Raw genomic sequence first — 288,358 nt, 5'->3', positions numbered from 1 at the left:
AGGGCCATTTTCCCAATCTGTCCCTGGCCATTTAACAGACTTGTTGGCAATAAACGTTACATCCATTACAGTCTTACATTTTTGGGTAGGCAATAGTCCCATATGTTTCATGTGATATCTTGGAAATTCCCGGCCTCCAAATGTTGGTACATGAGTCTTTTGCTCCCAGCAAATGTCGGCAGGGGTCAGTAGCTGTCCTTTTTCAGGGGTCATCCAGAAATATTCATCCCAAATTTGGTAGTAGTCACCCTCAAATCGATTAAAATCATTAGGAGAAGAAACGGATCTATTTTCGTAATATGAGTATGCATTAACAATTTCCTGATAACTTTGTGTTACATCAAAATAAAAAGAAGAAGCGTCTAAAGGATCAGAGCATCGAGTATCTATATCAAAATTAACTGTAATTAAGCTTCGATGTTTCTTCTGATATTTTTTTAAAAAATCACATAAAGCCGAAGTTTCATTTTTTGGAAAAGGAAGCACCCACCAAGGCAATCCTTCGGTAACCGATAATGGCATGCTTGTGCAGACCCAACAGGCTGTTTCATTGTAGAAGTCAGCATAAGAATGAGCCCAGGAAACAAAAGCATTGGCTTCAGCCTGAGGGAAGGCTTGATTGATTATCGCACAAGCCAAAGTGAGCACAATGTAAGCTAGGGCTTGTCGAGGTTGAGCCGTCTCTGCAGCCATCCTCCTTGCTTGAAGAATAAACTCATGCATCTGCTGATTTGTCGGGAGAAGATTCCTCTGCTGAAGAGTCAGACGACTCATCTGCTGGTTTAGGGATCTCCTCCGTCTGGCGTACCAGCCTTTCCGGGAGCCAGCGCGGTGCTTCGGCATCCTGTGGAAAAACACGTACATGACCCCTCCCCCAAATTAACATGGGATCTGGGCCATGCCAGTTATTATCTAGCTGGTCCTTCCACAAGACCATCGGCCTTCTGCTGGAAATCTGAGGGTCCCAAAATCTCTGCGTGGCTGAATGTCCTTCTTTATCTAAAATTAAAAAATTTAAAATGTATAAAGCATGATTAAGGTAATTTCTGGGTAGAAGGGGGTAGAGCTCCCCCCTCTGTATTTTTTGAAGCTGTAATTTCAAAGTTTGATTGGCACATTCCACAATGGCTTGACCTTGTGGATTATAAGGAATGCCTGTTTTTAGGGTGATAGAAAAAGAGGAACAAAAATTTTTGAAGGCAGAGGAAACATAGCCGGGGCCATTATCAGTTTTTATAATCTTTGGCGTGCCTAAAATGGAAAAAGCATAAAGACAATGCGAGATAGAATGTTTTGCGGCTTCACCAGTCTGTAAGGATGCCACAATATATCCTGAAAAGGTGTCAATAGATACATGAACGTACTTTAAACAACCAAAAGAGGGGACATGAGTGACATCCATTTGCCAAAGATGATTCGGTAGAAGCCCGAGAGGATTAACGCCAAGATGTGGAACTGAGAGAAACTTATTGTCACCCTGATTATTTAACGTCTGTACAGAGTACATCATGCAAAATGCTGGGCTGGATGAAGCACAAGCTGGAATCAAGACTGCCAGGAGAAATACCTCTAACCTCAAATATGCAGATGACACCACCCTTGAGGCAGAAAGTGAAGAGGAACTAAACAGCTTCTTGATAAGGGTGAAACAGAGGAGTGAAAAACCTGGCTTAAAACTCAACATTCAAAAAACTAAGATCATGGCATCTGGTCCCATCACTTCATTGCAAATAGATGGGAAAATAATGGAAACAGTGAGAGACTTTATTTTCTTGGGCTCTGAAATCACTGCAGATGTTGACCGCAGCCATAAAATTAAAAGATGCTTGCTCCTTGGAAGAAAAGTTATGACCAACCTAGACAGCATATTAAAAAGCAGAGACATTACTTTGCCAAAAAAGGTCCATCTAGTAAAAGCTATGGTTTTTCCAGTAGTTGTGTATGGATGTGACAGTTGGACCATAAAGAGAGCTGAGTGCTGAAGAATTGATGCTTTTGAACTGTGGTGTTGGAGGAGACTCTTGAGAGTCCCTTGGACTGCAAGGAGATCCAACCAGTCCATCCTAAAGGAGATCAGTCCTGAGTGTCCATTGGAAGGACTGATGCTGAAGCTGAAGCTCCAGTACTTTGGCCACCTGATTTGAAGAACAGACTCATTGGAAAATACCCTGATGCTGGGAAAGATTGAAGGCAGGAAGAGAACGTGATGACAGAGGAGGAGATGGTTGTATGTCATCACCGACTGGATGGATGTGAATTTGAGCAAGCTCTGGGAGTTAGTGATGGACGGGGAAGCCTGGTGTGCTGCAGTTCATGGGGTCGCAAAGAGTAGGACATGACTGAGTGACTGAACTGAGGGTGGGCTTGCTCCATGAGAAATCATTCCCAATGAACCAGTTCAGGATAGAGTCCAACAGTACCCCCCTCTGCAAATGGGTACCCCAACCAAACTGGCTTGTCCTGTAAAGGAAAAGCCCAGATTTAGGTGGAAAATGTTCTTGTTATGCACCCCGGAGTGACTTACCCTCCAGAATCAACAAACGAACTGGCTGAACAAGCTATCGAATTGGATAGACTTATCTTACAAACTGAGTCTGACTCTAGAAGTTTATCCGTTCCTTGTCTCAACTTCCAAGCCCTGGGGGCAGCTGGCGCTGATTCAGAGAATCTTGAAGGAAAGAACCTCAGACAACAAATTGTCCCAGCAGCTTCTAGGGTCTTGCCCAAATATTCCCTATTCAGAGCCAGCTAGCCATGAGTAGCAAGGCTTCTGGTAGGCTAAGCCAAATTTTTACCGATTGCTGCACAACAGGCCAATGAATTCATTGAGAGCTGAGGTGTTGAGGCAAGGAAGAGACTTTAATCAGGGAGCCAGCTGACTGAGAAGAAAGCAGGCTAGCACCCCAAAATAATCATCTTGTCAGGGCCTGGTTGCCAGGTCCTTTTATGGATGGCAGGGAGGTGAGGAAATAAAGAAAAAAAAGTCTATTCAATCCTTGCAAATGTCCCCTAGAATAGCAAGCCTCAGGCAGGGGAATGTGTTAGTTTCACTTCCTACAGCCCTTCACAGGTGGGAGGCTCAGGTGGCAGGCCATTTTGTTTGCTTACTGTAACAAAAAGGGCTAAAGTCACAGAAGCAGAGCCAGTGTAAATTTAAAATGAACCCTTCCAGGTTACACTTCCAATACCAAAGACACACAACCAGAAAAATCTCCAACAAGGGGTTAAAGCTGGAACAAGATGTGGTACATATATACAGTAGACTATTTCTCACTCATTAAAAACAGTTACTGAAATTAAGGAATAGAGACACTGTTGGCCACAGATGGACCCTGAAGGATCATAGGCACAGGGAAGTCAGGCAGGCAGAGGAAGACTATGGTATAGGATATACCTTCCCAGCAGAAGAAAAATAGACATACAAGGCAAAAAACTTACAATCCGAAAAGAGACTCAGAGAATTCAAAGACAATAAAGGGTTCCAGGAAAAAAAGAATATGTGAAGGGTCTTAAATGAATTAGGAAGTCCTTATCCTCATAGACAAGAAATGTGACTCTGTAATCCACAAGGAATATTCTTTTCTCTCCTTCCAGCCTACCTTCCTTGCATAGATATGCAGAAATCTGTAACTCTAAGAGATAATCCACAATAATTATCTCCTAAGTTTGTTCTATGCATACACAGAAAAGTATAACTGAGATAGATAATTCAGAAGGACCTGATGTTCAGGATTCTTCTCATTCTTATATGGCAAAAAAAAAAAAAAAATAGAGCTATCCCATCCCATAAATACGTATGCCAGAGTCAGGAGGCTGTATGCTGACAAAAACCACAAATTGCAGCTAGAGCGCGCTACACTGCAGCATGGACAAGATGGTAAGAAAAGGAGAGGAGAGGAAAGCAGTGCCTACGCTCTTATCTCCCCGACTTGGGATTCTATCACGTCCCCTGGAGCCTGGACAGGCTTCTGTCCCACTGGTGAACAGGGGGTGGTTGACACAGCCTGGCAGGGCGCCCATGGTCAACCCTTTTAAAGGTCTACTGTCACCTATGTTCTGGCTGGGACCAGAGTCCCGTGTGGTATCAAGGCCGCAAGGGGTTTGAAGGCAAGGTTCAGCGAGCCTCGACCTCTCCTGGTGCTGGGGATCCCAGCTTAAGCCTCGTTCCTGAGAGTGCAGCCTCCTAGCACTAGCACCTAAGCACCTCAGCAGCGTGCTGTGGTCCCGGAAGGCTGTTTGTGTGATGCTTTAGGGAGAAAGATAACTGAGATTCAAGCCCTTTCGGGTTAGCTCAGGCACATTCCTCCTTATTTCACTGCCCAAGAAGAAAACTTTCCCTAAGGTTTTGGTTACCGCAGGAACCAAAGGTAGGCTGAATAATGCTGCTGCCTTGTGGACATTTTCTGTAACTACAACATTCTCTCCGGTGTTCACTGGCAACTCAAATCATGAGGGCTGGATTTCTGTTAATAACAGAAATCAACATTACCCGCCTCAGGAAATATCCTGGGGCAGGTAATGGAGAAATAAATTCCAAACACAGCCAACTTTCAGCCCAATTGTCAAAGGCAAATTCTCCTGACAACCTTTTAGGGAGAAAAAAGAAAAAAAAAAAACAAACAAACAAACAAAATCAAACTTCCACAACAGGACAAGATACTAAGGCTCCCTAATTGCTGGAGGAGTGCCATTCAAAACGACAATGGGAAATCAAATCCCACCAGTCACAGGGGTCATCATCGCCAACTACAACTGATAAATGCAAGAGAGAGCCTGGAGGAAAAAGAATCCCCCTCAACTGTCTCTGGGACAGTTTCTGAATGTCTGAAAACATACTCTCAGAGAGATTAAAACTAGGATCTGACATTCCCACACCTTGGGCTATATCCTGAGGAAACCATTGATCAAAAGGCACAGACACCCCAACAAAGCTTCAGCACTGCTTCTGATAGCTGAGACACACTACCAGCAAAATCTCCAACAAGGGATTAAAGCTGAAACAAGGTGTGGTACATATATACAGTAGGCTATTTCTCACTCATAAAAAACCATCACTGAAATTAGGTAATTATGACAGTAGTAGCCACAGGGATGGTCCTTGAAGGATCATACTAAGGGAAGTCTGTCAGGCAGAGGAAGACCTGGTATATGAGGTAACTCCCAGGCAAAATAAATGTAGACATTCAAGGCGCCAAGCTTACAACCCAAAAAGAGACTGAGAATTCAAAGTCAAACAAAGGACTCCAGAGAAACTAAGTGACGGCCCAGGAATGAATTAGAATGTCCGTGTCTATGTACACAAGAAATCTGTATTGTAATAGATAATGTACAGTGATTATCCCCTTCCTTCCTTTCTAACTTCCTTCCATATATAGACAGCAATCTGTATCTCTAAAGACAGAAATCTGTATCTCTAAGAGATAATCCACAAAAATTATTTCCTAACTTCCTTCTTTATGTACACAGAAAAGTGTATCTGAGATATATAATTCACAAGGACCTGATACTTGGCACTCTTCTCGACCTTCTACAGTAAAAAGTTCAAAAATGCAGTAGATACACCATGGATATCTTATACCTGAATCAAGCGGCTATATACTGCGGACAAGCACAACGCTGCAAATCGACTATCCTCCAACACAGCACCAGCACAATGTTAAAGAACAAGAAACAAAAACAACGCCTGCTTTATTCCCTCTGACCTCCTTGACTTGGGCTGTGATCCATCCTGGAGCCTCTGCAGGCTTGGCTCTCCAGGCTAGACTGCTGTGTTTTTGTGACAGCCTGGCAGGGTGTTCATTGAGCCCTTTTTAAGCCTATACAGTCTGCTATGCTCTGGTTGGGACCAGAGACCTGAGTGGGATCAAGTCCTCGAAGACCTTGGGGGCAATAGTCACCTAACCTCCACCTCTCCTGGTGCTGGAGCTCCCAGCTCGAGCCTCCTTCCTGAGAGTGCAGACTCCTAGGCCCTGAGCAAGGTGCTGTGGCTCCCATTGGGATTAGTGTGGAAGCGTGTGTGTGTGTGCGCGCGCGCGCGAGTGTGATGCTTTATGGTGGAAAAAGCAGAGAGACACAAGCTCTTAAATTTTCCTTCAGGCACATTCCACTCTGTTTCACAATGCTGGAAGCTGACTTTCCCTAAGGCTCTCTTTGCCCCAGAGTGAGCATCAAATAAGTGCTGCCAACTTGTGGACATTTTCTGTAACTACAACTTGACCAAAGGCATTTACCAGCACCTCCAATTCACAAGGGGGCAGGGGTGCTGCCATTGACAGCTTGCCTCCAGCAAGGTCCTGGGGTAAATATTAGAGAAATAAATTGCAAACACACCCAACTTGCAAGTTTCCAATCAAAATGTAAATTTTCCACACATTCCTAAAAATAAAAAATTTTTTAAATGAAAGAAAAAATACCCTAAGCACCACAAAACAAGATGCTCAGCATCCCTAATTATTGCAGGAGGAATGCTAATCAAAAAGACAACAAGAAATCAAATCCCACCAGTCAAATGGCCAGTCAGAATGGCCATTCTCACAAGTCTAAAACAATATATGTGGGAGAGAGCAGGGAGGAAAGGAAACCCCCAATGGTCAGCAGAAGGAACACTAGCAACAGCCACTAGAACTGACAGCTTCTGCACGGCAGAAAAAAAAATTTCAAGAGAGCTAACCCTAGGACCTGACATTCCCACACCTGGGCCTATATCCTGAGAAAACCATTATTCAAAAAATCACATGCACCCCAACATTCACTTGAGCACTACTTATAAGAGTTAAGACACAGACCCAGCAAAATGTCCACTGATAGATTAAAGCTTTAAAAAGACCTGGTACTTACAGACAACGGACTATTATTCAGCAATGAAAAAATGGCCCTGAAATTATGAAATCATTCCACTTGTAGCCATAGAAATGGATGCTGGAGGATCACATACTAAGCAAAATCAGCCAGACAGGGGAAGACAAGAGCATATGATGTCCCTTCTAGGCAAAATTTAAAAAGAGATACAAAGGAACTAAACTCTAAGAATTCAAATACAAGAATTTAAAAAAATTAAAAAGGAAAGGCAAAGGAATTAATTAGGAGGTTGGGAATAACACATACACAGAAATTTGTGTCTATACTAGATACTCCATAAGGACCTGATGATCAGCACAGGGAACTATGCTGACCTTCTGCAAAAACCTCTATGGCAAAAGAATACAAATAGAACAGATATGCTGTATGTATATGTCATAAATGAATCGGGCAGCTGTACACGAGAAACAGAAAACTGCAAAATTAATATACTTCAACATAGCATAGGCATGAAATTAAAGAAAATAAAAGCATTGCCTTGTTTATTCCCTCCAACCTTCCTGACTTGGGTGCTATTCCACCCCTGGAGCCTGAACAGGCTTGAGTCCGATCACTGAATTGGGATGGAGTCGAGACAGCCAAGCAACGAACCCTTAATTGAGACCCTTCTTAAACCTCTTTTGTCTGGTTTCCCTGACTGAGACCAGAGTTTCTAGTGCTCCCAAAGGGTGGGGACCCAACCCTCTGTCTTCCAGGACCTTGGAAATGTCACCTAGTCCCCAGGACCTCTGGTGCTGGTCCTCAAGCTTCCTTCCTGAGAGTGCAGCCTTCTAGGCCCCTCAGCAGGGTGCTGTGGCCCCGGCTGGAATGCGTCCGGAGAGGAGGGGTGAAGCTTTAGGGGCAGGAAGTGAGACACAACCCCTTAGGTTGTTGCTCAGGCACTTTCCACTCCAATCACAGCCCAGGAAGCCAAGTTGCCCTAAGGCTCCGGTTGCCCAAGGAACCAGAGGGGGCCTGGGGGAAGTGCTGCCACCTTGTGGACACTTTCTGTAACTACAACTGCATCTCGGGCGCTTACTGGCACCTCTATTTCTCAAGCACTGGGGTCTGTTAATGACAGCTGTCTTCAGGACATGTCCTGGGGCAGGAATTGCAGAAATAATTTCCAAACCCAACCAGCTTTCAGGAAGCCAACTGCCACAGGTAACTTTTCCTCACACCGCTTATGGAAAAAAAAACAAAGACCGAAACCTCCACCACAAGACAAGATGCTCAGCATCCCTAATTACTGCAGGAATGCCAATTAAAGTGAAAACAAGAAATCAAGTTCCATCAGTCCCATCAGAGCATCCTCAGGAGGCCACAAACACTAAAGGCAGGAGAGCCTGAGGAAAGGGAACACCCCTATACAATAGGTGGGAAGGCACATTGACAACACCCAGTATAAAGACAGTCTCTGAATGCCTGAAAATACACTATCCAGAGAGGCTAAGCCTAGGATCTGAGATTCCCACGTCTGGGCCTAGATTTCGCGAAGTCCATCATTCAAAAAGCCACATGCACTCCAAGTAGCACTGCCGCACTACTCACAACAGCGGACACAGACAGCAAAATCTTCACCAGCAGGTTAAACTTAAACAAGATGTGCTACAAACATACAATGGACTATTAGCCATAAAAACCAAAACCGGAAGTAAGGAAATTATGCCACTGGTAATCACAGGGATAGATCTAGAAGGACTATACCCTAAAGGAACTCAGCCAGACAAAGGAAATAAAACAAGATGTCCCTTCTAGGCAAAGTTTTTTTTTTTTAAGTGAAACAAAAGAAAGAATTTACAACCCAAAGACAAACTCAGAATTCAAATTAAAACCAAGAGTTTAAAAAAAAAAAAAATGAAGGGCCTGGGATGAATTAGGAGGTCGGGACTAACAGACACAGAAATCTGTATCTGTAATAATAATCCACAAGGATTATCAGCTTCCTTCCTTCCTTTCTCCCTTCCACATACACACAGAAATCTCTCTTTCACCTATACACAGAAACGTGCATTTCTAAGAGATACTCCGCATAGACTATTTTCTTCCTTCATTCCTCATATGCACAGAACACTGTATTGAGAAAGATAACCATAAGGACCAGATGCTCAGCGTGTTGCTCGACCTTCTGCAATAAGGTCTATGGCAAGAGAACCAAAAAAAGGCTAAATATGCTCCATGGATACGCCACACCTGAATCAGACGACTGTAACTGACAACAAGCACAGGGTGGCAGATTGACTGTACTCCTACATACAATCGGGATGAAGTCAAAAGAAAGGAGAGAAAATCAATGCCAACTTTATTCCTCCCAAGCTCCCTCATTTCGGCTTCGATGGCATCCCAGGCGCCTGAGTAGGCTTGAGTCCCAAGGCTGGACTGGGGTAGGGTCCAGACAGCCTGGCAGGGTGCCCTTCATTGAGCCCCATTTTAGTTATTATTATTATTTCTGAGCCCCTTTTAAAATCACAGCTGTCTGCTTGTCTTGCCTGGGACCAGGTTCCTGAGTGGGATCAAAGCCTGGAGGACTGTAGAGGCAATAGTCACCTAGCCTGCACATCTCCTGGTGCTGGTGATCCCAACTCAAGCCTCCGTCCTGAGAGTGCAGCCTCCTAGCACCTAAGTACCCTCACCTGGGTGCTGTGGTTCTTGGTGGGGTTAGCCTGGGGGTCGGGTATGTGAAGCTTTAGGGGGAGGAAGCAGTGAGGCACAAGCCTGCAGGTATTTGTTCTGGCACGTTGCACTCCAATTCACAGCCCAGAAGACACTTTGCCTAATGCTCTGGTTGTCTGAGGAACCAGAGGCGGGCAGGTGAAAGTGCTGTCCCCTTGTGGAGATGTCCTGTATGACAACCACACCACGTGTGCTTACTGGCACTTCTACTTCAAAGGTCCTTGTTCCGTCACTCAGTCACGTCTGACTCCATGTAACCTCATGGTCTGCAGCACGCCAGGCTTCCCCATCCTTCACCATCTCCCAGAGCTTGCTCAAACTCATGGCCATTGAGTCAGTGATGCCATCCAACCATCTCATCCTCTGTTGGCCTTTTCTCCTCCTGCTTTCAATCTTTCTCAGCATCAGGGTCTTTTCCAGTGAATCCGCTCTTCGAATCAGGTGGCCAAAGTATTGGAGCTTCAGCTTCAGCATCAGTCCTTCCAATGAATATTCAGGTCTGATTTCCTTTAGGATTAACTGGTCTCATCTTGCAGTCCAAGGGACTCTTAAGAGTCTTTTCAACACCACACTTCAAAAGCATCAATTCTTCGGCACTCAGCTCTCTTTATGGTCCAAATTTCACATCCATACATGACTACTGGAAAAACCACGGCTTTGACTAGATGGGCCTTTATTGGCAAAGTAATGTCTCTGCTTTCTAATATGCTGACTAGGTTGGTCATAGCTTTTTTTCCAAGGAGGAAGCATCTTTTAATCTCATGGCTGCAGTCACCATCTGCAGTGATTTTTGAGCCCAGGAAAATAAAGTCCGTCACTGTTGTTATTTCCATTATTTCCCCATCTGTTTGCCATCAAGTCATGGGACCAGATGTCATGATCTTGGCTTTGTGAATGCTGGGTTTTAAGCCAACTTTTTCACTCTCCTCTTTCACTTTCATCAAGAGGCTCTTTAGTTCCTCTTCACTTTCTGCAAGTAAGAGTGGCTTATCTTTAGGAATGCAACCAGTACGATTTATCACATAAAAGATCAGAGGGGAAAACCACTGTAATTTCTATTAAGAATTACACTTGAACCAGTGCACTTAGGCTACAAAGAAGAGATGAAAGTCATAGGAATTGGAAAGTAAGAAATACAAAACTGTCATTTATTGTATACGATGTGATTGTGTCAAAAATCCAAACAATTTTTAAAATAAATTTGAATTTAAGATGATCACTGTGCATAGGTCAGTGATCCATTGCATTCCTTTATAAAAATAAAAAGAAACTGAAAACAAAAGGATTTTAAATATGATTTACCAAAATGCATAAAAGACCAAATACCGGAGAAGGCATAGGTTACCTACTCCAGTATTCTTGGGCTTCTCTTGTGGCTCAGCTGGTAAAGAATCTGCCTGCAATGAAGGAGACTTGGGTTCAATTCCTGGGTTGGAAAGATCCCCTGGAGAAGGGAAAGGCTACCCACTCCAGTACTCTGGCCTGAAGAATTCCATGGACTGTATAGTCCATGGGGTTGCAAAGAGTTAGACACAACTGAGTGAATTTCACTTTCACCAAAAATACATAAAATACCTAGGAATAAATCTAGTACAAGTTAGATTGCAAACTGAAAAATATTATTGAAGAAAATTAAAGGGGAAACATTTAAAGACCAAATAGAGGATATATCAGATTTGTGGACTAAAATTTCAATATTGTAAAGCTATCAGTCCTCCCCAGATTGATCCATAGATTTATTCCTAATTAAAATCCCAGTAGAATGCTCCAATATATTTTTTAAAATCCCAGTAGAAGTTGTTGTAGAAATTATCAAGATGGCTGTAAAATCATATGGCAAGTCAAAGGGTTTAGTATGTCCAAGCAAGAAGAACAAACCTGGATAATTTACATCATCATCTATGGAGAACTTTTATTATAAAGTAATTAACACAGTAGGAAATTGATCCATGGAGAGAAAACCCAACTAAGGGAACAGAATTGAGAATTTAGAAGGACATACACACATAGGGAGAATTATCTGATTTATGATAAAAAGGACAGTGTAATGGAAAGAGTGACTTTTTAGTGATGGTTCTGGGTTGATTGGCTCACTATAGGGGAACAAAATGCCTTGAAACCCAGCATAAGAAAAAAACAAACAATGTCCAATGTATTTCAGCTGTAAAAGTGAAACATAGAATCATGTGACTAACTGTCTGGGAGTATTAAATATGCCATAAACACTGTTGTATTACATTGCTTCTCCATTTCTGTTTATGAGGTGTGCATGGGTGCTCAGTCGTGTCTCTTTGAGGTACTTACTAACTACTTGCTAACTGAATGAAGCAGTAGTTTAACTCAAAATATGAATTGGAGTATCACATTCTTTTTTTTGTAAAACATATCTATGATTCCAACTATAACATCATTAATCTCTTTGCTATAGACATCTTTACTATGTGATTTTTAATGAGGTAAACCATCCATTGATGTAACACTTGCAAAAGATAGGTATTTTACTTTAAATTATATACTAATCGCATTAGAATGGTTTAAGAGAAAAACATCAATGCCTTTACAAATGTTGTCACTTTTATGCATTTCTGCACACCTAAAATGAATTCAGGAATGCTGTATTTTCTCTGTCCATCTAGAAAGGTCTGTATTCTCTTATCTCTCTATGGTATCCAAGAAATCTATCATGGTTATCCTTTCTTGAATAACATCAAGGATATTATTTTTGCTTCCTTCCTGAATCCCTGCACTCACTGTACTTGTTGGTCACTTATCAAACACTGCTTTTCTTTGTCAGAAAATTAAAATGTTAGCTCCTCAGTCATATCCCACTTTTTGCAACCCCATGGACTCTAGCCCGCCAGGTTCCATGGGATTCTCCAGGCAAGAATACTGGAGTGGGTTACCATTCCCTTCTTCAGGGGATCTTCCCAACCCAGGTATCAAACCTGGATCTCCCACACTGCAGGCAGATTCTTTACCAACTGAGATATCGAGTATAGTATAAAGCTGTGTGGCTCCAGATGAATTTTAAACCCCTTTGCTAGAGGTAGAAATCACACCTATTTACCAATAATCTAACATTATATTTTGGACATAGCATAATTTAATTGACTTGTTACAAAGACTGATCAAGATTGAGCTAAGATCTAATATATGAAACAAATCTTCAAATATTAGGAGTAGTATCTCTTGAAGATATAGTAAAAGTTATAATTGACTTCCAAGTAATGGAAGTCACAAAATTGAAGAACAAAAACAAAACCTATTCAAGGAAGTCTGGGTTTAAAGAACAAAAATAAGACCTACTCAAAAACAAATAAGTAAAACTGCTTATAAACCTTCAGAGATGGTAGAATGCTAAAATATTGTGAAAAATCAAACCTACTCCATTTAGTTCCTGACATATTCCAAAAAGACAGAGAGACGATCCAATAGGTTTCATCAAGTCAGTTGCTAAACAACTCACTGCTAAGATGGATGTAAAGTGCCTTGACAATGATAATGGGCATCAGGGGATGTCCTTGCATTAGTCCAGTGACACAATTGTAGAGAAATACAAAAGTAAAGAAGGATAAAATCCAAGTGGTCCTCAGATGTTAACCTCAAAATGACTGACCTTTGAAAAGGTCTTATGTCTTTAGCAGAAACATAAGTACTGAACACTTGACCATTTCACAGCAGATATTCTTCATTACAGAAGTGCTTCACGAGTCACAAGAGTACTACAAAAACAATCTGAGTAATGACATGCTTGGAAAAGATCAGTTTTCATCCCAATCCCAAAGAAAGGCAATGCCAAAGAATGCTCAAACTACCACACAATTGCACTCACCTCACACACTAGTAAAGTAATGCTTAAAATTCTCCAAGCCAGGCTTCAGCAATACGTGAACCATGAAATTCCAGATGTTCAAGCTGGTTTTAGAAAAGGCAGACGAACCAGAAATCAAATTGCCAACATCTGCTGGATCATCGAAAAAGCAAGAGAGTTCCAGAAAAACATCTATTTCTGCTTTATACTATGCCAAAGCCTTTGACTGTGTGGATCACAATAAACTGTGGAAAATTCTGTAGGAGATCGGAATACCAGACCACCTGACCTGCCTCTTGAGACACCTGTATGCAGGTCAGGAAGCAACAGTTAGAACTGGACATGGAACAACAGACTGGTTTCAAATAGGAAAAGGAGTACGTCAAGGCTGTATATTGTCACCCTGCTTATTTAACTTATATGTAGAGTACATCATGAGAAACCCTGGGCTGGAGGAAGCACAAGCTGGAATCAAGATTGCCAGGAGAAATATCAATAACCTCAGATAGGCAGATGAGACCACCCTTATGGCAGAAAGTGAAGAAGAACTAAATAGCTTCTTGATGAAAGTGAAAGAGGAGAGCGAAAAAGTTGACTTAAAGCTCAACATTGAGAAAACTAAGATCATGGTATCTGGTCCCATCACTTCATGGCAGATAGATGGGGAAACAGTGGAAACAGTGGCTGACTTGATTTTTGGGGGCTCCAAAATCACTGCAGATGGTGTTTGCAGCCATGAAATTAAAAGACGCTTACTTCTTGGAAGGAAAGTTATGACCAACCTAGACAGCATATTAAAAAGCAGAGACATTACTTTGCCAACAAAGGTCCCATCTAGTCAAGGCTATGGTTTTTCCAGTGGTCATGTATGGATGTGAGAATTGGACTACAAAGAAAGCTGAGCACCGAAAAATTGATGCTTTTGAACTGTGGTGTTGGAGAAGACTCTTGAGAGTCCCTTGGACTGCAAGGAGATCCAACCAGTCCATCCTAAAGGAGATCAGTCCTGAATGTTCATTGGAAGGACTGATGTTGAAGCTGAAACTCCAATACTTTAGCCACCTGATTCGAAGAGCTGACTCATTGGAAAAGACCCTGATGCTGGGAAAGATTGAGGGCAGGAGGAGAAGGGGACGATAGAGGATGAGATGGTTGGATGGCATCATCAACTCAATGGACATGGGTTTGGGTGGACTCCAGGTGTTGGTGATGGACAGGGAGGCCTGGCGTGCTGCGGTTCATGGGGTCACAAAGAGTTGGACACGACTGAGCAACTGAACTAACTAAAATAAAACAAAAATCTTCATTTCCATTTCCATATTCTCAATTTATGTTATAAAGTAGTATGCTTAAAATCAAATTCTAAGCTCTTAAGTTATTATCACTGTCATTTTCACTGCTGATGAGTAAAAACTTCATTTATGATTAAAAACATTTCTAAGAAGTGTACTAGTAATATGTGAAGGTTTTTGAAAATGCACCAGGTACCTTTTACTAACTAGCGGCAATTACATTTTTTATAATTTTACAGTCATACAGAGAAATAAGAGCACATACTCAGAGAACAATAAAAGAGCAGAGGTAAAATAAAGTCCTAATTGTCGAAATGTAAAGACAGATTCTACACTATAAGGACATCTGTACTGGTTTCTCATAACAACTGACATGCAAGGAAGACAAATCATGAACGCAAGTCTCTGGTCCCAGCACAAGACAGAGGATTTAAACCCACGGGGGAGCAGCAAGAAGTTGTGAGCTGTATGCGCCTTTCCCCAAGATCATAAATTCTCAGGAGACACAGATGGGGACCCTCTACAAACTGATGGCAGCCTGTGATAATCTTGCGGCTTCCCTGGTGGCTCAGAGGGTAAAGAATCTGCTGCAGTGCAGGAGACCGGGGTTCGATCCCTGGGTTGGGGAGATCCCCTGGAGGAAGGCATGGTAACACACTCCAGTAATCTTGTCTAGAGAATCCCATGGACAGAGGAGCCTGCTGGGGGCTACAGTCCATAATCTGGCTGTGTGAGCACATGGTCATTAATGTCATGAGTTGTTTCTGCTTTTGGGGTCACCTCAGAGAGTTCTACATGCAAGTGTCTTATATATAGCAGAGCAGACTTCGAAGGAAAATGAACGGTACTCTTCAATTTTCCTCTTCTCAGGGTAATTTTAAAATTGTTTTCACTCTGATTCATTGATGGCCTCAAAAGTAAGTTAGACCATCTTACTACTGACAAGAGTTGCCAACAGCCACACAGAACAAGGTGGAAAAAAGGTGGAACTCAAAAAAAGTGTAATATTTTTTTATAATAAATATATAATCTTTCATGGGAAGTTTTCTAAAAGTTACATTTGTATCTCAATTTCTAAAGATGAATTTTTATAATTTAACAAAAAACTAAATTACAGTGAAATGTCTTTGATAGACTAACTATGGGAACACTTGAAATACTTAAAAATGATAAGCGAGTGTTCATGGTGCTGATTGAATTCACATGTCAGTTGTCAGGTCCGGTGTGAGTGCCTCTGAGCTGAGAGCTCTCTATTGTTCAGTCCTTCAGGCGTGTCCAGTCTGTGCGACCCCATGGACTGTAGCCCACCAGGTCCTCTGTCCACGGGATTCTCCAGGCAAGAATACTGGAGTGGGTTGCCATTTCCTTCTCTAGGGGATCTTCCCAACCCAGGGACTGAACTCAGGTCTCCTACAGTGGCAGGCAGATTCTTTACCACTGAGCCACCAGGGAAGCCCCCCAAATGCTTTGAGCCAAGGTTGCTGGCCTGCTCTCTGTTTATTCTGTGGAAGCTGAGATGGAAACCACGGCCAGCTCCCTGCCCCTCCTCAGCTGAAGGCCAAGTGGGCAGCTCCCCCCCCACCCCATCATGCCTCACCGAGCATCCTCTGGCCAGCATTCTTCCATTGGAACCACTAAACAGGCCATTTTCATATGTCCTGTGCGGATTAAGTACAAAGAGCACTGTACACCTCCATTAAGATAGAAAGAAAATTGTTCCAATGTTAACAAACATAAGTCAAGTGTTACTATTAACAAAGGAAAAGACCAGCACCTTTGGGAGCTGCCAAGAGTTTTCACAGATTTCTACCTTCAAAGAGTCAGTTTTAATAGAGTCGGTTCTTGTTTCTGCCTTCCCATTCCATTTAATCAATTAGAAAAGGCAGGTCTGCTTATTTTCAAAATCCACATTTCCCAATAGGAAATCGAAAGCCCAGAAAACAATTATGGAAAATGGGGCAGAGCAAAATGCAACAGTCGTTCAATCTGTTTAAAATTTTCCTGAACATCCATTTTCTGTTGCTTCTTTCTCACTTAAATGGGTTATACCTATGCCCTCAAAAAGCTAGAGTCTGGAATATGAAGAATTGTTTTGGCTAATACAAAAAGTACTTCCTTACAATATCAGAACTAAAGGTCAGAGTCTTAGAAAGTAGGTAAAAACATCCTTTCTCTTTTGGTCTACTAATTTCTTCATTCTGATGAAGAATGATCTGATTTCTTCAAGCTAATTTGATCCAAATCAAAAATAGAGCTAATGTACATAGTTTTGAAGTATTACTAAGTCAGTTTTAGCTCATAGTTACTGCTTTATGTATCTCAGAAGAACTTTCACCAACTGATCCATAAACAAGACGACTAAATAGAGTTTTGTAACGTATGTTTTTGAAAAAAAATTCATCATCTTCAGGTAAGAGAAAGGCTGTAATAATGCCTTTCAGAGAAGTAAGAACTATGCGCTCTCCTGCGGCTGTCTCTGCACAGCTCCGTGGAGCTAACTGTCTGGTGAAGGGCTAGATCTTATCTGTGCTCAGTGTTAGCAAGAGCCCCAAGGCAACAACGAAGACGTTGTCAAAGTGTAGCTGGAAATCTGTTAGTGATTCTCACGGTTTTACAGTCATCACTTTGAAACTTGTCAGCCAGAGTTTTGGTTAAGAGTGCACGCTTTCTGCAGATGTATGAAGAAATGCTTTGTGCTGTGACTGTGTGTGTCTAACACTTGTTGAAATAACTGTGTGACTTGGCAAATGCACTCAACTGTACATTTAGGTAACACCACACATCAAACAGGTTATCTCAGTTTATAAAAGTGAAATTTTCAGGGATGTCCCTGGTGCTCCAGTGGTTAAGAATCCACCTTAACCAAAGCCAGACACAACCGAGCGACTGAACAACAACAAATCTATGGAAAACTCCATATGATGAAAAAGTCCATATTCATTGTGAGCTGCTCTTATGTCTAAATTAAAATGTTCCTACTGGGATAGCAATGCATTTTCACATGCATTGCATATTCTTTTTTGGATGAAGAATAATGCTTGTCCACCGCCTCCCACTGATAATGGCAAAGGTGAGCAATGAGCAGAGAAAGGAGAGAGGCAAAAAGGCGGGAACAGGAAGAGAAGAGCCCACAGTCGGTTACTGGACCAGACCTTCTGCTCTGTGGGCTGCTGTCACCATCAGTCACCAGGGAGGAAGGGCAAGGGGGCAGAATTCCTTAAATAAGGAGCTCAGAATCCGCCTGCAATGCAGGAGACCCCGGTTCGATTCCTAGGTCAGGAAGATCCCTTGGAGAAGGGATAGGTTACCCACTCCAGTATTCTTGGGCTTCCCTTGGCTCAGCTGGTAAAGAGTCCTCCCGCACTGTGGGAGACCTGGGTTCGATCCCTGGGTTGGGAAAATCCTCTGCAGAAGGGAACAGTATCCCGCAGTATATTCCAGTATCCCGCCTTGGAGACTTCCATGGACGGTATAGTCGGTGTGGTCGCAAAGAGTCAGACACGACTAATTGACTTTCACTTTCAAAGAGCTCAGGAAGTCACAGAGATTCAGAGTCAGCAGGAGGCGAGAGCTTCCTGTCATAGTTTCTGAGACCCTTGGTCTCTGCTTGTTGAACATGATGCTCAATGACACGTATGTACATCAGTGACCCTTCTATGCTTATGAGGTGTATTATGCGTCAGCAGCAGTGAACTCAAGCCTCACAGTTTCTTGAGAGACAAATCACTTGCCAGACTGTCTTAGGACATCTGAACTGTCTTGTTTTTTTCATTCTCTTTTATCAAACTGCCTGAGCCTAATGGGCAAAAGCATTGTGTGGTTTAATTTCGCAGTGACCAGTTCAAAATGAATGGAAAGAATGTTTCAAATACCTCTACTATTTTAACACAGAAATGCAAGATCGACCAAAGTTTGGGTTATTTCAAAATCATTCCTTTCAAAAAGAAAAACCTAACTACTTCCAAATAATTTGGAACAAGTGATTTCATAATCAGATTTTTAACTTTATTTTTGTTCTGCTAATGCAGATGAGGGGCTTCCCCAGTGGCTTAGATGGTAAATTAAAAAGAAACAGAAGTTATATCTCTAGAATTTAATCAGGGTACAATGGTGAGAAAGCAGAAATAACATAAAGCAAAACAGAAAATATATTCAGTTCACCTGCCACAGACAACATGTTGTGTATCAACGTTACTATAATATGGAATAAAGGTTAATTTAAAAAAGAATACTCAGGAAAAACACAAAAGCTTCTGGGTGTTCGTTCAATTACATTCCACATTAAATTACAGCGCAGAATTAAAACTCTCAAAAACTCATTTCCCAGGTAATCACAATTGGACTTGAGAAAAGCCCGCCGCCTTGTGGCCATTCCCTGAAATAGCAACCGTAAAAGATTTGCTTGGGAGTCCTTGTTCAGTCGTGGCGTCCGACATTATGATAGCAAGTATTCAGGGCACATACAGCTCACTGTGGGGCTTCAGCGTAGTGGGTCGCCAGGCTGGGTCAGGCTCCAGGGCAGGGAAAGCTGGTCCAGGGTCCAGAAGAAAGTCTTTCTGGGGAGGTGCTCAAGTGCACTCCCTGAATAGGATTCAATTTAGAGAAGTTAACACTCAGGTTACCTCTTGGAGGATATTGGGAGTTTTCCTGGCAGTCAGAAAGGACAACGCATGCAGAGGTGATGAACAGAAATAATCACAAATGACTCTGCATACCTAAAACGAAGAGGTGTTTGGATATAAGAGAAGATGAGGGCAATTTACAAGGTTCGGATTAGGAGCACTTCTGTGTACCATTTCAGAGGCTTTGAATTTTGCACACAGGAACTGAGGAAACACTGAAACTTCAGAAGGGGAGGTTGGTGTTTGAAGGAAGACCCTCTGAAGACAGGCTTCTCATGGGGCTGATCTAAATGGCACCAATAAAACCTGTTTTTTTGTTTTATAATTTTAAAATTTATTGTATTACTTTTACAGCTTTATTAGGAAATAATTGACATACATCACTGTATAAGTTTAAGGCATACAGCATGACAGTTTTGACTGATATGTACTGTGAAATGATTACCACAGTAGGCTCAGCTAACATCCATCTTCTCATTCATCATTTTCTTATCTCATGAATTATGCTTTGAGTACTTCATAAGGCTTTAGAAGATTTATGTATCTAGCTGAGCTGTGCTCATTCTAATGCCTTTAAACAGAATTGTAACAGTCTCATTATTTTTCTTTACTTTTCTTTTATTGGCGTATAGTTATCTTACACTGTTCATTTCTGTTGTACAGCAAAGTGAATCAGCCACATGTATACACATATCCCCTCTTTTTTAAATTTCCTTCCCATTTAAGTCACCATGGAGCACTCAGGAGAGTTTCCTCTGCTGCATAGTAGGTTCTCATTAGTTATTTATGTTAGACATCAGAGCCTTGTCCTGGCAAAGGGGCTTGCATAACTCAATGAAGCTCTGAGCCATGCCAAGCAGGGCCACCCAAGACAGACAGGTCATAGTGAAGAGTTCCAACAAAATGTGGTCCACTGGAGAAGAAAATGGCAACCCACCCCAATATTCTTGCGTGGAAAACCCCATGAACAGCATGAAAAGACAGCAGTCCATGGGATTGCAAAGAGTTGGCCACAATTTAGCAACTGCTCAACAGAGTGAATATAAGATCCAATTTTTAAAAAAAGTATTTCCTATTACTTTTATATAAGTACAATGCAAATATCTAGATTACTGGTAGTTACTGTTTCCTAAACTGTTTCACTGAAGTACTCAATCATCATCTAAGTACTAAGTAATCATCATATGCATGGGTATGTGCTTCACTCATGTCCGACTCTTTGTGACCCCATGGACTGTAGCCCGCCAGGCTCCTCTGTCCATGGGATTCTCCAGGCGAGGACACTGGAGTGGGTTGCCATTTCCTCCTCCAGTGGATCTTCCCGACTCAGGGATCATATCTGTGTCTCCTGTGGTTCCTGCATTGCAGGCAGATTTTTTACCCACTGAGCCACCGGGAGAGGCCTGTAACTGGCATGTAAACAATGATGTGCTGTGCTGTGCTTAGATGTGTCTGACTCTCTGCAACCCCATGACTGTAGCCGGCCAGGCTTCTCTGTCCATGCGGATTCTCCAGGAAAGAATGCTGGAGTGGGTGACCATGCCCTCCTCCAGGGGACCTTCCCAACCCAGGGGTCAAACTCAGGTCTCCTGCATTACAGGCGGGTTCTTTACCATCTCAGTCACCAGGGAAGCCCACAAACAATGACAGATTGAAGGAAAACAGGAAAGCTCTATTTGACCACCCGTGCTTCGTGTGACCCACAGAACAGAGTGACTCAGAGACGGAGGGGTAAAGGGTATTTCTAAATTCATGTTTGGGAAAACCGGGACTCATGGTACTATTAGCACCACACACACTTCATCACTCACTGTCATCTCCATGACCTGAAGCAGATGGAACCTAAGATACCATGTTGCAGTGGAGAAAAGTATATTAAAAAAATGGAACCATAGTGAATTTATTTCACATAGTAAATGACCAAATGTATCATAAAAGGAAGGACAGTGGCAATTAGATAAATCAAAAATAATGAGTCCAGGGACTTCCCTGGTGTTCCAGTGGCTAAGACTCCGCACTCTCAATGCAGGGGGTGTGGGTTTGACCCCTGGTCAGGGAGCTAGATCCCACATGCCACATCTAAAGAGTTCAGATGCTGCAATGAAGATGAAAGATTCCACATGCTGCAACTAAGACATAAGGAAGTCAAATAAATTTTAAAATAAGTTTTAAGAAAAAATTTTTTAAAAATATGGAGTCCATTTTTACTAAGTAAGAATACTGAGTAATGTTATATGATTGCGGAAGAACTGTACAAAAAAGATCTTCATGACCCAGACAATCACGATGGTGTGATCACTCACCTAGAGCCAGACATCCTGGAATGTGAAGTCAAGTGGGCCTTAGGAAGCATCACTACAAACAAAGCTAGTGGAGGTGATGGAATTCCAGTTGAGCTATTTCACATCTAAAAAGATGATGCTGTGAAGGTGCTACACTCAAAATGCCATCAAATTTTGGAAAACTCAGCAGTGGCCACAGGACTGGAAAAGGTCAGTGTTCATTCCAATCCCAAAGAGAGGCAATGCCAAAGAATGCTCAAACTACTGCACAATTGCACTCACTTCACACGCTAGGAAAGTAATGTTCAAAATTCTCCAAGCCAGGCTTCTACAATATGTGAACCATGAACTTCCAGATGTTCAAGCTGGTTTTAGAAAAGGTAGATGAACCAGAGGTCAACTTGCCAACATCTTCTGGATCATCGAAAAAGCAAGAGAGTTCCAGAAAAACATCTATTTCTGCTTTATTGACTATGCCAAAGCCTTTGACTGTGTGGATCACAATAAACTGTGGAAAATTCTGAAAGAGATGGGAATTCCAGACCACATGACCTGCCTCTTGAGAAACCTGTATGCAGGTCAGGAAGCAACAGTTAGAACTGGAAATGGAACAACAGATTGGTTCCAAATCGGAAAAGGAGTATGTCAAGGCTGTATATTGTCACCCTGTTTATTTAACTTCTATGCAGAGTACATCATGAGAAACACTGGACTGGATGAAACACAAGATGGAATCAAGATTACCGGAAGAAATATAAATAACCTCAGATAGGCAGATGACACCACCCTTATGGCAGAAAGAGGAACTAAAGAGCCTCTTGATGAAAGTGGAAGAGGAGAGTGAAAAAGCTGTCTTAAAGCTCAACATTCAGAAAACTAAGACCATGGCATCTGGTCCCATCACTTCATGGCAAATAGATGGAGAAACAGTGGCAACAGTGACAGACTTTATTTTGGGGGCTCCAAAATCACTGCACATGGTGACTGCAGCCATGAAATTAAAAGACGCTTACTCCTTGGAAGAAAACCTAGACAGCATATTAAAAAGCAGAGATATCACTTTGCCAACAAAGGTCCGTCTAGTCAAGGCTACGGTTTTTCCAGTAGTCATGTATGGATGTGAGAGTTGGACCATAAAGAAATCTGAGTGCCAAAAAATTGATGCTTTTGAACTGTGGTGTTGGAGAAGACTCTTAAGAGTCCCTTGGACTGCAAAGAGATCCAACCAGTCCATCCTAAAGGAGATCAGTCCTGAATATTCGTTAGAAGGACTGAAGCTGAAACTCCAATTCTTTGGTCACCTGATGCGAAGAGCTGACTCACTTGAAAAGACCCTGATGCTGGGAAGGATTGAGGGCAGGAGGAGAAGGGGACAACAGAGGATGAGATGGTTGGATGGCATCACCAACTCAATGGACATGGGTTTGAGTGAACTCCGGGAGTTGGTGATGGACAGGGAGGCCTGGCATGCTGCGGTTCATGGGGTCACAAATAGTCAGACATGACTGAGCGACTGAACTGAACTGGGAATAACACATACACAGAAATTTGTGTCTATACTAGATACTCCACAAGGACCTGATGATCAGCACAGGGAACTATGCTGACCTTCTGCAAATACCTCTATGGCGAAAGAATACAAATAGAACAGATATGCTGTATGTATATGTCACAAATGAATCAGGCAGCTATACACTGATGACAAACAGAAAACTGCAAAATTAATATATTTCAACATAGCATAGGCATGAAATTAAAGAAAATAAAGGCATTGCCTTGTTTATTCCCTCCAACCTTCCTGACTTGCACTGCTATTACATCCCTGGAGCCTGAGCAGGCTTGAGTCCAATCGCTGAATTGGGATGGAGTCGAGACAGCCAAGCAACAAGACCTTAATTGAGACCCTTCTTAAACCTCTTTTGTCTGGTTTCCCTGAGACCAGAGCTCCTAGTGCTCCCAAAGGGTGGGGACCCAACCCTCTGTCTTCCAGGACCTTGGAAATGTCAGATGACACCACCCTTATGGGATGCAGATGACACCACCCTTATGGCAGAAAGCAAAGAACTAAAGAGCCTCTTGATGAAAGTGAAAGAGGAGAGTGAAAAAGTTGGCTTAAAGCTCAATATTCAGAAAACTAAGATCATGGCATCCGGTCCCATCACTTAATGGCAAATAGATGGGGAAACAGTGAGAGACTTTTTATTTTAGTTCATCATGATGTCTTATTTAAAGGGAAACACATGATTTTATGTGAGATGGCCCTGAAGTAAGGACCAGATACCACATACAGTTCATTTATAGAAATCCACACAGAGCATGGGCCAGAAATTAAAAGGCACATTTTGGGGCAAGTGGATGCTTTTTCACATCTTCATAATTGAGCTCTGATTATCAGCAATGATTGGCATGTTAACCACAAATGATTTGACTTAATATGTTATATGTGATAAATGCACATATCTACTGTATAGCATTAATGAATTGAATGGCCCCTGTAAAAATTAATACTTGTTGGAATCTAAAGTGGGTTGAACTGTTTAATGTGATGAACTGTTTTGTGTGATATCAACTGGCTGATATACATGCTTATACACATCAGATAATTCATGATTTTTACATATCATGTATATATATAATAAAGCGTAGTACTATACTTATATATGTAGAAGGGCATATAATTCTCCAAGTACATAGTACTATTTGCTTTTAAGACATCAATTTTCAATGCTTGTATACCACTTAACAATAGTGTTTAGGTCCCATAAGGAAATTGTTTGGGAAATAGTTTAAGCTGAATTTCAACTTTGTGTGCTGATAGGAGAGCTAGAGCATCGTCCCTGAGTCGTAAGGAGATATATATTACTCTCCGTTTCTTACAAAGACTCTTAAGTTTTAGCAGGTTGCTTTTAATAATGTGCTTATTAGTGCTATAACAACAAAACTTACAAAAAAGTGTAGAACAGATGTTAGTTCTCCAATGATAATATAGCGGTAATCAATGGACTCTCTTCCCATTCATGTTAGTATTAATAGGTCCACTACTGGGAATCCAAAGAAACATTAGCTAAGAGGTATGAATATTACACATGTTTGATATACAAACTACTGGGACAACTGCCAAAATGACAATTGGGAAGATTAAGGATAATGTATCTATTTAGTGTGAAATAGCAAGCAAATTACAAGTATTATTTAAATGTGATGTGAGGGGGGAGTGCTGAAGGAGTTAGCTAGAGTATAATTTTCTGGGTGTCCTAGAGGTTCAGATGAGAATACTATTAGAATTAGTAAGATTATTAATAAGAACAAAGCAACCAAGGGATCCTCAACTTTGTAGTTCAGATGAAATGAGATTTTGCTATAACTGGATCCCTGTTGGATTACTAGACTCTGTTTCATGAAAGATTAGTAGGTAATAGACTGCTAAAATTGCAATTTTTAAAAAAATGGGAGGATAAAATGGAAGGCAAAGAATCGAAAGAGGACCAGAATCCTCCTCTGATTCTTTTGACTAACTGAGAGCCAACGGAAGGAACAGCTAAAACAAGATTTGACCTGTTTCTCCTCAAAAGGACGTTGAGCCTCATTGTAACAGGTAATGTATAAATGCTGTGGCTATTAAAGAAACAGCAAGCTGATTCTAATGTTCATAATTCTAATAAGGTTCATAATTCTAATAATAATTCTAATAAATTCTAATTCACACTGCAGGCTTCTTGCTACATGAATAAATAAATAAAAAACATGGAACCTCCACTTCCACGTAAGTAATAAATAATCCATAGATTGTTTACATATTGATACATATGACTTGTACTTCATGTATAAAGAATTGCTAGAAATAAATCTGTTGTGATTTCATTTGCAAAAGTAAACAAATACAAAGTAAACAATGGGAATTTCATTATGACATTTGATGGGGATGGTAGATCAATAAATTCACTGTTAACAATTATGACTAAGACCTTGAATTTTCTTTTTTTTTTTTTTTTTATTTCTCAAACTAAATTTTTAAGAAAAAAAAAAGGTTTTTTTCCCCAGAATGTCGCATTACAGAAACCGATGAATACATAGATTCCGCATTCTAACGTTTGTATCTTAATCCATAAGAAAAAGCAAACTATCTCCGCCCAGCGGACCCGCCCCTGGGAAGCCCGCGGTGCGTCGGCGGCGTGGCTAAAACCGCGTGTAGGCGTTTCGCTGCTGTTGCTGCTGCAGCGGCTGCTGGGCCTGCTGCTGCTGCAGGCGGATCTGCTGGGAGTAAGGGTCCTCCAGGGACTTCACGAATATGGTAGTTCGGGGACCAGTCTTCCACACGATACCGTTGGCATCTCTCACCGAAGACTCCACCGTAATGTTGTGCGTACCAAGGATGGCGAAGTTCAACAGAAATTGAGTACTGAAGTAATCGTTATGTGGCTCAACTCTCTGCTCCATCTCATTGGTCATATTGTCAATGGGGATCTTGTAGTCCTGTCCGGATTTACTTTGCAGCGTGGAGGACACGTTCAGACAGACGGACTGAATTCTGCGGAATAGTCCCGGTTTAGACCCATGCTGGACCACCCCCTCCACCTTCAGCGCCAGCTGCTGGTTATTCTGGACTGCGATGGGCTCTGCAGGGTTCCGGGGGGACGGTGATAGGGCAAGCTTGATGCTGGTAGACTGAAGTTTCTGGAAAAAATATCTCTGAAATGAAAGAGGAACTTTCAGCAAAGAAATGATGGCATTGCAGAGGCATGCTGTATGCATGTAAGAAACAGGGGTATATTTCCGATTGAGTGATTCCACCTCCTCCAAGACATGATTATATACAGACATCATTCTTCTCTCATATTCACTATCAGCATGAGCTGCTCCTGTAGACCCATATTCCTGGAAACTTGCTGATTCTGGGTCCAAAATGAGGGCTTCAATTGCATGAGATATCAGTAAACAGCTCTGCTGCTGTAGTTCTACGTTCCTCAAAGTTGCCGAATCAGCATCAAAAGATGCCTGATAGAGATCCCCATATCGGGAAGCAAGGCTTCGGAATTCTTCCATGGACAGCTTCATCTGATTGGAGATGCGACCACACCGCTGAAGGTCATTCCCTAAGGTCATGGCAATTGTCGTGGCGATTGCAGGTGGGGGGCTCGTCTTGAGGCTATTACAAGTACAGATAAGTTGACTAAGACCTTGAATTTTCAAATGTTGGTCATTACTGTCCTTACAGTCAAAACACAATGATGATTTTTCATTTCATTGCCATGGTTCCATTCCATGTAAGAATACTGATGACATTCATTGCATTCTGTTGTTAGTTTTATAAGGTGTTTTTCAAAATCTTCATAAATTTGTAGTGGGCTTGGATTTACTAACTTGGTAGAATCAGTTGTGTTATCCTAATGAATTTTGATGAGTGATTTTTGGGATTAATTTTTTTTAATATATAGGGTAATTATTAGTAGTTTTTGGTAATACAATGGCTATGGCTACTAAGCCGATGCTGAGGTTTGAGTTAAAACTTGTCTTAGGTATATTTACTTTCTGTAATGATGGAAGTACAGATTAAAATCACAATGCAATATTTGTTCACATTCACTAAACGATTATAATCAAGATCAAAATGTTAACAGCAATGTAGAAAATTGGAAACCTTACACTTTGCTTGTGGATATGGAAAATAGTACAGACTATAGGTACAATAGTTTGGCATTTCCTCAGAAAGATAAAAATATACTTACTGTTTACCTCACCAGCTCCACTCTTGGATATACACATCAATGAACTGAAAACAGCTATCCAAACAATAACTGGTACACAAACATTCATAGCAACATTATTCACAATATCCCAGAGGTAAAACTCATTCAACTGTCCATCAGTGGATGAGTGAATATGCAAAATAGGGTACATGCAAAAGCTTCAGCAATATTCTACCATATAAAAACTACAGTGAAAAAAAAAAAAAAAACTACAGTGAAATAGCACAGCCACCATGCAAGACATTACAGAAATTCCTCAAAAACTAACAAACAGAATTAACATACAATATGTCAATTCCAATTCAGGTTATATACCTAAAAGAGTTGAAAAAGTGGACTGAAAAAAAAAACATATTTCTACACTCATATTCACAACAGCATCATTCACACTGGCCAACAAATGGAAGGAATCCAAGTGTCCATGGACAGACAGTTCCATAAACAAATTGTGGTATACACACAGTTAAGTGAAACAAACCAGACCAAAAAAAGGACAAACATTCTGTGATTCTGCTAGTATGAGATAGTGAAATCATCTCAAAGCAAGTCAAATTCAAAGACAGAAAAAGCAGAAAGTGATTCCCAGCAGTTGAAAAGAGTTCATGTTTCATGGACGCGGCTTCACTTGGGGAAACTGACTTCCCATGACATCTCCAAAAATTGTTATATAAATAATTGGAAACCATATGCAATCAAATGAAAGTAGAAAGAAATTTTACAACTTAACCAAATTCACTCAAACTTCTCAACAGACAAAATGCAAAGCTGTATCTATAATACCTCAGCTTTGCTTATGAATTTTAACAAAAAATAAAGTCTATCTAAAAAAGGATATAAAATTTATAACATGACCTTTAAAAAATTAAAAATTTAAACTCTGTTAAAGACCTTATTCAGAAAACCTAAACACAAGCCCCAAACAGAGAAATACATTTACAAAATATATATCTGATAAAGGGTTGTACTCAGATAATGCCAAAAAATCTGGAACAAACAACCTCATTAAAGATGTATAAATCTGAACACCTGGCTGAAGAAAACACACAGATTGTAAATAAACATATCAAAAATACTCAAAAATCATATATCATTAGGAAATCAGAAATTAAAACTATGAAGTAGCACTGCACACCTATTAGAACCAGTAAACTTAAAAAAAAAAAACCCAAGGCTTCCCTGGTGGCTCAGTGGTAAAGAATGCGCCTGACAATGCAAGAGACTCAAGTTTGATCCCTTATCCGGGAAGATCCCACATGCCATGGAGCAACTTAGCTATTTTTTCCCAAAGCTAAACAAGGCTCACCTGAGGATCAAACATTGCACATCTAGTACTTAGAAAACGGCTTTGAAAAAGTGTCCAAACAAAAACTCATGCAATCATGCACAGCAGCTCTACTTGTAAAAGCTACAAACTTTCAAATATCAGGATCTCTTCCATAGATGACTGCGCAAGGAAACTGTTCAGTTCAGTTCAGTCACTCAGTCATGTCCTACTCTTCACGACCCCATGGACCACAGCACGCCAGGCTTCCCTGTCCATCACCAATCCCTGGAGTTTACTCAAACTCATCTCCATTGAGCCGGTAGGATACATCCAAACTGAGGGGGAGCAAATGCTACCCCAGACACACCTTTTAGGCATGAGAATTATTTGAATCTAATTTTTTTTTAGAGGACGTATGATCATCTCTGAAATTCCAGTCAAGATGGCTTTTCTGTGAGTCACATTTACAAGAGAAAGAGGGAGAAATCTCATTTCAAAGAAGTCTCTCTCTATACCAGATAGAAGGAAGACAGTCTTGTGAAACGCTTTATCGATAGGAAAGGCTGAATGAATCTACACAACAACCATACCCTTCCTTTCTTGTTTCTATATTTTTAATACTTATTTGTTTGTTTATGTGACTGTGCCAGGTTGAGCTTCCTTGAAGCAAGCCAGATATTTAGCTGTGGCATGCAAATTCTTAGTTGTGGCATGTGAGATCTAGTTCCCTGACCAGGGATTGAACCTGGGTCCCCTTCTTTGGGGTGACAGATTTAGCCACTGGACCACCAGGGAAGTCCTTGTTTTGTTTTTACATTAAGATGGTACCTAAGGTGATATCCTGGGCCATTTCAAGCACTGACACAATTTCCTGGGTTTCTCCAAAGCACATACAAGTTACACATGTTATTAAACTGGTTTGTACAAGTGAAGGATACAACACTGTATTCTTACAATGATTTAAATGGTAAATGGTATGTTATCTATTTTTAATTACAATGGGGAAAAAAGAATGTAGTATTGATACATGTTCAGTTCAGTTCAGTCACTCAGTCGTGTCCGACTCTGCGACCCCATGAATCACAGCACGCCAGGCCTCCCTGTCCATCACCAACTCCCAGAGTTCACTCAAACTCATATCCATCGAGTCAGTGATGCCATCCAGCCATCTTGTCCTCTGTCTTCCCCTTCTCCTGCCCCCAATCCCTTCCAGCATCAGGGTCTTTTCCAATGAGTCAACACTTCGCATGAGGTGGCCAAAGTATTGGAGTTTCAGCTTCAACATCAGTCCTTCCAATGAACACCCAGGACTGATCTCCTTTAGGATGGACTGGTTGGATGTCCTTGCAGTCCAAGGGACTCTCAAGAGTCTTCTTCAACACCACAGTTCAAAAGCATCAATTCTTTGGCACCCAGCTTTTAAAGTCCAACTCTCACATCCATACATGACCACTGAAAAAACCATAGCCTTGACTAGACAGACCTTTGTTGGCAAAGTAATGTCTCTGCTTTTTAATATGCTGTCTAGGCTGGTTATAACTTTCCTTCCAAGGAGTAAGCGTCTTTTAATTTCATGGCTACAATCACCATGTGCAGTGATTTTGGAGCCCCCAAAAATAAAGTCAGCCACTGTTTCCATTGTTTCCCCATCTATTTGCCATGAAGTGATGGGACCAGATGCCATGGTCTTAGCTTTCTGAACGTTGAGCTTTAAGCCAACTTTTTCACTCTCCTCTTTCACTTTCATCAAGAGGCTTTTTAGTTCCTCTTCACTTTCTGCCATAAGGGTGGTGTCATCTGCATATCTGAGGTTATTGATATTTCTCCCAGCAATCTTGATTCCAGCTTGGGCTTCATCCAGCCCAGCGTTTCTCATGATGTACTCTGCATAGATGTTAAATAAGCAGGGTGACAATATACAGCCTTGACATACTCCTTTCCCTATTTGGAACCAGTCTGTTATTCCATGTCCAGTTCTAACTGTTGCTTCCTGACCAGCATACAGGTTTCTCAAGAGGTATGCCCATCTCTTTCAGAATTTTCCACAGTTTATTTTGATCCACACAGTCAAAGGTTTTGGCATAGTCAATGAAGCAGAAATAGATGTTTTTCTGGAACTCTCTTGCTTTTTCAATGATTCAATGGATGTTGGCAATTTGATCTCTAGTTCCTCTGCCTTTTCTAAAACCAGCTTGAACATCTGGAAGTTCACGGTTCACATATTGCTGAAGCCTGGCTTGGAGAATTTTGAGCATTACTTTACTAGCGTGTGAGATGAGTACAATTGTGTGGTAGTTTGAGCATTCTTTGGCATTGCCTTTCTTTGGAATTGGAATGAATACTGACCTTTTCCAGTCCTGTGGCCACTGCTGAGTTTTCCAAATTTGCTGGCATATTGAGTGCAGCACTTTCACAGCATCATCTTTTAGGATTTGAAATAGCTCAACTGGAACTCCATCACCTCCACTAGCTTTGTCTGTAGTGATGTTTCCTAAGGCCCACTTGACTTCACATTCCAGGATGTCTGGCTCTACATAAGTGATCATACCATAGTGGTTATCTGGGTTGTGAAGATCTTTTTTGTATAGTTCTTCTGTGTATTCTTGCCACTTCTTAATATCTTCTGCTTCTGTTTGGTCCATACCATGTCTGTCCTTTACTGTGCCCATCTTTGCATGAAATGTTTCCTTACTATCTCTCATTTTCTTGAAGATATTCCTAGTCTTTCTCATTCAATTGTTTTCCTCTATTTCTTTGCACTGATCACTGAGGAAGGCTTTCTTATCTTTCCTTGCTATTCTTTGGAACTCTGCATTAAAATTGGTATATCTTTCCTTTTCTCCTGTGCCTTTAGCTTCTCTTCTTTTCTCAGCTATTTGTAAGGCCTCCTCAGATAACCATTTTGCCTTTTTGCATTTCTGTACAATGTCATGAACCTCCATCCATAGTTCTTCAGACACTCTGTATATCAGATCTAATCCCTTGAATCTATTTCTCATTTCCACTATATAACTGTAAGGGATTTGATTTAGGTCATACCTGAATGGTCTGGTGGTTTTTCCTACTTTCTTCAATTTAAGTCTGAATTTGGCAATAAGGAGTTCATGATCTGAGCCGCAGATCAAAAAAAGCTCCGGTCTTTTTTTTTTTTTTTTTTGCTGACTATATAGAACTTCTCCAACTTTGGCTGCAAAGAATATAATCAATCTGATTTCGGTGTTGACCATCTGGTGATGTCCACGTGCAGAGTCATCTCTTGTGTTGTTCAAAGAGTGTGTTTGCAATGACCAGTGCTTTCTCTTAGCAAAACTCTGTTAGCCTTTGCCCTGCTTCAATCTGTACCCCAAGGCCACATTTGCCTGTTACTCCAGGTGGCTTCCCTGGTGGCTCAGACGGTAAAGTGTCTGTCTGCAATGCAGGGGACCCAGGTTTGATCCTTGGGTTGGGAAGATGCCCTGGAGAAGGAAATGGCAGCCCACTCCAGTACTCTTGCCTGGAAAATCCTATGGACAGAGGAGCCTGGTAGGCTACACTCCATGGGGTCGCAAAGAGTCGGACATGACAGAGCGATTTCACTTCACTTCACTTCCAGGTATCTCTTGACTTCCTACTTTTGCATTCCAATGCCTTATAATGAAAAGGACAGTTTTTTTTGGTGCTGGTTCTAAAAGGTCTTGTATGTCTTCATAGCACCATTCAGCTTCAGCTTCTTCAGCATCACTGGTTGAGGCATAGACTTGGATTACTGTGATACTGAATGGTTTGCCTTGGAAAGGAACAGAAATCATTCTGTCGTTTCTGAGATTGCACCCAAATACAACATAGTCTTTTGTTGACTATGATGGCTACTCCATTTCTTCTAGGAGATTCTTTCCCACAGTAGTAGATATAATGATCATCTAAATTAAATTCACCCATTCCAGTCCATTTTCGTTCACTGATTGCTGAAATGTCCATGTTCACTCTTGCCGTCACCTGTTGGACCACTTCCAATTTACCTTGATTCATGGACATAACATTCCAGGATCCTATGCAGTATTGTTCTTTATAGCATAGGACTTTACTTCCATCACCAGTAACATCCGCAACTGGTCCCTGTTTTTGCTTTGGCTCCGTCTGTTCGTTCTCTGGATCGAATTAGGGGCAGGAGTGGCGGTGCGGCCTGCAGGACTGTGGCTGCCTCGTGACAATGACAGGTCCCCGCGGCATCTCTGGGGTGGGGAGCCAAGGCAGCTCATTCCCCGGATTCCCCAGGGCCAATACCCTCAAACTGAGCAGGTCGGCTGGGTGGATAGCTGGGCAGCGCGAGGCTCCATGAGCTGGGGAGGAGGTCTGGCTGGAGTCCTCTTGCAAATTTCCTCCTCTGAGGATTCTGCCCTGCCTATGCGGGCTCGGGAGGGGTTCTTGCGTGTGTTGAAAGCCCTGAGGATTAAGCTTCCCAAAGGTTCAGATAAAATGTCAGGGGATTTGGAAAAGACCTCTGAATTCCAAAAGCAGGAATTTAAGCTTGTGAAAGCAGTGAGCCCAGACTGGCCAAAGGCAGAAGGGTGTCTGATTTTAGACCATCGCTTGGCTTCACCAGGGGCTTCCCTGGTGGCTCAGAGGGTAAAGCATCTGTCTGCAATGCAGGTGACCCGGGTTCGGTTCCTGCGCCCTGAGAATCTACACTGCTGGCTTCAGTGCCTCTGGATGCACCTGCCCCATGGTAGGAATGGACCTGGGCAGGGTCTTGTTCATCACTGGGCTTCAAGCACTGGGCCAGGAGTTTCCAGGCCTTGGTATGACCGCCTTTCCAGGCCCGGATCTTGGTCACAGTATGGTGGGCCTTGGCTGCCCACTCCTGCTGAAGCCAGTCCTCTGGGTGTCCTTGAAGCATGGAGACCCGCTGGGCCACCTCTTTGGTGAGGGCGAGAATGTTCTCCAGAGCCATAAAAAGGTCTTCCTGACAGGACCCCAACTCCTGGCCTCCTGCCATGATTCCCTGCACAGCTTGGATACCAGACACCATTCTTTGCAAAGAGTTTTCTGGCTGGGTCTGGGGGTCTCTGCAGACAGAGAGCCTTGGGCAGAGGGCATCTCAGAGGGCATGTTCATAGACTGTGTTGATGCTGCTGAGGTGGCCGGTTAGGGCCCTGGCTTGCAAGGTGAGCTCCAGGCAGAGAAGTTCAAAGCATGTGGACAGGCTGGGAGATGGTTTGGGGGAGGAAGCCAGGATTTGAGCCACATCCAGCAGAGTGTCTGTGAACACATGAACTTTCCCACAAAGGAAGAAGATCTTGCCTTTGACCTGCTCATCAGCACACAGGAGGCAAGACAGCCTGGCAGCCTCTCGTAGCCTTTGAGAAACATCTGCTGCCTGAGCCAGCCCTTCCTGCAGCCCCTGTTGGTCCCTCACAGCCTGTCTCAGGGGCCAGAGGAACAGGCCTGGTCTCCTGCTGAGCTTGTCCAGGCCCTGGAGCAGGTCTTGGACAGCCACTGACCATAGAAGGCACTCATCCTCGATGCTCTCCTCCCATGACCTGGGGGTCTGGAAACCATCAGAAGCCAGAACCTTGTCCAAAAGCTGTTTAGCACGGGTCTCCGCCTCCTCCAATCTGCCTTGTGCTTGTAAACTTGCTTCTGGATGCCCAGTGAAGACAGAATCCTTCTTTCTCAAATCCATGGGCCCGCTTTTGGCGGCTAGTTGAACCACTGAGGCTAAATTCTGCTGAAGTTCCATGAACACTGTCACGTTCTCTTGAAGATCAGAGTTGTTGCAAAACAGCTGTTGACACAGAGAATACCACTCAAGGCTGTGGCTGCCAAACCTTGCCTGATTTCTCTGGTTTTCCCAGACCCTTGGAGAGCCACTTCCAGAAGCCTATCAGTTCCAGCGGTTGTGGAATGTTCTATCTCCCTTGCTTGGGTAATAATAGGAGGTGCCAGCAATGGGATTTCTTGGAGGCCAGTCATCCTCTCTGACCCCATGGTCCCTCGCCAGCCACGGCCTCTTGAGCTGCATCCACAGCTCCATCCCATTCCTGCAGGATGGTGGGAGCTGAGGTCCTTCCATGGTGGCTCCTGCTCTCTATGTCAAGGATGGGGTTGCTGATGGCAGGGAGTGGACACCCCCCACTCTGTGGACTGGTGTCCAGAATCGAGGGGCAAAAAATATGGTCTCTAGATGGATAGAAGGAAACTGGGTCACTTTTCCCCAACCCAGGCTCCCTTCGTTGTTTCAGTTCAGGAACTGTGCCATCCTGGAGGCTGGGGAGAATGAAATAAGGCTCTCTCTTAGCCATGTCAAACCCCTGGACTCGGTCCTGAAGCGGGCTGAGGATATCTGGGTGGTTAGTCCCATCCAGCCCCTCTTGGATGCTCTGAACTGAAGAGATCACATGTTTCGCTGCAGTTACAAGTGCATCTGGGTCCTGAGGGCCGTGCCCACCTGAATAGCACTGGGTAGCTGCACCCAGGACCCAGGAGGATTGCTCGAGTTGCTGGATCAAGACTCTCAGGCCATTCCAGAAAATGGGATCTCGATCTCGGTCCACAAACCTGCTCATAACCTGCACTATGTGTGTCGCTAGACCCTGTAAATACGCCACAAACGGAGCGAACTCCCTGGGATCTCCGCTCCTCAAAGCCCACGTGAAAAAGTCCAAGTGCTTGGTCATTTCCTGGATGGACACGCTCAGGAACTCAGGGATATTGAGAACATCATCAAAACATGCTAACAGGCCTTCGGATGCCCTGACCCACTCCTTAAGCAAGGCCTGCAGGGCCGCGGGACTCCTGTCCAGACCAGACCCTTGGGGACTTTGTGAGAAAAATTGCTGCACTCTGACCGCAAGCCCCCAAAGGCCAGCTATAGTGGCCTCCATGTCTTGGCCAGTCCGCTGTCGCGGGCAGCAAACCAAGACGAAGTGAGCCACTCTGAGCATCCGCTTGGCCTGGGCTCGGAAAGCAGCGAGAAGTTGGAGGCTCGGCGGCGAGGCCTTGACATCGCACCCAGAGGAACCTGGGGGAGTCGCCAAGGCGGCCCGGACCAGACTTAGAAGAGGACTTTGCGTGTCGGTGAACGTGTCCAAGATCTGGCGCAGCAGCCCCGTGCGGACCCCCTGGGAAAGGTCCTCAGCCGTAGCCCGCAGCACTGCGCACCTCTCCGGCTCCTGGCTGCCCTCGCCCATCCCCGGAGGCCCGTTGTTCGGGTCCAGGCGCTGGGCGCCGGCGCTGCGCAGCTCCAGCAGCCGGCGGCAGCGGGCCACCAAGCACCGGCGTTCCGGCGGCGGGGAACAGGCGGCCAGGCGCATACCGTGCCAGACCAAGGCAGCCAGGGGCGCGTCCAGATCGCCGCGCAGCCGATCCGCCCGGGGCGCTGCCAGCATCTCCCGCAGCTGCCACAGCCACCGGGAGAGCGCGCCGTGCGGGGCGCCGGCCGCCGGGAGCTCCAGGCGCCCCAGGAGTTCGCCCAGGTCCTGGCCAGAGAGAAGACCTGGCGCCGGGAGGCGGCCAGACATGGGTCGCTGGAACTCCGGAGGTGGCCGCGGGCGGCCACGAGAAGCGCGGGGACGCAGCCCCGGAGCAAGCGACCGGCGCGGCCCAGGCGCTCCCCGGATCCGCGCGCTGTCAGGCCACCCAGACTCTCCAGCGCCGCCGCCAGGTCGGCGAAGGGACCGCGCAGCGAGGCCTTGTCTTCTGCTGCTTCCAGCGCGTCCAGGCAGGTCAGGAACCAACTCGCTGCCCGCACCACCTTCCTCGCCATCGCCGCGTCTTCCAGTAGCAGGACCTGTGTGGACAGTCAGAGGGAGAGAAGCTGGAGAATGCATGCATGTTTTTGCAGCCTAAGCGAGAGCCACGGCAGCTGCTTTACCCCCACTGGGCAGTTAAACGTCCTCCAAAGACTTCCCTTGGTGCTTTCCTGGTAGCTCAGATGGTAAAGAATCTGCCTGCAATGCAGGATGCCTGGGTTCAATCCCTGAGTCAGGAAGACTCCCTGGAGTAGGAAATGGCAACTCACTCCAGTATTCTTGCCTGGAGAATCCCATGGACAGAAGGTCCTGGCAGGCTACAGTCCATGGGGTTGCAATGAGACAGACACAACTGAACAGCTAACACAGAACAAAAAGGATCTCAGAGATAATGATAGTCATCATAATGATGATGATGTCACTTAACAGTGACGTTTAAAGAAAATATTAGGCTTCACCGAAAATGTAAACCCCTCTAAACTGAGCTACATTTAATGTGGGGTCCAATCTGGCTTTGAAGCACTCATGTCTCCAGATTAGAGGAGGAATGGTCAACCTTCTATGTGGTGATAACCAACACATCAGAAACCTAAGAGTGATTAGGAAGGACTTAACTATTTGCATGAGGATGATGGGGTCTGGCAGGATGACCTGTCCAAGAAGAGCCTCCAAGAAATCTTTCCTGGTCTGACTCTGCTCCCTGACCACTCTGTTCATCCCCTCAGCAGAGCTGGTACCCAACCACTTCAAGAGCTTGCCTTCTTCCCTTCTTCTCCTCCCATCAACAGGTGCCAAATTCCTCTGGCTCTGCCTCACTCATCTCCCCATCTCAATCTTACTTTAATGAGGATCTGTTAAATTACAGCTATAACCACCACCGAACCCCACCAATAACCCAGAATGCATGGTGTGTGCGTGCTAAGTAGCTTCAGTTGTTTCTGCCTCTTTGCAATCCCATGGACTATAGCCCACCACACTCCTCTGTCCGTGGGATTCTCCAGGCAAGAATATTGGAGTGGGTTGCCATGCCCTCCTCCAGGAGTTTTCCAGGCCCAGGGATAGAATTTGCATCTCCTCCATCTCCTGCATTGGCAGGCTGGTTCTTTGCCACTAGAGCCACCTAGGAAGCCCAGTAAACCACAATACTAAAAATTCTAATGATAAGCATTATATTTTATAATATTAGAGGCAAATAGATTCTAACAGGGAGCAATGCCCTAAGCTAAAAGAGTTGTGTCCGATGGTGGAATGTCAGGATGGAGAATGGGGATTATTTGGAGGCTGAGGGGTTATCCTGGCTCCTGACATCCTCCCAGCTTCAGGCTGTGCAGCAGGTTAGTCAAATAGGCTGAAAGGTGCAGAGGTTTCAGTAGTTTCAACCCATAGCTCCTGGCCCTAAGTTGGGTGGGAAATGCATTCCTTATCATTATGATTTGGTGGCCAAGTGTAAGGAATGTGGGGTTGCACATGAGTTAATATCATAGACTCTAGCTCAGTATGTCTACCCAGCTCCCTATGGCAGCTTTCCACATTCAGCATTTATTAAATTGGTAATGAACTCTGTATCTGGAAACTTGGCATAAACTTGGGCAGGTTTCTGTCTCTGGGGTGGGCGTCTCTTGTGGGAATGAACTGCTGCATCCATGCTTCCCAGCAGTGAGCTCTCTGTCCAGACTAGTCGGCTAACCAGCTCTAACATCAGCCTCACTTTCATGGTGTCCACCAGGATCTGCTGAGCTGTGGTCACTAACTCCTCCTGGTGGCTCTGAATTTCCAGCTGAAAATGGAGCTTCTGAGCTACCAGTGTGATGTTCCTTGAGGACAGGAGCAGAGACTCAGCAGCAGCCCCCATTTCCTCCTAGAGCCACTCTTCCTCAGAGTCTCCTGCCAGCCTGAACAGATAGGTTTAGCTCAGCATCTACCAGCACTCCATGAATGTAATGTTACAAAAAAAGAAACAACCCCACACATAAACTATGACACATAGATGTTACAGAGGACTAGATGGCACAGTGGTAAAGAATCTGCCTGCCAATACAGGAGTCACAGGAGGTGGTAGATTCCATCTCCAGTCAGGAAGAACCCCTGGAAGAGGTACCCACTCCAGTATTCTTGCCTGGAAAAGCCCATGGACAGAGGAGTTTGGTGGACTACAGTCCATGGGGTTGCAAAGAGTCAGATAGGACTGAGCAACTGAACACACACACACACACACACACACACACACGAAGCCTACATTAGAGATATAAGGTCTATATGTATGGTGACAGAAGCCTCTCTAAGATATGATATTGAGTAAATAAAACCAAACTACAAAATAGTGTCTTTGGCAAGATCTCATTTGTTTTCGTTTATGTACAGATCTACATAGAGAATCATTTATCTACAAGAACAATTATCAAACTCTGGTTCTATCTTGTTGTCTTATGATATGGTTCATTCCTTTCGAATTGCTCTTATTTTCTCTGCACTGAACATGTACATTTACTACAAAAACCAATAAGCCTCTTTTAGTAAGGAAAAAATCTCTAGAATCTCATTTCAATCTGTGTCATCCAGAGGAGAGGTTTTGTGTAACAAAAATCAGTTTCCATGAACACAGATGTCCACAGCAACTGTTTTGCTCATGTGATTGCAAACATTTCTTTTTCAATACTAATCCCTAACCACACAAAACAAAATAAGAAAAGATCCCCCCTACTGCCTAATCACATAATGGTTAGTCTTTGCACGTGAGGCTGAACTCTATGCCTTTGGAATTTTTAAAATATTTTTATCTATTTATTTGGAATACTTAAAAATTATTTATTTTTTTATTTATAAGTAAATAAAAATAAAATATTTTATTTATTTATTTGGGTCTTAGTTCAATGGTAAAGAATCCTCCTGCCAATGCAGGAGACGCAGGAGACTCGGGTTCGATCCCTGGGTCAGGAAGATCCCCTGGAGAAGGAAATGGCAACCCATTCCAGTATTCTTGCCTGAAAAATTCCATGGACAGAGGGGCATGTCCAGTCTCAGTCCGTAGAGTCACAAAGAGGACAGGACTGAGGGACTGAGCATGCATGGGTCTTAGTTGCAGCATGTGGGATCTAGTTCCCTGACTCAGGATTCGACCTGGGCCCCCTGCACAGGGGGAATGGGGTCTAAGCCACTGGACCACCAGGGAGGTCCCATGTGCCTTTGGAATTGTAGGGTGGGAAGACAAGACACAGAAGTACCAGCCTGAGTGATTTCAGAGAAGCTCCTCTCAGTTTTGATCCCTTACCTAGTGGCAGCCAATTTCGGAGCTCCTTATCCCTTCTTCCCCCAACAATCCAGCTACCCTCATGTAAAATATTCCCTGAGTTCCCAGTGTGCAGAATCATGCCAACCCAAACAACCCAGTACAGAAAAATGCTAAAACATTGAGGCAAAGGAATTGTGGGGAGAATGTGTGACAGCTGTTGTCCTCCCTTATTTTATTTTTGACTCCTTGTGGAGAATTTGCATATCAGCTGCTCAACCCATGAATTTGACTGTGCCTCATCCTGCTAGCTGTTCAGTTACAGAGCTGGGGCTCCCACTCTCTTCCTAATTCCCTGGGTTTTCTCATGGGAGAGATACAAAGCAGTCAAGGATCAGGGTTGTATATGTGAAACGAGGTTGTGAAATCCAGTGCCAAGGCAATTAATGGCTATATTTGAATATATGACCTTGAGTACCAGGGACTTCCTCCAATATTCTTGCCTAGAGAATCCCATGGACAGAGCAGCCTGGCAGGCTACAGTCCATGGTGTCGCAAAGAGTCAGACACCAGAGACTCCACACAGAGTTCAAACCATGCGATGATTTGTCCAAATGAATTACCTGATGACCTGCTAGCCTTCCCATCTTCCCCGCCTCTTTTCTGAGACCTTTGGAACATTTTCCAGGCCTCCTTTCTCCCTTCACTCCTATCCCAGCTTTTAACTCCAGCTAAGACAATGTTTTGAATTTGAAGCTACAGTTGAAGTTCCCTTAGCATTGCACCTTCTCTTTCAAGAATTTTGATTCTTAACCATTGCAAGATGTGGCACTATTATCCTTTACAAAGTTCTGTTCTTCTTCATCTCCCCTTGTATGGAGGTTTTGGGTTTCTGTTTGTGGATTAGAGTTGTTTATCAATATTTGTCTTGGTTTTCTTGCTTTTTTGAGTTGGGGTACATGGTGGTATAGTCACTAAATCCTTTCTTATCTGCATTCATATGCTTCCTGTTTCAGGTTAATGTTAAGCTGTCTAGGTAGAGTGTTCTTAATGGCAGGCCATTCTTCTCTGGAATCCATAAACTTGGTTCCAGCATCTTCTGACCTCCAGAATTACAGGTAAGAAATCTGAAGCCAGTCTATTTGATACCAGTCTAATTGATCTTCCATTATAAGTTGTGTTTTCTTCTGTCTGAAAGCACTAATTGCTCAGGAATTATGCCAACCTCTGCTTTATGTATATCATTCCTGTGCAATCTCATCCAAAACCCAAAACCAAAACAGGGAGCAATTTTTATGTACAGATTTGGATCATTAGTTGGCGCAGAGAAATTTTCTTCTGTTATTTGTTTAATTATTGCCTCTCCCCAATCTCTTCATGTTTCTCCTTCTAGAAGCCTCATTATTTGTAAATTGTGTCTCCTGAATCTATCCTCCAATTCTACTATTTTTTTCATGCATGATGTCTATATGTTTCTGATTCTACTCTATGGTTGAATTGTAGCTTGACCTATCAGGTCACTAGTTTGAATCATAATAGTAAATATCCTCAAACTTCAGCTTTCAATCCATGAGAATATCAGACCAACCTTCTTCCCAAGAACATAGATAAAAGATGGATAAAATATTTTTTTTTAAATCCAGATATTTTAAGGTGCTAGAGACCGACCAAGCCAGCCAGGATTTATTCCCAAATAACACAGGCCAAGAGGCTCAAAAACCAGGTGAAAAGCAGCAGCTATGCCAAGACTTCAATAGTCTCATGGTACTCAGAAAACAAAAATTAGAGTTTGGGTCTCATCAATGTGGGGAGAAGCTGATGAGTATCCCAGGATTTCAGCTGAGACCCCAAAAGTTTACACCTTAGAAATAACAACAAACTGGAGATAGACATCTCTTAGCAAAGACTGATTGGAGACAGAAATGGCAACCCACTCCAGTATTCTTGCCTAGAGAATCCCGTGGACAGAGGGGCCTGGTGGGCTGCTGTCCATAGGGTCGCACAGAGCCAAACACTACTGAAGCGACTTAGCATGCATGCATGCATTGGAGAAGGAAATGGCAACCCACTCCAGTGTTCTTGCCTGGAGAATCCCAGGGACGAAGGAGCCTGGTGGGCTGCCGTCTATGGGGTCGCACAGAGTTGGACATGACTGAAGCGACTTAGAAGCAGCAGCAGCAGCAAAGACTGAAACTAGTCTTGAAGCATCTCAAGGCTTTGATGGAGAACAGTGACCTCTTCCTACTTTAATTGCCCATCAGAATAAAATTAAATTCTCTCTGGAAGGAGACAATACTATCTAGAAGCACTATAATTTGCATGCATTATGGATCCTATTCAGTTTTTTTTTTATGAGCTCACATGAAAAGATAAATGTAGCATCTCAAATTAATTTGGTAAAGATAGACTTTATAATGGGCTTCCCTGGTGGCTCAGATGGTAAAGAATCTGCCTGCAAGGCAGGAGACCTGGGTTCGATCCCTGGGTCAGGAAGAACCCCTGGAAAAGGCAATGGCTACCCACTCCAGTATTCTTGCCCGGAGAATTCCATGGACAAGGGAGCCTGGTGGGCTACTGTCCATGGGGTCGCAGAGTCGGACAGGACAGAGTGACTGACACACACGGAGACTTTATAATAAATAATGCTGGGACAACTGAGAAGATATCTGTTGCTGGATGTCTGTTGCAAATATTTCCTCCCAGTCTGTGGCTTGACTTCTAATTTTCTTGTCTTTAAAAAACATAAAGTAAGATTCCTATCTTAAGCCAATCATAAGACTGAAAGGATTAGAGAATCTGGATATAAAGTAAAAACTATACAATTACTAGGAGAAAACATAAAGAAATCCCTCTTTAATCTTGGTGTGAGAAAACCTTTGTAACTATGACTCGAAACTCAAAGACAGGGGGACTTCCCTGTGGTCCAGTGGTTAAGAATTCACCTTGCAATGTGGGGAATGCCAGTTTGATCTCTGGTTGGGGAACTAAGATCCCACATACCATGGAGCAACTAAGCCCGCACACCACAACTACTGAGCCTGTGAGTTTTGGAGCTCAAGTACCTCGACTAGAGAGTCTCTGCACTGCAACTAAGACCCAACACAGCCTAATAAATAAATAAAACAAGGCTCTCATCCCCTGGTGTGCTCCCTTTCCTTGAGTGTGGGGGGACCTGTGAAAAAGATGAGAAGGCATCCTGTGATTACAGGAAAAGGAGTTTGGGGAGATGTAATTAAGGTCCTTGACCGTTGGCTTGAGTTAATCAAAGGAGGATTATCTTGGGTTAGCCTGACCAAACCAGGGGAGCCCTCAAAAGGGCAAGTGCTTCCTTCTTAAAGAGATCTGAAGCAGCAGAGACACCCTCCTGTTGGCCTTGAAGAAGCAAACTGCCACATAATGGAGAGGGCCACGTCTCAGGGCCTCGGTTTTCCAATCTGAGGAACTGAATTCTGCCAGCAAGCTAGAAGCTTGGAAGGGGACCTGAGCCTCATATGAGATGGGGGCCCAATTGATACCTGGGTCACCCAGCTCACCCAGCCCAGTGAGGCTCCCCAACAGCCAACCAGCCACCCCAGGCCCAGACTCCTAACCACAGGCACTCTGAAACGATAAAGGGGTGTTGTTTTCAGCTGCTGACTGGGTGGTAATTTGTAATCCAACAGTGGAAAAACCAATACAATTACAAATGAATTTACACTGAAGGGGATGGAGAAGAAAAGAACAAACCTAAATAACTCTAGAGAACAGAATTTTTCCAGGAGAGAGTCAAGCTAAAAACAGTAAGAACTACATAAAAATACTTCCCTTTAGTTAGTCAATCTGTTTCTCATAATGAAAGCCAGGAGGGGCCTTCCCTGGCAGCTCCCAGCCTGTAGAATGCAGGCTTAGTAGTTGTGGTACATGGGCTTAGTTGCTCCGTGGCAGATGAGATCTTCTGGGATTAGGGATCGACCCATGTCTCCTGCATTGGCAGGCAGATTCTTTACCACTGAGCCACCAGAGATGCTTCCCCTTAATTTTCATTATCCACAATATATCCACTTATTTTAAGCCCTATACACATGAAGGAATTGCAAATTTAACTCTCAACCACATGATAAATAGTTCATCCCTTCATACTGCTAAGTAGTATTATATTGTATGCCTATACCAGTTTGTTTATTCATTTGTCAGCTGGTGGACTTTAGGGTTGTTTTTAGCTTTTGGTTGGTTACAAATAAAGCTGCTATGAATATTAGTGTGTAAGATTTTGGGTGCACATATGCTGTCATTTCTCTTGATATGACATTTTTCTTGAAATGACCTAGGGGTGGTAGGCATGTGTTTAATTTTCTTTTAAAAAATTACTTAAAAAAATAAAAATAAAAAATTACTTTATTGAATTATAGTTGATTTACAATGTTGTGTTAATTACTGTGGTATAGCAAAGAGACTCAGTTACACATATATATATATATATATTCTTTTGTGTATTCTTTTCCATTTTGGTTTATCGCAGGATATTGAATATAGTTCCCTGTGCTAAAGGGTAGGATCTTATTGCTTATCCACTCTGTACATAATAGTCTGCACCCGCTAATCCCCAATTCGCAATCCATCCCTTCCCCACCACCCCCCTTGGCAACCACATTTCTGTTTTATAGGTAAGTTCATTTGCGTCATATTTTAGATTCTACATATCATGATATCTGTCTTTCTCTGACTTACTTCACTTACTATGATACTCTCTAGGTCCATCTCTGTTGCTGAAAATGGCATGATTTCATTCTTTTCATGGTTGAGTAATATTCCATTGTATTAATATATATGTACCACATCTTCTTTATCCATTCATCTGTCGATTGATATTTAAGCTGTTTCCATGTCTTGGCTATTGTGAATAGTGCTGCTGTGAACATAGAGGTGCACGTGTCTTTTTGAATAGTTTTGTCCAGATGACATATGTTTAACTTGTAAAGAAACTGCCGAAGTGTTTTTCAAGGTAGTTGTATGGTGTTGCATTCTCGTCAGCCCTGTGTGAGGCCTGGTTCCTCCACATCCTCACCATCACTTGGTATAGTCTTTTAAAGTTTAGTCATTGCAATCAAGTATATAATGCTATCTCACTGTGGTTTTCATTTGTATGTCCTTAATGGCTAATCTCTCTATTTGAATGCAGAGTTTCAAAGAATAGCCAGGAGAGATAAGAAAGCCTTCCTCAGAGATCAATGCAAAGAAATAGAGGAAAACAACAGAATGGAAAAGACTAGAGATCTCTTTAAGAAAATTAGAGATACCAAAGGAACATTTCATGGAAGGATGGGCTCAATAAAGGACAGAAATGGTATGGACCTAACAGAAGCAGAAGATATTAAGAAGACGCAGCAAGAATACACAGAAGAACTATACAAAAAAGATCTTCATGACCCAGATAATCACAACGGTGTGATCACTCACCTAGAGCCAGATATCCTAGAATGTGAAGTCAAGTGGGCCTTAGAAAGCATCACTACCAACAAAGTTAGTGGATGTGATGTAATTCCAGTTGAGCTATTTCAAACCTTGAAAGATGATGCTATGAAAGTGCTGCACTCAATATGCCAGCAAATTTGGAAAACTCAGCAGTGGCCACCGGACTGGAAAAGGTCTGTTTTCATTCCAGTCCCTAAGAAAGGCAATGCCAAAGAATGCTCAAACTACCACACAATTGTACTCATCTTACACACTAGTAAAGTAATGCTCAAAATGCCTCTTGATGAAAGTGAAAGAGGAGAGTGAAAAAGTTGGCTTAAAGCTCAACATTCAGAAAACTAAGATCATGGCATCTGGTCCCATCACCTCATGGGAAATAGATAGGGAGACAGTGGAAACAGTGTCAGACTTTAATTTTGGGGGCTCCAAAATCACTGCAGATGGTGATTGCAGCCATGAAATTAAAAGACGCTTACTCCTTGGAAGGAAAGTTATGACCAACCTAGATAGCATATTATCAAGCAGAGACATTACTTTGCCAACAAAGTCCGTCTGGAGGCTATGGTTTTTCCAGTGGTCATGTATGGATGTGAGAGTTGGACTGTGAAGAAAGCTGAGAGCCGAAAAATTGATGCTTTTGAACTGTGGTGTTGGAGAAGACTCTTGAGAGTCCCTTGGACTGCAAGGAGATCCAACCAGTCCATCCTGAAGAAGATAAGTCCTGGGTGTTCATTGGAAGGACTGATGCTGAAGCTGAAACTCCAATACTTTGGCCACCTCATACGAAGAGTTGACTCATTTGAAAAGACCCTGATGCTGGGAAGGATTGGGGGCAGGAGGAGAAGGAGATGACAGAGGATGAGATGGCTGGATGGCATCACCGACTCGATGGGCATGAGTTTGAGGAAACTCTGGGAGTTGGTGATGGACAGGGAGGCCTGGCGTGCTGCGCTTCATGGGGTCGCAAAGAGTGGGACACAACTGAGCAACTGAACTGAACTGAACTGAATGGCTAATAATGTTTTACTTTCATATGAAAATAAATTCTTTCCCAGGAATTTTTTCATATGCTTACTTGCCATCTGTGTAGTTCCTTTGGTAAAGCGTCAGTTCAAATCTTTTGACCATTTTTATGAAGTTTTTTTCTCACTACTGAGATTTAATGGTTCTTTACACATTTTTGATATAGTTCTTTATCAGATTGTTGTTGTTCAGTTGCTCAATTGTGTCCGACTCTGTGATCCCATAGACTGCAGCATGCAAGTCTTCCCTGTCCTTCACCATCTCACGAAGCTTAAACTCATGTCCATTGAGTCAGTGATGCCATGCAACCATCTCATCCTCTGTCATCCCCTTCTCCTTCGGCCTTCAATCTTTCCCAGCATCAGGGTCTTTTCTAATGAGTCGGCTCTTTGCATCAGGTGGCCAAAGTACTGGCGTTTCAGCTTCAGCATCAGTCCTTCCAATGAATATTCAGGGTTGATTTCCTTTCGGATTGACTGGTTGGATATCCTTGCAGCTCAAGGGACTCTCAAGAGTCTTCTCCAGCACCACAGTTCAAAAGCAAGAATTCTTCGGCACTCAGCCTTTTTTATGGTCCAACTCTCACATCCATACATGACTACTGGAAAACCACAGCTTTGATTATATGGACTTTTGTTCAGATAGATGCTTTATTAATATTTTCTCCCAGTTTCCAGCTTCTTTTCATTCTTTTAGTAGTAGCTTCTTTTCATCCTCTTCTTTTGAAGAGCAAAAGTTTTTTATTTTTGAAAAAAATGTAATTTTTTCTTTTATAGATTATGCTTTTGACATTATGTCTATAAAATCTTTTGCTAACCTGAGATAGCAAAGATTTTTTCCCTGTATTTCCCTCTAGAAGTTTTATAGACTTAGAATTGATATTTATGTCTGTGATTCATTTGGGGTTAATTTTTATATATGATCTATTTTTGTATACCCAAGCCTCCTGTGTTGAAGGTAGATTCTTTACTGACTGAGTCAACAGGGAAGCCCTATGATCTAAGACAGTGGTCCCCAACCTTTCCAGCACCTCGAAGACAATTTTTCCACAGACCAGGGGGCAGGGAGATGGCTTCAGGATGACTTAAGTGCATAACATTTATTGTCACTTTGTTTCTGTTGTTATTACATCAGTTCCACCTCAGATCACCAGGCATTAGAACCCAGAGGGTGGAGACCCCGTTTTGAGGTATATGTCAAAATTCATCTTTTTGGTATATGAACATCCAATTATTTCAGCACTATTTGTCGAAAACCTAACCACTTTCACTGATTTGCCTTTACACCTTTGTATTAATAAAAAATCATTACTAATTTATATTAGAGTCTAAAAAGTCAAGGATTAATGCCATAATGAACTAACTAATGCACAGTGTACAACATTAAAGGAATAATTTAAAGATATATAACTGCATAATGGAAGAGAAATCGTATAGAGTATTTACTGGACCACAATGTACATTGGACTAGAAATCAGAAAGATAACTAGAAAATATTCAGCTGTGTGGTCCAGGAGAGACTGAAGTTAGAAGTGAAGAAGAGAGAAGATGTGTTAAGCCAACACCTTTCCCAGGTTTGCTGTGATGCCCATGCGGGCTGTTCAGGCACAGCCCCAAAGGCACTGTTCACCCAGACCCTGAAGCACACGGTACCCCAGGGCCCTTTCCTGTCTGATCTAATATGGCTTCCCAGGTGGCTCGATGGTAAAGAACCTGCCTACCAATGCAGGACACACGAGTTTGATCCCTGGGTCAGGAAGATTCCCCCAGGAGAAGGAAATGACAACCCGCTCCAGTATTCTTGCCTGGGAAATCCCATGGACTGAGGAGTCTGGTGGGCTGCAATTCACAGGGTTGCAAAAAGAGTCAAACATGACTGAGTGACTAAATGACAACAAAACAGCATGATCTAATATATTACACACACACATACAGATATATGCATTTGTGTGTATGTATGTGTGTGTATTGATGAATTGATATGCTTTATATGAATTTTTTTAGATAAAAAGGGAGAGATAGGGAAGGAAAAAGGATAGGAAGAGGGAGTAGGAAGGAGAGAGAGAAAGAAAGAAAAAATCTCTGGAATCAGTATATACCAAATGTTCCCAGTGGTTGCCTATGGGCTAGAGGTTTATGGATAATTCTTTTCTTCCTTATCACATCCATATTTTCTAAATGTACATCCCATGATACATTTTTAAACAAAAGGAAACACACTTGTGTTGGCCTCTTCTCCTGGGGTCTCTCCTTCTGCCCACACTGACATGGCAAGTTCCTCTGGCCTCCTGAGAGCTTAGCCAGCAGAGAGAGACATGGAACTTGCCAGCCAGACGCTTAGCACATTCTCTACTGACTGCATCCACTTGCATTTTCATGAGTACCATTGGAGGAGCTGCCCTGAAAGCTGAGGGAACCTGGGTCTCCTGCATTGCAAGTAGATTCTTTACCATCTGAGCCACCACAATTGCTGTATCATATGATAATTCTATTTTTGGTTTTTTGAGAACTTATGTACAATATTGAATTCTCTTTGCTTCTAATTCACATGCCATGTGAGTTGTGGGATCTTAGTTCCTCAACCAGGAACCAGTTCCTCAACCATGGAACCCAGACCATAGGAGTGAAAGCACTGAATCCTAACCATTAGACCACCACGTTTGATCCCTGTGTCGGGAAGATTCTCTGGAGAACGGACTGGCTACCCACTCCAGTATCCTTGCCTGGAGAACCCCATGGACAGAGGAGCCTGGTGGGCTACAGTCCATGAGGTTGCAAAGAGTTGGACACAACTGAGCAACTAACACACACACACTAATTTAATGCTCTTTTGTACATTCTAAGTTTTTAATGCAATACATTTTGTTATCACACACAAAAGGGGCACACTAAACTTTGGGAGAAGTTAAATATCATTTTTGTCTGCTTCATTATAAATGCCTTTGCTGTATCATCCATTATGGGCAAGCAAATTATTTATAAAGATCTATTTATAATGATCTTTGCTCATGACCATTGGAACTAGTCCAGCCCATCATATTGGAGCAACACTGCAAATAATTCGTATTCTGACAGGGACTGGTTCCCAGGCCATAGCAGTGAAAGCACTGAATCCTAACCATTAGACCACCAGGGAATTGCTTGGTATTTTATTAATAGATTCGGTTTTTACATCTTTGGAATTGATTTCACAGATGTGGTGCTGTGTCCTTCTCAATGGACCACATCAGCAGGTATGTGATGTTATTTTTGTCCCAATAATAGTAATATTCATTTTGACCACTTAGGTGGAGTGAAAAATGCCATGTTTCTCCTCTGTAAAACTACTATTTCCCCTTTGTAAGTAGTAAATACTCTTCAGGGAGAAACCTAAAAACAATATAAATATCCTGCTGTTTGTTAGCACTTATTTTGGCATCTACCATGACCCTTGCCTGGAACAGTTATTACTATGATAGATGATTCTCTGTTCATATTAATTCTAGTTCTATATTAGCTTAAAAATTTTGTTTGAAAGCCTTCTTCCCCATTGTAAATCAATACTATAAGTATCTCCCCTAATTAACAAATGTTAATTAACACTTTGGGCTTCTCTGGTGGCTCAGAGGGTAAAGAATCTGCCTGCAGTATGAGAGACCTAGGTTTGATCCCTGGGTGGGGAAGAGCCCATGGAGAAGGGAGTGGCAACCTACTCTAGTATTCTTGCTTGAAGAATTCCATGCACAGAGGAGCCAGGGGCCTGGTGGGCAACAGTCCATGGGCTCACAAAGAGTTGGACACCACTGAGCTACTAACACACAGACACACACAATCGATATTTAAGCATCTACTTTGTTTTAATGTTTCACCATAAGGTTTACTAAACTAGGTCATTTTGCTTGTTTCTACTTTTCCCAGTTTTAAATAATGACACAATAAATGTTCTGTAAATACATCTTAGCTCGTATTTGTCAGTGTCTCCTTAGGATTAATTAGTAAGATTGGAATTAATGAGTCAACAGGTACATATTTCTACAGTCTTGGATCTATTTTATCAAACTATGCTCAAAGACACCAATTACCATTTCTGTCATGAGTATATGAGATGACCCATTTCTGCCAACATTGAATATTATCATTATTCTTTAATCTTTGCCAATATGTCAGGCCAGAAAAATAATGTCCTACCACTTTAATTTGCATTTCTTTGCTAAATGTTTGGCAAAATAATTATTGAGGATTACTAAGATTGAATGTATATTTCAGATTTTAAAATTCACTTTTATTTCTTCTTCACTGAAATAGTTGAGAAATAGTTTCATCACTTTTCTGTTTAGGTATTTGACTTTTCCTAATTGATATAGTTGTATGTTTTCTGTTTGCTCCACTGCTCATGAGAGCAAGGACTGTGAACATCTTGGGTTTTTTTTTTTTTTTGGCCATGCCTTGAGGCTTACGGGATCTTAGTTCCCAGACCAGGAATCGAACCCGTGACCTCAGAAGTGGAAATGTGGAGCTCTGACCACTGGATTGCCAGGGAATTCCCCTGTGAGTTTCCTATTCATGCTAGGTGGTCAATAAATACATGTCAGATGAAAGACACAAATATTTATGAGTTTTTTAAGATATAACTGAAGCAATCACGTGTCAGGTACCATGTGCCAGGCACTGTGCTCAGTGACTTGTGTGTATTATTTCTCATATCCTGATGACAGTCCTATGAGATTTAGTTATTATCTTTACCTTCACAGAGGAGACATGGAGTAATTTCAAGAACTTAGCTTTAACTGAACAATGAGTAAGTGGTGGGGATGGGATTCAAACACAGGAAATGTAGTTCTAGCATTTACATTAAAGTTTGGAGCTATAAAAATATAAAAGTTTTGTTGTAGTATTCAACTTTCATTTATAGAGTTTGGTTCTGTGGTTACAACTAAGCTCTTTTACATTAACCTTGGAACTGGAAGTTTAATATGGAAATAATTTGTGTGCCAATTTACAAGTAAAGAATCAGTCCCCATGTACCACATGACAGGCATAAAAACTGTGTTTAGACAACTCTGATTATTTCCATAATAAAAAATAATCTGTGGAGGAGCTGTCCCAAGATGATGGAAGAATAGGATGGGGAGATTTCTCCCCCACAAATTCATCAAAAGATCATTTGAATGTTGAGTAACTTCCACAAAACAACTTCTGAATGCTGGCAGAGGACACCAGGCACCCAGAAAGGCAGCCCATTCTCTTCAAAAAGGAGAGATGTGATTGATTGTCTGATTGCTCTCTACCCTTTTGACTCTCCCTTTTCTTACCCAGGTCACCTCTATCTCCTTCCTCTCCCTTCTCTTCTCTACTTAATTCTGTGAATCACTCTGGGTGTTCCAGGCTGTGGAGAACACTTAAGAAACTGATTACTGGCTAGACTGCTCTCTCCCATTTTGACTCCCCCTATTCTCCTCCTGGCCACTGCTATCTCCCTCCCCTCTCTCCTCTTCTCTATGTAAGTCTGTGAATCTCACTGGGTGTCCTTCACTGTGGAGAACTGTTTCACCATTAACCTAGATGTCTTATCATCTGTGCTGTATGGATGGAGAAGTCTTGAGGCTACTGTAAGAGAAAGATTGAAAGCCAGAGGCAGGAGGCCTAACTCCAAAACTTGAGAACATCAGAGAACTCCTGATTCCGGGGAACATTAATAGACAAGAGCTCACCCAAAAGTCTCCATACCTAATAACTACACTGAAATCAAGCTCCACCCAAGAGCCAACAAGTTCCAGTGCAAGACATACCATGCTAATTCTCCAGCAAAGCAGAAACACAACCCTAAGCATTAAAAGACAGGCTGCCCAAAGCCATGCCAAACCTATAGACACCCCAAAACTCACTACTGGACACTTCATTGCACTCCAGAGAGAAGAGATCCAGCTCCACCCACCAGGACACGGATGCAAGCTCTCCCAATCAGGAAACCTTGACAAGTCACTAGTCCAACCCACCCACAAGGAGCAGACTCCTCAATAAAGAGAAACCACAAATGTCCAGCCTCCAGAAAGGGCACAGCAATCTAAACAAAATGAAAAAGCAGAGAAATATTCAGCAGGTAAAAGAGCATGATAAATACCCACCAAACCAAACAAAAGATGAGGAGATAGGGAATCTACCTGAAAAAGAATTCAAAATAATGATAGTAAAGATGATCCAAAATCTTGAAAACAAAATGGAGTTACCGATAAATGGACTAGAGACAAGGAATGAGAAGATGCAATAAATGTTTAACAAGGACCTAGAAGAAATAAAGAAGAGTCAGTCAATAATGAATAATGCAATAACTGAGATCAAAAGCACTCTGGAGGGAACCAATAATAGAATAACTTAGGCAGAAGAGAGGATAAGTGAGGTGGAAGATAGAATGGTGGAAATAAATGAAGCAGAAAGGAACAAAGAAAAAAGAATTAAAAGAAATGAATACAACCTCAGAGACCTCTGGGACAATGTTAAATGCCCCAACATTCAAATCATGGGTATCCCAGAAGAAGACAAAAAGAAAGGGCATGAGAAAATACTTAAGGAGATAACAGTTGAAAACTTCCCTAAAATGGGAAGGAAATAGCCACCCAAGTCCAAGAAACCCAGAGAGTCCCAAACAGGATAAACCAAAGGCAAAACACCCCAAGACACATATTAATCCAACTAATGAAGATCAAACACAAAGAGCAAATATTAAAAGCAGCAAGGGAAAAGCAACAAATAACACATAAGGGGATCCCCATAAAGATAACAGCTAATCTTTCAATAGAAACTCTTCAGGTCAGAAGGGAATGACAGGACACACTTAAAGTGATGAAAGAGAAACACCTACAACCCAGATTACTATACCCAGCAAGGATCTCATTCAGATATGAAGGAGAAATCAAAAGCTTCTCAGATAAGCAAAAGCTGAGAGAATTCAGCACCACCAAACCAGCTCTTCAACAAATGCTACAGGATCTTCTCTAGACAGGAAACACAGAAAAGGTTTGTAAACTCAAACCCAAAACAACAAAGTAAATGGCAATGGGATCATATGTAATAATTACCTTAAATGTAAATGGGTTGAATGCCCCAACCAAAAGACAAAAACTGGCTGAATGGATACAAAAACAAGACCCCTATATATGCTGTCTACAAGAGACCCACCTCAAACCAAGGGACAAATAGAGACTGAAAATGAAGGGCTGGAAAAATATATCTCATGCAAGTGGAGACCAAAAGAAAGCAGGAGTAGCAATACTCATATCAGGTAAAATAGACTTTGAAATAAAGACCATGAAAAGAGACAAAGAGAGACAATACATAATGATCAAAGGATCAATCCCAAGAAGATATAACAATTATAAATATATATGCACCCAACATAGGAGCACTTCAATACATAAATCAAATGCTAACAAGTATGAAAGGGGAAATTAACAGTAACACAATAATAGTGGGAGACTTTAATACCCAGCTCATATCTATGGGTAGATCAACCAAACAGAAAATTAGTAAGGAAACACAAGCTTTAAATGATATAATGGACGAGTTAGACCTAATTAATATATATTAAAAAAAAAAGCAGAGACATTACTTTGCCAACAAAGGTCCGTCTAGTTGAGGCTATGGTTTTTCCAGTGGTCATGTATGGATATGAGAGTTGGACTATAGAGAAAGCTGAGCACAGAAGAATTGATACTTTTGAACTGTGGTGTTGGAGAAGACTCTTGAGAGTCCCTTGGACTGCAAGGAGCTCCAGCCAGTCCATCCTAAAGGAGATCAGTCCTGGGTGTTCATTGGTAAGACTGATGTTGAAGCTGAAGCTCCAATACTTTGGCCACCTGATGCAAAGAGCTGACTCATTTGAAAAGACCCTGATGCTGGGGAAGATTGAGGGCAGGAGGAGAAGGGGTCGACAGAAGATGAGATGGTTGGATGGCATCACCGACTCAATGGACATGGGTTTGGGTGGACTCCGGGAGTTGGTGATGAACAGGGAAGCCTGGCATGCTGCGGTTCATGGGGCTGCAAAGAGTCAGACATGACTGAGCGACTGAACTGGACTGAACTGAGGGCATTTCACCCCAAAACAATGAATTTCACCTTTTTCTCAAGTGCACATGGAACATACTCCAGGATACATCGCATCCAGGGCCATAAATCTAGTCTTGGTAAATTCAAAAAAATTGAAATCACTTCAAGCATATTTTCTGATCACAATGTAGTAAGATTAGATGTCAACTATAGGAAAAAAAAATACAAACATATGGAGGCTAAACAACACACTTGTGAATAACCAACAGATCATGAAATAAATCAAAAAGGATATAAAAATATGCATATAAACAAATGAAAATGACAACACGACAACCCCAAACCTACAGGATTCAGTAAAAGCAGTGCTAAGAGGAAGGCTCATAGCAATACAAGCTTACCTCAGGAAACAAGAGAAAAGTCAAACAAATAACCTAACTTTATACACCTAAAGCTACAAGAAGAAGAAGAAATGAAGAACCCCAAAGGTAGTAGAAAGAAATCATAAAAATCAGAGCAGAAATAAATGAAAAAAAAAAGATACTATAGCAAAAATAAACAAAACTAAAAGCTGTTTCTTTGAGAAGATAAATAAAATAAACAAACCATTAGTCAGACTCATCAAGAAAAAAAGGGAGAAGAATCAAATCAACAAAATTAGAAATGAAAATGGAGAAATCACAACAGATAACACAGAAATGCAAAAGATCATAAGAGGCTACTATCAGCAACTATATGCCAATAAAATGGACAACCTGGAAGAAATGGATGAATTCTTAGAAAAATATAACCTTCCAAAACTGAACAAGGAAGAAATGGAAAATCTCAACAGACCCATCATGAGCATGGAAATCGAAACTGTAATCAAAAATCTTCCAACAAACAAAAGCCAGACCAGATCGCTTCACAGGTGAATTCTACCAAAAATTTAGAGAAGACCTAATACCTATCCTACTCAAATTCTTCAACAAAATTGCAGAGGAAGGTAAACTTCCAAACTCATTCTGTGAGGCCACCATCACCCTAATACCAAAACCAGACAAAGTTTGCCACTAAAAAGGAAAACACAGACCAATATCACTGATGAACATAGATGTAAAAATCCTCAACAAAACCCTAGCAAACAGAGTCCAACAACATATTAAAAAGATCATACATCATGACCAAGTGGGCTTTATCCCAGGGATGCAAGAATTCTTCAATATTCACAAATCAATCAATGTGATACACCACATTAATAAACTGAAAGATAAAAACCATATGATTATTTCAATAGATGCAGAGAAAGCCTTTGACAAACTCCAACATCCATTTATGATAAAAACTCTCCAGAAATCAGGCATAGAAGGAACATACCTCAACATAATAGAAGCCATGTATGATAAACCCACAGCAAACATTATCCTCAATGGCAAAAAATTGAAAGCATTTCCTCTAAAGTCAGGAACAAGACAAGGGTACCCACTCGCACCACTACTATTCAACATAGTTTTGGAAGTTTTAGCCACAGCAATTATAGAAGAAAAAGAAATAAAAGGAATCCAGATTGCAAAAGAAGAAGTAAAACTCTCACTGTTTGCAGATGACATGATCCTCTACACAGAAAACCCTAAAGACACCATAGGAAAATTACTGGAGCTAAATCAATGAATATAGTAAAATTGCAGGATATAAAATGAACACACAGAAATCCCTTGCATTCCTATATACTAACAATGAGAAAACAGAAAGAGAAATTAAGGAAATAATCCCATTCACCTTTGCAATGAAAAGAATAAAATACTTAGGAATAAATTTACCTAAAGAAACAAAAGACCTATATATAGAAGACTATAAAACACTGATGAAAGAAATCAAAGATGACACAAATAGATGGAAACATATACCATGTTTTTGGATCAGAAGAATCAATATAGTGAAAATGAGTACACTACCCAAAGCAATCTATAGATTCAATGTAATCCCTATCAATCTACCAATGGCATTTTTCACAGAACTAGAACAAATAATTTCATAATTTGTATGGAAACATAAAAAAACCTCAAATAGCCAAAGTAATCTTGAGAAAGAAGAATGGAACTGGACAAATCAACCTGCCTGACTTCAGACTGTACAACAAAGCTACAGTCATCAAGACAGTATGGTACTGGCACAAAGACAGAAATAGAGATCAATGGAACAAAATAGAAGCCCAGAGATGAATCCATACACCTATAGACACCTTATCTTTGACAAAGGAAGCAAGAATATACAGTGGAGAAAAGACAACCTCTTCAACAAGTGGTTCTGGGAAAACCAGTCAACCACCTGTAAAAGAATGAAACTAGAACGTTTTCTAACACCATACACAAAAATAAACTCAAAATGGATTAAAAATCTAAATGTAAGACCAGAAACTATAAAACTCCTAGAGGAAAACAGGCATAACACTCTCTGGCATAAATCACAGCAAGATCCTCTATGACCCACCTCCCAGAGTAATGGAAATAAAAGCAAAAATAAACAAATGGGACTTAATTAAACTCAAAAGCTTTTGCACAGAGAAAGAAACTATAAGCAAGGTGAAAAGACAGCCTTCAGAATGGGAGAAAATAATAACAAATGAAGCAACTGACAAAGAATTAATCTCAAAAATATACATGCAGCTCATGCAGCTCAATACCAGAAAAATAAACAATCCAATCAAAAAATGGGCCAAAGAACGAAACAGACATTTCTCCAAAGAAGACATACAGATGGCTAACAAACACATGAAAAGATGCTCAACATCATTCATTATCAGAGAAATGCAAATCAAAACCACAGTGAGGTACAATCTCATGCCAGTCAGAATGCCTGCTATCAAAATGTCTTCAAACAATAAATGCTGAATAGGGTGTGGATTAAAGGGGACCCTCTCACACTGTTGGTGGGAATGCAAACTAGTACAACCACTATGGAGAACAGTGTGGAGATTCCTTAAAAAACTGGAAATAGAAGTGCCATACGACCGAGCAATCCATCTGCTGGGCATACACACAGAGGAAACCAGAATTGAAAAAGACACATGTATCCCAATGTCCATATTTGGCAGCTGAATGGATACGAAAGTTGTGGTACATATACACAATGGAATATTACTCAGCTATTAAAAATAATGCATTTGAGTCAGTTCTCATGAGGTGGATGAAACTGGAGCCTATTATACAGAAAGAAGTAAGTCAGAAAGAGAAACACTAATACAGCATATTAACACATATATATGGAATTTAGAAAGATAGTAATGATGACCCTATATACAAGAGAGCAAAAGAGACACAAATGTAAAGAACAGATTTTTGGACTCTGTGGGAGAAGGCAAGAGTGGGATGATTTGAGAGAATAGCATTGAAACATGTATATTACCATATGTGAAATAGATGACCAGGCCAAGTTCGATGCATGAAACAGGGCACTCAAAGCCACTGCACTGGGACAACCCAGAGGAATGGGATGGGGAAGGAGATGGGAGGGGGTTCAGGAAGGGGGGACATGTATACACCCATGGCTGATTCATGTCAATGTGTGGCGGAACCCACCACAATATTGTACAGTAATTAGCTTCCAATTAAAATAAATAAATTAATTTTTAGGAAAAAAGTGCAAATAATAATAATAATCTGTGAAATAAGAATGACTCTAGAAACCTTTTGATGGGACATATGATGGCTTCTTAGTGGAAAGCTCAGCTAATTCTGAAATGTTTGCCTATTGAAATTACATCCCAACTAATAAATAAAAATATATTAAGTAAGTTTGCTTTATGTTTTTATCAATTTATTTGTCACCTCTGACTTCTTCCCAAAAGTATCTGAGTCTATAATAAGGATGTGTTTATACTCTTCAGCAAACTGATCAAAATAAAGGGATCTTTAAAATTATTACCTTTGGGCAACTTGCACAAACTCTTCACTAGCTTGAACCAGTTCCTCTGCCATCTTCTCCAAAGATGCAAACACTTCATTCTCCATGCCTTTTTTCTCCATTGAGAGGATCAGATGACAAAGCTGAACAGTCATTGGTGAGATGGTTCTCTCACTGGCTTTGTTGTGTATCATGGAGCTGACATCATTCAAGAGAAAAGACTCCATCTGTGGACAGAAGTGTGACATGAATGAGATGGAAAGAGGAAGGCTTGGACTTAACCGTCTAGTTAAGATGTAATAGATTACAACAGATCCAAGTCCCTGCTATGACAGAAGTTAGAGAAATTGTAAAAATACATTTCAAGCACATCAGAGAGCTGAGGCAGCAAGGATTATGAGACATTAAAATTCCAGAGATGGGAGAATCTTTTGGAGACGAGTTAGTATAGATGATTGTTCTTTTGGGGGAATTTGTTAATTCTGGGCACAGTTTGAGGAACAGGGCCTGCATGATTTAGAAGTCCAGTGCTGGACTTCCCCAGTGGTAGGTACAGTGGATAGTAGTCGCCTGCCAATGCAGGGGACACAAGTTCAATCCCTGGTCCAGGAAGATTCCACACACCAAGGAGCAACTATGAGCATGCCACAACTCCTGAAGCCTTCAAGCCCTAGAATCTGTGCTCTGCAACAAACAGCAGCCCCCGCTCACTGCAATTAGAGAAAGCCCACACACAGCAATGAAGACCCAGTGCAATCAAAACTGTTAATAAATAAGTAAAAGAAAATTAGGACCAAGTTTAAAAAAAGAAGTGCTAGAGGAAACAAAAAGAAAATTTTTATAATAAAAACACCTTCCCAAACTTTAGAAACATTACGTAGTCCAACTGCTGAAAACTAAATATAAAGAGAAAAAAAATTACAAGCATCCAGAGAAAAAATTATGCTATCTCTAAAGGAATACTATTAAATTTGACAGGTGACTTCCCCATAGAAAGAAAAGAATCCAGAAGATAATAGAATGACACCTCTAAAGCAATAAAAGAAAATAAATAAATATTTTTAACTTATTTCTTCTATGTCCCACTCGAGTATTCTTGCCTGGAAAATCCCATGGACAGAGGAGCCTAGTAGACTACAGTCCATGGGGTCGCAAAGAGTTGGACACAACTGAGCGACTTCACCTTCACCTCTGTGTCTCAATGGTTAAAAATTAAAACATAAAATTTGTTTTTATTTAGTATTTTTTGAATTTTATTATTTTAGTGGATCATTTTTAATTGGACATCCACACATTATTTTTAGTATGAACTCTGTTCATTAAACATTTTAACGCACCAAAAATGTATTATAAAATAAATTATTCCAGATAAGAAAGAGTTTAAGAGTTTATTCTCGATAAGAAAAATTACTCCTTATAAGAAAAGGAGAATATGATTATTCCTGCTTCTGAGTATGCTTAGAGATCAATCAACACCATCTTACACCAAGAGCATGAGTCATAAAAACTGTTTGATTCATCTTTAATTGACAATCATGAAAGTGTAGCCACCCATAGAGAACCAACAAGGGGGAAACACGGACATTTTTGCTTACCTGGATGGGCAGATGCTTTCCACACTCTAAACCAAAGAGCAGAAGACTGGATTCAGTTTTTTAAAACCAGCCACAGGAATCTATTTACATCCACACTGCAGTTTGAGATTATGGTATCTCCTGACCATTAGCTGACTCTGTCACTGATGTCACCGACAGTATTGCTGACAAGCAAACATCATAATTTATGCATGGAACTATTGAAGGTCTACTGTTTCTGCAGTATTGAAAGTCCTGCTTATTTACAGACACAGGAATCAGATACAGTCTGAGGAAGAATCTAAATGTTTTAATCAATTCAGTCATAAAAATAAGACTCAACTGTGTGTCTTTGAAAAGTTTTGTTGTGGGCAACTGAAAGGAAAGTACGCTTCTAAAAGTAAGATCGCTAAGCAGTTTTATTAACCTGGCTCCTTTCCAGCTCCCTTGTGGGTAGATTTTTGCAAGAAACTGGTTAGTGAGTGAATATTCAGGCTGCTGTTTCCTGGGGAACAATAAAAGAAATGGAGTCTTAAAGTGGAGAGGAAATAGAATTAAATATGTATTTAATGTGTGTACTGAGGCCCAAGGGCCTCCCTGGTAGCTCAGATGGTAAAGAATCTGCCTGCAATGCAGGAGACCAGGGTTTGATACCTGGGCCGGGAAGATCCCCGGGAGAAGGAAATGGCAACCCATTCCAGTTATTCTTGCCTGGAGAATTCCATGGACAGAGGAGCCTGGCACATTACAGTCTATGGGGTCAGAGTCAAAGAGTCAGACAGGACTGAGTGACTAACACACACACACACACACACACACTGAGTCCCAGATGTTTCCCGTACATCATCTTCCTTATTTCCTAAAAACTTTAATTAGATAAGTGCTATGAATTTCACTTTGATTTCTCTTTACAAGTGAGGAAACAAAAGATTGGGGCACATGAATGGTGCCAAACCTTTTGAGAATTATTTCCTATTCAAATTATCACTCATTCCTCGATTTGCAATAAGTTTCTAAAGGCTGCATGGTGTGTGAGTTGTGCCTAATCAGGAAAACAGAAGTCAGTTTAGGTACTTAAAACAGAGGGAATTTGATTCAAAGAATTAAATATGAAAGCTTTGGGAAGGATAGTTGATTTCAGGCAGTACTTCTGAATATGGTTGAGTGAGGAGACTGTCAAATGCTTTCCCCTAAAAACCACCATAAAAATGGACAAAGTTGCCCCCAATCATTTCTGCACTCTGGAAATTGGCCAGAGGCATTCAACAATCTGAGAAGTTTACGCTTGAACAAATGCTGGACTTGGTGGAAATCAATGGCATTCTGGTCTGTGTCTAATCCCATCTCTCCCTTCAGCATGGAGTTCTACCAGGTAGGAAAAAGCCATGAGAACTAGCAACTTTTCTTTTGCCTAAAGGGGTCTCACTCAATTTGGAACTGCAGACAACGGCCACACTCAGGATCCTACTCAGTGAAAGTAGTTTCCCAGAGCCAGGACAGTCTAGGAGAGTCAAGGACTCGTTTCTACTGGCCAGAGGTTGAGGTTGTGATAAGGGCAAGCACATTCCCAGCTAACCCTTTGCATATATGTAAGAGAGATCAAGAATCCTCAAGCTATTTATGGACTCCTGACTGTCGCTAAGGTCTTGGACATAAGCATAGAAAACCCAAAAACACCCATCAGAAATGAAACCACTTGCACAGACCTGAGAACAGCCTACCTCATGAATGTGCTCTTCTGTCTACATAAAAAAATGCATCAGCATAAGATGAAGCCTAACTGGTTTGAGGTGTTTGGGTACAATCTCTGTCCAATCACTGGCTGACCACTGAGCTGTGGAGACACAGGGAAACCATAAAAAACAAGGCTAAACAATAAAAACAAAAATATATTCTTGAGTAAAGCCATCTATGAATATGTGGTCACACACCACAGAAGAGATAGGCAGATTCCATAGATATAGTCCAAGCAGACTAGTAAATGTTGTTGTTCAGTCACTAAGTCATGTTCCACTCTTTGCAACCCCATGGACTGCAGCATGTGAGGCTTCTCTGTCTTTCACTATCTCCCAGAGTTTGCTCAAATTCATGTCCATTGAGTCGGTGAAGCTATCTAACCATCTTATCCTCTGTCGCCCCCTTCTCCTCCTGCCCTCAATCTTTCCCAACATCCCAACTTTTCTAATGAGTCAGCTCTTTCCATCAGGTGGCCAAAGGTTTGGAGCTTCAGCATCAGTCCTTCCAATGAATATTCAGGATTGATTTCCTTTTAGATTGACTAGTTTGATTTCCTTGTTGTCCAAGGGGCTCTCAAGAGTTTTGTCCAGCACCATCGTTTGAAAACATCAGTTCTTCAGTGCTCAGCCTTCTTTATGGTCCAAATTTTACATTTGTTCATGACTACTGGAAAAACCTTAGCTTTGACTATATAGATCTTTGTTGGCAAACTGATGTCTCTGCTTTTTAATACACTGTCTAGGTTTGTCACAACTTTAGGAGAAAAAAGAAATCCAGAGTCACTAAAGTGACCAATTTCTAACAAAAATTATGAGACATGTAAGAAAAAGGAAAAAAAAGCAGTCAGTAGAAACTGTCTCTAAGTGACTAAAAATGTTAAATTTATTCACAAAAAAGCTATTTTTATCAATGTTTTCAAAACAGATACAGTATGTTCAAAGAAAACTATGTGCAAAGACTTGAAAGAAATTAAGATAACAATGAGTTAACAAACAGTGCTTCTCAAGGATGGTCCCCATCAGGGAACTAAGATTCCGCATGCCACGAGGCAAATAAGTCCAAGAGCCACAACTAGAGAAAGCTCGCAAGCAGCAATGAAGACCCAGTGTAGCCAAAAATAAATACTTTTTTAACTTATGCTAAGTGGCAACTTCCTGGATGTCTTGGTTTGAAAAGATGCCACCAATATCTGATTAAGTTGGTTATTCACAGGTCTGTCATCCTGTGTGTAAACTCGGAGCAGGGATCACTTTGCAGCAACATGATCCAGGCAGGAGGAGGGTGTGGGCTCCACTGAACAGGAGGCGTGGGTGTCACCTCAGTCACTGCTACCCTCTAACTCTAGATTTCACAATGTCCTTTGACTGCAGCTCACTGAGTTATTTTTCTATTTTCCTGTATCTCTGCATGGGAGCCATTGCATTCATCCCAGAAGGAGCATGAAGACAAAGGAAAAATGACTTCCTCCAACAGGGTGAGGTGTGAGGTTTCCTGAAGGTATTCTTGTCCTTTACGGCTGTCACTCCCACCCAAAACTGCAGCTGCGGAGATAGCAGAAATAAGTGCTCCTTCAGTTAAAATGCCTCTCCCTTGCATCCGGGAAAATCCAGACTTCCCCAGGAACAGAAACTCTGTGCAGGCAGCATCTTGCATGCTCTGTGCCTCGGGGAGCGAAGTCTGGAACAAGGATTTGTTAAATATTGAGTGAGCAGTTCATGCCTTGAGAATAAGGCATTTCCTGTGCTCCAAGACCTCTGTTTCTATCACCCCTGCTGCAAGAAATACCAACACAGTCATTGCAATCTCAGCATTAAGAAGTTCAACTGAAGTGGAAAATATTCTCGTTGTGGTAAGAGAGACGCTTGGATGGACCTAAAGATGAAAAGATCAAGGTGCTGTCCTTCAAGGACTTTACAACTTAGTGCATCAATTTGGTGTCCATTGGCTGCATGGATGGGCTGGATGAGGATAGAGGAGTGCGACACTCTCTGGGCAGAGTGGCTCAGAAAATGTTGAAGCTGTTAATTAGCAGACTAACACATTTTTAAAACTTATTTTTAATTTTAAGGTAATTGCTTTACAGTATTGTGTTGGTTTCTACCACACATCAATATGAATCAGTCATAGGTATACATGTGTGCTCTCCCTATTGAACCCCCCTCCCACCTCCCTCCCCATCCCGCTCCTCTAGGCTGTCACAGAGCACCAGGTTGGAGCTTCCCCTGTCATACAGGGAACTCCCGCTGGCTATCTATTTTACATACGGTGATGTATACCCTTCAATGATACACTGTCAATTTTGTTTCAATGCTACTCTGTCAATTTGTCCCACCCTCCCCCTCCCCCACTATGTTCACAAGTCTGTTCTCTATGTCTCGGCAGACACCTCTTGACATAAAATGCAGTACAAAAAAAGCACCAAAAAAAAAAAAACAATTCTCAGGACTTCCCTGGCTGTCCAGTGGTTAAGACTCTACACTTCCAATGTAGGGAACTAGGGTTCAATCCCTGGCCAGGAACTAAGATCCCACATGCCGTGCAGTGTGGCTGAAAGATAAAAATAAAGCAAAAACAAACCAAAAAAACCCCATCGATTCTGGTATTACCCACCATTGACAAACTTCGTAGCTTCCTCCAGTCCTTCTGTTCCATAGTCATAATTGTGGGTACATTCTGGTCTCTATTGGTCCTATTTCCATGGCTCTTTTCCATGGTTGGATGTGTTGTTGTTCAGTTGCTAATTCATGTCCAGCTGTTTGTGACCCCATGAACTGTGTGGAGGTAGGTCTCCTCTCTGTCTGTGTTCACGGGCTGCAAACCCATCCCACTCTCAAGGTCCAGCAGGAATCTGATGGGCAAGGAGTTATCTGGTCAGAACTTACCTCACTGCCTTAAAAGAACGGTACCAGGATGTGCAGTGGGGCCCTGGCTGGTGTGGGGTGTGGGCTGAGCTGGGGTAGGGTCAGGGAACTAGTTCCCACATGCTGCAACTAAGAGTTCACACGCTGAAACTACAAGATCCCACTTGCCACAACTAAGAAGGGGCACAGCCAAATAAATTTTTTAACTCTTTCATTGAATGTTACAATATCACTTCTGTTTTAGGTTTCTAAGTATTTTTTTTTTTTGCCCAAAGGCATGTAGGATCTTAACTCCCTAATGAGGGATCAAACCCACACCACCTGTTTCAGAAGGTGAAGTCTTGACCACACACCACTGGGGAAGTCCCAGTAAAAAATTATTTAAAAAAAAAAAAGAAAAAAAAATCTGTGTGGTCCATGGACTTTTGTATACAGCATAATATGCAGGAAGAGTTTGCTAAAATCAGTCTATCAAAGGCAGAAGGAATGTTTCCAATTAAACTCTTCCTGTATGTGAAAGCTTTTCATTTTATAGTTTCATGTCCTTATTGGAAAAACAAACAAAATTCTCTCATCATGCTTTCACAACAGTTAGGACTATTTTTTTTTTTTCTTTCTTCAGAAAGTATTAAATACCTGCCATGGGAAAGTTCAGCAAGAAACGCTGAAATGTAAAACTGAACAACATGGTCCTTGAGCTTATGATCCAGTGAACATAACATCATGTGCTTAGCATCATGAGAACAGCAATATAGGTTCTCTGGGGGCAGAAGGATGTTGTGGGCATTCTTCCTCAGGGAAGGGGTCAACGGCTCCATTGAAGGGTATCTCCAAAATGCTTAGGAGCAACTGAGACCTCAAGCTAAAGAAATAGTAAGTCTTATTTTACTTAGCATAATTATGAGAAAGAAAATGCTGGCTCATTAAAGATTTTGATTAATAAGGACTTTACGATTCATATGGTATTTGGTTCATCTATTTGGGCAGGTTCAATACACACTCAACATTAAAACACAGTTTTATTTGACCTTGATGATGATCAGGGCACTTTAGAAACTGGATGGAGTGTGGGAGACACTGCAGGGAACTTCCAATGGGAAGATATAATGAAAGGCTATGAACTTGAAACTGAGGATGCTGGCTTCAATGAACCATTGCAGTTTCTGATGGGTGGACAGACATGATGAATGTTGTGTTTTAGAAAGATTAACCCAGTAATGATGTTCAGAGAAGAGGGGCGGTAAAGGAGCTAGAACAAGAAGAACAGCCAGGAGACACATGCAGTAACGGAAGCATGGAATGATTGTGGTGATGTCACAGGTGGTAGAAGGTAAAACAATTTTGAGTTGCTTTGGTGTCCAAGTAGGAGACACAAAGGGCAAAGAGAGGGGAAAGGGTGGTTGAGGATTTTGCAACTTGCATCTTCAGAGCATCAACCTTAGGCCGTGTAAAAAATTTCCATCCTACTGTATCCTAGAGAACTCTGTTCAATGTTATGTGGTGGCCTGGATGGGAAGGGAGTTTGGAGGAGAATGGATATCTGTATATACATGACTGCGTTGCTCTGCTGTGCATGTGAATTTGTCACAACATTGTTAATTGGCTATACACCAATATAAAATAAAAAGTTAAAAAAAAAAGGTCCTTCTTTAAAAGCTCCCATTCTAGCCAAATCCTTCTCTATGTGAGATATTTGTGAGGTCAAGGGGATATGGCCACCCCAAGACTATAATCTTCCTGCTTTCTGGACTAGTCTAGGTATCTGAGAACCAGAATTCACTGTCCAAACAGCCCAGCTCATGGCCTGGGCACTCACAGGCTTCTTCCCTGGGTCCATGCTCCCAAGGGTCAGTGGCATGGCTGGTGTAGGCACCTCTAGGCCTGCAGGGTGGGAGAAGACCAGCTGTTGTGGGAGGTGTTTGGTGAGTGGGTGGAGCTTAAATTCCCTGGATACAGTGTCCCCATGAATGATGCACAACTCTTCACAGCACAGGATGGAGTCAAGGAGGTGGGCTGTGGGCAGGGGCCAGGGCCATCTCTTCTGGTCTTACCAAGGTCTGGCATGGAACTTCTATGAGTCAGAGAATTCTAAAAATCCTGACCTTCCGGGTCATTCTCATAAATGTATATTTGTAAGGTAGAGGGATAGACACATTATTTAGCAACTTATTGGCTTGGTTTATACCTTTAAAATATTTAGACATGTGGCTCCCTTTTTACTCATTGGAGGATAATTGCTTTACAGTGTTATCTTGGTTTCTGCCATACATCAACATGAATTAGCCATATGTATACATATATCCCTCCCTTCTTCCCTTTTCTAGAATCAATCTTTCTAATAGATATAAGATTATTCAGATTTTATAATTATGTGTCAGTTTTGGTAAACTGGGTTTTTCAAGGAATTTGTCTACTTTTATCCAAATTGTCAAATTAATTGGCAAAAAATTATTTCTAGTATCTTATTCTTTCTAATGTCTTCAGGATTTCTAGTGATGTCTACTTTTTTATTTTAATACTGGTTCTTTGTGTTTCCTTTTATGTTTGTTTGTTTGGTTTGAATGTGTAACAATTTGAATTGTCTTAAAAATTTTTTTTAAACCTCCTTTTGGCTTACTTACTTTTTTTATTGTACATTTGTTTTTTATTTCCTTGGCCTCTTTTATTCCTTCTTTCCTTTTACTTACTTTGGGTTTGATTTGATATTCTTTTTTAATCTCATGAGGTGAAAGTTTAGATCATTGATTTTCAGTCTTTCTTCTTTTTCTAACATATGAACTATAGACTATAAATTTACATTTAAGGACATCTTTAGCTGTGTTCTACCAGTTTTGATATACTACATCTAAAAATGTTTGCATACTATTGTGATTTCTTCATTGACTCATGGGCTATTTAGAAGGGTTTTACTTAATTTCCAAGCAGCTTGATTCCACCACAGTCACAGAAATTGTTCAGAATCAATTCAAATCTTTGAAATTTGTTGAGGCTTATTTTATGACCCAGCATGCAATGGGTTTTGATAAATTTCCTACAACTTTGCATTCCACTACTGTTATTGACTGTGCATCCTGCTTCCAGGAGAAGAAGGAGAAGGTCTGTCCAAACTCTAAGGTCCAGACTTGGAAGAAATGCACAGCACTTCATTTACATAATATGACAAGTCCATATTCCTATACCTACATGGCAAGGCCTAATGCAAAGGAGGATGGATAACAACTCTCAGACAGGGTTTTCCCCAACTAGTGTCCCACACAATCTCCAACCTAAGCAACTGCAGTTAGGAAAAGAGGGAGAGAGAGTCTTTATCTTTATCCATAGCTCAGGTAGAAAATTTAGATTACTCTTTTATGTTTCACCAATCACAACGGCAAAAGGGATGGAGCTTTCCTGTTGGACCAAGCCTGGATGTTCATTTTCCAATGCCTATAATGTACAGTGTTGATCCCACCAGAATCGCACAAAGTGGGTTCCAAGCATAAAAATGAGTCACAGATAAAGGATGCTGTGCAAAAACTAAAACAAACAAGATAATGTTCACTATAAAATGTAGGTAAGAAAAGGGAGAAAAGAAACGACTGGATTTAGACAGCCAGAGTCCTAATGAAATTTATGGCTGTGGAGCAGTAGAGAGAGAAGCCAGCTTGCAGGGGTGAGTGGGTGGTGCAGGAGGAGTGAGTGAGGAAGAAGGCTGAAAGTGGGTGTCACTGTCAAGATGACTGGCTGTGAATGGCACTTCCCTGGTGATCCAGTGGCTAAGACTCCATGCTCCCAATGCAGGGGCCATGGGTTCCAGCACTGGTCAAGGAACTAAGGGTTTGAATGTGGCAGCTGAAGATCTCGCATGCCGCAGTCAAATAAATATTTAAGATGACTGGCTGTGAAGAGAAGCAGTTACAATGTTTTCGCCTGAGTTTCCCCAAACGGTGGACCTGATAAAGGGATTGAGAGCAAGGAGTTTATTTGATATGTGATCCCAAGAGAGATGGGACAGTAAACCAGAAGGAAGGAATCCAACAAGAGAAGATGCATGAATGAACAGTTTACAGCTGTGGACAACTGGAGTGCTTCTGCTGATGACCTTGAATTAAGGTGTAGGAAGTATGCCTCCCCTCAGACTCAGTCACTGGAGGGGTGAGGAAGCCGGGGGACTACCTACCAACTCTCATTCCTCAGGGATGTCCGACTGCTGGGGGTGGGACTTGGGGGGTGAGGAAATGTAATCACCCCAGCCCTCCTGGTCCTGCTCCTGTTTCCCCGCTGAGCCAGCTTCTCACTGCCAGTGATGCCTCCAGGTAGTGGCCCAACTGGATGCGAACTAGGAGCGCGCTTTTACAATATGCTAAGTAAATACCGTGAGCAATGGGACAGCAGGTCCCGGATGCTCTTTCGCTGAAGAAGAGTAAGAGATGTGAGAGGCCTGGCTGATGTGGGTAATTTATAAGGAAGTCTAGGAACCTCTGACAGAAATCCTCTCTCCTTCCCTCAAATGCATCAAAAATTGTTTCCTAAAAGGAATTTAGAGTGAGATCAGGACTGAACGGACTTCAAAGTACCACCCTCCCCTCACTCCTAAGGAGAAATCGGTCTGAAGAAGGGAAAACGAGTGACCCATCGCTGGTAAGATCAGGGCAGATCCAGGGCTCCCCAGGGCCTGTATGCAGGGGACCAACAACCTTAGTCGCTCCATCGTGACCCTCTCTTTGCGACCCTACGGACTGTAGATCGCCAAGCTCTTCTGTCCACGGGATTTCCCAAGCAAGCCTGCTGGAGTGGGTTGCCATTTCCTTCTCCAGAGGATCTTGCCCACCCAGGAATTGAACCCCAGTCTCTTTTGTTTCCTGCATTGGCAGGTGGATTCTTTACCACTAAGCCGCCAGGGAAGCCCCATGTCAGTGACCTAAGGAATCTAAAGTCACCTCCAACCCACCCACGGCTGTGCGCCACCCAGGAGGTCTCAGAAAGTGTAAGGAGCATTCGCCCCAAAGGAAACCAGCAGCCACCGGAACGCTTCTGGTTCTCTGCGGTCTTTAAGCAGGAGAGTAAAAGGAGAGCATCGTAGACACAGTATGAAGCCTTAGAACTTGTTTCTAATCCATAAAATATCCCCTTGAAATAGCAGATGGAAAGCTACCTGCAAGCCCCCTCAAAAGTGATCCTCCGACACCGCCGAGTCCCCGCCCCTCGACAGTGACCCAGGGCTCGGGAGGACCGCCCCAGTTTCCGGTCCTCTCCAGGGCCCGCTCCCGCCGCCGCGCTCCCCCTCCTCCAGCCAGCCCCTGCACCCTCAGGCTCAGGGAGCCGGCCCGGGGAGGGTGCCGGGCGCGCCTATAGGTGCAAGCCTCAGGGCCGGCCGCACGGAATCACGGGGCGGAGGCGGGGCCGCGCCGGTGGTGGGAGTGGCCGCGCCAGGGATGAGCGGGACCGCGCCGGGGGTGGGCGCGGCGTCCGGGCTGCGCTCGGGGCTACAGCAGACGCGCAGGCGCCCGACAGCGGGCAGCCTTCGGGACCCGGGAGTCGCTGGGGGCGGGCGCGGGGGCGCGGTCGGAGCGTGCGGGGCGGGGCCGGAGCGGGGCGGGAGCGCGGCGGGAGCCCGGGATGGTCCCTAGCTGAGCCGCAGCCCGGCCGGCTGATCCCTGCGGCGGCTGCCGGGGCGGCCCGGGCGCGCGGCCTTTCGCCATGTACACCTTCGTGGTGCGCGACGAGAACAGCAGCGTCTACGCCGAGGTGTCCCGGCTGCTGCTCGCCACCGGCCACTGGAAGCGGCTGCGGCGGGACAACCCCAGGTTCAACCTGATGCTGGGAGAAAGGAACCGGCTGCCCTTCGGGAGACTGGGTGAGCGTCCCCGTTTTGCGCCCTCCTGCTCCCTCCCTTCCCCCGTAGGACGAGCGCTTTTGTTTTAAGGTCGGAAACCTTTTCCCCTCCGTCGTTCCTCGGTCAGATCGAAAACTGCATCCCTAGTGGGCCAAGCGCAGCGTTTTTCTTGCCTTCTTTTGCCCTCGATCGAATTTGGGGCGGGAGTGGCTGTGCGGGCCCCCGGGACGGCAGCTGCCTCCTGACAATGACCGGCCCCCGCAGCCCCCTCCCCCCGGCGGCGTCGGTTCTCCGGGGGCGGGGAGCCGAGGCCGCTTGTTCCCCGGATTCCCCAGGGCCCAACACCCCCAAATCTGGTAGGTCGGCTGGGCGGATCGCCGGGCGGCGCGAGGCTCTGCGAGCCGGGGACGGATGTCTGACTGGAGTCCTCTTGCATAGTTCCTCCTCCGAGGATTCCGCCCTGCCTACTTGGTCTCGGGAGGGGTGCTTGCGTGTGTTGAAAAAGCTCTGAGGATTGAGCTCCCCGAGTACTCAAACTGTCAGGGGATTTGGAAAAGACCTCTGAATTCCAAAACCTGTGAGCCCAGCCCGGCGAAGGGCGGACGGGTGTCTGATTTTGGACATTTCCTTAGACCACCAAAGAACACGTTTCCACAGTTTCGTGTTGAATGCAAATTTTTCGTGACACTGGATTCTCTGCCTGCTCTCTCCGAGGGAGTTCCGTTCGTGCCCATGGTTGCAGCAGGCAGCACCACATCTCCATATCCGCCTGTAGGAAGGGGCTGGGGAAGGAGAGGACCAGCGGCTCCTTTTTAGATGACGTAATCCAGAAGTTGTGCGGATCACTTCCTTTCACATCCCATTGACCTGAGCATAGTCTCACGGCCACTCCTCACTGCACAGTCATCCGAGAATTGCAGCCTCACTCGAGGTCGTCAGTGTGCCCTGCCAAAATTCCCCTGGGTTTGGGACCCCAACGTATTAACAAAGAATGGAAGGGGAGGATCAATAATAAGGAAAAGTCATCTCTGCTTTGGAGGGCGTCCCAGAGAGGGCAGTGTCCTACCTCCAGTAGAGGAGACCGTTTTTAGAAATAGGTGTGGTCAGAGGGTGGAGAGATGCAAGAGGCAAAGAATGAAAATAGCCATCTGGAATTGACTTGCCCTTGCTGAAGGCTTTCCTGGTGGCTCAGCAGTAAAGAATCCACCTGCCAATTCAGGAGACATGGGTTCGATCCCAAGATGGAGAAGATCCCCTGGAGAAGGAAATGGCAACCCCCTCCAGCATTCTTGCCTGGAGAATCCCATGGACAGGGAAGCCTGGCGGACTACAGTCCATGGGATCACAAAGAATCATACACAACTTAGTGACCAAACAACAACAGTAAGCCCTTGGTGAGCTTGCATGGAGAGCACAGTTGGGTGGGGGCCTGTAGAATTGTAATGATTTGAGCAATGAAGGGGGTTCACCCTATCCTTACTGAAATTTCATTAAAATGGCACCACGAACAACTTTTTATTCTTACACAAATTTCTAATGTATGATGGGAACTCCATGGAAGAGCTGATTCCAACCCCCAGAAATTCTGGAATACAGAGAATGTGCCTGGAGATTGCCTTTTGTTAAACTGTCTCCCCAGGAAGCCCTCAGCAAGAAGAATGCCTTCCCTGAAAGAAGAAGACCTGCTTATAGTTGAGAATGTTAAATTTCCTCCTTACTCTCTCTGCTTCCCTGCCTGACAGACTTTCTTCTTTGGACTGGGTGGTGCCTGGCTGAAAGAGCTGAGGTTGGAATCCTAAAATTAAAAACTGACAACACACTATCTGGAAAAAAAATAAAATAAAATAAAAACTGACAACAATCCTTCAATAAAAAATAAATAAATTAGAAAAAAAACACCAACTGATAACAGTGGCTCAGCGGTGGTGGAAGCAGGGGCCACCAGCACTGCTGTGGGGCTCAGCACTAGGATGTAGAAGCAGAATTCTAGGAGGTCCAAAACCTACACCGGTACCATGAAGTCAACAGTTGCTCAGTACACGTTTGGTTTGTATGAGAAAGCTGAGGGCTTCCTGCGGAGACAAGGGGCAATCTCCAGACACATTTTCTTATTCCAAGATTTCTGGGGGTTGGAATCAGTCCTTCGATGGAGTCCCCATCATACATCAGAAACTTGTATAACATTAACTCCCAAGCATCCTGATTGGGAGTTTGACATTAACAGATGCAAACTATTCTATATATGTATAACTGAATCACTTTGCTGTATAACCAGAAATAACAACTGTGTGCATGGGCGCTAAATCTCTTCAGTTGTGTCCAACTCTTTGCAGCCCTACGGACTGTTGCCCACCAGGCTCCTCTGTCCATGACATTCTCCAGGCAAGAATACTGGACTGGTTTGCAGTGTCCTCTCCAGGGGATCATCCCTACCAAGGGATGGAACCTGCGACTCCTGCATTGTAGGTGGATTCTTTACCACTAAGTCACCAGGGAAGCCCCAGTTCAACTCTAGTCCCATATAAAATAAAAATTAAAAAAAGAAATTCTAAAAAGAATGTCAGCCAAAAAAAAACACCGAACACTTATACTTCAATAAAAAAAATTTAAAGATTAGCTTCTTAAAAACAAGCAGAAAAAAAAAAAGCAAAACAGCATCCCACAGCCAGGTGGTTATATGACATCAATGTTAGGGATATTTACCTTTTGTACACAGTGCAAAACCCAAGGAGATGGCCCAGCCGGATAAAGGCCCAAGAATGCTAGTGCCATGGAGATGAGAAAGTGGGCAGTTTAGGTGTGAACCAGTCCACCTGTTTTAGGGAGATAATAAGAGCTAGTTAGCACCTGAAACTTCTTATTTGGTTATATGCTGTCCTCAGATGAATTATTCTTACCTCTGGCATCTTCAATTCAAACTCCCTTTGTTTCATTCTACTTTTGTGTGGCTGAAAACTCAGTGCATTTTGTTAGGATGTTAAATATACATTGAGGCTTTTGTAGAGATTATCATACTGCGTGAAATAAGTCACACAGAGAAAGACAAATATGTATCACATATATGTGGAATCGAAAAAATATAGTACAAATGAATTTATTTACAGAACAGAAACTGACTCACAGACATAGAAAAGAAACTTACAGTTACCAGAGGGGAGGGAGGGGACGGGAAAAATTAGGCCTATGAGATTAACCAATTCACACTACTATATAGAAAATAGATGAAAAAGAAGGATTTATTGTATAGCACAGGGAATTATATTCAATATCTTGTAATGGATATGATTATTAAATACAGTGGAAAAGAATCTGAAATTCTTTTAGCCCAAGAAGATAGAGTGGGAAAAACCTATAAATAAAGAAGAAAACTATTTGTACTTAAAAAAAAGAAAGAATCTGAAATATATATAGAGAGATACATGTATAACTTAATCACTGCTGTACATCCGAAACTAATACAATATTGTAAATCAACTACTTTGATAAAAAAAATTGTAATTGAGGCTTTTGTTTTTATTTGTATCCTTCTGCTTTAGTTTTATAGAGGAGGGGGGCATGCAGTGCAACCTACTGAAAATGAGTTTCCCAGTGGGAGTATGCACAGAAGAGTATTCTCAGGGCTTCTGAATTTATAGACATGACCTCTCCACCATCCCCCCTCAGCTAGCTAATGGCTCCCCTAGAAGCTTGCAGAGGTAGACATGCTTGAGAACAGCAGGATCTTAGTTCTACTGCCTTCCTCGATGGCTGTAGAGAGCAAGGATAGCAACATCAGAAGTTTGACCACTTAAGTTTTTACTGTATCAGTTCAGTTCAGTTCAGTCACTCAGTCATGTCCGACTCTTTGCGACCCCATGAATCGCAGCACGCCAGGCCTCCCTGTCCATCACCAACTCCCGTTTACCCAAAGTCATGCCCATCGAGTCGGTGATGCCAGAGATTATTAAATCCATGTGTTAAGCCACAAGTGGGGTACAGTGGGGATCCAGGAGAGGCAAAATAGAAATTACTGGTTCACACTAGGAACAAAGGCAGCAGTAGTCTTCGGCAGACCTTTGATACTGGTATAATCTCCACTCTGGGGAGGGTGAGAATTGCCAGCCGAAAGCCGAGCAAAGGGGCGTTGAGGTGCAGGGCAACAGAATCGCTCCCTTTCCAACACCCAGTCTGATAATGGGGGAAAGACGAGCTAAGCATGACACGCTGCTCTCTGTCCTGTATGTGGGTGCTGACATTGTTTTCCATCGGAGAAATGGTCTGTTTCCTTTCTGAACCTCCTCTTTGCTTCACAGGTCATGAGCCTGGGCTGATGCAGTTGGTGAATTACTACAGAGGGGCCGACAAACTGTGTCGCAAAGCATCTTTAGTGAAGTAAGTGTTCTTTAAGACCCAGTGTTTTCCATTGTCACCTAAACGTGAGCTTTCATCCTAAAGCATTTAAGCAGAATGTGGAGTTGTCTTTTAAGAGTGAAAATACTTTCATTTAGAAAGCAATCAAAGGTCAGTTTTGGTGTGTGTGTGTGTGTGTTGCCACATTGCCCGAATCTTAGTTCCCTGACGAGGGATCGAACCTGTGACTCCTGCATTGGAAGTTAGGAGTCTTAACCACTGGACTGCCAGGGAAGTCCCCAAATAGTAGTTTTGATTGTTATCCAAACTTTGCTGTATATGTCTGGTAAAGCCTGTCTGTCTCTTACATGAGGGGCTTCCCTGGTGGCTCAGTGGTAAAAAAAAAAAAAAATCTACCTGCTAATCCACAGGTTCGATCCCTGGGTCTGGAATATCCCCCCAGAATGGCAACCACTCCAGTATTCTTGCCTGGAGAATCCCATGGACAGAGGAGCCTGGCGGGCTACAGTCCATGGGGTCGCAAAGAGTCGGACACTACTTGGCGACTCAACAACAACAACTCTTGGGTGAGGATCCCTTGAAGCAGAGCCTGAGACAGGGCTTTTCATGGCAGTGATTAATGAGGAGAGGGCTCGCAGGAGAAACTCATTGAGAACCAGGGAAGCTGGGGAAGCAGCCAAGCAAAGAGGTGGTTTCAGCTGAAATCTCAACTCAGCCTGATTCCATGGAAATTGGGAGCAAACGGTCCCTTGATAGTCTAGACTCTGATGTTGGTCAGCCACTGGCTATGGGAGGACGCACCTTCCCAGCATTTCTAGGCAGCAGCTGGTCCCTGGAGAAGGGGTGCACATAAGCTTATAGCAATAAACTCGCAGCAGCCAGGGGCCCCTCAGTAGGGACACCTGGGGAGAATATACCAGTATCTACCACACTACCCATCTCTGAGCAGTTCACTTATGGCTTACTGCCAAAATAACAGCATCATGGGACTTCCCTGGTGATCCAGTGGTTAAGACACAAAGAGTCAGTCACTCTTTGTGACCCCATGGACTGTAGCCTGCCAGGCTCCTCTGTCCATGGGATTCTCCAGGCAAGAATACTGGAGTGGGTTGCCATTTCCTCCTCAATGCAGGGAGCATGAGTTCCATCCCTGGTCGGGGAACTAAGATCTCACATGCCTTGCGGTGTGACAGAACAAAAAAAGAAGAGCAGTGTCATAAGGTGGAAGGGAGCAGCCTGATCCAGTGATTAAGATCTAGGATCAGCAGCTTGGGTTTTAATTTCAACTCTTCTTAACAGCTTGGGCAAATTTTCTGATCCCTCTAAGCCTCAGTGCATCCTTCACAAAGAGGTTGTAATGCACATAATGTCTGTAACAGTGGCACAGAGTGAGCATCTGACTCTATGCCTTAGTTTCCTTTTCTGTAAAATGAGGATATTAATAGCAACTACCTCGGGGTTGTTGTAAGGATTAGTTGAATTAATTTATGTAAAGTCTTGGACTCATGCGAGGGTCAGAGTCCATACTGTATAAATGAAAGAGGGATGGGGCCCCTCAAATCAGGTCTCCAGGATTGCCTGTACGGTGACTGGTGTGAATGCGTATGTAGCCAAACACATCACTTAGGTAAGACACTAGAAGGCGTGACTCAATGAAAATACTCTTTTCCCCAATCATACTGCTTTCCAGGCTCTAAATATTTACTGACTTGTGTTGTTAGGAGTATTTCCACCTCTTGGCTCAGACTCACTGCCCTCAGTAATTTATGTATCCACGTCTCTCTGTGATGGATTTTCATGATTTATCAGCTACTCCTAAAGGAGAACAAAGCTTCATAAAGTCTTCTTTTTACATATTTACATATTTATTTGTTTTTTAACGTTTATTTACTTGACTGCATCAGATCTTAGTTGTGACATGGAATCTTTGTTGCCTTATGCAAGGTCTTTAGCTGTAGCGCATGAATTCTCTAGTTGTGGTGTGCAGGCTTAGCTATTCCACAGCCTTTGGAGTCTTAGTTCCCTGACCAGGGATCAAACCCATGTCCCCTGCATTGCAGGGTGGATTCTTAACCACTGGACCACCAGAGAAGTCCCCTTATTTACATATTTAGAAGTCAGAAGTTTGTTTCATAAGAACTAGGAGTAGAAGTGGGATTATTTATTGAGGTTATTCATTTAGATATTTTGATAAAGTGCTTGTTCATTCTATGATTTTTTTCCTAAAGATAAAGGTAGGATTTTTTTTCAGTAAAAAGCAGAGGATACTGTGAAAAGTAATGTTCTCTATATTTGCATACTTGGCAGCTAAGATAAGATGGAGAGAGTTCAGAGCTAGAGGCATGAGTAGATCTGAGTAAGTGTCTGGATCTCTGTGACCTTGGTCAGTGCCACTCAGAATCCCCGTGTCCCATCTGTGGGGATGTCGGGGATCATGCCCACTCTTTGCCTGCCCATGGCATGTGATGTGGTCTGTTATGGCACCCTATACATGGCGATGTGACTTACACGGGCTGGGGGTTATCATCCTCTAAGCTCCCTTCATTCTCTCAGGTGTCCTGTGAAGGATTGCGGTCATTCCCTTTGTCCCATAGTTTATATGGCTCAAAGTGAAAGTAAAAAGTGTTAGTCGCTCAGTCGTGTCCAACTCTTCGCGACTCTGTGGACTGTAGCCCACCAGGCTCCTCTCAGTGGGATTCTCCAGGCAGGATACTGGAGTGGGTTGCCATGCCCTTCTCCGGGGGATCTTCCTGACCCAGGGGTTGAACCCAGGTTCCCTGTGTTGCTGGCAGATTCAAAATAAAGTAAATAGAGTGCTAGCTGCATGTGTCACTTTACATTGCCTAGTAGCCCCATTAAAATGAGTACAAAGAAGGCTTCCCTGGTGGCTCAGTGGTAAAGAATCTGCCTGCCAATGCAGGGGACTCGATTTCCGTCCCTGGTGTAAGATCCCACGGGCCTCAGAACAACTAAGCCCATGTACTAGAGCTACTGAGCCTGTGCCCTAGAGCTTGGGAGTCACAACTACTGAGCCCACAGGCCCTATAGCCCGGGCTCTGCAACAAGAGAAGCTACCACAATGAGAAGCCTGCGCACCACAGCTAGAGAGTAGCCTCCACTCGCCACAACTAGGGAGAAACCCGTGCAGTAATGAAGCCCCAGACAGCCCAAAAAATTAATTAATTAATTTTTAAAAATGAGTACAAAGACATTGTACAATTTATTTTAGTAATATATTTTATTTAACCAAATAATTCTAAAACATCAGTTTGACATGTAATTAATATAAAAAACAACTAATGAGATATGTTATTTTTGTATTCAAGTCTTCAAAATCTGGTGTGTATTTTATATTTATATTTATCTAAACTCAAACATTAAATTTCCATTGGTGTACTTCCCAGGAGGTGTAGTGGTTAAGACTCTGCTCTTTGACTGCAAGGGGGCACAGATTTGATCCCTGTTTGGGAATTAAGATTCTGCATGCCTTGGGTGTGGGGAAAAAAAAAGAAAGAAAGACACATGCAGCATGGATATAGGTGAAAAAATATAAATCACAAGGCCATTTTTTATCTTTGACTATTGAATGAACTAATAATTAAAAAGAATGATTTGGTAAGCATTCCTCTTATTTTAAGAGAATGTGAATTGGAGTTAACAGTACAAGAATCCTGGTAAAATTCTTCTCTCTCTCACTCAGGGGCATTGGTAAAGAACACAGGATGATTAAATTCATCATCTTGTGTTTCTTCCATTCTTCATTGTATCATTTGCAAGTATGTATTGAACCATTTTAACAATTTATCCATACTGAGTACAAATGTTTTCAGTATGTGTCGATATGTATCATGCAGTAAAATATAGCAATAAAGAAAAAAAAAACAACAACAACCAAGCAATCATCAGTTTATTAAATCCCAGTAAATCCAGACTTTAACCCAGGTTAGCTGAAGTAATGTCTGTCATGATAGAAACTATTTTTTCACATGTAGATGAAATTCTTCTGACAAATGTAAAAGATTAGAAAGTATCTTTACCATGTGTTTATATTTTAGGCTGCAATTTGACAATATTTTTTCATATATTTGGAAATCTTTTGAGGCAAAACATACAAATTATTAATTGGGCAGCTTCTGTCACCCAACTCATCTAACGCTAAGGAAAAATATTTCAAATTTTTCAAATTTTGATTGAATCTTTGATATTGTTAGAAATGCTTTGTACTCTCTGGGCAGTTATTGATGGCTTAACTAAAGACCATCCACTTTTTGTAAAATATTTTTTTAGGCTTTCCTCAAAATTCTTTTACTGCATTTCCATCTAAAACGATACTGTTTTTTTATGTAAGAATCCAAGCCATTTCATAGCTGAACAAAGTTACAAACCCAGATCCTATTAAAAATGTGTTTAAAGTTTTTTTCTGTTGAATTTTTAATCTGATTTTAGCCACTAATTTCATTGTTTGATTTTTGACTGTTGAGAGGTAAACACTTACCAAATTCCTTATGTTTCTTGAAAATGTCCCCTTTATACAACAAACTTCATTTTTTCTTCCACAGCAGATTTTAATTGCCATCCATGTTGAAATTTGTGACACACATTGAATGTCTTCTAGTGCTTATTTTTCCTTTATTATGTAGTTATAGCTCTAGCTTCTGCATCTCTGCTCAGTTTTGAATCAGTAGTATACCTTTGTTTTAAATTGAAGAACTTGTCCATACACATTTTTTTTTATTTAAAAAAAATTATGCTTGTTTACCAATTATGATTACCTAGCTATTACTAGGGCTTCCCAGGTGGCTTAGTAGTAAAGAAACACCTGCAGGAAATAATAGGTTCAATCCCTGGTTCAGGAAAATCCCCTGAAGAAGGAAATGACAACCCACTCCAGTATTCTTGCCTGGGAAATTTCACGGATAGAGGAACCTAGAGGGCCACAGTCCATGGGGTCATAAGGAGCTGAACACAACTTATTGAGTAAACAACAACAACAAAGCTATTACTATAACTTGTGCTATGAGCATAATAAGCATGTTATAATGTTTCATCAGTGCCTGGAAAACAATTCGCATGAATCCATCTATTGTCCACAAAGAGAACAGTGATGCTTTTATGTTTTATGTTTAATACTAGAAGCAGCGTGTGCCCCCGACACACAGGCCACCCTCCAACAACAGCATCTTAGGTCACCCAGTGGTTAAAGGGAAACATCATCTTGCCAAAACAGTACTGTTGTGCTTCATGGAAACATATCTTACAATGCTTCAACTTTTAAATTAAAACTAGACACAATTGGAAATTGGGTTCCTGAGTTGCATTGGCCACTTTTCAAGCGCTGCGAAGCACTTGAAAGTTCCATGTGGCTCATGGCCACCATATTGGACAGTGCAGATAGAGCCGAATGATCTGTGAGAAGAATGTATGGTTTTGTTTTTGTTTTTGTTTTTTGGTTATTTTGAGTTCTTTAAGTTAAATTCCATTGCCTCTGACTTAAAGTGAAAGTGAAAGTCACTCAGTCGTGTCTGACTCTTTGCGACCCCTATAGTCCATGGAATTTTCCAGGCCAGAATACTGGAGTGGGTAGCCTTTCCCTTCTCCAGGGGATCTTCCCAACCTAGGGATCAAACCCAAGTCTCCCACATTGCAGGCGGATTCTTCACCAGCTGAGCCACAAAGGAAGCCCAAGAATACTGGAGTCGGTAGCCTGTCCCTTCTGCAGCAGATCTTCCCGACCCAGGAATTGAACCAGGGTCTCCTGCATTGCAGGTGGATTCCTTACTAACTGAGCTATCAGAGAAGAGCTTTATTTAAAAATCTAAATTTATAGCTTCTTTTCATTATTTCTGCTGTTGGCTCGCAGACTGAGTTTTGCTGATTACAGACCAGGCTCTGCCGTTTCTGTTTTAGAGAGACAAAGAAGTTCAGCTCAGGGGACACTTGTGAGTGTCTTTGGCTAGGTTCTTCCCTCCTCTGATTCCTGGGGACCAAGAATGGGTTTAGAGTTAGGACTTGGGAACGATTCAGAGCTTGCATCCTACCTGTTCCTCACTACCTTTATGATGTTGGGAAATTCATTTCTTTGTGACCCAGTACCTCATCCATGAAAGGTGATGCTGGTGCCTCCCCCTAGAGATCTCATTGGGAAGGAGATGCCGAGGGAAGCCCTTGTGTGTATTAAGTGCCTGATTTTATATCCCCCTTGTTATGTTATTTGGGAGGCAGGAGATGTGTTTAGTTATGACCACCAGAGTCCTGTGTTCCATCAGAAAGACTCTTCCTGGGAATTCCCTGGCAGTCCAGTGATACAGGTTCAATCCCTGGTCTGGGAACTAAGATCCTGCAAGCTACATGGGGCTGCCCCTCCCCTCACCAAAAAAAGATTCTTCTTACTCTGCCACTGTAACCAGGCTGAGCTAAAAGCAAGAAGTAAAAGACTAAAATAAATCTTTAGATAATTCAAATTCCAGAGTATTAGGCTTTTCTCTCCAGAGTTGGGCCAAGGTAGTATTTTTGCTAGTAATCCAGATAGTTTCCTCAATTCTCCACTTGGGTTTGTTAGTGCAGGTCTAGCTTGGCTACAGCGTATTTGTTGGAAATATGTTGGTTCAGGATCATTGCAAGTTAAGTTTCCTTAGTGATGCATTTTAAGAGGAGTTAAAGTTCTGGACATTAAGCCCCTTTGGAATTCCATGGAGTGTGCCTGTAAGGTCCTGCGTAACAGCTGTGTGCTGCTCTGTGGTCCATTGGAGGTCTGCCCAGTGAGGCCAAGAGTGGGGCGTGGTATGCCCCAGGCTCTCCAGGCTCTGGCCATGCCTCCTTGGAGAGCTGTGGAGCGAAGCACTGGCTTTTCTGAATAGAGGGAGAGAGTGTCCTCAGAAGAGAGACTGACCTTCTATCGTCTGCCAGGCTCATCAAAACCAGCCCAGAACTGGCTGAGTCCTGCACATGGTTCCCCGAGTCCTATGTGATTTATCCAACCAACCTCAAGACCCCAGTTGCTCCAGCTCAGAATGGAATCCATCCACCGTTCCATAGTTCAAGGACGGACGAGAGAGAATTTTTCCTGGCTTCATATAACAGAAAGAAAGAGGAGGGAGAGGGCAACGTTTGGATTGCGAAGTCATCAGCCGGAGCCAAAGGTGAGTTGGCATCACTGCCCCTCTCCCTTCCCTGTGGGTGCATAATATGCTTTGTTAGATTCAAATGATGTCTTTAGATCAGTGACTATTCTAATCTGAATCCTCCAGAATAGAGACCACATCTAGTTACACAATTTAAAATAACTAGGTTCTGATGACCTAGAAATGTGTATCTCCAAATCACTTACAGAAAGTCCTACGTTCGAATTAGTTCCATTCTGAGAGCACATTCATAAGCCCAGTTTGTTTGTGCGTGTGCCTAGTAGCTCAATCGTGTCTGACTTTTGGCAACCCCATGGACTGTAGCCCACCAGCCTCCTCTGTCCATGGGATTCTCCAGGCAAGAATACTGGAGTGAGTAGCCATTCCCTTCTCCAGGGGATTTTCCCATAGGTACCCAACTAACACAGTCGGCCATATAGTACTGTACTGTAATAGATTTATAATACTTTTCACACAAATAAGACATTAAAAAAAAATAAACATTTTTCATCTGACACTACAGTACCACGAAAAGTACAGTAGTACAGTACAACAACTGGCACACAGGGGCTGGCATCGAGGGAACAGGCAAGAAGAGTTACTGAAGGAGGAGGGAGAGGAGGTGGGAGATGGCCGAGCTGAAGGGTCAGGAGCAGCAGGAGACGAAGGGCAAGCTGCACAAGCGGTTGTGGAGGACGCAGCACGTGACAGCGTGCTCCAGACACGTGAACTGCCTTACGTGATTTTGACATACAAACGCACGTTCTCATCTTTGAAAGTTTGCAACTTCAAGGTTCGTATGTAGGGGACTTACTGTATACTAAAAATAAAGTAAAATAAAATAAGCAAAAGTGTCTCTGAGCTGAGGGCTTTCTCTTTAAGCTCCAAACCCAACGGTAAGCATTTTCAACTTAATATGTCTGATGTAGAACCTTTTGTTTCCTTCCAAACTATACCCACCCCAACCTGCTCCTCTTTCTGCCTGCTCATGGAGTACATGATCCCACTTTTCACCCAGCCTCTGGACCCCAAACCTGGGAGTCCTTCTTGTCTGCTCTTTGCTTTACAGTCAATCTCTAACACATCAGCAAGTCTTGCTAACTCTACCTTTAAAATAGTCTCGAATAGAACTTTTCTTGCCATTTCCACTGCTCTCACTTGACATCAAAGCTCCTGTTCTCTCTAATCTTGGTAATTACAATGCCTTTTCACAGCAGCTCTCCTGCTCTCGGGCCCAATGATGTTTTAAAAATGGAAACATGATCATATAACTCCCCACTCAAGACTTACCAGCTGCCTCCCTGAGGCAACTAGAATAAACTCAAGTCCTGCTGGAAGTCGACACCACTTGGTATTTGCCCGTATCTCTGATCTCACCCCCTATTCTTGGCCTTGCTCCCTGTACTGTAGCCAGGAAGCCTGCCTAGAGTCCCTCAAATACTCTAAATTCATCTCTGTACCTGGAACGCACTTCCATGGGCTGTTTTTCGTTTCTCAGCTCAGATGGTGCCTTGTCAGAGAGGCTTTTCTGATCTAAAATAGCCTCTATGTCCATTGCTTTCTATCCTTTCCCCTGTTTTAATTTTCCATCCCTGCACTAACCTTTTCCAGCACTCTATTACTTATTAATTTATCTCTTCATCTCCTCCATAATCCTGCAAGCTCCATGTAAACACAGATTTTCTGTTTTCTTCATCTCTGTACTTTGCCCACAGTCACTTAATAAATGTGTGAGAATCAATGCACTAAAGGTATGAGGTATGTCATAACTCAGTCTTAAAATAAGACAGTTGCCAATGTATCGATCACATAGACATGGTCCCTCTCTATAACTACTATCATATGCTATCTTAAAAACCATTCCATTTTGAACTTACACATCTCTGATTGCCTTGAAAGACCATCTGGCCATTGGTACTCTTTTTTTTTTTGAGTCAAAATCAACTTCATTATTATTTCCAACCTCACTTTTGATCTTATAAACAATATGGGTTCATTACAGGAAGTTAGAATGTACAGATACTATTATTCCCCTATTACAAATTAAAACACCTATTACCATCATTTTGGTAATTATCTCTTTTTTTTTTTCCCCCTCCCTAATTATCTCTTTTTAAAAAAAAAACTTTTTATTTTGTATTGGGGTATAGCTGATTAACAGTGTTGTGATTTTATAGTTTAGATAAACAGCTAAGGGACTCAGCCATACATACACATGTATCCATTCTCCCCCAAATTCCCCTCCCATCCAGGCTGCCACATTACTGAATCGAGTTCCCTGTGCTGTATAGTAGGTCCTTGTTAAGTTATCCATTTTAAATACAGCAGTGTTACATGTCCATCCCAAACTCCCTAACTATCCCTTACCTCATTCTTCTCCCTGACACATTGGTACCTATTTTTATCCCAGGTCCAGTGGACCTCACCTTCTTTTTCACCAACTGTGAGACAGAAGGGCATCACCTAGAATCTTCAGGTGCCTCACCTAATTCTCCCTCTCCTCCTGTGACCTCTTCCCCAGAACTGTCCCCTAGCTTTGTTCCAATAGTAAACGGGGGAATTGGAAGAGGAAATAGTCATCCACAGCATTCCAGATTCCTCCTGTGGATGGAGAATGGAGTCAGGGTGGCCACCGTGAGGACATCTTGCGTCCTTGTGTCATGGACTTGACTGGCACGAGAACAAGGAGTGAGGCGGGCCTTGGGCAGAAGGACATGACAGGTCATGGCGGTGATCCCACCTGGGTGGTCCCTGGACCCTCCCCAACACAAGACAGAGTGATGCTCAGCAGCAGAGGGAGGTACAGAGAGAACTAATGCCAAACAGAGGAGACATTTCACTTTAGGAGCTGAGGAGATTAGTGGTGTGGATTTGTTTTATTTGGGAATTACAAAATGAAATGAATAGCTGAATAAATGAATTGTATTCTTGTTAAACAGACACATAGTACCTAGTGCATTCTAGGTATAGTTGGTGTAACTTTATACTATATTCAGAGCAAGCCACTGTTTACCATCTCCACCACCCATCTTGGATCTGAGTCACCTTCACCGTCACCTGGGGCATTGCTCCCTGTCCTCCTATTCTCGGCCATTCTCCCGAGTCTCCACACAGTACAGCAGACAGAGATCCTATTAGAGCAGAGTCAGACCATGTCACATTGGTACTCAGCACTGTCCCTGGGGCCAGGATAGCACCTGACAATCAACAGAGGATCAAGATATATATTGAGTGAATGAATGAATGTATAGATGGATGGATGAATAAGAGAAGTAATGAACATTTGGAGATAGAGATAAATGAGACAGACATGGGTCTCTTGTGCTCATGGACCCACAGTCTAGTCAGAAAGAAGGCTAATGATGCTAATTTCCAAAAGAGATGGAAACATTTTTCAAAAGTTTTTGAAAACAAAAACTATGACACAAGTCTCCATAGCACCTTTATAAGACCCAAACAAAAATATATGTATTTGTATAACCGAATCAATTCTGCTATACCCCTGAAACTAACACAACATTGAAAATCAACTGTACTCCAGTATAAAAGTTAAAAAGCCAAACTACAGTGGATACAATCCAAATGTGCATCGATTGATCGATTGAAAAAAATGTGGTGTAGCCATCCACACAGTGGAATATTTAGTCATAGAAAGGTGGAAAGGCATATTGACACATGCTGCAACATGGATGAAGCTTGAAAAAAACTTTATTAATGGAAGAAGCTAGACCAAAAAAGGCCTCTTACTATCTATTTCCATTTATATGAAGTCTGTAGATTCGGAAAACCTGTGGAGATAGAAAGTAGGTTAGTGGTCATCAGAGGCTTGGGTGAGGAAGGAATGGCTATAACTGCTTAGTGGATATGAAGTTTGGGGGGAGGTGATGAAAAACATTCTAAAATTAGATTGTAGTAATGGTTGCAAACCTCGAATATACTAGAGACCATTGAATTTTACACTTTAAAAGGGTGAATTTTATAGTATGTAAAATGTCTCAAAGCTCTTTTAAAATATTGCATCATTTATTTAATGTTGAGGGACACTTTTTATTGGAGTCTAGTTGATTTACAATGTTGTGTTAGTTTCAGGCATATAGCAAAGTGAACCAGTTATGCATATATATATATCCGATCTTTTTAGATTATTTTCCCATATAGGTCGTTATCAAGTATTGAGTAGAGTTCCCTGTGCTATACAGTTAAGTCCTTATTAGTTACCTGTTTTATAGGTAGGAGTATGTATATGTAAATCCCAATCTCCCAGTTTATCCCCATCCCCTTTCACCCCTGGTAACCATAAGATTGTTTTCTACATCTGTGACTCTATTTCTGTTTTGTAAATAAGTTCATTTGTACCTTTTTTTGCTTTAGATTTCACGTATTAGTGGTATCCTATGATATTTGTCTTCTTCTGTCTGACTTACTTTACTCAGTATGATTATGTCTCGGTTGATGGACACTTTGAATGTACCCAGTGTGTTCTATCACAGTGCTTCAAGAATGTTCTATTGCATTTGTCTTCATGCCGTAACCTTACTGATGTTTCTGTAAAATATAGTGTTTCCAGTGGGTGTATTGGTTATAAGCAACACACAACCTTTATTGTGATAGCCGGTGATCAAGAGTAGTGGCCTGTAATCAAAGTGCTCAAATTTTGAATATCCGTCAAAATGAAATTTCATGGTCGGAGCCTGCCATGATGGTGTTTACAATCCTATGTAAATAGAGAGTGGGGTTGGATAATGCAGGTGCTTTTGTAGGGAGACAGGAAAGTGAGAGATGGAAGGAGGGAAGGGATGGAGAAGAAAAGCAAGCCGGCCATTAACAGCCTCCTGTCGGCTTTTTCCCAGCGTTTCCCTTCTGGCTTTGCGGAGAGCTTTTCTTTTTCCTCCTGGGATGAATTGAACTGATCTTGCTTTGCTTTTGCCCTGTTAGGTGAAGGCATCCTCATCTCCTCAGATGCTACAGAACTGTTGGATTTCATAGACAACCAAGGCCAGGTGCACGTGATCCAGAAATACCTGGAGCGCCCACTGCTCCTGGAGCCTGGTCATCGCAAGTTTGACATCCGGTAACGCATCCACATCTGGAGTTTTTGTTTTTCAAATCTGGGAAAAATGCAATTGTGTGTGATGAGCAGTGTGATCTGGAGTGTGAGAAAGTATTGGGCTGCATTCAACGTCACCCAAGTTGGGCTTCCCTGGTGGCGCGGACAGTAAAGAATCTGCCCGCAATGCATTGATCCCTGGGTGGGGAAGATCCCCTGAAGAAGGGAATGGCAACCCACTCCAGTATTCCTGCCTGGAAAATCCCATGGACAGAGGAGTTTCACAGGCTACAGTCCATGGGGTCGCACAGAGTCGGATACGACTTAGTGACTAGCACTTTCAAGCTGAGAGGCTGAATGGAACTGTTGCTACACTTCATTTTCTGTTTTTCTTTCACTCTTGTCTTTCTATACAATGTTACTAAGACGATGAATTTTCTCTCTCTCTTTTTCTTTTAGTATTCTCTCTTTTAAAAACTATTTATGGCTGCCCTGGATCTTTGTTGCTGCACACAGGCTTTCTCTAGTTGCGGCGAGTGTGGACTACTCTCTAGTTGTGGTGCGCAGGCTTCTCATCGCAGAGGCTTCTCTTGTTGTGGCTCACAAGAATCTAGGGCTTTTGGGCTTCAGTAGTTGTAGCACATGGGCTTAGTTGCCCATGGCATGTGAGATCTTCCCAGACCAGGGATTGAACCCATGTTCCTGCATTGGCGGGATTCTAAACCACTGGTCTACCAGGGAAGTCCCTTTAATATTCTTTTTACTAGAGATGACTAGTGGATCCAAAAGGAAGGGCATCAGTGTGTGGGGCTTGCTTATGAAAGAAGCAAAGAGATATACACAGAATACATAGTCAGACACAGCAGATCACATGAGCCTGCTAAAGGCTGTGTCCTCCCTCTGTTATCTGAGTCCCACTTTTTAAGGGTTTCTTGAACACACCTTAGGGTTTTGGACTTTATGTTTCCAAGAAAGGACTTGGCAAGGAGAAAGAGGTTGTGGGTGCTTTCAAAAGCTGAATAGCCCTGGCCCCAGCTTGCCCTGGGCCTTGCTGTCATCACCCAACCAGGACTCTGTCACCTTCATGCCTACACTTTGACTTACTGCTTCTCAAACACCTGTCTTGTCAGACCAGCTTCAGTAGGAACAGTCTTCTTAAGATTACTAAAAGAGCAAACATGGCAACTGGGGGTTTCATATTAACCGTGAAAAATGGCCCACTCAGATCGCTTCAAAATACTGTATCTTTTGAATGGACCAGAGTCTCCTTGTCAGTTATGATGAAATGTTTTCTTTGCCTCATTACAGTGATAATTCACTCTTTTGGCTAATTGTCATGACTTGCCTCATATAATTTTATTTATTTATTTAATATTTGTTTATTTATTTTTGGGTGCATTGGGTCTTCCTTGCAGCACGTGGGCTTCTATGTAGTTGTGGTGTGCAGGCTCCGTTGCCCCACGGCATGTGAGATCTTAGTTCCCCGACCAGGGCTCAAACCTGCATCCCCTGCATTGCAAGGCAGATTCTTAACCACTGGATCACCAGGGAAGTTTGTAACCTCATATAATTTTAGAAACTACCTCCTTCCTCTGTTTCCTCCCAGAATAGTCAAGGTGTGGGGATGATAAATAGAATATGGAGAAGCTTTGGATAACTTGAATAAAATAGTGTTTTTTTTTACTTTGCAGAAGCTGGGTCTTGGTGGATCATCAGTTTAATATCTACCTCTATAGAGAGGGTGTCCTTCGGACTGCTTCAGAACCATATCATATGGATAATTTCCAAGATAAAACCTGCCACTTGACCAATCACTGCATTCAGAAGGAGTACTCAAAGAACTATGGGAAGTATGAAGAAGGGAATGAAATGTTCTTTGAGGCGTTCAATCAGTACCTAACAAGTGCTTTGAACATCACCCTGGAAAGTAGTATCTTACTGCAAATCAAACATATAATAAGGTAACCTAATCCTATCTCTTTTGGTTAAATGTGTCTTGAAGGAGCTTTGGGAGTTTGTGCCTTTCAAGGAATTGTTCCATTTCAGTTGTCTAATTTAAGGACAAAAATTATTTGTTATATCCCTTTATTATCCTTTTAATACGATCTGTAGTGATGAAGCTTTTTAAAACCCTTATGCTTAATCCTTCGATTACCTTATATTGGTAATTTATATCTTCTCTCTTTCACTTGGGCAGATTGGTTAGAGGCTTATCAGTTTTATTCATCTCTTCTAAAAGTCAGCATTTGGCTTTATAGCTTTGCTCTGTTGTTTTTGGTTTCAATTTCTTTGTGTTCTTTATTATTTTTATTCTTCTGTGTTTGAGGGGTTTGCTTTTCTCTTCTTTTTCTAGTTTCCTTAAAGTATAAGGTCATATCACTGATTTGAGATATTTAGTTTTCTTAGAAATATAAGCATTTAATGCCATCAGCTTTCCTATAAGAACTCGTTGGCTGCATCCCATGGATTTTGCTGTCATGTTTTTGTTTTCATTTTATTAAAATACTCTCTAGTTTCCCTTGTGACTTCATCTTTGACTTGTGTGTTATTTAGAAATTTTTGCTGAATTTCCAAATATTTGGGATTCTCAAGGAATTTTCATTTCATTATGGTCAGAGAACATACTTTGTATGGTTTTAAATTTGTTAAAGTTTGTTTCATGGTCCAGAATATGGTCTATCTTTACTTATGTATTTATTTAAAATTTTTTCTTAATACGGTCCATCTTAGTGAATGTTCCACGTGTACTAAAAACCATGTTTATTCTGCTGTAGTTGAGCAGGTGTTCTACAAATGCCCATTAGGTGAAGGCAGTTGGTAGTGTCATTCAAGTCTTTTGTATTCTTGCTGATTTTCTATTCTACTTGTTCTGTTCATTATTGAGAGGTAAAACTTTGGAAGTCTCCAAGTATAATTATGGATCTGTCTATGTCTCCTTTTAGTTTTATTTGTTTTTTGCTTTGTGTATTTTGAAGATCTGTTGTCAGGTGCATATACATTTAGAACTATTATTTCTTTGGGAAGAATTGACCTCTTTATCATTAAGTAGTTTCTGTCTTTGTCTCTGGTAGTGTTTCTTATTTTGAGGTCTGTTTTGTCTGATATTAACGTAGTCACTCCAGCTTTCTTTTGATTAATAATATATATCTTTTCATCTCTTTATTCCTCCTCTCTACTGTATAATTAAAATGGGCTTCTGATAGACACATCATTGGATTTTGTTTTGTTTTGCTTTTAATCCAGTGTATCATCTCTGTTTTTCAATCGTTGTGTTTATACCATTCAAATTTTAAGTGATTGCTGGCTTGATGCAATTTACATCTACCGTGTTATCATTCATTGTCCATTTGTCCCTTCTTTTTTTTTTTTTTTCCATTTCCTTCTTTCTTGCCTTCTTCTGAATTGTCTGAACTTTTTCTAGAGTTCTGTTGAGTATTTGCATATATCTCTTTGTATTTTTGTTTGTTTGTTTTAATGGTTACTCCAGGGGCTATGATATACTTAAACCTAATATGTAATGGATTACCTTGTTGGATTAAAAAAAAGACCAAGCTGTATCCTGTTTACAAGAAACCCACTTTAAATACAAAAGAGGGAAACACTCTTTTACATTTACCCAGATATTTGCTGTTTCCTTTGCCCTTGCTTCAGCCCTAAAATTCCAAGTTTCATGTCCCTTCAGACTTCATCATTTCTTTTAGAGCAGTTCTGCTGGTGATAAGTCCTCTTGATTTTCCAACATCTTAGAATGTCTTGGTTCCTCCTTATTCCTGAAGGATTTTATCACTAGAGTTACCCAAATACAATGCCAAGCAAAAAATTACAAATTGGCCCTGTTCATATAAATTGAAAAACAAGCAAAGCTAAGTAATACATTATTTGGAGAAATGTACATATATGGTAAAAATCTAGTGAATTTTAAATTATTCATACATTCATCTAATCATAGTGTAAATCAGGATAGAAAACATTTATGGCATCCTAAAAGATACCCTTGAACTACCTCAAAATATATACTCTCTGCCAGAGATAGCCACTCTCCGACTTTTATCACCATAGATTCCTTTTGCTTGTTCATAAACTTTATGTAAGTGGAATTATACTGTAATTCTTGCTTTGTGTTCCGATTTTTTCAATATTGTTTCTGTGTCATATTTCATTGTGTGAATGGTCCATGGTTTATCCTTTCTGGAGTTGATGGACCTCTGGGTTTTCTCCCATATTTTAGACCTGTAATCGCTCTGAATTGTTTTATGTCAAGTGTCGTGTTTTTCTAGAATATATTCTGTTGACCCAGGGTCACTTGTACATATGACTGTCCCTTCCCCACCACGTTGTGGTGGCCCTTTCTGTTACAAATCAGGTGGTCATTTGTGCGAGAGTCTATTCCTGGGATCGCTATTCTGTTCTGTCGCTGCTACCCTCTCATGATGACTGAAGCTTTTTCCTTAATGTATTCTTATACTGGGCTTCCCTGATGGCTCAGTGGTAAAGAATCTGCCTGCCAACACGGGAGATGCATGGGGTTTAATCCCTGGGTTGGGAATATCCCCTGGAGAAGAAAATGGCAACCCACTCCATTATTCTTGCCTGGAGAATCCCCATGGACAGAGGAACCTGGCGGGCTACAGTCCACGGGGTCGTAAAGAGTCAGACACGACTGAGCAACTAAACAACAAAAATAACAACATTCTTACATAGAGTCCAGCAGGATAATTACAAGGCTCAGAGTTCCATTTCTTCAGGGATTATACGTGCTTAGAACACCAGATAAATCAAATATACTGAAGAAAGAATTCCTATTTCAGCAAAAGATATATTTGATATTTGCTATCCCCCTCCTTCTCATTGTTCTGTGCCATTCAGACAGTGTTCCTACTTAAGTTCTATAAATGCTCCTCCTGGATCTTATGTTCTTTTTTTTCTCCCCCAGCTAACTTCCCCCAGACTTCCTACTCCAGCTAAAAAAAAATTAGCTATATAAAAAAAAAATTCTTCTAAAGTGATTTATTAACTTGAACTCCGAACAAATAATAAATATTTTGTTTTGATTTGGTTCTGACTTCTGGTTTTTCCTATAAGTGTTGGAGTGTAATGTTTCTTTCACTTTTTATCCTTTATCCTTTAGTATTGTTTTTTTATTTAAGAAAAATTTTTAAATGTAATAGATTTTTTATCATGAGAACCCATTAAATTTTAAATGTTTTCTTAATTATAATATTGTAAAGGGCATTTTAATTACAGAAGTCAAGGGTATTCTCTCATAGAGATGTAATACAGAAAATGCAGAATACAGAAGCCCCGGTTCTTCTTTAAAGTCATAAGCCAAAACCTACTTATAAGACACATCTTTTTCCTTCTAAATATACAGCTTGGGTAGAAGGAGAGCTGTCTCTGATATTCTTAGAGTCATCCTAACATACTGTATTTACTAAAATAAATATTTTGCCCCAACATCCAGTTGAGGGAAAAATCAGGGAGGAGTTTTATAAAATAGAAATGGTATAGACTTTCTGGGATGTTGTACTAGATAAGAGTCTTTTTCTTTTCTTTTTTTTTTTTTTAATCGCAGTAAGTTTATTTATTTATTTATTTATTTATTTATTGAAGGTCAAGTTTAAATTTAATGACTTTGGTATTAACTACACACATACTAGTAAGTGCTAAGACTTAAAATCTCCCGGTTCAGTTGTGACTCCAGACAGGATCCAGAGAAAAGTTCTAAAAATCTCTTCTCTGGGTTTTATGGAGACTTTCTTTACCCTCCTGTGTTAGCCTCTTATGGCACTGCATCAGCCTTAAAAGGGCACTGGAAAGGGTGAAGAGTCTTTTTCATTCATAAGTAATAGGTTCATGATTATCCAAAATTAATGATAAATTAATAAAATATAACAACAATAAAATAAAACAAACAAGTAAATATACTTGTTCACTAATAACAACATTCATTAGATGCCTCCCAGCTTCCAGGATGTATGACAAGTTCCTTATGTAATTATATTATGGAACCATCTCAGCACTGGGAATATGTGTTATTTTTACCCCAATTTCACAGACAATGAAGTCAACACTTGGCTTAAAGAAGTTAAAAAATTTGTCTGAGATTCTGGCTTCGGCAGCATGACCTCAGGCTTCGTGTACTGTTTCATCATGGTTTCTAAGATTCACTTTCAACTTTTCCTTGTCGCTAAAATCCTCTAATTTTTGCAAACAGTAGTTGATCCTAATAACAGTCCCATATCTCAATATCTTGTTTTAGCATATAAGGCTTTTAGTTAAAAGCAGCGAACTGGAGCTTGTGAAAGAAATGAGATCAGCCTTCTCCTTGCAAATTCTGTGTCACAAAATGGTGGGCCATATTTTTAATATGGCAAAAATATATAGAAGTGGTTTGTTTATTATCAGCAAATGTGGTAGCAGCCCACCCATTGGAGGAATCCACATTTAAAGGGACCATGATGACTTAGCGCTTGCTGGGAGAGCAGCCACTACTTGTAAGAACAAGGGTGATGGCAGAGTTTTCTAACAAATAAGTTGCATCGCCTTGAATAATCTATTGGTAATACATTTAAAAGAGAGAATTAAGCCAAAGCCGGTTTTCATCGGCACATTGGATGTAAAATCACCCCAGCACCTCTGCCCTGGTCTTGCTGCCCAGACCACCCCACCCTCAGCAAGCTCTCCCCTGTGCCCTGTAGGAGCTGCCTCATGAGCGTGGAGCCCGCCATCAGCACCAAACACCTCCCTTATCAGAGCTTTCAGCTCTTCGGCTTTGACTTCATGGTGGACGAGGCGCTGAAGGTCTGGCTCATCGAAGTCAACGGCGCCCCTGCTTGCGCTCAGTAAGTCTCAACACCACTGGGGGTTTTTGTGGGTGTGTATTTTTATTGGGGTATAGTTACTTTACAATGTTGTGTTAGTTTCTGCTCTACAACGAAGTGAATCAGCTACATGTATAATATATCCCCTCCCTCTTGAGCCTCCCTCCCACCCCCCCATCCCACCCCTCTAGGTCATCACAGAGCACCCAGCTGAGCTCACTGTGCTATATAGCAGCTTCCCGCTAGCTCGCACTTGATAATATATATATGTATCAGTCCTAATCTTCCAGTTTGTCCCTCCCTCCCCTTCCCTAGTGTGTCCACCTGCCCATTCTCTACATCTGCATTTCTGTTTCTACCCTGCAAATAGATTCATCTGTTCCATTTTTCTAGATTCTACGTATATGCATTAATATGTGGTATTTGTTTTTCTCTTTCTGACTTCACTCTGTATGACAGACTCTAGGTCCATCCATGTCTCTACAAATGACCCAATTTCATTCCTTTTTATGGCTGAGTAATATAGTCACTGTATATGTACCACTTCTTCTTTATCCATTCATCTGTCCATAGACATCTAGGTTGCTTCCATGTCCTGGCTATTGTAAATAGTGGTGCAGTGAACATTGGGATGCCTGTGTCTTTTTGAATGAGGTATCACCTCACACGGGTTAGAATGGCCATCATCAAAAAATGTATAAACAATAAGTGCTGGAGAGGGTGTGGAGGAGAGGGAATCCTGTAGCACTATTGTTTGGAATGTAAATTACTGCAGCCAGTATGGAGAACAGTATGAAGGTTCCTTAAAAAACTAAAAATGGAACTACCACCACTGGATTTTAACAAGTGGGAATTTGGTTCCACAGGTGGGGTAGTCTGTCTTGACACGGGGTGAGCTCCCATTTCCGGGGTGTCCAAGAATATGCATGTGTGCTTGCTAAGTCCTTCAGCATGTCCAGCTCTTTGCAACCCCGTGGACTATAGCCCACTAGGCTCCTCTGCCCATGGGATTCTCCAGGGGATCTTCCCAAACCAGGAATCGAACCCATGTCTCTTGTGTCTCCTGCAATGGCAGATGGGTTCTTTACCACTAGCACCACCTGGGAAGTCCATTACTGGGTGTTCTAGCATAGACCCTTTGAATGATGTCAAGGAGGATGTACCAGCGATGGTAGTGCTTTGGTTGGACCCTGGCCAGCAGGGGGCCTTATCGGGTCATTCCCTTTTCCATCTCCTTCCCATATGAGCTGAGCATTTAGCCTGTGCTGAGGTGGGTGGTGGATGCTGTAAAAGTTCCAAACAAAGCCAGTAGTAGCAGCCGAGACCCTCTTGTGTGGCAAGGTGATGGGTCAGCAGGTCCCGTGAGTGGGGGAGAGAGTGATGAGCAAGCATTTCAGGGGCTCCCTGGACAGGAGGTGGTCTGAGAAGGTGCCGTGGACATAGTGGAGCTGAAGCTGAGTTGGAAGAGGAGAGAGTCACCTATGCCAAGGGGAAAGGGACCCAGCCTCCAGCTGCACCTTGATCTGGGCCAGGCTCTAGGGGAGATGTACAGAGAACAGACCCTGCCCTCAGGGAACTTCCAGTCCTCCTGGGAGGAGTCTGGCTGCAGCATGGCATGAATGTTGTGGGGTAAGGAAAGGTGAGGGTATAGTTGAGTTGGGGTCTACCTGTGGGAAACCTTTCATGTAAGGGAGTCATTTGCATTTCATCCTCAAAGGTTGCAGCTTCATCTGTGCCTTCAGCTAACGGTATTTGTTAGGTCCCTGTCACATGCCAGGCCCCGGACTGGGCTCTGGGTCTTAGCCTTTGTACCGAGAGACCTCAGCCCCGCCCTTTGTAGAGGGAGACTGGGAAGGACCAAGGACAAGACAAATATAGATGACAGACTGGGACACACGCTGTCATAGAGTGAAAGATGTTAGAAGATAATAAAATTGAGCACAAGGGTCCCCTTGGGAGGTGATGCTTGGGACTGAGATCTGAAGGAGGAGGAGAGTGAAGGAGGCTGGGGTGGAGGGGTATGGAACGTTTCACATCCTCCCTCCATCACGTCCTTGGGGTGCCCACCTTCTCCTGTCCATCCTGTCGGCGGTACATCCCTCCTTGTGCTCTGGGAGGCACAGTCCCCTCCCTCCAGGCAGGAGGGTAGGATGAGGACGCTGTGCTCAGCTACCTTCTCCCTCTTTGCTGCATACTTCCCACCAGCATGTGGTACCCAGCAGGTTTCCCCAGTGATTACAAAGAGCCCTCCTGGACTTCCCTCGCGTTCCAGTGATTAAGACTCCATGCCTCTTATACAGAGGGCACAAGCTCAGGCCCTGGTCAGGGAACTAAGATCCCACACACCTGCTGTGCAGTGAGGTCAAAAGCCCTCCTCTGATGCCCTGTCCTGCTCCCCTGACCACTCCCTCCCTGCTCCCTTCACAACCACACTTCCTTATTTTTTTGGCCACTCTGCATGGCATGTGGGATCTTATTAGTTTCCTGACTCAGGATCGAACCTGCACCCCTTGCACGGGAAGCACAGCCTTAAACCCTGGACTACTAGGGAAATGCCCACAGCCACACATCTGGAGAAGCCACGTCTGCACACACTATCTCCTCTTCCTCAGTCCCCATCCACACTGTGGTCTGCGCCAGGCTGAATTCCATCCACGCTCACAGAAACTGCTCTTTCCAGGTCTCCAGCCAAGTCCATCTTGCACTCCTAGATTTTAAAGCCAGCCAATTATATTGCATCCCTGAGTCCCAGGCCAGTATCTGCACCTGTCTTCCCGGCATCCTGCAAGGAGCTGTGTGGATGTCCAGTGGGCATCCCACCCCAGAGCTGCCCATCTCAGTGAATTTCCAGCTCCCCTCTTTTGGAGTCCTGAGCCAGAAACCCACCTAAGACCCAGCCTCCCCCTTTCCATGACCCCCAAGGTTCTGTCCATCAGGCCTGGTCAATTCTGCCTCCAGCTTTGGCTCAAGGGTTGACCTGTAGTCTCTGGATAGGAAAAGGTGGATCTGCCTCTCTTATTCATGTAAGGATTGAAGGCTAGGGAGGGCAGAGAAACAGCAATTTCTCAGTTCATTTGGAGTGATGAGTAATATCCTTGACCTCTTTTCCCATCAGTGGCATCCACACACTGGCGAAAGCTCACCTGCTTGCTGAGATGCTCTGCAGGGTCTGGTCATGCTGGAGCCTGACAGAGGCCTCTAGTGATAAGCCACTGGGCATCAGGGTTCGCTGTCTTCTCTGGGCTCCATCTCACTAGCCCCTCAAAGCTACTCCCTATATGCTGGATCCCCTTTGCTCAGAGTCCTGATGAGAGCAGTGGGGTCTAGCAGAAGAGCGGGGTTTTGAGAAACATGTGAAAATGAGCATCCTTAAAGAATCCACTGGAGGAGGAAGCCAGACACTGCCCAGTTAATTATTGTATGAATTATTTCGAGTTACAGTTGCTGTTATAGAAAAGAAACAGATTCTATCTTCTAGAAGAAGTGAAGTGAAAGTGTTAGTTACTCAGTTGTATCTGACTCTGCAACCCCATGTATGTAGCCCGCCAGGCTCCTCTGTCCATGGGATTCTCCAGGGAAGAATACTAGAGTGGATAGCCAACCACTTCTCCGGGGGATCTTCCTGACCCATCAATCAAACCCAGGTCGTATGCATTGAAGGTGGATTCTATACCACCGAGCCAGAAGGGAAGCTCTTCTATCTTTTAGGTGCATAATTTTGAGTAGGGAGAGCTCTTGGAATGGGGGGGTTACTGTGGGGTGGCTTGGAAAGCCCCAAGGGACCCAGGCCACACCATGAGGTGGATGGATCCTGTTCTTATGCCGAAGGAAGTAAACATTTTTTTTTAATACAACAATGATATGATTTTTCCTGATTTTTTTTTTTTGACTATGCCTCGAGGCATGGAGGATCTTAGTTCCTTGGCCAAGGATCAAACCTGTGCCCTCTGCATTGGAAGGTGAAGTCTTAACCACTGGACCACCAGGAAATAAATAGTCCTTGAAGGAAATAAACTTTCAAATGCCTTTATCCTTGCTTCCTAAAGGACAAATGGGGAAGAGAGTTGATAGAGATGATGATACAATGGCGTAGTCAAAGGAAAGTCTTTATTCAGGAAGCACGGTTTCCATTGTTGTGCAGGTGTTAAAACAGGACTTACTTGTCTTGCTGTGTGAACATAGCAGGATGTTCAAAGACCCATACTTGCTTGTATATTGGGCACCTCCTATGCCAGAAATACCGAAGTTGTGAGTTGACTTGACGAGGTTGAAGCTGTGTTTCTCCCCCCGCCCCCAGCATCCCCTTCAGAAAATCTTCCCCAAGGTGGCTAATGACACCCTTCATGGAACACCAAACACTGTCTATTTCAATGGTTTTGGCTCTTAGTGACTTGCCAAGACCCAGGGCTACCAAGACCCAAGCTACCATCCCTCCCGTGCGGGCCTCCTGATCATTGTCCCATCAGAAGGGGAAGGTTGAGTAGTGTAGCCTTGACCATGGGGCTTGATCCATGTAGACAGAAGAAGCAGGCTGGGGGTTGGGGGGAAGGGAGATAGGAAAGAGCAGACATCTCACAGGAGAAACGAAGCTCAGCCGGCAGTTAGGGCTTACCAAGACAGACAACAGAAGCATGGCTTTGCATGAGCTCTCTTCCCAGAGGGCCTTACAAAAGGTTAGGACATAGCAATTCCAGCCTCAAGGGAAGTAGAAGGGGATGAGGGGTGGGAGAAAGTTTCTATGATGAGGATAATAGCAGAGATTTGCCACTGGATCAGGAGGGACGGGAATTCGGTTGTGAAAATTTCCCACCTGGTGGAGATTGGGAAATAGCATCTTCTTGAAGTCAGGATAGTGAAGACCTCTGTTCCTCCAGGTTGGGCTGGCCTAGACTCCTGCCACCTGTATCCCAGCAGTGTCCTGAGCAAGTTAGGCACATAGCAAATAGGCATATCTGGCCCAGAGCATCATCTCAGATGAGGGTTTTCTCTTTGAACCATATGTCTCTGGTTTTTTGCTGCGTTGACATAAGTGTGTGCTAAGTTGCTTCCGTCCTGTCCAACTCTTTGCAACCCCATGGACTGTAGCCCACCAGGCTCTGTCCATGAGATTCTCCAGGCAAGAATACTGGAGTGGGTTGCCATGTCCTCCTCCAGGAGATCTTCCTGACACAGGGATCAAACCTGAATCTCTCACATCTCCTACATTGGCAGGTAGGTTCTTTACCACTAGCGCCACCTGGGAAGCCTTCCCTGTGTTGGAGCCAGTCCTAAAAGAGCTCGCCCTGGGGCTTCATACACTGCTGTGTGAAGCAGATAAAAATCCTGTAGGGAACAAGGCGGTGTGGAGTTTGAGGGCCTCCTTATAGCTCTGGATGGGAGGTTTTCCTCTTTGGCTTTGGTGGTTCCTTGGCCTCTGGCTGAAGTCCAGGTGCCAGCACGTGGCATCAGGCCCCTCCTTGTCCCCTGCCTCACACTGCGACAGTCCCCTTTCCCAGATTTCCTGAGTTCGCTCTCCTTGGTGAGTGCCCCTCCCTCTATTTGCATGGCCCCTCCTCTCTCTTTCTCCCTCCCCTCCTTTGTCTGTGTATCTCACCCTTGTTCTTTTTAATTATTATCTTTAATTTTTATTGGAGTATAGTTGCTTTACAACAAAGTGAATCAGCTATGGAAGTTTTGTCACTTGGTCCTGTCCGACTCCTTGTGACCCCCATGGACTGTAGTCCATCAGGCTCCTTTGTCCATGGGATTCTTCAGGCAAGAATGCTGGAGTGGGTAGCCATTCCCTTCTCTAGGGGAATCTTCCCGACCCAGGGATCGAACCTGGGTCTCCTGCATTGCAGGCAGATTCTTTACCATCTGAGCCACCAGGGAAGTAATCAACTATATATATATGCCCTCTTGTTAGATTTCCTCCCCATTTAGCTCACCACAGAGCATTAAGTAGAGTTCCTTGTGCTATGTAGTAGGTTCTCATTAGTTATCTATTTTATATTAATGCATAGTATATATGTATCAATCCCAATCACTCAGTTCATCCCACCCCTCCCTTCCCACTTTGATGTCCATACATTTGTTTCTACATCTGTGTCTCTATTTCTGCTTTGCAAATGAGAGGACAAGACAAAGAAGCTGTGTGTATATACAGTGGAATATTACTCGGCCCTAAAAAGGAACAGAATTTTATCATTTGTAGAGACATGGATGCAACTAGAGAATGTCATACGGAGTGAAGTCAGTCAGAAACAGAAATATTGTATATTAACACACATATGTGGCCTCTAGAAGAATGGTACTGATGATCTTACCACCCTCGTTCTCTGTCTGACTCCCCTCTCCTTCCTCCTCTTTTCTGCCCTGTCATCCATTCTCTGTCCAATGTCACTCATTCTCCAGGTCTCAGCTGAGCTGTTGCTCTGAGGAGTCTTCCTTAAAGGCTGTCTTTGGAATTGCCTGTCTTCCCTGCAGTTAGTTAGAGCAGGCATTGCCTTGTCTGTTCACCTGCAAGACCTTCCAGAAATATCCATTGAGTGGATGCTTTATCTTCATGCAGTAGTACTTCCTGCAGTATTTGTATGGACAGCTGACACATGTCTTATAAATACCAGCTGGAATTTGGGGGCAGATCGTGGTAAAAGAGTTCCCAGGTGGTGCAGTGGTAAAGAATCCACCTGCCAATGCAGGAGACACCAGAGACTCGGGTTCAATCCCTGGGTCAGGAAGATTTCCCTGGAGAAGGAAATGGCAACCCACTCCAGTATTCTTGCCTGGGAAATCCCATGGACAGAGGAGCCTGGCTGGCTATAGTCCATGGAGTTGCAAGAGAGTTGGATAGGACCTAGCAACTAAACAATCCTGATTTTAAAAAACAAAACAAAAAAACACCTTTCATTTTCTCACCTGCACTTTGATGTGCATCCTCAATAATAGATCTCCGAACCCATTTCAGGAAGCTTTATGCAGAGCTGTGCCAGGGCATCGTGGACATAGCCATTGCCAGCGTCTTCCCGCCCCCGGAAACGGAGCAGCAGCCCCCCCAGCCGGCCACCTTCATCAAGCTGTGACCCAGGGCCGTGCGCAGAGATGCCTCAGAAGAAGCACGCGGGGGTCCTGCCCCAGGGGAAGGAGATGTGTCTGAATTGCTGTCAAGCCAAAAGGGAGGAAGAGAGGCAACTCGGAGAGACGTGCTGGGAGAAAACAAAGGAGCTTCCCCCAGGAGCGATTGGTTGCCCAGAGGTCCCCGGGTGGAGCTCTCGGCCCTGCTACGGAGATTCGAAAACTGCAGCACATTTCTCAGACGGGAGAGCCAGATATTCTTCAAAGGGGCAAAAACAGGGATGTACTTACTTTACCTTCTCATTCTTTGAAATATATCCTAAGGCAGCGCTCCGAGCAGCAGCGCCTCTCCCGACCAGGGGTGGCAGCCGTCGGACCTGGCTGTGACTGTCCACCTGGTGCGTTAGTGCCTTAGCTCTGTGCCCAGCTGTGGCCTCCGGTCTGGGGTGGGGACGGGATGTGAGAGCACTCAGGAGGTGGCCGATGGGTGCCCCCCCGCTTGTCCCGTCACTCCCCCAACCGCCTGGACACGTGCTCACCATCTGTCCCTGGGGCCTGGCTGTGCGGGCGCCGCCTCGCCGCCAGGGGGCGTGCTCGCCCCGATCCTGATGGTGTCTGGCCGGTCACCGGTCAGGGCTGGCGTGGACTGGGCGCCAAACGCTGCTCTGTCTGACCTCTGCATGTTTTAGAGACCAGGCAACAAAGTTTGCTGTGAACCCATAAGCATCCAAGAAGCATGAGAGAGGAAAAAACGCGGTCTTGCTTTACTTAATAGCTGGGTGTGTGTGGGTGGTGGGGCGGGTCTTTGAAATATGACGATTATGGCGATTCTCAAATCTTGTTTTAACCAGAATTCTACATGCCCTTTGGACAGGTTCTCTTTTGTTAATTTTTCGGAGGATTTAACTTTTGTTAAAAGCCCTCCAGGAGAGTAGAATTCCACTCACCCCCACCCTCACCCCTACCCCACCCCAGGGGCCTCCTCCGCATTTTGTTTTTCTTGCTCTTTCAACACCTTCTTTAGGAGTTGGAAGGTTAGGTTTTGTTCCAGGGAAGATTTTTCGTCTCCTTGTTCCTCTCAACTTCCGGGAGAGGCTATGGATCAGTGTATGTCTCGCCAGAATGAGGAAATCTCCTGAAATGGAAAAGTTGTGGTTTCAAAGCGGCACATGGCACCCTGTCAAACAGCAAATGTAGCAGTGTCCCCTTAGGTGTAGTTTCTACTACCCACGGCATGGATGAATATTCTACAGACTTTCCAGGAGGCCACGTCAGTAGCAAGAAGGAGCCCCCGCATGCCACTTGTGTCCAGTGAGAGCTGAGTGCACAGTGCATGGGAATCCCCGCAGACCCAGGAAACAGGCATGCACCCTCCACCCCAGGACCGGCAGTGGCCGGTGCGGTCCTTCTCTCTGGCACATGTGCCCTCCCTTATTCATCTCCACTTGTCATCAGAAAAGAGTTCTGCAGCCAGGGGAGACTTTTTTACAGAGCAAAGAAAAAGCAGCCTCAAATATGATGAGATGTGGGAGCTGATGGTAAAAAAAGGAATCATGATGGAAATGATTTCATGGATGCAGCAGTGGGTGTGGGGTGTGAAAGTATTGTGTCTCAGTGAAGTGGAGGAAGGCCCAGCTGGCTGGGCTCGCCCTGCAGTTTGGAATTAAAAAATAAACATGCCAGTGGTTACCCAGAATATATAGATGATGAAGTTTGCATCCAGAGCAAAATAAAAGAAGTGTTACTGGAATCCTAGAGGCCCAGAGCAGTTAGTGTTTGGGGAGATTCTGAGTAGATTGTGGGCAGGTGCACAGCCATGGAGAAAGTGTAGGGTCCTGGGGCTTGGGAAGTCTGTGTGGGCTGGTGATGGGAAAAGTAGGGAGGTTTTCGGGACTTCCCTGGCAGTTCAGTGGTTGAGACCCCACACTGGCACTAGAAGGGGCACAGGTTCGATCCCTGGTTGGGGAGCTAAGATCCTGCATGCTGCCCAGTGCGGTCAAAAAACAAGAGGGAAAAAAAAAGCAGGGAAAATTTTGTAGTCCTGTCACAAGCAAATGCAGATTTGTAATGATCTTTTGGACCTAAATTACAGGGATATTTGAGAATTTTCCAGTGTCTCTTACAGTGACAGAACTAAGAATCCAGGTGTTAGGAAGTCTGTGGATTTTGATGGGTTTTCTAAGAAAACAGAATTGATAGCAATATATGTGAGGGAAGAAAGGCTTTAAAGAGGAAATTATGCTTCATTCCTCACGTGGTTTCAAATAAGTATCTGTTTTGTGCATTTATGTCTGATCAGGGAGAACAGCTGGCACAGGACTCTTCCATACCCTTCAGTGATATCCTTGGCACAGATGGTCCCCCAGTCAGTCTTCATCCGTGTAGTCTGTGTTCATGTCGCCTGTTGCTAGGGAAGGAGGTGGTGCTGTTGTTTTGGAGATGTTGATTTCTGTCTCGACTGGTTGGCTGCACAGCATCAGAGAAACCCATGAGCCTCTGTGCCTTAGTTTCTTATCTTGTGGAAGATCTTGTTGCCTGATCCAGGGACTACCTCAAGGGCATTCAGTGAGGACACATGAGATTAGGAAGGCTGGAGAACCCTGAGGACCGAGGTTCTCAATGCGGATAATTTGCTGGAGTCACTGGGGAAGCTTTAAAGAATGTTGGTGTCCACACCTCCCTCCTCCCTGACCCCTGGCCCGTTAGGTCTGAACCTCAGGCGTCAGATGCATTGAGATGTCTCAAACCACTGCTGGAGAAGGAAGGACAGATAACATTATTACCTTGGAAGAATCTGATAAGGTTTAGAGATTTTTTTAAAATTCCTTTTGGAAAGCCAGGCATTTCTTTAAGGATGACCGGATGCTGGCGTGATATACAGCATATTCCATCCAAACAAGTTCTCTCTGCTCCCCGTCATAGCCTTTGGAAACTCAGCCGTGCTTTCATCTCCTTAAATCTGCTTTCATCTACTTTGTGAAGCCTTGTTGTCAAATGTAACCAGACATGAATTTATAAATCTGCTAAATATGTGTTAGGGTTACAAGTGAATTATTGAGAGGAAAGCCCCTTCTGTCTCACTGGATTCCTATGATGACTGTAAACTCCATTTCCCCAGGACATGAAAGTGCCTCAGTGTCTGATATAGTGGAGCAGGTGCTGGTGGACTTAACCAGCTAATGTGGTGTTTCACGAGCGCCTCAGGGTGATGGCCCCAGACTTGGAACATCTGGTTGTGCTGGAAATGGACGGACCCACAAGCAATAGTAACACTACAAAGGGTGTTTCCATTAAAGTGGAGGTTATGTCAAGCAGGGGTGCGTCCAGCCTTGCGATGGGTTGTGGGGACTCTACCAGAGAAGACAGAGTGCCGGAGTGAGTCCCCACAGCACCAGTGGGTGCCATGGAGAAAGCTGTCTCTGCTCCTGGACACAGAATCTGTACCTAAGAGGAAACGACTTCTGAAACAAGGCGATTCTATGAATGTTTGAATGCCTGGAGCATTAAAGGAATCGTATTCAAGTGTTTTTGTCCCCTTTGGTTCTCTCATCTTACTGTGAGTGTTTACTGTCGTCCAATATGCCTGGTTATTGGAATCCGTGATTCTGTTAACCTAGAGGCAGGCAGACTTTTTCTCTAAAGGGCTAGGTAGTGAATATTCTAGACTTGGCAAGCCCAACTGGTTCTCTCTTGCATATTCTTTTTTTTTCTTAACTCTTAAAAAATATTAAAAAAACAAAACTTAGCTCACGGGCCATGCAAAAATAAGCACATACATGGCCATTGTTTGTTGACCTAAGAAAGTTGGTATGTAAACCAATAGACTTGTCCTTTGAAACTGTGAGCTGCTCCAGGGTGATGCACTGAAACAATTTCAGCTGCCAAAATCTAGTCCATCATGTTTTACATGTCATGTGTATTATCTGAATCATGCTGCAAATTGTGTGCTTTAAAGAGAGTATCCTTCTGCAATTAGCCAGAAGTTCAAGAAGTCCTTCTTAAGACTTTACCAAGGCCATATAAATACCAGCAGGCATATCCTAGGGTCTTCTTTTGTAGCTCAGTTGGTACAGAATCTGCCTGCAGTGCAAGAGACCTGGGTTCAATTCCTGGGTCAGAAAGATCCCCTGGAGAAGGGAATGGCAACCCACTCCAGTATTCTTACCTGAAGAATCCCATGGACAGAGGAGCCTGGCAGGTTACAGTCCATGGAATCGCAAGATTCGGACACAATTTAGCGACTAAACCACCACCACCATATCAATACCTACTGGTCTCACCTCAGACCCTTAGTCACATGGCCAGAAAGGGCTTCACATATGTAAACTGTAATTAAACTTGTAACTGGTGGACAAACCATCCAACTGAGGCCGGATGCTTTGAATTCCTTTCCTGTGTATAGCTGGCCTGCCTTGCATAGCAGCTTCCACACCAGAAATCTTGGCTTAAACACCCCACTCCAAACAAGTTTCTGATGTGACATGACATACCCACTGGATTCAGTGGGGACTACACAGGTTGGGTGCAGAGGTCAGCAGACATGCATGAACCCTGCAGGCAGCTACTTAGAATCCTGAGAGTGGACAGGTTCAAAGGACTTCTTTTAGAGTCTGGTCCCATTTGCTGTTAGTAGCTGCCCCTTCCCCTTAAGCTGATGTTCTCCTGTGGCCTAAAAGTTCCAGTAATACTTTAAAGAGGTTTTCCCCAAAGCATCCCTAAAGACAAAGGAAAATGAGTCCCTGTCCATAGGATACTTGGTGGCACAACTTGAAGACTGCTACAATCAAAATTCCTTTTCAGAATTCACAGGTGAAGACATCAGGGGGAATAGTAGAGTAAGAGCCTCTGAAAATCCCATCTTGCATAAAAGCAATGAGAACAGTGGCAAATTAGCCAAAAGCTTGCAACAATCCAGGAAGCGTTTATTAAAGAAAAATGTTTGCATATTGATAAAAACAGCAAGCTTGGTGGTGTTTGAACTTGCCCCATTTTCATCCCCTTTATCTAGCTCTGTGATAGCCTTGGAAACCAAGAGCCCCAGAGTCATGGTGAAACCCAGCAGCCCAGCAGCCATGAGAGGGTACAGAATGGTGCCGGAGCTCACCCCAAGCTCCGTTCCTAGTGAGGTCTTCTTGTTTGGCCTGACTGGCAGTTTCATGTAAGTCCTCAGTTTATTTTATTTGACCTCTCTTAGAGTGTGCCCACTCTGAGCAGCCTATCCCTGGGTGCATTTGTTAAAAATAATCAGTGGCAACTGTTTAACCCCTCAACTTGCTGAGATGGTTTTAGCAGCTAGAACAACAACAAAAAAACTTAGAAGGGAAAGATGGGGAATGAGATATTCATAAGTTTTGAAAAGCGTCAGTATATTCCTAAAAATACAAGTGTAGGCAGTGTATGTGCCAAGAGGAGAACTGAATTCCCTCAGCCTTCACCTCTGTCTGACAAGGAGGATCTTCACAAGCAGGAAGTGAAGACTAAGGCAGAGATGTAAACTGCCTGCTTGAGCATGAAGGTATACCTTTCATACCCACACAAACATACACACACAGTCCTGTGCCAAAGACTGGGAGATGTACTTGTTCCAAGTGTTTAAGGAAATCTCTGTAGAATCATTAGCTGACCACTAAGCTAATAGAGCAGACACTTCAGTGGTCATACATAAAAAAATACAGGCTTGACAGAATTAGTTCAGGAAAAGTCACTAAAAAAACAATGATAAACCCTGAGGAGGGAATTGCCCCATTGTATTATTAACGTTTTCATAACAAGTTATAGGACATGCAAAGAAAAAGAAAGCATGCTCCACAGAGGGAACAGTCAATAGGAATCATCCCTGAAGAAGTGCACACATTGAACTTAACTACATAAACACTTTAATTCAGCTATTTAAAATATGTTTAAAGAAATAAAAGAGATAGAATGATGTGTCACCAAAGACACAATATCATAATAGAAATTGTTTTCTGAATAAAGCAAAGTAGAAATTTTGGCATTGGAAAGTATGATAAAGCAAATGAAAAATTTAATAGAGGTGTTCATAAGCAGGTTTGAGCTGGCAAAAGAAGGAATCAGTGACTCTGAATTCAGTTGAGATCATCTAGTCTGGGGAATAGAAAGAAAAAAGAATGAAGAAAAAATGAACAGGCTCCAGAACTTAACTGTTGGTATATATGTACACCAACATAGACATAACAGGAATCCTAGAAGAGAGGCAAGAGAGAGAGTGTGGCAGAAAACATACTGGAAGAAGTAGTGGTCAAAAACTTTCCCTCTTTGATGAAAACCATTAAACTGCATTCAAGAGGTTCAATGAACTCTAAGTAGAATAGATTCAAAGAGATCCACCCCAAGACACATTAACCACTAAGAAAATGACTTTAAGTATATAGTAAAAAGGGACATGGGAACTAAAATATTACACTGTGCTGCTTAGTCACTCAGTCGTGTCCACCTCTCTGTGACCCCCATGGACTGAAGCCGCCAGACTCTTCTGTCCATGGGGATTCTCCAGGCAAGAATACTGGAATGGGTTGCCATTCCCTCCTCCAGGGGATCTTCCCAACCCAGGGATCGAACCCAGGTCTCTTGCCTTGCAGACGGATTCTTTACCATCTGAGCCACCAGAGAAGCCCTGGTGGAAAATATTACACTAGAAACTATTTAACAAACGAAAAGGCAGTAGTGAAGGAATGAGGGGAGGTAGGAGGCATATACAAAGCAAGCAGCAAAATGTAGACATAAATTCCTATCTTATCAGTAATTTCATTAAATGCTAATGGATTAAAGACTCAGTCAAAAGGTAGAGACTGGCAAAATGGATAAAAAGCCAAAACAACCACAATCCAACTCTATGCCATCTACAAGAGACAGTCTTTAGATTCAAAGACACAAGAGGTGAAGGTATGAGAAAAAATATAACATGCAAACAGTAACTCAGAGCTTAGATGGCCATACAAATATTAGATAAAATAGGCTTTAGGAAAAAAAATTGTCACTACAGGCAAAGAAGGACATTTTATAATAATAAAAAGATCAATCCATCAGGAGATACAACAATTATAAACACAGGTACCTAACAAAAGAGTCCCAAGATACATGAGGCAAAAAATGGCAGAACTGAAGAGAGAAATAGACATTCAATAATAATAGTTGGGAGTTTTCAATCTCCCATTTTCAATAACGTCTAGAAGATCAACAATGAAATAAAAAACAATATAAACTAACCATATCTAACAAGTATCTATAGAACACTCTACCCAACTATATATTTAATGTATTTGTATAGCAAATATATATTTTTTCAAGTACATGTGAAACATTCTCAGGAATAAACCATATGGTACACCATAAAGCCTCAATGAATTATTGAAATCATACTACATATGTTCTCTGACCAAATGAAATAAAACTAGAAACCATTAACAAATCTGGGAAAATCACAAGTCTTTGAATATTAAAAAACACATTCCTAAATAGCCAATGGATTGAAAAAAGAAGTCACAAGGGAAATTAGAAAGAACTTTGAGATGAATGAAAATGAAAACACAACATACCAAAACTTCTGGGATGCAGTTAAAGCCATATCTAAGGGGAATTTTATATCTTTAAATAACCTAACCTCCCACCTTAAGAAATTAGAAGAATAATCTAAATTCAAAGGAAGTAGAAACAATAAAGGTACGTGGAAATACATGAATTAGAGAATAGAAAAACAATAGATAAAAATCAATGAGTCCAAAAGTTGGCACTTCAAAAAAGATCAACAAAATTGAGAAACCTTTAGCTAGACTGGTGAAGAAAAAATATAAAGAACTCAGATTAATAAAATAAGGAATGAAAGGATATTACTACAAATAAAAAGGGTTATAGGGGAATCCTATGAACAACTGTAGGCCAGCAAATTAGATACCATGGGCATATTCCTAGAAAGACATTTAAAATTATGAAACTGACTCAAGAAGATAAATGCTGAATAGACCTAAAAAGAGACTGAAAAATGGACCAAGTATCTAAACAGACATTTCTCCAGAGGAAATATACAAATGGTCAGTAACACATGAAAATGTGCTCAATATCACTAGTCATTAGAGAAATACAGAAATCACAAATAGATACTACCTCACATGTACTTAGGTGGATATAATTTTTAAAACACAGAGGGTAAGTACTGGTGAAGACAGGAGAAAGTGAAACCCTCATACATTGCTAGTGGGAATGTAAAATTGTACAGCTGCTTTTGGAAAAATTTGGCAGTACCTCAGTTAGTTACCATATGTCCCATAAATAGCTGTAGTACCCAAGAGAATTGAAAACATATGTCTATACAAAAACTTGTGCTTGGATGTTTCTAGCAGCATTGCTCCCAACAGTCAAGGCGGAAACAATCCAAATGTCCATCAACAGGTGAACAGATTAACAAAATGGGTCTCCATACTATGGGTTCTTTTTTTTTTTTTTTTTTAATATATATTTTATTTATTTGACTTCATGAGGTCTTAGTTACAGCACATGGGATCTTGTTCCCTGACCAGGGTTTGAACCCGGGCCCCCTGCATTGGAAGCACAGAGTCCTAGCCACTGAACCACCAGGGAAGTCCCCATACTATGGGTTCTTAATCAGCTGTGAAAAGAATGAAGTACTAAATATGCTGAGACATGGATGAACCTTGAAAGCAGTGGAGAGACAGGAATGATGATCAACCATTTAAAGATCCGTGTTCTAAAGGGGACAAGAAAGAGATCAGTGAGTTGTTTTTTGTCTAACAGCTTTTCCAGCAAGTTTGTATGCTGATGGAAATGATCACACCTGTCATAATCCCCTCATTCTCCTGCCTTCCTGACCAAGGGAAAGGGAATTGAGGAAGAGAGTTTTCCTTAAAAAGAGCAGTCGCTGTAAAGGAAGAGAAGGCAGAATTTAGGTCACAACTGCACACATCTCGGGAGATTTGATGGTGTAAACACAAGAAAGAAACAGAAGATAATTTTTTTTTAATTGATATAGGAATGAGAATTACCACCTGACCTAGGTAAAGGTGGAATTGGGTCAGGTGGACATTTCTGTAAGTGGTGAATGAATTCATTATCTTAGTTGTGATGATAGCTTCATCACGGAAGCCCAGGGTGTATGGGCTTCAGTTCAGTTCAGTCGCTCAGTCATGTCCAACTCTTTGTGACCCCATGAATCACAGCACACCAGGCCTCCCTGTCCATCACCAACTCCCTGAGTTTACTCAAACTCAAGTTCATTGAGTCCGTGATGCCATCCAGCCATCTCATCCTCTATCGTCCCCTTCTCCTCCTGCCCCCAATCCCTCCCAGCATCAGGGTCTTTTCAAATGAGTCAACGCTTCGCATGAGGTGGCCAAAGTATTGGAGTTTCAGCTTCAGCATCAGTCCTTCCAGTGAACACCCAGGACTGATCTCCTTTAGGATGGACTGGCTGGATCTCCTTGCAGTCCAAGGGACTCTCAAGAGTCTTCTCCAACACCACGTTCAAAAGCATCAATTCTTCAGCGCTCAGCTTTCTTCACAGTCCAACTCTCACATCCATATATGACCACTGGAAAAACCACAGCCTTGACTAGATGGACCTTTGTTAGCAAAGTAATGTCTCTGCTTTTTATATTTTATTTTATTTTATTTTTTTGCTTTTTAATATACTATCTAGGTCTTAAGTCAAAACTTACCAGCGCGTACCCTTTAAATGGGGGTAGTTTACTGTGTGTCAGTTATACCGCAGTACACAAGAGAGCTGTTAAACGCACATACACAGGAAAGATTAAGCTGAAAGACAGCTGCAGACAGTCTCCGATAAATCGTTTTTTGGGGAGATGAATGGATTATAGGAGTTACAGAGACTCAAAGGATCACTGGAGGTCCAGTGGTTAAGAGTCTGCATTTCCACTGCAGGGGGCACAGGTCTGATCCCTGGTCAGGGAACTAAGATGCCCGGATCCCTGGGTTGAGGAAAATCCCCTGGAGAAGGGAATGGCAACCCATTCCAGTGTTCTTGCCCCGGAAATCCCATGGACAGAGGAGCCTAGCGGGCTAGAGTCCATGGGGTCGCAGAGTTGAACTTGACTTAGCAACTAAATAACTACAGGATCTTAGGGCTAGGACGCCCGCCTGCACACACGTCGCCGGCTCCCGCTCAAGACTCGAGTCTAGACGGCGGAGAGGGGCTAATGGGGGGTGGACCACCGCTAGATGGTCCCAGTGGTGAACCTTCCTGACTTTGGGTAGAGGGCAGTCGGTTTGGTGCCCAACTGCTTTTTCCTTGAAGCCAGGACTCCGGTTGGCTGTCACCCCGAGAGTCTGCATCAGTATTGGATCGCAAAGTGGTCTAAGAAAGAAAAGGAAGTCTTTGAACACCACTTTCCGCCGGTCCTAAAGCGCAAATGAAAGATGGAGATTTCACACGCGGAATTGGCCGTGGAGCGGATTTCCGCTTTCTGAGTGGAGAGCGGAGATCTACACGGGTGGACGCCGGAAGAGAGGAGACGGGGCCGATCCGCCGCTCTCCGGCTCTGCAGGGTTTTGAACCGGGCCACTTGCTCCATAGTATTAGTTTCTAGTCGACCCTGTAAAATCGGAGGACCCAGGGCCGGCAGACCCAGAGGAACTACATTTCCCAGCAGGTCGTGGGTGCTGGGCGCCGGGCATTCTTTCTGGTGCGTGTGGAGCAGTCGCTGTCGCCCGGTGTGCAGGCAAATTCATGGATCCCGGCGGCCGGTGGCGAAACCTGCCCAGTGGGCCTAGCCTAAAGCACTTGACCGACCCCTCTTACGGGATCCCGCGGGAGCAGCAAAAGCCAGCGTTGCAGGAGCTGACGCGGGCGCATGTCGAGTCTTTCAACTACGCTGTGCGCGAGGGGCTCAGCCACGCGGTGCAGGTGAGCCCGGCGTCCTCCCAGGCGCTCCTCAATTCTGGGTTCTCCCGCGCCGCTAGCCCCTGCTACAGGCGGGTGGAGCAAAGGGGCCTGGCGGCGGATGGGATGCGGGGTGTGTGAGGCTCTGGAGAAGGAAGAGGGAGAGGTGAGTGAGGCTGGGGGCCTGGAAGAGGGAGGGGGAGATCCAGGAGACGGGGAAGTGGGGCACAGGCCCAGCGCCGGGCTATGTCGAGGAAGGTGCCAGTGAGGCATTAAAGCGATATTCGGTGGGAAACCTTTGGTCCTCCTTAAGAGATTGATAACATCATTAGGTAACATTTACTCCAAACTAAAGTGATTGGTCTAGAGGATGATGGTAGCAGGCTTTAGGTGAAAATAATGGAGTAGGGTCTCATTTAGTAAGCATCCCAGTGTCTCCGGTCACTGGGCTCTGACAGTGAGGGAGAGGCAGACCAGTGTAAGAGACAGTTCTTGCTTGCGATCGTGTTTTGGGTGGAGGTGGTGGAGATGTGATGGAGAAGGAAATGGCAACCCACTCCGGTATTCTTGCCTGGAGAATCCCAGGGACTGAGAAGCCTGGTGGGCTGCAATCTATGGGGTCGCACTGAGTCGGACACGACTGAAGCGACTTAGCAGCAGCAGCAGGTGGAGCTGTGAAGGCAGTGAGTGCCAGTACTCTGGAGCAATGCTCTTGCCAAGGGGCTATGTAGGGTACTTCGGGGGCACAGAGAAGGGAGGTGCAGCTAACCCAGGGCAGGACCTCATGAATCCAAGAGGAGAGTGTTCCTTCCAGAGGAAGTACAGGAGCACAGCTCAGGGGTCTCTACTCTATGCTTTTGTTGGGTAGGGCTTGTTCTGCGGGAGGGGTGGAGAGAATCTTGAAAGCTGCGCCAGTCTCTGATGCTTGAACTCTCTTCTACAAATAATGGGAGAGCCATTGAGGCTTCTTCGAAGATTAATACTGCTTCAACCGTTTGCAAAAGATGAGATATTTTTGTTTGATGGGAAATAATTTCTATCATGCCTGGACTCATTGTATCACGTCTATGAGAAAAACTGTAAATCTGCTTATAAGTTAATTGACCCTGGGATTTATTAAAACAATGAAAAAGAGTCCAGTGTTAAGATGATCAAGGAACGTTTGTGCTAAAATGGGTTCTGTGGTAGCTCAGATGGTAAAGAATCTGCCTGCAATGCAGGAGACCCAGGTTCAATCCCTGGGTCAGGAAGATCCCCTGGAGGAAGGAATGGCAACCCACTCCAGTATTCTTGAGGAAGAGCTTGATGGGACTACAATCCATGGGATTGTAAAGAGTGGGACACTGCTTAGCAACTGAACAACAACATATGCACACAGAGGGTACAAAGTAAAAATGTGGAGCAGAGATAAATTAGGAGTTTGGGATTAACATATACACACTACTGAAGTCAGGTACTTGGTTCAGAGAACAGCTTTGTCTCATAAACAGCTGTATCCCTAGAACCTATTATAGAATCCAACAGTCAGTAGACCAAAAGATCTGCTTAATGCTGTTTAAGGTATTTAGTGAGGATATGAGTAGACCAGATGTAGTGTTGGCTCTTTTTAGATGTGTCGCATTAGCATTAAGATAGCCATCAGTGCTTGTAGAACACTTGAGATTTGAAAGAGTCTTCGAGAGAAAGTGCCTTGAAAGTGCAAGCAATTGACTGTCTCAACTGTATTTCAGGCCGTCCCTCCCTTTGAATTTGCTTTCAAAGATGAGCGGATCTCTCTCACCATCGTGGATGCCGTCATCAGTCCTCCAGCCGTTCCCAAAGGGAGCATCTGCAAAGAGCTCAACGTTTATCCAGCAGAGTGCCGAGGCCGGAGGAGCACCTACCGGGGAAAGCTGACAGTGAGTATGAGTGACAGCATGCGGCTCACACACTGCATTTTTTTGAATAAGCCCAGTGCCTAATATGGTTTATACCAGAATTTGGCTTTCTCAGTGCTGTCATCCGAGAGAGCCCATCTTTTAAACCTAAAGCATAGCATATATATGGAATTTAGAAAGATGGTAACGGTAACCCTATATGCAAGACAGAAAAAGAGACACAGATGTATAGAACAGACTTTTGGACTCTATGGAAGAAGGCGAGGGTGGGATGATCTGAGAGAACAGCATCGAAACATGTATGTTATCAAGTGTGAAACAGATCGCCAGTCCAGGTTGGATGCATGAGACAAGTGCTCAGGGCTGGTGCACCGGGATGACCTAGAGGGATGGGATGGGGAGGGAGGTGGGAGAGGGATTCAGGATGGGGAACACATGTAAATCCATGGCTGATTCATGTCAATATATGGCAAAAACCACTACAATATTGTAAAGTAATTAGCTTCCAACTAATAAAAATAAATGGAAAAAAAAATAAACCTAAAGCATAAAATCATTTATTTTATGGTCCTCTGCTTAATCTTTTAAAATAACTCATCTATTCTTTTTTCTATACATTTTTTTTTTCAGTATTCTATTGTGGTTTATCACAGGATATTGAATATAGTTCCCTGTGGTATGGAGTAGGACCTTGTTGTTTATCCATTCTAAATGTAATAGTTTGCCTCTACCAACCCCAAAGTCCCAGTCCATCCCTCTGTCTCCCTCCCCTAGAATACTCATTTCCTACAAATCTAGATAGTCCCTTTTTTTTTTTTAAACTTTTCTCTCTCTCTCTCATTTTCATTTAGGCTGATATCAGCTGGTCAGTGAATGGAATCTCAAAAGGAGTCATTAAGCAGTTTCTGGGCTATGTTCCCATCATGGTGAAATCCAAGCTTTGCAACTTATACAACCTTCCTCCAAAAGCCCTCATCGAGCACCATGAGGAAGCAGAGGTACCTACAGAGGAGCCTTGCCCTGAAAGACCTGGTGACCGTAGAAAGGGCCAGAACTGGGAATGCGAGAACAGAAAGCTTGTCAGGGAGTTCAGTTTTCTTTCTCTGCTTTAATTTCTAGATAGGTAACAAGGGCCTTGATGTCTTGTCTGTGCTTTATGTAGGCTTCATAACAAGTCTCAGATGAGACAGTGTATGAAAAAGAACACTCTAGGGGCTTCCCTGATAGTCCAGTGGTTAAGACTTCATGCTTCCACTTCAAGGGTGTGGATTCAATCCCTGGTGGGAGAGCTAAGTCCCACATGCTTTGTGGCATCAACAAAAAAAGGAAAAAGAGGCGGAGCAAATGACAACCCACTCCAGTATTCTTGCCTGGGAAACCCCATGGCCAGGGGAGCCTGGCCAGCTACAGTCCATGGCGTCACAGAGTTGGACATGTCTTAATGTTTAAATGACAACAAGATGGATTTGTCAGTTTCTGTTTTGTGAGTACTATAAGAAGCTAAATTCTTTACCCCTAGCGCCACCTGGGAAGCCTATAAGAAGCTAAATTCTTAAAAGCATTATTTGTGATTTGAAAAAAAAAAAAGAACTCTCCAGTTAGAGAATATTACTATTTGTGAGGGGTAATTGGTAGGTTTTTCCCTAATTTTCTGAATGATACATATTTAGAGATGTATTTGAATTTTTACAGCTCTCTCAACATTTTAACCCACAAGACTTGTCTAATATGTCTGCTTTACCTATAGTCGAAGTCTGTGGATGTATTAAATGCCTCATAAACCCTCCCTTCAGCATTTCCTTCAGCTCTGTTAGGTGGCTTGGGTTGAAGTAATCAAGATGTGCAGACTCTGCCTACAACAGGGAGGCTGTATTATGTGGTGGGAAGAGGCCTTTGGTGGCAGATCTGGGTTTGACAGCCAGCTATTCCACTTTCCCCTTGTGCACCTTTGGGAAGTTTAATCTCCCTAAGGTTCAGTTTTCTCTTTTGAAAATGGCATGTAGTTCTCCCACGTGTGCTGACATAGAGCACCCAGCATGATATACCTGCTGCGTGTGTGTGTGTGTGTGTGTGTGTGCATGTACGCACATGTGGACTCAGTCGTGTCTGACTCTTGCAACCCCATGAACTGTAGCCCACCAGGCTTCTCTGTCCGTGGGATTTCCCAGGCAAGAATACTGGAGCAGGTTGCCATTTCCTCCTCCAGGGAATATTCCCAACCCAGGGATCAAACCCACGTCTCTTACGTCTTGTGTCTCCTGCATTGGCAGGTGGATTCTTTACCAATGAGCCACCAGGGAAGCCCATGCCGAGTTCACAGTAGCTCCTATGTGATGTTATAGAAATGTGTTATTAACTGGAACTTATTAAAAATATTTTCCTATTTAGCTTATCTGGAATTTCTGATTTCCAGAGCTTTCATACAGTCAAAAGTTTTTAAACTTATTTGAGAAACCATACTTGTGTGGAAGCAAAACCATTACTGTTTTCAACTTTAGACTTTGGAGTAAATTGTTTTTGGTTTTTAATGTCATTGAAGAGTTTAATCATTTTAGGGATAAGAATGTGGCAGGTTATGTCCAACCTGTCTGGTCGGAGGAAGTACCATGATTTCCTTCCGTACTTATCTCCCAAGTCTTCTAGAGCCTTTTTAATGTACCTGAGAAGATTTAATTAAGTCACCAGTTTCCCAGGGACCCACAGTTCTTCTTGAGCAAGGGCACTTCTTGTGCACATCTGGTTAGGAATGAGGGTGATACGTGCCCTTGGTCAGTATCATATTTGCAGGTAGTTATATGTCTTTGTTTAAGAATTTTTAATTCATCTCTTTGGCAGGAAATGGGAGGCTATTTTATCATCAATGGCATTGAAAAAGTCATCCGAATGTTGATTATGCCTCGCAGAAATTTCCCCATTGCAATGGTAAGACCAAAGTGGAAAAGCAGAGGGCCTGGCTACACTCAGTATGGTAAGTTGCAGGGATTTTTGGAATGTTCTTTCAGAAATATTTAAGGTATTTTATTAAAAGTAGATGTTTCCACGTAGAGTCAGATATTTTTCTCTCATATATATAATTTTTGGTTTGTTTTTCTGTTAAGCAATTCTGTGCTATAAATTCATAGTGGGACACCTACTTTCTACAGTGTTCAATTTTTTTTTTCAAACTGAATAAACATTTTTTTTTTTTTTTAAGAAATAATTTTATTTATTTATTCTTTATTGTGCTGGGTCTTCGTTGCTGCACAGGCTTTTCTCTAGTTGCAGCGAGTGGGGGATACTCTAGTTGCAGTGCATGGGGTTCTGTGTGACTTTGCACAGGCTCTTAGGGTGCCATGGGCTTCAGTAGTTACTGCATGTGGGCTCAATAGCTGTGGCTCACAGGCTTAGTTACTCTGTGGCATGTGGGATCTTTCCAGATCTCAGGGATCAAACCCATGTCTCCTGCATTGGCAGGTAGATTCTTCACCACCATCAGGGAAGCCCCTGAACATGGGTTTTCATGTTATTGCTTATGATACTGAAGGCTGGCTGACTTGGCCAGAGGTGGGTCTGGACCTCTGAATTCTTCCAGTTCAGGGGCCATGGCATTTGCCTTGGTCCCTGACTGATAGCAACCTGACCTCTGCTTGATCACTCTCCATGACAGGGCCTGGCTTCTCAAGATAGCATTTTGCAGTCTGGAGTCCTATAGTTAAACAGTTTATTCTTACAGTTGAGCTAAAAATCAGCCTCTAATGATAGCTGTGGATACTATGCTTAATGGGAGTGTTGGGAGTTTCTGATCATTTGCTCTGTTTGTGTCAATAGGAGTTTCAATGCACTGCGTGAGAGAGGAGCATTCCGCTGTCAACATGAACCTTCACTATTTGGAGAATGGCACAGTCATGCTCAACTTTATTTACCGGAAAGAACTGTTTTTTCTTCCTTTGGGATTTGCACTTAAGGTGTGACTTACTGAGTATACTTCTTTTATTAGGAAGCGACTCGTTGGAAGTGCAAAATGGATAGGTCATCCTCATCAGTGTTCATGCTGTGCTAATATCCACTGCTCCATAACGAGGTACCTCAAAATGCAGTGGTTGAAACATGACTAAATATTTCTCTCTCTGTTTCTGTAGTCAGAAATTTGGAAGTAGCTCCTGACTTGGGCAGTTCTGGCCAGGATCTCAGCAGGTTGCCATGAGATGTCAGTAGGGGCTGCTGTTTGTGTAGAAGGATTGCCCGGGGTTGGTGAATCCCCTTCTGAGGTCGATCAAGCATGGCTGGCAAGTCAGTGCAGGCTCTTGGCAGGAGGTCTCAGGTCCTCTTCACAGGCCTTTCCACGGGCTTCTTGAGGCACCTGTCTTCCCCAGAGAGTTCACCAGGAGAGTGAGGCTGGAGCTGCAGTGCCCGTCACGACCCAGCCTTGAGAGTCACACTTCAGCTTCTCTGCTATACTCCCTTGGTTACACAGACCAGCCCTGTTCAAGGCAGAGGAGACCAAGGTTGTGGGTACCAAGAGGGAAGGGTGATTGGGACATCTTGGTGTCTCCCATACAAGTGTGACCCTTATTTTGAAGAGCTAGCTTAGATTCAGCAATAGTAGAGGGCTGATTTTTCTTGGGTTTTAAAAAGAAATAGGAGAGAACTATTACTAAATGATAAAGATGGCTAACAATTTTGATAAGACAACTGTTTTTTGCATATATATGGAATTTTAAAAGATGGTAATGATGACCCTATATGCGAGACAACAAAAGAAACACAGATATAAAGAACAGACTTTCAGATTCTGTGGGAGATGACGAGGGTGGGATGATTGGAGAGAATAGCATTGAAGTATGTATATTACCATATATGAAATAGATGACCAGTCCAAGTTTGATGCATGAAACAGGGCACTCAAAGCCGGTGCACTGGGACAATCCAGAGGGATGGGATGGGGAGGGAAGTAGGAGGGGGGTTCGGGATGGGGGAATACATGTACACCCATGACTGATTCATGTCAATGTATGGCAAAAACCACCACAGTATTGTAAAGTAATTAACCTCCAATTAAAATAAGTTAATTACATTTTTTAAAAAAAGAATCTTTTTTTCTTTCTTTCTTCTCTAGGCACTCGTCAGCTTTTCCGATTATCAGATTTTTCAGGAGCTCATCAAAGGAAAGGAGGATGACTCTTTCTTTAGGAACTCGGTTTCTCAGATGTTAAGGATCGTAATGGAAGAGGGATGTTCCACACAAAAACAGGTCCTTAACTATCTGGGGGAGCGCTTCAGAGTTAAACTCAGCCTTCCTGACTGGTACCCGAATGAACAAGCTGCAGAGTTTCTGTTCAAGTACGTGAAACTGTTTCTTGGGGTTGGAGGGTGTCTGTGGTTACCGGTATGGATATACTTGGGGCTGGTGAGTCATCTGGAAATCAGAATAGCCCTAGGGGTGGGATTCTGGTGTAGCGAGATAGGGGCTAACTTTGTTCCTGCAGCCATCCTCACCTTTCTCTTCCTGCTAGCTTCCTGTTTTATATTGTACTTTTAAGGTTTTATGTTGAAATAACTTCAGACTTCCAGCTCACCAGTTTATTAACACCTTTCTTACTTTTTCTGCATATACATCATTTTTCTTTCTGCATTATCTGAAAGCTGCAGGCATTGTGTCCGTTTATTCCCCCAAGGCTAGGACTTTGTCTTCTGTATACACTGTGTAATTGTTAAAGGAGCCCTGCTGTAGTCCTCCACTGAGCAATCTGTAGCCACAAGTCATATTCAGGGCCATTTCAAGTGAGAAACTGAGTCTTTTTTTAAAATTTTAATTTAATTTTAATTTATTTAAATTTAAATAGCCACTTATGGCCTGTCCCTACAGTTCTAGATTTTGTGAGTCTGTTCTGTTCTTTTGCTAATGTTGCCAGCAAAAGTGAAAAGCAGTTTTTGGAAAATGACTAAAGACGTTTAGGGTAAATGTGGATTGGGGACCTTGGTTAGTAGGACATTGAATAGTATCAGTAGCTGGATTGTTTTAAGCTTTCTCTTTCGGCAGTCAATGTATCTGTATCCACCTGAAATCCAACACCGAGAAGTTCTATGTGCTTTGTCTCATGACCCGGAAGCTCTTTGCTTTAGCCAAAGGAGAGTGCATGGAGGAGAATCCTGACAGTTTAGTGAACCAGGAGGTTCTAACTCCTGGGCAGCTCTTCCTCATGTTTCTGAAGGTAAGTGCAAGCTGTTTCACCCTGGAGCATCGTTACCTCTTGTGGGATGGTGTGGCCATATTCAGCAGTATTGTTTCTTACATGCTTATAATTCCTAGTTTGAACATTTTTTTGGTAGGGTTGTGGTTTTTTTTTTTCTTCTATTTTTTGTTTGTTTAGCAGTAAGGGTGGAGAAGGCAATGGCACCCCACTCCAGTACTCTTGGCTGGAAAATTCCATGGACAGAGGAGCCTGGTAGGCTGCAGTCCGTGGAGTCGCACAGAGTCGGACACGACTGAAGTGACTTAGCAGCAGCAGCAGCAATAAGGGACTTAATCAGAGGTCTTAGCTTATGGCAGGTTCAGGACTTTCTTTAGTATCTTTATAGATGCTAAATAAAAACTGTCAAATCTTGGTCATAACATTAATGATGAAGTGTAAATGGCCAATATACTCACTTATAGTCAGTCCCCATTATTTGCAGATTCTGTACTATTAAATTAAACTACTCACTAACATTTATTTATGACCCAGCAATATCAGTACTAGCGGCACACTCGTGTCATTTGCAGACATGCACAGAGTGCTGAAGGGTTAGTCTTCTGAGGCACGAGGCCCAGCTCAGTGCTGATGAGCAGTAAACAAGTGTCTCGGTGCCATGTTTTTCACATTTTTCTGCTTTTTTTTTTTTGGTGATTTTGCTGTTTAAAATGGCCCCCATGCTCAGTGCTGAAGTCCCTTTCCATGGTCCTAAGCTCAAGATGGCTGCGTTATGCCTGCCTAACAGAGAAAACACTTGTGTTGGACACACTTTGTGCAGGCATGAGTTACGATGCTGTTTGCTCTGAGCTCAGTGGTAAAGAATCAACAGTGTAAACTAAGATGTCTGTTCACAAACACAGAAAACAAGGTCATGTGTTGATCAGTTGACAAAGGTATTGTCAGTAAATGAAAACTCAACTGACATCTGACCCTGCATTTCCTCTGGGAGCAAGAGTTCTTTGCATTGTTCACAGAGACATTGTAGGACGTGATTACTGTAAATAATGAAAACTCTGAGTGTCTGTGTGTGTCTAGGGAGAGAATGTTATAATAATTTTATAAGAAAGTTGATTGGATAGCATTTTATATTTTTAATATTATCCCTAAAAAGAATTTAATCTAAGAGATAACATAATGACAGGAAAGATGGAGAGGACTGAAGTAAAAATCTCCCGTTATCAATAATTAGGGCTCCCCAGGTGATGCAGTGGTAAAGAATGCGCCTGCCAATACAGGAGGTGCACGAGACATAGGTTCAATCTCTGGGTCGGGAAGATCCCCTGGAGAAGGAGGTGGCAACCCACTCCAGTATTCTTGCCTGGAAAATTTCATGGACTGAGTAAATATGAAATTTGTGGTTAATTGAAACACCTAAAAATTAAACTGTTTTTCTTATTTCAGGAAAAATTGGAAGCTTGGTTAGTGTCTATTAAAATAGCTATAGACAAGAAATCTCAGAAGACCAATGTGTCCTTAAACAGTGAAAATTTGATGAAGATTTTTAGTCTGGGACTAGACCTTACAAAACCATTTGAATACCTTCTTGCTACTGGGAATCTACGTTCTAAAACAGGTGAAATTAAATATATGGGCTTCATTTTGTTAACAATTTTCAAATTATTTGCTTAATGTCAGTTTGTATATTGCCATGAGAGATGTTTTTTTGTTTTGATTTGTTTTGGTTTTTTGCCCACACCACATGACACCTGGATTCTTAGTTCCCTGACCAGGGGTCAAACCTGTGCCTTCTGCAGTGGAAGCTCGGAGTCTTAACCCTGGACTGCCAGGGAAGTCCCGAGAGAGGTTCTTTTTAAAAGTGAGCTGCTCACTCATTAAAGACCGATTTCAGGTTGTGAATTTTGACAGGTGTATGTTGGGCTGAAGGGCTTTAGACAGGTTGTCTGTATAGCTTAAATCTGATTTTAATGATCAAATGCATTTCTCGTGCCTCCTTCTAGAAAACCGGAGACAGCTTAGATCTCTGAGGAAAGGTTAACTAGGTGGTGGTCTGGGAGGGTTTTTAGACACACCCATCCCTAAACCAGTCATATCAGAATAACTGGAAAACTTTACAAAGTGGTTATTGAAGGGCCAGAAATCTTTTTTTTTTTTTTTTGAAGGAAATGATACTGATGCAAATTCCTTAAGGGCTAACAAGTGCTTGTGTGTTATACAACTCTCTCTCAGATGAATCCCGTTTAATTGCTGTTTTGTTACTCATTTATGTTTTTCTGTAGAGATCATATGGAGAAGATGGGGAAACAGTCAAGACTAATACAGTTTGTGAAATCTGGGGATTTTTACTGTATTTTTTTCTTTTGTAAACTCTTCCCCTCACCACAGCTGAGTAAACTTTGTGATAACCCACTCTGTGATCTCTAGTGTGGGCTTCCCAGATGGCTCAGTGATTAAGAACCTGCCTGCTGATGCCTGAGTCGGGAAGATCCCCTGAGAAGGAAATGGCAACCCACTCCAGTATTCTTACCTGGGAAATCCCATGGACAGAGGAGCTTGGCAGGCTACTGTCCACGGGGTCCCAAAGAGTTAGACACAACTTAGCGACTGAGCATGCATGATCTCGAATGTGTTCTGAGGTTTTATTATCTTTTCAGAGCCTCCAATAAAAATAGGCTTCTTTTTCAGTTTATTCCATTTTTCAATGATGTCTGTTTTATTAAGGTCTTGGCTTCCTACAAGATTCTGGACTTTGCGTCGTGGCTGACAAGCTGAACTTCATTCGCTATCTCTCCCATTTCCGCTGTGTGCACAGAGGGTCCGATTTTGCTAAAATGCGGACCACCACCGTGCGCAGGCTGCTGCCAGAGTCCTGGGGCTTCCTTTGTCCCGTGCACACCCCTGACGGGGAGCCCTGTGGTCTGATGAACCACCTAACTGCCATCTGTGAGGTTGTCACACAGTCTGTGTACACAGCATCCATTCCGGCTCTACTCTGCAGCTTGGGTAGGTGGTGTGCGGCAGTCAGCAGCCTGTCTTGTTTGCTTGTGTGGGTTTTACAGGTGCAGAGCTATTAAGTTGTGCTTCTCTGGGGTTTGAGCAGAGAATTCTTATAAGGGTGATGGTGTCATACTGTGGATAACCTGTGCCATTCTGTAAAGCACCTGCTGTCTTCAGAGGGTGTTGACGGCTCATGGATGAGTGTTCTTTACTTAACTAGAGTAGATTCTTGTTATTTGAGTACTTCTCTAAGTCACCACTGGCACTGAATTAGCAGACAGTGAGTCATTGGTCCTGGGGAAGAAGAGATTAGGTTCCTGCATACCTCTCATGACAGCATTTTCAGATGGGTCGTAGCCTTGCTTTATGCATGTTTCTGTTTAAAGATGCCTTATTTAATATATATTGTCGATTCATTAATACTGAGCTTTCAGCTAGCTACACTGTAACTATAAGCTCATCTAACATGCAGTTTTTTCATAAGGCTCAGCAGAGCCCTGTGCTTAGGGGCCAGCACTTTGGCACTGTGCTTGAAGGCCATTTTAAACAGCAAAAGCACAAAGATGCAAAAAATACAGCACTGAACTGCCGGGGTCCAGCCCCAGCAGGATCCAGGGGAACCCTCAGGATGAATGGTGTCGGCGAGAGAGAGACACGTAGGACCGGCCTTGATAGGGCCAAGTCTGCTAGGGAGAGAGAGAGAAAGAGACCAGACCAGGAATGCAGCAGAGTCTGGCAGTTGCTTTATTTTTCACCATTGCCTTTATACCCTAAGTTGGTACATTTCTAAGGGGCAGATAAGCATACAGACTTAGTTTAACATTATATCAGCTTGTCCTTCATGAAACCAGGTGTGCTCTGTATATTTTTTGTTTATGAGAGTCTTTTCCCATAGATTTTTTTGTACATTATCTTCTGGCCTTGAGGTTAGCAGAAAACAGAAAATTGGCAGTTTCATGGTATAGCAAGTCGCAACATAATAGAAATACAATCCTGTTAACATAAAAGTCAGTCTTTTTGCAGAAATTCTCAGCTAAATTTATCTAAAAAGTTTAACACACAAAGACTGCGGCTCTGGTGAGGCAGCCCCTGTTTAGCACTCTTGGTTAAAATTAACAGTTATCTTATTGTTTTTACACTAGGGATAAACTCTTATTTTACTATATCTTTAACTATATTAACAATAGTATCCACTGCACAACCTCAGCACATTAACATCAATCAAACGTTGATCTAATAACCACTTTTAAAACAATATTTTTTGTATTTTCTAATAGGGCTTCCTCACCCCCCAAAGGGCTCTGTGCCTATTAGGGCCTTTTTAATGGTTAATCTCTATGTATCATATCTTTTGGCTTTCAGGCCTATTGACAATTTATGGCTTGCACCTGGTGCAACTTTAAGCAACTTCAGTAGCTGACCCTGTCTTTTTGTGGTTAATCTGTTTTCTTTCTATTAGGTGTCATCTCCATGGGAACTAGATAGGATTACATTATCACAGAACAGAAATGCAAAGAATTGCAAAAACAGCAGATATGGCACAAAACAGGCTCTTAGTCCAAAAGTTAATTACCTGCAAGAAGTCACCAGCTAATCTCTATCTAAACTATTTTCTATTAGGCATATATGTGGCTATAATATTTGTGGGGTTTTTCTCACCCCGCGGAGGGACCTATGCCTAATAGTTTCTTTTGTTAGCATACTGTGCTTAGGATGTTTAGAACAATCATGAGCATTTTGTGCAATGAGAGCACAAACAAGCCAATTTATCGAAGAAGCCAGAATGCCAGCAAAAGGGTTTGAATTGAAGCATTTCCTTCATCCCTGGCCTCTTCATAGTGTACCAGCATCCAGGAGATTTATTAGTTAGGGTTTTAAGTTGTTCTTTATTCAGTGAAAGAGGAGCAGGAGAACTCTCGGCAGGCAACAGAAGAATCTGCAACAGGGCAAACAAGAACAACAGCAGAAAAGCGGGGAGGATACAGGGTGCGGTAGAGGCCGAGGCCAATCTGGAGGGTCCCTTATCCTAGATGGCCTTGCCTGTCAGGTTTTTTCCTCATGACCTTGTCATGGATGGGGTCCCGGACGGCCTTGCCTGCCCGGCATTTTCTTCATGACCTCGTCACGGGCGGGACCTCCCATAACGGCTCCCGGCACTGAACAGTGCAGAAAGGACCCTTGTTTGCAGCATGAGCTGAAACTGTGCATCCCCTTATGTGACCTTAGCCAGAAACATGTTTCTGGCGACTCAGAAATTTTCACTAGATGTCCTCAAATGATGTGAGAAGCGCCACTAGTATTGATGCTGGGGTTTCAGATACATTTTAGCAAGTTGGCAAATTTGTGATGTGTGAATAATGAGCAAATATAATTAGATTTTGGGGGAAAAGTTAATATGTTTACCTGGCTCAGAAACAAAAATATAAAAGGTATACAGAAAAAAGCCTCCTTTATACCCCTGTCCCCCTGCTACTCTCCTCAAAGCCAGAGACCCTAGATCTGGGGGTCCTTGGTAAAAGACTTAAATGTTTCCTCAAGCAATATAAAAACATTCTGGTCTAGAGACAAGGTGACTAGATGTCTGGAAAGGTAAAGCTGTTGTTGAATCTGAAGGGAACTTTAAATGTTGGGAAAGCATCCTGATGAGATCATTCCATTTGTTCACTTCACCAGGGGTCACTCCAGTTGACGGAACTCCACATCGGCCGTACAGTGAGTGCTATCCCGTCCTGCTGGATGGTGTCATGATTGGCTGGGCCGATAAGGAGATTGCCCCTGGCATTGCCGATTCTCTCCGACATTTTAAGGTGATCTTGAGTCTCTATGAAGTGTTTTGTCGCTCCATCTTAGGTTTTCATGTCTTTTCTAGTTGTTGAGGTAGCCCTAGGATATTATTGAGTGTCAAGGGGTTGGAGGTCAGAAGCTAATTCTGGAATTGCCCATATGGTCCTTCTGGCATCTTGCGTTCACTGACCTCATCGCTTAGGGTCAGTGACAGGTATTTGAGCTACATGCATTTTTTTTTTTTTTGGTTTGTTTCATTGAGGCCCTAGTCTACTATTCTAACACATTTTTAATTTTTTTTCTCTTTGTAATTACTAGTGGCAAATAGGGGATCTCAAAACATGGACTTATATTTCAAGTAATACTGAAGCTAATCAAGGTAGAAGTCATAACTGGTTGCCTTCTGTTTCTTGAAATACTTTTTTATAAAAGTCAAATAGAATAACATTCTTTGAATAACTAATCTTTAGAATTCTCTCTGGGAAAGAATCTTTGTTGCTTAGATAATGGCCATGAGTTTGGCAGTAGGATGAATTTGTAGTTTATGCTCTGTCCTGTTTAGTTGGGTTTTTTATTTGTTTTTCAGTTTTTTCATTGTTTTACTTTGATAGTTTTACACTGAAAGCATGTTTGAGCAGCATAGAGAGCTCACACATGCCCATTACCCAGATACACCAGTTGCTATGTTTTCCCCCACGTGCTTTATCATTTGTATGCTCTATAAATACTAGGTACATTTTATTTCCAAACCATTTGAAGGCAGTGTACAGACATGTCCACTTTTCCATGAAGATTTCAATGTATATTTTCTAAGAACAAGGATTTTCTCTTTATTAACTACAATGCACTTAAAAAAATCTCAGGTTGGTGAAGTCTGCCGCTGATACTCAGATTTTTTTTGTCTGGGACCCAGTCCAGAATCCCATGTTACATGTGGTTGGCATGTTTCTTCAATCTCCCTTAATCTAAGACAGTTCCTCAGCCTTTAATGTCTCACTTTTTTGTTTTTAAGGAGTATGGGCCAAATTGTGTATGCTGTCTCTTGATGTATATAGCTTTCTTATGATGAGACTCAGGATGTCATTTCAGGAAGCACTTAATGCAAGCTGGGCTCCTGGCTGCTGCTGTTACCTGTGGTTACTTTGAGACTGTGTTCTTTAGTCCCCACACACGATTCTTTTGTGTGTATACCTCGCCTATGGAGAAAAAAATTGTGAGATTTTCTCCTTAGACATACTAAAAGTATTACATTCATTCCCTGACAGAGATCATTCTTTAATAATAAAGATGAATAACCTTCCATTCCTGGAATAAATCCCACTTGGTTATTATTTTAATACCTAATAAATATGGATACTTTCTCAATTTTATTTAAGGTTTTTTAAAAAATCGACATTCACAAATTTCTGCTTGATAAAAAGCGTTAGAAAGTTTTCCTTGGTGTTCAGTGCTCTGGAGCAGTTTGTGCAGCAGTGAGTCCTCTGGTCTCAGATCTTCTAGAATTCACCTGTGAGGCCATCTGGCTCTAGTGTGCTCTTTGGGGCAGCTCCTTGATACCTTTATGTCTAATACAGAAGTTGGTCTTGAAGCTTTCTACTCTGCTGAGGTCTGTTCTGGTAACCTGCATTTTATCCATTTCATCTTGGTTTCAGAGATACGCAAAGCAGGCTTATGGTTTTAAAATTTTGTTTCCATGCTTTTCCCCCCTTTGCCTTTTTTTACTCAGTATATTCATACCCTTGCTTTCCCCGCAAGGAAAAAGAATACCCATCCCCTTCTCAATTACATCAAAAGAACTAAAAATGTTTTATTACTTTGAACCTTTTTCTGTACTCTGCTTCTGTAATTTCAGATTTTATCTTTGATTTCTTGTACTTTGTTGTTTTACCTTTTGGGCTAAGAATTAATTCATTTATTTTTATTCTTTCATTTTGTTAATAATATATTTAACTGTAAATATATAAGTTCTACTTATATATTATATATTTAAGTATTATATATATTTAAATATGTTATACTTATTGCCATAAGTTCTACTGTACAGATTTCATTATTTTTTTTCACATTTCTGTGATTTTAGTATTTCTCCTTTCACCCAAGTGTTCATAGAAGATTTTTTTGTTTGTTTTTTAATTGCCAAGTGGAAGGGCTTTTTCACTGAACACATTTTAAAATAACACAGGTGATCTTATATTTTAGACATCAGCCAATAGAATTTCACTTACTATGTTTACCCACACATTCTTGGTTTACCTTTTGCTCAGTCTCAGTTGTTACTAGTTTCCCTGATAGTGAGATTGAGTCCCCAAGAAAGTAGGGCTTTTGCCAGCTTTCACTGTGGGGAGACTAGCCATCTGTGGGGGGCTGAGGCTGGCAGGGTACTAGGTGTGTTACCTGCAAAACTTTCAAGATACTGCTTTTCATGTTAGATCTCCTTCACTGTACCCACCTCCTAGGTGGCAGGGGGATAGACGTCACTTACTCTTCATTGAACTCTCTTTTTACTGAAAACAGGTGTTGAGAGAAAAAAGAATCCCTCCCTGGATGGAGGTGGCCCTGATCCCCATGACAGGAAAACCAAGTCTATACCCAGGATTGTATCTTTTTACCACTCCTTGTCGACTGGTGCGGCCAGTGCAGAACTTGGAACTAGGCAAAGAAGAACTGATTGGAACTATGGAACAGGTACATAGACCCCTGTGATTATATAATATGCAACTTTCAGAGACTCAATAACTGTTAAAATGTTACAGTTATCATGACAGGCATTTGAAAGAAAGTCACAATTTATTTTCTGCTTCCTCTGTGATCAACATGAAGCAGTTTTCATGCTCATCAAACCTGGGACGGTTGGTGGTCACCTTAGCTGCCTTTCCCATCCCACTCAGCTCCCCAAGTTTCTTTGCACCCGGCTCTGCCTTGGGTGGTGAGACTGGAACATTCCACTAAAATCACTCACAATCTTTGCTTACATCTCTGTAGTTGCAAAACTCTAGACTTTGTGCTACTTATAAAAAATTTTTCCTCCTTCCTCTCCCCCTTCATAGCTGGACCAGGGTAGATTTAGAATGAAATGTTTAAGACATGTTATTTCTTACTGTGCATCCCTTCAGTGTTCATGATACTGGGTGGGTGGGAAGGTTTTCTTAAACTCTGATCAATAGTAAGAGTTAATACGTGTTAGCAGTCACAGTTACCTTGTGCCTTGAACTTCCTGGTCCTTCCTCTTTCCAGCTCTTCATGAATGTTGCCATCTTCGAGGATGAGGTTCTGGCCGGAGTCACCACGCACCAGGAGCTCTTCCCTCACAGCCTGCTGAGTGTGATCGCCAACTTCATCCCTTTCTCAGATCACAACCAGAGTCCGAGAAACATGTACCAGTGTCAGATGGGTAAGACGGGCACAGAGTGGTGGTGGTCACAAAAGAAAATGGACTGCAGTTTTTAACACTGAGATAAAGATAACTTCAAACTCAGAGAAAAGCTAAAAGTTATAAGAATAGTACAAAGAACTTCCATAGACCCTTTACCTAGATTTTGCCTCATTTGCACTGCTTCCTATTGGAAAGTGAGCTGCTCCTTTACCCCCTGAACATCCTGCTATGTATTTCCTAACAACAGGGTGGTCTGCTTACATAGTTTGGTTCAGTCGCTCAGTCGTGTCCGACTCTGCGACCACATGAACCAGCACGCCAGGCCTCCCTGTCCATCACCAACTCCCAGAGTCCACCCAAACCCATGTCCATTGTGTCGGTGATGCCATCCAACTATCCTTCCAAGGAGTAAGCGTCTTTTAATTTCATGGCTGGAATCACCATCTGCAGTGATTTTGGAGCCCCCCAAAATAAAATCAGCCACTGTTTCCACTGTTTCCCCATCTATCTACCATGAAGTGATGGGACTGGATGCCATGATCTTAGTTTTCTGAGTGTTGAGCTTTAAGCCAACTTTTTCACTCTCTTCTTTCACTTTCATCAAGAGGCTTTTTAGTTCTTCTTCACTTTCTTCCATAAGGATGGTGTCATCTGCATATCTGAGGTTATTGACATTTCTCCCAGCAATCTTGATTCCAGCTTGTGCTTCCTCCAGCCCAGCGTTTCTTATGATGTTCTCTGCATATAAGTTAAATAAGCAGGGTGACAATATACAGCCTTGACATACTCCTTTTCCTATTTGCAACCAGTCTATTGTTCCATGTCCAGTTCTAACTGTTGCTTCCTGACCTGTATAAAGGTTTCTCAAGAGGCAGATCAGGTGGTGTGGTATTCCCATCTCTTTCAGAATTTTCCACAGTTTGTTGTGATCCACACAGTCAAAGGCTTTGGCATAGTCAATAAAGCAGAAATAGATGTTTTTCTGGAACTTTCTTGCTTTTTCAATGATCCAGCGGATGTTGGCAATTTAATCTCTGGTTCCTCGGCCTTTTCTAAAACCAGCTTGAACATCTGGAAGTTCACGGTTCACATATTGCTGAAGCCTGGCTTGGAGAATTTTGAGCATTACTTTACTAGCATGTGAGATGAGTGCAATTCTGTGGTAGTTTGAGCATTCTTTGGCATTACCTTCCTTTGGGATTGGAATGAAAACTGACCATTTCCAGTCCTATGGCCACTGCTGAGTTTTCCAAATTTGCTGACATATTCAATGTAGCGCTTTCACAGCATCATCTTTTAGAATTTGAAATAACTCAACTGGAATTCCATCGCCTCCATTAGCTTTGTTTGTAGTGATGCTTCCTAAGGCCCACTTGACTTCACATTCCAGGATGTCCGGCTCTAGGTGAGTGTGAGTGATCACATCTTCGTGATTATCTGGGTCATGAATATCTTTTTTGTACAGTTCTTCTGTGTATTCTTGCCACCTCTTCTTAATATCTTCTGCTTCTGTTAGGTCCATACCATTTCAGCCCTTTACTGAGCCCATCGTTGCAGGAAATGTTCCCTTGGTATCTCTAATTTTCTTGAAGAGATCTCCAGTCTTTCCCATTCTGTTGTTTTCCTCTATTTCTTTGCATTGATCACTGAGGAAGGCTTTCTTATCTCTCCTTGCTATTCTTTGGAACTCTGCATTCAAATGGGTATATCTTTGCTTTTCTCCTTTGCTTTTGGCTTCTCTTGTTTTCACAGCTATTTGTAAGGCCTCCTCAGACAGCCATTTTGCTGTTTTGCATTTCTTTTTCTTGGGGATGGTCTTACTCCCTGTCTCCTGTACAATGTCACGAACCTCCATCCATAGTTCATCAGGCACTCTACCAGATCTAGTCCCTTAAATCTATACACTTCTACTGTATAGTCATAAGGGATTTGATTTAGGTCATACCTGAATGGTCTAGTGGTTTTCCCCACTTTCTTCAATTTCAGTCTGAATTTGGCAATAAGGAGTTCATGATCTGAGCCACAGTCCATTCCCGGTCTTGTTTTTGCTGACTGTATAGAGCTTCTCCATTTTTGACTGCAAAGAGTATAATCAGTCTGATTTTGGTGTTGACCATCTGGTGATGTCCATGTGCAGCGTCTTCTGTGTTGTTGGAAGAGGGTGTTTGCTATGACCAGTGCATTCTCTTGGCAGAACTCTGTTAACCTTTGCCCTGCTTCATTCTGTACTCCAAGGCCAAATTTGCCAGTTACTCCAGGTGTTTCTTGACTTCCTACTTTTGCATTCCAGTCCCCTATAATGAAAAGGACATCTTTTTTGGGTGTTAGTTCTAGCAGGTCTTGTAGGTCTTCATAGAACTGTTCAACTTCAGCTTCTTCAGCATTACTGGTTGGGGCATAGACTTGGATTACCATGGTTACTTACATAACCAAGGACAATTACTAAAATTGGGAAATTTAACAATAATATTATTATATTATTTTATAGCATAATAAAGTTTGTGGAAATTTTTCCCTGGGTAGCACCATGTTGTATTCAGTTCTCTTGTCTCTTTAGTTCTTTAAGTTAGATCTTTAGCCTTAACTGTCTGTCTTACCTTATTTTTAAGAAAAAGATGAATTTATTTTGTAGAATGTCCATCAGTTTGGTTTTGCCTGAGGTCCTGTGATTAGATTTGTTAAGAGTACAAACCATGTGGTCACCCATCATTATCATCTCTAGTGCTTTCATTTGTGCCTGGTGATTCAAGTTTCCATGGAGTGTCCTTTCAGCCTGAAATTTTCAGCCTGAACAACTTCTCTTTAACATTTTTTATAGCTGCAGGCTGCTGGCTGCAGATTCTCTTAGTTTTCATTTCTGAGGATGTCTTTATTTCATCTTCACTTGCAGAGACTGGATATATAATTCTAATTTGACAGATCTTTGGGGTTCCTCCCACCCCCAGCACTTAAAAGATGTTGTTATGCTCTGTTTGATCTTTGTCATTTCTAATTAGAAGTCAGTGGTTATGTGTATTATTGTTTGCTTGATTATAGTGTTATTTATTTTTCTTCTGTCCTTAAGATTTTCCCATTATTTTTGGTATGTAAGCTGATTGCTGTGATATGCCTAAATATGTTGCTGTTTGTATTTATCTTGTTTGGAGTTTGCTGATCTTCCTAAACCTGTTTTAAAAAATTAAGTCAAATCTGTAAGATATTCTGTCATTATTTCTAGAAATACTGTTTCTGTCTCATGTCCTGAGATGTCTGTTATGCATCATATATGTTAAGCCTTTTAACACATTGTTGACCGGAGGACTTTTGCAGAAACTAAGGCGTGTGGCCGATGATTTGTTATGTAAGTTAATATTGAAATGTCTCTGGTAAATAACATTTGGGTAACAAAAGACATACTAATAACGTCTCCAGTCAATAAGTTGTTAATATTATCCCATAAGCCGTTGAATTTCTGTTCTCTTCTTCCATCTTTTTTTCTTTCTTTCGCCTTCAGATTGGGTCATTTTATTGATTTGTCATATTCACTGACTTTTCTGTCATTACTGAATTTTTATTTGAGATACTTAAATTTTTTAGCCTAGATCTTCCATTTGTTTCATGTCTGTAGTTCCTATTTTACCTGAGATTCTGATCTCCATTCATTGTGGAAGTATTTTCCATTACATTTTGAGCACAGTTGTAACAGGTATTTTAAAGTCATTACCTGCCAATTCCAACATTTGGATCGTCTCAGGATCAGTCTCCACTGATTGCATCTTTCTTGAGTCTCGGTCATGTTTTCCTGTTTCTCTGCATGGCTAGTAATACTGGCTAGTATTGTAGATGGAAAATACGTGGTAAAGACTGGAATTCCGTGGTGGTCCAATGGTTAGGACCCAGTGCCTTCACTTCTGGGGCCCAGGTTCAATCCCTAGGTGAAGAACTAAGACCCTGCAAGCCGTGTAGTCAAAGGAAAACAAAAAAAGTGGATTCTATTCTGTTCCTCTGGAGAGGGCTGGTTTTTAGATTTCTGAAAGCAAGCTTCCAGTGGTTGAAATGTGCTCTTTAGCCTAGCCTTAGCTGGACTGCTTATGTCTGTCCCACCCTGCATAGTTCTGGAGTCCACCAAAGATTTGGACTGCTGTTCTGACTGGGCCATCAGACAAAACATAAAAAACAAAACATTCAAAACTGAGAAAACTGGAAGTTCACTCATCGCAGTTCCTTTTGTCCAAGTGTTAATCCGTCTCTAGTTTGTAACTACCTGTGGTTACATTCCAGGGCTTCCCTGGTGGCTCAGAGGTTAAAGCGTCTGCCTGCAATGCGGGAGACCAGGGTTCGATCCCTGGGTCGGGAAGATTCCCCTGGAGAAGGAAATGGCAACCCACTCCAGTATTCTTGCCTTGGAGAATCCCATGGACGGAGGAGCCTGGTAGGCTCCAGTCCACGGGGTTGCAAAGAGTCGGACTCGACTGAGCGACATTACATTCCAGTGCTTTCAGCTAGTATGTGTATGTATGTAATTGGCTTTCGTTTTTCTTCTGGATCTTTTACTTATACATGTTGAGAGTGATATTGTAGGAGTAGCCCTCTCTTACTGGAAGCTGCAAATCTCCTTTTCTGTTTTTTAAAAGTTCCCCTATTATATATTTATCTATTTTAGTTTTTAAAATCATTTTGTTTTGAATTGATTCTCTGTACTGTAAGGAACTACAAAAAAGAAACTTATCTATCCCATACCTGACTACCTAGTTAACAAATACTGACATTTTGCTCTGTATGTGTGTGTGGGTAGGTGGATGTCTGTGCAAGAAAGTAATCTATATAATAGTTACTATCACCCCTCTCCCACCAGTAGTAGTAATATCCTGTAGTTTTGTATGTATCCTTTAAATTCTCTTTTTATGCTTTTTTTACATTACACATTTCCATAAACTAGTTCTAAAACTGTTCAGATTGTATGGCAAATGTACAGAAATATATCCTAGTAAATGTCATTCCCTACTTTTTCTCACTCAGCATTGTTTTCATGGTTGGGTCATGTTCATGACACATTTGTCTACTTCACTTTCACACCAGGTATTAGTCTGTAGTAAACATAACCAGCATGACTTACTCATTTATTCATACCCTTATGATGAATGTCTGGTTTCCAATTTTATATGTTATCTTTAACATCAAGGGGGAAAAAAACAAAATGTTAATTTTTTTTTCCCTTTGTAGGTAAGCAGACCATGGGCTTTCCACTTCTTACTTTTCAAGATCGATCAGATAATAAACTGTATCGTCTTCAGACTCCACAGAGCCCTTTAGTAAGACCGTACATGTATGATTATTATGACATGGATAACTATCCAATTGGAACAAATGCCATTGTTGCTGTTATCTCTTACACTGGCTACGATATGGAAGATGCCATGGTAAGTGCTGCCAAGAGATGTACTTCCACCCTTTCTCATTTTTAACTTCTCTGTTTACTATCAGATCACTGAAGGAGTATTTCTTATGTGCCTGAGCACCTAGTATTTGGTGTATGAATGTTCTATTAATTAATGCCTGGTCTAAGTTAAAAGTGACAAGGGGACTTCCCTGGCAGTTCATTGGTTAAGACTCCGTCCTCCCAGTGGTGAGGGCACAGGTTCCGTCCCTGGTTGGGGACCTAAGATCCCATATGATGCTCAGCAAGGCCTCCCACCCTGCAAAAAAGTGACAAGCTTTGAGGGATATCACTAGATATTTCATATGCATATAGCCTGCATATTTGAGTGTACAGTACAAGTAGATGTCAAATGAATGTAAAGTAGTCTTAGAAATATCTACTTTTTATATTAATGCATGATTGGGTTCTAAGCCATCTATATGTGTCTGGATTTTAATAGTTAGGTGATTTGGGAGATGTGGAGTTTTAAAATCAAATGCCAAAAAAAAAAATAAAATAAAATGCCAGTTATCCTAAACCAGTTATAATGCTAACCAGCTTTATTTTGAAAACCCTTACTTGGCCTCAGTCTATTAAATTAATGATCCTCTGACTTCACAGATTGTGAATAAGGCCTCTTGGGAACGAGGCTTTGCCCATGGGAGTGTCTACAAGTCTGAATTCATAGATCTGTCTGAAAAAATTAAACAAGGAGATGATAGTCTGGTCTTTGGAGTCAGACCTGGAGACCCACGGGTTCTGCAGAAGTTGGACGATGATGGATTGCCCTTTATTGGAGCACAGCTGAAGTATGGAGATCCATATTACAGCTACCTGAACCTCAACACCGGGGAAGGCTTTGTGATGTACTATAAGTAAGTTTGCATACCCGGGGCTATTTCTTATGGACTATTTCTCAGTGAAATCTCTGGAACTCAGTGAATGTTGTTTTTCAACAGGAGAATTTCTGGAGTAAATAAAAGGGGTAGCTTAGTTATTAACTGAATGGACATTTCTTATATGAGATGAAGTTCTCTGGTCTGTTGTACTGCCTTTGTTTTCCTACTTTTCTTGTCAGTCTGTTACATCTGATGAGTTATCTGTGATTTATTTTACAACTGTTATTATTCAAACTTGATCATCTCTCTCAGACATGTTGTTAATAATGTGTTTAGCTAAAAAGTTGAATTCATTATCCCTGTTACTAAAACTGGACTTTTTAGGTCTTAGCTGCCTTTCTTGGTACCGTTCTTTCAGACAATCACAGTTCTGTAGTGAGTATAATCAATAGCCCTGTCCATAAGTATTTTTAGGGATACCAGCTCTATTTGTAGTGAAGAATAGAGGTAAGAATAATTTTTGCAAATATCCATATGAAGCACTAAATATTAATATATCAGTAAAAGTATCTCTGGACATTTATTTATTAAACAACAGAAATTTATTTTCTCACAGTTGGAGGGTCAAGAGTCCCAGATCAAGGTGAAGGCAGGTTTGGTTTCCCAAGGCCTCTTAGCTTGCAAGTGGCCGCCTTCTCCTTGTCCACACATGGTATTTTTTCCTGTGCACGTGTACCTCTCTTCTCTCTCCTTGTATCCAAATTTCCTCTTCTTATGGTGACACCAGTTATTAGATTGCATTCGGGAGGGACCAGTCTAATGGTCTCATTATTAACTTCTATTACCTTTTTAAAGCCCCGATGTCCAAATACAGTCACATCCTAAGGCACCCTCTATTCATTTTTAACAAATATTTTGACATTCTGTCTGGTTTACTTTTTCCTAGGAGTAAAGAAAACTGTGTTGTGGATAACATCAAAGTGTGCAGCAATGATACCGGAAATGGCAAGTTCAAGTGTGTGTGCATCACGATGCGAGTCCCCCGGAACCCAACAATTGGGGATAAGTTCGCCAGTCGTCACGGGCAGAAGGGCATCTTGAGTAGGCTGTGGCCAGTGGAGGACATGCCATTCACCGAGAGCGGGATGGTCCCTGACATTCTGTTCAACCCCCATGGTTTTCCATCCCGCATGACCATAGGCATGCTGATCGAGAGCATGGCTGGCAAGTCCGCAGCTCTGCACGGGCTGTGCCACGACGCGACCCCCTTCACCTTCTCAGAGGAGAACTCAGCCCTGGAATACTTTGGCGAGATGCTGAAGGCCGCTGGCTACAACTACTATGGCACCGAGAGGTTGTACAGCGGCATTAGTGGGCTGGAGCTAGAAGCAGACATCTTCATAGGTGTGGTATATTACCAGCGTTTACGCCACATGGTCTCTGACAAATTCCAAGTGAGGACCACAGGAGCCCGAGACAAAGTCACTAACCAGCCTATAGGGGGCAGAAACGTCCAGGGTGGAATCCGTTTTGGGGAGATGGAGCGGGACGCCCTTTTAGCTCATGGTACATCTTTTCTCCTCCATGACCGCCTCTTCAACTGCTCGGATCGGTCAGTGGCCCACGTATGTGTGAAGTGTGGCAGTCTGCTCTCCCCGCTGTTGGAGAAGCCGCCCCCATCGTGGTCCGCCCTGCGCAACAGGAAGTACAACTGTGCCCTGTGTAACCGCAGTGACACCATCGACACCGTCTCCGTGCCTTACGTCTTTCGGTATTTTGTAGCTGAACTGGCAGCTATGAACATCAAAGTGAAGCTGGACATCGTTTAACCTGACGCAGGTCTTTTGGGTCAAGACTGCTATCAGATTAAAACAAGATGTCGTTCTGGTGAGGCTATTAATAGTTATTACTCTGGAGTTTTTCATGGTTGTCAGAGCTCTCAATCAAGACCTGGCCACTCAGAAGGCAGACTTTCTCAGTTGCTCTAGTATAACTACTGAAGGTGACTTTCAGTATGTTTATTCTTTAAAAATCATATGCTGACAAATAAAAGGATATTCAGGGGAAAGTGTTTAACCCCAGGTTCTCTGCATCCTGCTTTCAGCAGGCAGTGACTGTCAAACATCTATCTGTCCATGTAGAGCAGAGCAGTTCAATATAAACACAGTGTAAGCATCTATGTAATTTTATATTTTCTTACATTAAAAAATAGAAGGTAGAAATTTTTAACAGCTTTATTGAAGTATATGTTTACACAAAAAGTGCACGTTTAATGTATATAATTAAGTGGGTTTGAACATAAGCACACACCTGTGAATGATCACAACAGTCATGGTAATAAACATCACCTCCACAAGTTTCCTTGTGCCCCTTTGGGTTGTTTTTGGTGTTTTTATGGTAAGAACACAGAACCTGACATCTATGCTCTGGACTATGGATAGAACACAAATTAATATATCTCTCCATAAAAAGTTATTCAAAAGATTGATGTGTGTCTCCAGAAACTGGGTCTTTGTATAACAAAAAAACAATGTCTTTATTGAAAGTCAAAGTTGCTCAGTCATGTCCGACTCTTTGTGGAATTCTCCAGGCCAGAATACAGGAGTGGGTAACCTTTCCCTTCTCCAGGGAATCTTCCCAACTCAGGGATTGAACCCAGGTTTCCAGCATTGCAGGGGATTCTTTACCAACTGAGTCATCAAGGAAGCCTGTATTTACTGAAGGAGTGATAATATTGAATCTGTATATAACATATCTATGAGTGAATGGTTGCTAAAACACATAAAAAGATATAACTCAAAATTGAATTTTATACTTACGTGACTATAACAAAAATACATCTAAAAGAGCTATATTCAACATGGAATGATACAAAATATACTATGAATGGATAGTTTGTATAAAACAATTTACTGAGGAAATAGCTGAATGCAAGAATGATTAGTATCTTTTGGAATAAACTACTGTAGAGTAGGAACAGCTATACACACCCAACTCAGCTATATGCTATGTATCTATAGTTATAATAGGAAAATAGAATATAGAAGAAAATATTTCAATATAAGAGAAATTTCTATATACATACTTGAATATATCTTTTATATCTCCATGAATGGTTTGTCAATCTAAATGAGTGTATCTACTAAAAGGAAGGATTTATACACAAAAGTGAGTGACAGAAAATATGTCTAAGTGGCATGTTGGTAGAAAACAAAAAAGGTGTCAGGAATTCCCTAATGGTTCATGTGTTAGGACCCCGTGCTTTCACTGCAAGAAGCCTGGGTTCAATCCCTGGTCAGGGAACTAAGGTCTCACAAAAAGTGCAGCCAAAAAGAAAAAAAGAAACTGTCTACTGAAAGGAAACATCTATATAACACGTACTATGAATCTGGAATAAAATGTGGCTAAAATGGAAATGAATATATCTACTCAAGGGTATAGCTGAATGATCGCTTACTTATCTCTGAATTGAATGTTGGTGTAATGACAAGTGTATCTAATCAGAATGAGTGATGTGTCTGTATCTATGAATGAAGTGTTTATGAACACAAGTCATGTATCTGGAGTATTAGAATACAAGTAACTGTCCCTATTAATAGGAAGATTTAGAAACAAGACTGAAAGGTTTCTTCCCTATGAATGGGTTGCTGGGTGTCTGCGGAAACAAGCTGCCACATTGAGTGATGTTTTATGTCTCTGAGTGGAAAGTGTTGGTGAACCCAAATGAATATACCTACTCAGATAAGAAGGTATACACAAGGTCTATGTGTGTGTGAGAAACTCATGTGTAAATATATATATAAATATATAATCTCAATTAATGAACAAGCCAAAATTACTTAAAGGAAAAATATATTCAAAAGATTTAATTATATGTTATGCAACTTGCAGAAAAATATCTTCAGTGAGAGGACAGGGCTAAACATAAAACTGAGTAAGTAACTTATATCCATGAATGGAGTGTTGAATAATGAAAGAATTTGAGTATCTCATAGAAGTGAATACCCAATTGAATAGCAGATTTTAGTTCCTGGGTGCTGCTAGAAGCCAGACCTCCGGATCTAGCCCACTTGGAGACAAATCTACGGGATAGGTTCAGCCTTCAATTCCTCAGGCAATCAAAATACTTTCACATAAGTACCTAATGAGAAGCCACTTTTGATTCCGTCTGTCTTGTGTATCCCAGGGCAGCACTGCGGCCCCACCTGTCTGGGCAAGTGGAGGACATCCAGCCTTAGACTTTTTTTTTTCCATTTATTTTTATTAGTTGGAGGCTAATTACTTTACACAGCCTTAGACTTCTCACCCTCACCCAGATTTGTTAGGGGTCCTGCATCACTCTTTTTATCCAGCTGTGCAGCATGTGGATCTCAGTTCCCCAGACCTGGGATGGGATCCCTGCCCCCTGCATTGGGAACCAAGTTTTAGCCACTGGGCCACCAGTGAAGTCCCTATCCCTTGCCACTCTTGGCACATCTTCAGGTTATAGTGTTGCTGTAACAATCCTGCCAACTTTGTTCACCCAACTGTGCCCTTGAAACACGGACCTGCCACACACCTAGTGGTTGTAACTGGTACTGCGTGATGTATTATAAAAACACCTTTCAGTGACTGGAGGGATTCTCTCCATGCTAAGGGCTGCTCCCACTGGGAAAATGTTACAATGACAACAGCAGCAATGGGATGAGCACACTTCTGGGACCTGTCTGGCACCCCCAGCCCAGCCATGTGGTGTGGGTGAAGCAGTGTAGGACTAGAGGGGAAACCACTGCACTGACATTTAAAATGTGGTGCAGGCAGGTGTGCCTAAGAAAGCAGCCAGCAGGCTAGTCTGCCCTTCCACTCACACCAGTCAGTCCTGGAGTGCCTTTGAATTTCAAGTGGTAATTGCTGACAATTATACAGAGTGCAGCCTGTGGCAAAGGATGTGAGCAAACATGGTCCCTAGAGCTTGGGACTTGGTATCTTTACAAGAGGAGAGGACACAGAGACACAGGAGATTGCTTTTAGTGAAGGCTGAATGAGTACTAGTAGAGAAAGGCCAAGGACTGTCGGCAACCACCAGAAGCTGGAAACAGGCCTGAAGATTTTCCCAGTCTCCTGAAGGAATCAACCTGTCAGCACCCTGATTCTGAACATTGGGCTTGAACTGTGAGAGGATATGTATCTGTCTTCTCAGTTTGTGGTTGACTGTTCAACAGCCTCAGGAGTCTAGAGACCAAGCTCGGTGCCAGGCAGAGCACACTGTTGGATAGTATGGGCTCTAAGTGAAATTTAGATGCCTCCCTTGGGACAGTATGTTTAACACTGGGATCAGTGAAGAGGGGGTGAAGGGGCCCAATGGAGGCCACTCTTTCCCTGGCCAGTCACCTGGACAATACCCTTCCAGACGACCTGCTCCCCTTTGCCTTTCTTTTTACCACACCCTCCTCCCTTCTCGCTGAAATGTGCAAATCTCACATAAAATCAAACAGCTGATTCCTCCTCCCTTATCAACCTCTCCCAATTCTTAGTGCTATTCTCAGCTAAACTATCAAGAAGAAAGTAATCATTAACCCTGCCCAGAGGGGTTTGCATTTTTAAGTAGGTACTTTTTAACCCACATTAATTCAAGTGAGTGTACTCAGTCCCTTCAGTGATGTCTGACTCTCTGTGACCATAAGGGCTGTAACTTGCCAGGCTCCTCTGTCCATGAGATTCTCCAGGCAAGAATACTGGAGTGGGTTGCTATTTCCTCCTCCAGGGGATCTTCCCGACCCAGGGATCAAACCCGAGTCTCTCATGTTCCCTACATTGGCAAGGGGTTCTTTACTAGTGCCACCTCAAGGGCGAGTAGTTTTTGTGTGTCTGTTTTGAGTGTTTCTGCTTCTAGGACATTCCTCAGCAGAGGGCAGCAATACTAGGACCTCCCTTCTAGATAAACTGTCCTAAAGAAGGGGCTTCCTTTCTGCCTCTCTGGCTTCTCATTGAATCCTCAAACACTATTACAGGTAGATTTGCCTTGGGAAGCTTACTGAAAACACAGAATCCGGAGCCCCAAACACCACCTCACTCAGTATAAAAGCCAGAGTCCTGGTAACTGTCCCCCACGGCCACATGCATCCAGCCTCCTGGTAGTGCCTTGACCTCCCTCATCATTCACCATGTGGCTCCCTGAACTCCAGCTAAACTGCCCTGTCCTCGGGCTCCTTGAATGGATCCTGCATGTTCCAGCCTCAGGTGAGGGCCTTTGCATTTGCTGTTTTCTCTCCTGGGACACTTGTCCCCGGGGCTCCCTCTCTCCCCGTCTCAGGTCTTTGTTCAGTGTACCCTCTCCGGGAGGTCCTCTAAAGTTCTGCAGCAATTCCAGTGGGTGGAGGTCTCTACCACCAACCCAATTTTTCAGATACCAGCTGGGTGGCCTACAATTCAACTGAATTCTGACTATACTGTTACCAAACCAGGGGTCTGCAACAAAGAAAGAATTTGTTGTGAATAAAGAGTTATTCACAGAGCAGCCAAGTGAGGAGATGGCAGAACAAGTCTCTGATCCGCCTCCCCAAAGGCAAGGGGCTTGGGATATTTATGGGATACAGAAGCAGGGTGGCCTTAGGCACTGGGATGGGTGGCCGGCCAGAGGTGGGAAAAAGATGAAGTAACTGGTGTTCTGCACAGGATATCCAAGTTACGTGCTTCTTCATGAGATGCCTGCTCAAAGGTGGAGGCATCAGCAGGATCTGAGGGTGGAGTTTCCAGCCCTCTGACGTCAAAAAGTCATTCATCCAACATTTGTGCAGGCCCAGTTTCAGGGCCAGTGGTCTCAACCAATCTTAAGGAAATTGAGCGGAACCCTACAGGGCTATCCCAGTTGCAGGCCCCACCAGGTTCCCCAACCTCCTGCCTTAAAAAAAAAAAAAATCCACCTTAGTTTCCCTGCCCTCTCAAGTTTCAGAAGAAAGACTCAAGCAATTAATTATTTAAGAAGTGACAAAAGCAGGGAAATTCCCTGGTGGTCTGGTGGTTGGGACTCAGCGCTTTCACTGCCATGTGCCCAGGTTCAACCCCGGGTCAGGGAAGTAAAATCCCACAAGCTGTATGGCGTGGCCTCCCCACCTAAGGAGAAGGGGAGGGCAAAAGCAGGAACTAAGAAAAGTTCAATCAGAAGAAAGTAACACACACACACAAAAAGAAAATCACACATCCTGCAGCCTTCACCCTATACTGTCTATAAACAACACCCCCCCCCAAAAAAAAATCTTTGGAGGGTTTGGGGTTTCTGAGTACAAGCTACCCGTTCTCTTTGCTTGGCCCTGCAATAAACCTTTCGCTGCTCCAAACTTCCAGGTTTCAGTTTATTTAGCCTCACTGTGCACTGAACACATTAACTTTTTTTTTTTTTTTTTTTAGCAAGCTGTTTCCTTTCCTGCTGTAAGATAAGCTCAAGAATCTCTGTTAGTCACCAGGGTCTGTTAACCAGGTGGGGCTGGGTTTCCCTGTCTACAGGGAGATAGCATCGGATTCCACAGGTTAAGGGCTTGGTCCTCCAAGGCTGCCTTCCTTTGCCCCCCCAAAAGCAGGTAAACTTCAGGGGGCAACCCTGAGCCCAGACTGTGCTAACCTGTGCTTCTGGCCAATTGGCTAGAGAAGATGGGAGTTTTCAACAGAACCCTGCGTGTGTTCGATTAATTTGCTAGAGAGGCTCACAGAACTCAGAAACATTTTACTTGCTGTTGGACCAAGATATAACTGAGTATGTCACTTGGAAACAGCCAGATGGAAGAGAGGCATAGGGCAAGGTATGGGGAAAAGGCATGGAGCTTCCAAGCTCTCCACCAGGCCACCTCCTCAAATCTTTTTAGGTGTTTATCAACCAGCAAGTTCTCCAAACCTCTTCCTTTTGGGTTTTTACTGGAGGATTCATTACACAGGCCGGAGAAGGCAATGGCAACCCACGCCAGTACTCTTGCCTGGAAAATCCCATGGACGGAGGAGCCTGGTGGGCTGCCATCTATGGGGTCACACAGAATCTGACACGACTGAAGCGACTTAGCAGCAGCAGCAGCAGCATTACACAGGCATGAGTAATTAAGCCACCAGTCATATGTAACTGATTTAACCTCTAGGCCCTTCCCTCTCCCCAGAAGTCAGGAGGGTGAGACTGAAAGTTCCAACCATCTAATCACCCATCCTTAGGTGTGGTCCTCATTAACATAACAAAAGATACCTCTCATTTCTTAGGAAATTCCAAGGATTTCAGGAGCTCTATGCTTCCCTGATGGCTCAATCCAAAATGAATTTGCCTGCAAGGTGGGAGACCCAGGTTCAATCCCTGGGTCAGGAAGATCCCCTGGAGAAGGAAATGACAACCCATTCCAGTATTCTTGCCTGGGAAATTCCATGGACCAAGGAGCCTGGTGGACTACAGTCCATGAGGTCACAAGAGTTGGACACGACTTAGTGACTAAACCATGCTGAACAGTTAAAATCGGACAGAACCACTGGTACAAAATTGGGAAGAGTATGTCAAAGCTATATATTGTCACCCTGTATATTTGATGCTTTTGAACTGTGGGGCTGAAGAAAACTCTTGAGAGACCCTCGGACAGCAAGGAGATCAAACTAGTCATTTCTAAAGGAAATCAACCCTGAATATTCATTGCAGGGACTGATTGGAAGCTGAAGCTCCAATACTTTAGTTACCTGATGTGAAGAGCAGACTCACTGGAAAAGACCCTGATGCTGGCAAGGATGGAAGGAAAAGGGAGAAGGGGGCAACAGAGGATGAGATGATTTGACAGCACCACTGACTCAATGAACATGAATCTGAGCAAACTCCGGGAGATAATGAAGGACAGAGCAGCCTGTTGTGCCACAGTCCATGCAGTCCTAGAGTCAGACATGACTTGGCAACTAAAGAAACAAACTCTGACGAGGACAGAGAGAGAATACCAAGTGCTCCATACCAGGTGCTTGGTGTATGTCATCTCAGTTCCTACTTCCAAAGGTATCCTGAAACATGTTATGAGGAAACTGAAACCCAAAGAGAAGCATTCTCCAAGAGTTCAAGTTCAAACCCAGCTCTGCTTCACTCCAAACCTCATGATCCCTTACATTTGATCTCTAGAGAGGAAGTCAGTTACACTCTTGAGCCACAAAGGCAACTAGAAGTTTGGAAGCATGAATGTCACACTCCCAAGGGGGCTGGGGTGGGGAGGGGAGTGCAGTTCTCCTGCTGAGGTCTGCATTGTACCTACTTAGAAGCCCAGCCATTTGAACCCGTTCCTGGGAGGAAGCTATTACCTAGACTTTGGGATAAGATTCAGGGAGAGGCCATGGAACAGCTTAAGATTTCATTCTCCCAGGAGGGGAGAAATCTGAGACTTTAGTCTACATCTGAAGCCAAAGAGAAGAGATGCTGATGCTGTTCCCTTCCTCTTTCAGGCTTCGTGCTAAACTGCTCACATGCACCATGTCTTATGTGAAAAATGTCACTGTCATCATCCCCATTTTACAGTCGCACACACTTGTAACCAAGCAGGATGCCATGGGGCCTTCTCAGAACAGACCTCCCTCCCCATGTCCTCTACCTGCCTCTTGTCTGTAGTAAAACTTTAGCCTTGCATGTCTTCCCCAAAGAGTAAATTTAATCAGAGAAGTGAGAAAAAGCAGAAAGGGTAACAGTCAAACAAGACAAAACTGCTTAGCCATTAAACAAAGCCAAGGACCTTTAGTTCCTCCTCGTGGCTATAGTTAATATTCTGAGACATACCCTTTGAGCTGTTTCGCAGATACCAAAACCCACACCAGGTTGAGGCAAATGGAACCCAGACTGGTTGGAACCAGAAGGCTGACGATGCTGACTCCTGGTTACCTGACCACTAACCAATTAGAAGAACGTCCAGAACTGATCACACAGCCCACAACCCCCTCCCTCACCCTGTCTTTAAAACCCATTCCCTGGGAATTTCCTGATGGTCCAGGACTTGGGTGCTTTCACTGCCAAGGGCCCAAGATGTTCTGTCCCTGGTTGGTTGGGGAACTAAGATGCTGCAAGCTGTGTGTCGAGGCCAAAAATTAAAAGAACAGCATAGTGTTGTCGGTATAACAAAAACCGGTTAGAACCAATTAACCCCAAGAGGGAGGAATTCAACGTCCAGTAGACTTTGAGCCCCATGATACACTCACCGTAAATACATTAGCACATGCAAATGACACCCCACTGGCACCATGACAGTTCTGTGCTCAGTCGCTTCGGTCGTGTCTCTCCATCTGTGACCCCATGGACTGTAGCCCACCAGGCTCCTCTATCCATGGGATTCTCCAGGAAAGAATACTGCAGTGGGTTGCCATGTCCTCCTCCAGGGTATCTTCGCAACCCAGAGATGGAACCTGCGTTTCCTGTATTGCAGGCAGACTCTTTACCACTAGCACCACCTGGGAAGCCCCATGACAGTTTTAAGGGAGATGACAAGAGGGCAAAAAGTGGGCGATGGCCTAATCCCCAACCCCTTCCCCTAAATAGTTGGAATATCCTCCTACTCCTTAGCCTAAGAAATTACCCAGCCCCCTCAAAATTAACCACCCCATATTTCAAGGCTGCTCTCCCCTTTTGAGAGGGATTGCATTCTGCTTATAGAGTGTGCATCTCTGGAAATAACTCTACTTAATACTTAACACTTTGTCTCTCAATGAGTTGTTTCTGTGAAGAGACATAAGAAACTTTAGCTTCATTAAGTCCTGAGACCAGGTGAGTTTAAAAGACAGTGGGTTAAAATCCCAGTCCATGGGTTCCAGTCCCATCTGAACTGTGCTGTTTCAGCTGGGTAACATTCGGAGACTCCAAGCAATTGTCAGGCACGCTAAACGTGTGCATCACTCAGTTGCTCAGTGTGTCCGACTCTTTGCGACCCGTGGGCTGTGGCCGGCCAGGCTCCTCTATCCATGAGATTCTGCAGGCAAGAATACTGGAATGGGTTGCTGTGCCCTCCTCCTGGGGATGTTCCTGACCCAGGGATCAAACCTGGGTCTCCTACATTGCAGGTGAATTCTTAACCGCTGAACCACCAGAGAAGCCCAAGCAATTGTCACTTGCTCACAAACGACTATTATTTCTTTTAGACATTATGATTAACTGCATTTTACATTCATTTTGGCTGGGAACACCTCTGTGTACGAGACAGCAGGACTGATACTCAATTGTCTAACCAAGGGATTACTCACACAGAGCCTCCACACCTGAAGACACACCGAGGAGGCGGAAGTAGTCATAACATGAAGAATTACAGAGAAGTAACTAATTGCCCCATGGCGGCAGAGAACCGAGATGAAAACTCACGTCCGTCCTTAGATTCAAGTGTAAATGCCCTGGGTAGTGGTCAAGGCCTGGGTAACCCAGCTTGAGTAAAGGAGACTTCCAGGTCTCCTAGTGCAGCTCTTGGGGTGACTTCGCCCTTCCCGCCCACTCGGCCATGCGCAGGACCAGCCTCCGTAGTAGCGGACGTCCGCATGCGCAGACAGAAGGTGCAGCGCGGCCTCGGGGGACAGGTTCCGCGTCCGAGCGCTCAGCAGCCGGCAGCCACAGAACCCAACCAAGCAACGAACAGCAGCATGTTGAGGGGTCGCAGCAGCGGAAGCCGCTCGCCACCAGCTCCAATCGGGAGGCTTACAGAGCGATCGGCGGCGGCGAACTCCCGGCGTTCCGCAAACCGGCACGGCACTCCCAGTATGGCGGAGGTACCGCGATACCTCCAAGTACTTCCGGGGAATTCCTCACGCAGCCAGGGCAAGCCGGAAACAGAAGGGCGTAAAGTACCCCAGCCTGCCGGAGGCGGAAGTCGCTACGCAGGGCGCCGCCATGACTGTTTGGGCCTGATGGGAAGGGACCTTTCTGTCTGCTTTGCGACCGACCGAAACTAGAAGTCAAGGAGGCTGGGCTGGACGCCGCCATGACAACTTGATATCGGAAAAGGCGGGACTATTCTCCCTCATTGATCCTCCTCCAGCATCGGCTTCAGAATGTGAGTAGCTGGAGCGCCTACTCCGTACCTACCCCTGTACTCCTCCTCTTCCCAGTGCTCTGGAGTTAGGCCAGAACACCGGGAAGGACTGACTTCCCTGTTCCCTGAAGATTCGAGCCTCAGGGTTCAGCTCAGTCCTTCACAGGCCCTAGTTCTCTGCGTGTTCATAGAGCCCTTTGAGCGTTTAAATTCCACTCCTCTTTCGGGTCCAGTCTCTTAACACCCCAAAGTTTGCCTCTGAAACCCCAGGTTTGGTCACTTACCTTGTAACCCTACCACTCCGGAGTGTCTCAGGAGCTCTAGGACTTTTAATAAACCTGTCCTTAGAGCTCCATATTCCTCGCCCTGGATTATCTGACCGTACCTGTTGAACCTTTCAGATCTGTCCAGTACTTCAGAGTTAACCTATAAGGCCCACAGACTTGTTCTTAGACACCTTTGATCTCACTCTGGATTTCCAGACCGTGTTCCTGAAACTGGGAAAAGCTCAATTGTAGAACCCTCCAGATTTACCCCAGAGCCTCGGCCTCAGCCATGGCCTCCAGGTCATGCCCCTAGGACCCCGGGGCCTCCCCCAGGACCGCAAAATCCGCCCCAGGGCTTCAAGTCTCACTTTCAGTACCCCTGTCTTCAGGCCTCATCTCTAAGATCCTCTGGTCAAGAGACCCTTCCCCAGGACCCAAGAAGTCACCCCTTGGACCTCTAAACCTCACTTTTAGGGCCTTCAGACTCATTTAGTGCTCCCAGGTTCTCTCAGAGAACTCTAGGTGTTAGTCCTAAGGCCCTAAGACTTCTCTGCATGATTCCCAGGCCTAAACTGGGGGTTGCTGGGACTCCAAGACCCTTCTTCCAGGACCCTTAAAACCTGCCTTAGATAATCCATAATCCAACTTTTTTTTCCAGGGCCTTCACTATCTCCCCAGAAGCTTCCAGCCTGCTCCACAATCCCCAAGGCTCATGCTTAATTCTCTACTCCTTGGCCCTTTTCCAGGAATCTTCAAACTTTCAGATTTACCCGACCCCAGTCCCACTCCTGACTCTGATCAGAACTACCTCCCTTTTTAAAGAAGTGTTTCTTATTTATTGTTTATTAACTTAGGAAAGGTCACAAACAAGCAGAACCATCTTTTTGATGTGACAGTAAGAACATGTAGTGTCATTTCTTTTCAGAAAGTCTTTAAGAACAGAATTTTAAATTTTAGTTTAGTTTTAGAAATGATTTTGCTTTTTCTTTCCTAATGGTAATAGCTAAAAGCAGTGTACAAATATGAATACTTGAACAGTAAAACTATAGGCAGTTTTTTCAGTTATTCTGTTGTGTCTTAATGTTTTCATTGGATGCATTGGTACAAGAGACATTAATAGCTTGTCTGCTACAGTATCTAAAATGGGATGGTACACACATACACTTTCATTTATTCAACAAATGATTTTTGAACACTCACTATGTACTGAACACTGAGGGTACAGCCCCCAGTGTTTTTTACAGTGGGTACAGCCGTGAACAAAATGGGCCAAGTGCCTGCCCCTGAGTACTCCCTTTCTTGCCTTCTGCCTGGAATTTTCCTAGTGTATTATGTCCCACAGGCAGGCAGCCCTGGAGATCACTGCTCGCTACTGCGGCCAGGAGCTGGAGCAGTATGGCCAGTGTGTGGCAGCCAAGCCGGAGTCATGGCAGCGAGACTGTCACCACCTTAAGATGAGCATTGCCCAGTGCACGTCCGCCCAGTGAGTGTGGGCTAGTACGGGACAATGGGGGTGGGCAGCGGCGTGGAAGTCTCCCTGGCTTGAAATGCCCTGCATCCCGCAGCCCAATCATCCGTCAGATCCGCCAGGCCTGTTTGGAGCCTTTCAAGGCCTTTGAGGAATGTCTTCGACAGAATGAAGCTACCGTGGGCAACTGTGCGGAGCACGTGCGCCGATTCCTGCAGTGTGCGGAGCAGGTGCAGCCGACACACAGACCCTCCACCTTGGAGGTAAGCTGGGGCTCAGCAGTTCATCCCACCCTGTCATCCTTCTGGTTGCTCAGAGTAAAGACCAGGGAGTCACCCTCAGCCCCACACAGAGCTTCACCATGCATCCTGACCCCAGGACATCAGAACACAGTCCTCTCTTACCCCTTACATAGCCCCTGCTTTTAGTCCAGCCACCTCCACCACCAGGAGACCTGCCCCAGCCTTCTCCCTGGCCTCCCTGAATCCCCTCTTACCTTTCTAAAGATTTTCTTTCTTTTTTTTAAGGTTTTGGCGGTGGTGGTTGCTTCTCTTGCAGAGCACAGGCTCTAGATGTTCGGGCTTCAGTAGTTGCAGCGCATAGGCTCAGTAGTTGTGGCTCCCAGGCTCTAGAGCACAAGCTCAGTAGTTGTGGCCCACAGGCTTTGTTGCTCCACAGCATGTGGGATCTTCCTGGATCAGGGAGTGAACTAGTGTCCCTCGCATTGCAAGGGGGTTTCTCAACCACTGAACCACAGGGAAGCCCCCCTCTTACCTTGTCTCCATGCAGTGGCCAGAGCGAACATTTAGGAACTGAAAACTAATCACATTACATCTTTGTCTAAAGTTCTTTAGCAGCTTCCCATCCACATTGAGAACAGAATCCCAGCTTTCTGCTGGTTCTCTGTGTTCTTTTCCAGGCTGACCCCATCTGCCTCCTCCCTTACCCATGCCCCCTCTCTCTCCTCCTCACTGCCTCTCAGCTCTGCAGGGATGGGGCAAAAAAATCATAACTGGTTTTAATGTATACAGTACATAAGCAGATGCACAATATATCTATGGTATTAAAATGTCATGGATGGGTGCTTTTTTTTTTTTTGAATGTTCTAAAAAGACTCCTTGGGTGAAGGGGGAGCAGTAATCTTAAAAAAAGAAAAGTTAAGAAATGGTGGTTTAGATGTTTACTGTCTCCTCCACTGGACTTCGAGCTCTGAAGGTAAAAGTCAGATCTTTCACCAGTTCCCTCTCAATCCCCCTTTATTTGTCCCCCTCTCTCAGTTCTTGGGGCACCATCTTCTCTTCTTGAACCCAGAAGAGAAGCCTTCTCTTAGGCTTCCATGCTCTATCTTAGCTCTTTCAGTCCATTCTCTGTGATGGTCCCAGGGTGATTCCAGAGGAAATCTGATAATGTACCACTTTACTAAGAAACCTTTTCATGGGGGAGTGGGAAGGAGGCTCAAGAAGGAGGGCGTATAGGTGTATATATAGCTGATTCACTTTGTTGTATAGCAGAAACTAACACAGCATTGTAAAGCAATTATACTTCAATAATAAAATGAAAAAAAGAAACCTTTTCATGTCTCTTATGTTGATCAGGTCTAGTCTACCCCTCCTCCCCGACTCTGGCACAGCCTCCAGGGCCCTGCAGAATGTGGCCTCTGACCGTCCCTCTCCCCATATTCCCTTCAAGCCCTGTGTTCCCACCCCAGTGAACCTGCAGTTATTCAAATGCCCATTAAACTCACCTGTTTCCAGGCTTCTGTCTCACTGTTTCTGCCTGGACTGCCCTTTCCTACTCCATCTGACTCATTCCATTTCCAGGTTAGATGTTCCCTCCCTCAGGAAACCTCCCCTTGTGGCCTATCTCTATCCTCCCAGGATCCCTGAGCTCCTTCCACTATGGCTTATATTTTACCCCTTGTAACTGCTTCCCTCCTATTGCCAGTTTCAGAGGAGTTCTTTGCTAAAGACTGGGGAGCAGCCCTTCTACCAAGTCCTGTAGTCAGTGGGCTTTTTTCATAAGGCAGAGATGAGTTCAAATCCTAATTGAGTCATCTGTGAGACAGACTTAATTCTTTCCAAAAAATATTCAGTAAGGACTGCATAATATTTATACTAGTTTATTAATCATATGTTGGTGACGTTTCTTTCAAGTTATTGGGCATCTGACCAAAGACCTCATCTTCCCATCTCAGGGCCAATTCCTCCCTCCCTCCCTCCCTGAGTGAGCAACCAAGCCTCTCCCTCATCTTCCTGTGGTCACCCCTGCCCTGCTCCTCAAGTCTACTCTCCCCTTGAAGCCAAACGAGCTTTTTATTTATTTGTTTTTTTAATTATTATTGATAAATAATTGACTTACAGTGTTGTGTTAGTTTCTGCTGTACAGCAAAGTGAATCTGTTAAACATATATCCACGCTTTTTTAGATTCTTTTTTCATATAGGTCATCACAGAGTATTGAGCAGAGTTCTTTGTGCTATGCAGTAGGTTATCTGTTTCATTCATATATATATATATATGTATATATATATATATGTATATGGGCTTCCCTGGTGGCTCAGACAGTAAAGAATCTGCCTGCAATGCAGGAGACACAGACAGAGGTTCAATCCCTGGTGGAAAAGATCCCCTGGAGGAGGGGATGGCAACCCGCTCCAATAGCCTTGGCTGGAGAATTCCATGGACAGAGGAGCCAATCTATGGGGTTGCAAAGAGTTGGACCGACTGAGCGACTATCACTGATTTTTTTCGTCTGTGTGTGTGTGTATGTGTGTGTATATATATATACACGTGTATATATATATACGTATACACACACAATGTGTTTTATTGCAGTTTATCCCCCCTTCCCTTTTCCTCTTGGTAACCATAAGTTTGTTTTCTACATCTGTGAGCTATTCCTGTTCTGTAAATAAGTTCATTTGTACCATTTTTCAGATTCCACACATAAGCGATATCCAGAGGAGCTTTTAAAAACAGAAATTGGGTCACATCTGCTCCTTTAAAGCCAGGTGGTTCTCCAGTGCACTCAAAGTAATTAACCCCACACCCAGCTCCTCCTCAGTGTCCTCTCCTTCCCTGTTTTAACATCCCAGTTGTAGCTTTTCCTCTTTGATTGGGTGCATTGAGATTCAGGCCTCCTGTATCCTCTGGTCTCCAAAATAGCAAACGCACAGGCTCATTTAGTACAACATGGTATAAAGACATCTCGTGTTAGCTTAGCTGACAGCATAAAGTGCTACTTGTACCCCCATACACACACACCACATACCTCTGCTCTTCACCTTGATGTAGTTATTTTGTCTTTTCTTTCTGTTTTCTGGTTTGTTTTTTTTTTGTCTGAGAGGCATGTGGAATCTTAGTTCCCTGACTCGGGGATCAAACCTGTACCCCCTGCAGTGGAAGCTGGAAGTGCAGACTGTTAACCACTGAACCACTGGGGAAGTCCGTAGTTTTCTTCATGGGATTTATCAGCTGACAAATTTTTGTTCACTTGTTATCTGTCCCTCCCTGGAGTCAGAGATGTGTGTCTGCCTCCACTGCTGGGTCCCTGGAACCTGTCACAATCCTGTATGTACACAGCAGGTCCTCTGTAAACCCAACAGAATGCTGCGTTTCTGCCCCCAGTGACAGTTTCCCTGCTCCCGAGGTGTTCACGTGACAGACAGCTGAGGTCATCACCTGACGCCCTTTCCCTCCAGTCTGAGCTCTGCCAGGGCAGCCTTTGCTGTGTCTACAGTCTCCCCAGCGTGGTCCCAGGGCCAGCCAGGCACACTAGAGGTGCTGGTAGATGCTGATGTCTCTTTTTCCTCAGGCACACCCACTTCCTGCCTCCTGAGGACCCTTCGGATTATAGGAAAACTGGACATGAGTGGTTGGCCACAGGATTTCCCCGCCCCTGAAGAATGGCCAGGTGGAGTCCTGAGGGCCCTGGATGTGGGCCTGGCTTCCCTGGACATCAAGATTCACAATAAAGACTGTATAAAGACTGTATACCAGGCTTGAGTCCTGCCTTCAGCACCTGAGGGGGTCCCGTTTCCCCACCTTAACCTAGTGTACCAAAGGGGTCCTGGGGCACCGGCCAAGCCATGCCAACTGTTCACCAGGGTTAAGACAACCCCTCTTCTGTCCTCAGCTCTGCCAACATCCGCTTCCTGGTTCCTGCTGCACAGATACGGAGAAGAGCTCTCTCTCCCTTTAACTCTAGCATTTACCAAGTCTTCACTGAGTGTTTCCTTGAGGCTTTGGGGGCAATAAATAACATACCTCCTTGCCGCCTGAGTTCAGAACCAGCTGGGTGATAGACACAGACATGAGGCAGTGTAGGTAAAAATACTTGCTTTTGTATTGAAAACATCTGCATTGAAGGATTTGGCTTAGGGTTTGCCACCCTGGACTTCTTTTCTGTCATGGTTTCCATCCTTCCAGGATCTAACCCTGGCTTCCTCGGCTCAGTGGTAAAGAATCCTCCTGCCAATGTAGGAGACACTGGTTCAATCCCTGGGTCAGGAAGATTCTTTGGAGAAGGAAATGGCAACCCACTCCAGTATTCTTGCCTGGAAAATCCCATGGACAGAGGAACCTGGTAGGCCACAGTCCATGGGGTCTCAAAATTTGAGTCAAGACATGACTGAGTGATTAAAGCAACAACAACAAAGGGTCTAACAGAATGTGAATGCAGGTAGTGTCTGGGGGGCGTGATTCCAGAAAACACCAAGGGGTAGTAGACAGGAAGGCAGCCGATAAAAGGTGCATCATCAAGCCAATTATTCCTGAGGCTCTGTCCCACCTGGGACTTCTGGGAGATAGCAAAGAACATCCCTCAGTTTCCCCTTCCCAGGGGCAAGGAAATTGGGGTGTATGTACACCAGCTTCCCATCTGACGTTGAGGGATGTTTTCACAGGCATTGACTGCCTGGTATGTGGTCAGGTGCCCTCCCACCAGCAGAAGAACCCTGAGCAGAGGGCAGCAGGGAATGAAGTGAGCAGCCTTCAGCACACAGGAGAGTGTGCTCAGGGGATGGGTAGATGCCAGCTGTGGCTACTGCAGCTTCTCTGTGTTTGTTTTCAGGATCACAGGCTCCACAGGCATAGTTGGTTGATCCGTCTTCCTGCAGAGGCAAGTCCTAAAGGGCAGAGGGTAGATGGGCAGGTGTGCAGGAGAGAGCGAGTCCAGAGCCTGCATTCAGCTTCACTATTCAGATAAGTTATTCCTCTTTTGAGGGGACTCATTACAGTGCTGACCAGATCCTAAAGCTTGCACTTTGGCTTGGAAAAATGAGCGGGGAGTCTCTCCAGGGGATTTGATTCCTGAAACAAAGGGCATTGTTAGTTGGATTAGGAGCCAGAGTGGAAGTCCTGTGCAGCCAAGGTTGACGATGTGAGACCCAGACAAGAAAACCCAGGTAGTGGACAGTGGATTGTTCTCCCTTCCTGTGGTTCCTGAAAGGGTGGTGTGGGTCTCGGTGGCTTTCTGTTCTCAGCTTCAGTTTCCCTGGGCTGTGGGTTGAGCCCTCAGATTTCTGTGTATGTTTTCAGCCTAGCCCTCTATTTGAGTAAGCTGCTGTGGGGTTCTCTCCAAGTGACTAAAAGAACTGGTAAGAACAAACAATGTGGAAGTGGAGACTGTTTTAGAATATCTTTAAGGGGCCTGTCTTATAACAGGCTTCCTTATAGTTGGGTCTCAGGGTTCCTGGAGAAGGAGTTGGCACCCCACTCCAGTATTCTTTCCTGGAAAGTCCCATGGATGGAGGAGTCTGGTGGGCTACAATCCATTGGGTTGGAAAGAATCGGAAACAACTAAGCAACTAACACTTTACTTTTACTCAGGGGTCCAAGAGAGCAAAAAAAAAAGAAAGTTCCCGCCTTTACCACATTCTATTGGTCGAAGTAAGTCATGAGGCCAACCCAGGTTAAAGGTGCAGGAAGAGGGAAGACTGCCTCTTGATGGCATTTGCCTGCAAAGAATTTTTGCCTATATTTGCCCACAAAAACTTCACAGTTTCTATTCCTGTGTCTGTTTGGGTAAAATATATTTTCTAGGAATTTTTCGCATGATCTGAATTTTTTAATTGCTATTAATTTGTTTTTAATATCCTCATTATATTTTTAAGGTCTAATCAAATCTGTAACAAAAGGCCCCTTTTTCATTTCCGGTTTTGTTGTTTTTTTGTTTTTGTTTTTGTTTTGACTGCACTGCCAGGCTTGTGGGATCTTAGTTCCCACCTGGACTCTGGGCAAGACTTTTTTTTTTTTTTGATGTGGACCATTTTTAAAGTCTTTATTTGTTACAGTATTGCTTCTGTTTAGCCAGGAGGAATGTGGGATCTTAGCCGGAACCCACTAAGTGTGGGTTGAACCCACATCCCCTGCACTGGAAGGCAGAGTCTTAACCCCTGGACTACCAGGGACGTCCCCTTTCTCATTTCTGATGTTGGTTATTTGTGCCACCTTCCTTTTTACCTTGGTCAGTCCTGACAGGAATTTATCTATTACTAATCTTTTCACAGAATCTACTCTTGGCTTTGTTGGTGCCCTCTTTCTATATTTGTTCTTAATTTAAATCTCTTCTTTATTATTAAATCCTTTTCTTGGATTTAATTTTGTTTTCTACTTTTTAAATGTTTGAAGTGAAGTGAAGTTGCTCAGTCGTGTCAGACTCTTTGCGACCCCTTGGACTTGTAGCCCACCAGGCTCCTCCAGCCATGGGATTTTCCAGGCAAGAATACTGGAGCGGGTTGCTGTTTCCTTCTCCAGGAGATCTTCCCGACCCAGGGATTGAACCCAGGTCTCCCGCATTGTAGGCAGATGCTTTACCATCTGAGCCACCAGGGAAGTCTTTAAATGTTTAGCTCACTGATTTTCAGCCTTTTCCTTTTTCTAATATGCACACTTAAATTTCCTCAAAGCCTAGCTATTTCACTGATCTCAGATCACTTAGATGTTTAAAATTATGTTTTAAAATTTCTAAACATATAGAGATTTTTCTAGTTACCTTGTCTAATTGCAGTTGAGCTGGGAACACATTTTACATGATTTCAGTCTTTTGGAAAGATGTTGAGACTTGATGGCTTGGCATATGGTCTGTTTTTGTTATGTGCCATATGTGCTTGAATCATAATCCTCGGTTCATGATGCATTATCTTAGCTTGGATTCCCCCAGAAACAAACTTTGGAACAAGGATTTGGGAGATGATCCCAGAAAGCACTGGAAGGAGCATGGGAAATGAAACAGACGGGAAAGCAGCTCATCAGAGGTGCATTAGCAAGCAAGTTACCACCATGCACAACAGCTTCATCCTCTTGGGAATCTGGGAAGCGGTGGAAATAGGTTTCCCACTCGAGTGGTGAGGGTGTCTGTACACTGACCCCCACCGTTTATTTGACTGAGGGCTGCTTAAGGGGATGGGCTTTGTTTTTATTTTTATCTTAGTTTGACCTGCAGGATCTTAGTTCCCCAACCAGGGATGGAACCCATGGCCCCTGCAGTGAAGTGTGTAGTCCTAACCACTGGGCCACCAGCAAAGTCCCAAAGGGTTGGGTTTTTAATTTCCTGCCACTTGCTGCTTTCCACACACTTGGTTGGGGTGAGCTCTGTAGAAAGTTCTCCAACAAAGAGCTGCTATCTTGGCTGCTTCACCCACTGAGTTCTCTTCAGTGGGCTCCACCTTGTGACCATTCACTTCTGTGGCCACAGCTGCTACTGCTCCTGTCTGTCATGGCTGCCTCATCAGCAGCCACCATTATCCCGACCACCTTTGCTGCCTGCCACTACTGATGCCATCACCGCATCACAGTACAGCCACTGTCAGTGGGAGTATTGAGATAATAAGAATGCCTTCAAAATGCTTGACTCCGTTCACAAGGAATAGCTATAGTCAACCCAGGAGGCCAATGAGAAGTGGTGGGCATGAAGCGGGTAAGCACTGGAAAGAGTGTGGGGAGGGGCAGGCAGCAATGTTGAGGGAATTTGTGTGGATGCTGAAGTGGTTGAGTGAGCTGACAACAGAATTCTGAGGAGGCAGAATTCCAGTCAAAGAAGTGTGCAGGTGATGAGGCAGGAGTATATGAACCAGGAAGCAGCATCTTTAAGGGTCATTATTTTCACCTTTGATGGTTCAACTGAGCATTTTGTGCTTGTCACTGAACATACTGACTTAGTTGATAATCATTCACTATGTGAATGATAATAAATAGTTCAGTCAGCATTTATCTTCAAAGGATAAATACCTCATTTACACCATCAAAAACTTTCAGGCAGAATGTGTGCAAATAGAAGCCAGATCTCTAAAGAAATGGACAATCTTGAAAGAAAGCAAGCTAGCTTTTACCATAAAATGTGCTGCTTTTCAAAAAAGTTCTGTTGCCACACTCTAGACCAGTTTAATCAGAATATCCTGGGGAAAGACCCAGACATTGATTCTTTTTCTTTTTCTTGGCTTCGAGTCATGTGGGATCTTAGTTCCCCAACTGGGGATCAAACCCATACCCCAAGCATTGAAAGCCTGGGGTCTTAACCACTGGACTGCTAGGAAAGTCCCTAAATACCAATTTCAAAATTGATTTCAATATGCAACCAAGAACCACTGCTTTGGTGGAATTACTAATTTTTGATGGACTACATTTTTGGACACTAACTTGCTTGGAAATAAGGTTCTGAAGGTTTTTGACCCTATTCTGAAGCCCCTGATAAGACAAAATTTGCAAATTCTGGGAGCCGATGAGTGTCACAATATATATATTTTAATTTTTGGCTGTGCTCGGTCTTCGTTGCTGTGTGGGCATTCTCTAGCTGCAGTGAGTGGAGGGATACTCTCTAGTTGTGGTGAACAGGCTTCTCCATGCAGAGTATGGGCCCTGGAGCACTCGGACTTCAGTAGTTGCAGCACGTGGATTCAATAGATGAGGCTCTCAGGCTCTAGAGCATAGGCTCAATAGTTGTGGCTCACGGGCTTAATTGCTCGACAACGGGGGATCTTCCCGGATCAGTGATCTGAGCCGTGTATCCTGCATTGACAGGCAGATTGTTTGTCACTGAGCCACCAGGGAAGCCCACGATAGTATTTCTTTTTAACACAATGAATATTTACCAGTGAGGTGGTGACATATAAATAAGGTCAGATCCAAATAACATACTTTCTGCCTTCTCTGATGGGCCAGAAATTATGGGACGCAAGGTGTGTCTGTTCAGCTAGTCAGAAGGAAAGGGTGTCACTCTAAAAAGCGTTAAGCAGTAAAAAAGTGTCAAGAACATAGACAAGTTTGTGCAATAAGGGGAACCCACGCTCCTGAGTCTCCCAAGGGCCAAGGCCTGGACACCACCTCTGGGCTGTGCTGGCTGCCAAGCATGGATGGATAGCCCCAAGGCAAAATCTCTGACTTCCCAGGAGATGACATTGAGGATAAAGTAACTGCGATGCAGCAGTGTGAGGTGCTGGAAAGGAAAAGGGGGAAATGCAGATGGGAAAAATGAAGAAAAAGAGCAACTCCAAAGAGTATGTACCTGGCAGAGCGCAAGCCACAGGAAACCTGGTCCAGGGAAGCTTGTATGTTCTCAGCATACAGAAATGCGAGACTTTAAAAAAGAAGACGGCAAATAAAATAGTACTAATTGAATGAAGTAGATATAGGACCTGCCTCCTGGCACAGTGGATAAGAATCTTCATGCGAAGGCAGGGGACACGAGTTTGATCCCTGGTTCAGGAAAATCCCACATGCCACAGGGCAGCTAAGCCCATGTACCACAGCTGCTGAAGCCCCTGTGCCCCAAAATAAGAGAAGCCATGGCACAGCAACGAAGAGTAGCCCCCATGTGCAGTAGCAAAGACCCAGCGCAGCCAAAACTAAATATTTTTTTTAAGTAGATGTATAACCTATACAGAATAAAAATAACAATGACATATTTCTTCCTGTCTGATGATACAGTATTTAATAGTTTTGCTTTTTCTGTTTCCTTTTCCAGTAATAATTCTGTAAACTGCCTGCAGTCTTTAGGGTGTCTTGTGTTCTTTCACTTATTGGTAAAACAGAATCCTCAAGATTCCATTTTCAAAGCTTTTGTTGAGAGAATGTTTAGCTTGATGTCATCACATTGACCTGACACGAGGAATCAGTGTGATGTGGGCCTGCTGAGAGTAGAGTTTTGAGGCAAAGTGAATTTTATGTAATAGAAAAGTAAGGGAAAAAAATCTCATTTAATTCTTAACATTTTGAGGAAGTGGCAAAATGACAAAAATGTGCATTATGAAAGCCTCTATATCACAGGGAAGTAAATCACATCTCTTTTTAGCAAAATATGTCCAGGACACTTAGCAAGTTAACATCTTTTCATTTTCTTTGGTAAGGAGTGTATACACTGAATGGGATTTGCCAAAATTTATAATTGCACTTTCTGCCAAATATGCAAATAAATGAAGTCTTGGTAGCTCAATTGGTAAAGAATCCACCTGCAATGCAGGAAACCGGGTTCGACCCCTGCATCGGGAAGATCCCCTGAAGAAGGAAATGGCAACCCACTCCAGTATTCTTGCCTGGAGAATCCCATGGGCAGAGGAGCCTAGTGAGCTATAGTCTGTGGGGTCACAAGAGCTGGACACGACTTAGCAACCAAACCACCACCACCAGTTTGTATTTGAATAAGAGATTAGCAGTCTTTTGTCTTCTGCAATTTCAAGGCAACCTTGGTAGAAATTAAAGAGATGATTTGAAACTCCAGTTTTCAAATCAAAAAATCTAATCACTAGGGGAACAGTTGCTGTGGCTTCCATGCCTTGGCCGAGTCTGTATGCAATGTGGGATCATTGGGGAGAGCTGCTGGAGTCAGTTTGCACTGTAAGGATCCAACACATCTGTTATGCTCTAGCATTTCCCCTTTTGTTCGCCCACAAGATATTTTAGTTGCAGTATCTGAATGAGGAAATATAAGTCTGCTCAGTTTCATAGAACAGCCAAGGGAACAATGCACTAATTGTGCTTGTTTGTGCCAATTCAATGGCTGCTGTTTTCAGCTGAGTTTTGGTGTCTTTTGGGGAGAAAAACAAACACACTTTTGCTAGATTTAGAAGGACTTGCCTATCTCATCCTGAACTTGTGAGTTTCAGTTTCCACATGTGCTTTCAGATACTCTTTTCCACCATGTGCAATCCCAAATTCTTTCCTGTACAGTGTACAGTCTGATCTATTTTGATTACTTACTTTCCTATTCAGTTATAAGTGTCCTTCCATTTGTGCATCGTGCTTAGTCATGTCTGACTCTTTGTGACCCTATGGACTGTAGCCCCCCAGGCTCCTCTGTCCATGGGATTTCCCAGGCAAGAATACTGAAATGGGTTGCCATTTCCTTCTCGAGAGAATCTTCCCGAACCAGAGATCAAACCTGTGTCTCCTGCATTGGTAGGTGGATTCTTTACCACTGAGCCACCTCAGAAGCCCACATAAACATTTAGTCTGTATTTTATGTGCTGTCTGGATCGTGCTGCATTGTGTTTTTTTGGTCCATGCTGTGCAGCACGTGGGATCTTAGTTCCTGGATCAGGGATTGAGCCCCCTGCAATGGAAGCTGCTGCTGCTAAGTCGCGTCAGTCGTGTCCAACTCTGTGTGACCCATAAACGGCAGCCTGCCAGGCTCCGCCGTCCCTGGGATTCTCCAGGCAAGAACACTAGAGGGGGTTGTCATTTCCTTCTCTAATTCATGAAAGTGAAAAGTGAAAGTGAAATTGCTCAGCCATGTCCGACTCAGCAACCCCATGGACTGTAGCCTACCAGGCTCCTCTGCCCATGGGATTTTCCAGGCAAGAGTACTGGAGTGGGATGCCATTGCCTTCTCCGCTGCAATGGAAGAGAGGAGTCTTAAACACTGGACCACCAGGGAAGTCCATGGCATTGGTATTATAATCATTCTCATTTTCATTGTCCTGACTCCTAGGAAACAAAGTCACTATATTCACAATGTTAAAAATTAAACCATCACTGTCCCAGTGCAAAGCACAACAGTTAATCTGCAAAGACAGACTGTTCACATACAAGTGCAGTGTACTGAAGTTACATGTTTAAGCTGCATTAGTCAGAGTGAGGCAGCGAAGGAGGATTCATTACTCTGAGTTGCAAATTATAGATTGGGGGAGAAATAGCAACAGCAACAGTGGCAGGGAATTCGGTCGTGGTCCAGTGGTTAGGTCTTCGTGCTTCCACTTTAAGGGGCATGAGTTCAATCCCTGAATATCTAACTAAGATTCCCCAAGGAATATAGCCAAACCAAACAATAGCAGGTGGTCAACTTGTGACATTTAATCTCCATTCAGGCTTCTCTCCCAAACTCCAGACTTGCATATCTATTGCCTACCCACGTTTTCATTTTATGTCCTGAAACATCTCAGGATTACAGTGTGCAGAGCTGAGCCTTTGATTCTGCTCCTAAAACTGCTCCACTCCTGCTTTTCTAAATCAGGCAGATCCATTCTTTCAGCTGCTCAGGTCAAAGGCCTTGGGAGCCTCCTTGACCCTCCTTTTCTCTCACACCCAGTATCCAGTGTGTTTGGAAATCCTGTTGACTCCCTCAAAATATATCCACAATCCCATTACCTCTCAGCATCTCCTGTTCCCAAATCCAGCAGAGCCACCATCCCTCAAAGCTGGATTTCTGTGTCCCTTCTATCCCAGTTTCTCCTTCCTCCCACCCTGAGTGTGTACTTAATACAATGACCAGAGGGATCCTTTTATTTTTTACATTTTTTGGCTGTGTTGTGTGGCATGCAGGGTCTTATTCCCCCAACCAGGGACCCAACCTGTGGCCCCTGCATTGGGAGTCTTAACCACTGGACTGCCAGAGAAGTCCCCAAAGGGGATTGTTTAAACATGTAAGTTAGAATATCTGTCACCTCTCCACCTAAAAATGCAAATGTACATCATGTCAGAGCAAAAGCCAAAATCCGCAGAGCAGCCTCCAAAGCCCTGGGCCATCTGGGCACCCTTCTCACTCACTCCTTCTGACCTCATTTCCTGCCAAGTTCCCAGCCACAAGGTCTCTTTCCTGCTCTTGGACCGCTCCAGGCGTGGCCCTGCCTCAGGGCCTTTACTTCGTTGTTTTGCTGGGAACCTTCTTCTCACAGAGAAACACAGGACTGTCACCTCTAAGTCTCTTCTCAAACGTCAACTTCTTACCACCCTACTTGGCATGGACACCTACTTCTTGCCTCGCACTTCAGATAACCAGCTCTTTTTCCTTTATCACCTCTTCGTGTGTTTGTGCATGAGTGTGCGCGTGCTCAGTTGCTTCAGTCTGTCCATGGGATTTCCCAGGCAAGAATACTGGAGTGGTTTGCCATTTCCTCCTCCAAGCGATCTTCCCAACCCAGGGATTGAACTCACATCTCTTGAGTCTCCTGTGTAGCAGACAAATTCTTTACTGCTGAGCCAATGGAGAAGCCCTGTTACCTCTTCACCTACTTTACTTATTAGTGTTATTGCTTATTCTCTGTCTTATCTGTTCACTGGTGTATCGAAAGGCTTAAGAATAATGTCTGGTAGGTGCTCAGTAGACTTTTCGGTTTTTTTTTTTTTTGAAGATTTATTTGTTATTAGCTGTGCTGGATCTTTGTTGCTGCAAGAGGCTTTCTCTAGTTGCTGAGAGCAGGGGCTACTCTCTAGTTGCAGTGCTCTGGCTGCTCATTGCAGTGACTTCTCTTGTTGTGGAGCACAGGCTCTAGGCACTCAGGCTTCAGTAAGTGCAGCACATAGGCTCAGCAGTTGCAGTGCATGGACTTAGTTGCCCTGCGGCATGTGGGATCTTCTCAGACCAGGAATCAAACCTGTGTCCCCTGCATTGCAGGTAGATTTTTAAGCACTGGACCACCAGAAAAGCCCAAATATTTTATTTTTTGATTTAATTTAATTTTATTTTTGGCCACACTGGCAAGGCCTGTGGAGTCCGCATGCCCTGACTGATATGGAACTGGTGACCTCTCCTGTGGAAGCTTGGAGCCCTAACCACTGGACCATCAGGGAAGTCCCTCAATAAATATTTTAGAATGAATGAAGGAGATGATTACCACACTTTGATCACCTCCTTTGTTCAGGAATAGTATGCCCAGATGGTGCAGGGCTTCAGAGACTTCTCTAAGGACTTTAGCCTGAGAAATGTGGCCAGCGTTGTCCTGGTGAGGTACAGGGCCCCAGAGGTGGTGGAGTGGTGACCTGAGGTCTCAGGGCCCAGTGTTTGACCACTGTTCTCCCTCACCTCTGCCCTACATGGCTCCAGCCAGTTTTTCAAGGTTGCACCATCATCTAGGGAAGAAGGGTCATTGGAAGTACAATTATCAGCTTACCTCGGAAGACAGCCATGTCCCTCAAAGTTGCTCAGATATGTAGGGCAGGGGGCAGGAGGCTATGCTAGGTCAGGTGGTGGGGAATACCCTCTGAGAAGTTGACATTTGAGCAAAGACTTGGTACCAGGTCCAGGGCATGGGATCAATTCCCAGGGAAGAGAGAGGGGAGGGGACAACAACGAGAGATGGTAAAGTTCTTAAACATTAACGTATCCATAATCCCTTTTTAAATGATCATTTTTATTTATTTGTTTGGCTCCACTGGGTCTTAGTTGCAGCATTCTTTGTTGTGATATGTGAACTTTTAGTTGTGGCATATGGGATCTAGTTCCCTGACCAGGGATCCCACCTGGGACTCCTGACTGGAAGTGTGGAGGCTTAACTGCTGGACCACCAGGGAAGTCCCCTGGTTAAAGTTTATTTCTCTGCTCAACCTAATGCTCTAGGGCTTGGAGAGCTCCTCATTTGAACTTCTGCACAGGTCAAGCAGATGGAGGAAGAAGGAGAGAGAAACTTGATCACGGGGAGGGTTTTTAGAAGCCAGTTGTGCAAGTCCTGCTGTATATCTTTACTGCCACTAACCAGGACTCAGCCTCACCTCATGGCAAGGGATGTAGGGAAACAGCCTACTTGTGTGTCCTGGAGGCAAAGCAAGTGAGCACTCAGTATTGTCTTTGCCACAAAGGTACCCTGCACAATTTGTGGACTATGCACAGGGCTATAGAATAGGTACAGTACTAGGAACACACTGGTGTGGAAGGGAGAGGTGTGTGGCCTGGAACAGTCTTTCTGGAAGACAGTGTGGAAGTATCTTGTTCCATTTGTAAGCATTTATGCTACAGAATCTTGAGTATACACAGACTTACCTGGTGGTCCAGTGGTTAAGACTCTGTGCTTCCAATGCAGGAGATGTGAGTTCAGTCCCTGGTCAGAGAACTAAGATCCCACATGCGATGCAGTACAGCCAAACAGGGGGGAAAAAAAAAATCATGAGTGTGCACATGTGAATGTACAAGAACACATCCTGAAATCTAATTCACAATTATAAAAACTTGAAAACATTGGACAAAAAATGGGATGCACATAATTTAAAAACAAAGACAGGGACTTCCCCAGTGGTCCAGTGGTTAAGACTCTGCACTTCCATTGCAGGGAGCACAGGTTCCATCCATGGTCAGGGAACTCACATCCCACATGCCATGTAGCATGACCAAAAATAAATTAATAAATAAAAAAGGAGACTCCTTATATGGTCATCTGAACAGATGTCCAATAAAATGCAAATTGTACTATAATTATAGTGTGATCTCAATAAGTATTTGTTTACACATTAATTTTAAATACACATAATACAAAAACTTGAAAGGTAGAGAAAGCTGTCTATTGAAAAATCTCCCTTTCACCCTTGCTTCATCAAGTTCATTTCCTTAGAGGAAACCTATGCTACCAGTTTCTTGTGTATCTTTCAAGAATCATCTTATGTATACACCAGTAAATGCACATTCCCACATGTATGTATGTGTATTTTTAAAAAATATTTGTTTGGCTGTGTTGGGTCTTAGTTGCAGTATTTGGGATCTAGTTCCGTGACTAGGAATCAAACCTGGTCCCCCTGCATTGAAAGGTTGGAGTCTTAGTCACTGGACCACCAGGGAAGTCCTTGTATGTGTATTTTGATCTTCTTTCTTTTTATGCAAATGCTAACTTATTAATAGTATACATTTTTTTCAAAATAAACAATTTTTATTGAAGTATACTTGATTTACAATGTTGTATTATTTTCAGGAATACAGCAAAATGATTCAATTATATGAGAATATTTCAGATTCTTTTCTGTCTCAGGTTATCACAAGTTATTGAATATAGTTCCCAGTACTACACAGTAGGTCCTTGTTGTTTATGTATTTTATATATAGTAGTGTGTGTATGTTAATACCAAACCTGTAATTTATCCCTCCCTCTCCCCCACTTTTCCCTTTGGTAACCATAAATCTGTTTTCTGAGTCTATTTCTGTTTTGTAAATAAGTTTATTTGTATCACTTTTTAAGATCTACATGTAAGTGATATGTGATATTTTGTCTTTCTCTGTCGATTTACCTCACTTAGGATGTTAACCTCTACATCTTTTTCCACCTAAAAATTTAACTTGGTAATCATTCCATTATGAGTATCTAAATGTGTGTGTGTGTGCTCAGATTCTTTACTGTCTGAGCCTGCAAAGTGGGAGACCCAGGTTTGATCCCTGGGTGGGGAAGATCCCCTGGAGAAGGAAATGGCAACCTACTCCAATTATTCTTGCCTGGAAAATCCCATGGACAGAGGAGCCTGGCGGGCTACAGTCCATGAGGTCTCAAGGAGTCAGACACAACTGAGCATACACACACACATTTAGATACTCATAATGGAATGATTACCAAGTTAAACAAAACAAAAGTTGAGTCAGTTTCTCCCAGGCCTTCTCTTGACTAAGTCTTAACCTTGGCTGCCATCCTGCATTGCCTAGTCTTAGCAAAAAATCCTCTGAATTAATTTAGGGAGAATTCCCTCAGGTGGTGCTAGTGGTAAAGAATCTGCCTACCAATGCAGGAGACTCAAGAGACTCAGATTCGATCCCGGGGTTGGGAAGATCCCCTGGAGAAGAGAATGGTATACTCCAGTATTCTCGCCTATTAAATCCCATGGACAAAGGAGCCTGACGGGCTACAATCTGTAGGGTCGCAAAGAGTCCGATGTAACTGAGCACTGTACTGAGCCCTCACTTTTGACAAGTGATCAACTTCCTCATCCCCCACCTTTGATATGTATGTCCTTCACCTGCCTTAACAGCAAGGATTCTGCTGTCAGTTTACCAGGAATCCTTTGAAGTCTCCTCTCGGTCATTTTCTATCCACTGAGCCCTTCAAGCTGCCTTTTGGCTATAAATCCCCCTTGTCCTGGTGTGTTCAGAGTTGAGTCAGATATCGCTCCCCTATTGCAATACTCCTGTTGCAATAGTCCCTGGGAAAGTCTTTTATTTTTTTTTTTTTTTACCATTTTAACAAGTGTCAGAGTTAACCTTTAACCTTGCTCCTCATTCCCTGAAATTCGTATACCCATGTCTTTCTTTACTTCTTCCTCAGGCCTCCTCCTGCCTCTCTGGCCATCCCTTCACCTGCTCCCACCCCTGGTGATATTCTTCTAGGCTTAAACCAGGCCTCTTTTATCCCGTACTCTCTGCAAGGATGTAATTTGTTATGGAAAATTTCAAACAATTCATTAGGTCACAGGTGGTTTCCTTGAGCCCAGATCTCTGCCACAGGCTCCCCCCAACTACCTGAATTTTTTTTAAAAAATTAATTTATTTTTCACTGCTACTGAGCCTTTGATGTTGCACACGGGCTTTGTTTAGTTTCGGCAAGCTGGGGCTACTCTTTGTTGCAGTACTTGGGCATCTCATTGCAGTGGCTTCCCTTGTTGTGAAGCACAGGTTCTAGGTGTGCAAGCTCAGTAGTTGCGGCTCGTGGGCCTTAGAGCACAGGCTTGGTAGTTGTGGCGCATGGACTTAGTTGCTCCACACCATGTGGAATCTTCCCGGACCAGGGATCAAACCCATGTCCCCTGCATTGGTAGGTGAATTCTCATCCACTGTGCCACTAGGGAAGTCCCGAACTATATGGACTTCTCTTCAGATTTTTCAAAGGGAACACCCACCATCCAGAACTAAAGGCATCATCTTCCCCAGCCTGTCATTTCCTTTGGCCCCCTTGCTCTTTCTAGAGGCCATATCATTGTACCTGGATGTGGAGCAATCTTTCTCCCGATGGCCAGTGTGTTTAGTTAATTTCATTTCATTATTCATACCTGAGCTAAGCCCAGAGTCCCTTAGAGAGTCTGCTCTGTCCCCACACTCCTCAGAGTCCAGGTTCCACAACTGTATGTTTCCACAGCAGTACCATAAGCCTCTCACTCATGACCCTGCTTGAAAGAGGGAACCTCGGACAGATCCACATGGAGCATCTGCAAAACAACCATTTCAGACTCTTCAAAAATGCCAGTGTCATGAAAGACAGAAAAAGTTCAGCGACTGGTGCAAAAGACACATTGCTGGATCATCTCCAAGCCATTACAATATTGGCGTGACTTGGAATATTTTAACATAGACTGCATGTGTGCGTGCTCAGTCGCTCAGTCTTGTCCGACTCTTTGTGACTCCTTGGACTGTAGCCCACCAGACTTCTCTGTCCGTGGGATTTCCCAGGCAAGAATATTGGAGTGGGTTGCCATTTCCTCTTCCAGGGGATCTTCCTGACCCAGGGTTAGAACCCAGGGCTCCTTTGTCTCCTGCATTGGCAAGCAGATTCTTTACCACTGAGACTCCTGTATATTAAATAATAAATGTTAAATGTCTTGGATTTGATGATGATACTGAGTTAATATATGAGAATTATAGGGAATTTCCCTGTAGTCCAGTGGTTAGGACTCCAAGCTCTCACTGCCAAGGGCCTAGGTTCCATCTCTTATCAGGGAACTAGGATTCCGTATGACACATGGCTTGGCAAAAAAATAGTTGCTTAATTTATGAGAATTATGATATATAATATATAAGAATTATTTAGGAGAAACACATTGAAGTGTCTCGGGGTGAATTCCAATAAGAAATGTAACTTATTCTCAAATAATTCAGAAAAAGTGTCAGTGTATATGTCTATATACCTATAAATATAGGTGTATACATATATGCCTATATTTATCATTCACATCTATTTATACATATATAATGTATATCTGCATACTATATGTAATCAAGGGGCTTCCCTGGTAGCTTGGACAGTAAAGAACCTGCCTGCAATGCAGGAGACCAGGGTTTGATACCTGGGTTGTGAAGAGCCCCTGGAGAAGGAAATGAAACCCCACTCCAGTATTCTTGCCTGAAGAATTCCATGGACAGAGAAGCCTGGTGGGCTACAGCCCAAGGAATTGCAAAGAGTCGGACATGACTGAGTGACTCTCACACACACACACACACACACACACACACACACACACACACACGCACACACATATCTAGGTATCTATAGAGAAAACGTATAATAAGGCTAACAATAAATCAAAGTAAAGGGTATATTGTGTTATGTTTGCAACATTTTGTAGATTTGAAGTTTTCTAAAATAAAAAAATTGGAGGAAAATTAATAAACATGTAAAGTGTAAGAAGACCTTACACATGGACATCACCAGGTGGCCAACACAGAAATCAGGTTGATTATATTCTTTGCAGCCAAAGATGGAGAAGCTCCATACAGTCAGCAAAAACAAGATCAGGAGTGGACTGTGGCTCAGATCATGAACTTGCTATTGCCAAATTCAGGCTTAAATTGAAGAAAGTGGGGAAAAACCACTAGACCATTCAGGTATGACCTAAATCAAATCCCTTATGATTATACAGTGGAAGTGAGAAATAGATTTAAGGGACTAGATCTGATAGACAGAGTGCCTGATGAACTATGGACAGAGGTTCATGACATTGTACAGAAGACAGGGAGCAAGACCATCCCCAAGAAAAAGAAATGCAAAACAGCAAAATGGCTGTCTGAGGAGGCCTTACAAATAGCTGTGAAAAGAAGAGAAGCCAAAAGCAAAGGAGAAAAGGAAAGATATACCCATTTGAATACAGAGTTCCAAAGAATAGCAAGGAGAGATAAGAAGGCCTTCCTCAGTGATCAGTGCAAAGAAATAGAGGAAAACAATAGGATGGGAAAGACTAGAGATCTCTTCAAGAAAATTAGAGATACCAAGGGAACATTTCCTGCAACGATGGGCTCAGTAAAGGGCTGAAATGGTATGGACGTAACAGAAGCAGAAGATATTAAGAAAAGGTGGCAAGAATACACAGAAGAACTATACAAAAAAGATCTTCACGACCCAGATAATCACGATGGTGTGATCACTCACCTAGAGCCAGACATCCTGGAATGTGAAGTCAAGTGGGCCTTAGGAAGCATCACTACAAACAAAGCTAATGGAGGTGATGGAATTCCATTTCAGCTATTTCAAATCCTAAATGATGATGCTGTGAAAGTGTTGCATTCAATATGTCAGCAAATTTGGAAAACTCAGCAGTGGCCACAGGACTGGAAATGGTCAGTTTTCATTCCAATCCCAAAGGAAGGCAATGCCAAAGAATGCTCAAACTACCACAGAATTGCACTCATCTCACATGCTAGTAAAGTAATGCTCAAAATTCTCCAAGTCAGGCTTCAGCAATATGTGAACCATGAACTTCCTGCTGTTCAAGCTGGTTTTAGAAAAGGCAGAGGAACCAGAGATCAAATTGCCAACATCCGTTGGATCATGGAAAAAGCAAGAGAGTTCTAGAAAAACATCTATTTCTGCTTTATTGACTATGTCAAAATCTCTGATGGTGTGGATCACAACAAACTGTGGAAAATTCTGAAAGAGATGGGAATACCAGACCACCTGACCTGCCTCTTGAGAAACCTGTATGCAAGTCAGGAAGCAACAGTTAGAACTGGACATGGAACAACAGACTGGTTCCAAATAGGAAAAGGAGTATGTCAAGGCTGTATATTGTCACCCTGCTTATTTAAGTTATATGCAGAGTACATCATGAGAAATGCTGGGCTGGATGAAACACAAGCTGGAATCAAAGATTGCTGGGAGAAATATCACTAACCTCAGATATGCAGATGACACCACCCTTATGGCAGAAAGTGAAGAAGAACTAAAGAGCCTCTTGATGAAAGTGAAAGAGGAAAGTGAAAAAGTTGGCTTAAAGCTCAACATTCAGAAAACTAAGATCATGGCATCCGGTCCCATCACTTCATGGGAAATAGATGGGGAAACAGTGGCTGACTTTATTTTTTTGGGCTCCAAAATCACTACAGATGGTGACTGCAGCCATGAAATTAAAAGACGCTTACTCCTTGGAAAAGAAAGTTATGACCAACCTAGACAGCATATTAAAAAGCAGAGACATTACTTTGCTGACAAAGGTTCATTTGGTTAAAGCTATGGTTTTTCCAGTAGTCATGTATGAATGTGAGATTTGGACTATAAAGAAAGCTGAGCGCCAAAGTATTAATGCTTTTGAACTGTGGTGTTGGAGAAGACTCTTGAGAATCCCTTGGACTGCAGGGAGATCCAACCAGTCCATCCTAAAGGAGATCAGTCTTGGGTGTTCATTGGAAGGACTGATGTTGAAGCTGAAACTCCAATACTTTGGCCACCTGATGCGAAGAGCTGACTCATTGGAAAAGACCCTGATGCTGGGAAAGATTGAGGGCAGGAGGAGAAGGGGACAACAGAGGATGAGATGGTTGCATGGCATCACTGACTGAATGGACATGGGTTTGGATGGACTCCGGGAGTTGGTGATGGATGACAGGGAGGCCTGGCGTGCTGCGGTTCATGGGGTCACAAAAAGTCGGACATGACCGAGCAACTGAACTGAAAGTGTAACAAGATTTGGAGAAAGAAAATAAGGTTTTGGAGAAGAACTTTTTGGTAACAGTCATTCAGGCCATGTTGTCATCCTCTTGTTTTCATATACAGTCCCAAAAGATGGATTTAAAAACAAAAAAATTTTGAGATGCAATTTAGTGATTTAAAATACAATCCAATTGATAACAATCTAATTGCTCAAAATCATAGAGATATAGCTTATTCTTTCCAGTTCTTAAGTTGGACATAGACTGTGCATCTGTTTGTTCTATTATATTTTATTTTTGGCCATGTCTCACAACATGGGGACCTTAGTTCCCCTACCAGGGATCAAACTCACACCCCCTGCTTTGAAAGTGCAGAGTTTTTACCACTGGAGAGCCAGGGAAGTCCCTGTATTATATTTCAAAAAATAAATAAATAAAGCAGGCCATTCAAAAAATAATGATGAGAGTATAAAGGAAAAAAGATTTTGTTTGGTCCAAGTCTGAGATCTTGAGGTACACACACACACACACACACACAAAAGAGGGGATTAGTAAAATTAAACTCTGATGTTAATGAAACAGAAAATAAAAACAAAGCAAAAAAGGCTTAGAAGGATTAATCCCAAGTTGTTTCTTCAGAAGCCTGATCAAAGAAAAAGAAAGTAAAAGGTTAAAGGACATGCATTAAAAATTAGAAAGGAAATATAGCCAGAAATTGCCTTGAAAGTATTGTGTGCCACTCTATTACAAAAATTTCCTGCTGAATATTTAAGGATCAGATCTGACATAAGAAGAAGAAAGCATGAGTATCTAAATTACCATGGAAAAAATGGGAAAGGTGATTCAAGAGTAGTATAAAAACCACCTGTATACCCTTACTCAACTGGCTTCCTAGGTGGCTCAGTGGTAAAGAATCTGCCTGCTAGGCAGGAGACTCAGGTTCGATCCCTAGATTAGGAAGATCCACTGCAGAAGGAAATGGCCACCCACTCTAGTATTCTTGCCTGGGAAATCCCATGGAAAGAGAAGCCTGGTGGGCTACAATCCATGGGGTCTCAAGAGTGAGACACAACTGAGTGACTAAGCAACAACACAGACTCAGATTTTCTTATTGCTAAGATTTTGCCTCCCTTGCCTTATTGTTTGTTCTCTCTCTCTGTATATTCTTAACATTTTTTTTTTCCAGAACAATTTGAGAAAAAATTGCAAACATCATGGCCCTTTACTCCTTATGTGATACAAAGTGCACTCGTGGCAGTGAAAAATTCAGTGGTGGGGTCCTCCATAGGCTGGAATGATGGTAAGACACGGCAACAGTGAACTGGACTCCCTGGTGTTACTGGAAATAATGAGATTCTGAAATAGCAGAGGCAGGTGGGAGCACTTAACCATCAGAGGCAGGGTGGACATAATTACTGGAATGGGCAGCAATCTTGGAGTGGCAACCAGGGTGTCTTGATATACAGAGACCTGGGGCAATGGCTAATGATCCATAATTCTTTGGGGAAGAGATATGATGGCATCTGAATATTGTTTGATTGTATAACCAGAAAACATGGACAGCTGGAATGCAAAAGCCTGGTGCCCTTCACTTCAGTGGAAAATTACAAGTCCTCACCCAGTTTCTGGATGAGTCAGTTTTTACACTGACAGACATGCATTCCAGTTCCCTGTGAGGAAGGAGTTGGGAAGGCCACTGCAGAAATGTATAGTGTTTCTTTAGTTTTTTCTTAAACAGACCTGTGGCTGTTTTCTGGAGAAACTGTCCACCACAGAAGAGGGAATACAGAGACTTCTTATAGGTGGCAAGGCCAGCAGAATACATTGACTGTCCTGCCCCAGTGCTGCGTTAACTCTCCTGCTTTCTGTTACAACATAATCCACAGGGATCTTGATCATCTTGATATTCTACAGAACATGATACTAATTGAATTTTGTTGAACAAAATATGGTAAGTACTCTGGATGCCCAGATGCCAGCTAGCAGGGAACAACAACAACAAAAAAAAAAACTTTCCCCAAAATTCATATTTTTTGCCATGTTGGTGAAATTTTTATGAACCCACTGGTTTGGGACAAATGCTATACCTTAACTACCTCCATCACTATGGAAGATGCAGATAGTATTAAGAAAGAAAGAACTAGTATTTTGGGGAACTGGGCTTCCCTTGTAGCTCAGTTGGTAAAGAATCTGCCTGCAGTAGAGGAGACCCGGGTTCAATCCCTGGGTTGGGAAGATCCCCTGGAGAAGGAAATGGCAACCCACTCCAGTATCCTTGCCTGGAAAATCTCATGGACAGAGGAGCCTGGTGGGCTGCAGTCCATGGGGTCGCAAAGAGTCGGGCACGACTGAGCGACTAACACTTAACACTTGAGACAAAACAGCACTGATTCATTTACTTTCTAGTTCAAATAATGTCCAGAGCAAGAGGAGATTTATCATAGATCCAGAGCACAAGGCAAATTGCCTGCTCCTTGGCCACTGAATGTAGCAGGACCTGTGATGCCCAGGTGTCCGTGATAGGTAAAGATACCCTGTGGAGTCAGGAAGGGCCAAAAGGAGGTTTGCAGCACAGACCTCTAAGGATCTGGAACAGGTGTCAATGTGTGTATGTGGGTTGGAGACCCCTTGTTCAGTCGCTCAGTTGTATCCAACCCTTTGCAATCCCATGGAATACAGCATGCTAGGCCTCCCTGTCCTTCAACATCTCCCAGAGTTTGCTCAAACTCATGTCCATTGAGTCAGTGATGCCATCCAACCATCTTATCCTCTGTCATCCTATTCTCCTCTTGCCCTCAATCTTTCCCAGCATCAGGGTATTTCCCAGTGAGTCGGCTCTTCGCATCGGGTGGCCAGAGTATTGGAGCTTCAGCTTCAGCACCAGTCCTTCCAATGAGTATTCAGGGTTGATTTCCTTTAGGATTCACTGCTCTGATCTCCTTGCTGTCCAAGTCACTCTCAAGAGACTTCTCCAGCATCACAGTTCAAAGGCATCAATTCTTTGGTGCTCAGTGTTCTTTATGGTCCAACTCTCACATCCATACATGACTACTAGAAAAACCATTTTGACTATACAGACCTTTGCTGGCAAAGTAATGTCTCTGCTTTTTAATATGCGTCTAGGTTTTTCATAGCTTTTCTTCCAAGGAGCAAGCGTCTTTTAATTTCATGGCTGTAGTCACTGCCCACAGTGATTTCGGAGCCCGTGAAAATAAAATCTGTCACTGTTTGCATTGTTTCCCAATCATGGTCTGTGTGCAGATTGGAAAAGAATTTCTGGACATGAGGTAGAATGAGAGGAGTAGAGAGTACTAGAGTGAGAGATGCCGTTAGAACAGTGGGCTGGCTCAGGGGAGAGTTGACCCCTTTCTCAGGCTTGTAGACAATTTTTATATCCTAAAGACAGAGGTAATTCCTACTGCAAAGGTGGCATTAGGTGACTGGTTAAGATGCTATGGGGTGGGTAATAGGGTGGGATATTTTAACCTAATATGGGGTCAGAGAACTGGTGGGTTTAGATCTGGAGGCTCATGGGGACAGTTGCTATGAGGCTCAGTCAGTTCCAGAGATATTTTTCCTGTGACCCTGCTACAGGGCTCCACACCTGTGACCTTGGAATGGAGCTCCACAACAAGGTTCTACCTTCTGTAACAAAAGAACTATTTGCCATTCCATCTGAGAAGCAGCTCCTGTAATGCCTTGTGTATTAGTCACTCAGTTATGTCTGACTCTTTGCAGCCTCATGGACTATATAGCCCACCAGGCTCCACTGTCCATGGACTTCTCCAGGCAACAGTACTGGAGTGTGTTGCCATTCCCCTGTCCAGGGTATCTTCCTGACCCAGGAATTGAACCTGGGTCTCCTGCATTGTAGATGGATTATTTACTGTCTGAGTCACCAGGGAAGCCCCTTGTAATGCCCCTGAGCCTTTAAAGAGACTTTGAAATTGATCATAGGGCATCCAATGACTTTGCAACTGGAGCTGCCTTTCAAGTTGCAGCAACAATTCATCATATGATGGAAATGGTCTTTTAGGAACAGGTCCAGAGAACACAAATAATTTAGCTAGATAAATGGTCCAGGTTCCTATGTCATCCTCCTCTACTGCACTGACACCATTCTCTCAGCTTGTGTATATAACCTCAGGGGATCTGTGTGATCAGTTGATGGGAGAAAATGTTACGTCTTGTTGGTGTGAGCCGAAATGGACAGCTACCACATTACAGTCCACTCAAGGTGGCCCTAAAAATAGGGATGAGGAGAAATCTTCCCAGAAATCAGAGTTGTGACTAGTGTATATCCACTGAAAACAAAAAACAACAAAAACAAAAGGTACAACCTAAAGTTATAGAGTTTCTGTTTGTTCTTTGTTCTTTATTATACAACACAGAGAATAGTCAATCTTTTATTTATTTTCCAGTGCCAAATCCAGACCAATTCATTCATTTACTTATTTTTAAATTTTTGTTGGAGTTTAGTTGCTTAAAGGTTTCCCTGTGGCTCAGATGGTAAAGAATTTCTGCTGCAATGCAGGAGACCCAGGTTCAATCTCTAAGTTGGAAAGATACCCTGGAGAAGGGAATGGAAACCCACTTCCGTATTCCCATGAACAGAGGAGCCTGGCAGCCTACAGTCCATGGGGTCACCAAGAGTTGGACATGACTGAGCAATTAACACGTATTCTGGAACTTCCCCAGTGGCTCAGCGGGTAAAGAATCTGCTTTCAATGCAGGAGACCTGGGTTCGATCCCTGGGTTGGAAAGATTTCCTGGAGAAGGAAAGGGCAACCCACTCCAGTATTCTTGCCTGGGAAATCCCATGTACAGAGGGGAGTGGCAGGGTCACAAAGAGTTGGACAGGACTGAGCAACCAAGCATAGTTGCTTAAAGTTATGTTTTATTTGGGGACCTTACTGAGGACTGTAGTATATGGGAGACAGCCTCTCAGATTCATAGGCACTGTTCCAAAGAGGTAAGGGAGGAGACAGTATATATAGGAATTTTTGCTGGAGTAAAAAAAAAAAATCCATGTAGTTGAACATCAAAAGACTACTGCTAATCAAAAGAAAACCCAAACATCCCAGGTTAATAATTTTAGTGCTTTCTATACATGAGAAGATGCAATAATCCGGGCTCATTGAAATTATTCCTTTGATATGCATCTTAACTGTCTAGGAACAGTATCTATTTTTCTCCATCCTGAAGAATTCTCAGGGAGCGCATGCAGTAGCTGATGGCTCTATGGCAGGCAACATTCATAGTTTACTGGAATGGCAGACAGTTTTCTTTTAAGTAGGATTTTATTCTAAGAGTATACAACATTGGAGACAAAGGAACTTTTTTTTTAATTGGAGGACAACTGGTTTATAGTGTGTTGATTTCTGCTGTATAACAACTCGAATCAATCATAGTAATACATACATCCCCTCCCTCTTGAGCCTTCCTCCATTCCCCACATCCCATTTCTCTAGGTCATAGCAGAGCTGGGATCCCTGTGTTATATAGCAGCTTTGCATTAGTTAACTATTTTACACACTATAGGGTATATATGCCAATGGTACTTTTTCCACTCATCCTACCCACCTCTTCTCCCACTGTGTCCACAGATTCCTTCTCTACATCTGCGTCTCCATTTCTTCTTCATAAATACATTCATCCGCAAAGGGACATTTTAACCAAATACAATTTTTTCCCCTGTGGAATAGCAATTTTTGTCCACGTACAATTTGTATTTTGAGAGAAGAGGCCTGAAGTAGGTAGGTGTATGAATTCCTGAGGTGTGGTGAGTAGTTTGGCTAGGAGGTCGGGGACCTGGAAAATGTAAGGTGGGAAGATTAGAGACAAGGGGTATGAACCTGTGTGCACAGGATGTTGTATCTTTGTGTTTCAAGTCAGGGCCCACCAAAAGCGTCCCCCTGAGGAGATACACTCAGCAGCCGTGTGAACAGGGTGACATGACAGGTGAATGTCAGCTAGCCTCTGTCTTTCATAACCCCATTGTTCGTGTGATTGACAGCTGAAGAAACAGTGTGGACTCCTCCTGTCCAAGATTGATCAAACAACATTTACCATGTCACCAACTGTGCCACGTGGTACCATCCCTTGGAGGAAAGCAGCCAGTCCATTGGTGGCAGATTGATTACATCTATCTCTTCTATTCTGGACATGACAGTGATTAATTTTTTTTCAGCTGGGGTATAGTTGCTTTACAATGTTGTGTTAGTTCTGCTGTACAACAACGTGAATCAGCTATAGTGTGCATATATACCCTCCCTCTTGGGCTTCCCCCATCCCCTCGATTCTTTTTTATTATTTATTTATCTGGGCCTCAGGTGGCTGAGTGGCACAGAATCCACCTGCTATTACAGGAGACATGAGTTTGATCCCTGGGTCAGAGAGATCACCTGGAGAAGGAAGTGGCAACCCACTCCAGTGTTTTTGCTTGGGAAATCCTGTGGACAGAGGAGCCTGACGGGCTACAGTCCATGGGGTCACATAGAGTTGGACATGACTTAGCTACTAAACAATGACAACAGTTCATTTATTTTTCTGGCTGTGTTGGGTCTTGGTTGCAGCGTGTGAGAACTGCCATCTTTGTTTCATCATGGAGACTCTCTATTGAGGGGTATGGAATCTAGTTCCCTGACCAGAGATTGAACCTGGTTCCCCTGCATTGTGGGGGAAGATTCTTAGCCACTATACCACCAAGGAAGTCCTCCACCCATTCTTACCAAAGTTTATGCCTACTGCACACCTGGTTGTAATTCACTGCCTGCAGTGTCTCTACCAGCACCACTGTGAAGGCTCATGGAAGGCTTGATTATCCTTGAGTGTGAATGAGACATAACAATGGGTACTTATTATAATAATGGGATCCACTAGTTCTACCATATATCAGACCTCCCAAAAGCAGCCAACCAGGTAAATATTTGGATGACCCATTAAAACCTCAGCCCTGGTGCCATTTTAGGAACAACATTTAGAGTTAAGACATTCTTCTTTCTCCAGGGATGCAGCCTATGCATTGTATCAATATCCAGAGTATGCAGGTTCTGGAATCAAGGGGAAGAATCAAGAGTGCCTTTTCTCACTTCAACTCATAATGATCAGGTTGTCAACCTGAGGCTCTACTGGAACCAAGGGCCTGGTTTATAGAAAATGAATGCTTATTCCAGGGGATGAAGTAGGGTTTTGGCTCTTTTGGGTTTCTTTTTTCTTTTTTGCAACTTCTTTTTTCTTTTTTTGCAACTTCTTAAGTCAGATATTTCTCCATTATTCTTGCCTGGGAATTCCCATGGACAGAGGAGCCTTGCAGGCTATAGCCCATGGGATTGCAAAGAGTCAGATACGACTGAGCAACTAAGCTTTCCTTTCCCACAAGTAGGATATTTACATGAATCTCTAATTTGCAGCTTCTATTTTTCTCTAACAGGAGCATTTAAGACTATGAATATCTAAAGAGTGTTTGTGGGGACTTCCCTGGTGGTCCAGTGGCTACAACTCCTTGCTCCCAATATAGGGGGCCCAGGTTTAATCCCTGGTCAGGGAACTAGATCTCACATACTGCAACTAAAGATCCCGCATGCCTTAACTAAGACTCAGCATGGCCAAATGAGTAAATTAACTAATTAATTTAAAAAATAGTGTTTGTGATATGTTAGTATATTGTCATTATTTCTGCATACTAAGTGATTTCCACAATAGTTTCTTCTTTGACATATCAGTTATTTAGAATTTATCTTATGAATTTCCAAATATAGTATTCTTCTAATTTTCTTTTGGTTAATACTTTCAAATTTAAATGGATTACAGTTAAAGAATGACATCAGTCTTTTAAGATTTGAGGAAATTAGCTCCATGAGATCTTTTTTCATAAAAGTTCCATGTAAGATTCAAAATAACCTGTATTCTACAACAGTTGTTCTACTTCTGCTTCAAAGTTAAACTTCCTGGCTGCAGACTTTAGTTAATATAGTAACATCTTGATCTAAATATTGCAGAAGGTAATGTGTAAAATATTCCATGGGTGGTAGCTCTGTGAATTTCTCCTGGTAGTTCTGTTCATTTTTCATTTACATACAGTACTTTGAAGCTATTTAGTTAGGCTCACACAAGTCTGTACTAGTTTTATGTTCCTGGTATAATAAACCTTTTATCATAATGGAGTGATCCTCTTTATCTCTAGTAATGCTTTTTGCCTTAAATTCTATTTTGCCTGATCATAACATGGCTACATCTGCTTTCTTTCCCTTAGTTTGCCCATATACCCTGTTGTATTCCTTTGTTAATTTTTTTTTCTTTTGGCCACGTGGGGCGTGTGGGATCTTAGTTCCTGGACTAGAGATGGAACCTTTGGCCCCTGCAGTGGAAGCTCTGAGTCCTAACCACTGAATCTCCAGGGCATTCCCAATCTTTGTTTTTTTTTAAGTGAAAATGTTCCATTACTTGTATTTTATATACTCCTTTAAAATTTATATGATAATCAGCTCTTATTTTATTATCTCTAAAGATTATTTAATCTTTAAAGAGATTATTATCCCTCTAGATTATTTTATCCAGATTTATTTATCTAGGTTTATTTTATTGTGCTTTATATTTGCCTTCTTTTCTATTTGTGTTCCTCTCTGGTGGCTCAGATGCTAAGAATCTGCCTGTAGTGTAGGAGACCCAGGTTTGATCCATGGGTTGGTAAGATCCTCTGGAGAAGGAAATGACAACTCACCCCAGTATTCTTGCCTAAGAAATCCCATGGACAGAGGAGCCTGGTGGGCTATAGTCCATGGGGTCACAAAGAGTTGAACATGACTGAGCTACAATTCTTAAAGAGATAGGAATACCAGACACCTGACCTGCCTCCTGAGAAATCTGTATGCAGGTCAAGAAGCAACAGTTAGAACTGGACATGGAACAACAGACTGGTTCCAAATCAGGAAAGGAGTACATCAAGGCTGTATATTGTCACCCTGTTTATTTAACTTATATGCAGAGTACATCCTGCAAAATGCCAAGCTGGATGAAGCACAAACTGGAATTAAGATTGCCGGGAGAAATATCAATAACCTCAGATACACAGATGACACCACCCTTATAGCAGAAATTGAAGAACTAAAGAGCCTCATGTTGAAAGTGAAAGAGGAGAGTGAAAAAGTTGACTTAAAACTCAACATTCAGAAAACTAAGATCATGGCATCTGGTCCCATCACTTCATGACAAATAGATGGGGAAACAATGGAAACAGTGACAGACTTTATTTTTTGGAATCCAAAATCACTGCAAATGGTGACTGCAGCCATGAAATTAAAAGACGCTTACTCCTTGGAAGAAAAGCTATTACAAACCTAGACAGCATATTAAAAAGCAGAGACATTACTTTGCCAACAAAGGTCCTTCTAGTCAAGGCTATGGTTTTTCCAGTAGTCATGTATGGATGTGAGTGCCAAAAAATTGATGCTTTTGAACTGTGGTGTTGGAGAAGACTCTTGAGATTCCCTTGGACTGCAAGGAGATGAAACCAGTCTATTCTAAAGGAAATCAGTCCTGAATATTCATTGCAAGGACATGCTGAAGTTGAAACTCCAGTACTTTGGCCACCTGATGCAAAGAACCGACTCATTAGAAAAGACCCTGATGCTGGGCAAGATTGAAGGCAGGAGGAGAAGGGGACAACAGAGGATGAAATGGTTGGATGGCATCACCAATTCGATAGACATGAGTTTGAGCAAGCTCTGGGAGTTGGTGATGGACAGGGAAGCCTGGCGTGCTGCAGTCCATGGGTTGCAGAGAATCGGACACGACTGAGCGACTGAACTGAACTGAACTGAGCTACTAACACACACTGGCTTCTTTGGGATCAATGAAATATTTTTTCTAATTCCTTTTTTAATTTTTACAAGTATGAGATTTATATATTTTAGCCTAATAATTTTTACCCCAGGTATTTTGATATTCGTGATTAACTTGGTAAAATCTAAAATAAATAGCTTTATAGCCTTCAAACCACACAAGGATATTTGAATACATGAACCTCAGTTCCTCCCCCGTTTACCTGTTCATTTTGCTGTTTTAAGCCCAGCAGACAGTTTTCTTGTTTTACAGCATCAGTGTTCTTCATTCTTTCCTGTATTTCTGATCTTTTTTGTGGATTGCTTCCCTTCTGTCTACCTAAAGTACATTCTTCAGGGACTTCCCTTGTGGTTCAGTGGTTAAGACTCCTCACTTCCAATGCAAGGGTTAAGGTTTGATCCCTGGTCGCGGAACTATGATCCCACATGCGGTGTGGCCAAAAAATAATAAATATGTAAAGTACATTCTCTAGAATTTCCTGAAGTTCTGTTGGGGACACACCCTTTACAGCCCAATACCCATGGAGGGCAGTTTCCTAGAGCTGCCGGGGGTGCTCTAGTACCTTATATAAAGTAGTGTGGTACAATGAATACAGTCGGCCCTTGTATGGGCATGCTTAATCAACCGGTGATGGAAATATTTGTGCACAAATGACAGAGAAAGAGAATACACGGTAAGACGAAACTTCAGGTTATTAAATAATGGGAGACTTTCCTGCTCAGGATAACTTGTGACCTGATTGCCTGAAAGATTACTCAGGCCTGAAAATGAGCAAGAAGCTATCTCCAGGAAGAAAAGTTAAAATATTCTTTTAGAGGGAATTGGGCAACTCTGTAGCATCTGCCTGTGTCTGCTGGACTTAGATTAATGCCACAGGGCAGGTTACATATGGGAGGCACCGGCTACGCCTCAGAAGCTAAGGGTCGAGGCATCCTGGAAGTAGGGGGAGGGAGGCTTAAGGGCCCACAGGTACAAAGACAGGGAGGTCCCAGCTTCATTTTAAGCTGGAAGGAACAAGTTTCTGGTTTAGAAAGGCTGGGAAGGAAGTTTTATATTATAAATGCAAATATCTGCAGCGTACAGTCAGGCCCCAGGGCATGAGAGGGAGCTGGATCTATGGAGAGAGGCTGAAAAGCTTGCAGAATTAACCCTTCTCATTGCTGTCAAGGTCTTTCGCCCAGTCCATGCTTCGGGAGGAGAGAGTGGACAGGAAGTGAACACAGATTCCCAGAGTTTGTTGTTCTGAAAGGGTGGCTTGGTGAATGCAATTCCTTGTACGCACTCTTAGTTGTTCTGCTTGTGACATTGCAAGAATTTTTTTTTTAACCTAACCCAGACATGCTCCCAGGGACCCTAATTCAACTCCAAGCCCTCTCTGACCAGAACCAGAGGGTGGGAGAGTTATACATTGTGGTAAGATGATAAATGGTCTGGTAGGGGTACAAAATGGCTTCCCAGGTGGAGCTAGTGATAAAGAATCCCCCTGTCAATGTAGGAGATGCTAGAGATGTGGGTTCGATCCCTTGGTCAAGAAGATCCCATGGAGGAGAAAATGGCAACCTACTCCATATTCTTGTCTGAAATCCCATGGACTGAGGAGCTTTGCAGGCTACAGTCCATGGGGTTGCAAGGAGTCAGACAAGGGTGAAGTGACTTAGCATGCATTTATTTATTTAGGCTGTGCCAGCTTTTAGTTGCAGCACTCAGGATCTTCGCTCTCTACTGCAGCGTGTCAGATCTTTTAGCTGTGGCATAGAGGATCCGATTCCCTGACCAGGGATTGAACTCAGGCCCCCTGTAAGGGGAGCTTGAAATCTCAGCCACTGGGCCACCAGGGAAGACCCAAAGTAAGCTGTATCTTGTCCCATGGGAATACTAGGCTCTGTCACCAGCTCTGCAATTCTCTTTGGGAGGATATTCCTCCGGCTACCATGTATTGCATCTGCTCTTGTCAAGTGGTAAGGTCATCTCACCACCTCCCTTCTGGCAGTGGAGTGTTGCCCCCTGGCCTCTATTTCAGGACTCCATCAACCCCATTAGTAGAGGAGCACAATTCTGCCTCCCCCACCAGCCCTGGTCTAGTGAGGGCAGCCATAGCTGATTTTCTCACTGATGGTGCAGGCCCTTCTCACCAGTGCATCCTTACTGCTTGGTTAATTAGAATGCTCTCCAAGTCCTCCTGTGGGTTTTCTGTCCTCAGTGATATATCTGTTCCACTTCTCTGAACCTTTGAGCTCTTCACCCGCTCTTTGCCATGGTGGTTCTGGCAGTTCTACTTCACTTAGTGGAGGCCATGGCTTTTCTGAGCTTCCCTGAACCAGGGAAATAGAACATCAGCACCGTCTCCAGCTCCTTGCCAGGGTGTAAGTCCTATGCCATATAGCAGGGCTCCCAAATCAGCAGCGTGTTCTCCTTTACCCAGCTTTATATTTCATCTCTGATGAAATATATATTTCTAGCTCCTGCTGGGCACACCTGGGCCATGTCCTGCAGTTCCTTTGATAGACAATTCCTTCCTACCCTCAGCAGACCCAGTATCTTTCTGTCAAGTAGCGAGCGATCCCTAAGCAGCTGTAAAGTATCAGGCACAGGCAAGGCCTGGCTGGTAAAGAAAGAAGGAGCCACTAATAAGGACCTACTCTATACCACAGGGAACTCTACTCAAGACTCTGTTATGACCCATATGGAAAGAGAATCTTAAAAAGAATGGATATATGTATGTAAGGGTAAGAGGAGAAGGGGGTGACAGAGGATGAGATGGTTGGATGGCATCACTGACTCAGTGGACATGAGTTTGAGCAAATTCCAGGAGATAATAAATGACAGGGAAGCCTGGCATGCTGCAGCCTATAGGGTCGCAAAGAGTCTGATATGACTTAGTGACTGGACAAAAACGTAAGTGACTCGCTTTGCTGTACACCTGAAACTAACACAACATTGAAAACCCATTATACTCTGATAAGCATTGTAAAAGAACTTCGCTGGTTGTCCAGTGGTTAATAATCTGCCTACCAATGCAGGAGACCTGGGGTTGATCCTTGATCTGGGAAGATCCCATGTGCTGTGGAACAACTAAGCCCATGCAGCACAACTGCTAAAGCCTGTGTGCCTTAAAGCCTATGCTCCGCAAAAAGCCACCACAATGAGAAGCCTGAGCACTGCAAGGAAGACCCAGTGCAGCCAAAATAAAGAAATAATTAAAAAAAGAAGAAATGAGCCCATTTTCAGATTAGGCCGTTTATCACTCACATAGAAAGTGAAGTGTGAAAGTCAGAGGTCCCAGATCCCTGTGGTCCTTGTGCAGGTGACAGCCAAACAGAAGGGGCCCAACGCAGTAACGTGGGTGCTGCCTGGTACACAGCCTGTGTGACAGCAAAGCGGCTTAGAGCTGCAGACATGCTCCAAGCAGGAGGAGGGATGGGGGCAGAATTCCAAGTGGCCCCGAGTCCACCCCCTGCTGTACTCACCTTCCCTGTGTAACCTCCTCCCCTTGAGTGTGGTGCCCCCTCTCCTTGCAGAAGTGCTCTGGACAGGGTAGGCAGAGCCCGTAGAGGGTGTCTAGGCTGACTTACCCTCATTCTCCGACACTGCTGGCCTGTGACGCCGACCAGATGGGTAAGAAATGTTGTAGAAATCCCTAGACCCGCATCTTTCAAATCTTTTTGGAACTAGTCTCTGTAATATCCCCAGGAGTACACAGTTGTTTTTAGGTTACTGTCTTGGCTGTGAGAAGCCCTTTCCAGGACTCCATTTGGCCATTCCTATCAACATACACCTTATTCCTCTTTCAAAGGATTACAAGGCTGGCAAAACAGCCATAAGGTGTGTCTAGGATCCCACTAGACACACTTGACCCTCTGTGAGATGAATGGACTCTGGTCAAGACTTATCTCCCTCCTGACCTCCCAAAGCCTCTCTCTCTCTCTCTCCAGAGAATCCTAGTCCTCCAGGGATTAGGCTCAGATAAGCACCAGTATCTACAAATGTGGTTTTCAGTAAAATGAGCACAGACTGAAATTAAAGAATCCAATTCCAGCTCCTCTCATATGCTAGGCATATACCAAGCAAGATCCTGAAGCTTCCCAAGCCTGTTTGCTCATCTATAAATTAAAGCCCAAAATGTTCTTCTGATCGTTTCTTGTTTGTGCTGCTGTTATAAAATTGCATACTATGTGCTTTCCACACTGCCTGGAATATAGCCTAATGACCTTTACTACCATTCGCTTCTTCTTTTGGAAAGGGCTTCCTGGGTGGCGCTAGTGGTAAAGAACCCACCTGCCAAGGCAGGAGACCTGAGAGATGTGAGTTTGATCCCTGGGTTGGGAAGATCCCCTAAGAGACTCAGGTTTGACCCTGGGTTGAGAAGATCCCTGGAGAAAGGAATGGCAACTCACTCCAGTATTCTTGCCTGGAGAATCCCATGGATAGAGGAGCCTGGTGGACTACAGTCCATGGAGTTGCAAAGAGTTGGACATGACTGAAGCAACTTAGCACACATGCAGAGAGGAATAAAAACATATATTACTATTTATCTGTATTTTAACAACCCACATCATCAGTTTTTGGTTAATTCCTCGTTTATTTCCAACTTTTGTTGCTTTTTGATTACATGGGATTTAGGACTAGGTCACCCATCCAGTTGGCTTCCCTAGTGGCTCAGATGGTAAAGAATCTGCCTGCAATTCAGGAGATTCGGGTTTGATCCCTGGGTTGGGAAGATTCCCTAGAGAAGGAAATGGCTGCCCAGTCCAGTATTCATGCCTGGAGAATCCCATTTTTAGGGGAGGACTACAGTCCATGGGGTCACAAAGTCGGACACAATTGAGTGACTAACACACACACATGACAGATTGGGTAGATTTAAGTCCTCAGGAATCACATGAATTGATCCTCATTTTCAAATAATTGAGCTATAAAGTTTGTATTTTACTTATCCTATTTTTATTTTTTTAAGATGTTTTTGACATGGACCATTTGTAGTCTTTATTGAATCTGTTACAATGTTACTTCTGTTGTTTATGTTCTGGGTTTTTAGCTGTGAGGCATGTGGAATTTTAGGGCTTTCCAGATGGTTCAGAGGTAAAGAATCTGCCTGCCTATGCAGGAGACTCAGGAGATACAAGACAGGAGTTCAATCCCTAGGTCAAGGATTTTCTGGAGTAGGAAATGGCAACCTACTCCAGGGTTCTTGTCGGGAAAATCCCATGGATAGAGGAGGCTGGCAGTCTACAGTCCACAGGGTTGCAAAGAATCAGATATGCCTGAGTTACTGAGCATGCACACACACGTGGAATCTTAGCTTTCTGACCAGGGATCAAATCCACATCTCCTGCATTGGAAGGCGGATTCTTAACCAGTGGACTGCCAGGGAAGTCTCTACTTCTCCTACCTTTAGTGATTCGTGGTTTTTATAGATTATACTCCATTTAAAGTAAACTTAACTTTTACTTGTTAACATATAAGCTCTATCTCTAGTCTAGGATTTCGTCTGGAAAACATTTTTTTAAGATGCCTAACTCTACAAAATGTGTGCTTATGACCATAATTGTTAGGAATGTGAATTAGTAAAGTATTTTTGTAGAGCAGATGTTGTGTGTGTATGTGTTAATTGCTTAGTTGTGTCTGTTTGTGACCCCATGGACTATAGCCTGCTAGGCTCCTCTGTCCATGGAACTCCAGGCAAGAATATTAGAGTGAGTTGCCATTTCCTCCTCCGGGGGTTCTTCCTGATCCAGACAATGTAGGTCTCCTGCACTGCAGGCAGATTCTTTACCATCCGAGTCACCAGGGAATCCCAGAGCAGACCTTATGGCTAGTTAAAACAAATTTAGGGACTCCAGCCCTAGAGTCTAAGATCCAGTGGGACTGGGGGAGGGGGCTTAAGAATTTGCATTTCTGACAAGTTCCCACGTGATGCTGGTCCTGACGCTGCTAGTCCAGAGACCACTTTGAGAACTACTGATGTAGAGAATTCTAATAACATTTAGTTAAAGACAGAAAAACATTCATAGGGAGTTCCCTGTAGTCCAGTGTTTAAGAATCTGCCTTTCAATACAGAGGTCACAGATTTGATTTACAAGTGTCAAGCAACAACAGTTAATAATTAATGGACAAAAGAGGCCTTATTAAAGGCCTGTGGCTGCTTCAGGCAGAAGAGACTATCTCAATGTCCAAATGAAGAACCCTGGTGTTCAAAACAGAGACAGAGGAAATGTTTAAAGAGAGCGAGAAAGGAAAGAAGCTGTGAACTAGACCCAGCGTGATTTGTAAGCATCTCTGCTGGGAATGGAGAGCTTGGTTGAGGGGATTAGAAGAAAGATGCCTGGTGTGGGTGTGTTAGTTGATCAGTCTTGTCCGACTCTTTGAGACCCTACTGTGGCCCACCAGGCTTCTTTGTCCATGGAATTCTTCGGGTAAGACTCCTGGAGTGGGTTGCCATTACCTTCTCCAGGGGATCTTCTTGACCCAGGGGTCAGATCTGGGTCTTCTGCATGGCAGGCAGATTCTTTACCACTGAGCCTCTAGGGAAGCCCAGAAAGATGCCTCCAGGGTCCCAAAGAAAGGAGGCCAGGTTGGATCTCCCGTAGAAGCAGCTTGAAACTGGGAGAGCTAGGTAGAAGGACCTATCTATTAGGAATTTCAGAAAGAGGGTCAATACACTGGACCTGTTCTCTTGGACAAAGCCAGGAGCAGTTTCCTTATTTTTACTTTTAAAATATATATTTACTCATTTGGCTGCACTGGGCCTTAGTTGCGGCACTTGGGGTCTTCGATCTTTGTTGTGGCGCATGGAATCTAGTTCCCTGACCAGGGTTTGAATCCAGGCCCTCTGCATTGGGAGCTGGGAGTCTTGGCCACTGGACCACCAGGCAAGTCCCTCAGAAATGGTTTCTATGGTGGGTAACTGCTGAGCTAGTTATTTATTCCATTAATATTTAGTGGGCATATCATTGGGTCAGACCCTGTGTCAAGAAAAATCATTCTGATTAAAGGCAGAGGACTTAAGTGACTTGAGACTTTTACTAGAGATATGTCAGGAGGCACCGATACCTTCTCCAGCTTTTCGGGGAAGGTGGTGGAAAAGCAGAATGCCTTTCCCACCTCCCAGATTCAGGGGGTTCCAGGAGAGAGGGGCACCTCTTTCTTTGGGAAGCAGCTTCTGTACTTGCCCAGCAGAGGGCGGCTGGAACCTGGACACTATGGTTCCAGCCACCAGCTTTAGGACACCAGACAGATGGGAACCTAGCCCCCTCATTGCCCACTGCAGGATGGGCGTGATGCCCACTTGCTGGCAGTGACAGCCCTAGAGAGACAGGAGGTACCGGGAGGTGTCAGAGATGCTGTTTTGAATTCCCTCTAAGCTGTGTCACTTTTGCCTAGTGTAGGCTCAGTCCTGATGCCTTGCCAGGCTCGTCCTCTCTAGCCTGCTGGGCGAAGAGCATTTCCTTCTCATCCCAGGGCAGCCTGCTCACCCTGTTTCTAGTCACTGTTGAAAAATCGTTTTTTTCCAGGACACAGACTCCTAGAGCCCCAGAGGTGGGAGGAACTTGCAGTGCTGCTTGTCCAGGAGTTGACATTTCAAATAATTTCAGAGGCAGGTGCAGAGTGGAGCCTCAATTTGTGATGCCAACGTAGGGTGAGATAGTGGCCATGGTGAACTGGAGAGCCCATATTTGTGCAAAGTCACCTCTAATCAAGTATTTTTCTTTTTTTAAAAAAGAAACATTTATTATTATTAATCATTTTTGGAGACACCATTGTGGCATATAGGATCTTAGTTCCCAGACAAGGAATTGAAACCGTGCCCCCTGCATTGAAAGTGAAGCGTCTTAACCACTGGACCACCAGGGAAGTCCCCAAGTGTTTTTCTAATTACAAGTAAAATAAAGCATGGCTCTGGGCTCTGTCAGGATGCTGGCTGCCAGGTCTTCCCCAGCTTGGGGAAAGAAAGATGGAACTATTTGCCCAGAACAGGGCCCAATTCCCTTCCCCAGGCAAATCCACTCTCTTCCATGATGTTTGTCCCTTGGGGTCTCAGGGTAACAATATGGAGTAGCAGCAGTTGGGGACAACTTGGACTCCCATCTCGGGTTGCCCCGAGGCTACTCATCAATCCTGGATTGCTTCATTTCCTTCCTTGGCCACCGCTCCCCTGTTTGGAGCAGGCAGCCTCCCCCAGAGTACAGGGCACTCCTCTTTCTCGCCGCCGTGAGTCACAACCTCGGAGCTGACTTGGGGCCAGCCTGACTCCTCAGAGTCAGGAGCTTCTCCGCCCACTGCTGTTTCCAATGAATACCTCTAGCTGTGGGCCTCCGCTTCCTCTAGCCGCCTCCCTATGGCTGGGCCCTTTTATTTACTCAGGGTTTTTTTTTTTTCCTCCTTGAAACGAGGTCCTGTGGAGAAGTGCCTAGGAGCTTTTCAAACTTGATCCCTCAGATCCCAAGGAGAAATAAGAATTAGAAGCAGAAAGGGCGGCTTTCCCATCATGAACAAAAGTCACTACATATGCTTGGGTGTGGATTTTTTAAAAATGCAATCACAGGGATGTCCCTGGTGAATCAGTGGTAAAGAATCTGCCTGCCAATGCAGGAGACAAGGGTTCGGGTTTAATCCCTGATCCGAGAAGATCCCACAGGCCTCAGAACAGCTAAGTCTGTATGCCTACTGAAGCCTGCCTGCCCTGAAGCCCATGCTCTGCAACAAGAGACGCCACCATAATGAGAAGCCTGTGCACCGCAACTGGAGAGTAGCTCTGGCTCTCTGCAGCTAGAAAAAAGCCTGCGTAGCAAGGAAGACCCAGGACAGCCAAAGATAAATAAATAAATAAAATTCTTTAAAGGGACTTCTCCGATGGTAAAGAATCCACCTTGCAATGCAAGGAACACCAGTTTGATCGATCCCTGGTCTGGGAAGATCCCACATGCGGTGGGGCAACTATGCCCGTGTGCCACAGCTACTGAGCCTGTGCTCTGGAGCCCTGGAGCCACATGTACAGAGTCCACACTCTGCAACTACTGAAGCCCACACACCCTAGAGCCCACATTCCGTAACAAGAGAAGTCAGCCCAATGAGAAGCCCACTCACTGCAACTAGAGAGTAGCCCCCACTCTCCACAACTAGGAAAAGTTCCCTCACTGCAATGAAGACTCAGTACAGCCATAAATAAATAATTAATTATTTTTAAAAATCCAATCATATACTTTTGAGTCAGGCCCTGCGCTCTTTGGGAGGACAGGCCCCCTGGGCTCTGTGGGGATACTCCATTAGGGCATGACACTTTCCCTTCAGCCTCTGGGAGTAGCAGGAAGTCCCAAATAGCAGGAATGGGGCTATGGTCCCTTTACCAGTCACAGAGATACCTTGGGACCTGAGGCAAGTATTTACAACAGTCCCGTGAAGAATGACAGCTCTTTCTCACTATGACTAATCCCTTGAGGATTTGTCCCAACTAACCCCATTGTCATGGAGCGCCTGCTTGCAACACCTCCCAAGCTGAAGTGTAAAGATGACTAGGGTCCCGAGAATCAGGTCTCAAAAGAAGGCAGTCTTAAGAGTATCATTTGAGAGGAGGAAATAAGGACAAAAAAAAGCCCTAATGAGATTAGTTACCTGCAGGGCATAGTGGGAACAGGATAAAAGGAAGAAGGAAATTGAGAAGAATGACACTTCTCTGAAATAGCTTTTTGTTCTGACTCGCTTTTGGAACCATTGTAATTGTTTTGAAATATTACATATTTCAAAAATAAGTAAAAATGTAATAAAATTCACAAGGATGGGGAAAACCTTAAGACTGGGTAGAGAAATAAGCAAAGTCCTTTGACTTCTATCTTACCAATTTATAGTAAATAACCTATCCCGTGCTGTGTGTTAAACATTTACCTATAGTTTTGTTTAACCTCTGCAGCATCTCTAAATTGTAGGTACTATTACCATCCTAGTTTTACAAGACAGGAAGTCATACCCTAGTGGCATTAAGGAAGCTCCCGAGGTCCCAGAGTCTTGAACTCAGATTTTGTATCAGATTTGTGACAGATCTCAGTTCTGAGGTCCTATTATATATTCAGCTCCGTGCCAGGCACAGAAATATAAATTGGTGTCTCTGGGGTTCCAGGAATTTGTGATCTCAGTGATAAACATTTAACATGACAAAGCTATAAAAATAGGGAAATGAATGAGCCCCTTATTCATAAAGATTTAAAAGGATAAAAAATTTTAGGAGTACTAAGCCCTCCTTGTGGGTTGACTTCCTAGAGGAGATGGGATTTGAATGGCGTTTTGGAGGCAGAATTCAGGTAGGTGTAAAACAAGGGCAAATGGATTGCAGGCAACAGAACCCACTGGAAGCAGAGGTGTGGAGAGGGACTTGGAAGGGAACTTTACGACTCTCTAGGGTACCTCTTAAAAAGAGTTAAAAAAAAAAAAGTTCAAAGTATAATGGAAAGAAAGTGGATTCCAACCCCCCAAAATTAGCCCTTTGCATTGTTAATCAACTGTTAATCAATCGCTAAGTCGTGTCCAACTCTTAGCATCCCCATGGACTTCGTGCAGCCTGCCAGGCTTCCCTGTCCTCCACAGTCCATTGAGTAGGTGATGCTACAATCTTTTCCAGCATCAGGGTCATTTTGTACTCCAATATAAAATAAAAATTTATTTTAAAAGTTAGCCCTTTGGTTGCTGCATATTAACATTGCCTAGTTCCTTTCCAATTACTGGACTCAGAGGGATGACTAGGAAACTGCTGCTAAGTCGCTTTAGTTGTGCCTGACTCTTTGACCCTGTGGACTGTCGCCCACCAGGCTCTTCTGTCCATGCAGGATTCTCCAGGCAAGAATACCAGAATGGGTTGCCATGCCCTTCTCCAGGAGATCTTCCTGACCCAGGGATCAAGCCAGCATCTCTTAGGTCTCCTTCATTGGCAAGCGAGTTCTTTACCACTAGTGCCACCTGGGAAGCCCCTGACTAGGAAAAGGCACACAGTATATTCTGGATCTACAGACAAAAACTGTTTTTGCTTTAAGGGAAAATAGAATCTTAGTCCCTTTGGTTACTTTTGCTTTTCTATTTATACTTTTTTTTGAAACTTTAATCTTATTTTTAAATTAACTTTTCTTTGTGTTAAGTTGCTTTTTCCATTTCTACTTTTACAAGCAGAAAGAGAGGCCAGTCCCTGTTTGCTGAGCTGAAAATCAGACCATCAGCCCTGCTGTATCCTTCTCAGCTAGTTTGCAGGCAGCCCCCCAGGTATGTAAGGAGGGGTGTTAGGGGGTAGGCTTGGGTTTCCCTGGGGGTTCAGATGGTAAAGAATCTGCCTGCAGTGCAGAAGACCAGGGTTCAATCCCTGGATGGGGACGATCCCCTGGAGAAGAAATGGGTACCCACTCCAGTATTCTTGCCTGGAGAATTCCATGGACAGAGGAGCCTGGCAGGCTACAGTCCGTGGGGTTGCAGAGTTGGGACTGAGTCACGACTGAGCGGCTAACACACTTTTCCCTGAACCTGTCCCCTGCTGGAGGGTTTGGTGCTCAGCAGGGATAAGAGAGGAAGGAAGCCTGGCAGGCAGACACCAATGCTGGGTCTAGCTGGACTGCAAGGCAGAAATATGAAGAAAAGCAAAATATGGATAGTCCTATCAGGCTAATAAATGATAAACTGTAGACTAAGTTTTCATCTGGACCAATGTTCACATAAATTTGAAAAATCCTTGAACCAGGGACAAATGCAACATCTGGTCCTCAAACTGCTGCCCCAGCCCCTGCCTCGAGCCACCCCCTTCTAAACAATAGGGATAATTTCACATGTCCTAAAGGGGAAAGTCTTCAGCTCTCCCCTCAGATCCTTCTATTCTTGCTCAGCCCCACTGACCCTGCTTCCCTCCCCACCTCCCGTCAAGCAGCCCCTGGCTCTGGGCAGCCACACCAGCCCCTGCAGTTCTGTGTTCACACCCCCCACCCCTAGTTGGGAGCACTGGGACCCTGGCAGGGCCGTGGCCTGCCTCCCCTGGGCACACCCCTCTGTCATTGTGGTTTTTTTCATCCTGTCCTACTGGTGTGTTTGTCTTTTCATCCCCAAATTCAGAGCTTAATTGCAAGAGCCAAGTCTTGCTTTTTTTCTCTACCTAAAACAAGATTCAATTTTTGATAGTCTTCGTTTAATAGTTGATAGATGGATGCTTTCCCTTAAAGCAATGGTTTCTTCAGCTTTTAAGACCACAACCCTCAGGAAGAAATTTTTTTTTACAGGGACTTCCCTCGTGGTCCAGTGGCTAAGGCTCTGCATTCCCAATGCAAGGCATCCAGGTTCGATCCCTGGTCGGGGAACTGACCCCACATGCCACAACTAAAACTCGATACAGCCAAATAAATGATCTGAAAAAAAAATTTTTTTTTCCATTACAACCCAATTTACACATTCATCCACACAGCCACAATCACATGTATGTATTAATATAACCATAAACAAGAGTTTCAAGAAATAGCACTTACTCTTGTTGGGTGTGCTCTGGTGTTTTCTCCTTTATTCCATTTTACTCCTAAGTGCTTTGTTGGGACTGGCGGGTGGAAAGTCACAGTCTGACAGCAGAAGAGAAGGGCTTCCCTTCCAGCCAGGATCAGATTAGGATTAAGCTGTAACAAATGAGGGCCTCTGCCAACTCTGACGTGTAGATAAGGGTCTTGGCCTCATTATGAAGCAGGGGCCCGGGTGGGCTTAGTGGCTACGTGTTGGAATCATGCTCTGGCCTGGACCTGCCCTTTGCAGCTTTCTCATCCAGTCTTTTCTATCTTCCCTTCATTCCTTTACCAGAGTCACCTCCATGGACAGAGGAGCCTGGCAGATTGCAGTCATGGGGTGGCAAAAAGTCAGACACGGCTGAGCACAAGCATTCCAACTCACAAAGACTTCTTTCCTCTCATGGTGCTCAGGGCCTCACCTGTATTTCGTGCATACCTCTCTGATTGCCCTTTATCACAGGCTTGTGAGGCAATTCTTTTTCACTTGGCTTGTGGCTCAGCTGAGCGCCTGGAGCAATGCGGGCCTGATAAAGCGGGAGCACAGGAGAGTGATATTTGAAGGAGTTGAGTTGAAGGACTGCTTTCGGGGTCCACTGGTGCCATCTCTTCCAGATTGTTACTGGGCCAGGAGTGGCCTGAGGACTCAAGGCTGCAGTGGGGACAGGCAGGTGGGGGCAGGCTGCTATGAGCAGGTTACCAGGAGCTGCCCGGGGCAGTGAGTGGAATTCAATGGTGAAATTTCAAAACTCAGTTATCTCCTCACTTTGCACAGAAAGCTCATAACTTAAGACATCAAGATGATCAACTTGGGGTGCAGAGTGAACTTGCGCACTCAGAGGCACCTCTGAGGACTGACATTCCTGGAGTCCTGATTTCAATGGTGGGTAGATGACTCAAGGCCAGGCATCAAGAGTCTGAATGTGACCCAGGTCCCTCCCTGCTGGTACAGTCAACCCTGGGGCCTGTCTCTTGCTGAGCCTCACCCTGAGCAGATCATGAGTATAATCCTATGCAGGAGGCAGTTAGTGCTGGGTTTCCACCTCCCACTCCAAGGTACCAATATTCCCGGTAGAAAATGTTTTGGCAACTGTCGGAAATGACAGAGATCCTGAAACATAAATAGTACATAAATCACATGATGTCGGAAAATGTAAGTCATGGTTCTGCTGGTTCAGTGTTCCAGGTAACCACACAGCTTCCATGAGGACAGAACACAAACACAGAGCTCCTCTACACAGAGGGTCTGCCACCTCCGAAAGGAAACCGGATCAAAACATTCCAGAACATTCCAGCAGACCTCTGCCTTCGTCTGGGCTCCGCTCGCTTTGTGTCTTTTGCTCTTTCAGTGTCTTTCAGGGGGAACAGCATCATTGCAGTCTGTGATGCCAGGGGGTGGGGGGTGGTGGGGGGGAGTTCAATTTTTTCAAAATGAATTTCAGCAAAAGGATAGATTATAAGCAAACACAAAACTAATGAATGTTCCTCTTAACTGTTTACCTAGCTCTGCCCTCTAGTTGTTGCATTGTTTGTCACATGAAAAAGAGAACCTGCACCTTGTTCTCCAGGAGCTCATGGTGTTCATTTAAGGCAGGTCCCAGTGGGAAGGCCTCCAGGGCGAAGCATAGGAGGGCTAGCTGCTCATAAACCCTGTAGTCTCAGGAGTGGACTGACACCTTCTGAGCTCCAGTTTCTTATTCGTGGGTTTAGAATTACTCCACTGCGCTCTTGGGCTTCCCAGGTGGCGCTAGTGGTAAAGAACCTGCCTGCCAATGCAGGTTTGATCCCTGTGTTGGGAAGATCCCCTGGAGGAGGGCATGGCAACCCACTCCAGTATTCTTGCCTGGAGAATCCCGTGGACAGAGGAGCCTGGTGAACTACAGCCCATAGGGTCGCAAAGAGCTGGACATGACTGAAGCGACTTAGCATGCACACACTACTGCACCTGGTGGCTCAGCAGTAAAGAATTCACCTGCCAGTTCAGGAGACGAGGGTTCATGGGGTCAAAAAGAGTCAGACACGACTGAGTGACTGAACGCACACGCTCACGCACACATACATACATTACTGCACCCAGGCCTTCTGGGAGGAGGGAAATGATGGGGTGTAGGTGGCAGCTGACGTTTGTGAGGAAGTCAGTAACTTTCTCAAGTGACCTTTGAGGCTGTTGCCTTCAGAGCAGGGAAGGGAGGTGGTGGAAAACAGCCAGACTGGGCTGATTAGATTTTTCCCATGGTGAATCAATGGACAAGAAAGCGGGATGGACAGAGGAGAGCACCAGGCAGCCAGAACCTTCTGGATTGTGCCCTACTGTAGGCAGCGGTCGTTGAGGGAGGCTTCATGAAAGTCATGGTCTAGCCGATTAGTCTGGGCACCTGTGTAGCTTGGTTGGAAGTGGGATGAGGCTAGGAGCCGGGGGTGAGTGGCTAGACTTAGGGAGGAGGGAGTGAGAAGGGAGTGGGTGTGAGAGAATGGCCACAGGAGGAGTTAAAATTAGGTTTCAGGACTTCCCTGGTCATCCAGTGGCTGAGACTCTGAGTTCCTAATGCAGGGTGCCAGGTTCAATCCCTGGCTGGGGAGCTAAATCCCACATGCCACAACTAAAGATCCCATGTGCCACAACTAAGACCTGGTGCAGCCAAAGGAAAAAAAGTATTTTAGTTGGGTTTCTACATGCACTTGGCCAGGCCCCTACCCCCACTGTGGCTCTTTGCACCCCACCGCCCACCACCCATCTTCTCTCTGCCTTTGCCTTTCTCCTCCAGCCCTTCTGTCTCCACCCCACCCCCACTCCCCACATCAGCCTTGTATGTCATTCTGCCACCCAGGTTGGGGCACATAGGAGGCTCAGCCAAGGCTTCAGAGGATGTTCATGCCACCTGGTAGGTGCTCCCAGGGTGCACTTGGTCAGGCAGGCTCTGATTGGGTCATGAGCAGCGGGAGGGGCAGGTGGCTCTTTCTTTAGTCTGTGAGTGAGAAAAGCTTCTGCTGGTTAGAACTCACAGGAAGCTGGAGCCAAGGGGTAGCACCTGACATCGGGTACAGTGCTATGGGCTGGGTGAGAAGGGGAGGTAACACCTCTGGGCTGTTGAGGCCGGCTGCTCCTCCTATGCCAGGCCAAGGAAATCAGGTCACCCTTCCCCTCTCTTTGCTAGATGCTGCTTCAGAGAGATAAAAGAAATATTCATAGCCTAGCTGACTCAGGCAAGACATCTAGGTGAGGGTCACAAACCGGTGGCCTGCAGGGCCATCCCCCTGCAGATGGGTTTTGCTTTGTCCACAGTGGTGGTTTAGTCGCTAAGTTGTGTCCAACTTTTGCAATGCCGTGGACGGTAGCCTGCCAGGCTCCTCTGTCGCCAGGCTCCTCTGTCCATGGGATTCTCCAGGCAAGAATATTGGAGTGAGTTGCCATTTCCTCCTTCAGGGGGTCTTCCTGTCCCAGGGATTGAACCCAGGTCTCCTGCACTGCAGGCAGATTCTTTACCGAATGAACTAAGAGGGTCCACAGGGATCCTCCTAGTCTTTTACACATGTCTCCGTCCCCTTTCTGCCTTCTTTATTTGCCTTCCTTGTCTTGCTCCTGAGTTTATGAATTTACTGGCCTCATCCTAAGAAACACAAAGATGCTCCAGGAACTTCTGACATGGCTGGGAAAACAAGACTAACACACAGGCCAAGAGGGCTGAGTGTGCCAGATCCAGACATATGGGAGTTTAGATGAGAGATCTCCCATGGAGATTACCATAGAGGAATGTGTAGGGGAGAGTTGAATACTGAGCCTCAATGGAAGAGGAATGTCCCAGGATTGGGAAAGACAGGAGGGGCAGCCTGGAGAAGTTTCGCTGGGTTGGGCTTCATTCCACCCACAGCAGGGGGCACCTCTGAGATGTTAGCATAAGGAATTGATGATGGAGGCACAGAAGAATCCAGGAAATGTGGATGGGGGCAGGGAGCTGAAAAGAGGTACCAATTTGAGAAAGTCTGAAGGAGGTAAAGACGGTGTTGTGGAAGCTGAAGGAGGATCCAAGAATACTAAGCTTGGCGCTTCAGAGCATCTCAGAGACAGCTGCATACTAAGTCGCTTCAGTCATACCTGACTTTGCAACCCCGTGTGCTGTAGCTCACCAGGCTTCTCCGTCCCTGAGATTCTCCAGGCAAGAATCCTGGTGTGGGGTGTCATTGCCTCCAGGGAATCTTCCCCACCTGGGATTGAACCCAACCCCAGTCTCTATGTCTCCTGCATTGGCAGGCGGTTCTTTACCAGTGCCACCTGGGAAAGCTATTGAGTCATGAAAATGGGGAAGTCATCAGAAGGCGGCTGCTTGGGGTACGGGTGAGAAGTTGAGAAATTGTGGTTGAAATTCATTTGATGGATGAAATGGGCAGCTGGCATCTAGATCTGTGGACCTGGAGATGGAGGTGGTGATTTAGGGATTACACTGAGATTTCGAAGGGACATGTTGGGAGAGAGAAGGGGGTGTGCAGAAAAGAGAGAGCCCTGGAGAGGAGGGAGAAGAGGCCCTGGAGAAGAGGACCGATGTGGAATTGGAGAAGCAGAGAGCACATTGATGTCAGCAGAGAGGACAATCAAAAGAAAGAGGTCCACTGACATCATCAAGTACAGAGGATTCAGGGAGAGCAGAGCAAAGGCTGGGGTTTTAGAGCTAGGGCATGGCCGAAATTTTGATGGGCGTGGAGAAGATGACCACATATTTCAGAATCAAACAGACAGCATGGGTGGAGAAGAGGCTGTTTATCTCTAGGAGCGCGTGGTAGATAGAAGTGATGTCACCGATCTGCTCGCCCACAGCACAGCAAAGCCAATTTACCCAGACACAGAGTTGTGATGAAGGAAGGTACAGCATTCATTTGCAGGGCCCTAGGCTCAGTGGGTAAAGAATCTGCCTGCCATGCAGGAGATGTAGGAGACGCGTGGGTTCAATCCCTGGTTTAGGAAGATTCCCTGGAGGAGGGCATGGCAACCCACTCCCACATTCTTGGGAGAATCCCATGGACAGAAGAACCTGGCAGACTACAGTCCATAGGAAGATTCAGACATGACTGAAGTGACTGAGCGTACGCACACAGTAAGAGTACTGAAAGTTCGTGCCCGAAAGACCTGAACCCCACATGCCACCCTAGCCCATACCCGTGGATTTCAGGGAAGGATTCGCAAAGGCAACATCTGGGGTGAGGGCTGCAGGGGACGTGACTCTCTTCTGATTGGTTTGTGATGAAGTAACAGGGTGATGTTTCAGGAATCTTAGTCATCTACTTTCTGGTTCCAACCAGTCTGAGGTCTAGTGCCTAGTATCAGCTCAGCCTGTAGTTGTCATCCTCCACTTGGGTCAGAGTGGGGGGTCTTAGTTTCGGCAGAAAACTCTAAGATAGTGTCAGATTGTGATGTATATCCCTTGAGGAGGAACTAGGACCTTCTTTTATCACTGAGCTATTGTCATTACTTTTCTCCTTTAACTGTTTCTCCTTTGTTTCTGCATTTCCTCACTTTCCTGTTAATAATGACTTGTTCCTGCTCTGGAACTCAGGGATGTTCCAGCAGACTAAAGCCTTATTCTACAAATAAGAAACGGGGATGACGGAGAGGCTTTTGTACCCAGGAGGGCCCTGCAGGGTCCTGCTAGGTGTCAGTGACAGTAAGAACAAAAGGAGATTTATGGAAGTTTGAAGGCAGAAGGAGATAGTGGTGAAAAAAGTACTGAATCTACTAAGGAGAGAGGATAAAATGAAGAAAGTACCCAGATGTGGTGGAGGGGGTGGATGGAGATACTAAGCTTTGATTTCACACTAGGCTGCATTCCCCCATCCTTCATTTTGGGCCCTGTCCTGGGTTCCCGCCCCCCCCACTGTCCATGGTTCTCACTCTTGGGCTTAGGCAGCAGGGGGAAGTCAGACGGCTGGTCAGGTGATGTTACAGAGTCCAAGCTTGCTCTGCTTGCTTCACAATAGGTCAATAAATCGGAAGGTGTTGAGGCAAGGAATAACAACTTTATTCAAAAAGCTGACAGACCGAGAAGATGGTGGACTACGGTTCCAAAGGGTCTCCCAAGGGCTTCCCTGTTGGCTCAGGCTGTAAAGAATCTACCTGCAATGCAGGAGAACCGGGTTCGATCTCTGGGCCGGGAAGATCCCCTAGAGAAGGAAATGGCAATCCACTCCAGTATTCTTGCCTGGAGAATCCCATGGACAGAGGAGTCTGGCTGGCTACAGTCCATGGGGTCACAAAGAGTCATACACAACTGAGCAATTAACACAAACACGGTCCCCCAAAACCATCTTATGATGTCTGAATGCCAGTTTCTTTTCTAGAACAGAGAAGGGGAGGAGGTGAGGAAGTAGAGTAAAAAGGCCATAAGTCTTGCAAAATATCTCCTGGAGTGGCTAGGCTTGGGGTGGGGATGTGTTCATTTCTTCTTTTCTGTAGCCATTCACAGGTAGGCAGGGGCAGATTGCCTGTTTGTGAGCCGAACAAAGGCATTTTAATATTCAGGCAGAGGAACTGAGTTCCCTGTGACAGGCCATTCTGGATGCTTACAGGTAGTGCTTATCAGAACAAAAGCATTGAGAAGCAAAGGTTAAAGTGAAAGAAGCATATTCAACATGGAGTCAGAATTTGCTCTTCCCTGTCACAGTGAGGCACTCTTGGGGATAGTGGTGTGTGTTAGTTGCTCAGCTGTGTACAACTCTTTGAGACCCAATGGACTGTAGCCCACCAGGCTCCTCTGTCCATGGGATTTCCCAGGAAAGACTACTAGAGTGGGTTGCCATTTCCTCCTGCAGGGTACCTTTCTGACCCAGGGATCGAACACTCGTCTCCTGCATCGCAGGCAGATTCTTTACTGTCTGATCCACTAGGATAGGGGAGGGTGTTCTTAGTTCAGGACTGGGACCCAGAGCAGCACCAGCAATGATTCCTTTTCCGTCTTGCCCTGGATTCCTCCCTCCTTTCTCAGAAGCTCCCATCAAAAACGGTGCCTAGATATTGTCCAAAGGTTTGAAAACATCAGTAAAGCCCTCTGATTGGCCCCTGTTTTAGGCGCCCCAGGCACAGGCAAACAGGAAGTAAAAGTGGGTAACCACAAGGAAGGTGGGGGCGAGGCCTGGGTTAATCATCAGAGTTCTTGGCAGCAAGTTCTCATCCAGCCTGGGCTGAAGCAGCAAGTAGCTACAGTTTTAAAGTTTTCAGTGGCAGAATCTGTCTCTTCAGTGCCTGAATCTGTCTCTTCAGTGCCTGGTTACCCATGCTGACCCCATAACAAGCACCATGCCAACAGGCCCAGCGGCCATAGGAACATCAACAAGCAAGGAGGTAACTGCGAGGATGACTTCACTGGAAAAGTAAACACACACCCTGAGGGGAAGGAGACCAGAGTGTTCACAGCTGGGCGGGGCTGGGGATGCTGCTCTGGAGAGTGCAGGGAGGGAAGGGAGGATGGATGGATGGAGAGTGGACTTGGTCTAGATTGGAAGGGACGGTGTGAAGGAAAAGACAGATTTGTGCAGGAATTACAAGAGCCAGAAGGGGAAAAAAAAAAAAAAATTAACTGCTGAGGATGACAGTCAAAAGGTCTCATTCTTACTGCGAATTCAGAGATGCTAAAGAGGGAGGTCGTTATTGATGAAGGAGATGTAGGTGGGCTATTAGGCCACTGACCACATGTGACCCAAAGGAGATCTGAAATATCCTGAACCTTGAAACTGGCATTTTCTCTCACAGGCTCACAGGTGGGCATCTAAATGGTAGTTTGGCAATACCATATAAATGAGAACATTCATGTAGCCTATGACCCAGCTACTCCACCTGTGCTAGACTACACACACACACACACACACACACACACACATTATGATCTATTGTTACTCAGCTTTTAAAAGAATCAAGGAGTTCCATATCCAGGTGGTGCTAGTGGTAAAGAACTCACCTGCCAATGCAGGAGATGCAAGAAACATGGGTTCAATCCCTGGGTCAGAAAGATTCCCTGGAGTAGGAAATGGCAACCCACTCCAGTATTTCTGCCTGGAAAATCCCACGGACAGAGGAGCCTGGTGGGCTACCGTCCATAGGGTTGCAAAGAGTTGGACACAACTGAGCACACATACATATGTGATGACATGCAGAGGTTATCTAAATATGTTAAGTGAAAAGAGCCAGTTGTATAACTGTGTGTGGTAGGATTTCATTTTATGAAAAAGAGAAAAATGGGGGAATTCCCTGGCGGTTTAGTGGTTAGGACTAGGCATTTTCACTGCTCAGGGCCTGGGATCAAACCCTTGGTTGGAGAACTAAGGTCCCACAAGCTGCATGGAAAAAAAAAAAAAAGGTATATATTTTATATCATAGAAAAACATAAATACTTTCTATGTTTGTATTACAAGAAATTTTTTAAGAAACCATTTGGATGTTTCGAGAGAACAGCATGTATACTATCTATGGTGAAACAGATCACCAGCCCAGGTGGGATGCATGAGACAAGTGCTCGGGCCTGGTGCACTGGGATGTCCCAGAGGAATTGGGTGGAGAGGGAGGTGAGAGGGGGGATCGGGATGGGGAATACATGTAACTCCATGGCTGATTCATGTCAATGTATGACAAAACCCACTGCAATGTTGTGAAGTAATTAGCCTCCAACTAATAAAAATAAATGAAAAAAAAAAAAAGAAACCATTTGGTTGAGGTATGATTGACATACAAAAAGATGTACATACTTAGAGACTTCCCTGGTGATCCAGTGGCTACAATGCCACACTCCCAATGCAGGGGGCACAGGTTCAATCCCTGGTCAGGGAACTAGATCCCATGTGCTACAACTAAGAGTTCTAATGACACAACTGAAGATTCCTCACTTGGCAACAAAGATCCTGGTGCAGCCAAATAAATAAATAGTTTTGTTTTTTTTTAAGCTGTGCATATTTAATTATATTAAATAATGTCATGAGTTCACAAGGAACTCAATAGTAGTTATTTTGGGGGTTAGATTAGAAAACTGAGGTTTCAAGCAGAGGCACTTTTTAACTCAAAACTCTTCTGTAGGGTGTAGTGTTTTTAATTTAATTTTTAAATTAAAAAATTCTAAATTTCATGTTGGAGTATAGTTGACTAATAATATTTTAGTACAGCAAAGTGATTCAGTTACACATATAAATGTATCTATTCTTTTTCAAATTCTTTTCCTATTCAAGTTATTATAGAGTATTGAGCAGAGTTCCTTTTGCTATATAGTAGGTCCTTGTTGATTATCCATTAAGCAGTGTGTACATGTCCATCCCAAACTCTGTAACTATCCTTCTTCTCTACCCTCCCCCTGCCACCATAAGTTCCTTCTCTAAGTCTGTGAGTCTGTTTCTATTATGTAAATAACTTCATTTGTATCTTTTTAAAAAGATTCCACATATAAATATCATATGATATTTGTCTTTCTCTGTGTGACTTACTTCACTTAGTATGATAATCTCCAGGTCCATCCATGTTGCTGCAAATGGTATTAGTTCATTCTTTTTAATGGCTGAGTAATATTCTATTGTCTATATGTACCACATCTTCTTTATCCATTCCTCTGTTGATGGACATTAAGGTTGCTTCCATGTCTTGGCTACTGTAAACAGTGATACAATGAACACTGGTGTGCAGCCATCTTTTTGAACTATGGAGTGGAATTGCAGGGTCATATGGTAGCTCTATTTTTAGTTTTTAGTTTTAGTCTTTAGTTTTAGCTCTATTTTTAGTTTTTTAAGGAATATCCATACTGTTCTCCATAGTGGCTGTACCAATTTACATTCCCACCATGTACGGTATAGTTTTTAACATGTGTATGTATTATTTAGCCTGATCATTTTGGTGACCACAGTTTGATAATGAAAATCTGATAAACATGAATTCTCTTGGGGACAATGGAGAAGGAAATGCAACCCATTCCTGTATTCTTGCCTGGAGAGAATCCCCATGGACAGAAGAGCCTGGTGGACTGGGCTACAAGTCCATAGGGTAGCAAAGAGTTAGACATGACTGAAGTGACTTAGCATGCACATGGGGACAATGGAACAGAGTATTTGCAACTGAGGTCTCTCTTTTTGGTCTCTCTCTATTGTCTGGCCTGAAAGCTGTACCCCTAAAAGTCACTCCTCTGGTTTACATTGGAGGCAACCGTAAGTGGTGGGAAGAACATTGGATCTGGAGTCATTCATTCATTCCCAGCCCGCTGGGGCTTCCTGTGCCAGCCAGCATTCCAGGTTCTGCTTCCCTACTCTGTGTGGTCATGGGCTCTCAGGTTCTCATTTCCTTGTACAGTAAGATATTAATACTGGTTCTTAGGACTTCCCTGGTGGTCAAGTAGTTAAGAATCCTCCTTCCAATCCTGGGGACTCGGGCTTGATCGCTGGTCCAGGAACAAAAATATCACATGCCGAGGTGCGATTAAGCTCTCACTCCACACCTTGAGAGCCGGTGCACTGTAACTACTGAACCAGCATTCCAGAGTATGTGAGCTGCAACTACTGAGCCCACACACCCAAACTTCTGAAGCCTGTGTGCTGAGGGCCCCAACTCTGCAACAAGGGACGCCACGGGAACGAGAAGCCTGTGCACTGCAACTAGAGAGTAGCCCCGACTCACCACAACTAGGGAAAGACTGCTGGCAGCAAGGAAGACCCAGAAAAACCAGAAATAAATCCTAAAGAAAGAAAGAAAGAAAGAAAAAGTTTCTGAAGGTACCTGGAACCAGGAGGGTAAGAGCCCTATATACATATTCAGTTCAGTTCAGTTCAGTCACTCAGTCGTGTCCGATTCTTTGCGACCCCGTGAACCGCAGCACGTCAGGCCTCCCTGTCATCCATCACCAACTCCTGGAGTTTACTCAAACTCACGTCCATTGAGTCGGTGATGCCATCCAACCATCTCATCCTCTGTTGTCCCCTTCTCCTCCTGCCCTCAATCTTTCCCAGCATCAGGGCCTTTTCCAATGAGTCAGCTCTTCCCATCAGGTGGCCAAAGTATTGGAGTTTCAGCTTCAACAGCAGTCCTTCCAATGAACACCCAGGACTGATCTCCTTTAGGATGGACTGGTTGGATGTCCTTGCAGTCCAAGGGACCCTCAAGAGTCAAGACCCTCCAACACCACAGTTCAAAAGCATCAATTCTTCGGCGCTCAGCTTTCTTTATAGTCCAAATCTCACATCCATACTTGACTACTGGAAAAACCATAACCTTGACTAGACAGACCTTTGTTGACAAAGTAATGTCTCTGCTTTTTAATATGCTGTCTAGGTTGGTCATAACTTTCTTTCCAAGGAGTAAGCGTCTTTTAATTTCATGGCTGGAATCACCATCTGCAGTGATTTTGGAGCCCAAAAAAATAAAGTCAGCCACTGTTTCCACTGTTTCCCCATCTATCTGTCATGAAGTGATGGGACTAGATGCCATGATCTTAGTTTTCTGAATGTTGAGCTTTAAGCCAACTTTTTCACTCTCCTCTTCCACTTTCATCAAGAGGCTCTTTAGTTCTTCTTCACTTTCTGCCATAAGGGTGGTGTCGTCTGCATATCTGAGGTCAGTGATATTTCTCCCAGCAATCTTTGATTCCAGCTTGTGTTTCATCCAGCCCAGCATTTCTCATGATGTACTCTGCATATAACTTAAATAAGCAGGGTGACAATATACAGCCTTGACATACTCCTTTTCCTATTTGGAACCAGTCTGTTGTTCCATGTCCAGTTCTAACTGTTGCTTCCTGACTTGCATACAGGTTTCTCAAGAGGCAGGTCAGGTGGTCTGGTATTCCCATCTCTTTCAGAATTTTCCACAGTTTGTTGTGATCCACACCGTCAGAGATTTTGACATAGTCAATAAAGCAGAAATAGATGTTTTTCTAGAACTCTCTTGCTTTTTCCATGATCCAACGGATGTTGGCAATTTGATCTCTGGTTCCTCTGCCTTTTCTAAAACCAGCTTGAACATCTGGAAGTTCATGGTTCACATATTGCTGAAGCCTGGCTTGGAGAATTTTGAGCATTACTTTACTAGCATGTGAGATGAGTGCAATTGTGTGGTAGTTTGAGCATTCTTTGGCATTGCCTTCCTTTGGGATTGGAATGAAAACTGACCATTTCCAGTCCTGTGGCCACTGCTGAGTTTTCCAAATTTGCTGACATATTGAGTGCAGCACTTTCTTAACATCATCTTTTAGGATTTCAAATAGCTCAAATGGAATTCCATCATCTTCACTAGCTTTGTTCATAGTAATGCTTCCTCAGGCCCACTTGACTTCACATTCCAGGATGTCTGGCTCTAGGTGAGTGATCACACCATCATGATTATCTGGGTCGTGAAGATCTTTTTTGTATAGTTCTTCTGTGTATTCTTGCTACCTTTTCTTAATATCTTCTGCTTCAGTTAGGTCCATACCATTTCAGGCCTTTATTGAGCCCATCTTTGCATGAAATGTTCCCTTGGTATCTTTAATTTTCTTGAAGAGATCTCTAGTCTTTCCCATTCTATTGTTTTCCTCTATTTCTTTGCATTGATCACTGAGGAAGGCTTTCTTATCTCTCCTTGCTATTCTTTGGAACTCTGCATTCAAATGGGTATATCTTTGCTTTTCTCGTTTGCTTTTGGCTTCTCTTCTTTTCTCAGCTATTTGTAAGGCCTCCTCAGACAGCCATTTTGCTTTTTTGCATTTCTTTTTCTTGGGGATGGTCTTGCTCCCTGTCTCCTGTACAGTGTCACAAACCTCTGTGCATAGTTCATCAGGCACTCTATCAGATCTAGTCCCTTAAATCTATTTCTCACTTCCACTGTATAATCATAAAGGATTTGATTTAGGTCATGCCTGAATGATCTAGTGGTTTCCCCCACTTTCTTCAATTTAAGTTTGAATTTGGCAATAAGGAGTTCATGATCTGAGCCACAGTCAGCTTTTTTTGCTGACTGTATAGAGTTTCTCCACCTTTGGCTGCAAAGAATATAATCAATCTGATTTTGGTGTTGGCCATCTGGTGATGTCCATGTGGAGAGTCTTCTCTTGGTTGTTGGAAGAAGGTGTTTGCTATGACCAGTGCATTCTCTTGGCAAAACTCTATTAGCTTTTGCCCTGCTTCATTCTGTATTCCAAGGCCAAATTTGCCTGTTACTCCAGGTGTTTCTTGACTTCGTACTTTTGCATCCCAGTCCCCTATAATGAAAAGAACATCTTTTTTGGTGTTAGTTCTAAAAGGTCTCGTAGGTCTTCACAGAACCGTTCAACTTCAGCTTCTTCATACACATTCAAAGTTTTCATAAATCATCATCAGAGGCGTTATCCAAAGTCACAGCAGAAAAGTTCAATTCCCTGCAGATGGTGGGGATGGAATAAATGAAATGGACAGTCCTGAAATGAATATATTTGGGGGAGGGGGTAACAGTAGGTTGCCTCCAGAAATAAAGTCACTTATAGAAAACTGCGAAGTATCTGTGCATAATGGATGAGACCACCAACTCCAGAAACATTTCATCCTAACAGATGGTAAGTGGAGTGTATAGAAAACTGGGGGACACCCAAATCCAATTAGTATCCAAGCGTATTTCATGCTGGCTAAATGCCAGGTACACGCCAAGCACTTTATTTTTAATCCTCTGTGTGTGTGTGTGTGTGTGTGTGTGTGTGTGTGTGTGTGTGTGTGTGTGTGTGTGTGTGTGTTTAGTTGCTAAATCATGTTCGAAATTTTTTGTGACCCCATGGACTACAGTCTGCCATGGGATTCTCCAGGCGAGAATACTGGAGTGGGTTGTAATTTCCTTCTCCAGGGGGTCTTCCTGACCAAGGGATCGAGCCCGTGTCTTCTGCATTGGCAGGTAGATTCTCTACCGCTGAGCCAGAATGGAAGCTCATTTAATCCTGAGAACAGCTCTATTATCTTCACTGTACAGAAGAGAAATGTGAGGCAGCGAGAAGTAAGAGAATTTGCCCAAGGTCACAGCATGAAAATGGTACAGTGGGATGCTCATTCCATATAGTCTGACCTCAGAAGCTGTGAAGTCCTCCTTAGCTAAAATGGTCTGAGTGCTTGCTGAGGAAAATCAGGCTTATGAAACAGTAGTGGCTTTTCAACTTCTGACTGAAGAAGAAGGTACTATCATATTGTTTTCTAAACTTTCCAGATAACAAGTCATTATTCTTCTTATAACTGCTACTTAAAATGTAAGGTGCCTATGAGTTCCACAGGGACCTTGTTAAAATGCAGATTCTACATAGAGAACAGATTTGTGGTTGCCAAGGGGGGTGTGGGTGAGGGAAGGAATGGGAGTTTGGAATTAACAGATGCAAACTATTATATATAGAATGGATAAACAAGAAGTTTCTACTGTATAGCACAGGGAACTATATTCAATAACCTGTGGTAAACCATAATAGAAAATAATATGAAACACACACACACACACACATAACTGAATCACTTTGCTGTTCAGCGGAAATCAACACATGGTAAATCAACTGTGCTGTAATAAATTTCTTTTTAATATTTATTTATTTGGCTGCACCAGGTCTTAGTTGTGGCATGTGGATCTAGTTCCCTGATCAGTGATTGAACAAACCCAGGCCCCCTGAATTGGGAGCATGACGTCTGGATGACTAGACCACCAGGGAATAAAATTTAAAAAAAAAAATGCCGACTCTGATTCTACAGGTCTGGGCAGGTCTGAGATTCTGCCAGCTCCCTTGTTACTGGTCTAAGGACCAGCTTTTTCTCTAGCTTCACCCATGGAGCCCTGGGAGTTGGGGGCGGGGTGGGGGGAGTTGCTCTTCTTGGAGCAGTTTCTCTTGCTGAGGGGATTAGGTGATTGAGGGTCCCTGAGTCGGTTTGGGGGGTGCCCATGGAGAGCAGGGGACAGCCTCCACTGCTCTGTAAATGTTTGCTTTCAAGCATAATGATAAATAAGAGTGACCTGGATGATGAACTGTGTGGGTCAGTATAGCCACTGAGGTGGGTGGAAAGTCGACTTTGACTGCTGTGTTCAGGGCCGGTACTCAGTGTAAAATTCTGGGTGTGAGAAGCAGTTTGTGTTTTGTGAGGGCAAAGGCTCTGGTCAGTCTTGTTGCTCTGCCAGATCCTCGCTAGACTATTTGTTGCCTGAGTGAAATGATGGGGAGTTGGGGGAGCAGCAGAGTGACTGAGACCATTACTAGCTACCCAGTCTGTGGGACGGCGATGCCCTATGGATGACTCACATCCTGTTGCCCACTCACTCTCTCAGACTGAAGCCACATGTCCCTGGCGGCGGTGGCGAGGGGCTGACCTCTTTCCCCTTCTGCCATGGAGCATCATTACACACAGCTCCTGAGTTTCCAGCAAGTTGCCTCTCTTCCCTGCTTTCCTGGCAAGAGATGAGAAAGTTGGGTCTTGGGGAAAACAGAGTCCTGGTTGAGGTCCCCGGACAGGCATTACTGAAGAAGTGTGCAGGCACACCTGGCTGTCCAGAAGCTTGTTTCGGGATCATTTCAAGCTCTAAGAACTGTGTTTTTCTGCCCCCTCTGTCTGGGTTGTATGCCGCATCTTGCCCAAGTGTGTGAACTCAAAACCAAAGGGAAGAGACCGGGGCGGGAGCAGTCAGGAAGGAGACACATAAAAATCTAGAGTGGGTGGACCGGTCCCCCACCCCTTGTGTTGGCAGAGGAACAGACTGACCTGTTTCCCCGACGACTAAAATCCAGCTCTTTATTGCTGTGAGTTGCTGGTTTGAGGCCATTCTCAACCAGTGAGTCTCCACATCAGAGCCTGGCTGTGCAGGTGCTTGAAAGCACTCTTTCCCTACCTCCCCTCTCTGTCTGGAACTTTCCCTGGACCTTGTCAGGGCAGAGCCGCGGATACTGGGTGGTCAGTGCTGTTGGATGGGGGGAATGAGGAAATGTTTGAAGACAGAGGCCAGCCACACGCAGAGCAGGTGGGAGAGTAGTGGTGAGGATGGTGATGTGTGGTCCATACTTGACTCATTGTTTTGAACCTATTTCTGGAGGAAGTGACTAGGGTCACAGCAGTGAAAGCCTGGAATCCTAACAACTAGGCCACCAGGGAACTGCCTGGTTTTCTTTCTTGAGAAGTCTTCAGACTTCAGGGAACAGGGTTTTCAGTAACTCTAAGATAAGGTCAGGCCACTGTATCAACTTTATTTCTGGGAAGAACATGTGCCTCTTCTTACTCTGGGGAAAGGGCGGGGGCAATCTTTTTTAAAATTTTATTTTACTTTTAAATTTATTTTTTAATTGGAGTATAATTACTTTACAATGTTGTGTTGGTTTCAGCTGTACAACAGTGTGAATCAGCTGTAAATATATATATATCACCCCTCTCTTGAGCCTCCCTCCCACCACCCCCAACCCACCCCTTTAGGTCATCACAGAGCATGGAGCTGAGCTCCCTGTGCTATGCAGCAGCTTCCTATTAAAGGGGAGCAATCTTGAAGTCAGGTCTCCTAAAACTGCCTTCTTCTCTTCTAACAGGGTTGGAAGAGGCTTAAAATACAGGCTGTAAAAGCAACAGAGTTAGTGAAAATAAAGAGGAAAGAAAGGGGAAGTAAATACATTAACTTAAGTGCAAAGAAGAGTTACTACCTCAAGGCATCCTATTTACCTCTGCACTTAACTGACAGCCGGGGAAAACTTAGACTCCCAAGTTTGTGGAGTTCTTGTTTAACTGTTGCTTCATTCTCTGTGTCTCAGTTTCTTTGTAAAATAAGGTAAAAGAGGACTTCCCTGTTGGTCCAGTGCCTAAGACTCCGTCCTCCCCGTGCAGGGGGCCCAGGGTTCGATCCCTGGTCAGGGAACTAGATCCCACATGCTGGAACTAAGAGGCTTGAATGCCACAACCAAGGTCTGATGCAGCCAAATAAATAAATAAAAATAAATATTACCAAAAAGAGCATAAGAGTGATCAAGATGGTGTAGTAGTAGGTGAAGATTGCTCTCTCAAAAATGAAAGAAGTTAAAAAAAAGAGAAATTAAGGTAAAAATACATCAAGAGAGTTTTACTGGAGCATCATGTGAGATAAAGCACGAAGAGCTCTTGATAGGGTGACTGGCTTTGAGTAAAAAGTGTAGGTACTACTACAACTTCACTCATCTGTGACTGCAGCCAAGCCGAGGGGAGTGGCGAGTAGGGAGGGGGTGGTTTTCCTTTACCCTAAGGCTCCCACTCTCTCTTTCCTGGATATCTCCCCCTTCCCTCCCCCATGCCCCATCCAAGTCCTAATGAACGGAATGAATGGTCTCTGAAACTGCCTTGGACCAGGGCCTGGCTCCACAGTGCTCCCATCCTCTACTGCAGTTCCCCCCTCCTCTGAGCAGATCATTTCCTAGATGCTTCCTTCCTGCCCAGTGAATGGTGACCTCAGACTGCAAGTCTCTCTGAGCTCAGAGAGTACACAAGGGGCCTTGCCTCTTCCTTTTGTCTGTGCCTCTGCACATCTGGTGGGGCTGGTGAGTCAGATTTCCCGGCTCTCAACAGTTCAACTCCACTCATGTGGAGTCAGTGAGAGAGGGAATCATCTCCAAGAGAACTCCTAACCCACAGTGCCCAAGCTGGTGTTCAGTGGCACTCAGCAGGCTGCCTTATGCAGTTCTTTTGGAAGTGAGGGTGGGTGACAGATCCTTAAGCTCCTGGGCTCTGTGGCAGGGATTCACCAAAGATCCTGGGGGTGGTCAGAGTCTGGGCCAGGCCTAGGCTTCTTATTCCTAAGCCAGCAAGCCCATTCACCTGCCACATACCATACCCCATCTTGCCATCCTCAGGTTCCTGGCAGTGGACCCAGTTTCTCATGGGTCCCATTCTTTTTTTTCCACATTTAAGTTCTTTTATTCTTTTTTTAAAAAAAAAAATTATTTTTAATTGGAAGATAGTGAAAATGTTAGTCGATCAGTCATGTTAGTTTGTGTTAGTTGCTCAGTTGTGTACGACTCTTTGCGACCCCATGGACTGTAGCCCATCAGGCTCCTATCCATGGAATTCTACAGGCAAGAATACTGGAGTGGGCTGCCATGCCTTCCCCTGGGGATATTCTGGACCCTGGGATTGAACCCGTATCTCCTACATTGCAGGCAGATTCTTTACCATCTGAGCCACCAGGGAAGCCCAATTGGAGGATAACCGCTCCACAATGTTGTGCTGGTTTCTGCCATACATCAACAGAAATCAGTCGTTAAGTGTACATGTCTCCTCCCTCTTGAAGCTCCCTCCCACCTCCCACCCCATCTCACCTTCTAGGTTGTCATAGGGTTTGAGCCCCTGCGTCATACAGCAAATTCCCACTGGCTATCTATTTTATAGATGGTAATGTATATGTTTCCATGGTACTCTCTCAATTCATCCTACCCTCTCCTTCCCCTACTGTGTCCACAAGACTGTTTCCCTTCCACCCTCATTCTTTATCAGCAGTGGGAGAAGTCGGAAAGAGCTTGGCTTGAATGACAGCTCTGACACGTGACACACACATCTCTTTAAACATGAGCTCTGCACAGTAGGCCTTCAGCTAGTTGTTGAATTTTTTCTTTTATTAATTTATTTGGTTGTTCCAGGTCTTAGTTATGGCATTTAGGATTTTCTAGTTGTGATGTGTGGGATCTAGTTCCCTGACCATGGATTGAACCCAGGCCCCCTGCCTTGGGAGTATGGAGACTTAGCTACTGGACCATCAGGGAAGTCCCTATTTGTTACATTAAGAGTGCGGAGATTGAACTAGCCATGGATTAGACATCCTTTCTAATGACTTTACATACCTTGATTGAGTCCTCACAACAACCCTATGAAGTAGCAACTCTCAACCTCTCCACTGTGCGACCCTATGGACCGTAGCCCGTTAGGCTCCTCTGTCCATGGGATTCTTCAAGCAAGAATACTGGAGTGAGTTGCCATGCCCTCCTCCAGAGGATCTTCCCAAACCAGGGACTGAACCCACATCTCTTGTGTCTCCTGCATTAGCAGGCAGGTTCTTTACCACTAGTGCCACCTGGAAGCACTATACAGATAAGGAAACAGAGGTATAGAAGGTACTTGTCCCTGGTCAAGCGACTAGTGAGTAGCAGAGCAGGTAGCTCGGGTTAACTGTCTACACATTTAACCACTAGACCAAATGTCCTTGCTAGGGTCCAAGAGCGCACCTTTATTCTGACAGAAACATTATCCTTGGGATCTCTGCCCTCTTTCCTGTGTTCAGCCATAAGGTCAGAACCAGTGCCATTTGTTTGTGAATTGGTGATCCTCATACCTCCTCTATTTTTCCATTTCAAGGCCCTGAAACTTCTCTCCACAGAATCCTACCTCTCCTCCCCATGAGAGGATGAGGCATTTCAGCCAAGAGAAGTCCAAGTCTCTTACGGGCTACACCCTACTGATCCTCTCTCCAGGTGAGATGGCCAGGACCCACCCCAACCCCCACCTCTCCTGACAGCCCCATTAGCAGAGGCGCTGTGAATGCTGTCCTGAAGAAGGGTATAGTCCTTCTACAGCCTGAAGATGCTCACAGAATTCACATGCATCGCAAGGGGAATTGCCTGAATCTTTGCCCGAGCGCTCTCCTCAAATCCCCCCAAGGGGCTTGGCTTGTGCTCTCAGCTTGCTGGATATTCACCATGGCTGCCCCACCGCCTTCAGCAGAGGTTGTCCAGCAAGTGTTTGCCAACTTAAAGGGCTAGTACCACAGACTGGCAAAGTATGTCCATGGGCAGAATGAAAAACAAACACATACCAGGGAAAGTTCTAGGTAACTGCCTTAATAACTTGCTTTGGAAATTACTGTTTTAAATGACAGAACACTAAAGACCTGTAACATGTCAGTCCTTTATTTTTTCATAACCTTGCAACAAAGTAAAGGCGGAGAGAGGTGTACAATTTAAGGTGCCAGAATTACATCAGATTTGCACTCCAGGGTCAGTGCTCCCTGACATTGCCCGCTTCCTTTTTTTGGCCACGACCCTGGGACTCAGAACTTTGTAAGTTACTGGTAAAACGCCACCAGATTTTCTAGGTAGGTCAGAGGAAACTCAGGTGGAGTTTTAAGCCTCCATAGATGAGCCAGACATAGCAATGATTTACAATGTCTTTGTTACTGCTATTCAGTGCCCAGCTGCTAGAGATGGCTAAAGGCCAGGAGGGCTCCAGAACATTCTAAGCCTGGTAAATATTTCTGTTGGGAATTCTTTAATCTCACTACAAACTCTGACAAGAGACCACGACCTTAATCTCCCCCGGCATGAGTGGTTAGTCTTGATCTTAGGCCGAATAATGAAATGCCCCCAAATGTGCAAAGTAAATCTTATTAATGTCAATACTACATTATATATACCATGTAAGGGCACCAGAAATCAATTTACCTCAAAACAGGAAAGTTTCCGGTGGTCCGAAGAGAACACCTCAGACATCCTTTTCTACATCAGAAACCAGGAATATGCACGGAAACCCCAAAACGGAAATTAGCATTCACCGAACACCTACAGAGTTCTAGTTCCATTCACACTCGTTAACTCGTTTAATTCCCGCTACCAGGTAGGTGTAATTGTTAACAATTTACATTCCCGATTACACAAGAGATTTGAAAGTCGCTCAAGGTGACACACTGCAGCAACAAGAATCAGGATTTGAATCCGGAGAGGAGTCCTTCCCCAGGCACCTCAGCCCCGGCGCAGAAAACGGTCTGCCGCGGGGAAATTAATGACCCACAGCCACCCTGTGGCTCTGCGCCATAACTGGGAGACAACCTGGTTCTCGTGACTCCGCAGCAGTACTGTTTTCACCCAAGTGCATGACTGCGGGAGTAAAGCGACCACGTGAGCCCTCTCCCTCCCCGGGCTAGGGACAGTGCCTGTCTGGCCAAGGGCAAGTCACAGGTGCGACAACGTGCCTGGACCGGATCCGGAGCCCCAGGGCGCGAGCTCCCCCGCAGCGTCACCAGGATGACCTGAGGGAGGGAACCTGACCAGGTGTGGCCTCCCGATGCAGCAAGTTACAAGTGCGCTGAAGTGTGGATCGGGGCTCGGACAACTCCGTAATACTGGGATCGCGAGGAAGGAACTATGACCTCGGTCGCGGCCTCTATCTATAAGCCTCGCTTGACGACCTCCAGGGACCGGGTGAGGGTCCCCAGCGGCCTCCGCCGCTGACTCCAGGCGGTGCCAAGACGCAGAGGCAAGGCCGCAGGGAAGGGGCTGGCCCTCCCCACGTGGACAAGCTCTCCTCTGGGGGCGTGACCACAGCGCCGGGCCGACCTATGAGCGCCGCCGTCTGGCTCATCCGGCCGGGCTGGCGGGGTCTGCGTCATCCCGGGGGTGGGGCTCCTGGCCGGCGCGAGGCGCGGCGGGTCACGCGGGGCGCGGCGCCGGCTATAAGTAGGGGCTAGCGGCGTGCGCTGCCAGAGTGATGGCTGCCGGCGCGCGCTGCGTGCTTTCTCTTCTCCGCTGCTGAGGCGCCAGCGGCTGCTTCCAGGGTCGGTCGCCAGCCCCGTGGAGCCATCCCCAGAGCCTCCGCCCCACGTCGTGTGCTCTTCGATAGAAGGTGCGTGCGTCCGTGGTTCTAGCCCTCCGCCTGGACCTCGCCTCCCGTTCGGCTCCTCGTTTTCTTTGGTGAGTGGAGGCGCCACCTTGGAAAGGCTCTTTCTTCTCCCCGGGGCCCAGTGTGGGCGCGGCGGCACTGGGGTTGGCCGGTTGGGCCGGCGCCGGTGGCGCAGTGGGGTTCTGCTTTCGTCGCTGACCGCTTCCCCATCCCACCCCACCCCGCCCCGCCCGCCTGCCCGCCCGTCTGTTCGTTCGTTCGCTCGTTCGCCTGCCCGCCCGCGGGCCTTTTTGGCGGTCCCCTGGTGGCGCGCGCGCGCGCGGGAACGGCCCTTTTCCGGTTTTCGTGGGGAGGGCGCGCGCGGGCCGGCTGCTCGGGGGCCGGGCCGGGCGCGCGCTGGCGGAGGTGGTCCCCGGCGCCACGTGCCCGACCCGTTCTCTCCGGGTCGGGGGACAGCGGATCGCGGATGGCGGGTCCGGCCGGGGCCCCCTAGTCCCAGTGGGTCGGCGTGGAGTGCGGGACCAGCCCCCAAGGGCCCACTGCTATTGTTATTCCTCTCCCTTCCTCCTTCCAGGATGAACTTGCGTCCTTTCTCTTCTCCGCCATGGAATTCTGCTCCGTGTTCCTAGCCCTCCAGAACCAAAGAAACCCCAGACAACAGATGCCCATACGCAGCGTATAGCAGTAACTCCCCAGCTCGGTTTCTGTGCCGTAGTTTACAGTATTTAATTTTATGTAATATATATTATTTATTATAGCATTTTTGATACCTCATATTCTGTTTACACATCTCGAACACCGCTCAGTAATTCTCTGATTCATTCAAGAACCACTACTCTAGAGAATGGCAACGACCGTGGCTCCGCTCATTACCACTGCTATTGCTGCTACTGCCGCTTCTAGTCCGTCAGTGAACTACCTATGGATGCTCATCCTGGGTTTTATTATTGCGTTCGTCCTGGCATTCTCCGTGGGAGCCAATGATGTAGCAAATTCGTTTGGTACAGCCGTGGGATCAGGTGTAGTGACCCTCAAGCAAGCTTGCATCTTAGCTAGTATCTTTGAGACAGTGGGCTCTGTCCTCCTGGGGGCCAAAGTGAGCGAGACGATCAGGAAGGGCTTAATTGACGTGGAGATGTACAACTCGACCCAGGTGCTGCTGATGGCCGGCTCCGTCAGTGCGATGTTTGGTGAGTTCTCTACCACCACCGCCTCCGCCCCGATTGTCCTCTTGGTGGGTGAGCGAATTCTCATCATGGGTAGTTCCATTCTTGTGTTCTGAAGCTTTTCAGATGGTTACGTTCAGTGACATGCGCTGCGTACATTACTGGAATTCTGCCTTGTGTCTTAATCAGACTTGACGTGTTTTCAGGTTCTGCGGTATGGCAACTAGTGGCTTCTTTCTTGAAGCTGCCCATTTCTGGAACCCATTGCATCGTCGGTGCAACCATTGGTTTCTCCTTGGTGGCAAAGGGGCAGGAAGGTGTCAAGTGGTCTGAACTAATAAAAATTGGTACGTTTCATTCTAAATATCTTTTTATTGTCGTGTTACCACAAGGAGGAGGCGTTTTGTGTGGGAGTAAGTAGATGGTGTCAAGTTGGAGGGATGGATTAAAGTTTTGAAAAAGGAGGACTGAGAGGGAGGAGTGTTTGGGTTTCTGATTTTCATTAGTTGATGTTTCTCTTAATGTGTTCTATTCCAGTGTTGTCTTGGTTCGTCTCTCCTCTGCTTTCTGGTATTATGTCTGGGATTTTATTCTTCCTGGTTCGTGCATTCATCCTCCGTAAGGTAATCTTTCTCCCCCCACCCCCACCCCCCACATGACCTGGAGTAGGTCACATTCAGTGGTATTCAAACCGATAGCATTTTTACAATTGTGATGGGTGTGTAGGAGTGTGACCTTGGAGAGTTAAAAACATTGTTTTGTACCTAACTTCTTTGAAAGAAGAAAGTTTTCAATACCCAAGAAGGCATTTGGAAAGGAGAAATTGAATGAACACTAAGGGGTGCCAAGAAATTGGAGAGATTGAAAGCAGAAAAAAATTAATGTATTTGGCGTGGCTTTGTTTAGCTGTATGCAGGTTACTACTTTAAACCACCATCATAGGCAGACCCACCTTTTTTTTTTTATTTGAGGATAATTGCTTTACAGTGTCATGTTGGTTTCATCTGTACAACAACTTGAATCAGCCGTAAGTGTTACATGTATCTCCTCCTCGAGCCTGAATCAGACCTCCCCACCCCCAGGTCATCACAGAGCACTAGCCTAGGGCTCCCTGTGTCACACAGCAGCATCCCACTAGCTGTTTTACACGTGGTAGTTTATGTATGTCAGTGCTACTTTCTCAATTCGTCCCAGCTTCCCCTTCTCCCCCCGCTGTGTCCACAAGCCCATCTGCTGCTCTATCTCAGGCCAGTTTGAACTGTAAGCTTGAGTGCCCCAGGTGGCTTTTTCTTAACTGCCAGTTAAAATGGAATAGTTTGGGTCCCTACCTAATTATCTTTGTAGTGTTGATTATTGAAACCAGTTTATGAACTTCATGGTGGGGACTCATACCTCTCACAGTGACGTGACTTTAATATCTCAGAATAGGTAAAAAGGAACCAAGAAAGGTAAAAATCACAAAAGTCTATTTAGTTGGCAGAAAAATTTCAGATAGCCATTTAATTTCCTGTCCCTTTGAAAATCCCTTTTGAGGGACCCGATAGCATTTCTTTTATCATGAAGTCTGATGCTGGCTCCAAAATAAATGTAGACAACAAGGGATGTTATTGGACTGAGTTACAGTAAAAATAAATGCATTTTTTTTCTCAGTAAACAAACTTGTCCTTTTTCTGAGGTGAATGACTTTAATAGTCTATTGTAAGTTCTTAAATTCTTCTAAACTGAAGAAATCTAAGTGAAAGGAGACAGGTAGCTTAATCCCAAGTGGTAAGAATGTACTGAGCCATTTGTTTGGTCTAGTTCTAAGCTTCTCTTGGGAGGATTTCTACTTTCTATGGAAATTCTATGATTGGTATAAAGTGACTCACTAATCTGTTTACCATGGCCTGAGTCTGGCAAAAGATAGCAATGTAATACTTTGAAAACTTGAAACCTCTATAGCTTGGTATAATTTGAGAGTAAAAATTGTCTTATTAAGGAAGCAGGTAATGATTTGCGCCTACCCTCCCACTCCCCACTTCTGTAGAATATAATAGGATGCCTCAGTTTGAGGGCAACTTAGCCAGGGATCAGAACGCAGGAGAATTAATAGAACCCCCTGTTAGGAATTCCTGCTCATAAAAGTTTTTTTTCCATAGTTTTATTTATCTTTGGCTGTGCTGGGTCTTTGCAGGTGTGAGGGCCTTTCTCCAGTTGCAGTGTGAGGGCCCCTCTTTGCCATGGCCTCTCCCACTGGGGCTCCTGGGCTCTAGAGCACAAACTCAGTTGTGGTGCACAGGCCCAGTTGCTCCCTCTGGCACGTGGGATCTTCCCAGACCAGGGATCGAACCCATGTCTCCTTCATTGGCACCCCACTGGGCCACCAGGGAAGGCTTTGCACATAAAGGTTTTACACTGGTCTGATTCTTTTGATTCTGCTGAGGCTTTGTGTGTCTCAAACCAAAATAGATTTCTTTTCTGGAGTAGAAATGGTCATGCTCTCAGGTGCAGAGTGGGATTTTCAGCTGCTCATACCTCTCATTTGGGGAACACATGCCAGGTATTTTTACCCTCAGTACTTGAGAGCTTAAGTTAGCTATATTAACTTGTAAACTATATATTCCTCATGGGGTATGAGGATGAACATGATCAAGAATGACTGGAATTGCATTTAAAACTACTCAGGATGAACTTGGAGAATCGACACTGGCACAACCTCCCCCTCCCCAGGGGCAGGCACATGCCCTTGTTTCTAATCTACCAATAAGAGATAGATTTTTAGGTGATAAGACTGACTATTTCTGGTTACTGTTAGACTTAAAACATCTCAAGAAAACATCTTTAGAATGGTCCTGGCTGTTAAAATCTAAATATTTGACCATTAAGATACTTTTCAACTAAGAATTCTGTTTCGGAAATTAATAACATTAAAAGGGCTTTTAGACATTTTCAGTCTTCTGAATGTTCTGAGGGTGTTGGTTAGCCTTGTAGGGAAGAGCAGAGTGAAAGTTAAGGACTGGGACAATAAACAAGGGATAGAGTAAAGAAGCCTTCCTGTTGAGTGTTTAAATTCCAGTCAAAGAAAATGGGTCTTTCAGTGTTCCTCCCTTCTGTCAGAAATCATGTTAAATCTATCTAGGGCATCTTTTCAGACATGTCCAGTGTATAAAAAAAGAACTATCCTGGTTGAAAATGAGTTGGGAAGACCACCCCCACTTCCTTTCCCACCCCATATAGCTAGGTGATGAGATGTTTACTTCGAGGTAAAGTTTTAAGTGTGTGTTTAGATGAGTCAGATGTTGGTAAACATTCTCATAAAACAGCCCTGGTTACCTCAGGGGAGTGGTTGAGTGGAGTTTGGAGGTAGCAGAAGGGAGGAAGAGAAGCCCCTACATAATGTCTGGAACCCTCATGGATTTTGATGTGGGTGTGGAGCAGGGGGAGTCTTAAGTTCCTTGGAGAATTTCTTAAAACCATAGATTATTCTTGAAAAAGGTATACACAGCTCAGGTTCATATCCTTACTACCCTGGGGGTGGGGCCCACATTGAGTGGCTCAGGGGTGCTTAGGTTTTATTGGCTCTTTTTATTTTGTCAGTTTCCTTATCTGTAGCATTCTTTTAGACTGCAGATTGGCGAGCTGATGCTCAGGTGGTTTTCATCAGGGCCCATCATCTCTGCTGATTGGGAATCGCACCTCTGCTTTCTGGTTCCTTAATTTTAAGCCATTAACTCAGTCTTCCCATGTATTATTGATGAGTCTTTTCCTTGTCTCTACCTCTCCAAGATTTTCCATTGGATCTAACATAGCATTAAACCTTTAGGCTGACAACATCTTTGAGGTTTAGCCTTCCCATGTGTTAAGAAGTGCTCTTTTTTTTCCTTAGAATTTATTTTTGGCTATGTTGGGTCTTCGTTGCTGTGCGTGAACCTCTCATTGGGGGTGACTTCTTGTTGCAGGGCACCGGGTCTAGGCACTTGGACTTCATTAGTTGTGGGACATGGGCTTAGTAGTTGTTGCTTCCAGGCTCTAGAGCACAGGCTTAGTAGTTGTGGTACACATACTTACTTGCTCCTAGGCCTGTGGGATCTTCTAGGAACCAGGGATTGAACCCGTGTCCCTTGTATTGACAGCTAGATTCTTAACTGCGCCACCAGGGATTTGCTGATGGCTCAGCGAGTGAAGAATCTGCCTGCAGTGCAGGAGATGCAGGTTCAGCCCCTGGGTTGGGAAGATCCCCTGGAGGAGGAAATGGCAACTCACTCCAGTATTTTCGCCTGAAAAATCCAGTGGACAGAGGAGCCCGGCAGGTTACAGTCCATGGGGTTGCAAAGAGGTGCCGCCAGGGAAGCCCTGTGCTCTTGTTTCCAGTCACACCGGCCTCCTTGCTGTTCCTCAAGATAATTCAAGCATTTGCTTCAGGGTCTCTGTATTTGCTGATGTCTCTGGGACATTCTGCCTTCCAGATAGCTTATTCTCTAGCTCCTGTTTCTCCACTTGGGTGTGTACCTGGCTACATGGCTTTATGGCTTGTTGACGTAATACATCTGTGTCTTGGCTCCAATAACAGTCTTTGGACTACCCCCTCCCCGAAAATTAAAAGTGTGCTCCTCCTTCCATCTCCTTCCCCTTCTTTTTCTTCAGAGCATCATCTTGTGTTAGAATGTCAACGTCAGCTCTGTGAGAGCAGAGACTTTCATCTCATTCACTCCCATATTTTCGTGCCTGAATTGGTGCTTGGCACACAGTCTGAATGAGATGACCTCGTATATGATTGATTTTTATCTTAGCACTTTGGTAAATCATTAGTTGTGGCTTATTTATCAAATGTCTAGATAAGATGGTTGTCGCTAGTATATTCTACATGTTTTATATTTGAGAAGTCATTGCAGGTATAAAGTCAGGTAAGAGATGTTGTAATAACTCAGTCTGTTTTTTGACCTCTCACAAATGTAGAATACATCTTCAGGTGTGTGCTCAGAGTTTTATCTGGACATAAGGTACCTTAGAGCCTTGGTCCCCACCCCCCTGTTACGAACTGGGCCACACATGAGGTGAGCGGTTGTCTTCCATGAAACCCATCCCTGGTGCCACAAAGGTTGGGGACCACTGCCTTAGAGGACTGGAAGTTGAAACTGACCGTCCAGGACATCACTAGTCATCCGTAATAGGTAGCCTTGTTAATGTGATCAGTTGCTCAGTCCTGTCCAACTCTTTTCGACCCCATGGACTGTAGCCCACCAGGTTCCTCTGTCCATGGGGTTTTTAGGCAAGAGTACTGGAGTGGGTTGCCATCCCCTTCTTCAGGGGAGAATAACAGCAACAAGAAAAACCCCGACCAACCCCCCAAACATAAAATCAAACACAAATTCAGATAGATGTAGATCAGCCTTGGTAGGGGGACTTCCAGGAGCAATGTAGGAAAAGACCATTTGTCCTCAGACTACCATGGAGAGAGTTACTGGCTGGTACTGTAATTCCTGGAGCTGCCCTTTGATAAGGTTCTGTGGAAATGGGTTAACTTTTTACAGCTTTTAAGGTCTTGATCTTTATGATAATGATCATTTTACAGGCAGATCCAGTTCCTAATGGGTTGCGAGCTTTGCCAGTGTTCTATGCCTGCACGATTGGAATCAACCTCTTTTCCATCATGTACACTGGAGCACCATGTAAGTACACATCAGAATATTTAAATGTGAATTTAAAGTTGTTTCTAAAACTTGCATTAAATGCCCAATTTACCCCTTTTTGCTTTACAGGGCTGAAATCTACTAGAAGGTGACTGGCCTGCGCCCATTTCAGAAGGCTGCAGGCTAGTGTACGCTGAGTTTAACCTAGATAGTTTTTCAACCAAAGAGACCTGCTCAGATTCTAAATCACTACAGACCTTTACTCTTTAGTCTTCACAGGATCCACCGATAATTTGATCTTATCCCTCCCTCTCTCCTACCTGTGCTAAAAATACCTGGAATTGATGTTAACCTCAACTTCTGACTGCCGAAGAGTCATTAGTTATATGTTGTCTTCGAAATATCAGTCGTTTATGACTGGTTTGCTGGATATTCTCATTTTTCTCTCCCAGTTGGAGCTGCTTTGTTTTCTAAGTCCTAAATTTACTCCCTGAATCTGCTTGAATAAGAAGAGTTGGGATGTTTAACACCTGCTCTGTGTGCACTTGGAAGAAGAATTGATGCAGCTAAGAGGAAAAATATTTGTGAGAATATAAAGCTTGAAATGTTACCTTTATGTTGGTACAAAGGCAAAGCACGGATTAAATTAGGATGATACATGTTCAATTTAGCCTCTGAAAAAATGGATAACCTGTAACTTGTCAGACAAAGTCTTATGCCTTGATTAGTCAGTTTCACTCTTGGGTTCATTTGGTTATATGGCCTCTGACTCATTGGCTCAGACTGTTGTGACTCGTTGGGAGAAAGACATTGTGCATTGCTGCTAGGACAGAGTGTGCTTATAGAGACGAAGTTTGGGGAAAAGATAACTGGAATGGTATCTTGAAGCTACTTATCCTTATTCTGTGTGCTCACAATTACAAATACTCTTTTTTAAAAATGCTCATTATGGCCCACTAAGTTGATTTCATATCTGACTAATGGAGTGTAACTTGCTTCATAAATCTCACTGAAGTAATAAGTCACTGACCAAAAATGGAGTGAGTGAAGTATTTTTTCTTTTAACTTTTTAAAATATTTATTATTAATTGAAGGATAACTGCTTTACAAAGTTGGTTTGATTTAGTGAAGTATTTTTTTTTTTTAGTGAAGTGTTTTTAACCTTGTCTCTATTCTTGGAATAATCAGGAAAGAAATTGGACAACTTTATGAGACTATTGATCTTATTAGGGGTTACCAGACTCCTTAACAAATAATAGAGGCAAAGAAAAGCTTGCATGCTGCATTTCCAATCTGCTTTAATTTGGGCTCTTCATGTCAAACTAAATTCTCCATGAGGCTCTAAGCACTCATGTTGCATGTGGTAGCAGCACAGCTTATAGTTCAATGAAATTAGAAACTCAAGTTTTCAATCATTCTTTGAAAAGGGAACATGGATATTTTTTTGTCTTGTCCTTTGGTGGATCATTTACAAGAAAAACCAGTCTCATTTCCACTTTTTGACTTGGAACGTAGACAAATTTAAATTGTGATAGATTGATTAATTTTCATGTATATTTTAGTTTGTGTGACTAATTGCATAATTCAGATTGATAACAGTTAAAATGGAAAGATTGTGTCACTACAGAACTTTAGTTTTGAAGGGGCCTCCATTTATATCTGATTTTTAAATATGAATTACTTTGAGGGAAAATAGTTTCCATTTTATAAGTAATACCTAATAAGCAAAAGAGTCACAAGTACCTAAGATATTCTTGTATAAACCACAGATCATTATAGCATCTTTTTAGGCTTAAATAGTGATCTCTGGTGCTTTACCCTTATCATTAATATAGGCTAGTGGCTTGGAGCCTGTTGGCACTTGTGATAACCAGGTGACTAGTTAATGATCTCTGAGCCATGTGAGAAGTAGGCAAAAGTCTGATTAAATGTGACTTTTTAGTGTGATTACTACCCTACTGTTTTCCTTTTGTGTAAGACAGCCCTTTGAACCTTTCTTATCTTTTGATAGATAATGTCCAAGTTTTCTGTATCTTAGTTTGATAAAGCATCCTAAGAGATAATCTTGCTCTAGCTAGTTTACAATGGATGTAATAACTTCCACAGAGAACTAATGATATCAGCATGAGAGAAGTGAAGACTGAGGTACTTGCCTTCTTTAACATTAAAATCCATGTGCCAACATAACACATGGATTTGGTGTGTGCAGCTATTCCAGCTGGAGGCTGGGCAGTGGAATGCTTCCATTTGCTTCATAGTTGGTTGCAGATCCTCAGTGTTAATGATCCTTTACTCTTCAAAGCAAAGAAAGGAAAAAGCCTAGTATGTGAAGGAGCTTGGGAGATGGGTAGTCTAGCTGGTGTGGGCCAGACGGTTGTGGGTTTCAGATGCTATGGGATTTTTCTCCCAAATTCCTCTAGCCAGGAGCACAGTAAAGCCTGTGGGCCTCAGGCTTGGCAGCAGCAGTGAAGGATGATGGGCTGGCATGGGAACCCCGGAATCCCCAGAGGAGGGTTTACACGTTGTTACATGGGGCCTGTTGCCCTGGGGTTTTCAAGATGCACCGTTTTATCTCCTAGTGCTGGGCTTTGACAAACTTCCTCTGTGGGGTACCATCCTCATCTCGGTGGGCTGTGCAGTTTTCTGTGCCCTTATCGTCTGGTTCTTTGTATGTCCAAGGATGAAGAGAAAAATCGAACGTAAGTAACAAATCATAGCAAAAAAATTCTAACTCATGATGTGTTTGCCTTTTTGTTTGTTTGTTTGGCCATCTGTAAAAATCCTCTACTTGGATAGGTTGGTAAAGCCAGAAACATTTAAATGGAAATTTGGGGATATAGGTTTATTGTCCAGAAGATGTTCTTATTAACATAATATGACCTGAGACCTAGTCACGAGGCACATTTGACCTTATTTGGGCTGCCGGACAGGCTAGGCAGTTCATCTACTGTTCCTTTTTTTTTTTTAACTGTACCTTGATCACTCGTCAGTGATATGCTAGATAGATACAAAGAAGCTGTAGTCTACATTAATTGAGAGGATGAGGATTCACTGATGAAAAATAAAAGGTATGAGATACCTTCACAGGAAACATTTACCAAAACGACTACCATATATAGCTTAAGTCAGGTTCAAGTATTCAGAACTAGGTTCGTATGTACCTCTGACTTTAGATTTGGTTAATTCTCAGCACTGGAGCGCACATGAAGGGATACAGAGTATTCCAGTAGAATCAAATATGGAATGTTTTGATTGGTATCAGTCTCTATACCTTATATTTCTGTGCTCACTGATTGAGCTCTCTTGAAGTCATGTTTTTCTGCCCTTCTCATCTGTGAATGCTGGGGTGGTGATTTCACTTGTTTCTTGGAAGCAGCAGAGAGCCGCATGGACTGCAGTGGCAGCAGCAGGATGCTGCGTCATACAGCTGGGCTGAGGAGCCTCTGAGAGGCTCTGAGCTCAGTCCTTCAGGCCTTTGTGACCTCGTTTTTCCCTCAGGCTGGGAGGAGACAAATCTTGCTAAGGTTTGATATCCTGGGCTGTTGCCTGACTGGGATGTCTAAATGCCCCCGGGGCATTGGTACGGAAGCAGAAAACATTCCCTCCTCATCATGGGATCAAGCACCATAAGGCACTTCTCTTTGTTTATATAGAGGCAGAAATTCAAGTCACCTTGAGTTGCCTGCATTGAGCTGAGTCATGTTGCTTGAACTCATGAACTGAAATTGCAGGCCATTCCTTTTTTAAAAGAACATGCAAGAACTTCCCTGGTGGCCCAGTGACTAAGACTCCACACTCCCAGCGCAGGAGGCTTGAATTTGATCCCTGGTCAGGGAACCAGATCACCTACTGCAACTCTGGCCCAATGCAGCCAAATTCATTGTTAAATTTTTAAAAAATGCATGAAATTCAGTTACTTTTCAGTTGCCAGTCAACGTCTCCCTACTTGAGTTACTTCCTACTACAGAAGGGATCAGCAGGACGCTCAGAATTTTTTTTTTCATTTGACTGTACTGGGTCTTAGTTATGGCACATGTATCAGGTTCTCTGAGCAAGGTTCGAACCCAGGACCCCTGCATTGGAAGCTCAGAGTCTTAGACACTGGGCCACCAGATTTTACTGTCTGGGCCTTCCCTGAATAAAGTTTACAACCCCTGATACTAGGATGTTCTGCATTTGCATCTCTGGTTCCTTCCTAAATGAGAAATAGGAGATGTGGCAAATAAAGCAGACAGAAAAATTATCCCGAATTTTCACCTAAGTTTACATGTGGCCTTACTTTGAGATGGATTTTTTTTTTTTTTTTGAGGAGGAAAAGGGGAAATGAACAAGTTAGTTTGGTCACAACCAAAGAAAAATATGCTTCTATCCTTCTTTTCTAGGAGAAATCAAGTCTAGTCCTTCGGAAAGCCCCTTAATGGAAAAAAAGAATAGCTTGAAAGAAGACCATGAAGAAACAAAGTTGTCACTCAGTGACATTGAAACAAGGAATCCTGTTTCGGAGGTGGGCTCAGCCACCGTGCCCCTCAGGGCTGTGGTGGAGGAGAGGACAGTCTCATTCAAACTTGGAGACCTGGAAGAAGCTCCCGAGCGAGAGAGGCTTCCCAGTGTGGACCTGAAAGAGGAAACCAGCATCGACGGCTCTATGAACGGTGAGTGGGCTCCTTGGTGGAGACAGGCGGGTTTCCCTGTTGCCTGCACCACTGGGGGGCTCGTTCTTTGGATCGGATGCTCTTGGCATTGAGTGTTGGTACCTTTTGGTCTTGGCAGGTGCTGTGCAGTTGCCAAATGGGAACCTCGTTCAGTTTAGTCAAGCTGTCAGTAACCAGATTAGCTCCAGCGGCCATTACCAGTATCACACCGTGCACAAAGACTCCGGCTTGTACAAAGAGCTCCTGCATAAGTTACATCTTGCCAAGGTGGGAGACTGCATGGGAGACTCTGGTGACAAACCCTTGAGGCGCAATAATAGTTACACTTCCTACACCATGGCAATCTGTGGCATGCCTCTGGATTCCTTCCGCGCCAAAGAAGGCGAACAGAAGGGTGAAGAGATGGAGAAGCTGACGTGGCCTAACGCAGACAGCAAGAAGCGAATTCGAATGGACAGCTACACCAGTTACTGCAATGCTGTGTCTGACATTCACTCAGCGTCAGAGATGGACATGAGTGTCAAGGCAGAGATGGGTCTGAGCGACAGGAAAGGGAGCACTAGCTCCCTGGAAGAATGGTGCGACCAGGACAAGCCAGAAGTGTCTCTCCTCTTCCAGTTCCTGCAGATCCTCACGGCCTGCTTCGGGTCCTTTGCCCATGGTGGCAATGACGTCAGGTCAGTCAGTCAGGATTCTTGGCACGCTCATTCTATTTTTATACTGCATCATCCTTTTATATAAGGCTCGGTTTGTGGGACATTGAATAATGCAGATTGAATGAGATAAGAGCAATTGATGTACAAAACAGGAAGAAAAATTTCTTCAGAGAGATTACAAAGAATGCTTGTTTCCATTTCTGTAGGTGATAAACATATCTTTCACAGAGAAGCCATTTATCAAGATAGGATCTAGTTTTTTGATAAGAGTTACTGCCTCTAAAAAAAAAAAAAAGTTACTGCCCCTAGAATGAGTTTGTAGGCTATTAATCCTAGTTCTGTGGTTTGTAAACTATTCATGAAATTCAAATTTGCCTCAGATGGGCCTATAGAAAGACAGGCCACCAAATGTAGCGTGTTCCCTCTGAGAAGAACTCTCACGGTCTCCTGCTGTGTATGTTGGGAGCAGGGGGTTCCATTTGTTTCCCTTGAAAGACAGTTTGCTAATGAAAGCTTTGCTTTAGAAAACTTAGTAAAGCATTTAACAAATAGGATCTTGCCGAGTTGTAGTTTTGCCTGCAAAGTCATCTTTGCTCTTTTTCTTCCAGCAATGCCATTGGTCCTCTGGTTGCTTTGTATCTGGTTTATGACACTGGTGATGTTTCCTCAAAAGTAGCAACACCAATATGGCTTCTGCTCTATGGTGGTGTTGGTATCTGTATTGGTCTCTGGGTGTGGGGAAGGAGAGTCATCCAGACCATGGGGAAGGATCTGACACCCATCACGCCCTCTAGGTAAGTTGGTAAAGCAGGTTCTCAGGCTAATGATCTTGTTCTTAAGATAACATATGAGAAAGATGTGTGAGCTAAGACTTAATGACTGTATATTTGGCTTTTATCTGTGTTTATGGAGCCAATACTGATGTTTACCAAGTTCCTCAAAGTAGAAGTGCAAGCCTTTTAATAGTGGGCTTACAGAAAACCTTAAAACCTTAAACATTGGAAACCAGAAGAGGAATCTCATGGTCTGATTTAAAGCAGATTTCAGAAGTTTAGAACAAACTGAAGATGTCGGGTAGATAGCACTGCAGGATTGTGCGAACTTTTGCTAATTTACCACAATTTAAATTCCATTCTTGACTAGTGATCTATTTGTGTCCACAGCGGCTTCAGTATTGAGCTGGCATCTGCCCTCACTGTAGTAATTGCGTCGAATATTGGTCTTCCCATCAGCACGACACATTGTAAAGTAAGTGATAAAAGGGTACTGTGTCTTTTGAATGGTTTTAGTAGATATGTGGAGAGGTGTTTTTTGTTCTTTATTTCCTTTGATACTTTGGTTTAGAAAGTTTTACACTGTGGGAGTGTTCAAGAGTTCACAAGTGTAGGACAAGTGACTAAGAATGTAAAGACCCATTTTGCAATTCCTTGTGTCTCTTTTATTTAAGCAGATAATATATTTTATTATATCCTCCAAAATGTGAAAGCCCTTTTGAGGTAGCAAGCCTGTGAGGCTTGTTGGTCTGTCGAAGGGCAGTTTATAAAGCAAGCATGCACTCCAAGCCTCTTAGAATTGAAGCACCGAGAAACTTCCTGAATCCTAAGGTTGCTTGATGAGTAATAACTATAGGATATCTATAGAGAAGGAAACAAACTGGCTTTCTTAAGGAAATTTAAGTTGGTTCATCATGGAGCCTTTGAGTCATTTTTCTTCCAGCGAGATATGCAAATGATTTAGTTATTAGGTCTAATAGCAGCCTCCCTCTAGAATCTTTGGGAAACCTAACACTAAAAAAGAATCTGTTACTAAAGCAGTTTTTAATATGAGTGAAAGTATCAGTTGCTCAGTTGTGTCGGACTCTGCAGCCCCGTGGACTGTAGCCTGTCAGGCTCCTCTGTCCATGGGATTCTCCAGGCAAGACTACTAGAGTGGGTAGCCATTCCCTTCTCCAGGGGATCTTCCCAGCCCAGGGATCAAACCTAGGTCTCCCGCTTTGCAGGCAGATTCTTTACCATCTGAGCCACCAGGGAAGCCCTGTTATTAATAGTTCATTAAGTTCCAGCATCTCGGAAAAAGAGAATTTTCTTTTCCTATTCTGTTTTGCCCCAGTTACCACAGATTCATTGCTTGGATTTTATGCGGCCTTCATCTTGTTCCTAATACAAACCAGTTCTCATGGATCAGTGTGGTAGTCTGGGGCTCCTCACCTATATAAGGTCACAAGTCTTATTTAGCACAGTACCCTGGCACGTCAGTAACTAGTTCCTTGGTGGTTTCCTCCCACAGGTGGGCTCTGTTGTATCCGTTGGCTGGCTCCGATCCAAAAAGGCTGTCGACTGGCGACTCTTCCGCAACATTTTTATGGCCTGGTTCGTCACGGTCCCCATTTCGGGTGTCATTAGCGCTGCCATCATGGCAGTCTTCAAATACATCATCCTCCCAGCGTTAGGCTGTGTGTGATGGGAATTCAGGTCAATGTTTGGGACCACCTGACACATTTCCTGCTCCTTTGAAGAGTGACTGCAGTGTTACCGAAGACTGACAAAAGAATCTCTTTCGAGTTTGGGAGCTGTGGGAGGGAAGCTCTACTTGTGCTGTAACTGCTTTCGTGCTAAATATGACTTGTCTCAAAATTAGCTATGTAAAATAGCCAGGTTTCCACTGGTTCCTCTTGAGGTCCCTTTTCCCTCTGGGCTGTGAATTCCTGTATATATTTCTCTACTTTTTATATCAGGCTTCAGTTGCATTATGTTTTAATGTTGTCTCTGAAGATAACGTGATTTCTTTTCTTTTTTTTTTTTTAAACAACCATCCAGAGCCATTTGACAGAGTGTGCTCTGCTTTGTTGGTTTCACCAGCTTCTGCCCTAACATGCACGGGGACTTAACAAGAAACACCGTAACCCAAGCTTCCCTAGTAGTCTTAGAGAAATAGTCACTTGTACCCTGCCCACCAGTCGGCAGTGGCGGGTTCTCTTGGCATCTGTGGGAACGTCTAATAGGGTCTTAGGACGTGGTGAAAATTTAGGTTAGTAGTTCCTTCTTTGCAAGCAGTTCATTGACAATTCTTGCTAAGAAGAAGTAGGAAGAAAAATCCTTCTGGCAGTCTTGGGTATTTCTTTAAGATTTCTGACAGTGCAGGATGGATGAATGCTGTGGAATATGAACTTCAGGCAAAGTAAAATGGGCCAGCCTTCCATGTTCATCTGTCTACCTCTTAATAAATAAAAAGCCTACCGTTTTTAGAAACCTTGTCCTTGCTGGTTTTGTTCATACACATCTGTTTGCAGATCAGTTAGCCTCATGCATTCTTAGGAGAATGTAGTATCTTAGCAAGTGAGAACTGCCCCTTAGCAGCAGGCTCCCTTCTCCCTGAAACATTTCTTAAGATCCCAGAATATACATGACATTACTCCACAGGGGCTGTTCTAACAGACTAGGTTTGTTTTTTTTTTTTTTTTTAATACTAGCACATCTTGGACATTTCGTTAGCATGTATCTACTTGTTTTTAATAGCCACAAAGTTTACCTGTTCTGATGGATTATCTTATTATCAGATTCTTGTTGAGATTGTTTCTAGCATCGCTGTTAGGAAGAAGGCTAAAATGAGGGTTGTGTGTAGCTTAGCTACATTAAAAAATTCTCTGTTGGGAGAGTTCCCTGGTTGTTCAGGGAGGCACACGTGCTTCCAGCCTGATGGGCGGCCAGGGGAGGAGGGTATGTGCATAGATGTGATCCCTGGCCGTGGAAGTAAGATCCCACATGCTGTTGCAGTATGGCCAAACAAAGAACCCTTAAATTCCCAGTGTTCGGATTTTTCAATCTTGACACATTATCTCTCTTTATACTTGATCAGAATGGTTAAGCAAAAGTACATGGCTTAAAAAAGTTAACAAAACTAGGTTGATATGTCCTGTCCTCAGAGTTTTAGTTGTTTTTTTGGAAGCCAGACAGTAACAAGAATAAGGCTATGCCTACCTGGCCTGTGCCTGAGAAGTTAGATATGTGGTTAAGTACTTACCATGAAGTCACTTAGTAAATGCTCATCACTGCATGTCAGGCCTTGCACTAAGCATTCCATTCTCAAGACCTCTTGCAGTAGGTTTTATAATTGTTTTACAGATCATGGAACTGGTCTAGAGAACTTCTGTATCTGAACCAATACTAAGTTAACAGAATGGAGAGTCCCGGGCCAACTGAAAATACCCATGTAACTTCACTTGAGGAAGGAGATGGGAACTTTGGTAGTAAGGGGAACCTAGCATTAAGCTCAGAATTGAGGGTTCTGCAGGAGGCCCTCTTGAATTTTGGTTCTGGCTTCCTCTCCTGATACTGTCCTCAGAAACCCAGAAAATATGTTTTTAATAACATTAAATGGAGAATAGTAACCCTCCCCAAGATTTTTTCCTTGGCTCAGATGGGGCAGCTGAGGAAGCTCTTGAACCAAGAACAAAAGAAGAGCAGCTAGGTCTGGGGAAGAGGAACCCCAACAGCCAATAAGAGGTCAGAGGGGATCTGTATTTCCATATAAAGCAATACGTGGGACTTCCCTTATGGTCCAGTGGTTAACAACATGTCGCCTTCCAATGCAGGGGACGTGGATTTGATCCCCTGGTCAGGGTACTAAGTCCCTACATGCTTCAAAGCAACTTAGCCCATGTTCTGCAACAAAGACCCAGGGCAGCCAAAATTAAAATAACTTCTCTGGGCCAGGGACACAGGCTAGTGTGAACTCAGACCTAAAAGTTGCTTTTCTTTTTTTTTTTTTACCCTCCCTTCAATAAGCTTATTTTCATCAAGGTTACATGTATCCATGATAAAGTAGCCAAGTGATTGAACAAGGCTTGTCAAGTACAGGAGTCTCCCTCCGTCTCCCCCTTTCCAGAGGCAACCACTTTTAGTATTTGTATTACTACTTGGCTCTCTCAGTTTGGGGCCCTTGACACCCCATAGTGTTTCAGTCTTCAGCTGTTATACACAGACCCTAACCTCCCTCCTTTGCTGTTTAATTATTAAGACCTAATTGGTCTTAATTTGGGGAAGGTCAAAATTTGTATTTGAGAGTATTTGAAAAATATCACTGAGCTGCTGAGTCATAGTGCATCTATTGTGATCATTGTGTTTTCCCTAGAATAAGCTCCCCTCCCTTTTATTAAGTGCTGGTCATCAGTCATTCCAGAACTTTCCACTGGTTAATTTCCTTTTAGGACTATGAGAAGCAACAGGGAAGCTCCCAGTATTTTAAGATAGCCTCACTCAGAGCTTGAGATCTGTTCCAGTCTAGAGACAAAAGTTTCAGGTCTGCATCCTAAAATTCCCCTCTACTATTCTGGGGATTTCTTTTATCTCCTTTGTTGGATTTCCTAGAGCCAATGTTTGTTTTCTTTTTATAATTATTTTTTTAAAAGCTACTTTATTTTTTTGTCTGTGATGGGTCTTCATTGCTGTACTTGGACTTTCTCTGTCTGCGGTGAGTGGAGGCTACTCTCCCGTTGCAGTGCCCAGGCTTCTCATTGTGGTGGCTTCTCTTGCAGAGCATGGGCTCTGGAGCGCAGTCTCAGTAGTTGTCACACAGGGTTGCTCCAGGGCATGTGGACTCTTCCTGGACCAGGGATTGAACCAGTGTCCCTTGCCTAGCAAGGTGGATTAATTTTTTTTTTAATTTATTTTTATTAGTTGGAGGCTAATTACTTTACAATATTGTAGTGGTTTTTGCCATACATTGACATGAATCAGCCATGGATTTACATGTATTCCCCATCCCGATCCCCCCTCCCACCTCTTTCCCCATCCTATCCCTCTGGGTTTTTCCCAGTGCACCAGCCCTGAGCACTTGTCTCATTCATCCAACCTGGGCTGGTGATCTGTTTCACCCTTGATAGTATACTTGTTTCAATGTTATTCTCTCAGAACATCCCACCCTCAAATGAAGTAAGCCAGAAAGATAAAGACCAATACAGTATACTAATGCATATATATGCAAGGTGGATTCTTAAAACACTGGACCACCAGGAAAGCCCCCAAGAGCCCATGTTTTTATTTGGTTTATTCCCTTGTTTGCGGGGAGAACACCATACAGCAGCTTCCTGAAAAAGAATCTCGAGGAGTAAAGGCCTAACTGCTCAGAGTTCTGGAGAAGGCAATGGCACCCCACTCCAGTACTCTTGCCTGGAAAATCCCATGGACGGAGGAGCCTGGTAGGCTGCAGTCCATGGGGTTGCTAAGAGTTGGACTCGACTGAGTGACTTCACTTTCACTTTTCACTTTCATGCATTGGAGAAGGAAATGGCAACCCACTCCAGTGTTCCTGCCTGGAGAATCCCAGCGACGGGGGAGCCTGGTGGACTGCCGTCTATGGGGTCGCATAGAGTCAGACACAACTGAAGCCACTTAGCAGCAGCAGCTCAGAGTTCTGGGGCTCAGTGGGGGAGCGGTCATTATGTATTTTAGTATTCCTATTTTTAGTCTTCCTGTACCTTGCTTTTTTGCAACACTCCAAATGCATACATCCATTACCATGGTTTTCAGGTAAATGACACCAGTTCCCCCGGTAACACGGTTGGTTCAGATTTCAGTGCATGGCGTATTAACTGAGTAATTGCATACAGTGCAAACTTTAATTCGAGCTCTTTTGTCCACAAATCTCATTTATAAAGGAGCAGATGCACACTGACCCGATGAATGACCTCTTGGGTCGCTTTTTTCAAAGTCTTTTTGGTGTCTGGTTGCTGTGCAACATTTATTCAGTTCACTCACAGACAACAGAGCTTTTTAGTAGTGATCCCCGCAGTAGAGAGATGCTCTAGGCTTTTTAGCACTGCCATTGGCTTATGTTCCAGATTCTTCTGGGGGCTTGAGTGAAAGTGCGAAATTGCCTTTGACCATCAAACACAGATTTCATTGATCCAGCCAATGGACCAAGAGGTTATTTCATCTTTTAACAGATTTGGACAGACTATAGGTGCTACATCTGGAGATTTTGTGATTGCTTCAGCCAAAGTTTGGAAGCTATTGAAAGCTTCATGGCAGAAAGAAGCAGTAATTTGTAGTGTGGCAGAAACTTACTACACCACAAATAACTTTGCAGGATTCAAAGTGGACATGAATTGAGTTTATCTGAATGTGGGAGGGTTGACACTGCTACCGTTTGGGAGATTCTAGATAGGCAGTCAGAGGCACTTAGTGAAGGTGAGCTTGTCAGCATAAATGAGGAAGGTGGTGGTGATGAAAAAGATGCAGACATCGCAGAGGAAGTGATTCTGGCCTGGCCTCACATGTAGGGACTTCCCAGAGCTATTTCTCAACAGTGAAGAGTAGGTAAGACTTCCCTGGTGGTCCAGTGGTTGAGTTTGCCTGCCAATGCAGGGGACATGGGTTTGATCCCTGCTCCGGGAATATCCCACATATGCAACTAAGCAACTAAACCTGCAACTACTGAGCCCATGAGCTGAAACAAAAGAAACCACTGCACTGAGAAGCCCATGCATGGTAACTAGAGAATAGTCCCCACTGGCTGCAGCTAGAGAAAAACCCTCGCAGCAATGAAGACCCAGTCAGGACAGCCAAGAATTAAATCAAAAACAAACTTTAGGGCTCCCCTGGTGGCTCAGTAGTAAGAATCCACCTGCCAGTGCTGAAGACACGGGTTTGATCCCTGGGTCGGGAGGATCCCACATGCCACAGAGCAGCTAAGCCCGTGTGCTGCAACTACTGAGCCCTTTGTGCTACAACTTCTGGAGCCAGCGGGCCCTAGAGCCCATGCTCAGCTGCAAGAGAAGCCTGAGCAGCAACGAAGACCCAGCACCACCAAAAGTAAATAAATAAAATTTTTAAAAAAGTTAAATTGTTGGAAGCTGATCCTCACTTTAATTTTTTGCTGATAAAATTTCAGTTCAGTTCAGTTCGGTTCAGTCACTCAGTCGTGTCCGACTCTTTGCAACCCCATGAACTGCAGCACGCCAGGCCTCCCTGTCCATCAGCAACTCCCGAGTCCACCCAAACCTATGTCCATTGAGTCAGTGATGCCATCCAACCATCTCATCCTCTGTCGTCCCCTTCTCCTCCTGCCCTCAATCTTTCCCAGCATCAGGGTTTTTTCAAATGAGTCAGCTCTTCCCATCAGGTGGCCAAAGTATTGGAGTTTCAGCTTCAACATCAGTCCTTCCAATGAACACCCAGGACTGATCTTTAGGATGGACTGGTTGGATCTCCTTGCAGTCCAAGGGACCCTCAAGAGTCTTCTCCAACACCACAGTTCAAAAGCATCAATTCTTTGGCACTCAGCTTTAGATTTTTTTTTAAAATTGAAATAATATTGTACACAGAAAAGTGTACACAATTGTGTAACTGCTGACTTTTGGCACAGTGGATAAATCCATGAAACCAGCAACCAGAACAGGAAATGAACAATATCATTGACAGATAAACAGGTCAATGTCGAGTCACCTGGTTAAACTACAATATAGTAACTGAGAGCTAGATAAATGTTACACAATCATGTTTACTCGAAAGTTGCCATCACCTTTGCAAGCTGGGCTCAGCTCTAGGTAGGCTAAGCTAGAGTTTGCAACAGTTCGTTTCCTGACTGGCAGGAAATAAAAGGATTTGTTTTCAACCTCACCCTTTCACCTTCAAGCAGCATCAAGGTGCTTAGAGACCAAAGGTGACAAATTTAAGACACTCACCCATTAAACACTGGGTCGTGGTGTTTCACCTACAACCTAGTGGTATTAGCTGTCTGGTACATTAAACCCTTTCTCCACTGTGTTTGTGCAGTAGGTATGATTTGCAGATATCTTGATTGTCAATGGTTTTCTCTTGCCTCACACAAAATTCTTGGGTAGAGCTCCAAATTTCAAAAAAGTTACAGAACTCATAACCCATGTTGTGAAAATTGCTTTTCTCTCTTTTTTAAAAAAATTAACAGCCAAATAAATAATGAGCAGAATCTTAGCTGTGGCATGCAGCATTTTTATTTTTATTTATTTGGCTAGCCAGGTCTTAGTTGCAGCTTGCAAACTCTTAGTTGTGGCATGTAGGATCTCATTCCCTGACTAGGGATTGAACCCCCAGGCCCCCCACATTGGGAGCTTGGAGTCTTAGCCACTGGACCACCAGAGAAGTCCCTGAAAGTTGTTTCTCTTTAACTCTGTTTTCTACCTTTGTCTTTGCCTCTGCTTGAGAGATTTAAATTCTTTAACCATCCATTGTTTCACTGAGACACAGTGAGGAAATCTGAGCAGTGTCTGCTAACTGGAGATGGCTGAAGTGCTGTCTGCTTTTGTGACAGATGAAGACTTCATTAGTAGCTTTTTTAAATACTAAAATAAAACACTGGACTTCCCTGGTGGTGCAACGAATAACAATCCACCTGCCAATGCAGGGGTCATGGATTCACTCCCTGATCCGGGAAGATTCCACGTGCCACGGAGCAACAAAGGCCCAGGTGCCACAACTGCTGAGCCTGTGCTCTAGAGCCAGGTTGCTGAAACTACGGAGCCTGAGGGCTGCAACTACTGAACCCTTGGGCCTCCAGCCTGTGCTCTGTAAGAAGAGAAGCCACTGGAACAAGAAGCCTGTGCACTTCAATGAGGAGTAGCGCCACCCCTGCCCCCCGCCCCCACGAACTAGAGAAAGCCAGTGTGCAGCAATGAAGACCCAGTTCAGCCAAAAATAAATACATAATAAAAAAGATAAAAATAAAAACAGAGACGCTCACTGGCAGCAATCCTTGCCTTTCTAACGACCAGGCTCTTGTGGAAACCCCTTTTGTTAACGTTCAGAGATGATGCCGGCTTTCATCTCAGCTGAACACACTGTGATGCAGTGCCGACTGCTACTTAGGAAAAGGAGCAAGATGTTTATTTTCTGGGGACTGCCGACATTGGTGCAAGGTCTCCCCTCCCAGAGGATTTTTGCTGAAGACCTAGATAGCAGGTTTCTACTTCCCATTCATTCTATTTCTAGAAGCAAGCAAATGTTCTCTAATTGCAGGCTTGGGCTGAATGCCTCCGTCGTGTTTCCCACTGTGCTAATTGGAAAAATATAATTTTCAAGTAACTGTGTCCCGCTTTGCAAAATAATCGTTGGCAGCTGAGTTGCTGGTTTGGTTCCTAAAGTAAAATAGTACTTTTTTAGTACAGCATGAAGGATAATGGAGCTTTGGAAATCCCAGGGCAAGTCTATGCTATGTACAAGGACCATTAGAGATCCAGTTTCAGCCCATAAGAACCAACTGTCTATTGATTTGGTGTCTTTTTCTAGAAGCCTTTATTAAATTGAATCTCAATTAAAAACTGGAGGGGGGCACATTCTGAGAGTATTAGTCAATATTGCCCATTAGTTGAACAGTCATATAACGGGTCTTATGTGGACATTACTGATTTGGAAAGGAGGTAATTTTTTTTTAATGGAGGTCTTGGCTCCTGGTAAGCTCTCCATCAGTCTAAATGTGGTTGGTCTTGCCAGCTTTTTGGAAATACTGTCAGCTTGTGAGTATAGAGTTAATATGACACTTCTGTTTAAGATCTTCGGTTTTTCTGAGTAGTTCTGTCATGGCCCATGTAGAATGATTGTCTACCACCGAGAAGGGCTTTAAATTCGAAGTTACCATTGGAATCAGAGATTATAAAGGCAGTGATGACCTCTTGTGTGTGGTATGGTGTGGTGGCTACAAGCATAAGCTTTGGAGCCAGAGCTATCTAGCTTCGAATTCCAGCTCTACTGCTTTCATATACTGGAAATCATTTCATCTTTCTAAGCCTCAGGTCCTTGTCTAAAGACTGGTGGTAGTAGTGCTACTTATGTCACAGGATTAAATAAAATAATGCATGTGAAGTGTTCCATGTCTGACCCTTCATAAGCACTTATTAAAAAGTGTTTATTATTAATAACTGGTCTTATCCTCCAGATAAATATATGTATCTTTATATATTTTCTTGACATGGTAATGTTTAACTTAACATTGATCCCCTAGACACCTTTTTGAGTATGGCATGACTACTAAGTAATTTTTCTTAACTCTACCTTTATGTATTTTTAAAATCTGAAATGAAGGATTTAATTTTGGCAGTTTGCCTTTAAAGGAAAGTGTATTAAGACCCTGTACAAATTAGGATTTGGTTAAACTGTGAGTGAGCAAAAATCTCAAGAACAGGGAAGAAAGCTGACTTCTTCCCCAAGTCAATGATGGACTGATGCTGGTGTCTCAGCTTGGAAGAGTCCCGTGGACCTGGGACCCAAAGCCCTGAGAGGGGCACTGGCAGTTATGACTTTTAAGAAGTGTGTGAAAACGGGGACATCCCTAGCAGTCAGTAGTTGACTCCTCCCTTCCAATGCATCAGGCATGGGTTTGATCCCTGGTCGGGGAACTGGTTCCCTGGTCACATGACACACCACCAAAAAAAAAAAAAAAAAAGTATGTGAAGAGGCTGATTCTTGTGAGGGCTGTAAAACTGCTAACAGAATTCAGCTGGCGGGGCGAGGGGGAACTACTGCTGTGGGAGACAAGAAATGTGATGAAATGTGTGGAACAAAAAGCAAAATAAGTAGTTTCTTTCCCCTGCGGTCTCCTCACAGCTCCCCCTACCGGCAGCTGGCAAACACAGGCGGTAGGAAGAGTTCCAGCCCAGGCGCCGCAGAGTAGGGAGGGCTGGGTTTGCTGAGGTGTGATCGCTTAGCAACCAACACAGGGGGGCGTCTTCCAGACTTCTCCATCTTCAAAGTTGTTGTTCAGTCGCTTAGTCATGTCTGACTGGTGCAGCACACCAGGTTTCCCTGTCTTTCACCATCTCCCAGAGTTTGTTCAAACTCATGTCCATTGAGTCAGGGATGCCATCCAACCATCTCATCCTCTGTTGTCCCCTTCTCCTTGTATGTTTGGAATGAATACCTTATCTGTGGCATGAAACTTTGAGATTGTGTGACTGTTTTCTCCCCTCCCCCCCGCCCCCGCCGACCCCCGGTCCCCGCAGCCGTCTTTCACTCAATGGCCTCAGTATTCATTGATGAATCTTGCCTGAATCCGTTATTACTAAAGTGTGAAAGTGCTAGTTACTCAGTAGTGTCCGACTCCTCGTGACCCCATGGACTGTAGCCCGCCAGGCTTCTCTGCCCATGGGATTTCCCAGGCAAGAATACTGGAGTAAGTTGCCATTTCCTTCTCCAGGGGATCTTCCTAACCCAGGGATAAAACCTGGGTCTAAACTAGTTATAAAATAATGATTTTCTATTTTTCTTACTCCTTGAATATTTATTAGTAGTTTTGGTAAAGGAGTGCTGCGGCCAGCACAGCAGGTAGGGATCAAACACACAGTTTGGGAAAAAGAAACTAGAGACAGAATTAAAGTTTTAAAGATGGGATCAGGGGACTCAAGACCTCTTGGGTCAAGAGCCCTGTTTCTCGGAGCCACATCACTTTTATTTAGTGTCTTGGCAAGCAGAAAGTATCTGTTGTGCTATGGTGAAGTCAGCCTCCAATGTCCCCGGTAACGTCTCCCATTTTATTGATTACTTTAAACTGTCTTTGTTATTTTCTTGTACAAGGGCTATAACCTAGCTGGAGGTCATAGACCCGCTTATACCTGGGAAAACATCTTAGTGTGTGCACTAGCAGCGTTCTAAACTTGTGCTGATCCGACGTTCCAAGGTCCACACTATGTTTTTCCTTAGCTTAGCAGGGTATGACAGCCCCAACTGATCAACCTGATGTACTTTTATTTAGATTATGCTGTATTGCTATATTTTGCTTTTATTCCTTTCCCATGGTGATTTTCTCATGGCTTAGACAGAGCAACAGGTGACTGACTATTAACTCCTGCAAAGGAGAGATTTCTTTTCTCATCCTTTGGGAAATGTGACTTTCAGTGGGGTGATCACGTCTTAGGTAAGAGTCAGAGTTGTATTATTAAGAGCTGGGTAGAAGAGACACGGTGTAAGCAGCTGGCACTTTGTCACAGGCCCAGCCCTAAGTACTCTTATTTCTGTAATTGGATCTATGATTGACTTGAATGATAAAAGCTTTGGAAGGAATAAAAACGAATGTTTTACATATGAAAGAACGAGGGAAAGCAACCTGAATTCACAGGTGGTGTCTGATGTTTCAGGGTATCACTTTCCTGAAAGGACCAAATAGGCCAGTGATTCTCTTCCTTGGCTGCCCATTGGACTCACTTGAAGACCTGAGGCCTGGGTGCCTTCCAGGGGCACTGGGATTTTTTTTAAAGATATTGCTTCTTTTATAATTAAAAAAGTTAGTATTTATTTATTTTTGGCTATGGTGGGTCTTCGTTTGCTGGGCGTGGACTTTTTCTAGTTGCAATGCAACTTCTGATTGCGGTGGCTTCTCTTGCTGTGGACCACAGGCTCTAGGATGCAAGGGCTCAGTAGCTGTGGCACATGGGCTTAGTTGTCCTGCAGCATGTGGACTCTTTCTGGACCAGGGATCGAACTGGTGTCCCCTGCATTGGCAGGTGGATTCTTAACCACTTGGCCATCAGAGAAGTCAGACACTGGGATTTAATTGGTATAGGTGGGACCTGGGCATAGGATTTTTATTTTTATAATTTTTTTCTTCTTTTTTCCATTTTTATTTTCAACATTTTTATCTCATATATTAATTTCATATTTTTTTTACTGTACCATGTGGCATGTGGGATCTTCATTCCAGGGATTGAGTCCACACCCCCTGCATTGGAAGTCAGAATCTTAACCACTGTACCACCAGGGAAGTTCCATGGCAGCAGGATTCCAAGAGAACTTTTAAAAATCCTGCTGCCATGGAACTTCCCTGGTGGTACAGTGGTTAAGATTCTGACTTCCAATGCAGGGGGTGTGGACTCAATCCCTGGAATGAAGATCCCACATGCCACATGGGAATTCCAGTATTCTTCCAGAGTTCAGAACTTGAAAACAGATGGCCTATGTTGGTCACATGGGGTAAATGACTGCTCTCTGTTACAGTCTGTTGAATGGGAATGAAGGAACTGAACTAGGTATACTGGCATGCCTTGTTTTCAAATCAGGACTTCTGAAAAATCTTTCCACTGTTAGTGTTTGATCACGTAGCATATTTGTCAACTTCACTTCTTTCCCTTGGTGGAAATAAAGTTGACTCTTCTCAAAATCCAATCAGATTCAAGCAACCAGATAAATGTGTCTTCTCATGACCTTAGGGAGCTTCCTAGGTGGCTCAGTGGTAGAGAATCCATCTGTAATGCAGGAGACATGAGTTTGATCCCTGGGTAGGGAAGATCCTTTGGAGGAGGAAATGGTGACCCACTCCAGTATTCTTGCCTGGGAAATCCCATGGACAGAGGAGCCTGGAGGGCTACAGTCCACGGGGTTGCAAAGATTTGGACACAACTGAGCACACACACAGGCATGAGCTTAGCCACACATTCATTTAAACTCTTGTAAAAGTGGAAACACCTTTTTCTAGTTTCAGGGTGGAGTGAGAGTCCCAAGGTTGAGTAAATAATAAGGGGTGGGATGTCAGTGTGAAAATGACGGCAGTTCCTACTGCATATTGAGCCTTTGCCTCATCCCCAGTGTTGTGCACATACTCACTATAAATAGGTCTTTATTTATTTATTTTTGACCATGCCTTGGGCATGTGGGATCTTGTTCCCTGACCAGGGATTGAACCCATGTCCCCTGCAGTAGAAGCACAGAATCTTAACCCTTGGACTTCCAGGAAAATCCCTCTAAATAAGTCTTTAAAACTTTCAAAATTTGATGTGAAATATTTCAGACATAGAGAAGGTTATAAAAATAATAAAATAATGAAGGCGCTTGTTCCCCATGAGTAGTTTAAGGTTCCAGAGTCTGGACTGCTTTCCCCCTGTTTCATTCAGGGTTGAATTTAGTGTTTTCTACTTCATTTTACTTTTGCTACCCATGACTGTTTCCCTAAATGAGACATAACATTGCTTTGCATGTTTCAAGCTAATTGTAAATGATTTCTCACTGTATGCATTTTCATATAATTTACTTTTTATATTTTGTAGTAGTGGGATTCCTCTGTGTTAGTATATGTAACTCTGGCTCATGTGTGATCATGCTACAGTTTATTATCTCTTTTCTTGGTCAACATTAAGGTGGTTTCCAATTTTTGGCTATTAAAAACAGTGCTACCATTAGTAGTCTTTTTTTTTTTTTCTTTTTTTATTAGTATTCTTATATGGGTTTCCTTGGGCACCTGGCAGGAATTTCTCAGGGTCCAAATCTAAACATAGAATCGCTGCATTGTAGTATATATTCCTCTTTAATCTTATCGTATATTGCCAAAATTCGTCTCCAAAATTGAAGCAGTATATGACTTCGTGAGCAGTATATACGAGTTCTAGTGGACTTCTCTGTTGTCCAGTGGTTAAGAATCCCCCTGTCAATGCAGGGGGACACAGGTTCAACCCCTGGTCCAAGAAGATTTCACATGCCATGGGGCAACTAAGCCTGTGTGCCACAACTGCTGAAGCCCACGAGTCCTAGATCCCTTGCACCATAACTAGAGAGTAGCCCCCACTCACTACAACTAGAGAAAACCAGTGTGCAGCAGCAAAGACCCAGGGCAGCCAAAGTAAAAATAAATAAATAAAATTTAAAAAGAGTTCAGGTTAGTGCTATGCCTTTGCCAACACTTGCCATTGTCAGATTTTATAATTTTTGCCAAATACGTTGTTTATTAATCCTCCCAGTAATCTTATGAGGTAGGCTTCTTATTTCAGGTGAGGAAATTGAGTGTCAGATATTAAGTAATTGGTCCAGTCACAGTAAGTCATTAATAGAGTTGATTCTCACTCAAGTCTGCGTGCATGCATGTGGGCTAATTCACTTCAGTCATATCCGACACTTTGCTACCCTATAGATCGTAGCCCGCCAGGCTCCTCTGTCCATGGAGTTCTCCAGGCAAGGATACTGGAGTGGGTGATCATGTCCTCCTCCAGGGGATCTTTCCGACTCAGGGATTGAACCCTCGTCTCTTACATCTCCTGCATTGGCAGGTGGGTTCTTTACCACTAGCACCACCTGGGAAGCCCCACCCAGGTCTACCAGATGCCAAAGCTCTTGACTGACAGTAAGTTACAGTGTAGTAGAGCTCCTGAATCTGTAACAGGAGATGAACATCAGCAGGTGTGAGAGGTGACAGATGGGCAAAGGACCAGGATTTTGGAAGGAATAGGAGAGGCTGAGGTGAGAGAGGAAGGATACAAACTATGAAATGGTAATGCCTTGTCTGTTGCACCGGCATGCAAGCTGACATAAGGAAAGGACAACTGTGGCAGCATAAGGATGGCCACAACACATCGGGTCGGGGGTGGGGTGAGGGAAGCAGAGGGTGGGGCGTATTGAGAGAGTAGCACTGAGACATATACATTACCACACATAAAATGAATAGCTAATGGAAGTTGCTGTATAACACAGGGAGCTCAACCTAGTGTTCTACGACAACCGAGATTGGTGTGACGGGGGCTGGTGAGAGGGAGGCTCAGGAGGGAGAGGATATATATACGCTAATGGCTGATTCACACTGTTGAGCAGAGGAAACCAACACAACATCGTAGAGCAATTATTCTCCAATTAAAAATTAAAAAAGGAATGGCCACAGATCCTTTGACCCTCTTCCCATAGACACTGACTCTCAGCATCCCTTCTCCTTAAGTTTGGGTGGGCTATCTCTGCTTTGAGTCATAGAATTTGGCAGAAGTGACTGCCAATTTCCAGACACAGTCCCTTAGAGCCTGGCACTTCCACCTCCCATCTCTTAGAGTATTTGATCTGGGGACAAGGTGCTTTGATTACCGTGGGGCTACTGTGTTGTGACATAGCCCAGGCAGCTGTATGGAGAAGAGCCAAGGTTCTCAGTCTGAATAGCCAGCCCCAACTTGCCAGTCATGTGAGTGAGCCACGCTGGAAGTTGATTCTCTTTTCTCACCTGTTACTGAGTGGAGCAGAGAAGGGCAAATCAGCCACCTCCAAATTCCTGATCCTCCAAATTATGGACAAAATAAAATGCTTCTTTTGAGCTACTAAGTTTTGGGATAGTTTTGTTATGTGGCAATAGATAGCCAGAGCTGTAGTGAAAACAGAAACGGAAGGGAAGATTTTTTTAAACATTTTATTGGAATATACTTGATCTACAATGTAGTGTTAGTTCCGTACAGCAAAGTGAATCAATTATACACATACATATGTCCACTCTCTTTTAGATTCTATTCCTATGTTGGTCATTACAGAGTGCTGAGTAGACTTCCTTGTGTTGTGCAATGGATTCTTATCAGTTATCTGTTTTATACCTGATTCAAAGAGCCGACTCATTGGAAAAGATCCTGATGCCGGGAAAGAAATTGGAGGCAAAAGGAAAAGGGGGTGGCAGAGGATGAGATATTTAGATGGTTATTTAGATGGTTACTATTTAGATGGCATGTGGCCATTCTGTGAGATAGTTATTACAGAGGAAAGAGTCCTGACCATGAGATCCATGACCTGGACTTTTGGGGTCTTTAAAGCCATTGAAGATAAGTGGCAACTAAAGGAGAAGGAAAATAAAGAACAGGGTGATTACTGTTGGCTTTAGAGATGGTAGAGATGCCTCTGTTACCCATTTCTGGGGTTTTATCCTCTTTATTCATTGGCTATTGTCGGCCTTTGTTGCTGCATGGCTCTTCTCTAGTTGCGGCAAACGGGGTCTCCTCTCCTCTCGTGGGGCATGGGCTCTAGGTGCTCGGGCTTCAGTAGATGCAGCATGTGGCCTCCGTATTTGCTGTTCCTGAGCTTTAACACACAGACTGAAGAGTTGTGCACAGGCTTAGTTGCTCCAAGGCACATGGAATCTTCACGGACCAGGGATCGAACCCCTGTCTCCTGCAATGGCAGGAGGATTTTTTCCTGCTGAGACACCAGGGAAGCCTCATTTCTGGGGTTTTATCGCTGGGATCTTGTATTCTTGGAAAGAGTGCCCATATCAATGAACCATAGTTCAGTTAAACTAAACACAGTCTGATTGGCAGGCACAACTGTAAGGGTATTGACAATACTGCCGTTTTCTGAAACCCTGGCATGCAACTCTGGCATTATCTGTGCAACCCCATGGTCTATGGCAGCTTGGTTGACCCTGACTGCAGTAGGAATCTTGAGGCATCATGTTGCCAGAACAGGCTAAGTGTTGACTTGCCCTCCTTCCTCCCTCCACTGCCATCTTGCAGAACTTTCTGTTAAATAGAGCAGAGTTCATGGGTAGGAGCCAGGAATCTATTCGATGACGCCAAAGTGCTGGGACCAGCAGATGAGAAACATGTTTGGAGAAGATAGAGAGGCTGTTACAGGCATTGCTTATGCAAAGCCACTGGGCTGATAGCAGACCAGGGCTTGCTCCTTGCCTGCTTCCTCCCCAGCAGCCCTCCTGGCATCAAGAAGAAGCAGAGTGTCTCAGGAAGGACAGTGGTTATCACAGTCCAGCCTGCAGCACCAAGGTACTTTTTGCTATGATAGTTACAAAGTGTTTCCCAGACAAAACACTGTGACATGGTCCCTGTCACTTAAAGCTTGTAAGTGCTCTTTATGGAGAGGCTGGACTGAACAGGCAGAGAGATACTGGTTTTGTCTGGGTATCTAGTTCCTGATATAGGTCACATGCATTTTCTGGCACATTTCTTTATATTTTAAAAATTATTTATGGCTGTGCTGGGTCTTCATTGTTGTGTGTGGGATTTTTCTAGTTGCAGTGAGTGGGGGCTATTCTCTAGTTCTGTGAACAAGCTTCTCATTGCAGTAGCTTCTCTGATTGCAAAGCATGGGCTTTGCAATGAGGTTGGACTCAACAGTTGTGTCCCACAGGCTTAGTTGCTCCATGGCATGTGAGATCTTCATGGACAAGGGATCCAACCAGTGTCCCCTGCATTGCAAGGCAGGTTCTTAACCCCCGATCAGCAGAGAAGCCCTATATTTCTTTTACTTACTTGTTTTTAGCCACACTGGGTGGCATGTGGGATCTTAGTTCCTTGACCAGGGCTCAAACCCATACCCCTCTGCATTGGAAGCATGCAGTCTTAACCACTGGGTCACCAGGTAAGTCCCTGGGTCTACATTTTTTTAAGGGGCTGACAGGGTTTTTGAATCCTGTACTTGGGAAGAAATGATAAAGTGAAAGTCACTCACACATGTCCAACTCTTTGCCACCCCATTTACTGTAGCCCACCAGGCTCCTTGGTCCATGGAATTCTCCACATAAGAATACGACAGTGGGTATCCATTCCCTTCTCCTAGGGATCTTCCTGATCCAGCAGTTGAGCCCAGGTCTCCTGCATTGCAGGCAGATTCTTTTCTATCTGAGCCACCAGGGAAGCCCCTGGGAAGAAATGATAAGGATATTATAAAGGAAAACGATGCTATGAATCTAAAATGTAAGGGACAAATTTCTCTGATAACAGAAGTATTTCTTTCCAAATTTCAGGCTTCAGATTGCTTCTCTCCTGGCTCATCCAGGATGCCTGGTTCAGTGGACACATAGTAGCTCTTCCCTCTTCCTTCTTCCCCTTCCCAGCTAGCCCAGATTTCCAGTGGGGACTTAAGTGATCCCAGCTCTAAGCTGATTAACAGAAGCCAATTCTACCCTTCTCTGGGGTGGCTCAGATGGTAAAGAATCTGCTTGCAAAGTAGGAGATTTGGGTTCGATCCCTGGGTCAGGAAGATCCCCTGGAGAAGAGAATGGCTATCCACTCCAGAATTCTTGCCTGCAAAATCCCATGAGCAGAGAAACCTGGTGGGCTACAGTTCATGGGGTCACAAAGAGTTAGACACAAATGAGAGACCAACACACAACCTTCTCCCAGATGCACCTGTGAACAAGTATGGTCTAATCAAAGTGCACATCAGGACTTTTGCTGGGAATTCTAGGGCAAAGAGTTTTCTGCTGTGTGATTATCAGCACAGTGCCATGGGAACCAGGCAGCCCTGGGTATCCATCTGGGAGTTCCAAGCCTTTAACCAAGGATGCCACTAACAGCGCAGAGCCCAGGAAAGAATCAGGTCCTTGAAATATCATTGAGCTGCTGGAGGAAGCCTCCCTATGGACTTTCTGTCACCAGGGCCTAGAAATTTCTTTTATTGTTTGAGTCACGTTTCCTGTTTTCTTGCCACGGAAACCATCCTCAGTGGTACCCTTGGGATACCTGTCGCTTGAGTCTTTGATCTGAAACTTTTTGTCTCTGATGTAGAGAGACGGAATTCTAGAACCCCTGGGCTGTTGGCTCCAGGGAGGAGGCAGCCCTGACCTATTTATCCCAACAGTAGTCCTGGCAGAGGTGGACCCGTCCTTCCCAGAGGTGTTCCGGCTCATGCTCAGTCCCTCAGTCATGTCCGACTCTTTGAGGCTTCATGAACTAGCCCACCAGGCTCCTCTGTCCATGGGATTTCCCAGGCAAGAATCCTGGAATAGGTTGCCACTTTCTTCTCCAGGGGATATTCCCAACCCAAGGATCGAATCCACATTTCCTGCATTGTAGGTAGATTCTTTACAGACTGACCCACCTGGAAAGCCCTCCCAGAGGTGAGCGGAATCTAAATTCCTGGTCCCAAAGGAATTTACCAGCATCCTTATGAATGCAGTCCATCCAGTGAGTCTAAAGGGCTAATTTCTTAAAGGGCTATATTCAACTCCTCTGGAAAAAGAGAAGCCTGAAAGTGAAAATAGTATTCTCTTTGCCACCCCAAGGACTATAACCTGCCAGGCTCCTCTGTTCACAGGGTTCTCCAGGCAAGAATACTGGAGTGGGTTGCCATTCCCTTCTCCAGGACATCTTTCCGACCCAGGGATCGAACCCAGGTCTCCTGCATTGTACACAGATTCTTTTCCATCTGAGCCACCAGGGGAAGCCCTTAAAGAGAAGCCTAGATACCCTGTGCTGTACTTGGTCACTCAGTCATGCCTGACTCTTTGTGACCCCATGGACTGTAGCCTGCCAGGCTCCTTTGTCCATGGCGGTTCTCCAGGCAAGAATACTGGAGTGGGTTGCCATGCCATGCCATGCCATGACCCAAGGGATCTTCCTGACCCAGAGATCAAACCCATGTCTCCCATATTGCAGGCAGATTCTTTACCGTTTGAGCCCCCAGGGAAGCCCAGATACTTTGTAAATAATCATAACTGTCCTGTTCCCCCACTTCCTTCCCCCAGCCCCACCTAAAAATTCAGCAGATCAAAGGGCTGCCTTCTCTTTCTGATTTTATCTTCTGTAGCTCCTTCCCTTTGAGTCTCAACAGATGATCCTGGGGTTGTGACTTCCAGATCCTATTAGGCGCCTTTCCTCTTATCAGTCTCAGACAGACCCATGCCTGCCTGTTCCACCCAGTGGGGGCCTCTTTGACATGACGTGGGGGTGGAGGGCACCTCCCATGCCCTGAATTCCACTTGGGTCTCTTTTGTTCCTTTCCATTCAATCGCTCAATAAGATAAAGTATCCTCTGTGAAGAATAGAAAAGAAACTGGAAAAACAAGAGTGTATACTGATTAAAGGTTCATTCAAAACTACAATAATGAAAACAGTTTGGGACTCTTTTTTATATAGCCTAAGAATAGACATCAAATAATTGGAACTGCATAGAAAGTTCTGAAATGTCACCAAATGTATATGATATATAAGAATGTATTTTGTGGTCGAGATAGTATTTCAAATCATTTCAGGGGAAGGATAAATCAGTGGTTGTCAATTTGGGGTGCCAGGGGACCCTGGGCAACGTCTAGAGGCATTTTTGGTTGTCACAACTGGTGTAATGCTGCTAGAATTTGATAGTGATCAGAAATGTTGCTAAACATCCTGCAATGTACAGGACAACCCCCAAACAAAGAATTACCTGGCCCCAAATATCAGAAGTGCCATTGGTGAGAAACCTTGGGATAAATAAGATATTTGGAAGAATCATTCAGGAGGAAAAAGAAAAATGAAATTAGATTCTGAATCATAATAAAATTAACTTCAAGTTAGGTAAAATATAAATTAAAATTTTTTTATTTTTTATTTTTTTTCCATTTATTTTTATTAGTTGGAGGCTAATTACTTTACAATATTGTAGTGGTTTTTGCCATACATTGACATGAATCAGCCATGAATTTACATGTGTTCAAAATATAAATTTTTATAAGTAAAATCTTAATAAAATTTATGAGAAAACACAGAAAAATTTTTATTTTTATTGTGTAAAGACTTTTTAAAACCACACAAGCAAATCTGAAATAAGAAAGGAAATACTGGTAGACTTCACCCCATAATCATGAAAAACACCATAAGACCATAAAGGCACTATAAGAAATACCAACTAGTTTTTAAATGGAGCTCCACACGGGTGTGCCCATGTGGGACAGCTCAGTGTGTGGCAGAGATCCACGCTGGGGGTAACCGGCATTTGCTGCTTTGCTCTGCATATGCAAGGAACCAAAGTCAAGAATCATTTCAACCCTAGGCTTGTGCTCCAGACCAGATGGTGAGCTTCAGGCATCCCTTAGAACAGTATGACCCTTTCATGATGCCTAAAGAAACTTTCTATGCAGAGATGTGTTTTTCATCTTCTTCCTTAGCTCTGTGCTAGAAATGTTGCCCTCTGAGGAGCTTTCAATCCCTTAGGTCTTTAGGGGTCTGCAGATCCTCAGGCCTGAATCCTAAACAGTTTTTATTTCATTTTCTTTCTTTGATTTATTATTCAACATAAAGTTCAAGGTGATTATAAAGCTTTGGTTGGAATCCTTTCTCCAGCCTTGAACACTGGGCAGCACATTGAAAGATTAACTTCCCAACCAGTAGCCTGGCTCTCTCCGAGTGGTATAGCCTGGTGCTGAGGTGCCCAGATGCTGGCAGCAAACCACCAGGGTTTGAATCCTGAGTCTTCTATTTGTCTGCCACGTTAGTGGGCAAGTTAGTTAATGTCCATTGGGGCTCAGTTTCCTCATCTGGAAACTGGGTGCAGTAATGTTACCTATTTCAAAGGGGTGAAAGTGGAAGTACTTACCCCTGTGCCCAGCGCAGAGTGAGTCATGTCATATGAGGAAAACTTGAAATAGGCTGGGCTTCCTTGGTGGCTTAGATGGTAAAGAATCTGCCTGCAATACAGGAGACCTGGGCTCGATCCCGGGGTTGGGAAGACCTGTGGAGAAGGAAATGGCAACCCACTCAGGTATTCTTCCCTGGGGAATTCCATGGACAGAGGAGCCTAGTGGGCTACAGTCTATGGGGTTGCAGAGTCTGTAGCAAACTGAGTAACAATTTCACTTTTAGCCTGTCTTGACTTCTTTAGGAAACAATGTATCTAAAATACCCCTGGGGTCAGGCAAAAGAAAAAAAAAAAAAAAAAAGAAATACCGACTAGAGTTGCAACAAATGTGACAAAAAATTAACACTTTTTCCCCCACACTTTTTTCTTCTTTTTCAGATTCTTTTCCATTATGTGTTTTAAAATTTAATTTTTATTCACATTGGAATATAGTTGATTTACAATATTGTGTTACTTTCAGTAGTACAGCAAAATGATTCAGTTACACATAAACATACATCCATTCTTTTAGAATTCTTTTCCCATACAGGTTATTACAGAATATTGAGTAGAGTTCCCTGTGCTATACAGTAGGTCCTTGTTGATTATTCCCACACTTTTATCAGCACTGGAGGAAATTAAACATCATTTTACAATGATTTTCCCCTCAACTTTATTGAGGTATGACTGAAATAAAAAATTGGACATATTTAAGGCTTACAATGTGGTGTTTTGATGTATATATACCTTGTATGGGCTTCCCAGGTGGCACAGTGGTAAAGAATTTGCCTGCCAATGCAAGAAATGTAAGAGACACACCAGTTTGATCCCCGGGTCGGGAAGATCCCCTGGAGAAGGAAATGGCAACCTGCTCCAGTATTCTTGACTGGAAAATTCCCTGGACAGAGGAGCCTGGCGAGCTACTGTCTATGGGGTCACAAAGAGTTGGACATGACTTAGCAACTGAGCACACACACATACCTTGTGTAATGATTACTGCAGTCAAGCTAATTAACATATCCAACACCTTTGTGTGTGGAGGAGGTGGTGAGGGGAGAACCCTTAAGATCTACCCTCAGGGATTCCCTGGTAGTCCAGTGGTTAGGACTTCAGGCTTTCACTGCCCAAGTTCAGTCTCTAGTCGGGGAATTAATATCCCACAAGCTGTGGAGCATGGCCAAAAAACAAAAAAAATTCAACTCTCAGCAAATTTTAAGTACGTGATCTATTATTAATTATAGTTGTCATGCTTTATATAAGCTCTCTAGAACTTATTCATCTTCTAACTGAAAGTCTGTACCTTATGACCAACATCTTCCCATTTCCTTAACTCCCAAGTCTCTGGAAAACACCATTTCTTGTTTCTGTTTTCCTAAGTTTGACTTTTCAAGATTTTACTTATAACTGATAGCATGCTATATTTGTCTTTCTGTGTCCGGTTTATTTCACCTTGCAAAACACCCTCCAAATTCATCCATATGATTGCAAATTACAAGATTTCCTGTTTTTTACAATTCATTTTTATTGGCGTATACTTGATTTAAAATGTGTTAGTTTCAAGTGTACAACAAAGTGAATCAGTTACACATATTCATATATCCACTCTTTTAGATTCTTTTCCCATATAAGTCATTAAGTAGAGTTCCCTGTGCTATTCAGTAGGTCCTTATTAGTTATCTATTTTATATATAGTAGTTCAGTTCAGTTCAGTCACTCAGTTGTGGCCGACTTTTTGTGACCCTATGAACCGCAGCACCTATGAACCGCAGCCAGGCCTCCCTGTCCATCACCAACTCCCAGAGTTTACTCAAACTCATGTCCATTGAGTCGGTGATGCCATCCAACCATCTCATCCTCTGTTGTCACCTTCTCCTCTAGCCTTCAATCTTTCCCAACATCAAGGTCTCTTCCAATGAGTCAGCTCTTCTCATCAGGTGCCAAAGTATTGGAGTTTCAACTTCAACACCAGTCCTTCCAATGAACACCCAGGACTGATCACCTTTAGATGGACTGGTTGGATCTCCTTGCAGTCCAAGGGACTCTCAAGAGTCTTCTCCAACACCACAGTTCATAAGCATCAATTCTTCGGCGCTCAGCTTTCTTTATAGTTCAACCCTCACATCCATACATGACCACTGGAAAAACCATAGCCTTGACTAGACAGACGTTTGTTGACAAAGTAATGTCTCTGCTTTTTAATATGCTGTCTAGGTTGGTCGTAACTTTCCTTCCAAGGAGTAAGTGTCTTTTAATTTCATGGCTGCAATCACCATCTGCAGTGATTTTGGAGCCCCCCAAAATAAAATCAGCCACTGGTTCCCCATCTATCTGCCATGAAGTGATGGGACTGGATGCCATGATCTTAGTCTTCTGACTGTAGAGTTTTAAGCCAACTTTTTCACTCTCCTCTTCCACTTTCATCAAGAGGCTCTTTAGTTCCTCTTCACTTTCTGCCATAAGGGTGGTGTCATATGCATATCTGAGGTTAGTGATATTTCTCCCGACAATCTTGATTCCAGCTGTGCTTCATCCAGCCCAGCATTTCTCATGATATACTCTGCATATAAGTTAAATAAGCAGGGTGACAATATACAGCCTTGACATACTCCTTTTCCTATTTGCAACCAGTCTGTTGTTCCATGTCCAGTTCTAACTGTTGCTTCCTGACTTCCATACAGGTTTCTCAAGAGGCAGGTCAGGTGGTGTGGTATTCCCATCTCTTTCAGAATTTTCCACAGTTTATTGTGATCCACACAGTCAAAGGCTTTGGCATAGTCAATAAAGCAGAAATAGATGTTTTTCTAGAACTCTCTTGCTTTTTCCATGATCCAAAGGATGTTGGCAATTTGATCTCTGGTTTCTCTGCCTTTTCTAAAACCAGCTTGAACATCTGGAAGTTCATGGTTCACATATTGCTGAAGCCTGAATTGGAGAATTTTGAGAATTACTTTACTAGCATGTGAGATGAGTGCAATTGTGTGGTAGTTTGAGCATTCTCTGGCATTGCCTTTCTTTGGGATTGGAATGAAAACTGACCTTTTCCAGTCCTGTGGCCACTGCTGAGTTTTCCAAATTTGCTGACATATTGAATGCAACACTTTCACAGCATCATCTTTTAGGATTTGATATAGCTCAACTGGAATTCCATCACCTCCACTAGCTTTGTTCGTAGTGATGCTTCCTAAGGCCCACTTGACTTCACATTCCAGGATGTCTGGCTCTAGGTGAGTGATCACACCATCGTGATTATCTGGGTTGTGAAGGTTTTTTTTGTACAGCTCTCCGGTGTATTCTTGCCACCTTTTCTTAATATCTTCTGCTTCTGTTAGGTCCATACCATTTCTGGCCTTTGTTGAGCCCATCATTGCAGGAAATGTTCCCTTGGTATCTCTAATTTTCTTGAAGAGATCTCTAGTCTTTCCCATTCTATTGGTTTCCTCTATCTTTGCACTGATCACTGAGGAAGGCTTTCTTATCTCTCCTTGCTATTCTTTGGAACTCTGTATTCAAATGGGTATATCTTTCCTTTTCTCCTTTGCTTTTGGCTTCTCCTCTTTTCACAGCTATTTGTAAGGCCTCCTCAGACAGCCATTTTGCTTTTTTGCATTCCTTTTTCTTGGGGATGGTCTTGCTCCCTGTCTCCTGTACAATGTCACAAACCTCTGTTCATAGTTCATCAGGCACTCTGTCTATCAGATCTAGTCCCTTAAATCTATTTCTCATTGCCACTGTATAATTGTAAGGGTTTTGATTTAGGTTATACCTGAATGGTCTAGTGGTTTTCCCCACTTTCTTCAATTTCAGTCTGAATTTGGCAATAAGGAGTTCATGATCTGAGCCACAGTCAGCTCCCAGTCTTGTTCTTGCTGACTGTGTGGAGCTTCTCCATCTTTGGCTGCAAAGAGCATAATCAATCTGATTTCGGTGTTGACCATCTGGTGATGTCCATGTGTAGAGTCTTCTCTTGTGTTGTTGGAAGAGGGTGTTTGCTATGACCAGTGTGTTCTCTTGGCAAAACTCTATTAGCCTTTGCCCTGCTTCATTCTGTACTCCAAGGCCAAATTTGCCTGTTACTCCATGTGTTTCTTGACTTCCTACTTTTGCATTCCAGTCCCCTATAATGAAAAGGACATCTTTTTTGGGTGTTAGTTCTAAAAGGTCTTGTAGGTCTTCATAGAACCATTCAGCTTCAGCTTATTCAGTGTTACTGGTCAGGGCATAGACTTGGATTATTGTGATATTGAATGGTTTGCCTTGGAAATGAACAGAGATCATTCGGTTGTTTTTGAGGTTGTATCCAAGTACTGCATTTCAGACTCTTTTGTTGACTATGATGGCTACTCCATTTCTTCTAAGGGATTCCTACCCACAGTAGTAGATATAATGGTCATCTGAGTTAAATTCACCCATTCCAGTCCATCTTAGTTTGCTGATTCCTAAATTGTCAACGTTCACTCTTGCCATCTCCTGTGACCACTTCCAATTTGCCTTGATTCATGGACCTAACATTCCAGGTTCTTATGCAATATTGCTCTTTACAGCATCAGACCTTGCTTCTATCACCAGTCACATCCACAACTGGGTGTTGTTTTTGCTTTGGCTCCATCCATTCATTTTTCTGGAGTTATTTCTCCACTGATCTCTAGTAGCATATTGGGCACCTACTGACCTGGGGAGTTTCTCTTTCAGTATCCTATCATTTTGCCTTTTCATACTGTTCATGGGGTTCTCAAGGCAAGAATACTGAAGTGGTTTACCATTTCCTTCTCCCGTGGACCACATTCTGTCAGACCTCGCCACCATGACCCGACCATCTTGGGTGGCCCTGCACGGCATGGCTTAGTTTCATTGAGTTAGACAAGGCTGTAGTCCATGTGATCAGATTGACTAGTTGTCTGTGATTGTGGTTTCAGTCTGTCTGCCCTCTGATGCCCTCTCTCAGCGCCTACCATCTTACTTGGGTTTCTCTTACCTTGGACGTGGTGTATCTCTTCACGGCCGCTCCAGCAAAGTGCAGCTGCTGCTCCCTACCTTGGTTGTGCGGTATCTTCTCTCGGCCAGCACCTCCTGACCTTGAACCTGGGGTAGCTCTTCTCGCCCGCTGCTCCTGATCTTGGACGTGGGGTAGCTCGCCACACAGCCGCTGCTTGTGTAGTGTCAATTCCAATCTCCCAATTTATCCCTCCCCCTACTTTTCCCCTTGTTACCTGGTAAGTTTGGTTTCTACATCTTGACTCTATTTCTGTTTTGTGAATAAATTCATTTGTACCATTTTTCCAGATTCCAAAATAAATTATATCATATGACATTTATTTTTCTCTACCTGACTTACTTCACTCAGTATAACAAGGATTTCCTTTAAGGCTGAAAAATATTTTACCATATATGTATATTTACCCATTTTATTAGTGTTGATAAAATATCTCCCAATTTCTTTATCTGTTCATCCATGGACAGACACTTTTGTTATTTCCAATATCTTGGCTATTGTGAATAATAGCATATTATTGCATATATTGCAATATATAGCATATTTAGCTATATGCAATATATACAATATATATATAGCATATAGCAATATAGCATATATAGCATATGCAATAATAGCATAATATTGCAATAAACATGAAAGTGCACATATTGCTTTAAGATACTGATTTAATTTCCTTTGGATATATACTAAGAAGTAGGATTACTGGGTCATATGGTAGTTTCATTTTTAAGTTTTTGAGGAACTTCCCTACTGTTTTCTGTGGTGGCTTTACCAATTTACCTTCCTACCAAAAGTGTAGAAATGTTCTCTTTTCTTTAAAACCTCATGAACACTTCTTATCTCTTGTCTTTTTGATAATAGCCATTTTAACAGATGTGAGATATCTCACTGTGGTTTTGATTTGCATTTCCCTGATGGTTAGGAACGACGAACAAGTTTTCATATACTTGTTGGTCATTCATAAGTCTTCTTTAGAGAAACATCTATTCAGTTCCTTTGCCCATTTAAAAAAATAATTTTATTTGTTTTTGGTTGAGCTGGGTTTTCATTGCTTTGCTCAGGCTTTCTCTAGTTGCGGTGAGTGAGGGCTCCTTCTAGGTTTGGTGCATGGGCTTTAGTAGTTGCAGCACCCAAGCTCAGTAGTTGCGTCCTATGGGCCCTAGAATGTGGGACCAGTAGTTGTGGCACACAGGCTTTGTTGCTCTGTGGCATGCGGAATCTTCTCAGACCAGGATTGAACCTGAGTCCCCTGCATTGGCGGGCAGATTCCTATCCACTGCACCACCCTGGAAGTCCCCTTTGCCCATTTTTACATTGGATTATTACTGTTTCCAGTTGAGTTGTATGATTTCTTTATACATTTTGGATATTAACCCCTTATCTGGTACATGGTTTGCAAAGTTTTTCTCCCATTCTAGAGGTTGCCTTTTCATTTTGTTATTTGTTTCCTTGCTGTGCAGAAACTTTTTAGTTTGATGTTATCCCTCTTGTTTATTTTTGCTTTTGTTGTAGGTGCTTTTGGTGTCATCAAATAAATCATTGCCAAGATCTGTGTGGGGGGACTCATTCCATATATTTTGTTCTAGAATGTTCATTGTAGCATTTTTAAAAGTCTTTATTGAATTTGTTACAATATTGCATCTGTTGCCTATACTCTGGCTTGTTGGCCTGGAGGATGTGGGATCTTAGCTCCCCCACCAGGGATCTAACCCATGTACCCTGCACTAGAAGGAGAAATCTCAACCACTGGATCACCAGGCAAGTCCCTGTAGTATTGTTATAATGGAGAAAAACTAGAGGAAGCCTCAATGCCCAATAATCAGGAATCAGTTCATTCAATGGAATACCATGTTGCCATTAAAGATAGTGTAATAATAGTGTAAAAGAATATTTCACTTGGAAAAATGTTTACTGTTTATTCAGAGAGAAAATATTAAAAATTGTATTAGGGGACTTCCCTGGTGGTCCAGTGGCTAAGATTCTGCACTCCCAATGCACAGAGTGAGGTTCCATCCTTGGTCAGGGAACTAGATCCCACATCACAGCAACTAAGAGTTTGCATGCTACAGCTATGACCTGGTGCAGCCAAATAAATAAATAAATATTTTAAAAAGTTGTTGTAGTAGTTTCTTTTTGTAAAAGAAAAAGTACATATATGTTTGTGCTCAGTCGCTCAATCATGTCCAACGCTTTGTGACTCCAGCCCACCAGACTCCTCTGTCCATGGGATTTCCCAGGCAAGAATACTGGAGTGAGTTGCCATTTCCTTCTCCAGGGGATCTTTCTGACCCAGGGGTCATACCTGTATCTCTTTCATCTCCTGCATTGGCAGGTGGGTTCTTTACCACTAGTACCACCTGGGAAGCTGCTATATATATGTTTACATTAATAGAAAAAAGGATATTTATTTATTTATTTATTTATTTATTTTATTTTTTTGTTTTGAAAAAAAGATATTTAAATAAAGACACTAAACAGTTGATGGGATCATTTCTGGTTGGGGGAATTGGGTGATGGGATTTTTTTCTGTGTGTTTTCAAAAAATTCTAAAAACATCTGAATAATGTTTTTCAAAATTTCCAAGCAACGTGGTTGTAAAACACTCACCAGGGATGGACTGTGTGTGCTCCTAGGTGTCTGCAAACTTGGCCTCTGGGATTGGGCAGCCCCTTGCCTTCGTTCTCTGTGGTCTCCATTTTCCCACCTCCTAAATGTGGGTGGATGAGCTTAGAGTCTCAGATGTCTACGGTTTGCAGTTGCTGTTGTCAGCTGACAAGCCCTGTGAGGATTTGTGCCAAAGCATTCACTCATTCTTGTTATCCATTAATAGCATGTGGGACACACATGTCTCTGACAGATAACTTACCTTCAAATGACTTACATGTATGTCTATTCCCTCATTGGGCCTTTGCTCCAAAGTAAACATAAGGTAAAGGCTTCTGGTGTGTGTGCTCAGTCGTGTCTGATACTTTGTGACCTCATGGTCTGTAGCCCCCTGCCAAGTCTCCTCTATCCATGGAATTTCCCAGGCAAGAATACTGGAGTAGGTTGCCATTTCCTTCTGCAGGAGATCTTCCCAACCCAGGGACTGAACCCTTGTCTCCTGTATTGGCAGGTGAATTCTTTACCACTAGTGTCACTTGGGTGGTTCAGCAGTAAAGATTCTGCCTGCCAATGCAGGAGACAAGAGTTCGATCCCTGGGTTGGGAAGATCCCCTGGAGAAGAAAATGGCAACCCAATCCAGTATTCTTGCCTGGAAAATTTCATAGACAGAGGAACCTGGCGCTCTACAGTCCATGGGGTTTCACAAGAGCTAGACATGAATGAGTGACTAAACTACCACTACCACCAAACATGAAGTAAAGAAGGGACCCAGCCCATTTTATGTTTTTTTTTTTAACATCTGTTACAATTTATTTATTATTTTTATTTATTTTCATTTTATTTTCAGCCATGCTGTTTGGCATGTGGGATCTTAGTTCCCCAACCAGGAGCTGAACCCACACCCCTTGCATTGGAAGCACGGAGTCTTAACCACTGGACCACCAGAGAAGTCCCAGGGCTCATTTTAGAGCCCAGCAAGGTGAAGTCCAGGCTGACGAACATTACCTGTATGTGGTGTTTTTTTTTGTCCAGGGCCACTTGAAGTGGCCTCTGCTAACCCCAGGGCCTTTGTATGTACAGGGAACCCAGAGCTCCTGTTTATTTATGTATTATTTTTTTCAAATGAAGTTGTTAACAGTTTATCTTTTTTTGATTGATGTATCATTGATTTACAATGTTGTGTTAATTACTGCTGTATGGCAAAGTGACTCAGTTATACATATACATGCATTCTTTTTTATGTTCCTTTCCATTATGATTTATTACAGGATATTGAATATAGTTCCCTGTGTTCTGCAGTGGGACCTTGTTAATCATCCATTCTATATATACTACTTTGCATCTGCTAAATGCAAATTCCCAACCCATCTGTCTCCCACTTCCCCTCCTCCCCCTTGGCAACCACAAGTCTGTTCCCAGAGCTCCTTTATATTATTAGGTCACAGGGAAACCAGGCATAGACTGACACAGAGAAAGAATCTATGAGTGACAGGAGCAAAAGCAGTTTCTGGGACAGAAAAGTCCCCCAAAGTCCTGGGGAAAAGATGATCTTGCTGGTTGATCATCAGGGGTTATCTAATAATTTGCTCCAAGTCTCAGATTCTTTATTCTGCATTAGGTGGGTTGGGGAGGTTCGGATTCCATGGCCTTTTCAGCTGAAAAATTCTAAGACTGTTAGGTCTGATGGGGATTTTTCAAGTCCACAGTCTTTGAGGTGAGAAGACAGGGAGAAGAAGGGAAGAGAAGAAATAGGGTAATGACTTTGTCAATCCAGACAGCTGTCTACTGTGCCTTCTTGGTTTTCTAAACTAGCACTCTTCAATAGAAGTATTATAAAGCAAACTCATATGTAATTGTAATTTTTCTTTTTTTAAAAGTTTTGTCTGGAAACCCAGGCTTGAGACGGGGTGCCCGTATTTTTATTTATTATTATTATTTTACAAATGTTTATTTGGCCATACTGGGTCTTAGTTGCAGCATGTGGGATCTGGAATCTTCAGCTGAGGCACGTGGGATCTAGTTCCCTGACCAGAGACTGAACCTGGGCACCCTGTGTTGGGAGAGCAGAGTCTTAGCTACTGGACTACCAGGGAAGTCCCAATTTTAATTTTTCTAGTAGCTACATTTTGAGAAGTAAAAAGAAATAGGTGAAATTAATTTTAATAATATGATTGATTTAGTCTAATATATAAAAAATATGGGAGCTCCCCAGGTGGCAGGCACAGTGGTAAAGAACCCACCCCACCTGCCAGTGTAGGAGGTGAAGGAGACGGGGTTCTATCCCTAGGTTGGGAAGATGCCTTGGAGTAGGAAATGGTCACTGACTCCAGTATTCTTGTCTGAGAAATCCCATGGACAGAGGAGCCTGGCGCCTACAGTCCATGGAGTCATGAAGAATCAGACACGACCAAGAGACTGAGCACACACGTCAAAAATATTGTGTGATGAATATAAAAATCCTTGAGAGATCTTATGTTTATTTTTTGATATGAAGTCTTTACTATCAGGTGTGCATTTTACACTTAGGGCACATATCCATTTGGACTAGCTACGCTTCAAATTCTCAATAGCCACACGTAGCTAGGGACTACCATATTGGACAGTGCAGCTTTAATCCCTATGCGGTTCCGTTCAGTTCAGTCACTCAGTCATGTCCGACTCTTTTCGACCCCATGAATCGCAGCACGCCAGGCCTCCCTGTCCATCACAAACTCCCGGAGTTTACTCAAACACATGTTCATCGAGTCGGTGATCCCATCCAGCCATCTTATCCTCTGTCGTCCCCTTCTCCTCCTGCCCCCAATCCCTCCCAGCATCAGGGTCTTTTCCAATGAACCAACTCTTCGCATGAGGTGGCCAAAGTATGGTAAGGCTTATTTCTCCCCTTATATAGATGGGAAAAGAGAGTTAGAGGATCTACAGTGCACCTAGCGGAGCAGAGAAAGGGCCCCATGCCTTCCCTCTGCCCCTCGGCTGATTCTCCAATTCTACCCCACCCTCCTCCATAGCCTGAGGTACAGTGCATCCTCTTTGTGCTCAAAGGCAAGTGGGGAGAGAGAGCCAATTCACTTCTAGTGCAGTGACATGCCAGATAGTGCAGTGGGGTTCAGATCAGGAAGAGGGCTGTGAGGCTTGGAGGAGACAGGTCAAGTTATCTTTCAGCAACCGAATGGCCTGGGCTGGGAGTCGTGGCTGGGTAGGTCTCCCTGATAAGCTGCCCAGACAAATAGATTCCCGGAGACCCATCTCAAGGACACATGGGCCAGTCTTCCATGACCTGTGACTTTCTTATCTGTACACAGAATTTCAAGTTTCACTGAGGCTTGGCCCCGCCAGAGAGGCATAAAATGCCCAGTAGCAAGAAGAGAAGGCATCCATAAAAACAGCAATGATAATATGAACACTAACAGTGATGTGTGAAACCACACAGGGGAAAGTGGTTCTGCCCTTGGCAGTGCAGTATTTCCCCCAGCATCCCTGGGAGGCACATGGTTCCCATATTGGAGGCCCTCCCCTCACTGTTCCCGGGTCCAGTGCTGACATTCAGGGAGACCACCCCCATGCCAGGTTCCTGCTGCCGATCTGCTTGGGTGGGGGCGGGGGGAGTCTCAGAATGTCTTTTCTTGAGTGTAACCAACCAAGAGACCACTCCATGTGATCCATGAATTTAGGTGATTTTTTTTCTACTGAAGACTCTATAATGAAAGCAACTACTTATCAAACACGAACTGTTCGCCTCAAGGACAAAAGTGTAAGGGGACGAAAGAAAAAAAAACAAAAAAGTGTAAGGGGACAGAGTAGGGTGTGGGTTACACAGGGAGGGACTGTGTGGCTGAGCCAAGGAGGGGCAGGATTGAAAACAGATGTCCATCTACAGAAGAATGGATAAAAAAGATGTGGTACTTATATATGAAGGCATAGTACTCAGCCATAACAAGGAACAAAACTGTATCATTTGTAGAGATGTGGATGGACCTAGGAAGTATCATATAGAGTGAAGTATGTCAGAAAGAAAAAAACAAATATCATATATTAACACATATGTGTAGAAATTAGAAACATGGTGCAGATGATCTTATTTGGAAAGTAGAAATAGAGACACAGACGTAGAGAACAAATTCATGGATACCAAGGGGGAAAGGAGTGGGTAAGAGGAATCAGGAGATTGGGATTGACATATTTACACTATCAACACTATGATAAAATAGATAACAAATGAGAACCTACTGTATAGCACCGGGAACACTACTTAATGCACTGCAGTGATCTGAATGGGAAGGAAATCCAAAAGGGAGGAAATATATATAGATGTATGGCTGATTCGTTTTGCTGTACAGTTGAAACGAACACATTGTAAAGCAACTATACTTCAATAAAAATTAATTTTAAAAAACAAAATAATTTTAAAAAGATTCTTTCCCATATAGGCGATTAGAGTATTGAGTAGCTATACAGGCAGTAGGTTCTTATTAGTTATCTATTTAATATATAGCAGTGTGTATATGTCAATCCCAATCTTGCAGTTTGTCCACAGCCTCTACCCCCAGCCCCCTGGTAACCATGTTTGCTTCCTACATCTGTGACTCTACTTTCGTTTGGTAAAAATAGGGAAAGCTTCACGGATTTGCATATCATCCTTATGTAGGGTCCATGCTAATCTTCTCTGTATGGTTCCAATGGTAATGTATGTACTGCTGAAGTGATCAATCTTTTTCATTTAGAAAAGTCCCTTTAACATTTCTCTTGAAGATGGCTTGATGGTTTTACAGGCTCTTGCTTGTCTGTAAAATTTTTGATCACTTCATCGAATCTGAGCCAAAGCCTTGCAGATAAAGTATTCTTGGTTGTAGTTTTTTCCCTATCATCACATTAAATATATTATGCCATTCCCTTCTGGCCTGCAGATTTTCTGCTGAAAAGTCAGCTGACAGGGGAGTTTCTTTGTATGTCACGTTTTGCTTATTCCTTCCTACTTTAATATTCTCATCTGTGTGTGTGTTCAGTTGCTAAGTCGTGTCCTGCTCTTTGCAACACCATGGACTGCAGCACGCCAGGCTTCTCAGTCCTTCACCATCTCCCAGAGTTTGCTCAAACTCATGTCCATTGAGCTGGGAATGCCATCCAGCCATCCCATCCTCTGTCATCCTCTTCTCCTCCTTCCCTCAATCTTTCCCAGCATCAAGGTCTTTTCCAATGAGTTGGCTCTTCACATCGGGTGGCCAAAGTATTGGAGTTTCTGCTTCAGCGTCAGTCCTTCCAATGAATATTCAGGGCTGATTTCCTCTAGGACTGACTGGTTCTTTATTCTTTGCCATTTTAATTATAATATGTCTTGGTGTTTTCCCCTTTGAGTTGATCCTATTTGGAAGTCTCTGTGCTTCCTGGACCTGGATGTCTGTTTCCTTTCCCAGGTTAGGGAAGCTTTCAGCTATTATGTCCTCTAATACGCTCTCCAGCCCCTTCTCTCTCTCTTCTCCTCCTGGGACCCCCATAATGTAAAGGTTAGTTGTTTGATTTTGTCTCAGAGGTCTCTTAAACTGTCCCCATTTTTTATATTATTTTTTAATTTTTCTGTTCAGTTTGGGTGATTTCCACTACTCTGATTTTAATTTGCTGATTTGTTCCTTTTATCATTGAATCTACTGTTGATTCCTTCTAGTGTATTTTTCATTTCTGTTATTTATTTATTTTTAAACATTAATCATTTTTTGGCTGAGCTGGGTCTTTGCTGTTTTTGTGTGGGTTTTCTCTAGTTGCGGTGAGCAGGGGACTACTTTTGACGTGGTTCGTGGACTTCTCACTGTGGACGCTTCTCTTGTTGCAGAGCACAGGCTCTTGGTGTTTGGCTTCAGTAACTGTAGCACAGGGTCTTAGGTGCTCTGGGGTATGTAGAATCTTCCCAGATCAGGGATCAAACCTGTGTCCCCTGCCTTGGCAGGCGGATTTTTTTTTTTTTATCACTGGACCACCAGGGATGTCCATCATTATCTTCTTGAGTCTGCTTTCCCCATGACCTTGCTCGTCTATTTTCCCATAGAGGGATAAATGCCAAATCTTGAAACTGAAATGGAGGCTGTGGCCAACTCACACACCTGGTGCTTTGCTGATGGAGATGTCCTGGGCTTGGGGTTGGCCAAGGCCCTGGGCTGGGCAGTTGGCCCTGCTCAGAGTGATGATCTATCTTACCTTCCTTTCCTGCAGGGAGAGTGGCAAGAGGACAGTTACTCCAACTGCTTACTTTTGCCTGGCATCCATTGGCACTAGGCCAAGGATGTGGATGGAAAGATAGAGGCCTGGTTTGCCCTTCTTTGATGCTTGGAAACTTGGCCTCTGATTAGTCATGGCCTGTATCCAAACGGGCAACAGCAGGTTCATCCTCTTCCACTGTTCACTCATAAATACCATCAAACACACGTACTAGAGTAAATATAACCCAGCGTATAAGACCTTCACTCAAAACCCCCTCCTCTGTTTTTTAAAAAATCAACTTTAGGGACTTCCCTGGTTAAGACTCTGAGCTCCCAGTGCAGGGGGCCCAAGTTTGATCCCTGATTAAAGAACTAGATCCCACATGCCACAACTAAAAAAGATCCCATATGCCACAACTAAGACCTAACACAGCCAAATAAATAAATTCTTTAAAAAAATCAACTTTATTGAACCCAAACCTAAATCCTAACCCTAAGTTTGCATACAATAAAGTGCACCCATTTTAAGTATACAGTAGGGTGAGTTTTGACAAATGTATACACCAGTGTGAATATCAGCATAATCAAGTTAGAGAATATTTCCATCACCCCTCACCATCACCAAATTTCCTCTTGCCCATCTGCAGTCAATCTCTCCCACTTTTGTTTTGTGTCACCAAAGTTTTGCCTTTTCTAGAATTTCATATAAATTTCATCAAGCAGTGTGCACTCTTTTGTGTCTGACTTTTGCAGTAAGATAATGTCTGTTGGATGTGAGAGTTGGACTGTGAAGAAAGCTGAGCGCCGAAAAATTGATGCTTTTGAACTGTGGTGTTAGAGAAGACTCTTGAGAGTCCCTTGGACTGCAAGGAGATCCAACCAGTCCATCCTAAAGGAGATCAGTCCTGGGTGTTCATTGGAAGGACTGATGCTGAAGCTGAAACTCCAATACTTTGGCCACCTCATGCGAAGAGTTGACTCATTGGAAAAGACCCTGATGCTGGGAGGGATTGGGGGCAGGAGGAGAAGGGGACGACAAAGGATGAGATGGCTGGATGGCATCACCGACTCAATGGACATGAGTTTGAATAAACTCTGGGAGTTGGTGATGGACAGGGAGGCCTGGCGTGCTGTGATTCATGGGGTCACAAAGAGTCGGATATGACTGAGCGACTGAACTAACTAACTCACTAATGTCTGTGAGATTCTTGTACATTGCTGGGTGTATCAGTAATACTTTAATTTTTGTTGCTGAGTACTATTTCATTGTATGGGTATATCGCAATTTTTAATTTCCCTCCTTTTGACTTTGGTTTATTCAATGTCCCCTTCCAGTGCAGGTGACCCTCTGGGCCACTTCTATGTGTGAACTAAGTTTTTTTTTTTAATTAAAAAAAGTTATGTAATTGACTGCACAGGGTCTCAGTTGCAGCATTCGGGATCTTTAGTTGTGGCATTTGAAGTCTTAATTGTGGCATGTGGAATCTAGTTCCCTGACCAGGGATGGAACCTGGCCCCCTTTATTGGGAACACAGAGTCTTAGCCGTTGGACCATCAGGGAACTCTCTGTATGTACTACACTTTTATCTCCCACCTCTTCCTGCTACCCTGGGCCCTTTCTCCCCATCCCTGTCCCCTCCTTTGCCTTAAGTTTGCGGCAGAGCAGAGCAACACTTGAGAGGCTTAAGACTGTGTTAAAATAACCGTTTCCCACACAAGTAATATAAAGTAACATAAAGAGATGCCAAATTAAAAAGCTAAAAAAAAATGTGCAGTTCTGACAGCCTACCATATCAAGACTCTAGCAGACTACCCAGCCCTCACCACCTGCTTCTTCAAAAGGCTATGCTTTTTGCCAGACTGCCTATTTTACTTTATCTTTTCCCTTATGCAGACACCGCAATATATTTGAGGATATATCACATTTCTTTCTTAAGTAATTATTTTAAATGTTAAAACATTTAGAAATAATATATGAATATGGTTTTAAAAGATTCAAATAATACGGAAGAATGTCAAGTGAGAATAAAAAAATTCTTCCTCCCCACATCATTCTCATTTCTCAGGGCAGCCAATGGGAACAGGTTGGTGAGAATCTCTGGCGACATTTACAGTGTCTGATGTGCATGTTGTATGTAACCCAAATAAAACTGGGCTCCCAATTTGCAGCAACATGGATGGACCTAGGAAGTGTCATACTGAGTGAAGTAAGTCAGAGAAAGAGAAATATCATATGACATCACTTACATGTGGAATCTAAAAAGGAATGATACAAATGAACTTACAAAACAGAAAGAGACTCACAGGCTTAGAAAATGAACTCATGGTTGCCGGTGGGAAGGGATAGTTAAGGACTTTGGGAAGGTCATATACACACTGCTATATTTAAAATGGATGACAAACAAAAACTTATTGTATAGCAAATGGAACTCTGCTCAGTGTTATGAGCCAGCCTGGATGGGAGGTGGGTATAGGGGAGAATGGATACATGTATATGTATGGCTGAGTCCCTTCACTGTTCACCTAAAACTATCACAACATTGTCCATCAGCTATATCTCAATACAAACTGTTTTTGGTGTTAAAAAATAAAAATAAAAAAAGTTGGGCCTCCATGTTCTTGCCTTAGAACAGTGATATGTCCATAAGAACATATGGCTTCACTTTTTAAAAAAAATATTTCTTTATTTGGCTGTGCTGAATCTTAGTTGTGGCATGCAGGATCTTTGATCTTCATTGTGGCATTCAGTCGTTAGCTGTGGCATGTGAACTTGCAGTTGTGGCATGTGGGACCTAGTACCCCTACTAGGGATTGAACCCAGGCGCCTAGCATTGAGAGGGCGGAGTCTTAGCCACTGGATCACCAGAGAAGTCCTTGGTTTCACTTTCCAAAATTGTCTAGGTCTTTGCTAGGCTTTACTGAAGCTCTCTTGAGAGCACTACAGAGAGAGGCTCACAGCATCCACACAAGCAAGCATCTCAGTCAGGATTCTTTACTAGAAGCAACAGAAATCATTGTTTTCTATTATACTAGACAATACTGGGGGCTCATGTCATCTCTGAATAGCTCGCAGCTGGGAGGATCTGCAGGTGAGACCAATTCCCAGGTCATGTCCCAGAATTGTTCTGGTTATAATACCATGATGACGGACAAGGACTATGGCTGGCCACATTGGCTATGGCTGACAACATCACTAATGCCCACTCTGGACCCTGTTGCAACTGCCACCCTGGAGAGTGAACGTCCTGCCACCCCGGCTGCCTTATGTTCCTAAGTTCTGATTAAAACTCTGGATGAGTCTGTTTGGTGGAGCCACGGGTTCATACCTTACCTGCAAGATGAATTGGGAGAGTGAGCTTCTGGCCTCTCCTGCTTCTCTTATATAGAGGATTTTGCCTTCTATTTTTTAAAATTTTTATTTCTTTATTTATTTGGCCTCACTGCAAGGCTTGTGGGATTTTAGTTCCCTGACCAGGGGACTGAACATGGACCCTCAGCAGTGAGAGCTCAGAGTTCTAACCACTGGACGGCCAGGGAATTCCTGGGATTCTGCCTTCTAGAGAGGGGGTTCTTGGGACTTCCCTGGTGGCCCAGTGGTTAAGACTCTGCACTCCCAATGAAGAGGGGCTTGGGTTCGACCCCTGGTCAGGGAACTAGATACCACATGCCATAACTAAGACCCAGTGCAGCCAAATAAATAAATAAACAAATAAGCTTCTGTCTCACAGATAGAAGTTTAGATGCTGAATGGACCAAAGAAATGAAATTTGCCTCTACAATAACTCCCCGTGAAGGTGAAAGCGTTAGCCGCTCAGTCATGTCCCCATGGACTGTAGCCCGCCAGGCCCCGCTGTCCATGGGATTCTCTAGGCAAGAATACTGGAGTGGGTAGCCATTCATTCCCTTCTCCAAGGGATCTTCCCGACCTGGGGATCGAACCCAGGTCTCTTGTATTGCAGGCAGGTTCTTTACTGTCTGAACCACCAGGGAAGTCCCTCAGTACCACCCTGAGAAACTCTTTAAGAATGGGGTGCAACATTATTGCAGGCAATCCAGACTACCTGGATTCTCCTTGACTCTCCAGCTTGTTCATCCCTTTTCTACTGCCTTTGTAGAGCTGTCTTCTTCCTTATGGTGTACCGGGGAAGCTCTGAATGCTTATACTTTTATAATTTTGTTCCTGCCACATACACATATGAGAGGAAACAAAGTAGTGTGCATTTTTTACACAAAGCAGTGTCATACTCCGTACATTTGCCACCTTGCTTCTAATAGCATAGCTTTAGATTGTTCTGTTTCAATACAAACAGAGAACTACTTGTTGCTTTTTGGTGGCCAAATATTCAATGTGCTGTGCCTGGTTGCTCAGTCATGTCCAACTCTGTGACCTCATGGATTGTAGCCTGCCAGGCTCCTCTGTCCATGGGATTCTCCAAGCAAAATACTGATGTGGGTTGCCAAGCCCATCTCCAGGAAATAGTCAACAATCTATGAATAATTTCATACATTGTCTCCTGATGGACATTTAATTGTTGTCAGTCTTTCAGAATTCAAATGATGTTGTAGCCTGTGCTTGTCTACCACTCCCCTGTGTAAGGAGGGACATGGCTTGGTCCAGTTGGGCAAGAATTCTGGCCCTTCACACCCTGGGGTGTGAAGTGATAGTGAGCTGGGTGGGCCTCCCAAGGGCTGCTTTCATCGAGGGTGCCATATGCTTTGTGGGTAGATATGGAAACCTGAATGAGACTTGGCAGGAAATCTAGTGAGAAATGTCACAACCTAAACAGTAACTATATGCACAGAGCTTTCTCTGGTGGCTTAGTGGTAAAGAATCTGTCTGTCAAGGTAGGAGACGTGGGTTCCATCCCTGGGTCAGGAAGATCTCCTGGAGTAGGAAATGGCAACCCACTCTAGGATTCTTGTCTGGAGAATCTCATAAACAGAGGAGCCTGGAGGGCTACAGTCCATGGGGGTCACAAAGAGTCAGACTCAACTAAGTAAACAAAAACAACAACAACAGAGCTTTACATTTCTTATTCCATTGTGACTGACTGCCATTACCTGGAGCTACAAGACCTGATGAAACGGCCAAATTAGAGGAAGTGGTTGGGACTCATTTGGCAATTTGGCACAATACCGTTTGGACATTTGGATAACAACCAAGCAATTCAAATTCTTAATTTTAGGGATAGATTTGGAGGTTGGTCCTTCCACTGTCAAAATGACATGAAGATTTTTGGTTGCCTGACCTCTCAGCATTCACTTCTTATTCTGGATGTGGCAGCCCCATCTCCTTCTAGGGAAATACACGTCCAAGGTCAGGTGGCATCTAGAAAAGCAATCATCACTAGCCAAAGCGTGAGGCCACGTGACTCCATCTGGGCCAATGAGAGCTTCTCTCCTGGACTTTGACTCCTGCATGAGGTGATGGTAGAACCAGAGAAATGTGGCTGGTGTTGACTCACGCTAGAAGGCACTCTGATAGATGTCAGCTCAGTTCTGGCTCCCTGGGTCCCTTACTCTAACCTTTCTACTTTTTGTTTCTTCGGCTTCAGTCTTCTGCTTCATTCCACCTTCTCATCAATGCCCTTTTCTGCTGAGGTTGCAATGCTGGCTTTGTTGCTAGAGACCAGCAAGCCTGAACTTGCTCTCTGGCTTCTGCAGGAAGGCTGCAACAGTGATCTCAGGAGCCCTTCCCCCAATGGTCTGTATCCACCTAGCTTCTCCTGCTTTGGTCCAGCCCTGGTTCACACTCTACCTCTGTTGCCGGCTCCATCCCTCCATCATTCCAGCTTCTTCCTTCCTGCTGCGGACCTGCTTGACCCGTCTGCCTCCCTCACTCCTGCACCCAACCTAGGGGCTATGGTCAGAGCCAGCCTTGACTATTTCCCCCCTTAACCTCTTGTGCCCAAGCCCACTTTTGCTCTCCCTCCAAAGCTTCAGTCTCTTGGCGCTCCCCCAGATATCAGATGCTTGGGCCATCTAACCCCCAGAGATAGGGCTCATTTTCTCCCCAACCCTGTGGCTTTACCCCTGGCCACCCTGGGGACAGATAGCAGGGTCCTCTGGTCTGGTTGCCTGGGACAGAGGGCAGAGCTGAAAAGAAGGAAGGTGGAGAGAGAGTGAGTCATGGGGAGAGAGGGAGGCCTGTGAAAAGGAAATGAATGCACACATTTTGGTGAGCACCAGGATTCTGTGATTCCAGGGTCCCAGAAAGCTCTCTTTACTTTAGTACAGTTTTAGCAGCCTGGGTTAGTACAGGATCTTCATGCAAAGGAAAACATTAAAATTGCGAACCCATTAAACTCTAGACACTGTTATTTGCGTTGGTTTATCAGTAAGACCCAACAAAAAGCCAGCCCAAAGAGGGATGAGACACAGATGTCTTATTTGCTTTTTGTTTTATTTACTTTTGGCCGTGCTGGGTGATGGTTGCTGTGTGCGGGCTTCTCACTGCAGTGGCTTCCCTTGCTGCAGAGCTCAGGTTCTAGGGTGTGCAGACTTCAGTATCTGCACCATGTAGGCTCGGGCTTAGTATTCCATTATAGGGATATGCCACATCTGGGAGGGCTGATGAAAGCCTGGCCTGGACAGGAAGAAGTGGGGGTGATTTCAAGGAACAGGAGGCAGAAGTGTTTGGGGAGATGGGGTGATGAGAGGGGAAGGTGAGCTGGGAGAGGGGAAGAAAGGGTGGAAGCCGGTTGTTGACAAGCTGTTTTCTGGGCTTTGACAGTCTCCAGCTTCGTCTGCAGAATGGGTCCAGGCAGGAGAATGGAGCAACGGCTGTGTGGGGTAACTTGGAAAAGAGGCCGGATGGAGAGGCCAGAAGGGTAGCCTCTCACCCACCTCTCATACCCAAAGGGTCCCAGCAAGCCCTGCGCAGACGCTCTGGGTTTTCCTTCCTCCCCGTCTATCCTCCTGCGTCTATCCCTGTAGGGAGAGTAAATACCCAGCCGACCCGCAGAGCATGAAGGCCAATCTGGCTGTAAAGTGTGTGCTCAGTCGCTAAGTCGTGTGGGACTCTGCAGTCCCATGGACTGTAGCCCACCAGGCTCCTCTGTCCATGGAATTTCCCAGGCAAGAATACTGGAGTGGGTTGCCATGTCCTTCTCCAGGTGATCTTCTTGACCCAGGGATTGAACTCGCAGCTCCTGAATTGCAGGTAGATTCTTTACGGCTGAGCTACTGGGGAAGCCCAGGGACTTAAATAGATTCATCTGCTGATATACTTATCTAGGTATTTACACATCTTCATAGCAGCGTCATTCATAAGAGCCAAAAGGTGGAAACACCCAATTATCCATGAACAGATGAATGGATAAACAAAATGTGGCATATCCCTGTATTGGAATGCTATTCATCCATACAAAGGGGTCAAATTCCAGCATCTAAAAAGTAGAAATGGGTAGATATAACAAAACAAAAACAGATTCAGATACCAGATTTAGATACAGAGAACAAACAAGTGGTTACTAGTGGGGAGTGGCAAAATAGGGGTAGGGAATTAAGAGGTACAAACTATTAAGTATGACATAAATAAGGTACAAGGATGTTATGTATAACACAGGGAATATAGCCAACATTTTGTAATAACTTTAAGTGGAGAATAATCTATAAAAATATTGACTCACTATATTGTACTCCTGAAACTGATATAATGCTACAAATCCACTTTAGGGGAAAAAGGTGTTAAAGTCCTCAGGCTTGTTCATATAAATAAAGTTTTACAGTACAAAAAAGGGATAAAATTCTGACACATGCTACAATGTGGATGAACCCTGAACAAATTATGAGAGAAATAAGCCAGACATAAAAGGACAAATATTGTATGTTCCCATTTACATGCAGTACACAGAATAGGCACATTTATAAAGACAGAAAACAGGAGTGTGGTTTCCAGGGGCTGAGGGCCAGAAGAGGTGAGGAGTTATTGTTTAATGGGTACAGGGTTTCATTTTGGGAAGATGAAGCGTGCTGATAATCATGATAATTGCATAACACTGTGAATGTATTTAATGCCACTGAACTGTACATTTAAAAGTGGAAATTTTGTATTATGTGTATTTTCCTATAATGAAAACAAAGTAATATGTGGAATATTGTTCAGTTGCTAAATCATGTCCAACTTTTTGTGACCCCATGGACTGCAGCATGGTAGGCTTCCCTGTGCTTCACTATCTCCCAGAGTTTGCTCAAACTCATGTCCGTTGATTAGGTGATGCCATATAACCATCTCATCCTCTGTCGCCCCCTTCTCCTCCTGCCCTCAATCTTTCCCAGCATCAGGGTCTTTTCCAATGAGTTGGCTCTTCGCATTAGGTGGTCAAAGTGTTGGAGCTTCAGCTTCAGTGTCAGTCCTTCCAATGAATGAATATTCAGGGTTGATTTCCTTTAGGATTGACTGGTTTGATCTTGCTGTCCAAGGGAATCTCAAGAATCTAACACAATCTGTTCAAAAGACTAATGTTTTCTAATCGGTCTTCCCCATCTCTTCTCCTTGTCCCCATTCTTGGTGTCACTCCTAACCCTAACTCATCATTGGCAGATGCCACTGGATCCTTCCAGACATATTTTATAGACATGCTTGTCCTTAATCATATTTCAACTTTAAACAAATAGAATTATGGTGTTTTCTATGCTGCAACTTTTTTCACTGCTAACATCATAGCCATCTTTTTGATATTTTAGAAAATTATTTACTTTCGGCTGCGTTCGGTCTTAGTTGTGATGCACAGGCTCTCTAGTTGAGGTGCAAGCACTCAGTAGTTGTGGCCTATGGGCTTAGTTGTCCCACAGCATGTGGAATCTTAGTTCCCTGACCATGGATCAAACCCAAGTCCCCTGTGTTGGAGGGTGGATTCTTAACCACTGGACCACCATGGAAGTCTCCCATCTTTTTGTTTCTGTATAGACTTCATTCTGTAGAGGGTTGTGTTTTGGGACACCTCATCATTTAACTAGTTTTCTGTTGGTGAACATTTATTTTGCCCTATAAACTATGCTGCATAAAAATCTTTATATGGCACATTAATCATCTTTTATACACCTGTGGGAATATATCTGTTGAGTAAATTCCCAGAAAAGGGAATTCTGGGTCAAAGGACATGTGTGTTAAAAGTGTTTATAGATATTACAAAATTATTGTGCAAAAAACATTCACCTATTTACATTCCTACCTCTGGAATCATTGGTCTTCCCTTTGGCCCTTCCTCATTTCCTTCCCTGCCTTTCCCCTCTTTCCCACTCCCTCTTTCCTTTCTTCCACGTAATGAACAGGCTAGCAAAAGCTTTACCTTTTCCATTGTAACATGGCAAGAATAAAAATAAAATATATATTACAATTTCCCATAGTTTGTTGGTCTAGTTAGTTCTCTGGCATCCAACTCTTGGCTATATTCATCTTTTTGCTTTAATTCACATTATGTTACTACTGTAGGACTTAAGTTATCTTGAAATGTTTGAGGCTTGTGCACTCCTTTTGTCTTGCTGACGTAAGGTTTTTTAAAATTTTTATTGGAGTATAATTGTTTTACAATATTGTGTTAGCTTCTACTGTACAGCAAAGTGACTCAGCTTTACGTATACACGAGTGAGTGAGTGAAAGTCACTCAGTCATGTCCAACTCTTTGTGACCCCATGGACTATACAATTCTTGGAATTCTCCAGACCAGAATACTGGAGTTGGTAGCCTATCCCTTCTCCAGAGGATCTTCCCAACCCAGGGATCGAACCCAGGTCTCCCGCATTGCGGGCAAATTCTTTACCATTTGAACCACCACAGAAGCCCCTCTTTTTTGGATTTCCTTCCCATTTAGGTGACCTCAGAGTGCTGAGTAGAGTTTCCTGTGGCCTATAGTAGATTCTCATAAAGTTTAAAATACATCTTTCATTCCAGGATGTAATTTATTTTTATTTTATTTTTGGCTGCACTGGGTCTTTGTTGCTGTGTCCAGGCTGTTTTTAGTTGCAGCAAGTGGGGGCTGCTCTCTTGTTGCAGTGCCAGGGCTCTAGGCACTCAGGCTGAGTAGCTGTGGTTCTCTAGAGTGAGAGCTCTAGAATGCCGGCTCAGTAGTTGTGGCCCATGGGATTACTTGCTCTGAGGCAAGTGAGATCTTCCCAGATCAGGGATCAAACCCATGTCCCCTGCACTGGCAGGAGGATTCTTAACCAATGGACCATCAGGGAAGTTCATTTGGGGTATAATTTTGTTTTTATTCATAATCACTCCTTCTTTGTACAAAAATTGCCCTTTAAAACTATTTAAAATAGTTTTAAATTTAATATTATGAATAAGTGATACATTTAAATGGCTCATAATCCAAAAATATAAGTCGCTGTTAAAAGTCTGTCTTTGTTCCTTATTTTGCATCTGCTATTTCTACCATCTTTCCTATCCTCTGAAACCTTGTGTTTAGTTTCTTATATATCCTTCCAGTGTTTCTTTATGAAAATACAAGCAAATAAATATGGATTCTTATCCCTCTCTTTTTACACAGAATATAGTTTACTATTTCTGCAACATTTTTTTCTTGCTAATTATTGGCATACCTTGGAGATCTTTCTTTATTAGTAGATGGAGAGTTTTCTCATTCATTTTCATGGTTGTGTATATATGTATATGATATTCTATTATGGAGGCACCTTATTTATTTAACTAGTCCTCTATTGATGAGTTTATCCGATTTAGACTGAGTGACTGAACTGAACTGAACTGATACAGTGTGGCAGTGTGGCCCATGCCCTTGTCCAAGTGGTCATTTGGATGTGTACAGATCAATCTGGAGTGTCAGAGTGGAACTGCTGGGTCAAAGGATTTCTCTTAATTTTGAAGATGCTGCCAAATTGCTTTCCCAGAGGGGCTGTACCAATTTACACCATTGTGAAGGATGTGTGAAGTTTCCTCTTTCCCCACAACCTCGACAACTGCATGTATATTATCAACTTGTTGGAGTTTTGCCAATGCAATAGGTGAAAATTGGTGTCTGTAGCTTTAATTTGCACTTCTCTTGTGAGTCTGATGATCGTTTAAATTTAATTTTAAAAATTTGTTATTATTATTTACTGAAGTATAGTTGATTTGAATATCACATTGACAATCTTTTTTTTTTTAACATTTAAAAGTCATTTGTATTTCTGTTCTTTGAATTATTTGCTCATTTTTCTCTTTGGGGTTATTGATAGTCTTCTAGAAGCTCCTTCTGTATTAGGCAGGTTTGACCTTTGTCTGTGATATGAATTGCAAGCCTCCTTCCCTACAGTTTGCCATGTGTCTTTTGGCTTCCCGCATGGTGTGTTTCATTGTAGCTTTTTTTATTGTCATTGCTTTAATTTAAAAATTTTTTTGAAATAATTTTAAACTTCAAGTTACAAAGATAATATGGAGACATTCTTATGCCTGTTTCCCAGTTTCTTCCAATAGAAACTTCTTTCATAATCATTATATAATTACTGAACCCAGAAAATTTATATTGACCAACTACTGTTAACAAATCTATGGAGTTTATTCAGGCTTACCTAATTTCTCACCTAATGTTCTTGTTCTGTGGCTTTGTAGTGTATTTCTTTTTAGTACTGAATAATATTTGTTTGGACAAAGGAAGAGACTGTTTATCTGTTTACCTACTGAAGGACCTCTTGGTTGCTTCCAAATATTGGCAAATATAAAAAAAGCTGTAAAACATATCCATGTGCAGGTTTCTGTGTGGACACAAATGTTCAATTCATTTGGGCAAATACTAAGAAGCATGATTACTGGATTGCATGCTAAGTATGTTAGTTTTACACAAAACTGACAAACTCTCTTCTGAAGTGGCTGTACCATGCGGCATTCACATAAACAGTGAATGAGAGTTCCCTCTGCTCCACAATCTTGCCAGCATTTGGTAGTATTAGTGTTTTGGATTTTGGTCATTCTATTTGGTGTGTAGTCATATCTCTTTATTTATTTATTATAATTTTTGGCTGCATCACATGGCTTGTGGGATCAGCCATGATCCCAACCAGGGATCAGACCTGGGCCCCCAGCAGTGGAAGCTCAGAGTCCTAATCACTGGACTTCCATGGAAGTCCCTTTTATTGTTTTAATTTGCAATTCTTAATGACATATGGGAATCTCAAATTAAAACAGCAACAACAAAAAAGGGACAGTTAGAACCGGACACAGACAGTTAGAACTGGACTTGGAACAATGAACTGGTTCAAAATTGGGAAAGGAGTACTTCACAGCTGTATATTATCACCCTGCTTATTTAACTTCTATGCAGAGTATATCACTCTAAATGCCAGACTGGATGAAGCACAAGGTGGAATCAAGATTGCTGGGAGAAATATCAATAACCTCAGATATGCAGATGACACCACCCTTATGGAAGAAAGCAAAGAGGAACTAAAGAAACTCTTGATGAAGGTGAAAGAGGAGAGTGAAAAAGATGACTTTAAACTCAACACTGAAAACCAAGGAAGATCATGTCATCTGACCCCATCACATCATGGCAAATAGATGGGGAAACAAAGGAAACAGTGACAGACTTTATTTTCTTGGGCTCTGAAATCACTGTAGATGGTGACTGCAGCCGTGGACTTAAAAGATGCTTGCTCCTTGGAAGAAAAGCTATGACAAACCTAGACAGCATATTAAAAATCAGAGACATTACTTTGCCAAAAAAGGTCCATCCAGTCATGTGGACTGGATGTGAGAGCTAGACTGTAAAGAAGGCTGAGCACCAAAGAATTGACGCTTTGAACTGTGTGGTGCTGAAGAAGACTCTTGAGAGTCACTTGGACTGCAAGGAGATCAAACCAGTAAAGAAAATAAATCCTGAATATTCACTGGAAGGACTGATGCTGAAGCTGGAGCTCCAATAATTTGGCCACCTGATGTGAAGGACTGACTCATAGGAAAAGACCCCAATGCTGGTAAAGATTGAGGGCAGGAGGAGAAGACAACTGGGGATGAGATGGTTGGATGGCATCACTGACTCAATGGACATGAGTTTGAGCAAACTCTGGGAGACAGTGAAGGACGGAGAAGCCTGGTGTGCTGCAGTCCATGGGGTCGCAAAAAGTTGGATATGACTTTGCAACTGAACAACAACAACAAGCTTAGTTTGAACTCCAAATTCCATGCCTTCTAGAAAGCCGAAGTACTCCCCAGGATCTCCATTGTTTCTCTGGAAATTATTTTCTCACATTATCTCTGATTTAAGCTACTGTTCCTATGGATGCTGCTCTGTTCCATGCTTCCAGATGGTAAATTTCAGCCCTTTAGGTATCTATAAAGGGACTAGCTTGCACCAAGCATGTGTGGTAGAGGGGGGCTTTACAGAAGATTTTGAGCAGACATGGGGATGTGGGGAGGACAGCGCATGGGTTAGGGCAGCTGGGGACACACAGGCAGCTCCATCGTTAGAGTGTACTGACTTGGGGGCACCACTAGCTTCCTTCAGACACTTTATTGCCTTGCTTTTATCTCCTTTCCCCATCTCTTCAGCTCCCTCCTGGGGGCAAGACTCCTGACTCCTGCAAGAGAGTTATCCCCATCCTTCAACCTCACCTTACTCCAAGGGGCTTAATTGACCACCCATAACAGAGCATGACCTGCACAACTAGATTCAGGGGCCTGTTGCTATTTGCTCTTCTGGATTTTCCAATGCTTTCTGGGAACTCTGCTTTCTAAAACTGAGGAATGGGAATTAGGGCATTTCCTGGTGTGGGAGAGATGAAGGAAGAACAGATGGGGAGTCCGTGTGACATGGGTGGGAGCAGATTGAGAAAGACAATTTTAAAAGTTTTAGTTAAAAAAAATCTGGAGGGACTTCCCTGGTGGTCCAGTTAAGATTCTGCACTGCCAATGCAGGGGGCGTGATTCGATTCCTGGTTGGGGAACTAAGATCCCCCATGCCATGCAACATAGCCAAAAGATTAAAAAAAAAAAAGTTTGGAGAAGGGGAGGCAACATAAACACAAGGAAAAAAAATCAAATTGTAAATAAGAGCATACAGTGAAGAGTCTCCCCTCTTCACCCTCAGTCCCTTAGTTCACTTTCTTAAAATAACCACTGCTACTGGCTTCTTACTGACTTTTGGGAAATGTTTTATGCATATATAAGCATAACTTGTATGTATTAAGTGTAAGTATGCTCCCTCTTTAAAAAAGAAATAGTGGCCTGTTAAACATAAGGCTTTTCTTTTAACTTTTGAAAATATAACAGTATATCTTTACTATTTTTAATGGAGCTACTTATAAATATATTACATAAATACACACACATACAAGCACATATGTATTTTCTTGTATTTTAAACCTAGGTGACCCCCTTCATGCACCACCCAGGATGCTTTCTAGGGCATGGGAGTTTCCACAGGATTCTGATTGCCAAACATTCTTTTTTTGTTTTTGGCCACACTGCCTGGCTTTTGGGGATCTTAGTTCCCCGACTGGGGGTTGAACCTGGGTCCCTGGCACTGGAAGCATGGAGTCCTAATCACTGAACCACTGGGGAAATTCCCTGCCAAACATTCTTGATGTCAGGCTAAGTCCCAGGATGTGATTACAAGCTGGCAGCATTGTTTCTGAGGGCTCAGAGCTGTGGTTGGCTGTATTATTTTTATTTTTAAATTTTCTTGGCTGTGCCACACAGCTCGATTTATGCGTTGGTCCCTTGGCCATGAGGCATGTGGGTGCCTAGATCCCCGACCAGGGATTGAACCTGTGCCCCTTGCATTGGAAGTTCGAAGTCTTAACCACTGGACTGCCAGGGAAGTCCCTGGCCAGTTGTATTCTTGCTCCCAGTTATTTCTTGTCTCCTCTGTAGAGGGTTCTGCACACTAGGATGTGACCTGTGGTGCATCCCCATGGGAGGAATATATTGGTACTCCTTCCTCTCACTGGTGCTGGATTGATTACATCACCTTCCTGGGCTAACGGAAGTGAGAGTGATGCTCACCATGTCTATGTCAAAGCCTTAAAAGCCAGAGTGGGCTTCTGTTCTGTCTCTTTGTCCTTGACCATGAGAATGGAGTCAGGGGTGGTTCCTTCAGCCTGGGTCCTGGAACAAGATGGCATATGGAAGACAGCCACAGTTGAGCCACATCTGATGAGTAATGAGGGCGAGAGAGAAAGCTTCCTCATTGTAAGTCCCTAACATTCTAGGGTTGTTTGTTACAGCAGCCTCACCTAGTGGAAGCCGACTTACGCTGGGGTTGTGCTTTGTTACAAAGTCCAGGTGACTCTGAGGAAATGATACCTGCTGATACTGGCCTCTGGGTTGGATCTGAGTCTACCACCAGCTAATAAAGGAGTTCTGGCCATTATGACAAGAATCAAGACATGCCACAGGCACAATGATGGCTCTGACTTTGCTCATAGCAATGCCAATGGCCTCAAATGTTCAGGAAGCCCTTTGGTCATGTATAATGAGAGTCCTAAATAAATTTTACTTCTGGAAATCTAGCCCAAGAAAAAAATTTGAGATATACCCAGAGGTCCACTGTAAAGTTATTTGAAAAATTGGAAACAATGTAAATACCCCATCACAAGGGAAGAGTGTATACATTGTTCTAGATGATGGATACTATGCAGTCATTAAAAATCAAGTAGCTGTGGTTTTCCCTGGTGGTCCAGTGGTTGGGACTTTGCCTTCCAGTGCAGGGGGTGTGGGTTCAATTCCTGGTCAGGGAACTAGGATCCCACATGCCTCAGGATCAAGGGACCACAGCATTAATCAGAAGCAATCTCATAACAAAATCAATAAACACTTTAAAAATGGTCCACACACAAAAAAATCTGAAACTAAAACAAGTAGCTGAATATTTAATGAGACAGTGGAGAGGTTTGTATTTTAGTACTGAGTGAAAGAAACAAGATAGGAAACTATATCCCTATGACAATTCTAACAAATTTAGGATCACATTGTTTATTTTTGTCTCTTTTTTTCACTTACATTATGTGAATACATATTCCCCCCAGAAGTCAAACATGTAAATATTTCCATACTCATGAGGAAATAAGGAAAAACAGTGGCTATCTCTGGGTAGCGTTTTCTTGTCTGTATTTTCTGTATTTTCCAACTGTGCTCTGATGAATATGTGCTAGTTTTATAATCAGAAGTAAGTAACTGCTGTTTAAAAATAAGAATTATTCCGGTCACTTCTAGGGCTGTGCCTTTGCGCTGTGGCTGCCCAGGGGCCTTAATTGGGGCTCCTCATCTAAGAATAAGCCTGTGTGTTTAATTAGGTCACTCTCCTGCCGACCTAGAATCTTTGCACAGGGCTTAGCTTGTGCTGCCCTAACTCCTGGGATGCACCCTGCCTGAGCTTGGAGCCTCACAGCCAGGAGCTGGGCTGCTGCCTGCCTTTAGCTTAGTCTGAATTTGAGAAATGTATGATGCCTCTCTAACGTATCTTCCTTAAAAATTAACTGGAACCTAGTTGTTTTATTGAAGAGAAAATGAAGACTCATGAAGTAAGTGTCCTACCTGTTTTTGAAAGAAAGTGAAAGTGTGAAAGTGAAGTTGCTCAGTCGTGTCCGACTCTTTGAGACCCCATGAATTATACAGTCCATGGAATTCTCCAGGCCAGAATACTAGAGTGGGTAGCCTTTCCCTTCTCCAGGGGATCTTCCCAGGCCAGGGATCAAACCCAGGTCTCCCGCATTGCAAGCGAATTCTTTACCAGCTGAGCCACAAGGGAAGCCCAACAATTGAGGTGTTGCTAGAGTCCAAGCCAATTCGTCCCTGGGTGGGCTTGAACCACGAACCTTTTGATTAACAGCCGAACTCGCTAACAGATTGTGCCACAGAGACTATCCGTTTTTGGATGGTCATAATCTCGGCTTCCCAGGTGGTTCAGTGGTAAAAAATCTGCCTACCAAGCAGGAGATGCAGGTTTGACCCCTGAGTTAGGGGGATCCCCTGGAAAAGGGCATGGCAACCCACTCCAGTACTCTTGCCTGGAGAATCCCATGGACCGAGGAGCCTGGTGGGCTACAGTCCATGGGGTCGCAAAGAGTCGGACATGACTGAAGCGACTTACCTGCATCAGTATTCTTACCTGGAAATTCCGTGGATAGAGGAGCCTGGTGGGCTACAGTCCATGGGGTCAAAGAGAGTTGGACACGACCTAGTGGCTGAAACAACAGTCTTGGCTGAGGATGACTGCTGTGCCTGGCAGCTATTGTTCATGGTCCCCTGTGGCCTTCCGGGTCTGTCCTGGGTCACATATGTGGAGGCCCCGAGAGACTGGTGAGCAGATAGGCGACATTGAATGTGCCTGAGAGCTGGAAGTCCCTTAGAGAGGAGCTCAGTCCAGAGAAAAAGGAGCCCAGTGTGACCAGGCTGCTCCTAGAGGACCTCAGATGTCAGTGGGCCAGCCAGGGCTACTCTGCTCATGTGGTGTCACTAAAGCCTTTATCCAGGTTTGGTCCTTGTGAGAGTGTGCCATGTGGTGTGCGGTGTGTGTGTGCAGTGTGTGTGTGTGGGGTGTCCAGAGTGTTGCCCAACAGAAGCTACAGTGGAGTTGGGCAGACCTGGGCTGGACAGGGAGAAAGCAGCTGGAACTGGCAGTTTCATTGAATAAACCATTAATGATACAGTACCACCCACTTTGCAAAGTAGGTTTTCGTAGCCGTTTCACATCATGTCACTGTTTTATTTTTTGCTTTTGTTTTTTGTAAATTTTTGTCTGTGCCACAGGGCACGTGGAATCTTGGGATCTTAGCTCCACAACTGGGGATCAACCCCATGCCCCCTTCATTTGAAGTGTGGAGTCTTAGGCACTGGACCACCAGGGAAGTCCCTACAATCATGTCACTACTGAGGGGCTCAGTTGTCCAGGGGCACTCGGTTCCCTCCCTTCTCAGACTCCATCAGCCTCCCTGGGATCTGCTTCAGCCCCAGATTGCAGGGTCTGGTCCTCTCCTACACTGCTTCTCATCTGAAACCTTCAAGTCCATCATCCTTAACTTTTTTCCTTGAGTTCTTTCTCTTTTTAAAAATTGTATTTATTTATTTATTTATTCCTGGCTGCTCTGGGTCTTCATTGCTGCCCTCTGGCTTTCTTTAGTTTCTGCAATTGGGGACCACTCTCAAGTTGCAGGGCACAGGCTTCCTTTACACTGGCCTTTCCTGTTGCAGAGCACAGGCTCTAGATGCACAGGCTCCAGTAGTTGTGGAGCACAGGCCTAGCTGCCCCAGGGCATGTGGAATCCTCCTGGCCCAGGGATCAAAACCGTGTCCCCTGGATTGGCAGGTGGATTTTTATCCAGTGCACCACCAGAAGAGTCCCAATACATGAGTTCTTATGCTTGATATTGTGTCCATGAAATTCCCAAGTTATTGTGGGCAACACAGTTTATTCTCCTTCTAACCCCAGTGGGTGGATACGTCACTATTTGTTTATCTTTTCTGGTCTTGACGGGCATTCGGGTTGTTTCCAGTTTGGGGATTATTGTGAATAAAGATGCCACGAACATTCTTATACACGTCTTTCAGTGGATGCTGTTTGAAATTTCTTTTACTGGAGTATGATTGTTTTATCATGTTGTATTAATTTCTACTATACAATGAAGTGAATCAGCTATTGCTATTGTTCAGCCATTCATTTGTGTCCGACTTTTTTCGACCCCATGGACAGCAGCGTGCCAGGCTTCCCTGTCTCTCAGCTATATGTATACATATATCCACTTCCCCTTGGACCTCCCTCCCACCCCCATCCCACCCCTCTAGGTCATCACAGAGCACAGAGCTGAGCACTCTGTGCTATATAGCAGTTTCCCACTAGCTATCTATTTTACACATGGTCATGTCTATATGAGCTTCCCTGCTGGCTCAGATGGCAAAGAATCTGTCCGCAATGCAGGAGACCTGGGTTCAATCCCTGTGTTGGGAAGATCCCCTGGAAGAGGGCATGACAACCCACTCCAGTATTCTTGCCTGGAGAATCCAATGGACAGAGGAGCCTGGTGGGCTACAGTCCGTGGGGTTGCAAAGAGTTGGACACAACTGAGCGACTAAGCATGCACGCAGTGTCTATGTGTAAATGCTCATCTCCCAGTTCGTCCCACCTTCCCCTTGCCCCATGTCCACATATTTGTTCTCTACATCTGTATCACTATTCCTGCCCTGCAAATAAGTTCATCTGTACAATTTTTCTAGATTCTGCACATTATGCGTTAATACACGATATTTGTTTCTCTTTTTCTGACTGACTTCACTCTGTATGACAGACTCTAGGTCCATCCACATCTCTACAAATGATCCAGTTTCGTTCTTTTTAATAGCTGAATGATATTCCATTGTACATATGTACCACATCTTCTTTATCCATTCATTTGTCAGTGGACACCTAGGTTGCTTCCATGTCCTGGCTATTGTAAATAGTGCTGCAGTGTCTTTTAACTCACTTCCTGTCCTTCATCTTCTCTGTCAGGCATTGAGACCCCACGTCCTGCAGCCCCACCATCAGTCTAATTCTGTAACCCAGTCTCATTGCTCTTTTGGCCAAGATTCCTGCAAAGGGAGGTCTTCACCTGTGGCTCCGCCTTCCCTGCCCTCTGCCCCCACTCTACTGCTACCACCTCTTGCCACTGACATCCCACAGGGTCCGAGTCTCCCGTCCTGTGACCTTGGGCCTTTTCCGACCCTGGTTTTTCTGTAGCGCTGTCACTGCTCTCGGTTCCCTCTTTCCTCCTGGGGTTGCTGGGACAGCCCTTCCTCCTACTTTTTCCCTGCAAATCTGGCACCTCCCTCTCAGCTTCTTTTGCTGGGTCCTCTCCTGCCTCGGCCGCCACATGATTGTTGCCAGGACTCTGTGCTCAGCTTTCTTCTGCTCCTGTCTCTCTGAGGGGCCCTCCTGCCTCTGGGTCTTCAGCTACCACGGTTGCTCAAGCAACATCCCTCATCCTCAATCCCATGTCCCCAAACCCAAAGGATTTCAAACTCATTTGGTGGCAGCCTTGATTGACCCTACCTGAGGTTGTATATTGTCTTTGTGGACCTACTTCGTGTGAATGAATATTCATGGCTCGGCAGCAGGAATGCTAATGTATTAGATTATGGGCTGTTGCCCTGGACCCCAGCAAGTGTGTGATCATGCATATATACAGTAAATCATGTGTTACCTCCTTAGACTCAGAAAATACCGACTTCTGAGATATATCAGGCCCCAAGGGTGTCAGGTCAGTGCTGGTGGAGCCCGAATCCTCTCTCTAGTGTGTGGACGAAGGCTTTGTCCTAACAAGCCCCTGTCCTTCCTGCTGATATTTCTGGTTTGGTGGTCATATACTCCCTGGCTTCTCAGTGTCTCAGCCTCATTTCCCTCCAGGATCCCCTTCGGTTAAGCAGTCCCCAGGTCCTGATGAGCCCAGTGACTCCCTGGCCAGCCCTCCCTTACCCCCTTCCCACGAATCCAGGCGCTCACAGCTCCTGCCTGGGCCATGGAGCTCAGCTTGGCAGCTCCCCTCATCCTAGCCCGCCCAGCCTCCCCTGCTCTGATATCAGAGCAGCTTTGACACCTCATCCTGCTCAAAACGCTGCCTGGGCTCCCCACCACCTGCGGGGTCCAGGTCAAGCTCTTTTATTAGGGCACAGGAGCCTTCCTAATCTGGTCTTGCCCCCTCCCCCACCCCCTGTGGGCCCGGAGAACAGTTGTGGATTCATGACCCCTCTTTCCCCTTTGGCAGCTGCAGTTGCTCGGCCAGGAATTTTTCATGTGATCTCCAGGGAAGCTCCTGCTCACTTTTCAAGAGGCTGGTGGGCATCACCTTCTGGAGCTGCTTTCCTGTCCCTCTGGATGGCTGTGTCTGGACATTGTGGGCAGCACCCTGCTGCGCTCAGGACGACATGGTTCAAGGTATTGGCTTGTGTGGGAGGTTGCAGGCGGTGAATGTGGAGGGGTTGGGGGGATGGGGGTGGTGGGGATGGGAGTGGTGGGGGTGGGGTGGATGGTACAGTCAGCACCAGTGGGCTCATCCCTTAATGCCACAAGGCAGTTCAGGGCAGGTGCTCACAATATGCATAAAGGAAAAAAAAAAGGGGGTTTTACTCAAAAAACAGAGAATCTTAATGTATATATCATTTTCTGTTCTTTTTTCAGTTAGCGTAAACATTTCTTGAAATTTCTATGTCATTTTATGTAGCTGAAATTTTATTATCAAAACAAAGATACCAAAGATAAGAAATTAAATATGGTCCTGCATTTTACCCAGACCCTCCCTTGGGTGATTCATATGCATGTTAAGCCTCTCTTCATTTGAATTATTTTCTTCATCCTTTGTGTATGTGATTTGTTAATGGTTGACAAGCCTGTGCAAATGCAATTTGGGGTTCTGATTTTCTTTTCCCCATGTGGGAAAAGCATTTTCACATTTTCTGAGTTAATCTTCTTGACCACAATTAGCAAAGTTTGTGTAATAATTTATAAATAACAGAGTCTCTCTGCTTTAGGTGGACATTGAAGGGACCTCTGATTTTTCATGAATTCTCTCTCTCTTTGTTTTAAAATTGAGATAGAGTTGATTTACAATGTTATTTAGTTACAGGTGTACAGCAAAGTGATTCTTTTTCAGTTTCTTTTCCCTGATAGGTTATTGCAAAACATTGAGTATAGTTCCCTGAGTTATACAGTAGATCCTTATTGCTTATCTATTTTCTATTTTATACATAGTAATGTGTGTATGGAACTTCTCTGGTGATTCAGATGGTAAAGAATCTGCCTGCAATATGGGAGACCCCTGTTTGCCCCTGGGTTGGGGAAATCCCCTGGAGAAGGGCATGGCAACCCACTCCTGTTGGTTGCCTGGAAATTTTCCTTGCCCAGAAAATTCCAAACAGAGAAGCCTGGTGGGCTACAGTCCATGGAGTCACAAAGAGTTGGACACGACTGAGCAACTCAGACACACACACCCACACACACACAGTGTGTATATGTTAATCTCAAACTCTTAATTTGTCTGTCCCCCATCCGTGAATCCTCTTCTTGCATTTTTCTGTTTTCTGTATACTTTTAGGATGGATTCTCAGAACAGGATAGTTCCAAGGAAATGGACATTTTCATGACTAGATCCGCAAAACCAAGTGGTTTTCTAAAGCAAGTGTCATTTCCCTGGGGGACTGGTTGATGACACAAAACACTGCTTGCGGGAGGGGTGGTCATTCTAGAAACATGGCCCAGGAGACAAGCCGACCTCCCATCCACTCGAGTCCTGCCTGATTCTATATGAGATGTGGGGCCTGGTCAGGCTTCAAAAGGATTTACCAGATGATAAAACAATAAAACATCAGGACGTGACCCTTCTCTCCTACCCTCTGCTCATTTCTACCTTGGGCTGAACTCCTGACAATTGCTGGGCATTTCTGTTTGTACCCCTGAAGTGCATCTGGCTAATGGGTCAAGTGTAAGAGGGACCAACAGCCCCAGAAGGGAGGTGACTGTTTTCCTCCTTTGCCCCCACAAACTGCGATGGAGTGGTGACTGATTCCCAAGGGCAGACTGCAGAGAATGTGCTATGAAGCGAATCTCCCACCACCCTCACCTCAAAATCTTCCTACCAACCCAGTGCTGGTGGGCTTCTCTGGTGGTCCAGTAACTAAGACTCCATCCGCATTCCCAATGCAGGGGGCCAGGGTTCAAACCCTGGTCCAGGGACTAGATCCCACATGCTGCAACTAAGAGTTTTAATGTCACAACTAAAGATCCTGAGTGCTGCAATGAAGATCAAAGATTCTGTGTGCTGCAACTAAGACCTGGTGCAGCAGAATAAATAAATATTAAAAAAAAAAAAGACGGTGCTCATGTTGTCTGTGGTGGTGGCTGACCTTTACAAGGAGGGACAGTGAAAGGACAGGTGAAGCCTCCAAGGAGTGAGTGAGGTTCTAGAGCAAGTCCTTCACCCAGCCCAGCCTTCGTTTGCCTCTCTAGAAAAAGAGGATAATAATAATGGTAATAATATCTACCTCACAGGGCTGAGGTGAGAAGCAAATGAGAAAATGAATTTGGGACACAGTCAGTTCTATACAGACACTGGATATTTCCAGAGGCATGAGACTCCCAAGGCCTGGGGTAGGGTGATCTCAGCTTCCTCTTGTACTTATTACATCTATTGTTGGCTGGGATGTGTTGAATGACTTTTAAAAGCCGAGGTCCTGAAATTTTGTTATATGTTAGTGTCACCTTGGTGGCTCAAGAGGTAAAGAATCTGCCTACAATGCAAGAGATCTGAGTTCAATCCCTGGGTTGGGAAGATCTCCTGGAGAAGGAAATGGCAACCCACTCCATTATTCTAGCCTGGATGATGCCATGCACAGAGGAACCTGGAGAGCTACAGTCCTGGTGGGCTACTCTTTGGGGTCGCAAAGAGTCAGACATGACTGAGCAACTAACACACACAGAGTCACCCAGGTAGCAAAAACGCCCCATGGCTGAATCGTGCCCTAGACCAGCTCCACGAGACTCTCAGAGAGGGAGGGGTCCCCCCACTAGGCTGTTACTCAGCGCTGGCTTGGGCCATCCCTGGCTTCAATGTGCCCACCTGCCCTTGCCTGACTGCTTCCCATTCACCAGAGACGTTATTTTAATTTATTTATTTTTCTTTTGGCTGCTCTGGGTCTTGGTGTGGCACATGGGCTGCTCTGGTTGTGGCACGCAGGCTTAGATGCCCTGCAGCATGTGGGATCTTCCTTCCTTGACCAGGGATTGAACCCGCATCCCCTGCATTGGTAGGCAGATTTTCAACCAGCGGACCACCAGGTTAGTCACATGTCAGAGGTTTTAAAGCTCCTTTAGTCGTTCCAATTTGCCAACTAAGGCTCCATCCACTCTTATCACTGAAATATAGTGAGACGGGCACCATGCAACTCTGAGCACTTGTGAGCAGTGCAGACTCCTGGGACCTACTCCAGACCTATTGAGTCAGGAGTTGCATTTATTTATTTATTTCTTCTCCTTTTTTTTTTTTTTAAATTTATTTATTTTAATTGGAGGATAATTACTTTACAATATTGTAGTGGTTTTGCCATCCATTGACATGAATCAGCCATGGGTGTGCATGCGTTCCCCATCCTGAATAATCCCGCTCCCCCCTAGAAGTTGCATTTTAACTAGACTCCTGGATGATTCATGTGCATGTTGAAGTTTGAGAAGCAATGAACTGGCCTCTGACTCCCAGCCGACCCTTCTCATGTGTCCTCCTCCACCCTGAGCCATGGCGATCCACCCCTGGGTACACAGGACCAGAACATTCTTCTCGTACACTCCTTTGCTCTCATCACCTCCCAGAGAAAGTCTCCACCTGTTAGTGTGGCCTGGAAAGCTGACCACAGTGAGCCCCAGCTGACACCCCAACTCTGCACCCCAACCAAGTATGTCTGTGACTCCCACATACTTGCCAGGCTGCTGATCAACACCCTTGGAGGCAGCCCTTGTGTGGCTAATTCCTCCTCCAGGAAGCCTTCCCTGACCTCCTCTGGGTTCTCTGGGCATGTTTAGTCACTAAGTCGTGTCCAACTCTTTTGTGACCCCATGGACTGCAACCAGCCAGGCTTCTCTGTCCTTCTCTGTCCATGGAATTTCCCAGGTAAGAATACTGGAGTGGGCAGCTATTTCCATTTCCAGGGGATCTTCCTGACCCAGGGATCGAAACCATGTCTCTGACATTGCAGTTGGATTCTTTACCACTGAGCCAGCATGTCTTCATTGCTGTGCACGGGCTTTCTCTAGTTGCTGAGAGCAGATCTAATCTCTAGTTGCGGTATGAGGGCTTCTCATTGCAGTGTCTTCTCTAGTTGCGGTTCTCAGCCTCTAGGCCACAAGGGCTGCAGTAGTTATGGTGCTCAGGCTTAGTTACTCTGTGGTATGTGGGATCTTCCTGGACCAGGGATTGAACTTGTGTCCCCTGCATTGGCAGGTGGATTCTTAAGGACTGGACCACCAAGGAAGCCCTCTTCATAGTTTTAAATCCAGCTTCTAGCAGAAGCTTGGCATGAAGTAGACAATGAATGCACGGTGTCTGACTAGATCGATTTATGTGCAAGAAAATACGGCATATAATACTGAAATGCACTGTGTCTAACTCTCGTGCAGCTTCCCTTTGCCCCGACCCTCGTGCAAGCTGGCACTCATCCTGCCTAGCCCGCTCCTGTCTCTGCAGATCACAGCAAGAAGAGGTGTGGGTTTCTGTCGGGCAGAGCCTGTCCCTGCCTGTGGCTCTCAAGTCCCGTGACCCAGCCTCAGGCATGTCTGGCAGGTCTCAGATGCCCTTCCATCATGCCCCAGGATGACACCACCTTTATGACCTAAAGCAAAGAGGAACTAAAGAGCCTCTTCATGAAGGTGAAAGAGGAGAGTGAAAAAGCTGGCTTAAAACTCAACATTCAGAAAACTAAGATCAGGGCATCCAGTCCCATCACTTCATGACAAATAGATGGGGAAACAAAGGAAACAGCGACAGACTATTTTCTTGCAGATGGTGTTTGCAGCCATGAAATTAAAAGACGCTTGCTTGGAAGAAAAGTTATGACAAACCTAGACAGCATATTAAAAAGCAGAGACATTACTTTGCCAACAAAAGTCCATCTAGTCAAAGCTATGGTTTTTCCAGTAGTCAT

At 43.7% G+C, this 288,358-nt stretch overlaps 5 protein-coding genes, 1 long non-coding RNA gene and 3 other non-coding genes across 12 annotated transcripts in view; 5 read left to right on the top strand and 4 right to left on the bottom strand.

Moving 5' to 3' along the window:
- Positions 1-5,643, bottom strand: part of LOC122442618 (endogenous retrovirus group PABLB member 1 Env polyprotein-like) — a 6,769-nt gene extending 1,126 nt beyond the window's left edge. Inside the window, exons 1-2 of the mRNA XM_043470470.1 lie at positions 5,579-5,643; positions 1-844 (exon numbers count right to left, since the gene is read on the bottom strand). The exon at positions 1-844 is cut by the window's left edge and continues 1,126 nt beyond it. Coding sequence (XP_043326405.1) covers positions 1-843 — 843 coding nt within the window. The 5' untranslated portion in view covers position 844; positions 5,579-5,643. The remainder of the gene's footprint in view (positions 845-5,578) is intronic.
- Positions 5,644-44,291: 38,648 nt separating this feature from the next.
- LOC122442449 lies at positions 44,292-57,457 on the top strand. The gene is made up of 3 exons (XR_006269651.1): positions 44,292-44,427; positions 51,477-51,480; positions 57,445-57,457. It is a non-coding gene; the product is annotated as an uncharacterized LOC122442449 (long non-coding RNA).
- A 12,078-nt stretch (positions 57,458-69,535) lies between these two features.
- Positions 69,536-103,767, top strand: TTL (tubulin tyrosine ligase). The gene is made up of 7 exons (XM_043468811.1): positions 69,536-69,872; positions 74,144-74,222; positions 81,108-81,340; positions 86,258-86,393; positions 88,061-88,330; positions 93,068-93,211; positions 100,137-103,767. The coding sequence occupies exons 1-7, from the start codon at positions 69,716-69,718 to the stop codon at positions 100,249-100,251; spliced, it is 1,134 nt and encodes a 377-aa protein (XP_043324746.1). The 5' UTR covers positions 69,536-69,715; the 3' UTR covers positions 100,252-103,767.
- On the bottom strand, positions 92,057-92,179 carry LOC122442794. The gene has a single exon (XR_006269779.1). It is a non-coding gene; the product is annotated as a small nucleolar RNA SNORA26 (small nucleolar RNA).
- A 4,998-nt stretch (positions 103,768-108,765) lies between the features above and the next one.
- Positions 108,766-108,838, bottom strand: TRNAG-UCC. Its single transcript has one exon. It is a non-coding gene; the product is annotated as a tRNA-Gly (tRNA).
- Positions 108,839-110,873: 2,035 nt separating this feature from the next.
- On the top strand, positions 110,874-137,977 carry POLR1B (RNA polymerase I subunit B). The gene is made up of 15 exons (XM_043468810.1): positions 110,874-111,137; positions 112,844-113,011; positions 113,842-113,988; positions 115,826-115,958; positions 116,798-116,934; positions 118,086-118,309; positions 119,010-119,181; positions 120,604-120,775; positions 121,882-122,163; positions 124,831-124,964; positions 127,456-127,626; positions 128,176-128,332; positions 133,517-133,713; positions 134,334-134,587; positions 135,498-137,977. Exons 1-15 carry the CDS (start codon positions 110,961-110,963, stop codon positions 136,378-136,380), a joined length of 3,408 nt encoding a protein of 1,135 aa, XP_043324745.1. The 5' UTR covers positions 110,874-110,960; the 3' UTR covers positions 136,381-137,977.
- Positions 137,978-146,101: 8,124 nt separating this feature from the next.
- Positions 146,102-212,166, top strand: CHCHD5 (coiled-coil-helix-coiled-coil-helix domain containing 5). 4 transcript variants are annotated; one of them, XR_006269441.1, is made up of 5 exons: positions 146,106-146,547; positions 148,135-148,275; positions 148,358-148,523; positions 191,001-191,090; positions 211,644-212,166. XR_006269441.1 is itself a non-coding variant. In XM_043468807.1 (4 exons), coding segments are annotated over exons 1-4 (354 nt in total). In that variant the 5' UTR covers positions 146,102-146,545; the 3' UTR covers positions 148,833-148,847. The 4 variants fall into 4 exon arrangements, 3 of the variants coding, with proteins under 3 accessions (XP_043324742.1, XP_043324744.1, XP_043324743.1); XM_043468807.1 differs by lacking the exons at positions 191,001-191,090; positions 211,644-212,166 and adding an exon at positions 148,788-148,847 and having other exon boundaries at positions 146,102-146,547; XM_043468809.1 differs by lacking the exons at positions 191,001-191,090; positions 211,644-212,166 and adding an exon at positions 193,534-193,560 and having other exon boundaries at positions 146,323-146,547.
- A 1,247-nt stretch (positions 212,167-213,413) lies between these two features.
- SLC20A1 (solute carrier family 20 member 1) lies at positions 213,414-229,208 on the top strand. Its single transcript, XM_043468806.1, has 11 exons — positions 213,414-213,948; positions 214,452-215,067; positions 215,250-215,390; positions 215,581-215,666; positions 220,595-220,691; positions 223,232-223,351; positions 225,035-225,304; positions 225,423-225,981; positions 226,569-226,754; positions 227,124-227,208; positions 228,247-229,208. Exons 2-11 carry the CDS (start codon positions 214,722-214,724, stop codon positions 228,418-228,420), a joined length of 2,064 nt encoding a protein of 687 aa, XP_043324741.1. The 5' UTR covers positions 213,414-213,948; positions 214,452-214,721; the 3' UTR covers positions 228,421-229,208.
- Positions 229,209-261,173: 31,965 nt separating this feature from the next.
- Positions 261,174-261,276, bottom strand: LOC122442741. Its single transcript, XR_006269737.1, has one exon. It is a non-coding gene; the product is annotated as a U6 spliceosomal RNA (small nuclear RNA).
- Positions 261,277-288,358: the final 27,082 nt, after the last annotated feature.

This window comes from Cervus canadensis, chromosome 5, assembly GCF_019320065.1.
Source record: "Cervus canadensis isolate Bull #8, Minnesota chromosome 5, ASM1932006v1, whole genome shotgun sequence".
NCBI classification, from domain to species: Eukaryota; Metazoa; Chordata; class Mammalia; order Artiodactyla; family Cervidae; genus Cervus; species Cervus canadensis.
The sequence above is the reverse complement of the archived record's forward strand: the minus strand, read 5'-3'. Positions and strand labels throughout refer to the sequence as shown.

Coding starts and splice junctions, on each gene's coding strand:
- TTL (XM_043468811.1), top strand. CDS start 69,716: ATGTACACCTTCGTGGTGCGCGACGAGAACAGCAGCGTCTACGCCGAG. Junction 81,341..86,257: donor GTCATCAGCCGGAGCCAAAG/GTGAGTTGGCAT, acceptor TTGCCCTGTTAG/GTGAAGGCATCCTCATCTCC. Junction 88,331..93,067: donor CAAATCAAACATATAATAAG/GTAACCTAATCC, acceptor TGTGCCCTGTAG/GAGCTGCCTCATGAGCGTGG.
- CHCHD5 (XM_043468807.1), top strand. Junction 148,276..148,357: donor GCCCAGTGCACGTCCGCCCA/GTGAGTGTGGGC, acceptor TGCATCCCGCAG/CCCAATCATCCGTCAGATCC. Junction 148,524..148,787: donor ACAGACCCTCCACCTTGGAG/GTAAGCTGGGGC, acceptor CTTTTTTTTAAG/GTTTTGGCGGTGGTGGTTGC.
- POLR1B (XM_043468810.1), top strand. CDS start 110,961: ATGGATCCCGGCGGCCGGTGGCGAAACCTGCCCAGTGGGCCTAGCCTA. Junction 122,164..124,830: donor GGCTCTACTCTGCAGCTTGG/GTAGGTGGTGTG, acceptor TCACTTCACCAG/GGGTCACTCCAGTTGACGGA. Junction 133,714..134,333: donor ACGATATGGAAGATGCCATG/GTAAGTGCTGCC, acceptor CTGACTTCACAG/ATTGTGAATAAGGCCTCTTG.
- SLC20A1 (XM_043468806.1), top strand. CDS start 214,722: ATGGCAACGACCGTGGCTCCGCTCATTACCACTGCTATTGCTGCTACT. Junction 215,391..215,580: donor GTCTGAACTAATAAAAATTG/GTACGTTTCATT, acceptor GTTCTATTCCAG/TGTTGTCTTGGTTCGTCTCT. Junction 225,305..225,422: donor CATCGACGGCTCTATGAACG/GTGAGTGGGCTC, acceptor TGGTCTTGGCAG/GTGCTGTGCAGTTGCCAAAT.